Genomic DNA, 288358 nt, shown 5'->3' on the forward strand with positions numbered 1-288358 from the left:
GTCTATAGTTTTCTTTCTCTGTTTTTGACCTGCCTGGTTTTGGAATCAGTACCATGTTTGTGTCGTAAAAGGAGTTTGGTAGAACTCCCTCTTTGCTTATTATGTCAAATAGTTTGTATAGCATTGGGGTTAACTGTTCTCTGAATGTTTGATAGAATTCACAGGTGAATCCATCAGGCCCTGGGGATTTTTTCTTAGGAAGTTCTTTGATGGCTTGATGGATTTCAATTTCTGATATGGGATTATTTAAGAATTCTATTTCCTCTTCTGTTAGTCTAGGCAGTTTGTATTTTTGTATATATTCATCCATTTCTCCTAAATTGGTGTATTTATTGCCATATAATTGGGCAAAGTAATTTCTAATGATTGCCTTAATTTCCTCCTCATTGGAGGTGCTGTCCCCCTTTTCATCTTTAATGCTGTGAATTTGCTTTTCTTCCTTCCTTTTTTTAATTAGATTGACCAGTACTTTGTCTATTTTGTTTGTTTTTTCAAAGTACCAGCTTCTTGTCTTATTTATTAAATCAATAGTTCTATCACTTTCGATTTTATTAATTTCTCCCTTAATTTTTAGGATTTCTAATTTGGTTTTCTGCTGGGGGTTTTTAATTTGATCGCTTTCGAGTTTTTTCAATTGCATTTCCAATTGATTGATCTCTGCTCTCCCTTGTTTGTTAATATGAGCTTTCAGGGATATGAATTTGCCTCTGATTACCGCTTTGGCTGCATCCCAAAAGGTTTGAAAGGATGTTTCGCCATTGTCATTTTCCTTGATGAAATTATTAATTGTTTCTATGATTTCTTCTTTAGCTAAACGGTTTTGGAGTATCATATTGTTTAATTTCCAATTGGTTTTAGATTTGGTTTTCCATGTACCATTACTAATCATTATTTTTATTGCCTTGTGATCTGAGAAGGCTGCATTCATTATTTCTGCTTTTTTGCATTTGTGTGCTATGTTTCTGTGACCTAATGTATGGTCAATTTTTGTGAATGTGCCATGTGGTGCTGAGAAGAAGGTGTATTCCTTTTTATCCCTATTTATTTTTCTCCATATGTCTATTAATTCTAATTTTTCTAAGATTTCATTCACTTCTTTTACCTCTTTCTTATTTATTTTTTGATTTGATTTATCTAAATTTGATAATGGTTGGTTTAAGTCTCCCACTAGTATGGTTTTATTGTCTATTTCTTCCTTCAATTCTCCTAGTTTCTCCATTAGAAATTTGGGTGCTATATTATTTGGTGCATACATGTTGATTAATGATATTTCCTCATTGTCTAGAGTCCCTTTTAACAAAATATAATTACCTTCCCTATCCCTTTTGATCAGGTCTATTTTTGCATTGGCTTTATCAGATATCATGATTACCACTCCTGCCTTCTTTCTATCAGTTGAGGCCCAGAAGGTCTTACTCCATCCTTTAATTCTGACCTTGTGGGTGTCAACCCGCCTCATGTGTGTTTCTTGAAGACAACATATGGTAGGGTTTTGGATTCTAATCCATTCTGCTATTCGTCTACGTTTTATGGGTGAGTTCATCCCATTCACGTTCAAAGTTATGATTGTCATTTGTGGACTCCCTGGCATTTTGATTGCCTTCCCTAATTCTAACCTTTTCTTCTTCGGCTCTACCTTTTAGTCCAGTGATTTACTTTGAATCAGTCCCCCTTGTCCCCTCCCTTGATGTTTCCCTTTTTAGTCCCTCCCTTTTTGTTCCCGCCCCCTCCCCCCTCTCTTTCCCTCCCTTTTTGTTCTCCCTCTCCCCCTCCCCCCCTTGGTTTTCCCTTCTCCTTACCCTTGTTGGGTAAGATAGAATTCAAGATCCCAATGGATCTGGATGTTTTTCCCTCTCAGAGTTGATTTCCCTGAGATTGAGGTTTAAGTAAACCCCCCCCCCCTCTTCCTCTCCTTCTTATAGGAGTTTTCTTCCCCTCCCCTTCCCCTGTGAATCTTTGTGTGAGGACCATTATTCTATTTGGTCTTTCTTTACCCCCTATTTATACATTACATTTTCCCCACATATTAGTATACATAGGTTGATATAAATGTAGTCCTTATAGAAGAGAGTTTGAGTAAAAGAAGAAGATAACATTTTTCCCCTTTCCTTAATATTTACCTTTTCAGGTATTCCTTGCTCTTTGATTTTCGGTATCAAACTTTCCACAGAGCTCTGGTCTTTTCTTTGCAAAAAGTTGGAAGTCTTCTATTTTGTTGAATGCCCATACTTTCCCTTGGAAGTATATAGTCAGTTTTGCTGGGTAGCTGATTCTTGGTTGGAGACCCAGCTCTCTTGCCTTTCTGAAGATCATGTTCCATGCCTTACGATCATTCAGAGTAGAACTTGCAAGGTCTTGGGTGACCCTGATTGGCATTCCTTTATATCTAAATTGTCTTTTTCTGGCTTCCTGTAGGATTTTTTCTTTTGTTTGATAGCTTTGGAATTTGGCAATTACATTCCTGGGAGTTGTCTTTTGGGGGTTTAGTGTAGAAGGTGTTCTGTGAGCTCTGTCAGTGGATGTATTGCCCCCTTGTTCTAGAATCTCTGGGCAATTTTCTTTGATTATATCTTGTATCACCATGTCCAGTTTGGTGTTTATTTCTGGCTTTTCTGGGAGTCCAATTATTCTTAAATTTTCTCTTCTCCCCCTGTTTTCCAGATCTATCACCTTGTCGGTGAGATATTTTATGTTCTCTTCTAATTTCTTGGTGTTTTGGCTTTGCTTTATTAGTTCTTGCTTTAAAGCCTGGTTTTCTTTTACAGTTTGGTCAAACTGGTTTTGTAGATGCGTGAATTTCTTTTGCATCATTTCCCACTTTTCCTCCCAGAGGGCTTCCATCTTTTTGGTCCTTTCTGATTCAAATTCTTCATGTGTTTGTGGAGAGTTTCTATTTCCTTTGGAAGATTTTGGAGAATTTTCTTGTATATCTTCTTCTATCTGCTCTGTATTTTGTATTTTGGCTCCATAGAATGTGTCCAGAGTCGCCCCTTTCTTCTTATTTTTCTTGGTATTTTGGGGCTTCTGTGCTTCTGTGGAGTTTGTCATCTCTGAACGTGGAGGATTGGCTTTTCTTGTCTTTGTCTGATGATCAGAGGCTTTAGTCCTGGGCAGATGGTTCTATGACTTTCCCTGGGTTAAACTGAATATGCCTCACTGGAACTGGAATGGAAGGGTCGGACCACGAGGCCACACTCTCCCCCTGGCTCGATTTCCGGAAGTTGCCTTCAGAATCCCTGGCCGTGAGGCTGTTTCGTCGGCCTGCGGGGGGATGGGCTGCCGCTTCCCCAAGCTCCGAGAGCACAGACTTTCACTGAGACTTGGATAGCAGGATCCAGCCCGTGAGGCTGTCTTGCCCGCCCTGAGGGTTGCTGTTGTTTAGACCAGCTCTCTGCAGCGGAGGCCCCAGGCAGTAACTTTCACCCGGACCGACCAGCTCTTTGCAGGGAGGCCCCAGGCAGTAACTTTCACCCGGACCGACAGGCTCTCTGCAGTGGAAGCCCCAGGCAGTAACTTTCACCCGGACTGGGACTTGGGTAGAAGACCCTGAGGGTTGTTGTTCCTCAGACCCTGCTCTCTGAGCCCGGCGCGGCTGCCGCTTCCGGGAGCCTTGGACTCTGCGCTCCTACCCCTGAGGTCCGAGTGATCTCGGGTTCTGGCTTTTAAGGGGAGCTGTACCTTTTGATCCGGGTCCAGGTCCAGGAGGAGGGTTCCCAGGGTCTGTGCTGTTGATCGTTTTGAATTTCGGTGCCTTAGGAGCTTCTAGTTTGAGATCGGTCGGGAAGGGTTTTCCGGAGATCTGAACTTCAGCTTTCTCTAAGCCGCCATCTTAACTGGAAGTCCTATTTTTAGATTTTAATCCCCAAAGTGTAAAGCATAATCTTTAAAAAGTTGAGTATGGAGATATACCCATTTTGGATTTTAACCACAAAAGCTGTGAACACCCATTTCATACACTGAGTGGGAGGTCTTTGACCCACATGTGAAAGAGTGGGCATGCTGGTGTGGAGCATCAGCTGTGATTGGTAGACCTAAAATTTTAGGGGAAGTGACACAAGAGAAAAAGGTCTTTAAAAGTGGAAACAGAGACACACTCAGACTTGGAGTAAAGTCAGACTTCAATAGAGTCACTTGGAGTGAAGTCACTTGGAGTTGAGGCTGATAAAAGAATTTGCTGAGTGAACTGACAATATGGTGAGTGTAAAGGCTGACTTCTTTCCTTGCCCTTTCTGGAGGTGTGAGCCTCCGGGAAAGGCCCATTGTCTTGAAACTCCTTTCCCCTGGCTGGGGCCTCAGAATTTCTGCATGGCTCAAAGGAAGCCAGAGCTTGTTCTCTTTCTCTCTCTCTCTCTCTCTCTCTCTCTCTCTCTCTCTCTCTCTCTCTCTCTCTCTCTCTCTCTTTCCCATTTTCTTTCCTTAATATTTTCCCTCTATTGTAGAAAATAAACTACCATAAATTCCATTTTACTTTAGTAATTCATTTTTGGGATTTAGAAATTAAATCCCTGGTGAACAATTAAATATTCAGTCCAACCATAAAAATAACAGCTTGCTTAGGGTCACATAGATACAAAAATATCTGAGGCCAGATTACAACCAGGACTTATCCACAGAGTCACCTACTTATCCCTTCAAAAGAGGTTTTTTCATTACGAATTTCTATAGTTAAATTAATTTTGTAACTGATCTACAAATGTTATGATATATATTTGCATCTTCTTTTTACATTGTCACATCTCCCCAATTATCATTGAAGTAGGAAAAAGATGACTAGGATAGGTTTTTCAGAGCAGAGTCAATTTAGATAAAAACATATTCACTTGCTTTGTTTTTAGACGAATGATGGATTTTTTAATAAATTGGGAACAAAAATATTGCTCTTAGAAGCTCTATGTTGGCACTATTTAATAAAAGGATATATAAAAACAGAATAAACATGTTGGCAAAATGTGTACCTAAAAGAAAAAAATGAAATCAAAGTTAAGATCAAAATTTTTCTTATATTTGAAGGATATATGTGTGACAAGTTAAAATTCTGAGAGACTTGATTCTAGGTAGGAAAAATCAAATTGATCAGGTTAGCAATAAGCAATACATTAGCAGTGATCTCTCTTAATTTTTTGTAAAACCAATCTAGAAGAGACAATTTGAGAATCATAGACCTACCTAAAAACCTGAAAACAAACAGAAACTTTGCCATCATACTAAAAGAAATTATCCAAGAAAACTGCCCTAATTTTCTTCAACAAGAGGGCAAAATAAACATTGAAAGAGTCCATGGATTAATATATACATTAAATCCTCAAAAGATTATGTTCCCAGGAACATAATTGCCAAATTCAAGAGCTTACAAGCTAAGGAGAAAATATTACAAGAAGCCAGAAAGATACAATTCAGACATCAAGGAACACTCATCAGAAATCCACAGGATCTGGCAGCCTCCATACTAAGGGACTGCAAGACTTGGAATATGATATTCAGAAAGGCAAAAAACTGGGTCCACAAACAAGGATCACCTACCCATCAAAATTGACTATATACTTCCAGGGGAAAGTATGGGCTTTCAATAAAATAGATGATTTCCAAATATTAATAAAGAAAAGAGCAGAACTAAGTGGAAAATTTTGTATCTAAATAAAAATATTGAGAGAAACATGAAAAGGTAAATAAGAAAGAGAGGGGGAAATTTTTTTCTTGTTTTTTTTTTCCCTTTAAGGGCTTCAATAAGGTTAAACTGTTTATATTCCTTTATGGAAAAATGTTAATTGTAATTCACCAAAATTGTATTCACTATTATATTAGTTAGAAAAATTATTCATAGGTAGAGATTGGGTTACTAAGTGGTTTAAAATGATAGGCAAAAATTAAAAAGGTGGGGAATAGAAGATGCCATCAAGAGTAACTTGAAGGAATAAGAAAATTAGGATAAACTATAATATAAAAAGAGGCTCACAGGAAGGAGAGGGGAAGAATACTATTATAAAAAGGAGAGGAATAGAGTGGTAATAAGTAATAGTCAAACCTTACTCTCAATGGAATCAATTCTGATAGGGAAAAGCATCTAAATCCATTGAGGTATCGATTTTCTATCTAACCCTATAGGGAAGTTGAGAGAGAAAAACAAAATGTGGGAGGGGTATGAGCAGTCCAAAAAGGGAGGGAAAGAGAGGGGGTAGGATATTTAACAGACCCTAAATAAAAAATGAGGGGAGTAAAAAGGGAGGGAGCAGAAAGGGAAATAAAATAAGGATGGGGATTAGGGGAATGATTAATAGCAAACCACTAGTGTAGAAGGAAATAGTGAAAGAAGAAAGGACAGGACTAGGAAAGGAAATCAAAATGTTGGGGAATACACAAGTGTTAATCATAACTCTGAATGTGAATGGGATGAAGTCACCCATAAAAGAGAAGCAAATAACATAGGGGAATAGAAAGCAAAATCCTACCATATATTGTCTACAAGAAACACACTTGAGGTGGGTAGAATTAGAATTAAAGGTTGAATCAAACCCTATTGGGCTTCAATTGAGAGAAAGAAGGCAGGAGTTGCAATCATGATATCTGACAAACCCAAGTAAAAATAAATCTGATTAAAAGAGAAAGGGACAGTAATTATATCCTGATAAAAGTCAGTGCCAACAAGGAGGAAATATCAATACTTAATATGTATGCAACAAATGGTATAGCATCCAAATTTTTAAAGGAGAAATGATTGGAGCTTAAGGAGGAAATAGATAGTATAACTATATTAGTAAGAGACTTGAACCTTCCTCTATCAAATTTAGATAAATCAAACACCAAAAAAATTAACAAGAAAAAGTTAAGAGATGTGAATGAAATCTTACTAAAATTAGAGCTAATAGATATGTGAAAAAAATAAATAGAGGCAAAAAAGAATACATTTTCAGCAGCAAATGGTATATTTACAAAGACTGACCATGTACTAGGACATAAAAACATTGCAAACAAGTGCAAAAGAACAGAAATAATGAATGTAAACTTTTCAGATGATAATACCATAAAAATAATAATTAGTGAGGGTACATAAAGAAGCAAATCAAAAATTAATTGGAAAATAAATAATGCAAATGTCCAAAAATTGGTTAAAGAACAAATTAATAACTTCATTGTAGAGAATGACAATGATGAGACATCCCATCTAAATCTATGGGATGTAGCCAAAGCAGTACCCAGAGGGAAATTTATATCCTTAAGTTATTATTATTAATTATTTTAATTAATTACTCAATTGTTAATATTAACAAATTAGGGAGGGCAAAGATCAATTAATTGGGCATGAAAATTAAAAAAAAACTAGAAAGTAAACAAATTAAAAATCCCCAGATAAAAACTAAATTAGAAATCCTAAAAAAGTTAAGGAGAAATTAATAAAATCAAAAGTGAAAAAAATCTATTCAATTAATAAATAAGACTAGAAGCTGGTACTTTGAAAAAACAAATAAAAAAGACTAAGTACTGGTCAATCTGATAAAAAGGAAAGAAAAAACCAAATTAACAGCATCAAAGTTGAAAAGGGAGGCATGACCTCTAATAAAGAGGAAATTAAGGCAATCACCTAATATTATTTTGCCTAATTATATGGTAGTAAATATGGCAATTGAGATTATAGGGATGAATATTTACAAAAATATAAATTGACTAGATTAACAGAAGAAGAAATAGATTATTTAAATAATCCTGCATCAGAAAATGAAATTGAACAAGCCATCAAAAACCTCTCTAAGAAAAAATTCCCCATGGCCAGATGGATTCACAAGTGAATTCTATCATACATTTAAAGAGCAACTAATTCTAATACTACATAAGCTATTTGACAAAATAAGCAAAGAAGGAGTTCTACAAAATTTCTTTTATGATACAAATGTGGTACTGATTCCAAAGCCAGGCAGATCAAAAACATAGAAAGAAAACTATAGACCAATCTCCTTAACAAATATAGATGCAGAAATCTTAAATAGAATACTAGAAAAAAGACTCCAGGAAGTGATCATGATGCTTATTCATTATGATCAGGTGGGATTTATACCAGGAATGCAAAGGTGGTTCAATATTAAGATAACCATCCATATAATTGACCATATTCACAAGCAACCCAACAAAAATCACATGATTATCTCAATAGTTGCAGAAAAAGCCTTTCCTACTGAAAACACTAGAAAGTACAGGAATAGAAGTACCTTTCCTAAAAATAATAAACAATATATATTTAAAACCATGAGCAATAATCTTCTTCAATAGAGATAAATTAGAATCCTTTTCAATAAGAACTGGAGTGAAACAAGAATGCTCATTTTCTCATCTATTATTTAATATTGTACTAGAAATACTAGCATTAGCAATAAGAGAAGAAAAAGAAATTGAAGGTATTAAACTAGGCAATGAGGAGTCCAAGCTATCACTCTTTACAGATGATATGATCCTCTACTTAAATAATTCTAGAGAATCAAATAAGAAGCTAGTGGAAATAATCAACAACTTTAGCAAGGTTGCAGGATACAAAATAAATCTACATAAATCATCAGCATTTCTATCTATTTCCAACATATTCTGGCAGCAAGAGTTAGAGAAATTCCATTTAAAATCACCCTAGACAATATAAAACATTTAGGAATCTATCTGCCAAAACAGACACAGGAATTATATGAGCACAACTACAAAACACTGTGACCACAGTTAAAACTAGATCTATATAATTGGAAAAACATTAATTGCTCATGGGCAGGAAGAGCTAGAATTAAAAAAATGACAATCCTATCCAAACATTTATTTATTCAGTGCCATAATTATCAAACTACCAAGAAAATTTTTTTACTGAATTAGAAAAAAAAACTGTAACAAAGTTCATTTGGATGAACAAAAGATCAAGAATATCAAAGGAAATAATTTAAAAAATGTGAAAGAAGGGGGCCCAGCAGTACCAGAGCTTAAAATATACTATAAAGCAGTGGTCATCAAAACAATATAGTACTGGTCAAGAGAAAGAAGGGAGGATCAGTGGAATAGAATTGAGGTAAATGACCTCAGCAAGGTAGTTTATGATAAACACATAGATGCCAGCTTTTGGATAAAAAAATCCACTATTTGACAAAGCTGCTGGGGGAAATGGAAAAAAAGTATGGGAGAGATTTGGTTTAGATTTCTCTTACCCTTCATCAAGATAAATTCTGAATGGGTCAATGACTTTAATATAGACAAGGAAATTATAAGTAAATTAGGTGAACACAAAATAGTATTCTTGTCAGATCTTTGGAAATGGAAAGATTTTAAGACTAAACAAGATTTAGAAAAAGTTACAAAATGTAAAATAAATATTTCTGATTACAGTAAATTAAAAAAGTACAAAGAAAACCAATGCAACCAAAGTTAGAAGGGAAGCAACAAATTGGGAAAAAATCTTTATAACAAAAAAAAACACTGACAAAGGTCTAATTACTCAAATATATAAGGATCAAAATCAATTGTATAAAAATCAAGCCATTATTCAATTGATGAACAGGGAAGGGACATGGATAGGAATTATTCAGATAAAGAAATCAATACTATCAATAAGCACAGGAAAAAGTGTTCCAAAATTCTTATATTTAAAGAATTGCAAATCAAAATAAATCTGAAGTTCTAAAGCATACCTAACAGATTATCTAACATGACAGCAAAGGAAAGTAATCAATGTTGGAGGGAATATGGCAAAATTGGGACATTAATGCATTGTTGGTGGAGTTGTGAATTGATTCAACCATTCTGGATGGCAATTTGGAATATGCTTAAAAGGCTTTAAAGACTCTCTGTCCTTTGATCCAGCCATAGCACTGCTGTGTTTATATCCTAACGAGATCATAAGGAAAAAGACATGTACAAGAATATACATAACTGCTCTTTTTGTGGTGGCAAAAAATTGGAAAACAAGAGGATGCCCTTCAATTGGGGAATGGCTGAACAAATTGTGGTATATGTTGATAATGGAATACTATTGTGCTCAAAGAAATAATGAACTGTAGGAATTCCATGTGAACTGGAACAACCTCCTGGAATTGATGCAGAGTGAAAGGAGAAGAACCAGGAGAACATTATTCACAGAGAATGATACACTGTGATACAATCAAATGTAATGAACTCCTCTACTAGCAGCAATGCAATAATCCAGCACAAATCTGAGGGACTTATGAAAAAAGAATGCTATCCACATTCAGAGGAAGAACTGTGGAAGTAGAAACACAGGTGAAAAATAGTTTCTTGATCACATGGGTTGATGGGGATATGATTGGGTATGTAGACTCTGAATAATCACCCTTGTATAATTAATAATATGGAAATATGTCTTGATCAATGATACATATAAATCCCAGTGAAATTGTGTGTTGGCTAAAGGGGATGGGTGGGAAGAGGAGAGGGAAAGTACATGCCTAAATTGTGTAACCATGGAAAATATTCTAGATTAATTAATTAAATAAAAAAATTAATTAAAATAAAGAAAGGGGCAAGCAAATATCACCTAAGCATATGTTTGATTTTGTTTTAGAAAATACTAACAGGCAAAATCCTTTTTCTAATTTATATAGGAACTTAGTATTCCAACTTTTAAATGGAAGGGACTTTGCTTTGTTTCTCTTTGTATTAACAATTTTTATTACATAGTTAATATTTAATAAATATTTCTCTCCTGATGGAATGATTTGTTTTACTCTTTTTTACTCTTCTTATTACTTTGAGATATTAATTGATTTTCCCATGACACAGTGTATATATATATATACATATATATATATATATATCAGAGGTAGAGTTTGAATCCAATTCTTCCTTCCTATATAGTTATCAAACCTTGAAATCAAGTTTTCTTTCTATGATTATTATAGTTGTCATTATTCAAGTATTATTAATTGGCCTTATTGCTTCATTCTTTTTTTTTCCTAAGTCATCATCTATAAATTTGCCAAGGCCACTTTAAAAAAAAAGTAGGACCAATCTCCATGGGCCCCATTTTAGCTGTAAGGATTAAAATAATACTCTTATTACCCTAATTAGTATCACTCACATACAATTTGTCTATTTATTTAACTGGTCTACTTTCCTTTATATATAATATTTCATCTATTGTCACTGTTACTTTATATAAACTATTTTTCCTGTCTAGAATCCATTATTCCCTGAATTTGTATTTGAAAGTCCCTAGATTTCTTCAAGGAACAGCTCAGCAGGCAGGTGCAATAGAAACTTTTTAATTTGTTTTTCTTTATAACACTCATTAGTGTTTTCTTTCACTTCAGATTACATTCCATTTTCTTCCCATTCAATTGTCCTCCACTACAATGAAAAGTCCTTGTATGAAGGTGTAATTTCTCATTTTGATCATTATATTCTCTATTAGCAGAGCACCTCACACATAGTAGGCATGAAATAAATGTACGTGGAATTGAAAGGCTGAGTTAATTTCTGGCAGGTTTCTCAGAGTTTGAGAAAAAAATATTTATAGTTTAATATAAAATATTAGATAAGATCAAAATACTGTTACCTGAGCCCTTTTATTAGATCTGAAATTATATGATTTACATTTTTATTGAAAAAAAGACTATAATCTCTTCACATTTCTGCTAGTACCAAAATCATTATCTCATAGTTTCCCTTTCTATTTTTTGGGGAAGATGAATGCAAACATACACAGAGAAATATAATATAATCATACTTATTGTGCAATAGCCATACATTTAAAACAAGTATGGAAATTTAAACATTCCTTTCATTATTTAAGATTTTCTGCTGTTACAAAAAAAGAGTTATTATTTACAACAGGGATATAAGATATATTTATTCTCTTTACACATATGTAAGACTTTTCTGGATATATGAAAGTTGTTTTACATTAATACTTTCAGAGAATAGATATTTTTTAGTAATAGATAAAATAGTGAAAAGAGCCCAGCAATTACAAATATGGGCAAATTTAAGAATTTTTTAATCTACAATTATGTTCTTTTAGTTATTATTAACTATCTAATTATCTATAAGTTACTCCACTTGAGATCATGTACTATTAGAGAAGAAAAATATCTCAGGGTCCATAGCAACCAAATTATAGATGTACAGAAATCTCAATTATAATATCATCAGCAAATAATGATGAAGGTTTGGCTTGTAAATCTCAGTTAAGTAATTCACAGTTATCCAAAGCAACTCATTCCACTTTGGGATAGCTCTAACTAAAAAATAATAATTAAAAAAGTTTCACTCACATAATCCTGAAATATATCCCTATGCTCATTCCACCCTCTTGAGAAAGTATATCCCTTGATCATTTAATAATCCACAATAAGCCTTAGGACAAACATAATTAAACTTTGTTGTATATCATAGAATTCTTTATCTATGACTAAATATTTCTCTGATTATGACTTCTCCTATCTATAATTGAAAGAAATGGCATTTCAGTGAAAATAAAGGTTCATTTCCACACACACAAATTGAAGCATACCATGAAACCTATGTTGTGGACTCTAGGTATTATGAGAGATAAATCCTAATCCCTCCTCTCATAACAATTTTGTTAGTATTTTTTTCCTTAAAATGTATTTAGTTCTTGACCTGAGTACAAAGTAGCTGCAAAGGTCAGAAGAGGTTTTCCTATCCGTGGCTCATATATCAAGTATCTGTAAGTCTTAATCAAAATGAATCATGCTAAATTGTCTCCTTTCATTTTTTAAATGTTACTGTATTTTCTTTTTTAAATTTAAGTTAATTTATTTAGTCAATTTAGAACATTATTTATTGGTTACAAGAATTATATTATTTCACTCCCTCCCCTACTCCCACACTTCACTCAGTCGACATGAAATTTCATTGGGTATTACATGTGTCCTTGATCAAAACCTATTTCCATGTTGTTGGTGTTTGCATTAGGATGTTCATTTAGAGTCTACATCTCCAACCATATCCCCTTGATGTATGTATTGAAGCAGTTGTTTTTTCTTCTGTGTTTCTACTCCAACAGTTTTTCCTCTGAATGTGGATAATATTTTTTCTCATAGATCGCTCCAAGTTTTTTGGATCACTGCATTGCCACTAATGGAGAAGTTCATTACATTTGATTGTACCACAGTGTATCAATCTCTGTGTACAACGTACTCCTGGTTCTGCTCCCTTTGCCTTGCATCAATTCCTGGATGTTAATCTATTTCTTCTTCTGATAGTATAGGTAATTTTTATTTTTGTAAATATTCATCCATATCATCTAGTTTGCCATATCTGTTGCCATATAATTGGGCATAATAGTTTTTAATGATTGCCTTAATTTCCTCTTTATTAGAGGTGAAGTCTCCCTTTTCAACTTTGATACTGTCAATTTGGTTTTCATATTTCCTTTTTTAAATTAGATTGACCTGTACTTTGTCTATTTTACTTGTTTTTTCAAAGTACCAGCTTCTAGTATTATTTACTAAATCAATAGTTCTTTAACTTTCAATTTTATTAATTTCTCCTTTGATTTTTAGGATCTCTAATTTAGTCTTCATCTGAGGATTTTTAATTTGTTCACATTCTAGTTTTTTTTTCATTTTCATGCCCAATTTATTGACCTCTGACTCCTCTAGTTTGTTAATATGTAAATCAAGGATATAAATTTCCCCCTGAGTACTGCTTTGGCTGAACCCAGTAGGTTTTGAAAGGATGTCTCATTGTTGTCATTTTTTTCAGTGAAATTATTAACTGTTTCTATAATTTGTTCTTTAACTAATTGATTTTGGAGAATAGTTTTGTTTAATTTCCAATTAATTTTTGATTTATCTCTCCATGTACCCTTACTAATTATTATTTTCATTGAATTGTGGTCTAAGGTTGCATTTATTATTTTTGCTCTTTTGTACTTGTTTGCAATATTTTTATGCCCTAACACATGGTCAATTTTTCTGAATGTACCATGTGCTGCTGAAAAGAAGGTGTATTCCTTTTTGTCCTGATTTATTTTTCTCCACATATCTACTAACTCTAATTTTTCTAAGATTTCATTCATTTCTCTTAACTCTTTCTCATTTATTTTTTGATTTGATTTTTCTAGTTATGATAGAGTAAGGTTCAGGTCTCCCACTAGTATAGTTTTTCTATCTATTGCCTTCTTGAGCTCCACTAGCTTCTCCTTTAAAATTTTGGATGCTATGCCATTTGGTGCATACATGTTGAGTACTGTTATTTCCTCATTGTGTATACTGCCTTTTATCAGGATGTAATTACCTTCCTTATCTCTTTTAACTAGATCTATTTTTATTTTGGCTTTGTCAGATATCATGATTGTGACTCCTATCTTATTTTATCAGTTAATGCCCAATAGATTTGGCTCCATCCTCTTATTTTCACCCTATGTGTATCTCCCTTCCTCATGTGTGTTTCTTGTAGACAGCATATGGTAGGGTTTTGGATTCTAATCCACTCTTCTCTTCACTTGCATTTTATGGGTGAGTTCATTACATTCACATTCAGAGTTTTGATTATCATCTGTGTATTTCCCAGCATCTTGATTTCTACTCCTAGTACTGCCTTTTCTTCTTTCACTATTTCCTTCTACACCAATGTTTTGTTTTTTAATTAGTTCCCCTAATTCCTACTCTTATTTTATTTCCCTTTCTACCTCCCTTCTTATTTCCCTCTTATTTTCTTTACAGTCCTTTTAAATTACCCCCAGCCTCTGCCTCCCTTTTAGTGCTTCCCTCCCCACCAGTCTGTTTGTTACCCTTCCACTTCCCTATAGGGCACAAATCTTATTCTCTGACCTAATGGATGTGATTGTACTTCCCTCTCTGGTTCAATGTCAATCCCTGTAAGAGTTGAGTATTTCCTATCTCCAACTTCTTTACCTTTCCAGTGTATGTTCTACCCCCTCCCACCATGTGATACCTTACGACATATACATTTACCTCCTTAAATTTCTTTTCCCATTTATTTTAGTAATGTAAAGGTAGATTGAGGGTTGTGACTGAATATAAATTTAATTGGTCACCAGGGAAAATCGCAAATATAATACTCAAGTGAGTTGGAAATTTTATGGTTGTTTAATTATTAAAGAGGGAAGGAATTAAGAAGAAGAGAGAGGGAAAAGGGTATAGGATTTCTCCAGCCTACCTTGTGCCAGGGGGAGTTCAAAGACCTCCACCATGAGGTCTCCTCAGAATATTAGAGTCTTCCTAAGAGGATAGTGTTTTGGAAAGAAAAAAAAGAATCAGTCTAAACTCTGAGAAACACTCACTGCTAAACCAGGACAATAGCTGCAACTATGCTAAGATGCCAAGATGCTCAACACACTGCCTCCATACCCACCTTTCTGTGAAAAGAAGCAAGAGAGAGGAAGTGACATGAAATATATAGACTGTTTTTACATCACTTTCGATGTCTCACATGTACCAATTGTAGCTTGACTTAGGACAGCCCAGGGGTCTGTCAGTTGTTTCTGATTTGTCATTTACTAGCACATGTCTGTCATAGGCCATCCTTCTCAATAATTAATCCTTAAGTAGAGGTGTAGACATTCTTGTTTTGTTAGAATAAGCAGAGTGGAGTAAATTTATAATTCACAATCCCCTCTGATGATGATTGGGAGACTAGTTTCCCCAATTGATCACTAAACATAATCATCCTACAGTTCCAAATATTCTAACCGAAGGTGCATACAAAATTTCAACTTCTAAGAGGAAATTATAATAATTAGATAGAAGAGAGAAATAGAAGAAAGACAGCAAAACCAATGTTTGCTGGGTGCATTGACAAAAACAAATTAGGGGCAGTATTGTAAAAAATAGACTCGAATACAGGACTACAATCCCCATGAGCCTTTGCTCCACTTCCCCAGAATGCCTTGTAATCTCACCTGGGCCGAGATCGAGAAGGTATTTAAGTTGATTCAAAGGCTTTTGAGGGCTCTCGGCTGTTTTGGACTTCCGTTTTGGAGCAGAGGCGTCTCTTCCATGATGTGAGGTTATTTTGTCTAGGCCTCTAGCCTAGGCACATGTTTCTTACTTGTATATTTTTTTAATCTTTAACCTTTAATAAACCTCTAAAAAATATAATACTCCTTGCAGAGAGAAACTAATTTCTACCTGCCTCAGTCTCCCCATCTCCCCTAAATTTTAACTGTTACAGTTTATGGCGACCACTAGATTGGATGAGAACTTCTCAAATTTTTTTTTAGCCTAGAGAATTTTTTTTAAAGCCAAAGTTCTCCAAGATGCTCTTTAGAAAACCATCTTGATCAGCTCCTGCCTGCGGCCCTCTCCGGCTCCTGCTTCTGCTCCTGGCCTCTCACCTGGTGCCTGAGCTGTGCTCCAGCTCCCGGCCCAACCCACCCCGGCGGTCTGTCTCTCACCCATCTGGCCTCCGACCCAGCTGACTCATCACCCAGATCCTTGGAGCAGATAGCTCAGGACTCATTGCGACCAGCTGGTAACAGTATTGGCCACGTGGGTGGAGGGGAGAGAAGAGAGGGAAAGGAGACCGGGCAATTTTCCCTTAGGCTAAGCCTCCACGTGGCTGGGGGTATTGGCCACAGGATGATCAGAGAGGGGAAAGAGAGAAAAGACTAGAGAGAAGAAACAGACTTTTCAAACAGAAACCTAAAAAAGCAATGGGCTGTTTAAAAGCATTTTTGACTCTTCTGGCAATTTCATTGATTTTGCCTGCCTGTCAGGGAGCAGACTCAGCCCAAAGATTCAACTTTAACTTTGGGGAGGAAAATGGGTGGCCCAGCGAACTGGAAGCCAGGCCCAGAGATGGGAGGTCTCTAGTTAAAATCTGGCCTCCGATGCTTCCCAGCTATGGGGCCCTGGACGGATCCCTTGAACCCCATAGCCTAGCCTTTACTACTCTACCTTCGGACAATAGACATTTAAATGGATAATTAAAAACAAACAAACAAACAAAAAAAACCCCAAGGAACTTTGAAGAGACTAAAGGCTATATTCTAAGGCATTTCAGACTCCAATGGTTTATAAAAAAAAAATCTCTGTATTCTATTGCATTGTTTTGTTTAAGGTTTAACTTTGTGATTTTAAGTTCATATATTACTGGATTCAATATTATTCTATGAACTGAAGGTTGATTGAATTTATTTTGAATGTACTGAGTTTTGAAATTCTGTTTTTTTTCCCCTATAACTGTTGAACAAATATTGTTGTGAATAAGCCCATATATGAAAAAACAGCTTTTTTTTTATTTTGCTGAGGATAGATGGACTTCAGAACTGGTTATAATTGTATTAATAACCTTTGGAAAATTTAATGTGCTAAATACCTCAAATGATTTGATTTTAAGGGTTTTTTAAATATGATTTTGGGAATTTTTTTTAACAATCTGGTTATTTTTGCCTGCTCCTACCACGAGGTAAGGCCCATTACAGTAGCTGAAGTGAAATGTATTTTATAACCCCCAACCTTCCCACATGTGAATGGAAGTTGGGCAGTTAATCTCAGGGCATTTGTATCCCTATAAGCCTCCAAGAAAAAGGAGCACCCCTTTATTTATGCTCTTCAGCTCACTATTTTACTTCTACCAGAATGATATATAGATTTCTTGATTATGTTCTAAACCCAAGATGAGTTTTACTTTGTTTTAAAAAATATGTTTAAATACCAAGGTTGAAGGATTGCTATGTTTGTAAAAATTGTGACAAATGTCCATCAATTCATAGGTTTTAAAAATGTCATACAGCAACTTATGTGAAATATGAAAGTGTGTTTGTTTGCTATTGTAATTAATTGGGCTATTGAGAATTTGGGGGATTTTGATATCTACATATTTGTACTACTGTATTTTTAAAAATGAAAAATTGTTAACCTTGTTCAATTCATTTGCCTTCTACTCACAGTGATCATGGCCAGATACAAAGAGGAAATGGATCTCATTTTTTGGTGAGAAAGCCTTGTATTTTATATTTTCTTACCTGACACAGAGTGTCAATGATTATAAGCTATATTTTTGAATTTTTAAAGCTCTTTTATTGTTATATTTTTCTTGCATGTGCAATATACTTTTTCAGTTTTTTTATTATTTTTTCTCTCCTTTTTATATTTGAAGCACATGTCACCAGCATTAAGATTTTCTTTAACCTTTTGATTTTTCAGTACTACAAGTGTAAGATACATTTATCTGAGCATGCCCAAAACGCTTGTGACTATAAAAACGATGCCACTAATTATTTAAATAAATTATGGGACTTTGCTTAATGATTCTGTCTGATTCCAGGACAAGAGTTACACACAAGAGCCATTTCATAGGGCCAAAGAAAGGCCAATCTAGGATGGATTGATGCACTTCTAGGCCAATACAAAGGTCTTGAACCTAGTGTGAAGACTCGAGGTTACTATGTTTAACATGTGTTAAGACATAGGCTTTCCTTGTATCTACACTCACTCTGAAGATACTCACAGATGAGTATCCCCAAAACCTTGGCTCCTACTTGGCTTCTATAATCTGGTCCCTTTCTTTTCTGCCTCTCATAGTGTGGTACCTTTTTGTAGTCCTGGCACTGACTGGGTAAATGCATCATTACTTAGATCATTTTGATTGGGCCCTGATTGAAGGACCTGTTATAGATTTAGTTTTCTTCTACTTGGAATTTTTACACATAAGACTTTGATAGTCTATATTTTCATCCAGAAATTTTTCTTTTCTTTTGGATTTTCTGATGTCTTTTTAATATCTCTTGCCAATTGATTCATATACCTCATACCTCAGCCATGCATCCCTAAGTGATCCCTTTTTTTTAATATCACCCTCTTAACGGGGGGAATGTAAAAAAATATCATTATTTAAATTGCAAAGTTTAAATTCCTTTTGAGAAGAATTTTAGGTAAAGAAGATGCTACTTCCCTGAATTCAGAAACTGAACTGTTGGAGAAGCCATCATGAAGAAGCCTCCAGACCACAAACTGCACAAAATGAACTTTGGGTGTGGTTAATGAACGTTTATTTGCATGCATACTTTCATGCCAAAGGGGACTGCCCCCTAACTGGCTTTCTGTCAATGCGTCCAGTAATTATTGGTTTTATTCTTTTCTTTCTCTTATCCTCAATTATTGTAATCTTTAAATTGATTATGTTTTCATGATCCTTTGGAAAAAAAATTAATTTTTTGCAAACGATCAAAGGGGGAAATGTAAAACATAGACTCGAATACAGGACTACAATCCCCATGAGCCTTTGCTCCACTTCCCCAGAATGCCTTGTAATCTCACCTGGGCCGAGATCGAGAAGGTATTTAAGTTGATTCAAAGGCTTTTGAGGGTTCTCGGCTGTTTTGGACTTCCGTTTTGGAGCAGAGGCGTCTCTTCCATGATGTGAGGTTATTTTGTCTAGGCCTCTAGCCTAGGCACATGTTTCTTACTTGTATATTTTTTTAATCTTTAACCTTTAATAAACCTCTAAAAAATATAATACTCCTTGCAGAGAGAAACTAATTTCTACCTGCCTCAGTCTCCCCATCTCCCCTAAATTTTAACTGTTACAGTATCCAATTTCCATGAGAGTGTACATTCAAATAAATATTCAATCAAACTTCAGTTTAATCAACCACACCCAAAGTTCATTCTGGATCTTCTTAATGTTGTATAGATTTTCTGGCATCTTTCTGCAACAGTTTATTGCCCGGACTTAGGAGTTAACAAGCTTCTTTCCTTGAAGATCTTTCTTGAACAAAATTTCAAAATCTTGGATTTTTATTAAAATGCAATCCCCCCCTGAAGTGAGTGTTAAGAAACATCCAGTTCAGCTCAGGATGCATGGTTGAGTTCTGGGGGTGTATGAGTTAATTATCAAAATAAGAGAAAACCAAACCAAAAACATAAAAAAATGGAAGAAAACCTTTTATTAGAAATCAAAAATTCAAAATCAGAATCAATATATCAAAATCTATGTATATAAAATTTTGAGTAAGTAAGAATAAATTCATAATACACCCTTGTATTAGTGTTTAATATATTTCTAACAGGTCCTTGTATTAGGGTCCAATTAAAGTAATTTTTATATAGAGCAAGTCAGAGTGCAGTATATTTCACTTACCTGTGTGCAACCAAGACTACAGGAAGTTGTCATATCATGAGAAAGAAAAAGAACTAGAATTTTATTATGATAGGGATGTCATTCTCTGGTCTGATTTCTTCTCATTCTCATGGATATGGGGAGCCAGGATAATAGCAAACTTCAATAATTGTCTGAGTATTTCACAAAAAGTATAGATACAAGGAAGTCCTATGACCACATATGCCAAGCATCGCAACCTCAAATCTCACACTAGGTTCAAGCCCTTTTGTATTGGCTTAGAAGCATATCAATCCTACCTGGATTTGTTTCTTTCTTTTTTGACCTGTGTGCTCCTTTTGGCACTATTCATCTGAAGTCTGTGCTCCTTGTTTTTATCCCATTTCCAAGAATCAGTCACAAACATTAATCACAGTCCCATAACATTTCATCAATAAATGGCAGGTTTCCACAGTTTAAAGCTTTTGGGGTATGCATTAATATTATAGCAAGAAAAAAAAATATATATATATGTACATATATATATATATAACATATTACTGCAGAAAAATAATATTAATTGTATTATTTTATTAGTACAAGAAATGAGAAAAACAGAAAAAATCAAATGTTCTAATCAAAATAAAAGAAATTTAATAATAAAATAAGGGGGGAAAATTCAGAAATTCAATGTGTTCTCAAAAAACAGGAAACACTTGTCAGTGGATTATTATCTTCAATGCATGTGATAGGATAGTCAATCAGTCTCAACAGAAGATGCTCTCTTTATATGTGAGCAATGAATCCAAGAGTCCTTCTCTCCAATCTTTAAAGATGTTGGAGTAGTTAACAATATTTGGAATGGCCCTTCCCAGGGAGGATGAGTTGCTCCAATATGCTGCAAATTCTTAATATACACCTTGCCTCCTGGGTTCAGGTCATGAAGTGAAAAGTCTAGTGGTCCGACTTGTACTGCAGCTCTGGATTCATGGAGTTCATGCAGTTTGTGCCGTAATTCCTGTATGCAGGAAGTAATAGTAGTATCTCCCCCTAATAGTGATGTATATGCATGGAAGAAAGGATTAGCCTGCATAGAAGGATGTCCAAAAGCATCTCAAATGGTGAGGTGTGTAGGTCTCCTCTAGGTCTCCTTGTAAGATAAAATAGGGCCAGAGGGAGAATTTCAGGCCATTTTACATGTCTCAGTGCATAATTTTCCAATCATAGTTTTAAGTTCTCTGTTGATTCTTTCAACTTGGCCTGAGCTCTGGGGATGATATGGTACATGAAATTTGGGAGTTATCCCCAAGCAAGAATATATCTGATTTAGGTCAGAATCATTAAAATGACTTCCTCTATCTGAATAAATATGTGCTGGCAGGCCAAAGCGAGGAATAATGTCTTTTAAAAGAACCTTATCACCAAAGCTGCTTTGGCTTGGGCTCCAGGAACTGTTTCCTGCCATCTGGTCAGTTGATCTACTACGACTAGAAAGAATTTATAATGTCTGGCCTTTGGCATTGTTATGAAATCTATCTGCTCAAAAGGTGTGTAAGCCAGAAGACCCCCAACAAAGGCTTTACCACAAAACACATGTTGGTTATATACTTGACAGGTAGAACTGGTTGAACACAATTTAGAGGATATAGTAGTTGTACCGGATGCTATCCATACTCTCTTAACACGATGCCCTGGTTACCAAAGTTACGATTTTTATGAATAGATTGGCCAATTTGGTGATAGAAACTTCTAGAATAGGGATCAGAGGTTTTCCTTCAGATGACACCCATACTCCATTAATCTGTTTTGCTTTAAATTTTTGCTTCCATTTTCCACTTCCTTTTAATTATAGAAAAGTGATAAATTTAAGTCATCAATGGTTGTTAATGTTAAAATTAATTAAGGCCTTTCTATGCTACTAGTTTTGCAGTGACATCTGCTTGATCATTTCCCCTAGAGACAAGGTCAGTGCCACCTGTATGGGCAGAGCAATCAACTGAATGAGGGCTTCAGGCAGCTGGAGAGCAGAAAGAACTTCATTAATAATTTCTGCATTAGCTGTAGATTTTCCAGCTGAGGTTAAAAATCATCTCTAGAGCCATAGAATCCTGACTGAGTGACAAATGCCAAAAGCATATCTAGAATCCATATAAATTGTTGCCTTTTCATCCTTGGCAATTATACAGGTATGTTTCAGAGCTATGAGTTCTGCACTTTGAGTGCTGATATTAGAGGGCAGTGGAGCTGACCACTCAGTGGCAAATTCTGTGACTACAGCAGTTCCAGTGTAGCGTACACCATCCCTCAAAAAAGAAGAACCATCAGTAAATAAGAGCAGATCTGGATTTTCTAAGGGAGTGTCCAAGAGATTATTTCAAGGCTTTTCTGCCTTGTTTCACAACTGTTTTATGGTTTTCCTGAAGTTGGTAAATACAGAAGCAAAGTGGCAGGGTTAAGAGTTGTACAGCATTTCAAGGTGATGTTTTCACTGGTTAACAAGGTTATTTCATACCTTGTAATTTGCTGATCAGAGAATGCCTGTGTTCTCTACCTTAGCAACAATGCTTCTACCTCATATCCCAATACTAGATAAACAGTTTTTGTCACTAGTAAGGCTGTAGCAGCTACTCCTCTAAGACATGGTGGGGGTCCTGATGTTACTGGGTTCTGTTGTGCAGAATAATTAGCAACTGGGTGCTGATAAGTCCCAAAGTCTGAGTTAAAATGCCTGAAGCTACACCTCTTCACTAATGTACATACAAAGTAAATGGCTTGTTTTAATCTGGGATGCCTAGAGCAGGGGCAGACAGGATATTCTCTTTTATATCTGATAAAGCTGACAGGTGCTCTGGTTCTAATTTGAGGGGTTCAGGGACCGAATCCCTTGTTAGTGCTATAAGGGGTTTAGTAATTTCCCCATAGCAAGGAATCCATTGTCTACAAAACCCTGATGCTCCTAAAATTGCTCTCAACTCTTTCTAAGTGGTAGGAGCAGTTACATTTTGAATATTTTCAATTTGTTTGTGAATAATAGAGAGGGCACCCACACTCAGGATGAACCCCAAATATTCTACTTTAGGGAGACATCACTGAACTTTATTCTTCGAGATTTTATGCCCTCTTTTGTGTAGTTCCCAGAGAAGGTGTTTACTATCTTCCCGACATGTTTCTGCCTCTGTTGAAGCCAAGAGTAGATTGTCTATGTATTTGATTAATTTACTGCTTTTAAATGTTATATTATCTGTGTCTTGGCTCAAAATTTGTGTAAATAAACTCAGGCTTTACATGAACCCTTGTGGCATATGACTCCATGTTTACTGAGAGCTCTTCCAGGTAAAAGCAAAAATATGACTGGTATTCTCATGGATGGGTATGGAAAATAAGGCTGAACACAAGTCCACTTCTGTAAAGTATGTAACTGTGCTAGGAATAGAAAAAAAATCATATGTATGTTGGAAGCTATGGAGTATCTCTTTATAATGTGATTGTTCACAGCCCTCAAATGCTGTACATATTTATAGAGGTGCTTGCCATCGGGCCCTATTTTTGGTATTTTAACGGGGAGGATGGGCAAATTGTATTCAGATTTATAAGGAATTATTATTCCCTGGTCAATTAATGAGTTTATTACTTGGGTAATACCCTCACTTGCCTCTTTTGAGAGGGGATACTGAGGAATGGAAGGAGGTGAGCTAGATTTAGTTTTTATCTGCACAGGAACTTCGTAAACCTACATTGGAAGAAGATGTGTCCCAGGGAGACTCCTGTATGTCTTCAGGTATTACAAAGGTGGGATGATCTTTCCCCTCCTGACTCTCTGAGAGAATTATAGGGGGTAAATTTAGAATGATAAGGAACCAAATGGGGAGCAAGTTATTGTGGCTCTGAGTTTGCATAAAAGGTCCCTCCCCAGCAAATTTAAAGGGGAGTCTGGCATCAAATGGAAGGAGACACCTTTCTAGGGGAAAGCTTTTTAACTCTTTGGGGTATCTCTGAGCTAATGGAATAGCAATGTAAATCAGGTGTACTCTTTAATATAGACCTGGAAGCTCTAGTGTCCAAAAGACAATCAAAATGGGTGTTACCCACCTTTAAGGTAACATGGGGCTCATCAGTATGGGGGGGGTAGTGGATAGGGACAATGGGTAAAAGGACATGAGATTCTGGAAAATTAAAGGCTGTATCCTCTCATTCCTGTGCCTCAGCCCCCCCCCAGACACCTTCATAGTATTGGGGAATTTCCTTGGGCACCCCCATGAAGGGCACCCCCCTGAGGGGCATTAGCACACTGGGTAATTTTTTGGATGAGCTCCACTTAAATTATATTGTTGTGGAGGTATTTGGTTTGAGTTATCATTTTCCCAATATCTATTCCTATAGTTATCATTCCTAAAGTTGTGGTTTCCATTATCATTATTATAGTTACTTCTATAATTATTATTTCTGTTGTTGTTATTAAGCTGCATTTTCTTTCTGATTGCCTTGAATAAAGTTCTACACTGTATCATTCTGTGGCCCTTCTTCTCATAGAATTGGCAGGTAATGGAGCGATAATTAGATTCTTGGAGAGGGGCAAGTGCCATTGCTTGAGTATCATACACTTTTTCCAGTTTAACAATCCTATCTTTTAAATATGTCAATTGTTTCACAATTTTCTCCATGAAATCATTAATCTTTTCCTCCTTTTCTTTGTTTCCCTTTGAAACATATAGAGCGGTTTTCCATGATTCTTCAAGATTCATCTGTGGCCAGCTTGGGCAATGTGTTCTAAAATAATCCCTAATCACTTTGCAACAGTTATTGACAATGTGCCTTCTAATTTCTCTTATGCAATTTTCTTTAGAAAGGTCAAAATCCTGGTATCAACCCCCAAACTCAATATTTCTGTCCATGAATCTGGAGGGTATCTCTTTCTCCTTTTGCTTAATTACTTTAAATTCTGTCCACTTATCTGTACTGTCTGCACACTCTCTCATGGTTGTTAAGATAGCCTCCCTATACAACTATACAATGGTATAGTTGTAAATAATCCTCAGAGCAGAGTTTTTATAGTCCCATTCGGGATCCTGAGATGGCGAGTGTTCTGCATTGCGCCCCCGGATTTTATTGAGATGAGAAACTAATTTATTTCTCTTATGTTCAGTTAAAAAAGCCTGTAGCAGGTTTTCAATGTTGTTGTGAGATGGATTATACTGAAAAAATGCCTGTCATCTTTTTCATTACCTTAAAATGATCTTGTTCATATGTGAGAACATTTTGTGTGAATTCATTTATTTCTTGGGGAGTATATTATGCCTTAGAGTCACCACATCCCCATTGCATTCTATTTCAGGTACTTCTCTTAAAGGAAAAAGGCCTCTAGTTGAATTTGTTTTGACTAGAATGGGTTTCTTTAGAAGGATGAGTTTTTTGGGGGCTGGAATTGGTTTTGGGTAGGAGAAGGAACAGGAGAAACTGGGATTTCAGAATTTGGGGTTTCAGGTGAAGGGTCTTGCAAATTGTAGTCGAGGCAGAGCCTCCTCTCTCCTTTGTTTGTCTTTGCTTCAGACAAAGTTATGGATTTGTTTGTCTTTGCTTCAGACGAAGATGTGGATTAACCTTTACCCATCCTGGGACCAAGGATGGAACAGTAAACATGAAGGAAGCAGGATAACATTTTTGAAAAGCAAATTGTGATAAGGTGGGCGCCTATCCCCTTGTTTGCCCCTCTCCCCCTTGTTTGGATTTGTATTAAATGAAGAATGTGGGTTAACCTTTGAATACCTGCCTATCCCTGGACCAAGATTAGGGTTCCTAGAATGTGAAGTTATAAACTCCTGTGGGCATTTCCTAGTGGTTTCTTTTTGCCTATGTAAGTTCTGTGGGAGACAAATAAAATTGTCACTATTTCTCTCTTTCATATAGTGTCTGTTCTTTCTTTTTTCGTTACCTGTTATTCTTCATTTTTCGTTACCCCAAGTAGGATCTCACAGGACTGGCCGACCCTGTGGAGGAGTCTTACAATTGGACGCCCGACCTGGGACGTGCATTCATAACCCCGATTCCTTTGCTGGTCTTAGGATGATGAAGAATAATGACTCCCTCTACGAGACTATAACTCAGGTAAGCAGGGAGATTGAACAGAGTTAAAGAGAGTGCCGCCTTTGTGGGCCTCCTCTGTTCCCCCACTTTCTTTATCTTTCTGTCTTTCACTTTCTAGTTCATATTTCAGTAAATTATGGGCAATTCAATCCCAGTCCTCTTAAAAGATACAGACTGGCAGGCACAGTATATCATACACTCCTCCTTAATGGCCTATGGAGTCAAAGTAAAGACAAAGCTGTTAAAAAAATTTGTATTTTATATAAGAAAATTAGCACCATGGTTTCCTGAAGGGGAGATCATATCTAGTTTAGAATGGGATTGTGTCGGATCAAAATTTGGTTCCAATGGAGAGATACCACCTCCCGATTTTGCAGTTATCTATAATGTGATAAAATTTTGTATTGAGGATCCAGAAGCTAATGAGAAAATGCAGGCTGTTTTAAAAATGGAGGTTGATGAAGAAGATGAGGAAGGAGAAGAGAATGTGGAGAAAGGACACCAGAGACAAAATATCCCTTGTCCACCCTATGTCCCGGGGGCACGGTTGTACCCTTCCCTAAGCCAAGAATTTGTTCCCCGGGGCTCTGAGACTGGGGCGGTGTGTAAAGACAAGCCACCAGTGACATCTAGCGGTGAGATGAGACAAGGACATGTAGGGAGGATAGGTTGTGTCTCTGGAGAAGAGATTTAAATCTGGTGTTCTGCTTACAGTAAAACGTTCATTATCCCTCTTTGATAATGTTCCAGTCTTTCTTTCTTGTGACTTCTAGGACAGCTCTAAGCTGTCCCCTGACAGTTTTAAACTGTCCCCTAACCCCCTTTCCCCCGGTTCTTTTCTTTTATTGGAACCCTCCCTTCTGTTTTCTTTGGAGAACCCCCGACGCTGTGTGCTGGTCATGCAAATTTTCTATGCTACAGAAATCCACTCGGTGGTGAGTATACAAGATACTCTAAGGGTGAGAGGGAAATTATATTTTTTCTTTAGAATGGATCCTAAAACACTGATTTTTTTTCTTCAAAGCATGCTTGTCACAATGTTGTATGTTTCTGTTTTTTGTTGTCTTTGTCAAAGTCTCCTCTCTATGTATTCTTAAATTGGACACTCACAAAAAGAAAGAATATAAAATGGGATAGTTGCAAGATTGAACTTGTCTGTCAAAAATCCTCAGCAGAGGACAAAAGCAAATATCTATTCAATGATTTTTTCCTCTTTCTTCCTTTGGATGGGCCCCCAAAGGGGCGAAAAAGAGAAAAATTCAGAGCAGAAAAAGGGAGATTTTTACTCCACAATTAGAGGCTATTTTTTTTTACTTAAGATTAATTTTATGGTTTGATGTATGCAATTTGGGAGGATTGTTAATGATTTCAATATGATCTAAATATAATTTCGTGTAACTATTTGTCAGTTAAATATAAAATGTTAACCAGATTTTATTGAGTACAACAAAACTCATGGTTAGAAGTTTGTTTTGTTAAATCTTGCTATGCATAATGGTTTCAGTGAATTTGAGAATTGTCTAAATGTGGCTGATAGCCAGACTGACACAGAGAGGGAATATTTTATTCTATAAGGACAAAAAATTGCACTGGCTACTTTAAAAGTCGACCAGAAAAAGTTGTTATATTATTGAGAAGAACTTATTCTAGAAATTAAATTTGGGATTTTTTCCAATCAGATTTATTTTAATGCATGTGCTGTCAGGAATAGTAACAAGAAATCACATGACACAGAAGAAGTTTAAGTGATTAATCTGTTCACAGAATTTTATAATACTAGTATTAAGAATTTGGTATTTTGCAAGAGAGAATTTCTAAATGATGTTGTTTTTGATCAAGGTTATATGAATTGTTTTTGAATGTGCAAAATGCATAGGAAGGAATTTGTAATCTAGAGATGAACATGTATGTATTCAGATACCAAATGCTGGAAATTAGTGATGCTGAGTGAATACAGAATGTCTGCATTTGTATTATAAAGAGAATTAAGTTTTCCACCTAAATAGGTTAAGAGTATATGATATACAAACTGTATGTCCTTAACAAGACAAATTTAACCAGCCCTGAAATCAAGAGGGCTTGTCATGAAGATTGAATACAATTCCATATAGTGCCTTTCCTCTACTTACAATAATGGTAAAGAGGGGAAGCCAGGAGAAATAATGAAGTAATTCTAATAAGAGAAAATAATCAAATTAAAGTAGATAAAGCAGATCTATCCCTTCCTATGTTTTCTTTAGGAAACAGACCCAGCCCCCTCAAAGTCAGGAGGTCAAACAGTTTTTGCAGGCTGCAAAAAAGACTCTAATTAGCTGAAGGATAAGAATTAGGAAGGTCAGGAAACAAAAGGAACTTCAGGAATATCAAAGAGGTCCGGCTGGAATGCCAGGTAACATATAGCTAACTAGGGATGTGATTAAGTAACTGTGAAAGTAACCAACCCCTGAGGACAAACTTAAGGATCGCTGACCTCACATAACTATGTTTGTGATAAGGTTTGTTTGATTGTCAAATAAGAATCTGTATGTGAAAGGAAATAACTTTATATCTTATAACCTATCTATATAAGTTTATAATTGAATTTGGGGGTGTCCGGATTCGTTTTATGAAGTGCTCCACTGCAATAAGAGTAATGAATAGAGATACTAACTGATATTCTTAAATTCTAGTATGAATTAGATATAATTGTAATAATGTTGATGGAATTTAATCAGGAATATAGCAATATTTTGGGCTAAACGAAAACTAAACTGTAGGTTTTATTCTACTTTAGACAGGTTTTGAGGAGTGCATCTAAATGCTTTGTACTTCAGTTTGGTTACACACTGAAAGATTTCTAAAGGACTTAATCAAAGTTATTTGGGAGTTGTGGAGTTTAAACTAAAATCCACTGAGAGTAAATTATTATGAAAGAGGTTTGATAAATTCAATATTTTAAATTATAGTAAACTCACTTGTTAAAGAAGGATGGGACAGGGCTGTTAAGTAATAAATCTAAATTGAACTAAGCAGCCTTCAGATAAATTGTTCAGAAGCTATTAACCCCTTCCTTGCACACAGGAAGGAGAAAGAAGTTCCACACTAATACTTATGAACTGAAATAGGGATCTACCAAGGGGTAAAATATATAGATTACGGCCAACTGCAACAAGAAAGACTTATTTGTCCAAATGTGGTGGGATATGAACAAAGAGACACTGTTAATATGCCCTTGCTGTCATGTAGATCTAAAAGGGCATCATGTATTCATTGGAAAAATATGATTTGGGTGTATTGGCATAACGACACAAGGTGTATTGGAAAGAAATTGGATTCTTATAAATTTCATGATTGTTTTATAGGAGGATAGCTTGCCTTTGTGGGTGATGCCCCCAGAGCTAATTGGTTATATTCTGCTAATTTTTCACGGATTTTGACTGATTATGGAAAGATACCCCTTGCATTGGATAAAGTAAATATGTCTCAGTTTGTTAATGTTACTTATAATGGAAAAGTCCAACAACCAGTAACTAGAAGTGTTACATTAGACATTCAAGGTAAACACTCAGGGGGATGGTATCACTCACCAGCAGATAGAGCAATGGAAAATTGTCTCAACTAATCAGCTCTAGGAAAAGAAGATGTATTTCTTGCTTAGTTTTAGGTATTGTAGCTCTTATAGCTGCCATAACAGCTACAACTGTCAGTAGTGTTTCTCTAGCACAAAGTGTAGCTAATGTATGGACCTTGGAACATGATGCAGAATACTTACATGGGCTAGCTCAGAATGTAACCCAGGTTTTGCACTTACAGCAAGATATTAATACAAGGGTTTTTTATGCTTTGCAACAAATATCTAAAGATGTATTGTTATTAACCAATCAAGTAGAAATTTTAGCTATCAAGGGTAAATTAAGGTGTGATTATTGCTATTCAGCCTTTTGCCTCCTTCCTGTTAAAGCTAACATGTCTGATGCATTTGAAGAAATTAGAAATGATTTACAAGGTCTTTGGTTAAAAAGTAACATCTCAGAGGATATCCAACAACTGAACCATATCATTGATGAGATGGATAGCTCTTTAGCTGAGGACCTTCGTCCCGAACATATTGCTGATTCCTTATACAATTGGATTAAATCAGGCCAAAGTTGGTTATCTCCTTTAGCTCAAATGAGTATAACCATATTGACATTAATACTGTTCATAGTTATCTTAGTGATCCTTCTTCCCTGTCTGTTCCAACTCCTTTTGTCCAGTTTGGGCAAAATTGGCCGGACTTTGGCCCTCCACAGATTACTGTGGCAAAACAAAAAGGGGGAATTGTAGTCGAGGCAGAGCCTCCCCTCTCCTTTGTTTGTCTTTGCTTCAGACAAAGATGTGGATTAACCTTTACCCATCCTGGGACCAAGGATGGAACAGTAAACATGAAGGAAGCAGGATAACATTTATGAAAAGCAAATTGTGATAAGGTGGGCGCCTATCCCTTTGTTTGCCCCTCTCCCCCTTGTTTGGATTTGTATTAAACAAAGAATGTGGGTTAACCTTTGAACACCTGCCTATCCCTGGACCAAGATTAGGGTTCCTGGAATGTGAAGTCATAAACTCCTGTGGGCATTTCCTAGTGGTTTCTTTTTGCCTATGTAAGTTCTGTGGGAGACAAATAAAATTGTCACTATTTCTCTCTTTCATATAGTGTCTGTTCTTTCTTTTTTCGTTACCTGTTATACTTCATTTAAATTTATTGAATGTCTTTGATTCTCTTTCCCATTGATCTTTTCATGATTCTTTTGCATTTGAGTCAAACTTTCCATTCAATTCTGCTCTTTTCATCAGGAATGTTTGGAAGTTCTCTATTTTATTGAATAACCATTTTTTTCCTATGAAGGGTTACATTCAGTTTTTCTGAGTAAGTGATTCTTGGTTGAAGTCCAAGCTCCTTTGCTTTCTGGAATATCATATGCCAGGTCCTTTGATCCTTTAACTTAGGATTTGTTAAATATTGTGTTAATCTGCTGTTAACTCCATGATATTTGTATTATTTTATTTTGGTTGCCTACAATATTTTCTCCTTAACCTGGGAGTATTGAAATTTGGCTATAATTTTCTAACAGTTATCATTTTGACATCTCTTTCAGGAGGTGATTAGTGTATTCTTTTGATTTCTATTTTGTCCTTTAGTTCTAGTATAAAAAGAGCAGTTTTCCTGGATAATTTCTTGAAAGATGGTGTCTAAGCCTTTTTTTTAAATCATGGCTTTCAGGTAGTTGATTAATTCCTAAATTATCTCTCCTAGATTTATTTTACAGGTAAATTGTTTTTCCCATGATATATTTTACATTTTATTCTAGTTTTTCATTCTTTTGACTTTTTCTGATTGTTTTGACATGTGTCATGGAATCAATACTTTCCACTTATATGACAGTAATTTTTAATTCGTGGTTTTTGGCTAATTTTGCTTCTTAAGAAGTTTATCTTTATGGACTTTTGTGTCTCTTTTATCATCTGGTCTAATCTATTTTTAATATATTAATTTCTTCAATACGTTTGTGCCTACTTCACCAAACTATTGACTATATTTCATGATTTTTCTATATCATTTTCATTTATTTTCTCAATTTTTCTTCTACCTCTCTTACTTGAATTTTAAAATCTTTTTTGAGCTCTTACATTAGTTCTTTTTTGGATTGAGGACAAGTCATATTTTTCTTGGAGATATCAGATAAAGCAGTATTGCCTTTGGTTCCCTTTCTGAATTTGAGTCTACCCTGACAACAATAAAAAAAAAAACCTTTCTATGCTTAGTTTCTTTTTTGTTGTTGTTTGCTCATTTTCATGTCTTTTAATTAAAAAATGCATTAAATTTGGGCTCTGGTTTTTTTTTTTTGAGGAGGGAGAACTGTTCCAAACTTCAGGTTCTTTGTGCCATTGCCTTCCAAGTGGCACTATGTGTCTATCTACTTTCAATTCTCCCTAGTGCTATGATATAATTAGTGGTGTATTTAATATTTCCTGGCCTTTGCTTTGGTCTATGAGTAACACCGAGCACTCTCTTACCCACTGGAACTGTGACTAGGGTCTCTTGCTCCACTGTGGCTGCAAGGACTGGTGTATGCTAATTCTTTGCCTCACCCTGAGATTTAGTGCTAGAACTATGACTGGTTCTGTTTATGGGCAGTGTGACAAGAGACTTGCACCAAGAGCCAATAATATGTCATCTCTTTTTGAGCAATTGTTCAATAACCCTAATCATCTGTGGCTGAGAGTTTTCAAAGTCTTGGCTGATGCTTCAAATTTGTCCAATGCCTATTGTTTCTGTGAGGTCTGCCCTGAAATGCTATGCTCCACCTTCTCCTACACCATGGTATACTAGAACCTTATTGGCCTTCTAATATGTTTTGTGTTGAAAAATTACTTTAATTTATCTTTTTGTGAGTTATGTTTCACCAAAATTTGTTTTCAGGTATTATATCATTATTTTTTGGAGTGTTATTTGATAGAAAACAAATGGATCCCTGTACCTTCTGTGCCATATTGGTTCTGCCTGGTTCTAAATTTTTATTGATTATGTGACCAAGGGCAAAGAATTACCCTGTGAAATTCAATTCCTTAACTTTTATAAAGGATTCAATAGTACTTACTTAGTATTCTTGTTTTTTTTTTCTTTCCTATGCTACTTTTAGTTACGTACTAGAATGATTCACTCTCAGTGGAAGAAATATATGGATCAAATGAGATAATACAAAATAAAGGACTTTATAAAAGCACCCATTATAAATTACTATGTTGGAGAGGAAGCCTTATATAATTTATAATAGTGATGATGATGTGATAGTTATATATCTTTCCAAGTATTCAAAATTATGAATGCTTCTATTTGATCCTTTAATGGCCTTATGAAGTAGGTATAATGGGAATTATTATCCACATTTTAAAGATGTTGATTTCCAATCTCAAATGGGTAAAGAAAATTAATGTGTACTCGGGAATTGTGGATTCAAATCTTGGCTTTGATACTCAGCTGTATGACCATTTCTCAAAAGTAAAATGGGCATCAAAATCCTTGAACAAATAAGCTAAGTTGTTGAGAAGTACATACTTTCTCCACTCAAAGGGAAAAAAAAATGTGAGTCATTAACATATGGAAAACTTTATTACCAACATGGCTTATTTAAATACCTTTAACACTTATTCAAATAAAAGCAAGTGAAGACAAAGAAGTATCTTAGGTATTAAAATTTGATTTTCTTTCACTCACGATTACTAATATTTGACTTTGAGAAAATCATAAGATGGAGATCCATGGCACCAAAGAAGGTGACAGATGGAAAATGATAGTCTTTGATGGAATGTTGGGGAAGGCTGCTGAAAACAACAGTAGAAAATTGTAGAGATATATCATTTCAGATACTGAATGACAGTGAAGAGTGGGTACTAGGTTACTGAAGGCACTGCAGATGTAACAAATCATTTCTTCCAAAACCAAGAACTGTCAGAGAAGGAATATCAAGTCCTAGGGAGAATGCCTTGAAGTAAATAGGAGTATGCATTACATAAAGCTGTATTTTGATGAGTGAATACCTTACACACTAAAGACTTTTTAATGTACTTCATAATATATATATATATTACATATTATATATCACATTATGTTATTTATTCAATTAGATATTTTGTCATATTATGTAACATAACTTTCTAAATATTGTAAACCATCTAATATACTTTGTACACATTTAATAAATATTAAGTACTATAAAATTTTAAAATGTCATCTATATGTAATGCATGCTAATTATCTTAAGACAAGGGTTAATATATGTCAATAATATTAATCTATATAATTTATTATTAGCCTTAATTAATAGGAAATATATCTACATTAGAAGTTGACTGGGCATCAAATGAATTCTTGAAAGAACTTAACATAATTTTTCCCCTAGTGATATAAAGAATTCGGAACAAATTTGTAGCAAAAATTTTTTTGGTTACTTATTCTGCAAATTATTATAGAGACATATTACTTCCTAAATGAATCCTAGAAATATTATATTTTCTTAATCTGAACTGAGACAAATATTGTTAAATTAAATCAAAATTTCAAACCTCAAATTCAGAGTGCTATCATTTAATACTATATATATATATTTATATTTTTCTACATTTCATAATGTTGTGTAAATTTAATCATATTGTAATACATTAAAATTTATTTTGAATATTAGTTAACATGCAAACCACATCACAGGAAGTTTGGTGTAATGAAAGCAAAGCCATATTTGAAATAAGGGAAATCTAGGTTAAATTCCTACTTTTCATAATACTGACTGCATGATCCCAAGCAAGTAACATATTTTAAACCTCTAGGCATATCTCTGACATTAAAAATTATAGAGAAAGCCATGACCTGCAGTGCAGTGGTAGAGGGCCAGTGAAATCAGAGATCCAGTGCATATTCTTATACTTAGCAATAAGAACCACAACTGATATAGGATCAGGAATGGAGCAAGGGAGACCTGAGTTCAAATCTAGCATCAGACACTTATTAACTGTGTAAACCTGGGCAAATCATTTCATTTTTCTTTGCCTTAGAATCCTCATCTATAAAGTTGGGTTCCTATTAGTTCTTACCTCACAGGGTTTTTGTGAGTATCTAAAGAGATAAAAAAAATGTAAAATGTTTATCATAGTGCCTGGCACACAGTAAGTGTTCTACAGATTTAAGCTATTAGTAGTTAAAGTTTTAGTATATTTATTTCATTATAAGGAATAATTTTCAAATCCAAAAAAGCAAACCACAGAGTTGCCTGAAATTGTTATTAGGAAGTCATTGTAAAACTGGAGATAAAAAATCCAGGTTGGGGACAGCTGGGTGGCTCAGTGGATTGAAAGCTAGGCAGGTCCTAGGTTCAAATCTGGCCTCAGACACTTCCCAGCTGTGTGACCCTGGGCATGTCACTTGACCCCCATTGCCTAGCCCTTACCACTCTTCTGCCTTGGAGCCAATACTCCAAGACAGAAGGTAAGGTTTTTTAAAAAAAATCCAGGTTTAAGAATTATTTCAGAATGGCTATAAATAAAAAAACTTTAAATAATGTGCTAGCTAACTAAAACCAGCAAAACATTATTAGTTACTAGTTATGCAACATGCCCATATTCCAATGGCATCCTCTAAAAATAAAGAAATATGACCATAGAAAAATAATGTCCCATGGTATATTATAAAGCATATTTAAATTGGACATAAAAGCACTAATTTTATAATAAAGTATCAGTATTATTCAATCTGAGTGTAAAATAATACAAATTACCTTGATGTTTAGCACAACTCAAACCAAAATTTAAAAAAGTGAACTCTATTGAAGAAAATACACTGGAATGGAAAGGTTGTTAGCTTCTGTCATCATATAATATGCCAAAGCTTTGGGCTAATGGCACTCTATTTCTTGACACTTTGTGAAAGCAAATGGCTTTCAAATATGAAAGATAAACTGGAGGAGACTCAGAAAATCAGGAATGAAATACAGAAACATAGATTCCAAATGCTGTAGTGAGTAAGTTTAGGTGGGATTAGAGTTTCCCCAGAGAAATATATTTCTGCCAAGCTAGAGAGGGGACAAATACAATATAAGAAAAACATCAGTGGGAAAGACTACTAATTCACCAGAAATAATATCCTAAGAGAGAAACAGCAATAAAACCAATGTTCTCAGATGTTTCAGAAAATATTATATAGTATTTCCATATACACATACATAACATTTTAATATAAAGAGAATCATTCTACCTGATAGTCATCTTTAAGATTTAATAGTGATTTATGACTTCAATATGACTGTGAAACAATAATCTTGTTGTTGAGTCATTTTTCAGTTATGCGTGTCTGACTCTTTGTGATCATGTTTAGAGTTTTCTTAGCAGAGATACTAGAATGGCTCACAATTTCCTTCTCTAATTCATTTTACAGATAACAAATGTGAGGGAAACAAGGTTAGAGTGACTTTGCCAGGGTCACACAGCTAGCAAGTTTCTGGCTATATCTGAACTCATGAAGTCAGATGAAGACACATGAAGATGAAACTTCTGACTTCAAGCTCAGTGTTCCATCCGGTGCTCTACCTAGTCATACCCAGAATGATATATTTTGCTTAAACAACAAAAATTAACAAAATAAAGGTGATACAAAACAATGCATATGTATATATTTATATATACATATGTATATAAATATATACTATATAGAGATATCACTTGAGGAAATATTTTAATTGAAGAGAAGAGATATAATAAAAATAATGGAGTAACAATCAATTGAGGGGAAAGAAATGAGTATTTTGGTGGGATTATAGATTATTGAAGCAAAAATATAAAAGATGATAAGTTCAGAATATGGATCAAAAGCTTGTTTGTCATGTCTAATGGAACAATAGTATTCTAGTACAGTCATATAGAACAACTTGTTTATCATTTGGGTAGGATACATGAATTTCTTTTTGACAAAAGCAGAGAATCTAAAAATTATTAGCAATGATAATTTTCTCTTTTAAGGTCATATTTTTAAAGATTTATTCTAAACTTCTATAGGAAAATGCTGGCCAAAGGTAGTAGAAGCTTTCAAAAAGTAAAACATAACCTCATAAACATATGCTATCCAACTGAAAAGGAAAATGAGATCCTTTCTAAAGAGAAATATGTAAAGGCACAGAGACCATACCGATCAACTTAGATTAAAACATGTGGAAAATATGGCATCTGAAATAAGTCATACAGATAATAAATAAATCGAATTAATAATTACTGCTAAGTAATAAAACAACTCTTAGATATCTCACAACTATCAGAATGGTTATATTGATAAAGGACAAAATGACAAATATTGGAGTTATGTGGGAAATGATACTATGAACTAATTCAACCATTTTGAAGAACAATTTGGAATTATACTCAAAGATTTATAAAACTGGATATACCTTTTTACCCAGCAAAACCATTATTAGCCTTATTTACTAAAGTGATTTAAAAACAAGGAAATGAAATAATGTATTTTAAAACATTTATAGCAGCTTTATTTGTGTTTTGGCAAAAACTGAGAAAGAGAAGGGATGCTCAACAATTGAGAAATGGATGAACAAGTTGTGATATATGACTATATTGCAATACTATTTTTCCATAAGAAATGACAAAAAAGATCACAAAAACTTTGCAAAGACATGAAGTGAAGCAAAGTGAAGTGAGCAGAACCAGAAGAATGTTACACAGTAGCAACAATATATGATGAGCAATGGTGAATAACTTATTATTAATGAGGATTTAGGAAAATTCCAAGGGACTCATGAAGAAAAATATCCACTGCTATAGAGGAAGCAGATGGAGTCTAAATGCAGATTGAAGCATGCCATTCTTCACTTTATTTCCTCCTTGAATTTTTCTCTAATTTAAGTAATATGTCTTGTTTCACAACATGATAAATATGGAAAAATATATGATATGAGAATATATGTGCAACCAATATACTATCTGCCTTCTTGGGGAGCAAGAGGTGTGGAAGAAAGGAAAAAAAAAACATGAAATCTGGAAAAAAAGTATAATGAATTCATATTAAATAATGTAAGAATAATGACAAGATGATAAAAGATAAGGAGATTTAGATACCCCCAATTAATATCAAGAACAACAAAAAGACATTCTTAGGAATATTGAGAATAAAAATATGTCAAATAAGTGTACATGTAAAATGTCAAAAGTTAATAAATGGAAGAAGTTATGTCAAGTGCTATGTAAATTTAAAAGTACTATGTAAATCCTAACTGTAGCTGTTGTTTCTTGAAGTGACCATGCAGATGAATAGAAGAAGGTAATAAAGAAATAGGAATTATTTTATTTTTCCTTCTATTTTCTCTATGAAAGACTGATGTTCAGAAAACAAAATGGCTAACAGGAAGTTGAAGCCCAAAATAAATGAGATTATAAGAAAACACAAGGTGTTCCTCAATGAATTAAAGTTAGTGTATCTTGAGAATCTTGACTATAATAAACTTGGAAAACAGGCAAATATAACTGTATAGAAGCTTTCCACAATCTTTTCAAAATGTGGGAAAGAGACTGCTGCTATAGAGTTAGAGAAAGAAATATATTTGGAAAAAAAATTTTTGGGATGCCACTCTGGAGTGATCTTGCCACATACAAGGAAGCTACATTGGGGATAGGGGAGAGACGAAGAAAGATGTGGCAACAAAATTTCATGTTTTGTCTTCATGCACAAAATGATTGGTATACTTCTTCCTCTCATGCCCTCTTTTTTTCCTTCCTGGAAGCAAGTGAAACTAGAAATAAAATACCTTGTATTTTGGGAGAGAGCAGCTGGGTGTGGAATACCTTGTCTCCCATCTGGCTACCATGTACTTTGGAATGTTTGCTGTCTCTGTTATGTGTTTCCTAGGCTTAAGCAACAACAGGAATGTGATAACTGAGACAGAAGTGCACAGTAAAATAGGAATGATTAGAGAAGTCCAATTTCCAAAAAGAGACAGTAGCAGAAATAGTTGAATTTGGTGAAGTTCCAAAGGAGAAGTCAAGCAACTTACTAGACCCAGTCTAGCAACAGATTAACCAGTTATCTGAGTCATAGTGTTCTGTAAGAAGCTTAACCAGATAATTATCTGTTTCCAAGCCATGAACATTAAACTGCCCTTTGAGAGAATTCTTAAGAAGAGAAAATACAAAAGTCAAGAGCAAGACAGTATCCCTTTGTCCTTTTTGTGTGGGCACCTAAAAGAAAAGTGTAGATCTAATAAAATTTACTATTATTGTCTTTGCTACACTTTTTCTATGAGCAATTTGCTGTAAAAGAGAATTTATGTCACATCTTAGCAGCAAGGGGACTCAGTGGACAGAGCACTGAAGAAGACATGAATTTGAATTAGGCTCTAATATATACTAGCTGTTTGACTCTGGAAAAGAAATGTAATTGCCTACCTGTTTTTTTCAATTATAAAATGGAGAACGAAATAGCATCTACATCATAGGATCAAATTAGATAATATCTGTAAAGCATTTAACATGGTGCTGGCACTTAAAAAAGACAATAAATGTATGTTCTTTTCACCCTTCCCCTTGAATGAGATTAGGAATCAAAACAGATTGTGAGGAGATGATGGCATTAGAAACCCCAACCTATCATGGTTAGCACTACCATACTGAGGAAAGCAATATCCATTGCCATCTTGGAAATGTAATTGTTCAGTGTGAGTTGAGATAGAAAATACAGAGAGGGTACATACTACCCATAACATACTTGTATTCTTACAAGTCATTTGCTATTCTGTTATATTTGTGTTGAGGAGGGAGAAAAGTAAAATCTAGATGATAGCATGAGTAAAATTTTTTTTTTCAGAACTGGTTTTATTAACCATTTAGTAGATCTATCTTTTTGCAGAATAGAATTCAAAGACCTCAGAGGCTATACTCAAATCCATGTCTGAAAAGGAATCTTCAGAATAATAGACCTAACGAAATCTCACTTTGACTCTGCTTTATCAACTTTTTTTGGATTGTTTTTAAAACATTATTTTATTTGGTCATTTTCAAACATTATTAATTGGAAACATCATTTTCTTTTCCTTCCTCCCCCCAAACCCTCCCCTAGCCAACGCGCAATTCATCTGGGTATCACATGTGTCCTTGCTCTGAACCCATTTTCTGGTTGTTGGTATTTGCATTAGGGTGATCATTTAGCATCTCTCCTCAATCATATCCCCTCAACCTCTGTAGTCAAGCAGTTGCTTTTCCTTGGTGTTTTTACTCCCTCAGTTTGTCCTCTGCTTGAGGATAGTCTTTTTTTTTAATCATAGGTCCTTGCAGATTGTTCAGGGACATTGTAAAGCCATTAATGGAGAAGTCCATTATGTACTCTTGTACCACAATGTGTCAGTCTCTGTGTACAATGTTCTCCTGCTTCTGCACCTCTCACTCTGCATCACTTCCTGGAGGTTGTTCCAGTCTCCATGGAATTCCTCCACTTTATTATTCCTTTTAGCACAATAGTATTCCATCACCAACATATACCACAATTTGTTCAGCCATTCCCCAATTGAAGGGCATCCCCTCATTTTCCAATTTTTGGCTACCACAAAGAGCGCCACTATGAATATTCTTGTACAAGTCTTTTTCCTTATTATCTCTTTGGGGTAAAACCCAGCAGTGCTATGGCTGGATCAAAGTGCAGACAGACTTTTAGTGCCCTTTGGGCATAGTTGCAAATTGCCCTCCAGAATGGTTGGATCAATTCACAACTCCACCAGCAATGCATTAATGTCCCTACTTTGCCACATCCCCTCCAGCATTCAGTACTTTCCTTTGCTGTCATGTTAGCCAATCTTCTAGGTGTGACGTGATACCTCAGAGTTGTTTTGATTTGCATCTCTCTGATTATAAGAGATTTAGAACACTTTTTCGTGTGCTTATTAATAGTTTTGATTTCTTTAATTGAAAATTGCCTATTCATGTCAATTGCCCATTTTTCAATTGGAGAATGGCTTGATTTTTTGTACAACTGGTTTAGCTCTTTATAAATTTGAGTAATTAGTCCTTTGTCAGAGGCTTTTGTTATGAAGATTGTTTCCCAATTTGTTGCTTTCCTTCTAATTTTAGTTATATTGGTTTTGTTTGTACAAAACCTTTTTGATTTGATGTATTCTAAATTATTTATTTTGCATTTTGTGACTCTTTCTAAGTCTTGCTTGGTTTTAAAATCTATCCCTTCCCAAAGGACTGATATGTATACTATTCTGTGTTCACCTAATTTACTTATAGTTTCCTTCTTTATATTCAAGTCATACACCCATTTTGAGTTTATCTTGGTGTAGGGTGTGAGGTGTTGATTCAAACCTAATCTCTCCCATGATGTCTTCCAATTTTCCGAGCAGTTTTTTTTTTATGAAATACAGGATTATTATCCCAAAAGCTAGGGTCTTTGGGTTTGTCATAGACTGTCTTGCTGAGGTAATTTACCCCAAGTCTATTCCACTGATCCTCCTTTTCTGTCTCTTAGCCAGTACCAAATTGTTTTGATGACCACTGCTTTGTAATATAGTTTGAGATCTGGGACTGCAAGGCCACCTTCCTTTGTATTTTTTTTTCAATATTTCCCTAGATAACCTTGATCCTTTATTTTTCCAAATGAACTTTATTATGGTTTTCTCTAATTCAGTAAAATTTTTTTGGTAGTTCAATGGGTATGGCACTAAATATATAGACAAGTTTGGGTAGGATGGTCATTTTTATTATGTTAGCTCGTCCCACCCATGAGCAGTCAATGTTTTTCCAATTGTTTAGATCTAGTTTTAGTTGTGTGGAGAGTGTTTTGTAGTTGTGTTCATATAGTTCATGTGTTTGTCTTGGCAGATAGATTCCTAAGTATTTTATATTGTCTCGGGTGACTTTAAATGGAATGTCTCTTTCTAATTCTTGCTGCTGAAGTAGGTTGGAGATATATAGAAATGCTGATTACTTATGTGGGTTTATTTTGTATCCTGCAACTTTGCTAAAGTTGTTGATTATTTCGATTAGCTTTTCAGTTGATTCCCTAGGATACTTTAAGTAAATCATCATATCATCTGCAAAGAGTGACAGTTTGTTCTCCTCTTTGCCAATTTTAATACCTTCAATTTCTTTTTCTTCTCTAATTGCTACTGGTAGTGTTTCTAGTACAATATTAAATAATAAAGGTGATAATGGGCATCTTTGTTTGACTCCTGATCTTATTGGGAAGGCTTCGAGTATTTCCCCATTGCAGACGATGTTTGCTGATGGTTTTAGGTATATACTGTTCATTATTTTTAGGAAAGAAGCTTCTATTCCTATACTTTCTATACTTTCTAGTGTTTTCAATAGGAATGGGTGTTGTATTTTGTCAAAAGCTTTTTCTGCATCTATTGAGATAATCATGTGATTTTTGTCAGTTTGCTTGTTTATATGGTCAATTATGTGGATGGTTTTCCTAATATTGAACCATCCTTGCATTCCTGGTATGAATCCTACCTGATTGTAGGGGATAACCCTTGTGATGACTTGCTGGAGTCTTTTTGCTAGTATCCTATTTAAGATTTTTGCATCTATATGCATTAGGGAGATGGGCCTATAGTTTTCTTTCTCTGTTTTTAACCTGCATGGCTTTGGGATCAGTACCATGTTTGTGTCATAAAAAGAATTTGGTAGAACCCCTTCTTGGCTTATTCTGTCAAATGCTTTGTATAGTATTGGTGTTAGCTGTTCTTTGAATGTTTGATAGAATTCATTTGTGAATCCATCTGGACCTGGAGATTTTTTCTTAGGGAGTTATTTGATGACTTGTTCAATTTCATTTTCTGATATGAGGATTTAGGTAATTTATTTCTTCTTCTTTTAGTCTAGGCAATTTATATTTTTGTAAGTATTCATCCATATCACTTATATTGCCATAATTTTTGCCATATAATTGGGAATAGTAGTTTTTAATGATTGCCTTGATTTCCTCTTCATTAGAGGTGAGGTCTCCTTTTTTATCTTGGAAACTATCAATTTGGTTTTTTCCTTTCCTTTTTTTAATTAGCCTGAATACTACTTTGTCTATTTTATTTGTTTTTTCAAAGTACCAGCTTCTAGTCTTATTTATTAAATCAATAGTTCTTTGACTTTCAATTTTATTAATTTTTCCTTTGATTTTTAGGATTTCTAATTTAGCCTGAGGATTTTTAATTTGTTTACTTAGTCATTTTTTAATTTGCATGCCCAGTTCTCTGACCTCTTCCCTTCTTAATTTGTTTATATATGAATTCAAGGATAGAAATTTCCCCTGAGTACTGCTTTGGCTGCATCCATAGGTTTTGAAAGGATGTCTCACCATTGTCATTTTCTTCAATGACTTAAATGAAGTTATTAATTGTTTCTACATTCTTTAATTAGCTGGTTTTGGAGAATCATATTGTTTAATTTCCAATTAAAATTTTAATTTATCTATTCATGTAACCTTACTAATTATTATTTTTATTGCAATGTGGTCTGAGAAGGTGGCATTTATTATTTCTGCCCTTTTGCACTTGTTTGCAATGATTTTGTGTCCTAATACATGGTCAATTTTTGTGAATGTACCATGTGTTGCTGAAAAGAAGGTGTATTCCTTTTTGTCCCTATTTATTTTTCTCTATATGTCTACTAACTCCAATTTTTTAAAGATTTCATTTGCTTCTCTCACCTCTTTCTTATTTATTTATTTATTTTTTTATTTAAACATTATTTTATTTGGTAGTTTTCATACATTATCCACTGGAAACAAAGATCATTTTCTTTTCCTCCCCTTCCCCCTCCCCTCCGCCTTTCCCTCTCCCATAGCTGATGCATGATTCCACTGGTTATCACATGTGTTCTTGACTCGAACCCATTTCCCTGTTGTTGGAATTTGCATTATAGTGTTCATTTAGAGTCTCTCCTCAGTCTTATCTCCTCCAACCCTGTAGTCAAGCAGTGGCTTTTCATTGGTGTTTTTACTCCCACAGTTTATCCTCTGCTTGTGGGTAGTATTTTTTTTAGATCCCTGCAGATTGTTCAGGGAAATTGCATTGATACTAATGGAGAAGTCCATCACCTTTGATTGTACCACAATGTATCAGTCTCTGTGTATAATGTTTTACTGGTTCTGCTCCTTTCGCTCTGCATCACTTCCTGGAGGTTGTTCCAGTCTCCATGGAATTCCTCCACTTTATTATTCCTTTTAGCACAATAGTATTCCATCACCAACATATACCACAATTTGTTCAGCCATTCTCCAATTGAAGGGCATCCCCTCGTTTTCCAATTTTTGGCCACCACAAAGAGCGCAGCTATGAATATTCTTGTACAAGTCTTTTTGTCCATTATCTCTTTGGGGTAAAAGCCCAGCAGTGCTATGGCTGGATCAAAGGGTAGACATTCTTTTATCGCCCTTTGGGCATAGTTCCAAATTGCCCTCTAGAATGGTTGGATCAATTCACAACTCTACCAGCAATGAATTAATGTCCCCACTTTGCCACGTCCGCTATAGCATTCATTACTTCCAATAGCTGTCATGTTAGCCAATCTGCTAGGTGTGAGGTGATACCTGAGTTGCTTTAGTTTGCAACTCTCTGACTATAAGAGATGTAGAGCACTTTTTCATGTGCTTATTAATAGTTTTGATTTCTTTGGCTGAGAACTGCCTGTTCATGTCAATTGCCCATTTTTCAATTGGAGAATGGCTTGATTTTTTGTACAATTGATTTAGTTCTTTATAAATTTGAGTAATTAAAACTTTGTCAGAGGTTTTTATGAAGATTGTTTCCCAATTTGTTGCTACCCTTCTGATTTTTGTTACATTGGTTTTGTTTGTACAAAAACTTTTTAATTTGATATAATCCAGATCATTTATTTTGCATTTTGTAACTCTTTCTAATTCTTGCTTGGTTTTGAAGTATTTCCCTTCCCAAAGGTGTGACATGTATACTATTCTGTGTTCGCCTAATTTTCTTATAGTTTCCTTCTTTATGTTCAAGTCATTCACCCATTTTGAATTTATCTTGGTGTAGGGTGTGAGGTGTTGATCTAAGCCTAATCTTTCCCACACTGTCCTCCAATTTTCCCAGCAGTTTTTATGAAATAGTGGATTTTTGTTCCAAAAGCTGGGATCTTTGGGTTTGTCATATACTGTCTTGCTGAAGTTGCTTGCCCCCAGTCTATGCCACTGATCCTCCTTTCTGTCTCTTAGCCAGTACCAAATTGTTTTGATGACTGCTGCTTTGTAGTTTAGTCTGAGATCTGGGACTGCAAGACCCTCTTACCTTTGTATTTTTTTTTTCATTATTTCCCTGGATATCCTTGATCTTTTTTTCTTCCAAATGAACTTTGTTATGGTTTTTTCTAAATCAGTAAAAAAAAATTTTGGAAGTTCCATGGTTATGGCACTAAATAGATAGATGAGTTTTGGTAGGATGGTCATTTTTATTATATTGGCTCGTCCTACCCATGAGCAGTTAATGTTCTTCCAATTGTTCAAGTCTAGTTTTAGTTGTGTGGAAAGTGTTTTGTAGTTGTGTTCATATAGATCCTGTGTTTGTCTCGGGAGATAGATTCCTAAGTATTTTATTTTGTCTAGGGTAATTTTGAATGGGATTTCTCTTTCTAGTTCTTGCTGCTGAGCTGTGTTCGTAGTATATAGAAATGCTGATGACTTATGTGGGTTTATTTTGTATCATGCAACTTTGCTAAAGTTGTTGATTATTTCAATTACCTTTTTGGTTGAATCTCTAGGATTCTTTAAGTAGACCATCATGTCATCTGCAAAGAGCGATAATTTGGTCTCCTCCTTGCCTATTTTAATGCCTTCAATTTCTTTTTCTTCTCTAATTGCTACTGTTAGTGTTTCTAATACAATGTCAAATAATCGAGGTGATAATGGGCATCCTTGTTTCACTCCTGATCTTAATGGGAATGGATTTAGTTTATCCCCATTGCAGATGATATTAGCTGATGGTTTTAGATATATACTGTTTATTATTTTTAGGAATGACCCTTCTATTCCTATGCTTTCTAGTGTTTTTAGTAGGAATGGGTGTTGTATTTTATCAAAGGCTTTTTCTGCATCTATTGAGATAATCATGCGGTTCTTGTTGGTTTGCTTGTTGATGTGGTCAATTATGTGGATAGTTTTCCTAATGTTGAACCAGCCCTGCATCCCTGGTATAAATCATACTTGATCATGGTGGATGACCCTTCTAATCACTTGCTGGAGTCTTTTTGCTAGTATCCTATTTAAGATTTTTGCCTCTATATTCATTAGGGTGATTGGTCTATAATTTTCTTTCTCTGTTTTTGGCCTGCCTGGTTTTGGAATCAGTACCATGCTTGTGTCATAAAGGGAGTTTGGTAGAACTCCCTCTTTGCTTATTATGTCAAATAGTTTGTATAGTATTGGGATTAACTGTTCTCTGAATGTTTGATAGAATTCACTGGTGAATCCTTCAGGCCCTGGGGATTTTTTCTTAGGAAGTTCTTTGATGGCCTGTTGGATTTCTTTTTCTGATATGGGATTATTTAAGAAAACTATTTCTTCTTCTGTTAGTCTAGGCAATTTATATTTTTGGAAATATTCATCCATATCACCTAGGTTGGTATATTTATTGCCATATAGTTGGGCAAAGTAGTTTTTAATGATTGCCTTAATTTCCTCTTCATTGGAGGTGAGATCCCCCTTTTCATCCTTGATGCTGTTAATTTGCCTTTCTTCTTTCCTTTTTTAATTAGATTAACCAGTACTTTGTCTATTTTGTCTGTTTTTTTCAAAGTACCATCTTCTAGTCTTGTTTATTAGCTGAATAGTTCTGTCACTTTCTATTTTATTAATTTCTCCCTTAATTTTTAGGATCTCTAGTATGGTTTTCTTCTGGGGGTTTTTAATTTGTTCATTCTCAAGTTTTTTGATTTGCATTTCCAATTCCTTGGTCTCTGTCCTCCCTAATTTGTTAATATATGCACTCAGGGACATGAATTTTCCTCTAAGTACTGCCTTGGCTGCATCCCATAAGGTTTGAAAGGATGTTTCGCCGTTGTCATTTTCTTCAATGAAATTGTTAATTGTTTCTATGATTTCTTCTCTAACTATCCAATTTTGGAGTATCATGTTATTTAATTTCCAATTAATTTTTGATTTGGGTCTCCATGTACCCTTGCCGATCAATATTTTAATTGCCTTGTGATCTGAAAAGACTTCAGTTATTATTTCTGCTTTTCTGCATATGAGTGCCATGTTTCTATGACCTAGTGTATGATCTATTTTTGTGAATGTGCCATGTGGTGCTGAAAAGAAGGTGTATTCTTTTTTGACCCTATTTATTTTTCTCCATATGTCTATTAACTCTAATTTTTCTAAGATTTCATTCACATCTTTGATCTCTTTCTTGTTTATTTTTTGGTTTGATTTATCTAAATTTGATAGTGGTTGGTTCATGTCTCCCACTAATATGGTTTTACTGTCTATTTCCTCCTTTAATTCTCCTAGTTTCTCTATTAAAAATTTGGATGCTATACCATTTGGTGCAAACATGTTGATTAGTTATATTTCCTCATTGTCTATACTCCCTTTTAGCAGAATATATTTACCTTCCCTATCCCTTTTGATCAGGTCTATTTGTGCTTTGGCTTTGTCAGATATCATGATTGCAACTCCTGCCTTCTTTCTATCAGTTGAGGCCCAAAAGGTCTTACTCCAACCTTTAATGCTAATCTTGTGAGTGTCAACCCGTCTCATATGTGTTTCTTGAAGACAACATATGGTAGGGTTTTGGGTTCTAATCCAATCTGCTATTTGTCTATGTTTTGTGAGTGAGTTCATCCCATTCATGTTCAAAGTTATGATTGTCATTTGTGGATTCGCTGGCATTTTGATATCTTCCCCTATTTCTGACCTTCCTTCTTTAGCTTTCTCCTTTTGAACCAGTGATTTACTTTAGGTCAGTCCCCCTAGTCCCCTCCCTTGAGATGCTACCCTTTTTAGCCCCTCCATTTTTATTCTCCCTTCCTCCCCCTCTTTTTTTGTACTCCGTCCCCCCACCCCCTCCTTAATTTTCCTTTCTTTCTTGCCCTAATGGATAAGATAGAATTCAGGATCCCACTGGATCTAGATGTTCTTCCCTCTCAGATTTGATTTCACTGAGAGTAAGGTTTAAGTAATTCCACTTCACGCTCTCTTCCTCTCCTTCTCATATGAGAGTTCTTCCCCTCCCCTTCCCATGTGTATCTTTATATGGGAAAGATTATTCTATTGATTCCCCCCCTATTTCTTGAAGTTATTCTTAGTATTATCGAAGGTTCCCCCCTCCCTTTTCCTTTTTTTGTCCCCACTTTCCCCAAATCTTCTTAATGCCCCAATCTTTCCCTATGCATGTTTCTTCTAACTACTCTTATGATGATACATTTATGAGAGTTACACAAAACATTTTCCCCACATATTAATATATATATAATTTGATGTAAATGTAGTCCTTATAGAAGAGAGTTTGACTTAAAGAAAAAGATAAGGTTTATCTCCTTTTCCCTTTCTTTCATATTTACCTTTTCATGTTTCTCTTGCTTTCTGTGCTTGGATATCAAACTTTCCACAGAGCTCTGGTCTTTTCTTAGCAAATGCTTGGAAATCTTCTATTTTGTTGAATGCCCTTACTTTCCCCTGGAAGTATATAGTCAGTTTTGCTGGGTAGTTGTTTCTTGGTTGGAGACCCAGCTCTCTTGCCTTTCTAAATATCGTGTTCCATGCTTTGCGGTCTCTTAGTGTGTTAGCTGCTAAGTCGTGTGTGATCCTTATGGGAGCCCCCTTATATCTGAAGCTCTTCTTCTTGGCTTCTTGTATGATTTTCTCCTTTACTTGGAAGCTCTTGAATTTGGCAATTACATTCCTAGGCGTTGTCTTTTGGGGATTTAGTATAGAAGGTGTTCTATGAATCCTTTCTATTTCTATTTTGCCCCCTTGCTCCAGAACGTGAGGGCAATTTTCTTTTATAATCTCCTGTAGAATAATATCGAGTTTATTGTTTATCTCTGGTTTTTCTGGGAGACCGATAATTCGGATATTTTCTCTTCTCCCCCTGTTTTCCAGATCTGTGACCTTCTCAGTGAGATATTTTATGTTTTCTTCTAATTCATTAATTTTTTGGGTTTGCTTTATTGATTCTTGCTGTTTTATCATCTCACTTTCTTCGAGGTGCTTGATTCTGGTCGTTAGGGACTCATTTTGTATTTCAGCCTTGTCTGCCCTTCTATTGGATGCTTAGAGTTCTTTTTCCAATTGAGCATTCTTATCTGTCAGACAGCTGATCTCTTTCTCCCATTTTTCTTTCCAGGTTTCCATCTTTTGGATAAGTTCCAGTTTGAGATCTTCCAGAGCTTGTTGATAGTTTCCATTTTGGGAGGCGTGTTCTGAATTTTTTTTGGAATTCATCCTCATTCTCCTCTTTTCCTTGGGTACTTCCACCATCAAAGTTTTCAATAGTCACTTTTTTCCCTTTCTTCCTGGAGGCTTGATTTTGGGCCATGTGAGCCATCTTTTTGGTGGTTTTATTCCCCTTTCCTTTTTGGTCTGGCATCTGGGTTATATGGGCGGTTTTTCTGTGAATTTAGGTTGCTTCAGACTAGTTCTTCCCAGCCTCCGAGGTTTCTTAGAGTGCGGGTCCCTGATCACAGTCACACTGCCCAGGTGTTCAGCTCCTCCCAGATAATCAATGTGTCGTCGTCGGCCCCTGGTGTTTAGCTCCGCGGAGATGTTCAGCGCAGCCCGCCCCAAGTACAGCTCTGCTGAAGCTCTGGATTCTCCAGTGAAACTGCCCTGATACATTTTTTCCTGGTGATCCCAAGGTCCCTGGAGTGTCCCCCCAAGACAGAGACGTTCCCCACTCACTCGTTGTCCCGGTGAGCGCTCAGGTAGCTCACTCTGGTTTAGTGGGGGAGGTGGGGTGGAGGAAGGGTGGCTCAGTTCACTTTTCTGTGCAAGCTTTTCCTCCTTATTATAGTGTGGAAATGTTCAAACCCCACGTACCTCTCGCCTCAGTGGAATACTGGGAGTACTGGGGTGTTCTTCTGTTCCTCCAAAGGTGATTTTTATGCTCCTTTGATGTAGTCTATTTCGTTTGGTGCCAGGGAGAGGAAGCGTGTGGTGTCTAGATTGCAGCCATGATTAACCAGAAGTCCCTTATTTATTTTTTTGATTTGATTTATGTAGTTCGGATAGGGGAAGGTTCAGATCTCCCACTAGTATAGTTTTTCTATCTATTTCATCCTCGAGCTCCTCTAGTTTCTCCTTTAAAAATTTGGATGCTCTGCCATTTGGTGCATACATATTGAGTATAGATATTTCCTCATTGTCTATACTGCCTTTTATCAGGATGTAATTACCTTCCCTATCTCTTTTAACTAGATTTATTTTTACTTTGGCTTTGTCTGATACCATGGTTGCTATTCCTGCCTTCTTTTTATTATTTGATGCCCAATAGATTTGGCTCCATCCTCTTGCTTTCACCCTATGCATAACTACCTTCCTCATGTGTTTTTTGCAGACAGCATATGGTAGGGTTTTGGATTCTAATCCACTCTGCTATTCACTTGAGTTTTATGGGTGAGATCACATTCATTCACATTCATAGTTATGATTACTAGCTGTATATTTCCCAGCATTTTGATTTTTACTCCTGTTCCTGCCTTTTCTTCTTTCACTATTTCCCTCTACACCAATGTTTGTTTATATTCAGTTCCCCTAGTCCCCCCCCCTTATTTTACTTCCTATTCTAGCCTCCTTCCTTCTTATTCCCTTCTTTATTTTCCCCTGTAGGCTTTTAAAAATTCCCCCCCTCGCCCTCCCTTGTACTGCTCCCCCCCCCAGTCCATTTTTTACCCTTCTACTCCCCTATAGGGTGCAAATATATTCTCTTCTCCAATGGATTCGATTGTTCTTCCCTCTTTGGGCTATGTTCAAAGTATGGAAGAGTTGAATATTTACTATCTCCAACCTCTTTACCCTTCCAGTGTATCGATTTTCTTCCCCCTCCTGCCATGAGCTTCTTTATGACATATAAATTTACCCCATTTTTTCTTTTCCTATTTCTTTTAGTCATAACCTCTTTTTTAGCTCTAGTCATATATATATATACATGTATATGTATTTATGCATACATATATCTATATACCTATTTATTTCTTGTCCTTTCATCCTATAGAGTTTGTCACTGTTCCCTCTGAGTATAACTCTTCTTCCTGCTCAGGTGATAGCAACAGTTTTAAGAGTTACCAATGACCTCTTTTCTTATAGGGATACATATCATTTTAACTTATTGAGTCTCTTAAAAAATTTGTTGTTGTTGTTTTGTTTGTTTTTTTCCCCTCTTTTTAAATTACCTTTTGATGATTCTCTTGAGTTCTGTGGTTGAACATCAAATTTTCTGTTCATGTCTGGTCTTTTATTTATGAATGCTTGGAAATCTTCTGTTGTGTTGAATGACCATACTTTCCTTTGTAAGAATATAGTCAGTTTTGATGGGTATTTTATTCTTCGTTGTAGACCTAGTTCCCTTGCTTTCTGCAATATCGCTTTTCATGCCTTTCGGTCCTTCAGTGTGGATGCAGCCAGATCCTGTGTTAACTTCACCATGTTTCTAGGGTATCCGAATGGCTTCTTCTTGGAAGCTTGTAATATCTTTTCTTTCATTTGATTGTTTTTTAATTTGACTATATCATTTCTTGGTGTTGTCAGTTGGGGATTAAATATAGGGGGTGATCTGTGGATTCTTTCAATCTCCACTTTCCCCTCTTGTTCTAGGATCTCGGGACCCTTTTCCAGGATTATTTCCTCTAGTATTATGTCCAGGCTTTTTCATTTGTCTTGGTCTTCTGGTAGTCCAATTATTCTTAAATTGTCTCTCCCTGAACGATTTTCTAAATCATCTGTTTTGTGAATGAGATGCTTCACATTTTCCTCAATTTTTTCTATTCTTTTTGTTTTGTTTTATAGTGTCCTGTTTCGTTGTGAGGTCACTTGATTCTAGTTGTTTTATTTTGGTTCTTAAAGATTGGATTTCATCTCTGGCCTTTTGGTCGTCTTTTTCCTTCTGGTCTGATTTTCTTTGAAGATCGTCTTTTATCCTCTTTACCTCATCTTTCATCTCCTTTGCCTCATTTTCCAGCTGGTTGATTTTGGCTTTCAAGACACTATTTTTTTCATTTTGTGCCTCTGTTTCCAGATGACATATCTTAATTTTTAAGTTCTTTTCCCAATTGTCTTCAGCCTTTCTTAGTTGACTACTATTTTTCCCCTTCTCTCAAGTTCTGTCAAGGAATCCAGCAATATTGTATACTCAAGATCTTTCATTCTCCCAACTGCCCTCCCCTGCATTCTTTCCAGTTTACAAATAACCAACTTGTGGTTTATCAGTTACCTTCATTATCTGTGTATCACAAAACTTAATAAAAGCATGGATACAATTAGTAGTTACTAATTTATCATTAAGTCTCTAAATGGTGAAAAAAATCATGTATTTTGGCCACAATGCAAAATTGTTGGGTCATATATTTATAATCAATAATAACTTCACATAATTTTCTGAATGTTTGCCTGGCCAAGCCTTTCCCCCATATTAAACCTGAAGCTGGTAATTTAACACATGATCTTTTATATGTGCTCTCTTATCCATCTTAATTAGATTTCCCTAACCATTCTAATCAATCAAAATAATTTTCAACACTGGCTTTATTGCATAGTTTACAGAAGAGAAAGATGTTTTTTCTTCAGTGTTCTGTTCCTAAAATAAGAGATGTTTAGAATTATAAGGAAAACTTTTGTTTCTATCATTCAATTCCCTCTTTTTATAGATAAGGGAAATTATATATATATATATATATATATATATATATATATATATATATATATGGTGAAATATTAATTGCCTTGACCAACATTTTGCTTGCTAATTGGAACTAAGACTAAGTCTCTTAAGTACTAGTTCTAGTATTTTCCTATAAATTACAATGATTGTCTCTTATATTGACTGGGAAGAAAGATTCATTCTAGGAAAAACTATTTCCAACACAAAGAAGCAACAGTTATATAATAAATTTTGGACCCCTTGCTATTTACTTTCACTTGAAAGTATTAGCACCAAAATTTACTTTAATTTCAGGAAAATGACCTGATGGTGAATAATTTTGTGATCATAATTTTTCTTAGTTTTATTGATTACAATTTAGCTTTTTTTTTCATTGGGTATTACATGTGTCCTGAATAAAAAAAAATATTTCCAAGTTATTGTTGTTTGCATTAGTATGTTCATTTAGAGTCTATATCCCCATCCATAAAACCTTGAACCCTGTATAAAAGCAGATTTTTTTCCTCTGTGTTTCTACTCCCACAGTTTTTCCTCTTAATTTGGATAGTGGTTTTTCTCATAGATCCCTCCAAGTTGTTCAGGATCAGTGCATTGCCACTAATGGAGAAGTTCATTACATTGGATTGTACCACAGTGTATCAGTCTCTGTGTACAATGTTCTCCTGGTTTGGGTCCTTTCACTCTGCATCAATTCTTGAAGGCTGTTCCAGGTCCCATGGAATTCCTCCACTTTATTATTCCTTTGAGCACAATAGTATTCCACCGCTAACATGTACCAAAATTTGTTCAGCCATTCCCCAATTGAAGGGTATCCCCTCATTTTCCAATTTTTGGCCACCACAAAGTGCACAGCTATGAATATTCTTGAACAAGTCTTTTTCCTTTTTATCTCTTTGGGGTACAAACCCAGCAGTGCTATGGCTGGATCAAAGGGCAGACAGTCTTTTAGTGCCCTGTGGGCATAGTTCCAAATTGCCCTCCAGAATGGTTGTATCAATTCACAACTCCACCAGCAATGCATTAATGTCCCAACTTTGCCACATCCCCTCCAACATTCATTACTTTCATTTGCTGACATGTCAGCCAATCTGCTAGGTGTGAGGTGATACCTCAGAGTTGTTTTGATTTTTATTTCTCTGATTATAAGAGATTTAGAACACTTTTTCATGTGCTTATTAATAGTTTTGATTTCTTTAATTGAAAATTGCCTATTCATGTCCCTTGCCAATTTTGTCAGTTGGAGAATGGCTTGATTTTTTGTACAACTGGTTTAGTTCTTTATAAATTTGAGTAATAAGATTTTGTCAGAGGTTTTTGTTATGAAGATTGTTTCCCAATTTGTTTCTTCCCTTATAATTTTGGATGCATTAGTTTTGTTTGTATAAAACTTTTTAATTTGATATAATCAAAATTATAGATTTTACATTTTGTGATTTTTTTCTAGCTCTTCCCTGGTTTTAAAGTCTCTTCCTTTCCCAAAGATCTGACAAGTATACTATTCTGTGTTCACCTAATTTGCTTATAGTTTCCTTCTTTATAGGTCATTCACCCATTCTGATTTTATCTTGGTGTAGGGTGTGAGATGTTGATCCAAACCTAATCTCTACTCTCTTCCAATTTTCCCAGCAGTTTTTATCAAAAAAGTGGGTTGTGGCCCCCAAACTAGGTTCTTTGACTTTATCATAGATTATCTTGCTGAGGTCATTTATTCCATTTCTATTCCATCGATCCACTTTTCTGTCTCTTAGCCAGTACCAAATTTGTTTTGATAACCACTTCTTAATAGTATAGTTTGAGATCTGGAATTGCAAATGCTCCTTCCTTTGAATTTTTTTTCAAGATTTCCCTGGATATCCTTGAACTTTTGTTCTTCCAAATGGACTTTATGTTTTTTTTATAATTCAGTAAACAATTTTTTTTGTAGTTCAATGGTTATGGCATGTAATAAGTTGATTAGTTTGGTAGGATTTTCATTTTTATTATGTTAGTTCATCCCACTCATGAGCAATCAATGTTTTTTCCAATTCTTTAGATCTAGTTTTAATTGTGTGGAGAGTGTTTTGTGGTTGTGTTTGTATAGTGCCTATGTTTGTCTTGGCAGATTGATGCCTAAGCATTTTATTTTGTCTAGGGTGATTTTAAATGGAATGTCTCTTTCTAATTCTTTCTACTGAAGTGGGTTGGAGATATATAGAAATGCTTATGACTTATGATGACTTATTTTATATCCTCCAACTTTGCTAAAATTGTTGATTGTTTCGACTAGCTTTTCAGTTGATTCCCTAGGATTCTTTAAGTAAACCATCATATCATCCACAAAGAGTGTTAGCTTGATCTCCTCATTGCCAATTTTAATACCTTCAATTTTTTTTCTTCTCTAATTGCTACTGCTAGTGTTTCTAGTACAATGTTAAATAATAGAGGTGATAATGGGCATCCTTGTTTGACTCCTGATCTTATTGGGAAGGATTCTAGTTTATCCCCATTGCAGATGATATTTGCTGATGCTTTTAGATATATGCTGTTTATTATTTTTAGGAAAGGCCCTTCTATTCCTATACTTTCTAGTGTTTTCAATAGGAATGGGTGTTGTATTTTATCTGCATCTATTTAGATTATCATGTGATTTTTGTCATTTTCCTTGTTAATATGGTCAATTATTTGGATGGTTTCACTAACATTGAACCATCCTTGCAATCCTGGTATGAATCCTACCTGGTCATAGTGAATAACCCTTTTGATGACTTGCTGGAGTCTTTTTGCTAGTATCCTATTTAAGATTTTTGCCTCTATATTCATTAGGGAGATTGGTCTATAGTTTTCTGTCTCTGTTTTTGACCTGCATGGCTTAGGTATCAGTACCATGTTTGTGTTATAAAATGAATTTGTTAGAACTGCTTTCTTGCTTATTCTTTCAGGTAGTTTGTATAATATTGGGATTAATTGTTCTTTGAATATTTGACAGAATTCATTTGTGAATCGATGTAGCCCTGGGGATTTTTTATTAAGGAGTTCTTTGATGGCCTGTTCAATTTCTTTTTCTGATATGGGGTTGTTTACGTAATTTATTTCTTCTTTTTGGCTAGGCAATTTATATTTTTCTAAGTATTCATCCATATCACCTAGATTGCCATATTTGTTGCCATATAATTGGGCATGGTAGTTTTTAATGATTGCCTTAATTTCCTCTTCATTTGAGGTGAGGTCTCCTTTTTTATCTTGGATACTGTCAATTTGGTTTCTTTCTTTCTTTTTTTTTAATGAGACTTGCTAGTACTTTGTCTAATTTATTTGTTTTTTTTCAAAGTACCAGCTTCTATTATTATTTATTTAATCAATAGTTCTTTGACTTTCAGTTTCATTAATTTCTCCTTTAATTTTTTGGATCTCTAATTTAGTCTTTATCTGTGGATTTTTAATTTGTTCACTTTCTAGTTTTTTAATTTGCATGCCCAATTCATTGACCTCTGCCCTTCTTAATTTGCTAATGTATGAACACAAGGATATAAATTTTCCCCCGAGTACTGCTTTGGTTGCATCCCATAGATTTTGAAAGGATGTCTCATTATTGTCAGTTTCTTCAATGAAATCATTAATTATTTCTACAAATTGTTCTTTACCCCACTGGTTTTGGAGAATCATATTTTTTAATTTCCAATTAATTTTTTATTTACCTCTCCATGTACCCTTACTAATTATTATTATCATTGCATTTTGAACTGATAAGTTTTCATTTATTATTTCTGCTTTTTTGCACTTGTTTGCAATGTTTTATGCCCTAGTACATGGTCAATTTTTGTGAATTTACGATGTGCTGCTAAAAAGAAGGTATATTCATTTTTGTCCCTATTTATTTTTCTCCAGTTGTCTACTAACTCTAATTTTTCAAAGATTTCATTCACTTCTGTTACCTCTTTCTCAATTATTTTTTGGTTTGATTTATCTATTTCAGATAGAGGAAAGTTCAGGTCTCCAACTAATATAGTTTTTCTATCTATTTCATCCCTTAGATCCACTAGTTTCTCCTTTAGAAATTTGGATGCTATGCCATTTGTTGCATACATGTTTAATACGGATATTTCCTCATTGTCTATACTGCCTTTTATCAGGATGTAATTACCTTTCCTATCTCTTTAAATTAGATTTATTTTTACTTTGGCTTTGTCAGATACCATGATTGCAACTGCTGCCTTCTTTTTATCAGTTGATGCCTAATAAATTTGACTCCATCCTCTTACTTTAACCCTATGCGTATCTACATTCCTTATGTGTGTTTCTTGTACACAGCATATGGTAGGGTGTTGGGTTCTAATCCACTCTGCTATTCACTTGAGTTTTATGGGTGAGTTCATTCCATTCACATTCAGAGTTATGATTACTAGCTGTGTATTTCCCAGCATTTTGATTTCTAGTCCTAGTACTATGTTTTCTTCTTTCACTCTTCCACACCAATGTTTCTTTTAATCAGTCCCACTAGTTTCCACCCTTATTTTCCTTCCTTTTCTATCCCCCTCCCTTCATATTCCCCCCCTTATTTTCCATGTAGTCTTTCTAAAATTACCCTGCCACCCTCTCCTTCCATTGTACTGCCTCCCATCCCACCAGTCCATTTATTACACTTCTGCTCCACTATAGGGCACATATCTATTCTCTGCCCCAATGGATTGGAGTATTCTTCCCTCTTTGGGTCAATTTCAAAGCACGTAAGGGTTGAGTATTTCCTATCTCCAACCTCTTTACCCTTACAATGTATTGATGTTTCCCCCCTTCCACCATGAGCTTCTTTGTGACATATAAATTTACCCCCATTTGTTTCTTTTCCCATTTCTTTTTAGTATTAACCTCTTTATTAGCTTTAGTTATATATATGTGTGTGTGTGTGTGTTTGTGTACACACACACACATATATATATACACATGTGTATGTATTTATGCATGCATATATCTATATTCCTATTTAAGTCTAGTACTTTCATCCCATAAAGTTTGTCACTCTAAGTGTAATTCTTCTAGATGCCCAGGTGATAACCACAGTTTTTAAGAGTTAACAATGACTTCTTTTCTGATAGGGATATATATCATTTTAAGTTGAGTTTCTTAAAGTTTTTTTTTTCTTTTTTTCCCTCTTTTTTAATAACCTTTTGTTGATTCTCTTGAGTTCTGTGCTTAGACATCATATTTTCTGTTCAGGTCTGGTCATTTCTTTGCAAATTCTTGGAATTCTTCTATTTTGTTGAATGACCATACTTTCCTCTGTAAGAGTATAGGCAGTTTTGCTGTGTAGTTGACTCTTGGTTGTAGACCTAGTTCCCTTTCATTCCAGAATATCATATTCAATGCCTTTCCATTCTTCATTGTGGATGCAGACAGATCCTGAGTTATCCTCACTGTGGTTCCATGGTAGATGAATGACTTCTTCTTGGTAGCTTGTAATATCTTTTCATTTGGCCTGATAGTTCTTGAATTTGACTAGAACTTTCCTGGGTGTTCTCAGTTCTCCAATTAAGTACAGTAGGTGATCTGTGGATTCTTTCAATCTCTACTTTCCCCTCTTATTCTAGAATATCGAGGCATTTTTCTTGAATAATTTCCTGTAGTATTTTGTCCAGGCTTTTTCTTTTGTCATGGTCTTCAGGTAGACCAATGATTCTTAAATTGTCTCTCCTTGAATGATTTTCTAAATCATCTGTTTTGTGAATGAGATGCTTCACATTTTCCTCAATTTTTTCATTCTTTTGGTTTTGTTTAAAAGTGTCCTGCTGCCTTGTGAGGTCACTTAGTTCTATTTGTTGTATTCTGGTTCTTAAAAGACTTTAAAGCCAAGTGAGAGCTAGAAAAAAACCACACAATGTAAAATCAATGATTTTGATTACATCGAATTAAAAAGGTTTTGTACAAACAAAACTAATGCATCCGAATTTTGAAGGGAAGCAACAAATTGGGAAACAATCTTCTTTACAAAAACCTCAAAGGTCTAATTACTCAAATTTATAAAGATCTAAACCATTTGTACAAAAAATCAAGCCATTCTCCAATTAAAAATGGGCAAATGACATGAATAGTCAATTTTCAGTTAAAGGAATCAAAACTATTAATAAGCACATGAAAAAGTGTTCTAAATCTCTTATAATCAGAGTAATAAAAATCAAAACAACTCTGAGGTATCACCTCACACCTAGCAGATTGGCTAACATGACAGCAAAGGAAAGTAATGCATATTGGAGGTGATGTGGCAAAATTGGTATATTAATTCATTGCTGGCGGAGTTGTGAATTGATCCAACCTTTCTGGAGGGCAATTTGGAACTATGTCCAAAGGGCACTAAAAGACTATCTGCCCTTTGATCCAGCCATAGCACTGCTGTGTTTGTATCCCAAAGCAATAATAAGGAAAAAGACTTGTACAAGAATATTCATAGCTGTGCACTTTGTGGTGGCAAAAAAATTGGAAAATGATGGAATGCCCTTCATTTGGGTAATGGCTGAAAAAATTGTGGTATATGTTGGTGATGGAATACTATTGTGCTCAAAGGAATAATGAAGTGGAGGAATTCCATGGAGACTGGAACAACCTCTAGGAATTGATGCAGAGTCAGAGGAGCACAACAAGGCAATCATTGTACACAGAGACTGATACACTGAATGTAATGGACTTCTCCATTAGTGGCAATGCAATGACCCTGAACAACTTGGAGGACCCTATGAGAAAATCCCCTATCCACATCCAGAGAAAACACTATGGGAGTAAAAACATAGAAGAAACAACTGCTTGAATACATGGTCGAAGGGATACGCTTGGTTATGTAGACTCTAAATGAATATCCTAGTGCAAACAGCAACATGGAAATAGGTTCTGATCAAGGAAACAAGTAATACCCAATTAAATTGAGCATTGGCTATGGGAAGAGTGGGTGGAGGGTAGGGAAATAATATGATTATTGTAACCAAGGAATAATGTTGTAAATTGACTAAATAACCTTATTCAAATGGGAAAAAATAAATAAAATAATTTTTAAAAAGCATTAGTTAAAAAATAAACTTAACTACAAAACACTTTTTATAAAAATAATGACAGATCAAAATTGGGGAAATAATATTTGCTCATGGATAGGCTGAGTCAATAAAAATAGAAATTATACTTAAGAGAATTTACTTATTTATTACCATTCCAATAAAATTACTATATGATTATTTTATAGAATTAGAAAAATATAATGACAAAATTGATATGGAAGAACAAAAGATCAATAATAAAAAGGGAATTAAGAAAAAATAAAGGAAGAAATGAATGTAGAGGGAAAAGACCTTTCTGTACAAAAAAGACAATTGTACCAGTTCTTTTTCTGGTGGCCAAAATTGCAAATCAAGGGATCCTCATCTATTGGAAAACACTTGAACAAGTTGTGGTATATGATTTTGATGGATTACTATTGTGCTATTTATAAACTACAAATAGGACCACTTAAGAAAAATATGGGCACATATATACATGAGCTCATGAAATAAGAAGTGAGCAGGATTTGGAGAACTTTGTACACATTAATAGCAGCAGTATTATAAGGAGGACAACTTTGGAAGACTTAGCTACTTTGATTAATATGAAGATCCAAGACAATATCAAATGATCTATAATAAAAAAAAATTAATTCACCTCCTCAGAGAGAACTGATGAACTCTGAATGTAGATTAAACTGCACATTTAAAATTTTCATTATCTTTATCTTTTTTTTCGAGGGGCATCTGTTTTCTTTTTGAATATGCTATTAAAGAACTATGATGTGCCTGGCAAAAAAAAAGAATGGAAAATAAAACCAATATAATGTTCATTTTTGATGATATTTTTATAGCCCATGAGGGACTTCTTTCTTTAGCAACTATAATTTTGAAATATCCCCAAAACTTAAAGATTTTTGAAAGCTTTAACATAAACAATTATATTTTCATTTGTATAAAATTATATCAATAGTATCTATTGTAATTTCATTGTACTTTAAATTATAGGAAATTAATGTTTGGGTTTATTTTATATAAAAGCAAATCAGTTAAGAAGGTTCAGTGAATTGAGAACCAGGTTTAGAACCAGGAAGCCTTGTATTCAAATGGGACCTCAGGTACCGGGCAAGTCACTTAATCACCATTGCCTGGCCACTCTTATGCCTTAGAACCACTACACAGTATTGATTTTAAGATGGAAAGTAAGTTTTGTTTTAAAGCAAATCAGTAATCCATGGAAGACAAAAGAATTATTCTCTTGCATTTCTGAAGATGCTTCCCTACTCATTTCAACTTTCCTCCCTGAAACTTTTTATCACTACAAAGTCAAACATTAATTGAAGGAATTTATCATGATTCTGCAGAATGTATGATTTTTAGAATTATTTAGAAGTTGATTTGCTTGCTTGATATATATTTCAAAGAAAATTATACTCCAAAGTTTTTCAGGTATAAAAAAAGTGTAGCATAAAACAAAAAGAAAATGAAGATACATAAATAGCAACAATAACTTTGGCACTTGAAAAAATGTGGTTTTATTCCTAGAAACCAATAATATTTAGGGAATTAAGAAGTGTAGAAAAAAATTGTACTTTAAATTTTTCAATGTGCTCATTAAAACTACTCAAATCTTCCAAACATTCTAATTCTCCACATATTTTCCAACAACCACTCCCCTTTTAAAACTATTATTTTAAATGCACCCCAGTATTGCTTTATATGTAAACATTTAAAGTATGTTCGTAATTCTTTTAGTATTTTAAATTAAGGAAGTAAATAAATACTGCACACAAGTTAAGCATAGTTGTCAATTTGTATTGTATATATTTTATGATAAATTATTAAATAAATATTTAGAATACTTTCATCTCTTCTCTATCATACCAGGCCTATTAAGTTCTTTTTAAAATAAAAATAATATAAAGAAATATTAATTTATCAACATTGTAGAGCTGAAATTGTCCTTCATAATCACTTCCTCATACTTTCTTATTTTATAGATGGGAGAACTGAAATAAAGAAATGTAGTCACCTGTTCATTATCAAACTACCACCAAGTAGAAATATGAAGACAAAATTAATAGTATTAACCCAGTGCCTGGCCACTCTTATGCCTTGGAACCACTATACAAAATTGATTTTAAGATGAAAAGTAAAGGTTCTTCTTCAGATCTACTATTTTTCTTCATAGTACCATACTTTCTACAGCTGTTTTTTATTTTACTACCTTGGTCAAGACTGAGAAAGTAATTTGAACTACTTCTGATCTAGGTAAGGTTATTGTAGGCATTTTAATTTTAAAGATTGGCATCTGTTTTAGTAAACTTACCTTCCAAGTTATTGAAGAATAAAGCAAATTAAAATGAAGTTAGCTATTTGGACAGACATTCTATCAAAATGCAAGGAAAATGCTTTTATTATTATTGCTAATACTATTACTATATTTACTAATTAATTATATAAAGATATCCTTTCACCTTTTAAATATATACTGAATTAACTTTTTTATTACTTGTGATATGTCTCTTAGGGAAAACATTGCTAAATAAATAAACCCTTCATTTGAAGTAATATAAGTAGCTATAATAACTTACTATAAGTAAGCCTCAGATAATAAGCCACTCCTAAATTGTTACTTTCCATTTTAATAAATCTGAGTCTCTTATTAATTCATTTTAAGCCATTCCCCAATTGATAAATGGGCAAAGGACATGAATAGGAAATTTTCAGACAAAGAAATCATTGTTAAATAGACTACTTCCTGAATGAAGAAATCTTCTAATTTTTTAAAATTTCATATGACTTGTTTCAACAATCATTTTTAAGAGCCTACAAGTATGATATCTAGAACATTAGGCCCTTCATATAAAAAGAGACAAGCTAAAATGGCAGTATAATCTAGAGCCTCTCCAGAGTCACCATAAGAATCCTCTCCAACCAATATTTAAATATCATCACAAAATGAATGAAGGAGTGAAAGAACCAACAAGGAGACAGAGTGAAACAACTTTCAAGAAAATAAAAACACAAAAGGTAGGAAGAGAACATCTGGTGCACTGTGTTGAGATAAGAGCAGAGTCAGCAAAAGGCGGTAGCAAGAAGTAAAAAGCAAGCCAAGAACAAGTCATCTACCCACATACACATCCCATATCTTTGGACCTTACTCCAAGCTAACATTCAGATCCTGAATTCCTGCTTGAACAAATAGTGGTAAAAGCTAACTCACAGCCTTTGGAATTTCAAACCTATAGAGAAGTCCAGAGTCCCAGCCCAAGGCAGTCTGAAGAGGGCTGATCCCTGTGACCTAAAAAGAAGCCAGGAATCCCAGTCTGGGCTTTGGGATGAGAGCATAGTTCACAGATTGGAGTGGCTTATGATACTAAGGGCATGAACTGATAGAAGGTGAGATGAGTAGAACCAAAAAACTTAACTCAATAACAAGAAAATTTTACTGATAATCAATTGCAAAAGACCTAGTTAATTCACACTTAGTGAATTCGCAGTAATGAATTCATAATACAACATAATACAACCTTCAGAGAAAGAACTGATGAACTCTGACTGCAGATTGAAGTATATTTTCTTTTTTTACTTTCTCTTGCTTTTTATTTATAATTTGACTAATATGGAAATGCTTTGCATGACTTACTTATATAATGACTGTCATATTTCTTGCCTCATCAATGGGTGGGAAAAGGCCTAAAGTAAAGGAATTTAGAATTCAATTTAAAAGAATCAATGTTAAAAATAAGTTCTTGTTAAAATAGCATAATGAAAGGACAGAGAAGTCTAAACTTACCAAATAAACTTCAGAAAATATGTTAAAATTCCCGCAGAAGGACCAAGGGCAAAGCAACCTCTCATATTCTAAATAAACAAAAATAAAACTCCCCCCAAAAAATAAAAGCCCAGATAGGCAATGAATAGAACCAGGTATTTAAGAAAGGAGATATCAGTAGAGATATCGCAAATGTAGAAATAATTCTGATATTGTAAACATGGAAACAGTGGAAGCACAAAGAATATCAAACTCCAACATGACCAAACACATAGAGAAAGAGAAGAAAGGGATTCCAAAGCAACTCCTACATATGGATTTAAAATTAACCAATACTCTCAACAGGTATGAATCCCAATAATGAAATATCAGACCCAATTGGTCAGCTATGGCAAATCAGAATAGAAGAAATGTAGAAAAAAATTAGACTCTAAAACAATGGTCCTTGGAGAGGGAACAAAACTATGAATGCCTCAGAACTCTGAGAGCTATGATGAGAGAAAAGGCCAATGAACCACCTAGGTATCAGTATCAGGAGAGCTCTTTAGAAGAGTAAGAATAAGGCTAACATAATTACCTTCAACGAACTATAATTTGTTAGGACCCCAGTAATGGTAGAAACTAATTCCAAAAATGAAGGTCAGGCAAACAAAAGAAGGAAAAACACACCAAAGGCCAAAATCAACAGTGAATTACCATGAAAATGAAAGAGAAACCAAGAATTTCATCTAAGTACATGAAACCTAATATCAGACACTCTATCCAGATTGTCAGTGTCAAAGGTAACAGTGTTCTTAATACAGAGACAATAAGCCTGAAGAGAGTATGTGTAACCCTTTCAAAAGTTCTAGGGGATAGTCTAGAGCACAAAATCCCAATTCAGGGATGGAGACTAAAAATATGTTCAAACAGAAGACATGAAAAAATTGTAGTATTGTGGAATAAGAGAAGCTCAAGTGGTAACAATAGAAGACAGTTACCAAGCAAAAACTTTAAACAGAATCTTAGAGGATGGGAAAAACAATACATGGGTAAGCCCCAAGGACCAAGGAGTGGATAAAAGAAAGGAAATAATTCATTAAAAGCTTAAAATAAGTTATTTAATGAGAATTTGGGAAAAGATAATTAAAAGAGAAAAATCATCATAAAACAGAAAGTGGAAAATCCTATCAAAATAGCAGACTCCCTGAAAAAATAAAAGCAAGGGGGGCAGCTGGATGGCTTAGTGGATTAAGAGCTTAGCCTTGAGATGGGAGATTCTGGGTTCAAATTTGGCCTCAGACACTTCCTAGCTGTGTGACCCTGGATCACTTAACCCACATTGCCTAGCCTTTTCTGCCTTAGAACCAAAACATAGAATTGATTCTGAGATGGAAGGTAAGATTTGAAAGAAAGAAAGAAACAAAGAAAAAAGTAAAATATATTTAATGGCTCCTTGATAAAATAAATATAAAAAGAAGAAAATAAGCAAAAAAAAATAAATACCCTATTAAAAGAAAGATGATTTGGGAAACAAGTTGAGGGAAAAAGATCTAAAAATAAACTATAGTTCCTGAAAATCACTAAGACAACATATTTTTCACAGACATTCATTATATTCAATATTTTTGACAGAGGTAGAGAAAGAGAATTGAAATTATAAGAATAAGAAGGGGGAGGAAGGGAGCTAGAGAGTCTAGATAGAACTGCTGGCCTGGAGTAGGTCATATGTTCAAATATGAACTCAGACCCTTCCTAGCTATGTGACACTAAATAAGGAATTTAATGTGCATTGCCTAGCCATTGCCACTCTGTTGTCTTAGAATTGATCACTCATCAATACTGTGATTTGATATAGTTCTATAATATTTTTGCAAGAAAAAATGATTTTGAATTCATAAGCCTAAATAGAAAAAAATAATTGCTTTTGCCCAAAACATGATGGCCTACTTTAATAACTCTAGAGAGTTAACTAAAATGAATTGATATAATTAATAGTTCTATGAAGTAGCAAGAGATAAAGTAGAAATAACTTCTATAATCCTCAATATTTCTGGATTTAGCCAATTTGAGAAGAGAAATTCCTCTCAGAGTAAGCTTGGGATATATACAATACTTGGAAGTTCATCTAATAAAACACATGCAATAATTATATAAATACCACCATTAAACAACCTATACAAAATAAATATAAAACTAAATGGAAATCTATTAATACCTCTTGCTTGGCCATGCTGATTTAAAAAATGACAACTTTACTACTTTGATTAATTTTCTTAGTCACTGCCATACAAATCAAATACTAAAGGAAGTCATTAGAAATCTAGAGAAAATCATAACAAAGGAATATGAACAAATGAAAAATCAAGAATCTCAAGGAAAACAATGAATGGAAGGGAAAATAGCATTGAATCCCAAACTATACTACAAAGTTATTACATTAATCAAAATGATTTGGTTTTCAGCAAAAAGTAGAAAAGTTGATGGAAGAGATATATAAAGACATCATTGCACATTAACCTAGTCACACAATGACTGAAAACCCCAAATATCTCAAATACAATGGGAAAAGTACTCATTATTTGATAAAAAATAAATGTTGGGAAAATTCAATGTTTTGACAGAAATGAAGTTTATGTGAACAGACCATATAAGACAACAAGCCCCAAAATAAATATCTGGCATAGATCTATAAGACAAAATGATTAAAGAAAAGATGAGTAACTATGAACAGGGGAAGTCTTTTTCACTAAGCAAGAAATAGAGAAAATTCAAGGAAATCAATGCACCTTTTTGATTACATAAGAACTTATTATATGAAGGAAACTATTATGTTAACAAGTTACTTTGATGAATACCTAATTTAAAAGATTTGTAAAGAATGGATTTACATATATAAGAAAAAATCATTTCTAAATAAATTATAAAAGGCTAAGAACAGTGAGTTTTCAGGTCATGACAGCAAGATTTCAAAAATTTTATTCCACAAATACCAGTACACAGACACACACACACACACATACACACACACACACAAAGTCAAAACTGCTAATATTAAGAAATGTTCAACAATTTTAAGCTTCCATTTCAATTCCATAATATCAAGAATAACACCCCAAAGTAAAATTGTTGGAGAGTATTTGAAAGAAAACCCACTATATTGCATCACTATAAGTTTAGAAGTTCTAAGTCCAATAATTCTATAAAGCAATTTGGAACCACATTAAATAAGGTCACTAAACTGTGGATATTCTTTGATTAAGAGACACTATTATCAAGCATCTTGATTCCAAATAGAAAAAAGAAAAAGGGAAACGTCTATTATTTCCAAATATATATATACAATACATTTTGGGAACGAAAAACTAGAATTACAGGGTGACTCAGCTACTAGAGAATTATAGAAAAGAGTTGTAGTATCTAAGTATAGTGTACTATTATTGTGCTATAACAAATTATAGAAGTAAAAAATTTCAAAAATATAAGAGGGTTTAAATGAAATTGATAGAAAGTGATATGTCAGAAGGAGGAAAATGATATATACAATTACTACAACATTGTAAAAGAAAACAGCTTCATAGGACATAGGAACTCTAATTGATGCCAGAGGTAGAGAATGAGATAAATGTTTTCAGATAGGGATAATGTATGACTTCATTTTACTTTACTATGATAACTCATTACAAATGGTATTTTGGGGAGAAGAGCCTACCTTTGTAGGCTAGAATGGAGAGATTTATAGTGAAGAGAATGGTTTTGATAGCATTGTTTAAGAAAAATAAAGGAATAAATTTCTATCTCTGAATAATTTAATAAAATATATGGAACAGATCAGAAAGTTCAAAAGGCAACACAGGTCAGTGAGATTGTTCTGGATTTAATTGCTGAGTGGTGTATATGTGCCAAAAACCAAAGAAGGTTTAAATAGTGAAATTTGTCTCTCCGTGTACACTCAAGGCTCTTTATGTTCTTTGCATATCTTCATAATATTTAGTGCTTGTTTAATCCAAAATAACAACAAAAACATTTAAAGGCCTTGTTTACCTCTATTTTTTTTAAACCCTTACCTTCTATCTTAAAATCAATTGCTGTGTATTGGTTACAAGGCAGAAGAGTGGTAAGGACTAGGCAATGGGAGTTAAGTGACTTGCCCAGGGTCATACAGGTAGGAAGTGTCTGAGGCCAGTTTAAAACCAGGACCTCCTGTCTCTGGGCTTGGGTCTCAACCCACTGAACCACCCAGCTACCTCACTTATAACCTCTTTAATGAACTCTAGAAGTAGAGTCCAAAAGTGTCTATTCATATACATGTATGCTTATATATTTGTGTACATATTTGCATTTATAATATAGGAAAGCATATATATATATATATATATATATATGTATAGATACACATGCTTAGACATACATATATACCTATCAGCTGTATGTCCCAGTGGATAGAAGTCTGGGCCTAGAATCAGGAAAACTTCAGTTCAAATCTGGCTTCAGGTACATATTAGATTTTTAGCACTGGGCAAGTCATTTAACCTCTTTTTGCCTCAGTTTCCTCATATGTTAAATGGGAATAATATAGCACCTAATTCTCAGAATTGTTGTTAAGATTAAATAAAATAACAATTTCAAAGCTCTGAGCACAGTATGTGTAAGTATGTGTGTGTGTGTGTGTAGGACACCTTTTAACCTGTCCTGACAAGGCTTCTTTAGAAAAAGAAATGGATTTTCCTTTACTGCAAGTGAAACCTTTGCTGACATTAAAATCTATTTTGAAAACTATTTTGTAGCATATAATCCATTTCATTAACCTTACCTGGACTTTAATGAGCACTAAAAAAGTTACCTTATGGCAGACCTATGGAGGAATGTCATTAAATAGCTTAAGGGTATTTTCTATCAGCATGTTTATACATATATTTATAAGATCTCTGATGTGAAAAGAATGTTTTAAAACACTGAGTAATGCCAGAACTTTGAAGGTTCTTCTCAGGTAAGATATACTTACAGTTTTATTACATGACAAGCAATGCCTATAGCTCTGCTAGATGGATGCAGAATTGATCATTATAGTTAAGGTGTTCCTGGTATGCCTAATAAATCTGTTTTCAGATTCTCACAACTTTCTTAATACTGGTACTTCAAATTACTCTCAGCAAGGAGTATATGATTTACAAGGTATAGAGAGGAAAAATGCATAGAAATTAGCAAAGTTATATCCAAAAACCCTGAAGAAACTCAGTTGTAATTTCAGTAGCATATAGGGTGTGTCATTTCAGAAAAGATCAATTTAAACAGTCTCACATGTTTAAGAAATAGTAAAATGACCCCAAAAGAGCAGTGTGGTATTTAAAAAAAATCAATCTCCCTGTTATTTAGAAGTTTCTATTTTATTTTCTTTTTTTCATAGAAGCTTTTCTTTTTCATTTGTCCCCCAGGATGATTAATTTACTAAACAAATATTTACTAAGCACTTACTAAATGTAAAGAATTCATATTAGATGATAATAAAGGTAATAATAATCACTGAAAATATAAATGTGACTAATGCATACTTTTCATATATATTACTTAACGTTTTCATCACAAATACCTTGAGAATTATATTATACACATATTGTTATTTTGATTTGTAGAAGAGGAAGAGGAAATCTAGGCTCACAGATATGATGTGATTTTTTCAAGTAACTCAAGCTAGTAAATAATGTCAGGATTTCATATCCAGATTACTGAACTGAGAAGACATTTTTTAAAAAATCACATCATGTCTCTATTGAAGAAAAAAAATTAGTCCCTGACTTCAAGGAATCTAAAGATTTGGAGGGAAAGTGGGACATGAAAATGATTAATAGTAGAAGGTAAGAGAAAGTAAATATAAAGGTGTTATATTAGATCAGAAATAGGCTTCATTCTTTTTCACTAGTAGGGATTAGGAAATCCAATTCTTAAATTCAAAACCCCTCATTCCTATAGCACCATACTGCTTCCAGAGTGACAGTTATTTAATGTGAGTAAATAGGGGAGTTAGTCCCAACATGCCTTTCTTACAACTTTAGAACACTATTCCTAGTTTCATAAATATCCTTTCCTTTAAAGATGGTCTCAATTCATGAATCCATCGAAAATACATTTTTTTTGAATCTTGGAATACCTAGCTTTGAAAATTCCCTCCACTGGCAAAGATAAAGGAAAATAGAAACATTTCTATACAATATAATACAAATTTAAAATAAAAATGCAAATTTCTACTGAATGTTATTAAACCAGAAAAATAATTCTCTCACTTCATTTTTCTTCCAATTTGCAAAATTCTGAAATTGGAAAAATTAGTCTTTAATTTATCTCTCCTATTTCTTCCATTAATCTTAGGAATAATATAATTTTGCTACTTAAATTTAAATATATATTTTTAGAATATGCATATCCATAAATAAGTAAAAGAAATGCAAGAAGTTAATAGATTATGTTTTCCATTATGTTTTTTGTGACAGTAGTAATGAAAATCATTTAGGTGAGCCTTATAAATAAATAATATATATTAAAGTCAATAAGTTAATTAGCATACATTGTGTGAAGAATTTTGATAATGTGGGTGTGGCAGAAATGTATATAAAACTCCATAGCCCTGGCTTACTTTTTGCATATTTCTCTAGGTCTGGTGTTTAATGTCTTTAGTATGATCTATGCTGCTTAGGGACCAACATAAGAGGGTGGACAGAACTCAATTATCAGTTATTTCCTATTATTCAAATATCTCATATATATAAATAAAAAAGAGAGCAGAAAAATATAAAGAAATGAATAAATAAATATATATGTATAAATATGTATATATATTTTTCTACTTTGTGTCATTGCTTAAAGGACCTACTCTTCTTTAAGTGATATTGAGAAGTAAATTATTTTTAGATAGATAAATTGTTAGGTAGATGATTCAGAAGATGTAGACCTAAAAATTAGAATCAAGAAAAAATGTGCTTAAATCCTTTCTCAGAAAGTTACAAATTTACATGAATCACTTTATATCTCACAGCTTTAATTTTCTCATATGTAAAATAAGAACGTTGGAATCCAAGTTCTCCAAGGACTCTTTTAGCTTGAAATTTTTAATCCTATCATATCATTTTATATAGTAGTCTCTCTGAATCTATCTGTTCTATAACATTCTGTTTTATATAAAACTTGACCCATATAGGCCAAGTGCTCCTCTTGCTCTGATAGCTACTTGTTTCATCATTTAGCTTATTGGGGATTTGTATGATAAGAGGAGATTAAGAGAAGTATACAAGTGGCAGCTATGATAATTAAGTGTGGTTCAAGGACCAAGACTTAAAGACAAAAAGAAGGCATATATGTCTTCACTACTAGAAATTTGAACAGAAAAGTTTAACATGAAAGATGAAGCATACAATATGTTTAATGAAATTTAGAGAATATTATTTTAAAAAATAGCCAGACCTTGTTTACACCCTGGTTTCATGAGCAACAAGATTGCTAAAATAATCCCTGACAGCAATGTGATTAGAAAATCACCAGGTTTTTTTACAGTTCATAATCAATCTTGAATCCATGCTCTGTAACTTAAAGGACAGTGGAGACTTAGGTTAAAGGTTTTGGGATCTCTACCTAATTATCAGACCTATTGAATAACATGAGAGAAACATCTACTTGAAATTGTGTTGTATTTTTTTTATTTCTCTGCCTCATTAGAAGAGAAATGTAATATTGAGGCTAATTATATAAAAGTATGTCTTCCCCTGACACCCAGCTCTCACTTGTGGCTCCTAGTAGCTGCTAGCATGCGGTAGCGGCCACACCTTGGGCAACGGCTTCGACAGGCCGGCTAAAGCTTGTGAGGGTAGCCATTGGGTCGTCGACCCCTGGTGAACTAGGGCTTTGCTCACCCAGCATGTGAAGACTGTTTCGGCAGAACAGGCAGAAGAAGACAACAAGAAGGTTAAACAGCTGAGATGGTGATACAGCAAGGCACTGTGGAGTGCTTGGAGCACAAAAGACAATGCGACCATCAAATGCAGCTGAGAAAGTCTCCAGGTATAATGACTTTTTGTGCCAATGGACCCAGGCTTCCAATGCCAAGAGAGTGGGACTGTCTCTGTGCATCGACTTTTCCACTTAAATCTTCACACACAAGTGTCTTTGTGCACAAAAATGCACAAAGACAATCGTCATCCTCGGTTACCGAGAGACTACTACTATATGTCTTCCTCAGACTCCTTTGTTCACAGCAGATCATGTACAAAAGAAGCTTCAATTTAGGACATTAGATACCATTTTTGTTTTTCCTATTCTAATTTAGATAGTATACTCAATAATTTAATGTAACCCTACACATTGAACATTCTGTCTGTATAAGAAAAAACCTACTATATCTTTTGCGGGGTTGTGAAACAGTGAAAGTTAAGAGAATAGGTTTATTTTTCCAATTGGCTTTAGAATTATCAGATTCTTATTAGTTAAATATACAAATGTTACACTTCCAATAATGGTGGTTAATATTAATTATATAGAAAGATAGTCCTCATAAATAAAATGTTTTCCAGGAGCAACTACTCAATGGATTGAAATCCAGGTTCATAGACAGGTGGTCCTGATTTCAAATCTGACCACAGACACTGTCTAGCTCTATGACTCTGGACAAGTCACTTAAATTTCATTGCCTAGCCCTTACCACTCTTCTGCCTTGAAATCAATGATTTTAAGATGAAAGGATAAAAAATAAAATAAAATAAAGATGTGTTCCATTCTCTGAGAGCCATAGAAAGTCTATCATTCCTTCAGCATTTTTTCTTTGTGTATCTTAACTATTGAGAATTGAGTTACTCACTAGCTATAATGTGGTTAAATAGAATGGGGGGGTTGTTAGTCATGGGCCAACTTAAACGGAGGAAACACAGTTGGTAAAAAGCTCAAAGGGATGGTAAAGAAAGGAAATACCTTCAATTACCTAATTGTGCCTTAGAAACCTGAGAGAACATATGGAAAACTTGGTCCTGAAATGTGAAGTATGTATAAAACAAAGACAATATTCATATCTGTTAAAGTTACCAAATGGTTAGGCACGTGATATATGCTTTATATTCTAATATAAAACTATTTAGGACAGACATTGTGACTTTTTTTCATCTTTAAGTTCTTATAATAATTCCAGAGAGCACTTCTGGGTTAACATGGCTGCAATCTAGACTCGAATCACTTCTTCTCCCCAGCACTGAACGAAATAGACTAGCTCAAAAGAGCATAAAAATCACCTTTGGAAGAACAGAGGGACTCTCCAGTACCCCACAGAAATGAAGGTATGTGGGGCTTGAACATTTCCATACTATAAGGAGGAGGAAAAGCTTGCACAAAAATGTGAAATTGAGCCGCCCCTCCACCCCACACCCCCCCACCAAACCAGAGTAAGGTATCAGAGTGCTCACTGGGACAGTGAGTGAGTGAGGAGTGTCTCTGTCTGGGGGGGAACACCAGGGTCCTTGGGATCTAAAGACTGCAAGGAAACGACCTCTCAGGGCGGTTTCATGGGAAAATCCTGCACTGAGCAAAGGGGCGGCCGCAATGAGAGGCTGCACTGAGCAAAGGGGCAGCCGCGCTGATCAAAGGGGCCTGCGCTCTAAGAAACCTTGGAGGCTGGGAAGAACTAGTCTGAGGCAACCTTAATTCACAGAAAACCCGCCCATATCACCCAGACCCTAGACCAAAAAGGAAAGGTGAATAAAACCACCAAAGGGATGGCTCACATGGCCCAAAATCAAGCCTCCAGGAAGAAAGGGAAAAAGGTGACTATTGAAAACTTTTATGGTGGGAGTACCCAAGGAAAAGAAGAGAAAGAGGATGAAACCCAAGCAAAATGAAAACATGCCTCACAAAAAGGAAATTATCCACAAGTTCTGGAAAAAACTCAAATTGGAGCTTACCCAAAAGATGGAAACCTTCTGGAAAGAAAAATGGGAGAAAGAGATCATCAGTCTGATAGACAAGACTTCACAATTGGAGAAAGAGCTGGAAGCATCTACTAGAAGGGCAGACAAAGCTGAAAATCAAAACCAGTCAGGTGAAAGTCTTTAGTGCTCTTAGCTAACTCCCAAGACCTGTAGGTCCCCTAGCCCGCCTGCCAGGGTTTCGGGTGTTAGTACTCTCAGGAGAAGGACCTTGGCTATCTTATTCAAGTCCCCATATTTGGGGCTGCCCATTGTTCAGTTCTGGGGTGCCCCTCCCTCACTTCTTGATTCTGGCCAGTGCTGACTTTAACTCTGGTTCTGTCTGTTTGGTGGGGTAGGGGAGGGTGGTTCAGCTTTTCATTCCCTTATATTGTGGAGGTGCCAGAATCCCACATACCTTCAGAGCTTCTCCTTGCTGTGGGGTCTATATGTTCTTACGAGGATGATTGTTTTTTATTTTGGGAGGGTCTTTTGTGGTCGTCTGTGTTGTTGGGTCTGAGGAGAAGAAGCAAGCCGTGTCTACTCTGTAGCCATGCTTACCAGGAAGTCTCTACCATAACTTTCAAATGTAGCAGATTGATGCACTATGTGAATGATTTGTTTCTAGCATCTCCTTACCCTAAGACATGTTTAGAGGATTCAAAAAAAAATATTGATAGAGCATTATGAGAGAGGACATGAAGTTTCTAAAAAGAAGATTCAATGGGTCGTTCCAACAGTTGAATATTTAGGATTTGTCCTTGAATGGGGAACCAGGAAAATCTCTAATAAAAGGATAGCAGACATACAGAAGCTAGGTATCCCTGGAACTAAGAAAGAACTTAGAACTTAGAACTTTTCTGGGGGTTGCTGGTTTCTCAAGGCAGTACATAGTGGGATATTCTCATATTTCCAAGTGCTTGACTGATTTGACAAAGAAAGACATCAAAGAACCATTGTAATTGAATAAGAAACATTTACATGCTTTGTCACAGTTGAAGGGAGCTCTTCTCTCAGCTCCGGCTTTGGGAATACCTGATTATAAGAAGGAATTTCACTTGTATGTACATGAAGCAAAAGGCATCACTTCTGGAATGTTAGTTAGCACAGTGTTTTGGGTTGAATCTAAGTGCTATTGCATTTTACCATTCTATTCTCAACCTAGTTGCACAGGGCATGGTGCATTGCCTCAGGAGTGTAGTAGCTACAGCTCTAATGGTCAAAAAGTCTTATGATATAGTACTGGGATGTAAATTGCATGTGCATTGTGCACACCAAATTGAAAAACTGTTATGGTCGCAGAGTATGCATTCATTCACCAATGCAAGAATATCCCAGTATAAAGTCATTTTGTTAGGCAATGATAACATCACAATTCATAGATGTGCACCATTGAACCCAACAACTTTGATCCCTGATTTGCCAATGGGTGGAGAAGTATTGCATGATTGTGATCAGATAGTAGAACTCATGCACAGGCCAAATGAACACCTGAAAGATATACCTCTTGTTGATCCAGAAATTGAGTTATACACAGATGGGTCCTCCTATGTTCCTGATGGGAGAAAATTCACAGGAACAATGGTTGTTGACAATGACAGAACTCTTTGGCATGCATCATTGCCAAGTCATGTCACTGCCCAGGTAGCTGAACTCAAGGTTCTGCTCATGACCCTGGAATTAGGGGCCTAGGGAACTGGGGGGAAAAGAGCTAATATATTTCTGGATTCATACTATACTTTCTCCACTGTACATTGGTCATACATATGAAAAAACAGAGGTTACAAAACTTCAGCTGGGAAACCAATTGCATAGGGCAATCTGATAGATCGTATCATAAGTGCCGTAGACTTTCCTAAGGAGGTGGCCATAATCCATTGTAAGGCACGCACTCATGGAAAGGACAGGGAATCCTTAGGGAATAACAGAGCAGACATAACAATGAAATATGCTGCTAGGTTCAGTCCCCACTGTGTGCTGAATTTCTCTCTGATCAAAAGACATAATCTCACTGAAGCCTATGACAGAGAAGAGATACAGTCATAGAAAGAGCAGCTAGGCACTAAGCTGATCAAAGGCGTCTGGATTCTCCCTAAGAAGTTATATTAACATCTATGCACCATAATTCATGCAAAGGGACATTGCACTCTGTTGCAAGGGATTCTGGATACCATAAAGAGATATTGGACAGTACCTGGAATAACTACAAATGCCATTAGAACTTGTCAGGCATGGTAAACATGCAGAAGATATAATCAGGGTCATTTTAAGACTGTTGCATTGGGAGGCAGACCACTCAGCTATATGCCTTTCCAGTGTTTCCAGATTGATTATATGAACATGCCTAAGGACAAGGGATACAAATATGCATTTGCTTATAGTGGATAGACTGACAAGATGAGTTGAAGCATATCTGTCCAAGAAAAGTGACACTGCTACGGTAGTGAAATTTCTATTGAAGGAGATTATACCTAGACATGGCATTACCAATACCATTGACTCAGACAAGGGGTTCCACTTCACTTCCCAGGTTCTACAAGAAATCTATAAGAACTTGGGGATTAAGTGAAATTACCATTCAGTTTATCGGCCCCAAAGTTCCAGGCAGGTCGAATGGATGAATAAAGAGTTAAAAACACAAATAGGTAAACTCTGTTCAGAAACACAATTAAAATGGACAGATGTTTTGCCTCTTGCTTTGTTAAACATTAGAACCAGGCCTGGGACTGTCCTGCACATATCACCTTTTGAAATGCTGTATGGTCAGCCTCTTTGACATTGTAGGATAGTAAAGCCACCTTATTTGTCCATGTTAAGAGGGGAATGTGTTCTTCATGAATACATAAAATAGATACAATGTAGGATTGAAGAACTAAGGTTCTTCAAGAAACTGGCTTTGCTTGTGCAAAGAATACCACTAGATTTTTCATTACACAAGATAAAACTAGGTGATAAAGTCTATGTCAAGAACTTTGATAGAGAATATCCTATAGTACCAAAATGGATCCGACCAACAACGGTTGTGATGACAACCCCAACATCTATAAAGGTTGATCAAAGAGATCTATGGTTTCATGCTTCACATGTGAAATTGCATCACACCCATAATATTGAGTAGCCCTGGGAAAATAATTAATAAGCAAATGCAGTCCCTACCGGAAACACAGGAAAGCACACGAGTATTTGCCACCAGAATACAGTAGAGAAAACTCTGTACAAGTTAAAATAATGAAAGGATAGCACCTCTGAAAATATGCTGTCAGTAACACAGTAATACAAAAGGAAAACTTGCATTTGAAAGAGTAGCAGTCACAAAGAATCAATGTAAACTATAAAATAGTATCTGCCTGAAACAGTAACAAAACGAAAAGTACTATCTCCAAGAACTACATACAGTAATCATCTAAGAAACAATAGCAGTAACCATATGATAAACCTCCTTGAAGAAAAAAAAATGAAATCATCATTCTTACTAAAGTCTTGAAAACCTATGCATAATGCTTACCCCCATGCATGAAGGAAAACACAAGTTGACCTAACTTGCCAGCACGAAGATGTACAAACACAAAAATCTTACCCCCCCATGCATGAAGAAAATCACATATAATCTTACTTGCACACACATAAAATTGATACATTCTGGTACTCACAAAAAATTTCATCTTACTTCCATGCAAAAGTAACTATTCACTCTTACTCGCACACACATGCATTGTTTGTGTGTTCCCGGATTCCTGATTATTGCAGCAGATCCTGATTTGGAGAATATAAGTCTTCACTCAAGTGATGGAAGACAGAAGAGTTATGTGTTGACCAGAGAGGATGGAAGAGTTTCTACAAGCAACATGAATGGACATGGAAGGACTTTGGAATTTTGAAATTTGGAACTTTTGGCCATGAGTTTATGAAAGGAAGCATCGTACATGTGAACATATATATGCATACACATCCTACATAGCAAAGTAAGGTATTCATGGATTGGGTAAGTATACAACATGCATAATTAATGACAACAAGACACACTGATGAGAAATTTCTGTGGAAAATTCAAATAAAGTTTTCTTTTCTGCAAGAGTTCCCACAGAAATTTAGGATGATGTACATATGTAAATCTGTACTGTTACTAATTGACAAAAGAGCTAACTTTTTAGAGTAAGTTCATTAATAGTCTAACTACTAACAATAGTAATAGCCTAGTGAATTTATTTAAGGCTTACTGTAGTAGAGACATAGATGTTCTGAAGTATAGAACTTAGATTGTATTATGATTGTAGGTTAGCATTTGTTAGTGTTAGGAAATTTTTCTTAGTGACTATATAGACATAAGGATAAGACATTTGCATGTTCAATATGTTAATGAAATTGTTAAGATGATTTGGAAATTGTTATTTGTTTTGTCATGGAAAACTATGTTTATGTAATTCCCCTACCTAAACCATTTTCCTATATCCCATTCTTATCTTAGTACTTAGATAGAACATCTAAGATGAGTTTAGTATTTTGTTATTTTGGGGGCCAGGGGGTAAGAGTATATTTCAGATAGCCAAGAGTTAAGATACATAGATGAAATTATTAAGGTATCATTGAAAAAATGCAAATTGCATTTTCCTAATTAAGGGGGGATTGTGGTAGAGGCATGGAGAGAGAGAGAGGACTTGTAACCCAAGATGCAAGAAACAAGCTGGGGACCTAATCTGCCTGGCAATCAAGAAGAAGGTTCCAAACAGAATGTTCCCAGGACTGGCAGTTGGGGGTTTAAGGCCGCAGAGGAGAAGAAAAAAAAAAACTTGGCTTTTGAGTTCCATGTCTCTCTGAGAGTTGAGCTGGCCAAGGGAAACTGAGAGACTTTGGACTTTGTTTTCTCTCTGGGGTTGAAGCTGAGAAAGGAGGCAAGCCTAACTGTAGCGGTAAGTTATTGCCATGTAATTGGGCATGTTAGATTTAATGATTGTCTTAATTTCCTCTTCATTAGAGCTGAGATCTCCCTTTTCATCTTGGATACTGTTAATTTGGTCTTCCTCTTTTTTTAAAAATTAGATTGACAAGTACTTTGTCTATTTTATTTGTTTTTTCAAAGTACCAGCTTCTAGTCTTACTTGTTAAATCAATAGTTCTTTTACTCTTGAATTTATTAATTTCTCCTTTAACTTTTATGATCTCTAATTTAGTTTTCATCTAAGGATTTTTAATTTGTATACTTTCTTGGTTTTTTTTTTAATTTGTATGTCCAATTCATTGACCCCTTCTCTACCTAATTTGGTAATATATGAACTCAAAAATACAAATTTCCCCCTGAGTCCTGCTTTGGTTTAATCCCATAGACTTTGAAAGGATGTCTCTTCATTTTCATTTTCTTCAAGGAAATTATTAATTGTTTCTATGATTTGTTTTATAACTGATTTTGGAGAATCATATTGTTTAATTTCCAGTTAATTTTTGATTTGCCTCTCCATGCACCCTTACTAATTATAATTTTATTCCATTGTTATATGAGAAGGTTCCATTCATTATTTCTGCTCTTTTGCACTTGTTTGACATGTTTTTATGCCCTAGTACATGGTCATTGTTTTGTGAATGAACTATGTGCTGCTGAAAAGAAAGTGTATTCCTTTTTGTCTATTTATTTTTCTCCACATATCTCCTAACTTTAATTTTTTTAGATTTTTTTCACTTCTCTTACCTCTTTCTCATTTATTTGTTGGTTTGATTTATATAGATTGGATAGAGGAAGGTTCAGGTCTCCCACTAGCATAATTTTTCTTTATCCTTGAGCTTCACTAGTTTCTCCTTTAGAAATTTGGATGCTATGCCATTTGGTGCATACATGTTCAGTACGGATATTTCCTCATTGTCTATACTGCCTTTTATCAGGATGCAATTAAATTCCCTATCTCTTTTAACTAGATTTATTTTTGTCTTTGTCAGATGTCATGATTACGACTCCTGCCTTCTTTTTCTCAGTTGATGTTCAAAAGATTTTGCCCCATCCACTTATCTTTACCCTGTGTGTGTCTACCTTCCTCAGGTGTGTTTGTAGTATACAACATATTGTGGGATTTTGGTTTCCAATCCACTCTGCTATTTGCTTGCATTTTATGGGTGAGTTCATTCCATTCACATTCAGAGTTATGATTAACAGCTGTGTATTTCCCAACATTGTAATTTCCACTCCTATTCCTGCCCTTTCTTCTTTCATTATTTCCTTCAAAATCAGTGATTTGTTTTTAATCAGTCCCTGTATTTCCCACCCTTATTTTGCTTCCCTTCCTCCCCCTTATTATTACCTTCTTATTTTTTCTTTAGGTTCTTTTTACTATACTCCTCACTCTCTCCCTTACTTGCATTATTTCCATCCCCATGAATCTGTTTGTTGCCCTTCTATAGGGTGTGAATCAATTCTCTACTCCAATGGATCTGATTGATCTTTGAATCAATTTCAATACAAGTAAGAATTTAGTATTTCCTGTCTCTAATCTCTTTACTTTCCCAGTGTATTGGTGTTATCCCCCACCCCCATTATGTGTTTCTTTATGACAAATAAATTTGCCTCATTTTGTTTCTTTTTCAATTTCTCTATTAAGAGATATTAATTAATTAACAATTAATTATATATAATAATTAATAAAAATTAATAAATAAAATTAAATAAAATAAATATTAATTAACCTCTTTTTTAACCTCTAGTTGATCTATCTATCTATCTATCTGCACACACACATATCTATATATATCTATATCTATATCTATATATGTATATCTTGGCATTTTATTCTTTACAGTTTGTCATTGTTCTTGCTAAGTATAATTCTTCTAGGTCTCCAGGTGATAATAACAATTTTTAAGAGTTACCAATATCCTCCTTTCTTACAGGGATACAAATAATTTCAATGTTTTGGGTCCCTTAAAAATAAGTTGTTTGATTTATTCTCTCTTTTCTTAATTACCTTTTGGTGATTCTTTTCAGTTCTGTGTTTGGGCATCAAATTTTCTGTTAAAATCTGATCTTTCCTTTATGAATGCTCAGAAATCTTCTATTTTATCAAATGACCATACTTCCCCCTGCAGGGTAGTTGATTCTTAGTTGTATACCTAGTTCCCTTGCTTTTTGGAATATCATATGCCATCCCTTTTGGTCCTTCAGTGTTGATGCAGCCAGATCCTGTGTTATGCTCACTGTAGTTCCATGCTACCTGCATGACTTCTTAGGAGCTTGTAATATTTTTTCCTTTGTCTGGAAGTTCTTGAATTTGTCTATAATATTTCTGGTTGTTGTCATTTGGTGATTAAGTAGATTCTTTCAATCTCCACTTTTCCCCTCTTGCTCAAGAATTTTGGGTCATTTTTCTTGTATAATATGCTGTAGAATGATGTACAGCCTTTTTCTTTTGTCATGATCTTTTGGTAATCTTAATTCTTAAATGGTCTCTCCTGTACCTATTTTTAAGATCTTCCATTTTGTGGATATGATGTTTCATATTTTCCTCAATTTTTTCATTCCTTTGATTTTCTTTTAAAGACTCCTGCTGCCTTGAGAAATCATTTGCTTCTAGTTGTTGGATTCTAGGTTTTATGGACTGAATTTCATCCCTGGCTTTTTGGTCATCCTTCTCCTTCTGATCTCATTTTCTTTGTAGGTCACATTTCATCTTCTTTGCCCATCTTTCATCTCCTTTGCTTCATTTTAAAGCTGGTTAATTTGGCTTTCAAGACACTATTTCCACGTGACTTATTTGGCCTTTTAAATTCTTTTCCCAGTTGTCTTCAGTCTCTCTTTATTGTTTTTTTTTTTGAATTGTATTTTGAGTTCATCCAAAACCTGTGTCAAGTTTGATGGAGTTTCTGTGTTTTGGCTTGGTATTAATTGGTCCTCCTCTGTTCCATTTGCCCGTTGTTCATTGCATGGAGAGAAGCTGTCTTCTTCTACAAGAGAAATTGTAATTTCTTTTTTTTTCTTTTTCTGTTGTTAACTCATATCCACCTCCCCATCATTACCTCTAGTCTTGCTCCTCTCATTATGTGCTCCATCTGTGGGTTTGGGCTTCTTCTTTGTTCTTCTGATTGATCAGGTTAGTCAGATGTTCCCCAGCTGACAGCAGATGCTGAAAAGTAGCTGGAATTCCTGCCCTGTTGTCAAGGTTGTTGCCTGTAATTTATTGTAGTCTTTGCCCTTGGAGCTTAGTCAGATAGGATCTCAGAGCAGTCTTGAGGGAGGGTTGGTGGAATTTGAGCTTCCCTTCTCTCTGAAGTCTTCTCATCCACCCTATTCATAAAATTGAGCCAGGGCAGATTTGATCTGCAGAGCTGGGTGTGCTATGAGCCCCATACTTGGAGAAGCAGGGGGAAGGGTCAAGATGGAGTATCTTGGCTGTGACTGGGCTGCCTTCTCTGAACTTCTTCTCTAGGTGCCTCCCTGCCACCTATGTTCAACACCCTGAGCCTGGCACAGTTGTGCCAGCAAGGAACTCCCTCTGGACTAGCACCCTTACTTTCCCAGAGATTCCAACCACCTGTGGAGGCTCAGTACTATAGGTGGGGGAGGGGTCCTGGGACCTACCTTCTTCCTTCCCCTTTAACAGACATGTTCTAGAATTCAGCTTTTTTTGGGGGGGGCGTACCTTTTAACTTGAGTCTGTCCTTTTGTTAGATTTGGTTTTCATTCCCCAAAAGCATTGTGTTTTGGATTTGGTGAGGAAGGGTTTGTGAAAGTCTGGACTTTTGCTGCCTCTAAGCCACCGTCTTGACTTCTGCAAGACTTTATTTAAATGAAATAAATATGCTATAAGTTCCTGGATGGTAGACTAACATTCTCTTCTTTTGGTGGTGAGATAATAACCACAAATATGGACCTCTTTTCATTTGTCTCTTTTCATTTATTTTTTTCCTCTTTTACAGTGAAGATTAAAGGTCTATTGGAGAATATTTAAACACTGTGGACTTTGAATGGTAAGAATTGTGACAGGCAGAAATCTTAGAATTAAAGTTCATAACTAGATTTAATAAAACACTGGGGAGGAAGTAGTCAAGACCCTCAAGTAAAAACATCAACAGCAGCCAAGTTATATAGTAGGCCATTCTATAAGAAGCTGCTTTAGAATTGAGCATGGAACATGACCTCAGGAACAAAGGTAGTATAAAGGACAGCATACTTGAGGTATTTAAGAGTTATATTTTCACTTCTGTTCTTGTTATATCTTCCCCCCAAAATATCAATTTATACATGCTAATTGATAATAATTGATTAAATGAACCAAGTTGCTAGTCATTGGATGATGACACTGTTCAGAACCCTTAGGAATGAATGTTTCAGTGGATGATATTAGAGAAATATACCTCTCAATACCTTTTGGGTATCACCTTGAATCTTGACATAGAAATTACTCAGGAGGGGAAAGCTCGGTGGTTCACTGGATTGAAAGCCAGATCTAGAGACAGGAGGTCCTAGGTTAAAATCTGGCATGAGACACTTCCCAGCTGTGTGACCCTGGACAAGTCACTTAACCCCCATTTCCTAGCCCTTACCTCTCTTCTGCCTGGGAACCAATACATAGTATTGATTATAAGATGGAAGCTAAGGGTTTAAAAGAAAAAATAATACTCAGGAATAGGATTTTATGAGAATTGGAGTTGGAATAAATCTCTGCAGGGTTTAGAGGGATATATAATCAAATCACTTCATGATAATATCACACTCCAAAAATATGGCTGCCACAGAAGACTAAAGTAAAGTTATATTACTTATAATTTAAAATTAGAGAAACTGAGTTTCTAAAAGAACAAAGTGACTTGCCCACAATCACACAAGAAACAAATGCCCAAGGCAACAATCAGATCCTGATCTTATAAATTTGGGGTTCTTTTACATATGGCATATGTCTCTGGAATTTCTGCTTAAAATCTAGACTGGAATAGAAGACAAGTGAAGGATCTTCTGACAATGAAGTTCTTTTCTCCCTTTACTGAATATGATTTTGTGCTCCAAGGCTAAAGTGAAGCAACATAAATGATGTGCAACAATTTAAATGATATAAAAATTAATGTACTGTGATCTTTTTGAAAGCAGGGGTGGTTTTTGCCCTAATTTGTATTTCCAGGAGTTAGTACAATATCTGGGACATAATAGGCACTTAATAAATGTTTGTTGATTGACTGACCATTGATTTACTTTGATATTTTTGTCACAGTTTTTAGCAAGTTAGAGACAACTTTGGAGTAGTATTGAGAAACTAAAACATTTTGATTTTCTATCTTACAATTTGTACTATATCATATGAGGTTTAATTATTATTAGCTCTGAAAGCTCCATGATGTGTACTAAGGAGGTAATCAGCAACCAATTACTCCAATGAATTAAATGTTATTTTAGGTTTTGTTAAAGAGTTAAGTACTTCTTGAACAATTCAGTTTCTTGCTGGCTCAATAGCAGTGTGTAAAATATGCTCTCTGACACATCCATCAAACAAAGTCTGAATTACAACTCGAACCTGCAGGAACTGACAGACTGCATCCCACTTTGATACTGATATACTATGGTTCAAGATATAATTTGTTTTCCTGAAGAAAAGACTAAAGTCTTTGATAAGGGAACTTATAGAAGAAAAATCCTTTCTATAAGAATCCATTATTAGATTCATGGATTCATAGAATTTGAGTTAGTAAGGACCTTAGAGATCATCTAGCTCAGTATTTCCCAAACTAATTTGGTCTCTGAACACTTTGGGAATTGAAATATATTGACAAGACTTATAAATAAATAGGGGATTATCAGGCCCAAGCGTATGAAATAGCCTTAGGATAAAGAAGAATTGGGGAAATTTTGGATAAAAATAGAACTTGAGTCTTTTTTATAGAGAAAAAGCTACCCATTATATTATGATATAATCCTTAACTTTGTATTTAATAATTTAGAGGAGAAAGTACTGCAACATTGAAATGCTATCATAAATACCTTTTCATATCATTTGGAACACCATGACTCCAAAACAAAGTCAGAGATATTCATACCGTTCAGTGTTTCTCTTTACTGATGAGGAAACTAAGACTTTGAGTGGGTAATGATTTATTCAAGGTCACAGTGACATGGAATTGAGATTAAAGGCAGATATCTTGGTTAGAATGCAGTTCTTTCATGTTATAAATTAAACAACTAAAACATGAAATTCTATCACTGTTTTTCCTAAAATAGGAAAAGGAACAATTAAGATAAGCTCCAGACAATTTGAAGGGAGAAATATTAATAAATGTGGGACAAAGAAAAGTTTTGCATTGAAAATCATTTAAGGTGACTATTGAATAAAATTATAAATGTATAGGTGCAGAGATTAGAAGAGAATACCTTTTAGTCATATTTTTGCCTGTGAAAAGTAATGGAGTTGGGATAAGAAAATCTGATTTTAGAAAACAAAAAGTAGAACATGTTTCTTGTAAAAAGTAGCAGGTAAGAGAAGGGATGGAAAGGGACTCATTAATGTGAAATGTCTGGAAAAGTAAAGCATCCATTTTTTTTCTTGATTGTAGATATTTCTAGTTACTGCTGGGCCAGTGATTAGGATAATGTCATATTAAGCAAATATTTTGGTCTCTTTATTTTGGTCCTTTATTATTTATTGTCAATTGCAAATATTTTTTATGGTTCACTTTGTAGAGTCTCCTCTCCCAATTAAGCAGTCAGGAAATAATAATAAATAACAACAACAAAAATAATAATAAAACATCTTTATATACCACCTTCAGGTTTGCAAAATACTACATACCCAAACATGTCTTATCTTGTGACAGGTTTGTGAGGTAAATGAGATTTATTATCATTTCTATTTTAGAAATAAAGAAAATAATTCTTAGGATATAAAAGGTTTGTCCACAGTTAAACAGTTTGTAAACAGTACCATGAGTGCATATGTCAGATTAAATTTTAGTAATTCCTATTGCCTAAACCCAGTGTTCTTTCAAATAAAAGATGTTTTTTTGTAGAAGAATGTATTTAATTACTGGCAAGAGCTCCCCACTTACACTTTCACATATATATATATATATATATATATATATATATATATTTCTTTATACTTGTTTTCTGAACAATTTATAATAAAATCATCTCAGAATTTTTGTGTGTTTCATAAACTTGATACAATTTATTGAAAAGAATGCTAGATTTTTAGTCAAAGGATCTGAGTTCAAATACAATCTCTACCACTTATCTTTTTGAACTTGAATAAGTTAATGAACAATTCTGACCATTTTCTAATCTTTAAGATAATAATATTATTCTAGATGTCTTCTTTTTTGTCTCCAATTTTTTTATTTTTTAAATTAAAATTTTATTTTGTAAAATATGTTTCCATGTATATATGATTCGTTTTCTTTCCCTCTCTCTTTTTTTTTTAGTTTTGAAAACATTATTTTGGTCACTTTTCATCCATTGTTCATTGGAAACAGATCATTTTCTTTTCCTCCCCCCCAAACCCCCGCCACCCCTTCCCTAGCCCACAAGCAATTCGTCTGGATTTCACATGTGTCCTTGCTCTGAACCCATTTCCTTGTTGTTGGTATTTGCATTATGGCGCTCATTTAGCGTCTCTCTCCTCGATTATGTCCCCTAAACCTCTGTAGTCAAGCAGTTGCTTTTCCTCAGTGTTTTTACTCCCTCAGTTTGTCCTCTGCTTGAGGATAGTTTTTTATTTTTCTCGTAGATCTCTGCAGGTTGTTCAGGGACATTGTAAAGCCATTACTGGAGAAGTCCATTACGTTCTCTTGAACCACAATGTGTCCTTCTCTGTGTACAATGTTCTCCTGATTCTGCTCCTCTCACTCTGCATCACTTCCTGGAGTTTGTTCCAGTCTCCATGGAATTCATCCATTTTATTATTCCTTTTAGCACAATAGTATTCCATCACCAACATATACCACAATTTGTTCAGCCATTCCCCAATTGAAGGGCATCCCCTCATTTTCCAATTTTTGGCCACCACAAAGAGTGCAGCTATGAATATTCTTGTAAAAGTCTTTTTCCTTATTATCTCTTTGGGGTACAAACTCAGCAGTGCTATGGCTGGATCAAAGGGCAGACAAACTTTTATCGCCCTTTGGGCATAGTTCCAAATTGCCCTCCAGAATGGTTGGATCAATTCAAAACTCCACCAGCAATGCATTAATGTCCCTACTTTGCCACATCCCCTCCAGCATTCATTACTTTCCTTTGCTGTCATGTTGAACAATCTGCTAGGTGTGAGGTGATTTTTAGTCAAAGGATCTGAGTTTTGATTTGCATCTCTCTGATTATAAGAGATCTAGAACACTTTTTCATGTGCTTATTAATAGTCTTGATTTCATTAACTGAAAATTGCCTATTCATGTCTCTTGCCCACTTTTCAATTGCAGAATGGCTTGATTTTTTTGTACAACTGGTTTAGCTCTTTATAGATTTGAGTAATTAGACCTTTGTCAGAAGTTTTTGTTATGAAGATTTTTCCCAATTTGTTGCTTTCCTTCTAATTTTAGTTACATTGGTTTTGTTTGTACAAAACCTTTTTAATTTGATGTATTACAAATTATTTATTTTGCATTTTGGGAGGTCTTGCTTGGTTTATAATCTTTCCCTTCCAAAGGTTCTGACATGTATACTATTCTGTATTCACCTAATTTATTTATAGTTTCCTTCTTTATATTCAAGTCATTCACCCATTCTGAGTTTATCTTGGTGTAGAGTGTGAGGTGTTGATCCGAACCTAATCTCTCCCACACTGTCTTCCAATTTTCCCAGCAGTTTTTATCAAATACTGGATTTTTGTCCCAAAAGCTGGGGTCTTTGGGTTTGTCAAAGACTGTCTTACTGAGGTCATTTACCCCAAGTCTATTCCATTGATCATCCTCCTTTCTGTCTCTTAGCCAGTACCAAATTGTTTTGATGACCTTTGCTTTGTAATATAGTTTGAGATCTGGGATTACAAGGCCACCTTCCTTTGTATTTTTTTTTCATTATTTCCCTGGATATCTTTGATCCTTTATTCTTCCAAATGAACTTTCTTATATGGTTTTCTCTAATTCAGTAAAATATTTTTTGGTAGTTCAATGGGTATGGCACTAAATAGATAGATAAGTTTGGGTATGATGGTCATTTTTATTATGTTAGCTCATCCCACCCATGAGCAATCAATGTTTTCCCAATTGTTTAGATCTAATTTTAGTTGTGTGGAGAATGTTTTGTAGTTGTGTTCATATAGTTCCTGTGTTTGTCTTGGCAGATAGATTCCTAAGTATTTTATATTGTCTCGGGTGACTTTAAATGGAATGTCTCTTTCTAATTCTTGCTGCTGAAGTGGGTTGGAGATATATAGAAATGCTGATGACTTATGTGGGTTTATTTTGTATCCTGCAATTTTGCTAAAGTTGTTGATTATTTCGATTAGCTTTTTGGTTGATTCCCTAGGATTATTTAAGTAAATCATCATATCATCCACAAAAGTGACAGCTTGGTCTCCTTATTGCCAATTTTAATGCCTTCAATTTCTTTTTCTTCTATAATTGCTACTGCAATTAGTGTTTCTAGTATAATATTAAATAATAAAGGTGATATTGGGCATACTTGTTTGACTCCTGATTTTATTGGGAAGGCTTTGAATTTTTCCCCATTGCAGATGATGTTTGCTGATGGTTTTAAGGATATACTGTTTATTATTTTTAGGAAAGGCCCTTCTATTCCTATACTTTCTAGTGTTTTTAATAGGAATGGGTGTTGTATTTTGTCAAAGGCTTTTTCTGAATCTATTGAGATAATCATGTGATTTTTGTCAGTTTGCTTGTTTATATGGACAATTATGTGGATGGTTTTCCTAATATTGAACCAGCCTTGCATTCCTGTTATGAATCCTCCCTGATCGTAGTGGATAACCCTTGTGATGAATTGCTGGAGTCTTTTTGCTAGTATCCTATTTAAGATTTTTGCATCTATATTCATTAGGGAGATGGGCCTATAGTTTTCTTTCTCTGTTTTTAACCTGCCTGGCTTTGGGATCAGTACTATGTTTGTGTCATGAAAAGAATTTGGTAGAACCCCTTCTTGGCTTATTCTGTCAAATCGTTTCTATAGTATTTGTGAACCTTAAAAATTCCCAGACCCTACTTCATACGATTCAATTAAGACCATTCCCCATTTGGGCAGTGAACTCTACTTAGATCAGAAATGTGAGAACTCATTCACCTACTTAAGTATGCCCTAGTGGAAGATAAAGTTGTAAACTCTTTTCTGAACAATGAAAAGTACTTAAACCCATACTTCTAATAAGGCAAAAAGTTCTTAAGATAAGTATCTATAAAGGTCAAGCAATGTGTCAATTTACAAGGAACAAAGAGCTGAGAAACTTACTCAGAGCTTTCCTGGTGTGAATTACTCAAATATTTACACCTTCTTAGGTGTGTACTATGAATGGTCTGTCCTTTGAAAAACGTCTACTATGGTTGGTAGATGGGAGAACTTATGGGAGGTGATATAGGAGAAAATTCCCTATATAAGGACAGAACCAGTCTCTTGAAAAAACTGTCTCTAAGGAGGCTGTTGTAAGAACAGTCTCTAAGGAGGCTGTTGGGAGAGAGCTCTGGAAACAGGCTCTTGGGACAGTCTCTGGCTGGAACTCCCTTTGAGGAGGACTCTGGCTGGAACTCTCTCTGAGGAGACTATTTCTCTTGGGTCTCCCTCGTGACAGTCAGCTGGGAAGGCTGCCTTGAAGGGTCTCTCTCAGGACTCTCTCGGGGACATTCAGATTCACATTCAGATTCAGATTCAGGATTGAGCTGGTGAAGTCAGTTGAGATGAAGCTGGCCTGGTGTCACTAGAATTCTTGCTTGGACAGATCTTGTGGTGAGTGATTAAGGACTGACTGATCTTTTCTCTTAGGGCTTAGGCCTGGGTTGGCCAGGACTGGCCAGGGCTGGCTTATCCCTTTCTCATTATTTCCTTCTTCTCTCTTTCTTTAATTCCTCATTGTATTATTAATTAAATTCTCTATAAAACCCAGTTGACTTTGGTATATTCACAATTGGGAATATTTCCCTGGCGACCACCTTATATATTTGATTTAAAAACAAAACACTGTAGTGAAAAAATATTTTCTGCGGTCACAATTCAATTTAATCATACACTCTTTTATCTACTACAATTTAAGTCTTCCACTATTTTAATCACTACAGTTTATGACAACCAACCATTTTAATTATTACATATTGGGGTTAGCTGTTCTTTGAATGTTTGATAGAATTCATTTGTGAACCCATCTGGACCTGGGGGATTTTTCTTAGGGAGTTCTTTGATGGCTTGTTCAATTTCTTTTTCTGATATGGGGTTGTTTAAGTAATTTATTTCTTCTTCTTTTAGTCAGGGAATTTATATTTTTGTAAGTATTCATCCATATTTCTTAGATTGCCATATTTTTTGCCATATAATTGGGCATGGTAGTTTTTAATGATTACCTTGATTTCCTCTTCATTAGAGGTGAGGTCTCCCTTTTCTTTTTTTTTCTCTTTTTTTTTTAATATATTTTATTTGATCATTTCCAAGCATTATTCGTTAAAGACATAGATCATTTTCTTTTCCTCCCCCCCACCCCCCATAGCCGACACGTAAGTCCACTGGGCATTAGATGTTTTCTTGATTTGAACCCATTGCTTTGTTGATAGTATTTGCATTAGAGTGTTCATTTAAAGTCTATCCTCTGTCATGTCCCCTCAACCTCTGTATTCAGGCAGTTGCTTTTTCTCGGTGTTTCCACTCCCATAGTTTATCCTTTGCTTATGAATGGTGTTTTTTTTCTCCTGGATCCCTGAAAGTTGTTCAGGGACATTACACCGCCCCTAATGGAGAAGTCCATTACGTTCGATTATACCACAGTGTATTAGTCTCTGTGTACAATGTTCTCCTGGTTCTGCTCCTCTCGCTCTGCATCACTTCCTGGAGGTTGTTCCAGTCTCCATGGAACTTCTCCACTTTATTATTCCTTTGAGCACAATAGTATTCCATCACCAACATATACCACAGTTTGTTCAGCCATTCCCCAATTGATGGGCATCCCCTCGTTTTCCAGTTTTGGGCCACCACAAAGAGCGCAGCTATGAATATTTTTGTACAAGTCTTTGTGTCCATTATCTCCTTGGGGTACAGACCCAGCAGTGCTATGACTGGGTCAAAGGGTAGATATTCTTTTGTCGCCCTTTGGGCATAGTTCCAAATTGCCCTCCAGAATGGTTGGATCAGTTCACAACTCCACCAGCAATGAATTAATGTCCCTACTTTGCCACATCCCCTCCAGCATTCATTACTTTCCTTTGCTGTTATGTTAGCCAATCTGCTAGGTGTGAGGTGATACCTCAGAGTTGTTTTGATTTGCATCTCTCTGATTATAAGAGATGTAGAACACTTCTTCATGTGCTTGTTAATAGTTTTGATTTCTTTATCTGAGAACTGCCTATCCATTTCCCTTGCCCATTTATCAATTGGAGAATGGCTTGATTTTTTGTACAATTGATTTAGCTCATTATAAATATGAGTAATTAAACCTTTGTCAGAGGTTTCTATGAAGATTTTTTCCCAATTTGTTGTTTCCCTTCTGATTTTAGTTATATTGGTTTTGTTTGTACAAAAGCTTTTTAGTTTGATGTAGTCAAAATTATTTATTTTACATTTTGTGATTCTTTCTATATCTTGCTTGGTTTTAAAGCCTTTCCCCTCCCAAAGGTCTGACATGTATACTATTCTGTGTTTACCCAATTTACTTATGGTTTCCTTCTTTATGTTTAAGTCACTCACCCATTTTGAATTTATCTTGGTGTAGGGTGTGAGGTGTTGATCTATTCCTAGTCTCTCCCACACTGTCTTCCAATTTTCCCAGCAGTTTTTATCGAATAGTGGATTTTTGTCCCAAAAGCTGGGATCTTTGGGTTTATCGTATACTGTCTTGCTGAGGTCATTTTCCCCCAGTCTATTCCACTGATCTTCCTTTCTGTTTCTTAGCCAGTACCAAATTGTTTTGATGACTGCTGCTTTGTAATATAGTTTGAGGTCTGGGACTGCAAGGCCCCCATCATATGTGTTTTTTTTCATTATTTCCCTGGATATCCTTGATCTTTTGTTCTTCCAAATGAACTTTGTTATGGTTTTTTCTAAATCAGTGAAGAAGTATTTTGGTAGTTCAATGGGTATGGCACTAAATAGATAAATAAGTTTGGGTAGGATGGTCATTTTTATTATATTGGCTCGTCCTATCCATGAGCAGTTAATGTTTTTCCAATTGTTCAAGTCTAGTTTTAGTTGTGTGGCGAGTGTTTTGTAGTTGTGTTCATATAGTTCCTGTGTTTGTCTTGGGAGATAGATTCCTAGGTATTTTATTTTGTCTAAGGTGATTTTGAATGGGATTTCTCTTTCTAGTTCTTGCTGCTGAGCTGTGTTGGAGATATATAGAAAAGCTGATGATTTATGTGGGTTTATTTTGTATCCTGCAACTTTGCTAAAGTTGTTGATTATTTCAATTAGCTTTTTGGTTGAATCTCTAGGATTCTTTAAGTAGACCATCATGTCATCCGCAAAGAGTGATAACTTGGTCTCCTCCTTGCCTATTCTGATGCCTTCAATTTCTTTAATTTCTCTAATTGCTACTGCTAGTGTTTCTAGTACAATGTCAAATAGTAGAGGTGATAATGGGCATCCTTGTTTCACTCCTGATCTTATTGGGAATGCATCTAGTTTATCCCCATTGCAGATGATATTAGCTGTTGGTTTTAGATATATACTGTTTATTATTTTTAGGAATGACCCTTCTATTCCTATGCTTTCTAGTGTTTTTAATAGGAATGGGTGTTGTATTTTATCAAAGGCTTTTTCTGCCTCTATTGAGATAATCATGTGGTTCTTGCTAGTTTGCTTGTTGATGTGGTCAATTATGTGGATGGTTTTCCTAATGTTGAACCAGCCCTGCATCCCTGGTATGAATCCTACTTGATCATGGTGAATGATCCTTCTGATCACTTGCTGGAGTCTTTTTGCTAGTATCCTATTTAAAATTTTTGCATCTATATTCATTAGGGAGATTGGCCTATAGTTTTCTTTCTCTGTTTTTGACCTGCCTGGTTTTGGAATCAGTACCATGTTTGTGTCGTAAAAGGAGTTTGGTAGAACTCCCTCTTTGCTTATTATGTCAAATAGTTTGTATAGTATTGGGGTTAACTGTTCTCTGAATGTTTGATAGAATTCACAGGTGAATCCATCAGGCCCTGGGGATTTTTTCTTAGGAAGTTCTTTGATGGCTTGATGGATTTCAATTTCTGATATGGGATTATTTAAGAATTCTATTTCCTCTTCTGTTAGTCTAGGCAGTTTGTATTTTTGTATATATTCATCCATTTCTCCTAAATTGGTGTATTTATTGCCATATAATTGGGCAAAGTAATTTCTAATGATTGCCTTAATTTCCTCCTCATTGGAGGTGCTGTCCCCCTTTTCATCTTTAATGCTGTGAATTTGCTTTTCTTCCTTCCTTTTTTTAATTAGATTGACCAGTACTTTGTCTATTTTGTTTGTTTTTTCAAAGTACCAGCTTCTTGTCTTATTTATTAAATCAATAGTTCTATCACTTTCGATTTTATTAATTTCTCCCTTAATTTTTAGGATTTCTAATTTGGTTTTCTGCTGGGGGTTTTTAATTTGATCGCTTTCGAGTTTTTTCAATTGCATTTCCAATTGATTGATCTCTGCTCTCCCTTGTTTGTTAATATGAGCTTTCAGGGATATGAATTTGCCTCTGATTACCGCTTTGGCTGCATCCCAAAAGGTTTTAAAGGATGTTTCGCCATTGTCATTTTCCTTGATGAAATTATTAATTGTTTCTATGATTTCTTCTTTAGCTAAACGGTTTTGGAGTATCATATTGTTTAATTTCCAATTGGTTTTAGATTTGGTTTTCCATGTACCATTACTAATCATTATTTTTATTGCCTTGTGATCTGAGAAGGCTGCATTCATTATTTCTGCTTTTTTGCATTTGTGTGCTATGTTTCTGTGACCTAATGTATGGTCAATTTTTGTGAATGTGCCATGTGGTGCTGAGAAGAAGGTGTATTCCTTTTTATCCCTATTTATTTTTCTCCATATGTCTATTAATTCTAATTTTTCTAAGATTTCATTCACTTCTTTTACCTCTTTCTTATTTATTTTTTGATTTGATTTATCTAAATTTGATAATGGTTGGTTTAAGTCTCCCACTAGTATGGTTTTATTGTCTATTTCTTCCTTCAATTCTCCTAGTTTCTCCATTAGAAATTTGGGTGCTATATTATTTGGTGCATACATGTTGATTAATGATATTTCCTCATTGTCTAGAGTCCCTTTTAACAAAATATAATTACCTTCCCTATCCCTTTTAATCAGGTCTATTTTTGCATTGGCTTTATCAGATATCATGATTACCACTCCTGCCTTCTTTCTATCAGTTGAGGCCCAGAAGGTCTTACTCCATCCTTTAATTCTGACCTTGTGGGTGTCAACCCGCCTCATGTGTGTTTCTTGAAGACAACATATGGTAGGGTTTTGGATTCTAATCCATTCAGCTATTCGTCTACGTTTTATGGGTGAGTTCATCCCATTCACGTTCAAAGTTATGATTGTCATTTGTGGACTCCCTGGCATTTTGATTGCCTTCCCTAATTCTAACCTTTTCTTCTTCGGCTCTACCTTTTAGTCCAGTGATTTACTTTGAATCAGTCCCCCTTGTCCCCTCCCTTGATGTTTCCCTTTTTAGTCCCTCCCTTTTTGTTCCCTCCCCCTCCCCCCTCTCTTTCCCTCCCTTTTTGTTCTCCCTCTCCCCCTCCCCCCCTTGGTTTTCCCTTCTCCTTACCCTTGTTGGGTAAGATAGAATTCAAGATCCCAATGGATCTGGATGTTTTTCCCTCTCAGAGTTGATTTCCCTGAGATTGAGGTTTAAGTAAACCCCCCCCCCCCCTCTCTTCCTCTCCTTCTTATAGGAGTTTTCTTCCCCTCCCCTTCCCCTGTGAATCTTTGTGTGAGAACCATTATTCTATTTGGTCTTTCTTTACCCCCTATTTATACATTACATTTTCCCCACATATTAGTATACATAGGTTGATATAAATGTAGTCCTTATAGAAGAGAGTTTCAGTAAAAGAAGATAACATTTTTCCCCTTTCCTTAATATTTACCTTTTCAGGTATTCCTTGCTCTTTGATTTTCGGTATCAAACTTTCCACAGAGCTCTGGTCTTTTCTTTGCAAAAAGTTGGAAGTCTTCTATTTTGTTGAATGCCCATACTTTCCCTTGGAAGTATATAGTCAGTTTTGCTGGGTAGCTGATTCTTGGTTGGAGACCCAGCTCTCTTGCCTTTCTGAAGATCATGTTCCATGCCTTACGATCATTCAGCGTAGAACTTGCAAGGTCTTGTGTGACCCTGATTGGCATTCCTTTATATCTAAATTGTCTTTTTCTGGCTTCCTGTAGGATTTTTTCTTTTGTTTGATAGCTTTGGAATTTGGCAATTACATTCCTGGGAGTTGTCTTTTGGGGGTTTAGTGTAGAAGGTGTTCTGTGAGCTCTGTCAGTGGATGTATTGCCCCCTTGTTCTAGAATCTCTGGGCAATTTTCTTTGATTATATCTTGTATCACCATGTCCAGTTTGGTGTTTATTTCTGGCTTTTCTGGGAGTCCAATTATTCTTAAATTTTCTCTTCTCCCCCTGTTTTCCAGATCTATCACCTTGTCGGTGAGATATTTTATGTTCTCTTCTAATTTCTTGGTGTTTTGGCTTTGCTTTATTAGTTCTTGCTTTAAAGCCTGGTTTTCTTTTACAGTTTGGTCAAACTGGTTTTGTAGATGCGTGAATTTCTTTTGCATCATTTCCCACTTTTCCTCCCAGAGGGCTTCCATCTTTTTGGTCCTTTCTGATTCAAATTCTTCATGGGTTTGTGGAGAGTTTCTATTTCCTTTGGAAGATTTTGGAGAATTTTCTTGTATATCTTCTTCTATCTGCTCTGTATTTTGTATTTTGGCTCCATAGAATGTGTCCAGAGTCGCCCCTTTCTTCTTATTTTTCTTGGTATTTTGGGGCTTCTGTGCTTCTGATGAGTTTGTCATCTCTGAACGTGGAGGTTTGGCTTTTCTTGTCTTTGTCTGGTGATCAGAGGCTTTAGTCCTGGGCAGATGTTGGTTCTATGAGCGTTCCCTGGGTTAAACTGAATATGCCTCACTGGAATTGGAATGGAAGGGTCGGACCACGAGGCCACACTCTCCCCCTGGCTCGATTTCCGGAAGTTGCCTTCAGAATCCCTGGCCATGAGGCTGTTTTGTCGGCCTGCGGGGGGATGGGCTGCCGCTTCCCCAAGCTCCGAGAGCACAGACTTTCAATGAGACTTGGATAGCAGGATCCAGCCCGTGAGGCTGTCTTGCCCGCCCTGAGGGTTGCTGTTGTTTTGACCAGCTCTCTGCAGCGGAGGCCCCAGGCAGTAACTTTCACCCGGACCGACCAGCTCTTTGCAGCGGAGGCCCCAGGCAGTAACTTTCACCCGGACCGACCAGCTCTTTGCAGCGGAAGCCCCAGGCAGTAACTTTCACCCGGACTGGGACTTGGGTAGAAGACCCTGAGGGTTGTTGTTCCTCAGACCCTGCTCTCTGAGCCCGGCGCGGCTGCAGCTTCCGGGAGCCTTGGACTCTGCGCTCCTACCCCTGAGGTCTGAGGGATCTCGGGTTCTGGCTTTTAAGGGGAGCCGTACCTTTTGAACCGGGTCCAGGTCCAGGAGGAGGGTTCCCAGGGTCTGTGCTGTTGATCGTTTTGAATTTCGGCGCCTTAGGAGCTTCTAGTTTGAGATCGGTCGGGAAGGGTTTTCCGGAGATCTGAACTTCAGCTTTCTCTAAGCCGCCATCTTAACCGGAAGTCCCGAGGTCTCCCTTTTCATCTTGGATACTGTCAATTTGTTTTTTTTCTTTCCTTTTTTTAATTAGACTGACTAATACTTTGTCAATTTTATTTTTTTTAAAGTACCAGCTTCTAGTCTTATTTATTAAATCAATAGTTCTTTGACTTTCAATTTTATTAATTTCTCCTTTGATTTTTAGGATCTCTAATTTAGTCTACATCTGAGGATTTTTAATTTGTTCACTTTCTAGATTTTTAATTTGCATGCTCAATTCATTGACCTCTGCCCTTCTTAATTTGTTTATATAAGAACTCAAAGATATAAATTTCCCCCTGAGTACTCCTTTGAGTGCATCCCATAGGTTTTGAAAGAATGTCTCACCATTGTCATTTTCTTCAATGAAGTTATTAGTTGTTTCTATAATTTGTTCTTTACCTAGCTGGTTTTGGAGAATCATATTGTTTAATTTCCAAATAATTTTTTATTTATCTAACCATGTAGCCTTACTAATTATTATTTTTATTGCATTGTGGTCTGAGAAGGTGGCATTTATTATTTCTGCCCTTTTGCACTTGTTTGCAATGATTTTGTCCCCTAGTACATGGTCAATTTTTGTGAATATACCATGTACTGCTGAAAAGAAGGTGTATTCCTTTTTGTCCCTATTTATTTTTTCCATATGTCTACTAACTCTAATTTTTCTAAGATTTCATTTGCTTCTCTCACCTCCTTCTTATTTATTTTTTGATTTGATTTATCTAGTTCAGAGAGGGGAAGGTTCAGATCTCCCACTAGTATAGTTTTTCTATCTATTTCATCCTTGAGTTCCTCTAGTTTTTCCTTTAAAAATTTGGATGCTCTACCATTTGGTGCATACATATTGAGTACAGATATTTCCTCGTTGTCTTTTATCAGGATGTAATTACCTTCCCTATCTTTTTTAACTCTATTAATTTTTACTTTTGCTTTGTCAGATATCATGATTGCTACTCCTGCCTTCTTTTTATCATTTGATGCCCAATAAGTTTGGCTCCATCCTCTTGCTTTCACCCTATGCATATCTACCTTCCGCATGTGTGTTTCTTGCAGACAGCATATGGTAGGGTTTTCGATTCTAATCCACTCTGCTATTTGATTGCGTTTCATGGGTGAGTTCATTCCATTCACATTCAGAGTTATGATTACTAGCTGTGTATTTCCCATCATTTTGATTTCTACTCCTTGTCCTGCCTTTTCTTCTTTCACTATTTCCTTCTACACCAATGTTTGTTTATATTCAGTTCCCCTAGTTCCCCCCCCATTATTTTACTTCCCTTTCTACCCCCCCTTCCTTCTTATTCCCTCCCTTATTTCCCCCTGTAGACTTTAAAAAATTTCACTCTCCACCCTCTTCCTCCCTTGTACTGCTTCCCTCCCTACCAGTCCATTTTTTACCCTTCTACTCCCCTATAGAGCGCAAATCTATTCTCTTCCCCAATGGATTGGATTGTTCTTCCCTCTTTGGGTCAGTTTCAAAGTACGTAAGTGTTGAGTATTTCCTATCTCCAACCTCTTTACCCTTCCAGTGTATCGATGTTCTCCCCCCTCCCTCCATGAGCTTCTTTGTGACATATAAATTTACCCCCATTTGTTTCTTTTCCCATTTCTTTTAGTCTTTTAGTGTTTTCTTTCATCTGATTGTTTTTGAATTTGGCTATAATATTTCTTGGTGTTGTCAGTTGGGGATTAAATACAGGTGGTGATCTGTGGATTCTTTCAATCTCCACTTTCCCCTCTTGTTCTAGGATCTCGGGACAGTTTTCCTGGATAATTTCCTCTAGTATTATGCCCATGCTTTTTCTTTAGTCGTGGTCTTCTGGTAGTCCAATTATTCTTAAATTGTCTCCTCTTGAACAATTTTCTAAATCGTCTGTTTTGTGAATGAGATGCTTCGCATTTTCCCCAATTTTTTTCATTCTTTTTGTTTTGTTTTATGGTGTCCTGCTGCCTTGTGAGGTCACTTGATTCTAGTTGTTTTATTTTGGTTCTTAAAGATTGGATTTCATATCTGGCTTTTTGGTCATCTTTTTCCTTCTGGTCTGATTTTCTTTGAAGATCGTCTTTTATCCTCTTTACCTTGTCTTTCATCTCCTTTGCCTCATTTTCCAGCTGGTTGATTTTGGCTTTCAAGACACCATTTTCTCATTTTAGTTCAAGTGTCTCTGTTTCCAGATGACTTATCTTAATTTTTAAGTTCTTTTCCCAATTGTCTTCAGCCTCTCTTAGTTGTGTTTTGAGTTCTTCCACAGCCTGTATCCAATTCACTCGGATTTCTGGTTTATTGTTTGCTGATCTCTCCCCCTCTGATTCATTTGCTGAGTAGTAGCTATCTATTGTAGTTTCTTTCTTCTTTTTCTGTTGTTTGCTCAAATTCACCCCTTCTTTACTTCCCGTATTTGTCTGTGCTCTTGTTCCTCTCATTTTTTATTTGTTTTTTGGGGACTTCTATCAGTCTCCCCTCTTGGAGCTTTAATAGAAAATCTCTTTGTGTAGTCTCTGGGGCAGGGTTGATGGGGGTTTGAGCTTCCCTGTGCTCTGGAGGCTTTTGATTGGCTTAAAGTCCAGCAGTCATTGAGTATGGGTGTGGAGCCTGGGCTTCCCTGCGTTCTGGAGACTTTTGATGGGATTGAGTTCAGCTTAGTTGGGCTGGGTTTACTCTCAGTTTTAAACTTCCTGGATGGCTGGAGCAAATATGGAAGATCTCCAAAGCTCTGGCCAGGCTGCCAGGTCTATGTTCCTTCTAGGCTGCCATCTTTACTCATCCTCTAGGTTTCTGGTTTTTCAGAAGACCCTGCTCTCTAAGGGGGGAGGGGGCGTGGCCACCCTGGGCTCTGAGGGCTCCTGATGGGATTATGTTCAGCTGGTGTGGGCGGATGTTATCCCCAAATCAAAAACAAACAAACGAACAAACAAACAAACAGAAAAAAACTCTCCTCCTCTACTGTCTGTGTTGAATGCCCAGAGACTGGCCCAGGTTACTTTCAAGGTAAGCTCTTCGGAGCAACCCCTTTTCCGGCCCTGAGGTTTCTGTCCTTTCAGTAGCTCTGAGGGCTCCTGATGGGATTTGGTTCAGCTGATGCCCTAAAGCTGGAACCTCCCTTGAGACTCAGATGGAAGGACACAGCCAGAGGGTTACAGGCTTCCCCCTTCTCTCTATGTTTCCCTACCATCTGTGTTGGGTGCCCTGGAGACTGTCTCAGGTTACTTTCAAGGTGAGTCCTTCAAAATAGCCAGCCCTGAGGCCCTTTTGCGGCCCTGAGGTTCCAGCTGCTGCCGTGGGCTCAGCACTCTGGGTTGGGGGGGATGGGTCCTGGGACCTTCCTTCTGTGTGCCCCTTAGATCCGAGTGATCTAGGGTTCTGGCTTTTGGGGGCCATACATTTTGATCCAGGTCCAGGAGGAGGGATCCCCGGGTCTGTCCTGTTGTTCAGCTTGAATTTCGGTGTCCTAGGAGCACTCAGTTTGTGATCAGTAAGGAATGGTTTCCGAGGTCTGAACTTTCGCTGCTTCTAAGCCGCCATCTTGACTGGAAGTCTCTAGATGTCTTCTATGGTTCTTTTAACATCTAAATATTGGAAACCATGAAGCAAAAAATCTATACCAAGTCAATTCTTCTTATGTGTTATTATTATAGTGGAAGATTTCAGCCAAAGTTAGAAACAAAAAAGAAAAGAGCTGCATAGACACCTGCCCCAGTTATGTATTGTCTGATAGTCCTCAGTGGAGTAACAACTTCAAAGAGGTGTCTAATAGAGATTGTCCAGTGGAGAAACCACTGCTGGTGACAATATGTTCTGAGGAGCCAATGAAAAATCATGGCTGACAAGAGGTGAAAGATGACAAAATTGAACCATGTTATTGGCCCATGAAAATTAGAAGAATGTATTTTCCTTTACTTTGTGCTTTAGTCCACATGAAAAACTATGTACATACATCTTGGCCATTCACATTATCTATGTGTGTGAATCTCTATGGTCCTTAAGTATGATTTTAATCATTCCAATAATAATGTCTCATTTGTGTGGGAAAGTATAACTCATATTTTGGAGAGGGTGATATGACTATTTTCTTAAAAATTAATTTGATAGAATGTCTTTGTTTTGAACCAATTTGGTCTTCTGGTTATTTTAAATAAACATCCTGGTGTAAACTTATGAGTTTTTTTTAGTGACTAGATGTTTGTAGTACTTTGAAATTGGACTAATAAATCTCTGGGGGACCATTCCTGTGAGTTAGTACGTGACAATAGGGCTCCAGAGAAAGAATTGTTGGAGTAAGACTACAGATGAACACATATGATTTATCACTTATTTATTTGGGTATAAATTTGGGGGTTTTGGTTTTATGATTATTCACTTATAGAAATGAATAATATAGAAACAAAAGGTTGTGTAAATGCCAAAAAATGTAGAGGTTGCTCGGTGGCTCAGTGGATTGAGAGGCAGGCTGGGAGAGGCATATGGGAGGTTCTAGGTTCAAATCTGGCCTCAGACACTTCCTAGCTGTGTGATCCTGGACAAGTCACTTAACTCCCATTGCCTAGCCCTTTCATTTCTTCTGCCTTGGAACCAATATACAGTATTGATTCTAAGACAGAAAGTAGGGATTTAAAAAAAAAGCAAGAAAAGGAAAAGAAAAAGAAAAGCTATTTAAAAAAAGGAATCTATAAATTGGAAAATTCTGTAAATGTATGTAATGTTCCAAATCTATGAACTTGCCACTTTTGCAAAGGACTTGGGAATAGGGAGAGAAATTTTCTCATTCCTATTTATTAGGGCAATATTCCTGTTCTTTGTAATTCTGAAACATTCATTTTCAGTTTTGTGAATTTTATTCTTCTCATTTATATTCTTTAGTAATATTGGGTATTATTCTCTTAGTACTGTTTAGTTCACTCTGCCTCAGTTCACATTAATCTTTTCATACTTTTCTATATTCATACTATTATTTGTTTTATACAATATAGTAAAATTCCATTATATTCATGTACTACATTTTTTCCATTCCCTAAATGATGAACATCAGTTGTATTTCCACTATTTTGCTTTCAGAAAAAATTAAATACTTTGTTTTATATTGAAGTTTTTTATGTTTATTTCCCTTTTGGAATATGATCCCAATATTGGAAAATCTATGTCATAGTATGACCATTTACATAATTATTATATAGGTTCAAAATTCTATTAAATGCATTTGTGTCTTTATCTTCACATAACCCATCCAACATATATTAGTTACATATTTTGTCGTCCTTTTGAATTTGCATTAGGAAGATGCTCAGGGGTTCTTTTAATGTACATTTTGTCTTGCTAATAATAGTATATAATATTCTTTGGTATGGTTGTTAATACTTAGCAATATTTCTTTTGAGAGTTTTAAAAAATTTCCCTTAATCACTAATTCATTATGTAATCACTTTTAGTTTTATGCATACATAAAGAAAAACAATTAGTACACCTAACACATAACTTGACACATGTTAAATGTTAAATGTTTATTGACTAACATATAAATATTTAAGATACATATATAGTATTCATATCTTTGATATAAAGTCTTCATTCAAGAAGCTTGATACAGATTTATCCATATTCAGTAGTTTCCTTTCATTTCTTATTTGCTAAAGATATTTGAAATGTTATATAATCAAAATGATTTATTGTAAATTGTCTATATTTATAAACATATTATTAATTACTTTTATTCCCATAGTGGTAAAACATTTAGATTGATTCCTCAGGGCTATATGACTTCATGAGGGGTAAAGTTTGATAAATCTTAAGAGAAGAGAGACCTTAGTCTTCTGGCTTCTAATTTTGAGAGTAGATTATAGAATTTGTTCATGACCTTGAAGTGGGAGAAAGATAATGGGAAGAAGTTAACAATTCAGAGGTCCTAGAAACTTCAAGTGTGTTCCTATCCCCTTATTGCTACATGAGAAACTTTAGAGAATTTATGGGTAGCATATAAAATTTTCTCTGTAGGTTAAGATGAGTTATCTCAATCCCAATGATAAACTTCATATATCCTGTGTTTCTGGCTTATATCCCTGTATGTATACATTTATTGCTTACTGTTTTGCTATTCACTTGAATAAATGGGTTTATTTATGTTTTCACTGTGTTTTTAATATTTAATTTCCTTTGTGTATGAAGGGTGTCACATTTTGGATATATAGATTTGGACTTCCAAACTTCTTCATTAAGGGATAGTAAAGAGGACCTCAACTTTAAACTAGAATTTATTTCTCTTAGACTAAAATATTTTAGGGAAGAGATAGATTTAATTATCACCTGTTTCCCTCTCTATAAGACAGATATGATAAAAGTACAATGCACATTCCCTGGTCCAAAGTCTTGGCCACTCTACTGAAATTATTCAAAATCTCAGTTAGAGAAGCATGAGGGAAGAAGGTACCACAGAAATTTATTTTCTTATCTTCCTGTGAGCCACATTTAGAAAGAACCATGTGAAAATATAATATCTCCATGGAAAACAAAGATCAAGGACCACACATTTATATCCATAAAACTTTCTAGATTTTCCAAAATGTTTTGCCGTATATGAACTTCTTGAACACTAGTATTGTTTTTCATTTTTATCAAATAATATACTTTTACATGAAGCCCTGCATGAATTTTATGTAACTGCCTCCAGTGATTAACTTCTCTCTTTTTTAAAAATTTCTACACATCACATGGATCACACTGAGAGTTTTGAAGAATTCTATTTGTTTGAAGAACATCTATGAATATGTGGCTGATATGTAGATTTTGGCAACAGGTTTACAAAATGTTAAGTAACACATTCATTTCTTTCTTATGGAAGGAGAAACACTTGGAGAATTACTTTTTAAAAATTTAAATACATCCTTTGATAAAATTGTAATAAATGAAAGTAAAATTATTAAATATAAAAATCGATGTGACCATCGCCTATAAAATTCACTCTCAAATTACAAGTCTATAAGTAGTTCTTAACAATTAAGTTTTAACCAAAGTGGAGATTATGTAAAAAGAAGGAAATGTAGGAAGGAGACAGAAAATATCAACTGACTAAAATATCCTAAGCTGAATCAAGAAACACAAATCCTTAGCCCACCTGCAAAAGCCCTCTAGAGCACAGCACAGCAGGCATCAAGTTCCTGCTCAAGACCATCTTCCACCTCAGTGCCAATACAGAGAGAGAGACTTCCCCACGACACACACCACACCTTTTTCTTCTGTCCCCCTCCTTCATGCAAATTATGCATGCAAAATGGGATGCCGGGGTAGGACAAACTTAGGGAGTGGTTTCTATGTACACAAAATAGTTGCATATATTATTATACAGTACCATTGGATTAAACCTGGAGGTAGGAGGACATTATCTTAATTTTAAATTTGACTGAGTTTTGTGACCCGGAGAAAGCTCCTTAACTATGTTGCCTCAGTTCCTCATCTGAAAAATAAACTTGAGAAGAAAATGTCAAACCATTCCAGTACTTTTGTCAGGAAAAATCTAAATGAGGTCATGAAGAGTTGGACACAATGAAACTTGAAATGATTTAACAATAATAAAATTGTAACTGTAGAGATTGTTCCATCTTATTATTGTATTAGAGATGACCCTTGCTTTATAGTTGATTTTTTATCACACTTGTCAATTTCATGGAGTCAATTTGCATATTTGCATACTTATTTACATATAATTCTCTAGATTCTTGTAATATAGAATGTGTCATCTAGATGTTTTAGTTTGTATATGCATATCTATGCTGATTTATGGTCACATTCATATAAATGTGGGCACACAGATTTGGAAGGGTTTAAATGTACATACAAATATACACAGATATGTTTAAATCACTTTTGAGAGTTGTGAAAAGAAATTCTTGGTTCTCTTTGCTAGTTTGAGTTTACATTTGTGAAAAGGGAATCCTTAATACTCTTTGCCTAGTTGTAGTTAAAATTTTACTTAGCACTAACTTAAGTACCTCACTAGACTGTGAAGACCTCTATTATTTGACATTGTATTAGAAACACTAGCAGTAGCAATTAGAGAAGAAAAAGAAATTGAAGGCATTAAAATAGGCAAGGAGGAGACCAAATTATTGCTCTTTGCAGATGACATGATGGTCTACTTAAAGAACCCTAGAGATTCAACCAAAAAGCTAATTGAAATAATCAACAACTTTAGCAAAATTGCAGGATACAAAATAAACCTGCATAACTCATCAGCATTTTTATATAATTCCAACACAGCTCAGCAGCAAGAAGTAGAAAGAGAAATCCCATTCAAAAAACCTTAGACAAAATAAAATACTTAGGAATCTATCTCCGAGACAAACACAGGAAGTATATGAACACAACTATAAAACACTTTCCACACAATTAAAACTAGACTTGAATAATTGGAAGAACATTAACTGCTCATGGGTAGGACGAGCCAATATAATAAAAATGACCATCCTACCCAAACTCATCTATCTATTTAGTGCCATACCCATGAAACTTCCAATTTTTTTTTTACTGATTTAGAAAAAAACATAACAAAGTTCATTTGGAAGAACAAAAGATCAAGGATATCCAGGAAAATAATGAAAAAAAAAAAACACATATGATGGGGGCCTTGCAATCCCAGATCTCAGAATATATTATAAAGCAGTGGTCACCAAAACAATCTGGTACTGGCTAAGAGACAGAAAGGAGGATCAGTGGAATAGACTGGGGGCAAGCAACCTCAGCAAGACAGTATATGACAAACCCAAAGATACCAACTTTTGGGACAAAAATCCACTATTTCATAAAAACTGCTGGGAAAATTGGAGGATAGTGGGGGAAAGATTGGGTTTAGATCAACACCTCACACCCTACACCAAGATAAATTCAAAATGGGTGATTAACTTGAACATAAAGAAGGAAACTATAAGAAAATTAGGCGAACACAGAATAGTATACATGTCAGACCTTTGGGAAGGGAAATACTTCAAAACCAAGAAAGACTTAGAAAGAGTTACAAAATGCAAAATAAATAATCTGGAATACATCAAATTAAAATGTTTTTGTACAAACAAAACCGATGTGACCAAAATCAGAAGGGTAGCAACAAATTGGGAAACAATCTTCATAAAAACCTCTGACAAAGGTTTAATTACTCAAATTTACAAAGAACTAAATCAATTGTACAAAAAATCAAGCCATTCTCCAATTGACAAATGGGCAAGGGACATGAACAGGCAGTTCTCAGCCAAAGAAATCAAAACTATTAATAAGCACACGAAAAAGTGCTCTACATCATTTATAATCAGAGAGATGCAAATCAAAACAACTCTGAGATATCACCTCACACCTAGCAGATTGACTAACATGACAGCTATGGAAAGTAATGAATGCTGGAGGGGATGTGGCAAAGTGGGGACACTAACTCATTGCTGGTGGAGTTGTGAATTGATCCAGCCATTCTGGAGGGCAATTTGGAACTATGCCCAAAGGGTGGTAAAAGACTGTCTGCCCCTTGATCCAGCCATAGCACTGCTGGGTTTGTACCCCAAAGAGATAATAAGGAAAAAGACTTGTACAAGAATATTCATAGCTGCACTCTTTGTGGTGGCCAAAAATTGGAAAATGAGAGGATGCCCTTCAATTGGGGAATGGCTGAACAAATTGAAGTATATGTTGGTGATGGAATACTATTGTGTTAAAAGGAATAATAAAGTGGAGGAAATTCATGGAGACTGGAACAACCTCCAGGAAGTGATGCAGAGCAAAAGGAGCAGAACCAGGAAAACATTGTACAAAGACTGATACATTGTGGTACAATCGGAAGTGATGGTCTTCTCCATTAGTGGCAATGCAATTTCCCTGAACAATCTGCTGGGATCTAAAAAATACTATCCACAAGCAGAGGATAAACTGTGTGAGTAAAAATACCGATGAAAAGCAACTGCTTGACTACAGGGGTGGAGGGGATATGACTGAGAAGAGACTCTAAATGAACACTCTAATGCAAATACCAACAATAGGGAAATGAGTTCGAGTCAACACATGTGATAACCAGTGGAATCATGCGTCGGCTATGGGAGAGGGAAAGGTGGTGGGAGGGGTGGTGGGGAGGAAAAGAAAACGATGTGTGTTTCCAGTGAATAATTTTTGGAAATGACCAAATAAAATAATGTTTTTTTTTTAAAAAAAGATAATTGTGAGGAAAAAAAAAGATTAAGGTTTAAGAATTCCCAATTACCTGAATGCTGGAGGGGAAGTGGTAAAGTTGGGACATCAATGCACTGTTGGCGGTGTTGTGAATTGATCCAACCATTCTGGAGGGCAATTTGGAACTATGCCCAAAGGGCGCTAAAAGACTGCCTGCCCTTTGATCCAGCCATAGCACTGTTGGGTTTGTACCCCAAAAAGATAATAAGGAAATAGACTTGTATAAAAATATTCATAGCTGCATTCTTTGTGTTGGCAAAAAAGTGGAAAATGAGGGACTGCCCTTCAATTGGGGAATGGCTGAACAAACTGTGGTATATGTTGGTGATGGAATACTATTGTGCTCAAAGGAATAATGAAGTGGAGGAATTCAATGGGGACTGGAACAACCTCCAGGAAGTGATGCAGAGCAAAAGGGGCAGAACCAGGAGAACATTGTACACAGAGACTGAAACACTGTGGTACAATCGAAGGTAATGGACTTCTCCATTAGTGGCAGTGCAGTGATCTGAACACCTTGGAGTGATATATGAGGAAAAACACTATCCACATCCAGAGGAAAAACTGTGGTAGGCTTGAATACATAGGCCGAGGGGATATGGTTGGGCATGTAGACTCTAAATGAACATCCTAATGCAAATACCAACAACATGGAAATAGGTTTTGATTAAGGACACATGTAATAACCAATGAAATTGTGTGTCAGCTGTGGGAAGGGTAGAGGGAAAGGAGGGAGGGAAATAATATAATCCTTTAACCAAAGAATAATATTCTATATTGACTAAATAAATTAACTTAAAAAATTAAAAGCAAAAAAAAAATGAATTCCCAATTACCATTCTCTTCCTCTCCTACTTATAATAGTATTCTCTCCCCCCCCCCCACACACCCATTGAACTTCTTTTTGTAGTATAGATTATCCTATTTTTCTTCTTTCTTCATGTTACTTTTGGTGCCATCTTCTATTCCCTCCTCCTATTTTTACATATAATTTTAAACAACTTAGGACCCCAGTCTCTACCTATGAATAATTCTTCCATCTATTATGATAGTGAAAATTTTTGAGAGTTACAAATATCATATTTTCCATATATGAATATAAACAATTTGTCCATACTGAACTCTTTAAACATTTCCCCTCTTTCTTTTTTTGTATTTCTCTTGAATTTTGTTTTTGGGCATCAAATTTTCCATTCTGTTCTGGTCTTTTCTCTAAGAATGCTTGGAAATCTTCCATTTTGTTAAATACCCATACTTTCCTCTGGAAGTATATAGTCAGTTTTGATGGGTTGGTTATTCTTGATTGTAGACCCAATTCTCCTGCCTTTCTGAACATCATAATCTATGCCTTGTGGTCATCTATTGTAAAGGCTGTCAGATCCTGTGTAATCTTCCTTGGACTCCTTAATATCTGAATTGTCTCTTTCTGGCTTCTTGCAATATTTTCTCTTTAACTTGGAAGCTCTTCAGTTTGACAATTGCATTCCTGGGGGTTGCCTTTTTAGGATTTAATGTAGAGGATGATCTATGGACTCTTTCAATGTCTTTTTTGCCCTCTTGTTCAAAAATATCAGGGCAATTTTCTTGGATAATTTCTTATACTATGTCAAGGCTTCTGTTTATTTCCCTAAGTTTTCAGGTAGGTCAACAATTCTCAAATTGTTTCTTTTGGACCTGTTTTCCAGTTTGATTGTTTTTTTTTTCACTCAGATATGTCATGTTTCCTTCCATTATTTCATTCTTTTTATTTTGCTTTATTAATTCTTGCCATCTTGTAAGATCATTAGCTTCTACTTGCCCATTTCTAGTCTTTAAAGACTGCTTTTCAGCTTTGATCTTTTTGTTTTTTCTTTTTGGTTTGGTCTATCCTATATTCCATGGCTTCCTGACAGTAAATTCTGGTCTCCAATTTGCTTATTACTTCATGTGATTCCTAGGCTTCTTTTTCCAAGTTGAAGACTCTATCTTTTAAACTGTTATTTTCTTTTTAAATTAATTGCATTTCTATTTCCCACTTTTCTGCTCATTTTCTTCTATCTTTATTACTTTGTTTTCAAACTTCATTTTGAGTTTCTTGAGAGCTTATGACAAATTTCCTTTTTTTGTTGAAAGTTTGGATGTCTTTGCTTGTCTTTCTGCTACAGACTCTGGACTCTGCTCCTTTTCTCCATAGCAGTTATCCAGGATCAGAGCCTTTCTCTGTTGTTTATTTCTTTTGGCACTTGTAGATTGAGATTCCTTTGTGTTGGTAGCCATTGCTGTGATTGTTTTTTTCCCCTCTGTATTACCTTGAGTTCTCATCCAGAAGTCTGAATGAGGTGGGCAGTATGAGGAGGAAAAGGGTTATTTTTTTAATAAAAAATTTGGACTGGATTAAATTTAAAATACGGTCACCAGGAATTTAATTTATTCCAAAGAGATTTATTTACAATTTATTTACAAAATATAGAAAGAATGCAGTAGGAAATCAGAGAGAGGATAGGGTAAGATATCTAGCCTAATCATTAAGTAATTTACTACTGGATCCTGGCTTAACCAGGGCAGGGAGAGAAAGACCTGGGGATGTCTCTCTCAAGAAGTAGGTCTTTCCTGAGGCTAGTCTCTTCAGAAAATCCAGGAAAGGAGTCAGTATTTTTAACTCACCACATGTCAGTGCAAAGGAAGAGATTTAAGAACAGAACAGCCTCACCAGGAACAAGATCTCAGGTCCAGTCAGCAGATTTTTCTCCAGTCTCAACTGCAAAGAATGAAGAACAGATTCTCACAGGAAGTTGTAATTCCTTTTAAAGACACTTTCTTTTTTGTCACTTCCTGTGCCTTCTTCCACTTTATAGGTGGACAAATCATAGTCCAAAGCCTTGCTTAGGACTGCCAAGAGCAGTCAGTTTAATTTTGGTTCATCACCACTATTGTACACATGGATCACAGACCTTCCCTTTAAATAATCAAGTGGAATGTTTACACTTTTTGTGATTAGATCTAAAAATGGGCAGATCTACCCACTCAACTTTAAGTAGGCTGCTTACACTTTTGTTGATTAAATCTAAAAATGGGCAAGGGAGTTAATTTAATTTTCACAATCAGGGGAGAGTTATTCATTTCACTTTCACAATCAGTGGAGAGTTAAATTTAATCTTCACAGCAGACAATTCTTGGCTTAGTGGACGTCAAAGAATCTTTTATGAGGCTATTTTTCCATTCTCTGTTGGGTCTGCAGAAGCCAGCCTGGGTCTGCTGTATCTCTGCACTCACATTCTGCATTCAGTGCTCCATGTTCCCAGCCTCGGGTCTCAAGTCTCACTGCCAAGGCTCTGTGCTACCCCAGGGGTAAGATTGATTCCCTCAGCCAGTTCCTGCGAACTTAGAGATTGCCTTGGCCCTCTCTCTGACTTTAGCAAAGTAGGTGGGGTAGGGGAGGGGCGATAAGCTTGCACTTTGGTAAGACCAGTTTTACCCCCTTATAACATGGAAATGTCCCCAAACTGCCTACATTCAAGGCTGTGCCCCTTGGAAGAGTCCCTTAAATAGTCTAAATTTGATTGTTGTCCTTTTATGAGGTTTTGTATCATCAGTTGTGAGGAGAGCCTGACCCTTTCTTCTTCTCTGCCACCATCTTAGCCCAGGTGTCAAGGCTGCCTTCTAAAGCTCATACTCCTTACTAATAATAAGGAAACGGGTCTCGGTCAATGGTACATGGTAATCCCAGCAGAATTGTGTGTCATATATGGAAGGGGGCTGGAGGGAAGGGAGGGAAGGAACATGATTCTTGTAATCATAGAAAATTATTCCAAATCATCTAATCTAATAAAATTTAAAAATATAGCTCATACTCTTGAGTATCATGTATCTTAATCTACAAAATATTTTCTATAAAACACAATTCTACCCAATTTAATTATTTGAATTTTGTTCATTATCTACTAAATAGAAAATATAGGTAAGAAGAAAAGGAGATGGGGAGAATGTGGTGGGTGATGAAGCAGAAAGAAGAAATGGTGTAATATACATAGTAGTAGTCTCTTGGTAACTGAGGATGATGATTGTCTTTGTGCGCTTTCATCTGTGATGTAGATGAGTGTGCACAAAAACATTTGTGCATGAAGGAGATTTAAGTGGAAAAGTCAATGCACAGAGACAGTCCCACTCTCTCGGCATTGGAAGCCTGGGTCCAGTGGCATGAAAAAACCGTTACAGACAACCCAGAGGGCTGAGCCCCCAGTAGCAGTGGGAGCCTCTGAGTGGGAAAAGGTGCTGGTTTGCAGGGTCTACCTTGGGAGCAGCTGGGCGTCGGGCTGGGAGCATCCAGCTTGGATAGCGGGGAGGAAGCCAGGGAGAAACGGGCAGTGGCTGGGTCCCTCCATCCGGCTCCAGTCTCACCCTTGACTCGGGCACATCCAGACCAATCCAGTTGAACATAATTCCATCAGAACTCCTCAGAGTTTAGGGAGGGGGACAAAGGCACTTGCAGACAGCGGAGAAGCAGCTGGCGAGAACTGGAGAGAGTCTGGGCGGCCCAGCCTTCCAGGAGTATTCAGAGCCTCAGAGCTTCATACCACATACAGACCAACCCAGTTGAACTCAATCCAATCAAAAGCCCCCAGAGGACAGGGAAGCTAACATTCCTCCCCTAGAGACTGTACCAAGAGATCTGACAAAGCTCCAAGAGGGGAGACTGACAGCCCCAAAACCAAAACAAAATGAGAGGAGCAAGAGCACGGCCAAATACGGGGAACAAAGAAGGGGTAAACTCGAGCAAACAACAGAAGAAGAAGAAAGAAATTACAATAGACAGCTTCTGCACAGGTAATGAGCAAAGAGTGAATGAATCAGAGGGGGAGGACCCAGCAAAGGAAAAATCAGAAATCCCAGTGAATTGGATACAGGCTTTGGAAGAACTCAAAATGCAATTCAAAACACAATTAAGAGAGGCTGAAGACAATTGGGAAAAGAACTTAAAAACTAAGATAAGTCATCTGGAAACAGAAAATAGTGTCTTGAAAGCCAAAATCAACCAGCTGGAAAATGAGGCAAAGGAGATGAAAGATGAGGCAAAGCAGATGAAAGATGAGGTGAAGAAGATGAAAGATGACCTCCAAAGAAAATCTGACCAAAAGGAAAAGGACGACTAAATTAAAAAAAAAAAACAAAGATCAAAAGTTTGGGGGAAGAATTCATACTTGACAAAAACTGATGGATAAACTAGAAACCAATTTGGCAATATCTTATAATAAGATGATGATATATGATCTAGAAATAAAGGGGGAATCCATAAACAAATTAAAGGAACATGGAAAGATTTACCTATTAAATCTATAGATAAGTGAATAATTTATTATTCTACAAGATATAGGGAACATTATAACAAAAATTATAAGGAAAACACAAAATGGAGTAAATTATAGCAAATGTCTCTGAAAAAGTCTTCATTTATTAACTATATAGAGAATGGAGTCAAATTTATAAATATCCAAGGATATGAACAGGTAGTTCTCAGATAAAGAAATTAAAACTATCTATAGCCATATGAACTACCTATTAACTAGAGAAATGCAACTCTAAGATATCACCTTGCCTAACAGATTAGCTAATATGACCAATAGGAAAATGATAAATATAGGGAGGGATGTGGAAAAATTGGGACATTAATACAGTGTTGGTGGAGCTGTGAACAGATACAGCCATTGTGCAGAACAATATAGAACCATGCACAAAGGGCAATAAAGCTATACATATCTTTTGATCCAGCAATATAACTACTAGGTCTATATTCCAAAAAGATAAAAGAAAAAGGATATGATTAAAGATATTAATAACTGGTTTTGTAGGGACAACGATTTGGAAACTGAGGAGATGTTCATCAGTTGGGGAAAGTCTGAACAAGTTGTGGTACACAAATATAATGGAATACTATTATACCCTAAGAAATGACAAAGAAGATGTTAGAATATCTGAAAAAGACTTACATGAAATTATACAGAGAGAACTGAGCAGAACCAAAAGAACATTATATACAGTAACAAAAATATTTTTGATGAATAATTGAATCATGTAGTTATTCTCATCAGTGCAAGAATTCAAGGTAACCCTAGGGGACTCATGATGAAAAATACTATCCATAGCCATAAAAGAACTTTAAAGTCTGAATTTAGATTAAAGCAAAACATTTTTCACTTTAGCTTTTGATGAGATTTTTTTCTAAGTGCTATATGTGTCTTCTTTCATGTCATGAGGAATATGAAAACATATATTATATGACAGCACTAGTTAAATGTATATCAGATAAGTTACCATCTCAGGTAATGGGATTTGGTAGGAGGTGAGGGAAGCAGGAAGAGAATCTGTATTACAAAATGACTGAAAATAGTTGATAAACTTGTTTCTAAAAGGAAATAAAAATGCAAAAGGAAATAAAGATGCTTTTAATTAATTAAATTAAATTAAATTAAAATTTAATGAAAATTTCAATATGGCACATATAAGAGTTATTCAATCTCCCACAAAACACAATAAAGTGCCCTGAAACTCCTTAAGTATCATGATTCCTTTCACCTCCATCTGTGCCCACATTGGCAAATATTCCCAACTGTATTCCATAGTTAAGTGAGTGCTGTGCTATTCTCTTCCCCACTCTGCCTGTCTTCTACTACCACAGCTCTTCTGCCCCATGACATCTACCTCTGTAGATTTCCCCTCCTTTTTATGCTGTATGTCTCTTAATTTTCTGTTTCATTTGACCTGAATTTCTCTGTATTTTATTAGTGTGATAGAAGCTTTGTTCTTGTGTTCCATTGTTGTATTTCCTGGGCAAGAAACTAAAGAATTAGATATGCTTATCCTGATTTCATAATTCTGTAAATTCATTAGCAATTTGATAACTACTTATTATACAAAGGGGGGGGCAGAACAAAATCCAATTTTTAAAAATTCTATATAACAATTTTTAATAAATCTAATGTCACATTATCATAATTAATACCACCCACAAATAAATGAAGAAATATTATTGAGGAAAGAAGTTGTTGGAAAAGGTTTCATGGAGTAGATATGTATCAAGGTAGGCCTGGACAAATATATATTATTTATATTAGAGGAAGTAATATTAGTCAGACAGAATATAATGAGGACAGATTCGCAAGCATGTTTTGGGACCCATGGTTAAATAAGACTGAATAGAAAGGAAACTTCAATAAGTATTTCTGAAAAAAAAGACTCAATTCAATTTAATTAGTGTCTGTTAGAAAGATCCCTTATAAGCTCAGAGGAATTTTATCCAAACTATCACTTTCATATATGAGTGAAGTCCCCCCAAACAAGATTCCATTATCCTAAGGGTGTAGGAGCTTCACTTTGCTAATATGTTATATTATATATTTGGCTTGAGTTCAGATTCTGCCATGCTCTTCCCAATAATAGTCAGTTCTCAATACTCATAATGTTATTAAATCAATTAAATTCATTTATATTTCACTGAAGGATTTTTTTAGAAGATATAGAATACGGGTAATCATGGCTGCAATCTAGACGCCACACGCTTCCTCTCCCCGGCACCGAATGAAATAGACTACATCAAAGGAGCATAAAAATCACCTTTGGAGGAACAGAAGGACACCCCAGTACCCCCAGTACTCCACCAAAGTGAAGGTACGTGGGATTTGAACATTTCCACACTATAATAAGGAGGAAAAGCTTGCACAGAAAAGTGAACTGAGCCGCCCTTCCCCCACCCTATCTCCCCCACTAAACCAGCATGAGCTACCTGAGCGCTCACCAGGGCAACGAGTGAGTGGGGAACGTCTCTGTCTGGGGGGGGGCACTCCAGGGTCCTTGGGATCTGGGGACTGCCAGGAAAAAACGTCTCAGGGCGGTTTCACTGGAGAATCCAGAGCTTCAGCAGAGCTGTACTTGGGGCGGGCTGCGCTGAACATCTTCGCGGAGCTAAACACCAGGGGCGGACCACATGCTGATTATCTGGGCGGAGCTGAACACCTGGGCAGTGTGGCTGTGATCAGGGACCCAGCGCTCTAAGAAACCTCGGAGGCTGGGAAGAACTAGTCTGAAGCAACCTAAATTCACAGAAAAACCACCCATATCACCCAGACCCCAGACCAAAAAGGAAAGGGGAATAAAACCACCAAAGGGATGGCTCACATGGCCCAAAATCAAGCCTCCAGGAAGAAAGGGAAAAAAGTGACTATTGAAAACTTTTATGGAGGAAGTACCCAAGGAAAAGAGGAGAATGAGGAGGAAATCCAAAAAAATTCAGAACACGCCTCCCAAAATGGAAACTATCAACAAGCTCTGGAAGATCTCAAACTGGAACTTATCCAAAAGATGGAAACCTGGAAAGAAAAATGGGAGAAAGAGATCAGCTGTCTGACAGATAAGAATGCTCAATTGGAAAAAGAGCTCGAAGCATCCAATAGAAGGAAAGACAAGGCTGAAAAGCAAAGCCAGTCCCTAACGACCAGAATTAAGCACCTCGAAGAAAGTGAGATGATAAAACAGCAAGAATCAATAAAGCAAACCCAAAAAATTAATGAATTAGAAGAAAACATAAAATATCTCACTGAGAAGGTCACAGATCTGGAAAACAGAGGGAGATGAGAAAATCTCCGAATTATCGGTCTCCCAGAAAAACCAGAGATAAACAATAAACTCGATATTATTCTACAGGAGATTATAAAAGAAAATTGCCCTCACGTTCTGGAGCAAGGGGGCAAATTAGAAATAGAAAGGATTCATAGAACACCTTCTATAGAACATAGAACAACGCCTAGGAATGTAATTGCCAAATTCAAGAGCTTCCAAGTAAAGGAGAAAATCCTACAAGAAGCCAAGAAGAAGAGCTTCAGATATAAGGGGGCTCCCATAAGGATCACACACGACTTAGCGGCTAACACACTAAGAGACTGCAAAGCATGGAAGACGATATTTAGAAAGGCAAGAGAGCTGGGTCTCCAACCAAGAAACAACTACCCAGCAAAACTGACTATATACTTCCAGGGGAAAGTATGGGCATTCAACAAAATAGAAGATTTCCAAGCATTTGCTAAGAAAAGACCAGAGCTCTGTGGAAAGTTTGATATCCAAGCACAGAAAGCAAGAGAAACATGAAAAGGTAAATATGAAAGAAAGGGAAAAGGAGATAAACCTTATCTTTTTCTTTAAGTCAAACTCTCTTCTATAAGGACTACATTTACATCAAATTATATATATTAATATGTGGGGAAAATGTTTTGTGTAACTCTCATAAATTGTATCATCATATGAGTAGTTAGAAGAAACATGCATAGGGAAAGATTGGGGCATTAAGAAGATTTGGGGAAAGTGGGGGCAAAAAAAGGAAAAGAGAGGGGGGAACCGTCGATAATACTAAGAATACCTTCAAGAAATAGGGGGGGGGGAAATCAATAGAATAATCTTTCCCATATAAAGATACACATGGGAAGGGGAGGGGAAGAACTCTCATATGAGAAGGAGAGGAAGAGAGCGTGAAGTGGAATTACTAAAACCTTACTCTCAGTGAAATCAAATCTGAGAGGGAAGAACATCTAGATCCAGTGGGATCCTGAATTCTATCTTATCCATTAGGGCAAGAAAGAAAGGAAAATTAAGGAGGGGGTGGGAGGAGGGAGTAGAAAAAGGGAGGGAAGGTGAGGGGGGTGGGGAAGGGAGCATAAAAAGGGAGGGGCTAGAAAGGGTAGCATCTCAAGGGAGGGGACTAGGGGGACTGACCTAAAGTAAATCACTGGTTCGAAAGGAGAAAGCTAAAGAAGAAAGGTCAGAACTAGGGGAAGATATCAAAATGCCAGCGAATCCACAAATGACAATCATAACTTTGAACGTGAATGGGATGAACTCACCCATAAAACTTAGACAAATAGCAGATTGGATTAGAACCCAAAACCCTACCATATGTTGTCTTCAAGAAACACATATGAGACTGGTTGACACACAAGGTTACAATTAAAGGTTGGAGTAAGACCTTTTGGGCCTCAACTGATAGAAAGAAGGCAGGAGTTGCAATCATGATATCTGAAAAAGCCAAAGCACAAATAGACCTGATCAAAAAGGATAGGGAAGGTAAATATATTCTGCAAAAAGGGAGTATAGACAATGAGGAAATTTCACTAATCAACATGTATGCACCAAATGGTATAGCATCCAAATTTTTAATAGAGAAACTAGGAGAATTGAAGGAGGAAATAGACAGTAAAACCACATTAGTGGGAGACTTGAACCAACCACTATCAAATTTAGATAAATCAAACCAAAAAATAAACAAGAAGGAGATCAAAGATGTGAATGAAATCTTAGAAAAATTAGAGTTAATAGACATATGGAGAAAAATAAATAGGGACAAAAAAGAACACACCTTCTTTTCAGCACCACATGGCACATTCACAAAAATAGATCATACACTAGGTCATAGAAACATGGAACTCAAATGCAGAAAAGCAGAAATAATAACTGCAGCCTTTTCAGATCACAAGGCAATTAAAATATTGATCGGCAAGGGTACATGGAGACCCAAATCAAAAATTAATTGGAAATTAAATAACATGATACTCCAAAATCGGATAGTTAGAGAAGAAATCATAGAAACAATTAACAATTTCGTTGAAGAAAATGACAACAGCGAAACATCCTTTCAAGCCTTATAGGATGCAGCCAAGGCAGTATTTAGAGGAAAATTCATATCCCTGAGTGCATATATTAATAAATTAGGGAGGACAGAGACCAAGGAATTGGAAATGCAAATCAAAAAACTTGAGAATGAACAAATTAAAACCCCCCAGGAGAAAACCATACTAGAGATCCTAAAAATTAAGGGAGAAATTAATAAAATATAAAGTGATAGAACTATTAAGCTAATAAACAAGACTAGAAGCTGGTACTTTGAAAAAACAGACAAAATAGACAAAGTCCTGGGTAACCTAATTTAAAAAAGGAAAGAAGAAAGGCAAATTAACAGCATCAAGGATGAAAAGGGGGATCTCACCTCCAATGAAGAGGAAATTAAGGCAATCATTAAAAACTACTTTGCCCAACTATATGGCAATAAATATACCAACCTAGGTGATGTGGATGAATATTTACAAAAACATAAATTGCCTAGACTAACAGAAGAAGAAATAGTTTTCTTAACTAATCCCATATCAGAAAAAGAAATCCAACAGGCCATCAAAGAACTTCCTAAGAAAAAATCCCCATGGCCTGATGGATTCACCAGTGAATTCTATCAAACATTCAGAGAACAGTTAATCCCAATACTATACAAACTATTTGACATAATAAGGAAAGAGGGAGTTCTACCAAACTCCTTTTATGACACAAACATGGTACTGATTCCAAAACTAGGCAGGCCAAAAACAGAGAAAGAAAATTATAGACCAATCGCCCTAATGAATATAGATGCAAAAATCTTAAATAGGATACTAGCAAAAAGACTCCAGCAAGTGATCAGAAGGATTATTCACCATGATCAAATAGGATTTATACCAGGGATGCAGGGCTGGTTCAACATTAGGAAAACTATCCACATAATTGACCACATCAACAAGCAAACCAACAAGAACCACATGATTATCTCAATAGATGCAGAAAAAGCCTTTGATAAAATACAACACCCATTCCTACTAAAAACACTAGAAAGCATAGGAATAGAAGGGTCATTCCTAAAAATAATAAACAGTATATATCTAAAACCATCAGCTAATATCATCTGCAATGGGGATAAACTAAATTCATTCCCATTAAGATCAGGAGTGAAACAAGGATGCCCATTATCACCTCTATTAGTTGACATTGTATTAGAAACACTAGCAGTAGCAATTAGAGAAGAAAAAGAAATTGAAGGCATTAAAATAGGCAAGGAGGAGACCAAATTATCACTCTTTGCAGATGACATGATGGTCTACTTAAAGAATCCTAGAGATTCAACCAAAGAGCTAATCGAAATAATCAACAACTTTAGCAAAATTGCAGGATACAAAGTAAACCCACATAAGTCATCAGAATTTCTATATAATTCCAACACAGCTCAGCAGCAAGAACTAGAAAGAGAAATCCCATTCAAAATTACCCTAGACAAAATAAAATACTTAGGAATTTATCTCCCGAGACAAACACAGGATGTATATGAACACAACTACAAAACCCTTTCCACACAAGTAAAACTAGACTTGAACAATTGGAAGAACATTAACTGTCATGGGTAGGACGAGCCAATATAATAAAAATGACCATCCTACCCAAACTCATCTATCTATTTAGTGCCATACCCATGAAACTTCCAAAATTTTTTTTTACTGATTTAGAAAAAAACATAACAAAATTCATTTGGAAGAACAAAACATCAAGGATATCCAGGGAAATAATGAAAAAAATACAAAGGAAGGGGGTCTTGCAGTCCCAGTTCTCAGACTATATTACAAAGCAGTGGTCATCAAAACAATTTGGTACTGGCTAAGAGACAGAAAGGAGGTTCAGTGGAATAGACTGGGGGCAAGTGACTTTAGTAAGACAGTATATGACAACCCCAAAGATCACAGCTTTTGGGACAAAAATCCACTATTCGATAAAACCTGCTGGGAAAATTGGAGGACAGTGTGGGAAAGATTAGGCTTAGATCAACACCTCACACCCTACACCAAGATAAATTCAAAATGGGTGAATGACTTGAACATAAAGAAGGAAACTATAAGAAATTTAGGCGAACACAGAATAGTATACATGTCAGACCTTTGGGAAGGGAAATACTTCAAAACCAAGCAAGAATTAGAAAGAGTTACAAAATGCAAAATAAATAATCTGGAATACATCAAATTAAAAAGTTTTTGTACAAACAAAACCAATGTAACCAAAATCAGAAGGGTAGCAACAAATTGGGAAACAATCTTCATAAAAACCTCTGACAAAGGTTTAATTAATCAAAGTTATAAAGAACTAAATCAATTGTACAAAAAATCAAGACATTCTCCAATTGACAAATGGGCAAGGGACATGAACAGGCAGTTCTCAGCTAAAGAAATCAAAACTATTAATAAGCACATGAAAAAGTGCTCCACATCTGTTATAATCAGAAAGATGCAAATCAAAACAACTCTGAGGTATCACCTCACACCTAGCAGATTGGCTAACATGACAGCTATTGAAAGTAATGAATGCTGGAGGGGATGTGGCAAAGTGGGGACATTAATTCATTGCTGGTGGAGTTGTGAATTGATCCAACCATTCTATAGGGAAATTTTGAACTATGCCCAAAGGGCAATAAAAGAATGTCTACCCTTTGATCCAGCCATAGCACTGCTGGGCTTGTACCCCAAAGAGATAATGGACAAAAAGACTTGTACAAAAATATTCATAGCTGTGCTCTTTGTGGTGGCCAAAAATTGGAAAACGAGGGGATACCCTTCAATTGGGGTATGGCTGAACAAATTGTGGTATATGTTGGTGATGGAATACTATTGTGCTAAAAGGAATAATAAAGTGGAGGAAATTCATGGAGACTGGAACAACCTCCAGGAAGTGATGCAGAGCGAAAGGAGCAGAACCAGGAAAACATTATACACAGAGACTGATACATTGTGGTACAATCGAATGTGATGGACTTCTCCATTAGTATCAATGCAATTTCCCTGAACAATCTGCAGGGATCTAAAAAAAATACTACCCACAAGCAGAGGATAAACTGTGGGAGTAAAAACACCAATGAAATGCAACTGCTTGACTACAGGGTTGGAGGGGATAAGACTGAGGAGAGACTCTAAATGAACACTCTAATGCAAATTCCAACAACAGGGAAATGGTTCGAGTAAAGAACACATGTGATAACCAGTGGAATCATGTGTCGGCTATGGGAGAGGGAAAGGCACGGGGGGGGGGGGGATGGGAGGAAAAGAAAATGATCTTTGTTTCCAGTGAATAATGTATGAAAACGACCAAATAAAATAATGTTTAAAAAAAAAAAGAAGATATAGAATAGACATCACAAAAATTACTCCCCAAACCTGAGGGCACATTCTCTTGTGCCCTCTTTGAGTTTTAAACTTGTCATTTTCTACAATAAATTCACTTCCCAATGTGACTTAGTTAATGAATTATTTGCTATTCTTCCTTCCTGGATGTCTTCTACCTATGCTTAGTGTAAAGGCTAGAATGTAGGGTTAAAATTAAATATTTGAATAAGATATTTAAGAGTTTGGTTGCCAGGAATTATTACTCAATTCCAAATGATTTTTATGGTAATTTATTCTCAAAAGGAGAAAGAATAAAAGTAAGAAAATCAGAAAGAGTAGATATTTACTCCAGGATGGTTCAAATCAGGCAGGGCTTAAGAGGCCCAGCAAGGAGGACCCAGAGATAAATTAAAGAAGGGTTGTAGCCAAAAAGCCTCCTCAAAGACAAGGGATCTCTCCAGAGCCTAGTACCTCTAGGAAAGCCTAGGAAAGGAGTCAGCCTTTTTTACTCACCAATATGGTAGTTCTAAGGGAATAGAGAAGCAGTCCAAGGTCCTCACCTGGAGGTCCTCCAGTGTCAAAAAGAAGGCACAAGACCTCATCACAGGAAGTGCTTTCTACTTTTAAAGACCATTCCTTTTGTCACTTCCTGTGCTTTCCTTCCACTTTTACGTGAACCAATTATAGTCTATAAATTTTCTTAGGACTTCCCAGGGGGGAGTCAGTGGGTTCATCACCCACTTTCACGCATGTGGGTCACAGACTTCCCCAACTTAAGGATAAATGGGGTGTATATGTTTCTGTTGATCAAATCTAAAAATGGACAGGGAAGAGTTAACCCCATCTTCACAGTAGTCAATGAGGACATTTCTTCTCACTTTCTTGTCCACAAAATTTGACATGGATTTAGAATCATGAAACTTTAATGACTTTTGAAGCTTCTCAGGACATAGCTGACTCTCATTTTTCTAATAAAGCAGTGTAGCCCTTATGGGCTCTGAGAATCATCCTTTAAACTATCTCTTTCATAAATGAGTTGGACTCCTTCAGTTAGTCTGGCTATCACTACATCTGAATATTCCAAAAGTAGCCCTAATGGGTCAATGATAGTTTTCTAATGCCTTTGGTTCTACACCTTATAAAGCACTTTTGGCCAATCATCATCAATTAAGAATCATTTTAGAAAAAGAGCTTTAAGTATTTTGGGGAAATCAATATTTCACCTTTTAAAATGATATTATAAGAAAAGTAGGTATAAAACATCTACCCAAATGTCATGAAATATTTTCCACAAAAGTATAACTTTAAATTTTACTTTTATTTCAGTGTAGAGAATTATGTTCTAAGTTTTTGAAGGACGAAATATAGTCTCACACTTAAGTGTTTGAAAAGTGATGATGGGGTTACTCATTGCTCCATGAAAGTGTTTTTCTCTCTTTCATGGGATACTTAAGAAGCTCTCCTTTAGGCATGATACTGACAATTTTTTGAACTCTGTATTGTGATAAGTCATGTCTGTTCTTGGCATTTGATGTAGCTATTGCCACAAGCTGGTCTTGGGTTGACATTTAGGAAAACAATGTTAAGAAAGTATATTTTTCTGATCCTTAGAAGATAAACAAATCTTCTGCAAGAGATTCACCTCTCCCCACCATGTCATTCCCCTATCCTCAGAATATTCTGTAAAGTTACATGCTCCTGTTTCTGCAAAAGTCTATATTTCAGCTAACAATCCTTTTACAAAACTCAAAGAGTACATAATGAAATCACACAAACAATTGGTACTTAGATTTTTTAGCTTGTAGATATCATTTCACATCATTAAAATGGCTTTAAAATACTTTTCAAACTTAGTCTAAGGCCATTGATTGAGATGTTCCCATTTAAAGAACCTCAATGCAATTTGGAACTATACCCAAAGGGCTATAAAACTGTGCTTACTCTTTGATTTTATAATTCCACTACTGCGTCTATATACCAAAGAGATCATTTAAAAATGGGAAAGGACCCACTTGTACAAAAAATATTTATGAGTACTCTTTTTGTGGTGGCAAAGAATTGGAAATTGAGGGATGCTCATCAATTGAGGAATGGCTGAACAAATTGAGGTATATATTGGTAATGAAATAATATTGTGCTATAAGAAATGATAAGAAAGATGATTTCAGAAGAAAAACTGGAAAGATCTGCAGGTACTGATGCAGAGTAAAATAAGCAGAAGGGGGAGAATATTATACAAAGTTACAGCAATATTGGATTATGATTATCTATGAAAATTAGGCTACTCTCAGCAATGAAATTATCTAGGACTTATGTTGGAGGATGCTATCCACCTCCAAACAAACTGTTGGAGTCCTCTTTCATAACAGTATATCATTGGGTTTTATTTTGGGGTTTTGATTATGTATGAATTTGCTCTTACAACCATTGTCCAATATGAAAGTGTGCTGTTAATGACAATAAAAATGGGGAAAAAGTACCAAAATGAAATAGAGTAGGGCCATTTCTAATCCACTTTTACAGTCAGATAAAACCAATATAAGAGGCTAAGAGCTCATATTCACAGGATACATGTTGGCTCTAGGTGGGAAAGTTCTGTCTTTTCTTCAGTTAGAATATAATCTTCTGTCTTGAAATCAACCAAGCTTCAATGAAAAAGAATTAAAAGGGCTAATTCCTTTCAAATTTGCCTGTTTCAGCTCAGCAGCAAATCAAAATCTGTGTCATTACTAGGTGGTTAATGGGCTCTAATGAGTTACAGAGAGGTTGTTTTTGCTTTAAAAATGCATATTGGGATTACATCAAACTTCATGTGCTTACAAGAATTGAACTCAGTGACTACTCTTCACACTACATAAATATATAATAGCACCTTTCTCAAAAAAGATGACTATATAGTTTATAATATAACAAAGACAGGATAGAATGTGAAGTTAATATTGTTTAACTTATATTGTTTATACATGTACATACATAAAGAGAGAATTAATGAATTTTTAGAAATGTTTATGTAGAGGGAGAAAGTTTAGTTTTATTGAACTAAAGAATTTGAATTTGAATACCTTAATAATTGAAATGAATTGAAAGATTTTTATCATGACCATGGCATGAATGAGAGGATTAAAAAAAAAGGTTTTGAAATATGTGGGGGAAGGTATATAGGTTGCTTTGTAGGCAGAAGAATCTGGAGACAAATCACTTTGGAAATTCATATAAGAATTCAAAAGTGATATAAATAGAAAATTAACTAGGTCAGTGAGTAAAAGAATGTAATTGAGGGGATACATTGAAAAGATATTAAACACAACATAAATGGATTCATGAACACAAAGAATTAAAAGAATTTGGTAATTTGATTTTCTATGGGAAACAAGGAAAAAGTAAAAATAGATAATGGCTTCATGGTTTTTATTTGATTAGCAGTGAAAATAATGAATGATACCATAGCAAATGAAGACCAATTTTCTTAAAATTGTGTATACCTAAATGATCACCCTAGTGCAATTATCAATAATATGGAAATAGGTCTTGATCAATGACACAAGGAAAACCCTGTGGAATTGTGTGTGTGGAATTGTATGGAATGGGGAGGGAGTGAGAGGATGGGAGTGTATTCAAAGGGTTGTTAAGTTGTAACTGAGGGGTTCAATCTTTCAGAATAGAGAGAGAGGAGAAGAGTGGAGACCTCCCCCCTCAAAGCAGGGTTCAGGTGAGATAACAGATATTTAGGGTAGGCTCAAGAGAGAAGAGGGGGTTTGAAGATTTTCCCTCTTCTGCCTTCCCTCCTTAGCTTAGGCTGGTCTCCAAGATTCACTCTTGTCCCTCTTGTCCCCCTCCACTACTCAAGACCAAAGAGTCTCCCATTGATCTGTTCATTCATGCTTCTTCACAGCTTGGGGAAAAGATACCTATTTTAATGTCAACTCAATCAAGATAATACAAAGGAATAACCAGCAGGGAAAGATTGGGATGGGAAAGTGGGGAAAAGGGGATCCCTGTCTCTAGCCAAACCCCTTTCCCCTCCCTTCTTGAGTTTGGGGGGAACTCAGAACTTGGCAGCCTGAGCCCCCTGAGAGAAAGTGAGGTTGACTCACCTGGGTTTGGCCCCTTGGCCACAGTTCAGATTCAGGGCAACAGGAGCTGAGGTAAAGTCAGACAGAGATTTAAAATGTCTTTCTCAGGTTTCCTCTTCAATAGTCTTTTCAATTAGGAAATGTTGGGAAAGATTTCCAGTCACCAGCAGGAAATGTGGGTAACCCTCAGGAGAAAGTCTTTTTCCACCTTCTCTATTCAACTTCTCAAGACTGAGAGACCAACTCCTCTACCAGCCAGAGTCTTCTGCTCCTCAATATTCCAATTTCTTAGGGCCCCTCCCTCATGGAGGTGATAAGTTTCACAAACTCTTCAGCCTGGCACATTTTCTTTAGTGCCAGCCTCTGTCACAGGAGGGAAAGAATATAAATCATGTAACCATGGAAAAATATTCTACATTAATTAATTAAATAAAAAATATCAATAGAAAGAATAAAATAAAGTTGTTTCTAATACCACTATTCTATTGCATCTAATACTGCCCTCTTACAATACTGAAAAAAATAGCAGGTTATTATACTTAAATAAAAGATAAAACAAAAGTAAAATAAGTAATAAATACATAAATAATATATTCAATAAATATATCTATATTTACATAAACCCTGTGTATCATAAAATCTAATAAAATCTAATAAAATGTTCTCTAAAAATATAACTTTAATTTTAATATATCAAAAGACAGAAATGCTATGCAATTCCTTAGTATATCTTAAAATATTAACTACTTTATAAAAAAAGATATTTTCTTAGTATATAATATGATAAAAATATTCTTTGGGTGCAGTAGTGTTAAGTATATGTCTTCTTCTGACTTTTTGTTTTGGTCTTCTCTGTTACCAAAATAACTTTCTATGCTAATTTTCATTTTTGTTGTTTGCTCATTTTAAACATATTTTTTACCTTGAAAAAAATTGTTGCAGATCGTCTCCACTTTGGTTCTAAACGAATCACTGTTCCAAGCTTCAAATACTTTGTTTAGCTGGCTTTAGAGCTAGTTTTGGGCATCAAAGTTTTCAGTTCTTCCAAAGTGGTAAAATTTAAGGAGAGGTATATTTAATACTCTCCCATGCTATGCTCTGATTTTACATGCTTTTCCCCCCCTACTATATAACTATGACCAGCTCCCTTGCTGTTGCAAGTACTTGAGGGTGCTAGTACTACTCCTCCTCACCTTGGAACTATGACTCAGGATTTCAACCTAAATCTGTACATAGAAAAATATGAGAGTCTTGCACCTAGAACTAGAAGAATGCCCCCTCTAATCTCCTGAGAAGTTGTCTGACCTCTTGCCATATGTGTCTAGAATTACAGAATCCTTCGATTCTTATTCATTGGGCCCCCACAGCTTATGTGGGCTTGATGAGGTAGATCCTGCCTTGAAATTCTATGTCTATGCTCTACTTCCATACCAGTAAGATAGATCTCTTGTGCATGGATCCTAAGTACTTCTGGTTTATTTAATTCTTAGAGGGAATGATTAATGACCCCTACTAATATAGGTTTTTTTTTTCCAATTTCCTCTTGTGACTCAAGTAATTCCTCCTTTAGGAATTCAAATGCATGCCACATGATGCAATTATATTCAATACTGATAAAACTCCATTGTCTTTGTTTCTTTTCTCCCTTTTTAAGTTGTTTTGGCTGCAAAATGTTTCATCTCATCCTTGTATGGTTTCTGATACTGAAGAATTGTGTTTTAGGCATTATATCAAATTGGTTTGTAGGGTAATTTGGTAGTTAACAGGCATATATGGGTACCTTTTCTTCCATGCTCTCATATTCTTTAAAAAAAAAGGCATTTCATTTTAAAAAAATCTTATTTTTTACTTGAAATTTTATCTAATCTTTTACCCAACTTATGGGTTTCTGTTGAAGCATTGTACATATATGTTTTGAAGAAATTTCCTTCATTTGTTTTTATGTCTTGGGTTTCCATTCACCATAGTAACTATTTCTGATTTCTTTTTGTTGTGGCATCTTATTTTTACTTTTTGTTTTTTCTTTTAGTCTTTCTTCTAGAAATTTCATATTTTATTCCTGTCAGACTTTGCACAGACTTCTGGAGAATAGTCATACATGTTTCTGTTTTTTGTTGCTATAGTACTTATAATTCCTGTCCATGGCTAAACAACTTGTGCCACCCTCAAAGGCTACATGGGTCTGACTTTTATATCCTATTCAGTATGGCTTCTTTGCCCAATTATTCAACTGTATATGTTAATTATTGAAATGTATATATGTATAATGACAGCCTTTTCTCAGTTCCATTCAAGTGTCAGCTCTTTAAGAACAGAAAATTTAATTTTGCATTTCTTTATATCAATATTTAGCACAGATGGGGACAAAGTCAAGTTGGTGGAGAATGTACATAGACCCACTCAATCTCTACCAAATTATCCTTCAAATAAATATGCAGCAATGTCTCAAAGCAAATTGTGGTGAAGCATAGTCCACAAAAAGATGGAATGAAATGAGTTTTCAGAACAAAATTATTTAGAAGGCCAGCATAAGAATATCTATTAAACTCTGTTAGACGTGAAGCACAAAGTATCACACCAATGCAGGCCCCACGTGGCAATAGCCTGAATTAATAATAAAGACTTCTATAGATTTCAGAAACAAATGGTGTTAAATCTATATTGTGGAATGGGGAAAGGAATGTAATACAAAGGAAAAATAGCACATAAATAATATTGAATTTATTAACAGAGAAGGAATGAAGAGAGGAAGGAAAATGGGAGAAGGGAAATCTGACTGCTTTACCCTCTAATTAAACCCACTATTTAACTACCTTAACTAATTACATGAATTCCTAAAGGCATGTCCAACAAGTAACCAGATTTCTCACAAAGAGTCTTTGGTGAGTCAGGTACAGGAGTCCAGCTGATGTCCTCAGATGTCCCAGCAAGGTAGAGCTCTTTTCCACAATCCAGTTATCCAACAGGAAGACTGGAGATATTTTCTCACCACAGCTAGTAAATCCTGAAGGCCAGTTGTTTGATGGATGGATTTCCAGGATGTCTCAGCCATACACCTTTCTCCTTCAACTTGCAGCTTCAGAGTGCTGTTGGAAAACTGTCTCATCAACAGTTTGAAACACGCTCCCAGTAGCTTGGAACCCAGGCCTGTCAATATTGCTCTTGCTATAATTCCTTTTCCTTGCGACAATGGTAAGGGCAGGGCTGGGGTCAGAGGTCAGACAGATTCTCTGAAGAAGGTCAGATTTCCCTTTGCTAGCTCCAAGTACAAGACTCTTATTGCATTGACCATATAAAGATCCAGCATAGTGTCCTGGATCAAATTCTCAGGGTGAGCACTGATAGTCAACAACACTTGTGACCACTTGGGAACAAGGGACCCAGGTCACAGTTCCAAGGTGAAAACATTATGTTTGGTTAATCGCAGATCAGAATATAATCTGTGAGAGTATTAACACACCTTGGAAGAACTGGCAGATATAGATCCCCAGATGTAAAAATGGAGATTTGAACCTAGGACTTCAATCCTGAGAAGTTCTTGGTACTTCCCAGAATTCCCTATAATCTCACCTGAGTCTCCACCTGGTTAGATCACAATTGAGTATTTAACAGGCTCTCTGCCTCCCAAGACCTCTCTTCCTGTACTCAGAGATTGCAAGATGTAGTGAGCATGCTAAGCGCAGGGATTCTGAATTGGCTAATCAGCCATGGGCATGTGGTTTTCTACTTTGTATTCTTAATTCTAATAATACTTAATAAACCTCAAAATATAATATTTCTATTACTAGAAACTAAATTTAATTGTTACACATACCTGGGTTTGAAGGAAATTTGGAACAGTGTTCTCTTTTCCATAGGTAGAGATCCTAAATTTAACAGGTATTTTTTAAAGTTAAAATACAACAAAAGGCTAGAAAATAAGCAAAAATTCCAAGAAACTTAAGAAATATATTTGGTCACAGGGAAAACCAAAGCATGAAATCACAAGAAGATAATGAAGTCAATAATACTGAATCCAAAAGCTCTAAGAAAGATAAGAATTACTCTCAAGCATAAAAAGAATTAATGGAGGGGCTCAGAACTTATTATAACAAAACAAAAAGTGAGGAAGAAGAAAAATTTTTAAAAGAGATGAGAATGATTCTGGAAAATTCTGAAGTCAACAGCTTGGTAAACAAGGTACAAAAATTCTGAATGAATCTGAATGAATCAATACGTTGAAGATAGAAGAGATCAATTGGTTTGAAAAAATAAAGAAATTTATGCTTTACAAAGTAGAGTTGGCCAAATGGAAAATGAGGTACATAAAAGCTAAGTTAAGTATAAAAAATGACTGAAAAATTAGATGGAAGGGGTCAGGTTTGAGTCCACATAGCAGTGTAGTAGCAGCAAGTATCCAAACCACTCTGACTATCCTTCTGAACCAAACTATAAAAAAACACTTCAAAATGATAAGAATCAAAATCCAAGAACAAGACAGAGATAGGGGACTCTCCCACTGAATACAACTTGAAAGGTAGGTAGAGAAATTCATTTTTCATGGGATAAGGGGCAACCAGAAATAAGACTGCACACAGAGGAGTGCAGGCTGATCACCTCACCACCCAATCACATCATATTTAAAACCTGGGCACAGGCCAACTTTAGGATCCTGGGAACCAGGCTTCATCAACAAAAGAGCACCTCAGATCAATTCCTTAAAATTCCAGGTCCAGGCACCTGCACACACTTGAGGTCTAGAAGTTCATAGTGATAGGTCCTGTCAATCCTCCACTGCTTGACCAAAGATTTAGCTTCAGGACAAAATGGCTCACAGTGCTGAATGCTGAAAGACAACAAAGGAGATAAAATTGGTGAGCAGATTGTAGAATTCCCAGTTCCTAGGCATAAACGACTGAGAAAATTAGCAAACAGCAGAAAAAAAAAGAAAAAAACTCACCCAACAAAAATTTCTACTTGGGGGACAGAGCAAAGAACAGAAATAAGAGAGAATGGTGACAACCAAGGAACTAAAAGCAAAACTTCAAAAAACAAACAAACTGGAAATTAGTCCCAATCTCTTGAAGAACTCATAAAGAAAATCCAAAATCAAATAAGACAGGTTGAAGAAAATGGGGAAAAGAAAATGAGAATAACTCAAAAATAAACTAGCTTAAAAGGCAAAACTGGTTAACTGGAAAAAAAGATATTAAAAAAATCCAATGAAAAAAGTATAATGAAAAATGGACTGAACCTAATGGAAAAGGTGGATTTAAAAGGAAGATATTCAGTCACTGAAAATTAGAATTGGGAAAATAGAAGCTACTGACTTCACAAGACATCAAGAAATAATAAAACAAAATCAAAGAATGAAAAAATGGAAGAAAATATGAAATATCTCATTAAAATTATTTGGAAAATAGATCCAAGAGAGAGACAACTTAAGAATTACTGGACTATCTGAAAGTCATGACCAAAAAAACAAACAAACAAAAAAAAAAACCTCCAACAATAACAAGAAAAATTCCTGGGCATCATATTACAAGAAATTCTCCAAGAAAGCTGCCCTGATATTTTTTAACAAGAGGGTAAAATGGAAATTAAAAGAATACACCAATCAACTCATGTTACAAACCCCCAAATGACAACTCCCAGTAATATTATAGACAAGTTCAAGAGCTCCCAGGTCAAGGAGAAAATGCTATAAACAATCAGAAAGAAACAATTCAAATATCATGGAATCCTAGTCAGGATTACACAGGATATGGTAGTTTCTATATTGAAGAACCACAAGACTTTGAATATAATATTCTGGAGGGCAAAAGAACTGGATTTTCAACCAAGAAACACCTACCTATCAAACTGATTATATTCTTTCAAGGGAAAGTATGGTCATTTAATAAAATAGAAGAATTCCAAACATTCTTTTAAAAAAGACCAGACAAACAGAAAATTTGATGTCCAAATACAAAATTCAATAGAACTATAGAAAAAAAAAAGAAATAGAAAAAAGTAAGGGCTTCAATGAGGTCATTTTGCTTATATTCCTATATGGAAAGATTATATATGTAACTCTTAAAAATTATTACCATTTACTTCTAGGTAAGCATGGTGGCAATCTAGATGTCACTTACTTATTCATTCTCCCCATCACACACTGACAAAGACTACCCCAAAAGACCTTAAAAGTCATTTTCAGAGGAGTGGAGGAGCTGTAAAGTGGGGTGTAGCATTGAAGGTGAGTGGGATTGGGACTTTTCCAGTCTATAAGAGGGTGAAAGGGCTTCCATCCAAATGTGAGCCAATCTTCCCTCTGCCCCCCTACCTACAGAGGCAGAGATGACGCATGCCAAGATGAACGAGCAAGGGGCACATCTGAAGTGAGTAGGGGGCACCTCTGGATCCTTGGGAGCTGACTAGGACAGCAGGGGACCCACCCCTGAAGGCAGCTAGGGGGAAAACCCCAGCACTTGAAAGAGAGCAGAACTTTGGTGCCCAGAGCCATCACACCCACCGGAGCCAGGGAGTGAGCAAGGAGTGCTCCTGGAGCTAAGCAGGAGGCACTTCTGGGTCCTTGGGAGCTGACTAGGACCCCATGGGCATTTACCCCTGAAAGCAACTAGACCAGAAACACAGGTGGGAAGGAGAGCGCAGACTCTGTGCGCCCCTGGGAGGGTGTCACCAAGAAGAGCTGCAAAGGACTGAGAAGAATCGAGAACATACCACAGGCAAAATCTTTGTTCCTTAACTCCATACACAGAGAACCTGAACAGCTGACTCAGATTTCTGACTAAAGAGGGAAGGGAAAACATCCAGAAAAATAGCTAATCATGCACAGGAGCCTCAAAATCCTTACAAAAAAAAAAAACTAAAAAGAAGGCTGTGACCCTCAAGAATTTTTACAGAGAAAAAACCCAGGTTACAAAGGAAATACTGGATGAAACTCAAATGAAGGCAAAACCAAAAAACAAAACATAAATTGTCCACCAAACTTGGAAGAACATCAAATAGAGCTTATAAAAAAGATCGAAGCCTTCCGGAAAGAGAAATGGGAAATGGTTTTAAAAAAAATGAAGAAATCATAGCTGAATACCTTTGTTAAAGCAAAAAAAACAAAAGATTATAACAGAAAACTAGGCCCTAAGGACCAGAATTAAGTAACTGGAACCAATGACAATTCAAAACAGATAGAATTAATAAAGCAAAGTCAAAAGACTGACAAATTAGAAGAAAGCATAAAATATCTCACTGACAAGGTGACAGATCAGGAAAAGAGAAGAAGGAGAGACAAGTTGAGAATCATTGGTCTACTTGAAAAACCAGAAATAAACAGAAACTTTGACACCATACTACAACAGATAATCCAAGAACACTTCCCTGAAATCCTTGAACAAGGGGGCAAAAAAAGACATTTAAAGAGTTCATATCACACCCTCTACACTAAACCCCTCAAAAAACAACTCCCAGAAATGTAAATTGCCAAATTCCAGAGCTTTCAAGCTAAGGAGAAAATCCTACAATAAGCCAAAAAGAAACAATTCAGATACAAAAGAGTACCAATCAGGATCACACAAGACCTGGAAGCTTCCATGCTAAAGGACCACAAGGCCTGGAACATGATATTCAGAAAGGAAAGAGAACTGGGTCTTTAACAAAGAATCATCTACCCATCGAAATTGACTATATACTTCCAGTGGAAAGTATGGGCATTGAACAAAATAGAAGATTTCCAAGTAAATGACTTCAGAAGGACAGTCTATGATAAACCCAATGATCCCAGCTTTTGGGACCAAAATCAAAATTTGATAAAAACTGCTGTGAAATTTGTGAAAATTGGTAGAAAGTATGGGAAAGATTAGGTTTGGATCAATATCTCACACCCTACACCAAGATAACTTATAATGGGCAAACGATTTGAACATAAAGAATGAAACAATAAGTAAATTATGTGAAAACAGAATAGTATACATGTCAGATCTTTTGGAAGGGAATGATTTTAAAATTAAGCATTACAAAATGTAAAATAAATGTATATTTATATATAAAATAAATAATTTTGATTACATCAAATTAAAAAGGTTTTGTACAAACAAAACCAATGTAACTGAAATCAGAAGGGTAGCAACAAATTGGGAAACAATCTTCATAAAAACCTCTGACAAAGGTTTAATTACTCAAATTTACAAAGAGCTAAATCAATTGTACAAAAAATCAAGCCATTCTCCAATTGACAAATGGGCAAGGGACATGAACAGGCAGTTCTCAGCCAAAGAAATCAAAACTATTAATAAGCACATGAAAAAGTGTTCTAAATCTCTGATAATCAGAGAGATGCAAATCAAAACAACTCTTAAGTACCACCTCACACCAAACAGATTGGCTACCATGACAGTAACTACCATGACAGTTGGAGGGAATGTGGCAAATTCGGGACATTAATTCATTGCTGGTGGAGTTGTGTATTGATCCAACCATTCTGGAGGGCAATTTGGAACTATGCCCAAAGAGCGCTAAAAGACTGTCTACCTTTTGACCCAGTCATAGCACTACTGGGCTTGTACCCCAAAGAGATAATAAGGAAAAAGACTTGAACTGCGCTCTTTGTGTTGGCAAAAAACTGGAAAATGAGGGGATGCCCTTCAATTAGAGAATGGCTGAACAAATTGTGGTATCTTTTTTATGGAATACGATTGTGCTCAAGGGAATAATAAAGTGATCTTCCATGAGGACTGGAACCACCTCCAGGAAGTGATGCAGAGTGAAAGGAGTAGAACCAGGAAAACATTGTACCCAGAGACTGAGACACTGTGGTACAATCAAACATAATCGTCTTCTCCATCAGTGTCAATGCAATGTCCCTTAACAATATGCAGGGATCTATGAGAAAAAGCACTATCCATAAGCAGAGGAAAAAATGTGGGAACAAAAACACCAAAGAAAGGCATCTGCTTGACTACAGGGGCCAAGGGGATATGATCAGGGATGGAGACTCTAAATGAACATCTTAGCACAAATACCAACTACATGGAAATGGGTTTGGATCAAGGACATATGTGATACCCAGTAGAATCGCGCCTCGGCTATGGTAGGGGGTTGGGAGGAAAAGAAAATTATTTTTGTATTCAATGGAATACAAAATTTATTTATATGAAATTTCCCAAATAAAAATAAGGTTTAAAATTAAAAAAAAATATTACCATTATCATAGTAGTCAGAAGAAGTATACATAGACTGGTGTAGTAAGCTGTTTAGGATATGTTAAAAAAGACTAGGGATGAAAAAGTGAATGGAACTTAGAGAAATGGGAAGACAGCTATAAAAATGGAGTAAATTATGACATGAATAAGGATGAGGGATACTCTTACAATGAAGGGAAGGATGAAGATGGTGTTGGATAAGACTTAAAACTTACTCTCACTGAAATTGGTTCAGAGAGAGAAGAATAGCCAGATTCATTGGGGTATAGAATCTATCTTACCTTATAGAGAAGTAGAAGAAGAATAAAAAAGGGTGGAGGTGGGAAGAAGACTAATATAAGTGGGAGGGGGAGAAGGGTGATTAAAAGTAAAACACTAGCATGGAATGATAGGAGAAAAGGAAAAATTTTTGAAAATTTTATTTAACTTTCCTTCCCTTCCCTCCCTCAAAACCCTCCCATATCTGATGTGCACTTCCGCTAGGTTTTTCGTGTGTCACTGATCAAGAAATATTTGCACCAGTGTGATCACTTAGAGTATATATCCCCAATCATATCCCCAATCCACCCTTGTGATAGAGCAGTTGTTTTTCTTCTGTTTTTCTATTCAGACAGTTCTTCCTCTGATGGTAGATAGCATTCTTTCTTATAAGTCCTTCTGCATTGTACATGATTATTGCATTGTTGCTAGTAGAGAAGTCTATTATATTTTATTTTATCACAGTGTATCAATCTCTGTGTACATTGTTCTCCTGGTTCTGCTCATTTCACTCTGTATCAACTACTGGAGGTTGTTCCAGTTCACATGGAATTCTTCCAGTTCATTATTCCTTTGAGCACAATAGTATTCCATCACCAACAGATACCACAATTTGTTCAGCCATTCAACAATTGGAGGGCATCCCCACATTTTTGAATTTTTGCCATGAAAGAGAGTGTGGCTATTAATATTTTGTACAAGTTTTTTTTCCCTAATGATCTCTTTAGGGTACAAACCCAGCAGTGCTATGTCTGGATCAAAAGATAGACTGTCTTTTAGTATCCTTAGGGCATAGTTCCAAATTGCCTTTCATAATGACTGGATCAATTCACAACTCCACTAGCAATGTATTAATGTCCCAATTTTGCTACATCCACTCCAACATTTATTACTTTCCTTTGCTGTCATGTTAGCCAATCTGCTAGGTGTGAGGTGATACCTCAGAGTTGTTTTGATTTGCATCTCTCTGATTATAAGAGATTTAGAATACACTTTCATGCCCTTATTGATAATTTTCATTTTTTTTATCTGAAAATTGCCTATTCATGTCCCTTGCCCATTTATCAATTAGGGAATGGTTTGATTTTTTTATATAATTGATTTAGCTTTTATGAATTTGAGCAATTAGACTTTTGGTTATGAAGATTTTTTCTCAATTGGGTACTTCCCTTCTAATTTTGGTTGCATTGGTTTTGTTTATATAAAACCTTTTTAATTTGATGTAATCAAAATTATTTATTTTACATTTTGTGACTTTTTCTGTCTCTTGTTTGGTTTTGAAATCTTTCCTTTCCCAAAGATCTGACATGTATAGTATTTTGTGTTCACCTAGTTTACTTACAGTTTTTTTTTTCTTTAAGTTCAAGTCATTAACCCATTCTGGGTTTATCTTGGTGTAGGGTGTGATATGTTGATACAAACCTACTTTCTCCCTTACTGTTTTCCAATTTTCCCAGCAGTTTTTATCAAATAGTGGATTTGGGTCCCAAAGACTGGGATCTTCGGGCTTATCATAAGTCTATGCTGTATTGGATGGAGCTTTCAAGGAGGTGAAGCTGTCAGACTATAAAGTGAAGTATCTGATCATCTTTTTCTATCCCCTGGACTTCACCTTTGTGTGCCCCATGGAGATCATAGCCTTCAGTGACTGTTTTTCTTATTTCCATCAGCTGGGCTATGAAGTCCTTGGTGTGTCCATGGATTCCCAGTTCGACTCATCTGGCCTAGATCAACACTCCTCGAAAAGAGGGTGGCCTGGGACCTTTGAAAATCCCCTTGCTGGTAGATGTAACCAGAAACCTTGCTCGAGATTAAAGGGTTCTGAAGAAGGATGAAGGCATTGCCAACTGGGAACTATTTATTATTGATGCAAAGGGGATTGTCCGGCAAATCACTGTCAATGACCTGCCTGTTGGGCACTCAGTGGATGAGATTTTGAGGCTATTGCAAGCATTCCAGTACACAAATGAGCATGGGGAAGTATGCCCTGCAGGCAGGAAGCCTGGAGGAGACACTATCAAGCCCAATGTGGAGGATAGCAAGGAGTATTTCTCTATGAACAACTAGGCAAGAAGTGCTGCTTCTTTCTTTGCTCTGGTGACAAACCTCAAGATGGTGAAGGAGGCTTCTTCCCCTCCTGGGTAGTGGCTGTTGCCCCAAATCCCATCTTAATCTCTTCCTCCTTATGGAGAGGCATGTATGGGAGGGGAGGAAGGGGCCTGTGTCTAATAAATTCTCTGGTAAAATAAAAAAAAAGTGACCTCTTGCTGAGGTCACTTACCCCAAGTCTATTCCACTGATCCTTCTTTCTGTCTTTTAGCCAGTACCAAATTGTTTTGATGACCACTGCTTTATAGTATATTTTGAGATCTGGGACTTCACGGCTTCCTTCTTTTGCATTATTTTTCATGATTTCCCTGGATATCCTTGATCTTTTATTCTTCCAAATGAACTTTGTTATTTTTTTTCTAATTCAGAAAAAAAAAATATTTATGGTAGTTCAATGGGTATGGCACAAATAAGCAAATTAATTTGGGTAGGATTGTCATCTTTATTATGTTAACTCATCCTACCCATGAGAAATCGATGTTTTTTCAAATGTTTAGATCAATTTTTAATTGTGCGGAGAGTGTTTTGTAATTGTGTTCATATAGTTCCTGTGTTTGTCTTGGCAGATAGATTCCCAAGTTTTTTTATATTGTCTAGGGTGAATTTAAATGGAATTTTTCTTTCTAATTCTTGCTGCTGAGATGTGTTATATAGAATTTATATAGAATGTTATATATAGAAATGTTGATGACTGATGTGGGTTTATTTTGTATCCTCCAATTTTGCTAAAGTCGTTGATTATTTCAACTACCTTTTTAGTTGAATCTATAGTATCCTTTAAGTAGATCATCATATCATCCCCAATGAGTGATAACTTGGTCTCCTCCTTGCCTATTTTAATGCTTTCAATTTCTTTTTCTTCTCTAACTGCTACTGCTAGTGTTTCTAGTACAATGTTAAATAATAGAGGTGATAATGGGCATCCTTGTTTCACTCCTGATCTTTTTGGGAATGCATCTAGTTTATCCCCATTGCAGATGATATTTGCTGATGGTTTTTAAATAATTTTTATTATTATTTTTAGGAAAGGGCCTTCTATTCCTAGACTTTCTGGTGTTTTTAATAGGAATGAATGTTATATTGTCAAAGGCTTTTTCTGCATATATTGAAAAGTCATGTGATTTTTGTTGGTTTCCTTGTTGATATGGTCAATTATGTGGATGCTTTTCCTAATATTCATCCATCTTTGGATTCCTGGTATAAATCCTACTTGGTCATAATTAATAACCCTAGTTATCATTTGCTGGAGTCTTTTTGCTAGTATCCTATTTAAGATTTTTTCACCTATGTTCATTAAGGAGATTGGTCTATAGTTTTCTTTCTCTATTTATGACCTGCCTGGCTTTGGAATCAGTACCACATTTGTGTTGAAAAATGAATTTGGTGAAACTCCTTCTTTGTTTATTCGGTCAAATAGTTTGTATAATATTGGAATGAGTTATTATTTGAAAGTTTGATAGAATTCATTTGTGAATCCATCTAGACCTGGGGATTTTTTCTTAGGGAGTTGTTTGATGACTTGTTCAATTTCTTTTTCTGATATGGGGTCATTTAGGTAGTCTATTTCTGCCTCTGTTAGTCTATGCAATTTATATTTTTGTAAATATTCATCCATATCACCTAGATTGCCATATAATTGGCTACATATATATATGTATACATACATATATATATATATATATATATATATATATACATATATGATTTTTAATGATTGCTTTAATTTTTCTTTTCATTAGAGATGAGGTCTCCCTTTTCATCTTGGATAGTGTCAATTTGGTTTTCTTCTTTCCTTTTTTAATTAGATTGACCAGTACTTTGTCTATTCTTTTTCAAAAAAAACCAGCTTCTAGTCTTACTTATTATATCAATAGTTCTTTGACTTTCAATTTTATTAATTTCTCCTTTGATTTTTAGAATCTCTAATTTAGTCTTCATCTGAGGATTTTTAATTTGTTCAGTTTCCAGTTTTTTTCATTTACATAACCAATTCTTTGACCTCTGCCCTCCCTAATTTGTTATTATGTGAACTTAAGGATATAAATTTCCTTCTGAGTACTGCTTTGTCTGCATCCCATAGATTTTGAAAGGATTTCTCATCCTTGTCATTTTCTTCATGAAGTTATTAATTGTTTTTATGATTTGTTCTTTAACTAACTGGTTTTGGAGAATCATATTGTTAATTCCCAATTAACACTGCCTATCTTATCCCCAGGTACTACCTAGTGGATTTCAAGTTTTTTTCTCTGGTCCTGCTCCCTTGTCTTTCATCTTGTTGATTGTGTATTGTTTGTTCTTGGTGTCTATGCTATCCGGGGGGACTGAGGCCAAGAATGTCAGAGGCAGATCTTCGTCTCTAGTTCTGTTTGGAAACTCTGCTTCACTCTGGACTTCTGTCTGTCTGTTTTTGATACTTTTGACATTGTTTTTGTCTAGTTAGTTTTGATGGTTTGTGGTGGGGTTTAAGAGGGAGAGGAAACTTCACATACTTCTCTACATCTTTACATAATCCCCCTGTTTTTTCAGAATCCTGATTGTGTCTTTCCACAGTATTTTAGTTGTTTTTATTTACCTGCTTTCACTATTTTCACCTTACCTTGGGAGTTCTTCAACTGGGCTTTAGTTGTTCTGAGATTTTTAAATTTGGGGATTTCTTTTATTGTTTTAAATAATTTTATTTATTTAATTAATTAATTCATAATATTTTCCATGGTTACATGATTCATGTTCTTTCTCTCCCCCTACTTCTTTCCAGAGCCAACAATCAATTCCATTGGGTTTTACCTGTATTATGGTTCAAAATTTATTTACTATTATTATTATTATTTTCAGTGTAGTGAACATTTAAAGCCAACATCCCCAGTCATATCCCCATTGAACCAGGTTATCAATTATATGTTTTTCTTCCATATTTCTAATTTCATAGGTCTTTCTCTAGATGTGGATAGTGTTCCTTCTCACAAATTTTTCTGTATTGTCCTGGATCATTGCGTTGCTGCTAGTAGAAAAGTCCATTGTGTTTGATTGTGCCACAGTGCATTAGTCTCTTTGTATAATGTTCTCTTGGTTCAGCTTCTTTCACTGCATCAATTCCTGGAGGTCGTTCCAGTTCACATTAAATTGTGCCATGTGTGCAACCCAAGGAAAGCTCATAGAACCGACAATCTGCCCAGGACTAAAGCCTCTGAACACCAGACAGAGATAAGAAAAGCTAATCCTCCACATTCAGAGATGGCAAACTCCACAGAAGCACAGAAGCCCCAAAATACCAAGAAAAATAAGAAGAAAGGGGTGACATTGGACACATTCTATGGAGCCAAAATACAAAATACAGAGGAGATAGAAGACGATGCACAAGAAAATGCTCTGAAACCTTCCAAAGGAAATGGAAACTCTCCACAAACCCATGAAGAATTTGAATCAGAAATGACCAAAAAGATGGAAACCTTCTGGGAGGAAAAGTGGGAAATAATGCAAAAGAAATTCACGCATCTACAAAACCAGTTTGACCAAAGTGAAAAGGAAAACCAGGCTTTAAAGGCCAGAATCAGGCAGCTGGAAGACAACGATCATGTAAAAGAGCAAGAATTAATAAAGCAAAGCCAAAATACCAAGAAATTAGAAGAGAACATAAAATATCTCACCGACAAGGTGACAGATCTGGAAAAGAGATAAATTAAGAATAATTGGACTTTCAGAAAAGCCAGAAATAAACACCAAACCCGACATCATGATACAAGAGATAATCAAAGAAAATTGCCAGAGATTCTAGAACAAAGGGGTAATATAGCCACTGACAGAGCTCACAGAACACCCTCTACACTAAACCCCCAAAAGACAACTCCCAGGAATGTAATTGCCAAATTCCAAAGCTCTAAAACAAAAGAAAAAATCTTACAGGAAGCCAGAAAAAGACAATTTAGATATAAAGGAATGCCAATCAGGGTCACACAAGACCTTGCAAGTTCTACTCTGAATGATCGTAAGGCATGGAACATGATATTCAGAAAGGCAAGAGAGCTGGGTCTCCAACCAAGAATCAGCTACCCAGAAAAACTGACTATATACTTCCAAGGGAAAGTATGGTCATTCAACAAAATAGAAGACTTCCAACTTATTGCAAAAAAGACCAGAGCTCTGTGGAAAGTTTGATACCTAAAAACAAAGAGCAAGGAATACCTGAAAAGATAAATATTAAGGAAAGGAGAAAAATGTTATCTTCTTCTTTTACTCAAACTCTCTTCTATAAGGACTACATCTCTATCAATCTATGTATACTAACATGTGGGGAAAATGTAATGTATAAATAGGGGGTAAAGAAAGACCAAATAGAATAATCTTTCTCACACAAAGATTCACATGGGAAAGGGAGGGGAAGAAAACTCCTATAAGAAGGAGAGGAAGAGAAGGTTTTTTGCTTAAACCTTAATCTCAGGGAAATCAACTCTGAGAGGGAAAAACATCCAGATCCATTGGGATCTTGAAGTCTATCTTACCCAACAAGGGTAGGGAGAAGGGAAAACCAAGGGTGGGAGGGGGAGAGGGAAAACAAAAAGGGAGGGAAAGAGAGGGGGAGGGGGAGGGAACAAAAAAGGAGGAACTAAAAAGGGAAACATCAAGGGAGGGGACAAGGGGGACTCATTCAATGTAAATCACTGGACTAAAAGGTAGAGCCGAAGAAGAAAAGTTTAGAATTAGGGAAGGCTATCAAAATGCCAGGGAGTCCACAAATGACAATCATAACTTTGAACGTGAATGGGATGAACTCACCCATAAAACGTAGATGAATAGCAGAATGTATTAGAATCCAAAACCCTACCATATGCTGTCTTCAAGAAACACACATGAGGCGGGTTGACACCCACAAGGTCAGAATCAAAGGATGGAGTAAGACCTTCTGGGCCTCAACTGACAGAAAGAAGGCAGGAGTGGTAATCATGATATCTGATAAAGCCAAAGCAAAAATAGACCTGATCAAAAGGGATAGGGAAGGTAATTATATTTTGTTAAAAGGGACTTTAGATAATGAGGAAATATCACTAATCAACATGTATGCACCAAATAATATAGCACCCACATTTCTAATGGAGAAACTAGGAGAATTGAAGGAAGAAATAGACAGTAAAACCATATTAGTGGGAGACTTAAACCAACCATTATCAAATTTAGATAAATCAAATCAAAAAATAAAAAAGAAAGAGGTAAAAGAAGTGAATGAAATCTTAGAAAAATTAGAATTAATAGACATATGGAGAAAAATAAATAGGGATAAAAAGGAAAACACCTTCTTCTCAGCACTACATGGCACATTCACAAAAATTGACCATACATTAGGTCACAGAAACATAGCACACAAATGCAGAAAAGCAGAAATAATGAATGCAGACTTCTCAGATCACAAGGCAATAAAAATAATGATTAGTAATGGTACATGGAAAACCAAATCTAAAACCAATTGGAAATTAAACAATATGATACTCCAAAACCTTTTAGTTAAAGAAGAAATCATAGAAACAATTAATAATTTCATCGAGGAAAATGACAATGGCTAGACATCCTTTCAAACCTTTTGGGATGCAGCCAAAGCAGTAATCAGAGGTAAATTCATATCCCTGAATGCTTATATTAACAAACTAGGGAGAGCAGAGATCAATCAATTGGAAATGCAAATGAAAAAACTCGAAAGCGATCAAATTAAAACCCCCCAGCAGAAAACCAAACTAGAAATCCTAAAAATTAAGGGAGAAATTAATAAAATCGAAAGTGATAGAACTATTGATTTAATAAATAAGACAAAAAGCTGGTACTTTGAAAAAACAAACAAAATAGACAAAGTACTGGTCAATCTAATTAAAAAAATGAAGGAAGAAAAGCAAATTAACAGCATTAAAGATGAAAAGGGGGACAGCACCTCCAATGAAGAGGAAATTAAGGCAATCATTAGAAATTACTTTGCCCAATTATATGGCAATAAATACACCAATTTAGGAGATATGGATGAATATATACAAAAATACAAACTGCCTAGACTAATACAAGAATAAATAGAATTCTTAAATAATCCCATATCAGAAAATGAAATCCAACAAGCCATCAAAGGACTTCCTAAGAAATAATCCCCAGGGCCTGATGGATACACCAGTGAATTCTATCAAACATTCAGAGAACAGTTAATCCCAATACTATACAAACTATTTGACATAATAAGGAAAGAGGGAGTTCTACCAAACTCCTTTTATGACACAAACATGGTACTGATTCCAAAACCCGGTGGTTCAAAAACAGAGAAAGAAAACTATAGACCAATCACCCTAATGAATATAGATGCAAAAATCTTAAATAGGATACTAGCAAAAAGACTCCAGCAAGTGATCAGAAGGATTATTCACCATGATCAAATAGGATTTATACGAGGGATGCAGGGCTGGTTCAACATTAGGAAAACCATCCACATAATTGACCACATCAATAAGCAAACCAGCAAGAACCACATGATTATCTCAATAGATGCAGAAAAATCATTTGATAAAATACAACACCCATTTCTATTAAAAACACTAGAAAACATAGGAATAGAAGGGTCATTCCTAAAAATAATAAACAGTATATATCTAAAAGCATCAGCTAATATCATCTGCAATGGGGATAAACTAGATGCATTCCCAATAAGATCAGGAGTGAATCAAGGATGCCCATTATCACCTCTACTATTTGACATTGTACTAGAAACACTAGCAGTAGCAATTAGAGAAGAAAAAGAAATTGAAGGCATCAAAATAGGCAAGGAGGAGACCAAATTATTGCTCTTTGCAGATGACATGATGGTCTACTTAAAGAATCCTAGAGATTCAACCAAAAAGCTAATTGAAATAATCAACAACTTTAGCAAAGTTGCAGGATACAAAATAAACCCACATAAATCATCAGCTTTTCTATATATCTCTAACACAGCTCAGCAGCAAGAACTAGAAAGAGAACTCCCATTCAAAATCACCTTTGACAAAATAAAATACCTAGGAATCTACCTCCTGAGACAAACACAGGAACTATATGAATACAACTACAAAACACTCTCCAAACAACTAAAAGTAGACTTGAACAATTGGAAAAACATTAACTACTCATGGATAGGACGAGCCAATATAATAAAAATGACCATCCTACACAAACTTATTTATCTATTTAGTGCCATACCCATTGAACTACCAAAATACTTCTTCACTGATTTAGAAAAATCCATAACAAATTTCATTTGGAAGAACAAAAGATCAAGGATATCCAGGGAAATAATGAAAAAAAACCACATATGATGGGGGCCTTTCAGTCCCTGACCTTAAACTATATTTCAAAGCAGCAGTCATCAAAACAATTTGGTACTGGCTAAGAAACAGAAAGGAAGATCAGTGGAATAGACTGGGGGAAAGCGACTTCAGCAAGACAGTTTACGATAAGCCCAAAGATCCCAGCTTTTGGGACAAAAATCCACTATTCAAAAAAAACTGCTGGGAAATTGGAAGACAGTGTGGGAGAAACTAGGAATAGATCAACACCTCACACCCTACACCAAGATAAATTCAAAATGGTTGAGTGACTTAAACATAAAGAAGGAAACCATAAGTAAATTGGGTAAACACAGAATAGTATACATGTCAGACCTTTGGGAGGGGAAAGGCTTTAAAACCAAGCAAGACATAGAAAGAATCATAAAAGTTAAAATAAATAATTTTGACTACATCAAACTAAAAGGCTTTTGTACAAACAAAACCAATGTAACTAAAATCAGAAGGGAAACAACAAATTGGGAAAAAATCTTCATAGAAACCTCTGACAAAGGTTTAATTACTCATATTTATAAAGAGCTAAATCAATTGTACAAAAAATCAAGCCATTCTCCAATTGATAAATGGGCAAGGGACATGGATAGGCAGTTCTCAGATAAAGAAATCAAAACTATTAATAAGCACACGAAGAAGTGTTCTAAATCTCTTATAATCAGAGAGATGCAAATAAAAACAACTCTGAGGTATCACCTCACACCTAGCAGATTGGCTAACATAAAAGCAAAGGAAAGTAATGAATGCTGGAGGGGATGTGGCAAAGTAGGGACATTAATTCATTGCTGGTGGAGTTGTGAATTGATCCAACCATTCTGGAGGGCAATTTGAAACTATGCGCAAAGGGCGACAAAAAGAATATCTACGATCCTGCTATAGCACTGCTGGGTCTGTACCCCAAAGAGATAATAAGGAAAAAGACTTGTAGAAAAATATTCATAGCTGCGCTCTTTGTGGTGGCCAAAAACTGGAAAATGAGGGGATGCCCATCAATTGGGGAATGGCTGAACAAATTGTGGTAAATGTTGATGATGAAATACTATTGTGCTAAAAGGAATAATAAAGTGAAGGAATTCCATGGAGACTGGAACAACCTCCATGAAGTGATGCAGAGCGAGAGGAGCAGAACCAGGAGAACATGGTACACAGAGATTAATACACTGTGGTATAATTGAACGTAATGGACTTCTCCATTAGTGGCGGTGTAATGTCCCTGAACAATTTGCAGGGATCTAGGAGAAAAAAACACTATTCATCAGCAAAGGATAAATTATGGGAGTGGAAACACTGAGGAAAAGCAACTGCCTGAATACAGCGGTTGAGGGGACATGACAGAGGAGAGACTCTAAATGAAAACTCTAATGCAAATATTATCAACATAGCAATGGGTTCAAATCAAGAAATCATGTAATGCCCAGTGGATTTACTCGTCGGCTATGGGGGTTGGGAGGGTTGGGGAGGAAAAGAAAATGGTCTATGTCTTTAATGAATAATGGTTTGAAATGATCAAATAAAATATAATTAAAAAAAAAAGAAAGTGATTGGTGGATTCTTTCAATTTTTATTTCTCCTTGTTCTAGAATATCAGGGCAATTATTCCTGATAATTTCTTTCACATATCATCAAGATCCTTTAAACATATTAACATGGCTTTCAAGAAATCTGGAAATTATTAGATAATCTCTACAGGATATTCTTTCTGGGTCAGTTGTTTTTCCAGTGAGAGATTTAAAATTTTCTTCTAATTTTTCTTTCTTCAGAATTTATTTTATTGTTTATTGCTTTCTCATGAAGTTGTTATCATTAATTAGTTTCTTTGTGACTTTTTAATTCTTAGGGAGATATTTTCCTATTTGAGGGATTGCATTTCACTTTTTTAGGAAAGTTATCTTTGTAAGATTTCATTCAAGTCAGTGATGGAGAACATTTTAGAAACTTTTAGAGACCACATGTCATGCCAGAACATCCAGACTGTATGGTATGCTCTGACATCGCTTCCAGATCAAGTGCCTCCCCCTGTTTTATCCAGAGAAGGGAGGGAGAAATCAAGGGAGTGGTCTAAGTGCTCCTTTCAGGATAGGGAGTAAGAGCAGAGGGGTGGAAAAGCATGGTGGAGAGGGGGAAGGGAAAACTCCATTGGAGTCCCTCTGCATTTCTAGTAACTAATTATGGTGAGGATGGGGCATATGTACACAGAGAGGTTTTGAAATGCCATTTTTGTCACACATGCTATTGACTTTCCATCCCATTCTAAGCTGTTGATTTGTCTTATAATTTTCTTTTCTAATTTTTATTATTTATGTTTTTAATTTTGTGAGCCCTAACAGGGGTTCGTTTTGGGCTTGAAATAAATTTCCTTTCAAATTATCCTTTGAGGCTTCAAATGTTTTCAGTTTTGGATTACCTCCTCTTATGAATTTGTATTCTGGTCATCTCTCCTTTTAAAATAATTTTGTAATATCAGGCTTTTTCTCTGTCTTTTCCTCATTTGTAGTTTATTTTACCTTGATTTTGTCTATATCCTAAAGGTTAGTTCTGTTTCTGAGGTGGAGGAACCAAACCTTGTAGTGCCTCTATAGAAGAAGCCTGCTTCATTCTTCTTCTGTTGGTTTTGCTGCTCCAGCATTCATTTTGAGGCCTTTTTGTTCTGTGGTCATTTTGAAGATGTTTGGCAGACTTTAAGTATTTCTTACTTTTCCATCTTGGCCTAAATCTGTTGTCACTGCTGCTGACACCCAACAGGTACTTTTAAAATACTTTTTATTCATAAGACAGACATGACTATGAAAATATGTAAGAAAAATGGCTTCTAGTAATATATAAAAGGAAACTAAATGAATCACAGTACCTCACAGAGTTAATAGTATTTAGGTTATATAGCTCCAATACTTTTAGATTACAAAACTAATAAAAGCTTAAAATGTTTTTGAGGTCTCTTTCTTATTATGATTTATTTAAATTGCCTTTAAAATTTATGAAATCACTCAGAAGATCTAAGATATTTCCCTTATATCCTGTACCTACCAAACCTGAAAATGAAAATAAAAGAGGGTACATTTTTAAAAATCAAAGCACTGGCTAAGGATTCAGAGTACAGCAAATCAAATAAATCTAGTCAATTTTACCTAACATAAGGCAACATAAGCAAAAATACTTCTTTTTGATAACACTGCTGTATCCCTCTTCTAAAGCTAGTTTTGAACTCATTCATTAAAATTCATCTTAGCTTTTAAGTATGCCAGATAATTTTTGTTGCCCTACTGGCTTCTTTTAATACTTCTAAATGTTGCATTTGAGTACTCATTTATGGAAAAATAAAGGCTGGTTACTCACCATACATTACTTCTGGTAAAGGCAATCTAGTCATAATTTCTACCATTTGAATGACTTGTCTAGAGGTAATCAATACTTAAAGGAATTAATTTAAGAAATTAAAATGAAAATTCATGGAAATTTCAGACCAATGTAGTAAAGCTTATTGTTTACTCATATTTCCTGGGTTTTTTTGGAAACATCAAATGAGTTATTATTATAGAAACTTTTTATTAAAATTTCATTTAATCATCTTTCATAAGAAGATATAAAAATATGAAAATGGAGGAAGACATCATTTTGAAATGCCACAACGTTGAGAATTAAGTGAGAATCTTTCCTGCCACCAGTTTTACATGCACATACAAACACACACAAACTTTCTCTCTCTCTCTCTCTTTCTCTCTCTCTCTCTCTCTCTCTCTCTCTCTCTCTCTCTCTCTCTCTCTCTCTCTCTTAATCTCTCCATACACACCTCCAAATTAACACATAAAATTCCAGTTTGGAATCAAATTCATATCAAAATGGAGAACAACATGTTGATAATGGAAACATGGAGAATTTACAAAAGCAAAGAAATATTCCTTTTAATATTACAGATAGTTCATTTTGAAATTTATTTGTATTGTACAGCATAATAAATAATTTTGTAAGACATTTCTTTCATTTTAATTCTAACTCTATAGTTATAAAATACATGTTTCTTAAAGTTTTTGATGCCTTATATTTTTAATAATCAATCTTTGCATTCTCAAGGAGGCATCAATTAATACATTTTCCACATAAATACCTTCAGTAGAGCATTGCCTGGTGTAATGGTACCTAGACATATATTAACATTCCGCAACAGGAATAAAAAGTCTTTTGTGCAACAGCTAATGCAGTATTTACATGCAAATTATTGGGACAAGAAAGGGCAAGGAACATACTCCTAGTATAAATACACAAGCAAATATTTTCATGATTAATATCAAGAGCTATTGACACCATGCAACAGCTGTGAAAGATGAATTGTTTGAATTTTGATGTGATGGAATCCAGCAGTAGCTGATGGATTTAGATACACTGTACAGAGACTTGACTGAAAATTTATGTGGCAAGCATAATTCTGTAGTTAAAACAACAAACAGAATAATTTAAACAATGTCCTAGCTGCAAAAATATAGTCTGTTTACAAGACATAACATTGTCATTGTTCTCCATATTATTTAAATGAATTCTGAGAGCTACAGAACTAAAATTCAACTCCCCCCCAAAAAAATAATAGCAATCCATAGCTTTTAGACTCATTCAAATACTACTAATTAGCAGAGGTTATATTTTCAGCCAATTTGAGACTGTGTCAGCTTGGGGAAGCCACATTTAATAGAAATTGTTAACTCAAATCCAAATTCAGAACTTTTGAGTTCTCACAGATGACCTAGATCTAACTTTTTATTCTAAAGAAAAAGGGGAGAAAGAGATGAGTGGAATTTGAGGTAGAGAAAAACTAATGGTAATTAAAATGAATGAGATGAAAAACTTACATTAAACAAAACCCTTTGAATGAACTCTAGGATACTCATATGTAATACAAAACCAATGAGAAAATGATGATGAGGAGGAGAAGGATGAAAACCCTCTTCTGCTCAATAAACTGTCCATTATAGGGTTGGGATAGTGATAAAATAATGTCATATTAGCCAGGGTGACATTTGCACAGTGGCATTTTTCTGAACTTTGAAATACTATGCTAAGTATGAAAAACCAGGAGAAATCCTGAAGCTGACTAATTGGGATTTGGTTATACAACCAAGTGACTACCTCACAGGTTAATATGATTACACTATTTAGAGATAGCAAAGTGGTTTTATGAATCTTGGAATTACAGTGAAGAAAAGGACTTCACATCTGTTATACATTATGTGTTTTTCTTAATGGAACTAGAAAAAAATCATAAAACTACATATAATGAATTTACTACACATTTACATTGCATAATTTCAACTACTCCAACGCTGCAAGGCAATTGCTTTGAACTTCTATTAACAGTTTTCATTCACTCAACACAGAATCAATTCCAAGCATTGCAATTTATTCTCAATTCTCCCACAATATTCCTACACCTATTTTTAAGCTTAATACTTTGTTTCACATTTAAGTGAAAAAAGTGATGATATTTGCAAAGTGTTCCTCTTTCACCTATTCTCATTTCAACAAGTCATTACATTTTATCCACTTCCTCTTCCATTCACCCTCTCACTTGAGGCATGGAAGTGTCCCTTCTCATTGTCAAGGCTATTCCTTCAACACGCCATCTTGATTCTATACCCATTAATTTTCTGTAAAATTTCCCAATCTTTCAATCATCTCTATCTTCTCAATAATTTTCAACCTCTCCCTATCTATTGCCTTATTATTTAGAGCCAATAAACATACTCATGAATCCCATTTACTGAAAAGAAAACAAAAAATCCCAGCCCTCAAAAAAATTGTCAAAACATCTCATGTTTTCTGACATTCATACTCTATGCTATTATATATATCTTCTCTCTACTTGGTTAGTGACATTGACAAAGGGAAGACAGATTAGTTGTCAGTATTTCTTACCTTTTGTTATCTTCTAAATCATGTAAAATTGGATTTCCTTTTTCATCATTGAACTGAAGCTAATCTTTCTCAAATTAACAGTGTTCTCTTAGTTATCCAAACACTCTTTTCAGTCGTCTTCATTAGATCGCAATTCAAGTAATTCCTAATAAAAAAAAATTTCCACTTCTTAAGATTATCCTGGACTCTCTTTTCCTTCTTCTCTAAGATCCCTTGGTGATCTTGTCATTTTTCATGTGTTCAATTCTCATTTCTTAAAATTATTCCCATATCTATATAAAACCATTTTCTCTGTTGTGAGCTCAAGACTATTTTCACCAATGATCTTTTTATCTTAAACTGGATAAATTATAAGTATTTCAAATTCAACATATGTAAAACAAAACTTTTTATTGTACCCCCACCCCAATCCTTTCTCTTTTCCCAACTTTCCTATTATTTTCAAGGGTAATATTGTTTTTCCAGGCACCCAAGCTCATGACTCTGTTCTTATCAGCCCCTATTACCTCATAACATGATTGTTCCAGTAAGTTTATGATGTCCTACACAACTTTCCCCGCTAAAATTCATCCCCAACTTAGTCACTAAAGTAATTAAAAAAGCAAAACAAAATTAGAAGACAGATAATTTTATGCTATGCTAAATAGAATCTAACCAATCCCAATTAACTCCCTGATTAAATATAAAATGTTCTGTCTTTCATTTAAATCTCTTCATGACCTAGTCCTTCTTATCTTTTCATTATTGATAAACTTTATTTTTCTTTATATTTTCTAATGTTGAACTACACTGACCTATTTGGGGTTCTCTGAATTTAACTCTCCATGTTCCGATTATACTTTTCTATTTAATTCTTGAATTTTCCTCATTACACATATTTATTACACACATTATACACATAACACTCAATACACACATTACACATATTCATGCCTTCCTTGACATTCAAGATTCAATTTCACATTTGATTTCAAAAGGTGTTTCCTTTCTGTCTTAAAATTGATATTTCCTTAATTAAGTTAGAATATTTTACCATGGTTATAAGATTCATGTTCTTTCCCTACACTCCCCCACACTACCATCTCATATCCAACATGTAACAGCACTGTGTTTTACATGTGCAATTGATCAAGACCTATTTCCATATTATTGATATTTGCATTAGGGTGATCATTTAGAGTCTACATCCCCAATGATATCCACATCAAACCATGTGATCAAGCAGTTGTTTTTCTTCTGTATTTCTACTCCCACAGTTCTTTCTCTGGATATGGGTAGCATTCTTTCTCATGAGCCCCTCAGAATTGTCCTGGATCATTGCATTGATGCTAGTAGAGAAGTCCATTACATTTGATTGTGCCACAGTGCATCTGTCTCTGTGTTTAATGTTCTCCTGGTTCTGCTTCTTTCACTCTGCATCAACTCCTGGAAATCATTCCAGTTCACATGGAATTCTTCCAATTCATTATTTCTTTTCTTTTTAAAAAAAATTTATTTAGTCAATTTAGAACATTATTCCTTGGTTACAATAATCATATTCTATCCCTACCTCCCCTATCCCCACCCTTCCCATGGCCGACATGCAATTTCACTGAGTATTAAATGTGTCCTTGATCAGAATCTATTTCCATGTTGTTGATGTTTGCACTAGGATGTTCATTTATAGTCTATGTCCCCAATCATATCTCCCTCAACCCATGTAATAAAGCAGTTGTTTTCATAGGTAGACTCCAACAGTTTTCCCTTTAAATATGGACAGTGTTCTTTATCATAGACCCCTTCAAGTTGTTCAGGATCACTGCATTGCTACTAATGGAGAAGTCCATTACATTTGATTGTACCACAGTGTATCAGTCTCTGCATACAATGTTCCTCTGATTTTGCTCCTTTCAGTCTCTATCAATTCATGGAGGTCATTCCAATTCACATGGAATTCCTCCACTTTATTTTTCCTTTGAGCACAATATTATTCCATCACCAACATATACCACAATTTGTTTAGTCATTCCCCAAATAAAGGGCATCCCTTCACTTTCCAATTTTTTGCCACCACAAAAAGTGCAGCTATGAATATTCTGGTACTAGTGTTTTTCTTATTATCTATTTGGGGTACAAACCCAACAGTGCTATGGCTAGATCAGTGGGCAGACAATCTTTTAACACCCTTTGGGAATAGTTCCAAATTGCTCTCCAGAATGGTTGGATCATTTCACAACTCCACCAGCAATGCATTAATGTCCCAATTTTGGCACACCCCCTCCAGCATTCATTACTTTCTGTTGCTGTCATGTTAGCGAATCTGCTAGATGTGAGATGATATCTCAGAGTTGTTTTGATTTTCCTCTCTCTGATTATAAGAGATTTAGAACACTTTTTCATGTGCTTATTAATAGCTTTCATTTATCATTGACTGAAAATTTTCTGTTCATGTCCCTTGCCCATTTATCAATTGGAGACTGTCTTGATTTTTTGTACAATTGATTTAGCTCTTTATAAATCTGAGTAGTCAGACATTTGTGAGAGGTTTTGGTTATGAAGATTGTTTCCCAATTGGGTACTTCCCTTCTAATTTTGCTTGTATTGTTTTTGTTTGTACAAAACCTTTTTAATTTGATGTAGTCAAAATAATTTATTTTACATTTTGTGACTCTTTCTAAGTCTTGCTTGGTTTTAAAATCTTTCCTTTCCAAAGATCTGACAAATATACTATTCTGTGTACACCTAACTCATGTAGTTTCCTTCTTTATGTTCAAGTCATTGACCCATTCTGAGTTTATCTTGATGTAGGGTATGAGATGTTGATCCAAACCTAATCTCTCCCATACTGTCTTCCAACTTTCCCAGCAGTTTTTATCAAATAGAGGATTTTGGTCCCAAAAGTTGGGATTTTTGGGCTTATCATAGACTGTCTTGCTGAGGTCACTTACCCCAAGTCTATTCCACTGATCCTCCTTTCTGTCTCTTAGCCAGTACTATATTGTTTTGATGACCACTGCTTTATAGTATAGTTTGAGATCTAGGACTGCAAGGCCATCTTCCTTTGCATTTTTTTTTCATTATTTCCCTGAATATCCTTGATCTTTTCTTGCAAATAAACTTTGTTATGTTTTTTTTTCTAATTCAGTAAAAAAAGGCTTTTGGTAGTTAGATGGGTATGGCACTAATTAAGTAAATAAGTTTGAGTAGGATGGTCATTTTTATTATGTTAACTCATCCTACCCATGAGAATGATTTTCCTATTGTTTAGATCACGTTTCAATTTTGTGGAAAGTATATTGTAGTTGTATTCATATAGTTCCTGTGTTTGTCTCAGCAGATAGACTCCTAAGTATTTAATATTGTCTGGGGTGATTTTAAATGAACTTTATCATTCTAATTTTTGCTGGTGAGATGTATTGGAGATATATAGAAATGCTGATAACTTATGTGGGTTTATTTTGTATCCTGAAACTTTGCTAAAGTTGATTATTTCCACTAGCTTTTTAGTCGATTCTCTAGGATTTATTAAGTACACAATCATATCATCCTCAAAGAGTGATATCTTGGTTTCCTCATTGCCAATTTTAATAACTTCAGTTTTGTTTTCTTCTCTAACTGTTAATGCTAGTGTTTCTAGTACAACGTCAAATAAGAGGTGAGAATAGGCATCCTTGTTTCACTCCTGATCTTATTGACATCTAGTTTATTGGCATTGCAGATGATGTTGGTTGATGGTTTTAGAGAGATATTGTTCATTATTTTTAGTAAATACCCTTCAATTCCTATACTTTCTAGTGTTTTCAATAGGAATGAGTGTTGTATTTTGTCAAGGCTTTTTCTGCATCTATTGAGATAATCATGTGATTTTTATTGCCTTGCTTGTTAATATGATCAATTATGTGGATGGTTTTCCCAATAATGAACCATCCTTACATTCCTGGTATAAATCCCACCTGATCATAATGAATAATCCTTGTGATGACTTGCTGGAGTCTTTTTTACTAGTATCCTATTTAAGGCTTTAGCATTTATTTTCATTAAGGAATTTGATCTGTAGTTTTCTTTCTCTGTTTTTGTCCTGCCTGGCTTTGGAATCACTACCATATTTGTGTCATAAAAGTAATTTGATAGAACTCCCTCTTTGCTTATTATGACAAATATTTTCTATAACATTGGGACTACTTATTCTCTGAATGTTTGATAGAATTCACTTATGTATCTATCAGGCCATGGGAATCTTTTCTTAGGGAGATCTACTATGGCTTGTTCATTTTCTTTCTTTCTTTTTTTTTTGATATGGGATTATTTAAGACTTCTATTTCTTCTGTTAATCTAGGCAATTTATATTTATGTAAATATTCATCTATATCACCTAGATTGCCATATTTATTGCCATATTTATCACTGTATTTGGGTAAAATAGTTTTTAATGATTGGCTTAATTTCCTCTTCATTGGAGATGAGCTCTCCCTTTTCATCTATGATACTGTTAATTTAGTTTTCTTCTTTCCTTTTTTATTAGATTCACCAGTACTTTGTCTATTTTATTTGTTTTTCTTTTCAAAATACCAGCTTCTAGTCTTATTTATTAGTTCAATAGTTCTATCACTTTCAATTTTATTAATTTCTCCCTTAATTTTTAGGATCTCTCATTTAGTTTTGTTTTGGGTTTTTTTTATTTATTCTCTTTCAAGTTTTTTGATTTTCATGTCCAAATCTTTGATGTCTGCCCTCCCTAATTTGTTAATATATGAACTCAAGGATAAAAATTTACCTCTGAGTACTGCTTTGGCTGCATTCCAGAGATTTTGAAATCATCATCTCATCATCATCATTATCTTCAATGACATCATTAATTGTTTCTATGATTTCTTCTCTAACTAATCAATTTTGGAGAATCATATTATATCATTTCCAATTAATTTTTGATTTGTCTCTATATATACCCTTGCTGATCATTATTTTCATTACATTTTTATCTGAGAAGGTTGCATTTATTATTTCTGCTTTTCTGCATTTGTGTGCCATGTTTTTAAAACCTAGTACATGGTCAATTTTTGTGAATGTATCAGTGCTGTGAAAAGAAAAATTATTCCTTTTTGCCCCTATTTATTTTTTACCATATATCTATTAATGCTATTTTTGCATTATTTCAGAGACATTATTTTATGAAAAAGGGTAAATCCTGTGCTAGTATATACAAGTTAGCATATATCTATTATATACACTTATGTTTCAATAAAAGGTCACAAATAAATAAAAATAGTTGCTGTGACTAAAATGTTTTATCACCAGATGATCAACCTTCTTTCTGGTGATGAACCTCTCCAAATGTAGTTTGGTCTAGAGATATTAGGCTTACTTTACAATTTGCTCCTGAGCCATGTTAAGAGCCTCTCCAATTTGATAGAACCTACTATAGGTTACTAGTTATTCTGCTAGCTTCACTTGCAGAGTCTTTTTGTTTGTTTGTTTTTAACATTATTTTATTTGGTCATTTCCACATATTGTTCATTGGAGACAAATATCATTTTATTTTCATCCCCATCCCTCCCATCATCTCTCCCATAGCCGATGCTTGATTTCACTGGGTATCAAATGTGTTCTTGATTCAAACCCATTTCCATGTTGTTGGTATTTGTATTAGGGTGTTCATTTAGAGTCTCTCCTCAGGCATATCCCCTCAACCCATGTAGTCAAGCAGTTGCTTTTCCTCAGTGTTTTTACTCCCACAGTTTGTCCTCAGCTTTTGGATAGTGTTTTTCTCCTATATCCCTGTAGATTATTCAGGGACATTGTATTCACATTAATGGAGAAGTCCATTATGTTCGATTGTACCACAGTGTATCAGTCGCTGTGTACAATGTTTTCCTGGTTCTGTTACTTTCGATCGGCATCACTTCCTGGAGGTTGTTCCAGTCTCCATTGAATTTCTCCACTTCATTATTCCTTTCAACACAATAGTATTCCAACACCAACATATACCACAATTTGTTCAGCCATTCTCCAATTGAAGGGCATCCCCTCATTTCCCAATTTTGGGCCACCACAAAGAGTGCAGCTATGAATATTCTTGTACAAGTCTTTTTCCTTATTATCTCTTTGGGGTACAAGCCCAGCAGTGCTATGGCTGAATCAAAGGGCAGACAGTCATTTAAAACCCTTTGGGCATAGTTCCAAATTGCCCTCCAGAATGGTTGGATCAATTCACAACTCCGCCAGCAATGAATTAATGACCCTACTTTGCCACATCCCCTCCAGCATTCACTGCTTTCCTCTGTTATTATGTTAGCCAATCTGGTAGATGTCAGGTGACACCTCAGAGTTCTTTTGATTTGCATCTCTCTGATTATAAGAGATTTAGAACACTTTTGCATGTGCTTATTAATAGTTTTGATTTCTTTGGCTGAGAACTGCCTATCCATGTACCTTGCCCATTTATCAATTGGAGAATGGCTTGATTTTTTGTACAATTGATTTAGCTCTTTGTAAATTTGAGTAATTAAACCTTTGTCAGAAGTTTTTATGAAGATTTTTTCCAAATTTGTTGCTTCCCTTCTGATTTTAGTTACTTTGGTTCTGTTTGTACAAAAATTTTTTAATTTGATGTAGTCAAAATTATTTATTTTACATTTTGTGACTCTCTAAGTCTTGCTTGGTTTTAAAATCTTTCACTTCCCAAAGGTCTGACATGTAAACTATTCTGTGTTCACCTAATTTAATTATAGTTTCTTTCTTTATGTTCAAGTCTTTCACCCATTCTGAATTTATCTTGGTGTAGGGTGTAAGGTACTGATCCAAACCTAATCTCTCCCACACTGTCTTGCAATTTTCCCAGCAGTTTTTATCAAATAGTGGATTTTTGTCCCAAAAGCTGGGATCTTTAGGTTTATCATATAATGTCTTACTGAGGTCACTTACCCCAGATCTATTCTACTGATCCTCCTTTCTGTCTCTTAGCTAGTACCATATTGTTTTGATGACTGCTGCTTTATAATATAGTTTGAGATCTGGGACTGCAAGGTCCCCTTCCTTTGTATATTTTTCATTATTTCCCTGGATATCCTTGATCCTTTGTTCTTCCAAATGAACTTTGTGTTCTTTTTTTCTAAATTAGTAAAGAAATTTTTTGTAAATTCAATGGATATGGCACTAAATAGATAAATAAGTTTGGGTAGGATGGTCATTTTTATAATATTGGCTCATCCTACCCATGAGCAGTTAATGTTTTTCCAATTGCTCAAGTCTAGTTTTAGTTGTGTGGAGAATGTTTTATAGTTGTGTTCATAAAGTTCCTCTGTTTGTCTTGGGAGATTGATTCCTAAGTATTTTATTTTGTCTAGGGTGATTTTGAATGGGATTTATCTAATTCTTGCTGCTGAGATGTATTGGAAATGTATAGGAATGTTGATGACTTATGGGGGTATATTTTGTATCTTGCAACTTTGCTTAAAGTTGTTGATTATTTCAACTAGATTTTTTTATTGAATCTCTAGGACTCTTTAAATAGACCATCATATCATCCACAAAGAGCCAAAACTTAGTCTCCTCCTTGCCTATTTTAATGCCTTCATTTCCTTTTTCTTCTCTAATTGCTACTGCTAGTGTTTCTAGTACAATGTCAAATAATAGAGGTGATAATGGGCATCCTTGTTTCTCTCCTGATCTTATTGGGAATGCATCTAGTTTATCACTGTTGCAGATGATGTTAGCTTATAGTTTTAGATATATACTGTTTATTATTTATAGGAAAGGCCCTTTTATTCCTATACTTTCTAGTGTTTACAATAGGAATGGTTGTTGTATTTTATGAAAGGCTTTTTCTGCATCTATTGGGATAATCATGTGATTTTTATTGGTTCGCTTGCTGATATGGTCAATTATGTGGATGGTCTTCCTAATATTGAAACAGACCTGCATCCCTGGTACAAATCCTACTTGATCTTGATGAATGACCCTTATGATCTCTTGCTGCAGTCTTTTTGCTAGTATACTATTTAAGATTTTTGCATCTAATATCATTAGGGAGATTGGTCTATAATTTTCTTTCTCTGTTTTTGACCTGTCTGGCTTTGGAATAAGTACCATCTTTGTGTCATGAAAGGAATTTGGTAGAACTCCCTCTTTGCTTATTATGTCAAAAAGTTTTTATAGTATTGGAATTAGCTGTTCTTTGAATGAATTCACTTGTGAATCCATCAGGCCCTGAGGATTTTTTCTTAGGGAGTTCTTTTAAGGCCTGTTGGATTTCTTTTTCTGATATGGGATTATTTAAGAAATCTATTTCTTCTGTTAGTCTAGGCAATTTATATATTTGTAAATATTCATCCACATCACTTAGATTGGTATATTTATTGCTATATAATTGTGCAAAGTAGTTTTTAATGATTGCCTTAATTTCCATTTCAATGCAGGTGATGTCCCCCTTTTATCATGTTAATTTCCTTCTCTTCTTTCTTATTTTAGATTAGACTGACCAGTATTTTGTCTATTTTGTTTGTTTTTTTCAAAGTACCAGGTTCTAGTCTTATTTATTCAATAGTTCTATCACTTTCACTTTTATTAATTTCTCGGATCTCTAGTTTGGTTTTCTTCAGGGGGGTTTTAATTTGTTTGCTTTCAAGTTTTTATATTTACATTTCCAATTCACTGATCTCTGCCCTCTTTAGTTTGTTAATATATGCACTCAGGGATATGAATTTTCCTCTGAGTACTGCTTTGGCTGCATCCCTTGAGGTTTGAAAGGATGTCTCACCATTGTAATTTTCTTCGATGAAATTATTAATTGTTTCTATCTCTAACTAACTGATTTTGGAGTATCATATTATTTAATTTCCAATTAATTTTTTATTTGGCTCTCCATGTACCCTTACTGATCATTATTTTTATTGCCTCATTATCTAAAAAGGCTGCATTTATTTCTTCTGCTTTTCTGCATCTGTATACCATGTTTCTGACCTAGTGTATGGTCAAATTTTTTGTATGAGCCATGTGGTGCTGAGAAGAAGGTGTATTCCTTTTTGTCCCTATTTATTTTTCTCCATATGTCTATGTCCCTATTTATTTTTCTCCATATGTCTATTAACTCTAATTTTTTTCTAAGATTTCATTCACATCTCTTATTTAATTTTTGAATTGATTTATAATTTGTTAATGGTAAGTTTAGGTCACCCACTAAAATAGTGTTACTACCTATTTCTTTCTTCAACTCCACTAGTTTTACCTTTAGAAATTTGGATGTTATACCATTTGGTGTATGTATGTTGATTATCATTACTTCATCATTGTCTATACTGCCTTTTATCAGGATGTAGTACCCTTTCCTATCAAATACATTTTTACTTTGCTTTTGTCAGATATCATTATTGCAATTCCTGCCTTCTTTCTCTATCAGTTGAGACCCAATGGGTTTTGCTCCAACCTTTAATTCTAATTTTCTGTGTGTCTACCTACCTCAAGTGTGTTTCTTGTAGACAACATATGGTAGTATTTTTGGTTTCTAATCCACTCTGCTATTTGTTTTTGTTTTATGGGTGAGTTCATCCTATTCACGTTCAATATTATGATTGCTACTTGTGTATTCCCCAGCATTTCTTTATCGTCTCCTAGTTCTGTTCTTTCTTCTTTTGCTATATCCTTTTAATCCAGTGGTTTACTTTTAGTCACTACTCCAATCCCCTCCCTTAATATCCTTCTCTTTCTGGCCCCTCCCTTTTTGTTCCCTTCTCATTTTTTAAGGTCTGTAAAATTCCCTCCTTCCTCTCTTTCCCTCCCTTTTTGTACTCCCTAGACCCCTAATGGCCTTAGTTTTCCCTTCTCACTTTGCCTGAATGGTTAGTTAGAATTCAAGACCCCATTGGATCTAGATGCTCTTCCCTCTAGGAATTGATTTCACTGAGCGTAATGTTTAAGTATTACATATTAGCACTCTCTTCCTCTTCTTCTTTTAAGAGCGTTCTTCACCTCCCCTTGCCTTGTGTATCTTTGTGTGATTAAGATTATCCCATTTATTTTATTTCTTCAAGTATCTCTTGGTGCCATCTTTGAGTCCCCCCTCTCTTTTTCTTTTTTTTATATCATCTTATTACCCCAATCTCTTCCTGTGAATGATTCTTCTAGTTACTATAATAGTGAATATAATTTTGAGAGTTACAAATAACATTTCCCCATACATTAATATAAATAATTTGATATTATTGAAGCTCTTAAAGAAGAAGGGTTGAAATAAAAAAAAAACATTTCCCCCTTTTCCCTCTCTTTCTTATTTACTTTTTCATGTTTCTCTTGATCTTTGTGATTGGATATCAAACTTTCCACTTAGTTCTGGTCCTTTCTTTACAAATACTTGGAAATCTATTTTGTTGAATGCTCATACTGTCCCATGGAAGCACATAGTCAATTTTGATGAGTAGCTGATGATTGGTTGAAGACCCAATCTCTTGCCTTTCTGATTATCATATTTCAAGCCTTGAGATCCTTAATGTGGAAACTGCCAGATCTTGTGTAATCCTGATTGGTGCTCCTTGATAGTTGAATTGTCTCTTTCTGGCTTCTTGTAACATTTTCTCCTTAACTTGGAAGCTCTTTACTTTGGCAATTATATTCCTAGTCATTTTCTTTGAGGATTTAGTGTAGAGTGTGTTCTATGAACTCTTTCAATGTCTATTTTGCCCCCTTATTTAAGAACATCAGTGCAGTTTTCTTGGGTAATTTCTTGTAGTATGATCTCAAGCTTTCTCTTCATTTCTGTGTTTTTTGATAGACTAATGATTCTCAAATGTCTCAAGCTTTCTCTTCATTTCTGTGTTTTTTGATAGACTAATGATTCTCAAATGTCTCTCCGTGATCTGTTTTCCTGATCTTTCATCTTGTCAGTGACACATTTTATGTTTTCTTGTATTTTGTCAGTCTTTTGACTTTGCTTTATTAATCCTTTCTGTTTTGCAAGATCATTGCCTTCCAATTGCCTGATTCTGGTCTTTAAGGACTGGTTTTCTGCCATAATATTTTGATTTTCCTTTTTGCTTTCATCAATCCTGCTTTTCATGGCTTCCAGCTATTTTGTCAATTCAGAGTTCTTGTCCTTTAAACTATTATTTTCTTTTTGAACTATTTCCCACTTTTCTTGCCAGAAGGCTTCCATCTTTTTGATAAGCTCCAATTTAAATTCCTCAAGAGCTCTTAGACAATTTCCATATTTTTAAGGTTTTGGTGCATTTATTTGTATTTCCTCTTCTATTTCCTATGTAGCCTGGATTTCTCTTTCATAAAAATTTTCCATGGTCCACCACTTCTCTTGTTTTACTTGGTGTTGGGCAGTTGTTGTTCCTGGGCACTCTTTGCCATCACTGTGGCATTTTTTCCTTCCCTTTCCAATCAGAACTATGAGTGAAGTGGGCAGGCTCTCTGTATGGAGCTAATGAACAAGGATTTTGCCTGAGACCAGCCCTCAAATCTCTGCAGCTTCTGCTGTTTGCTGCCCTTCTCTGTGTTATCTCCCTGCTGAAAGAGCCTGTGGTCTGAGCTCCCCAGCCTGCTGGGGTTTCAGGTCTAGCTGCTCTCAGGGATAGGTCTTTGGTGGTCTTAGTCAGATTCCAAGGACCTAGTGGTGCCCCTCACTCACTCACTGATTCTAGGACACTCACTCAGACTCTGGCTCCATAGGTGTGTGACTGCTAAAATATGGGTTTCAAGACTGTTGCCCAAACTGTAAAGATAATTTTTAGCTTCTTGATTTGATATCAAAAATAAGTGGTCACCTTGGGAAAAATTCCCAAATATGAAATACCCAAGTCAGCTGGGTTTTATGGAGATTTTAATTAATATAAATGAAGGTTTAAGGAAAGGGAAAGAGGCAGAGTAAGAGGAAATAGTAGGAAAGGGTTAGGGCCTATGCCAATGGCCTAGGCCTTTCTCATTAAGAGAGAAACTAAGTCAGTCTTTAATCACTCACCACAAGATCTTTCCAAGGAAAACTCTAGTGTTCAGAGACCAGTAGCCTCCTCTGACTCCTGACCTCCAATTCAGCTACCAAAGCTGAACTATTTCTCAGAGGCCTCAAGCTCCTTCCTTTTAAAGAAAATTTTCTCTTTTGTCACCTCCCCTAAATTTTCACACCTACCAATCACAGTAGATGCTTTTCCTAGGACTTCCCATTCTTAGTTTTCAATTTTCACCTTCTCTGGGTAGATTATATCTTCTGAGTACTTCAATACCTCTTTGCTAAACTTGCCCCTTGCAAGTTGCCTGACTTTTTAGTGATTAATTTGACCTTCATAGGTACTTAGCACCCTTTTGCATTAGATCTAAAAATAGACCAAGCTTAAGAGCTTTTGCCTCACTATAAGTATGGATTGGGGACTTTTTCTCATTGTTCAATCAGGAGTTTACAACTTTATCTTCCCCTAAAGTATGCCTAAGTATGGATGGAGTAATGTAAAGTTCTCATATACATTCCTGACTAAGTACCTTCATTGTTTAAAATGGGGAATAGCCTTAACCAAACATTCTAAGGTAGAGTCTGAGAAATTTTAAGATTCACAGGTGGGGTGGGGGAGAGTAGATCAGCTCATGTTTTAGTGGGAGCTTTTTCACTCCCTTATAGTATGGAAATTCCCAAATCCCACATTTCTTCAATGCTGTGCCCTACTGTAGAGTCCCTTCATTCATATGAATTTGTTTTTTTTTCTTTTTGATCTTTTGAGGTAGTCTACATCAGAAGGTGCTGAGGAGAGGAAGAGTCCTGCATCTAGACTACTGCCATGTTTACCCAGAAGTCTCATCATTATTTATTTTAGAGCAATAATATTCCATCACCAACACATACCACAATTTGTTCAGCCATTCCCCAATTGAAAGGTGGCCCCTTATTTTCCAGTTTCAAAAATCATTTATAAATGCCCCCACAATTAAGGTGTTCCCTCTGAGATTATTTTCCATTTATAGACTATATATAGTTAGTTGATTGTATTTAAAAAGGAATAAGAGGCACAAGGTGATAGAAAATAATCACTAATAGAATTATTATCTAAATAAAGACAATTTAGAAGACATATCTCAATGAAATACTCATCTCCTGTGGAAGAGACATGAAGAAAGAGAGGATTTTCATGACAAGCCAGGTATGCAGACCAAGGTGAAGGACATGATCTGTATGTCAATCAAGGTGAAGATTCCAAATGGAATATTTCCAGAGAGGCAGTTGAAGCTGGCCATGGGGAGGAACTGAAAATCTCTCTCTCTCTCTCTCTCTCTCTCTCTCTCTCTCTCTCTCTCTCTCTCTCTCTCTCTCTCTCTCTCTCTCTCTCTCTCTTATGTTACTGATGAAGGGAGAAACCTCTTCTCTGGGTTCCTGACCAAAAGAGACTGTCTTTTTCTGATCTAGGCAGAGAGAGAGAGACCTTTGTGGTTTTTCGATAGAGTCTGGACTTGAATTACTCAAGCAGAGATTATCTGACTAAAGAAAGAAGAAAAGAAGAAAGATATTTGTCCTCCAAACTCTCTGATTGTCCCTGAGTCACAGCTGTGGCAAAACTGACATTTCCCCAAACCCTCATAACCCTTCCTTGTAGATTAGGGATATACCTCATCCCTCTTACCTCAATTCCCATCCTATCCTATCTTTCCAATAAACTTCGTTACCTGAGAAAGAGAACAAGATCTGTAGGCAGCTCCAGAGTACACCTTTAGCAGTATCTATCTCTCTAGCAGCATCTCTTTATCTCTCATCTATCTCCATTATAACTAGGCAGCTTCAGGTGTCCCCTAGCATTAGCTCTCTAGCAGCCAGAGTATATTCCAGTTATTACAACCAGAAATAGTTACCCACAGATTATTTATTTTATTACACTCCCCTGAATCACAAGAATGCAAACTAAGTTAACATTTTCAAGGTCTTTTTTTATACTAATTTAGAAACACATCAAGGCAAATACCTGCACATCCTGATCCTTAATTATTGCAAATATAGGTATTTCTGATTTATCAGTTCATGCTTATCTCCATTTCCCCAAGGAATATGTTTCTCAACTGTGTACTATCATGACACTGCAAAACATAGTGTTCATTGGCAAGGTATCACACATAATGTCTCAACTTCATGATATGCATTAAGACATGCATTTTTCTAATATGTTGTCTCTAATTGCTTTGGATTTTGTGGTAGTTATATAAATGAGGGAATATAGTGTTAACTTGCTGCTTCATTTTATATATTTATACGTTGAAGTCTTTGGCCATTGCCATTTGCTGAGAATGAAATAAAAACGTCTGTTAGCTTGTTGTCATCCTTGAATATACAAAACACAATATATATTTAAAACAAACAAACAAACAATGCCAATGCCTATAAAATGCCTGGAGATTCAAAAATGTAAACTCCATGGGCCAGAAATTAACTGAATAGGAAGTCTTCTTCAAAATTTTGTGATGGAATAAGCAAGAAATACATTAACAAAACAGATATTCATATGTGTATATATATTTATATATTTGCTATTAAAGATTCAAAAAAGCAAGTAAAATGTCATAATATAAATCCATATTCTGTGTAACCCATTATGTCATCTTTAGAAATCTCTCAACATTACATTAATTATCATACATATACCTTTACATGCACATACTTGTATTATCAGATCTCAGGGCAGCTTTAAAAGTTACTTATTCACTGAACAATAGTTCTAATGTTCTCTACCACAACTGTCATTCAAATGTCACAGACTGTTCTGGTGAGACAAAGAGAATAATTAGTAAACATTTACAACTTGATTCTATTTAATATTATATACTTTACATTTTTTAAATGTCTTTTGCTCCTACTTCATGAATTTCCTGACATAATCAAGGATAGTAATATTACTCAGGTTCAGATCTCTAAATTTGTATAAATTCTATCTTTAAAAGGATATTGAAAGTTGGAGAAATTAAAAGCTTTAAGAGTAATGTAGGCAACATATCAAGTATTTGATTATATACCTAGATGACACTGCTATAATGCTTTTCTCTGCTTAACTGTTTGTTTTGACAGTCAAATGAATTTCTCATTTGGAGGTGCAGAGATGAATAGGTGAAATGAGTTCGTGACTAAATAAAACATAATAGCTAATATTTATATTGCACTAATAGTTTACAGAGTTCTCCCCTTGGAACAATACAATGAATTACTTATGACAATTATTATTAGCCCCATTTTACAGGAGAGGTAAAAGAAAATTGATATTTTTCTTATAGGAAGTCAGATAGTAGGTGATAAGACAACGTCTCACTAATTCTCCTGGCAAGATATTCTTTTTTTTTTAACATTATTTTATTTGGTCATTTCCAAACAATATATATTGGAAACAAAAATCATTTTCTTTTCCTATCCCCACCCCCACCACCACGTCTCCCATAGCCGGGGCATGATTCCACTGGGTATCACATGTGTTCTTGACTCGAACCCATTTCTGTGTTGTTGGCATTTGCTCTAGAGTGTTCATTTAGAATCTCTCCTCAGTCATATCCCCTCCAACCCTGTAGTCAAACAGTTGCTTTTCTTTGGTGTTTTTACTCTCACAGTTTATCCTCTGCTTGTGGATAGTGTTTTTTAGATACCTGCAGATTGTTCAGGGGCATTGCATTGTCCCTAATGGAGAAGCCCATTACCTTCGCTTGTACCACAGTGTATCAGTCTTTGTGTATAATAATTTCCTAGTTCTGCTACTTTCGCTCTGCATCACTTTCTGGAGGTTGTTCCAGACTCCATGGAATTCCTCCACTTTATTATGCCTTTTAGCACAATAATATTCCATCACCAACATATACCACAATTTATTCAGCCACTCTCCAATTGAGGGGCATCCCCTCATTTTCCAATTTTTGGCCACCACAAAGAGTGCAGCTATAAATATTCTTGTAAAAGTTTTTTTTCCTTTATTATCACTTTGGGGTACAAAGCCAGCAGTGCTATGGCTGGATCAAAGGGCAGACAGTCTTTTAGCGCCCTTTGGGCATAGTTGCAAATTGCCCTTCCCAATGACTGGATCAATTCACAACTCCACCAGCAATGAATTAGGGTCCCTCTTTGCCGCATCCCTTCCAGCATTAATTACTTTCCATAGATTTCATGTTAGCCAATCTGCTAGGTGTGAGGTGATACCTCAGAGTTGTTTTGATTTGCATCTCTCTGATTATAAATGATGTAGAGCACTTTTTCATGTGCTTATTAATAATTTTGATTTCTTTGGCTGAGAACTGTCTGTTCATGTCCCTTGCCCATTTATCAATTGGAGAAAGACTTGCTTTTTGTACAATTGATTTAGCTCTTTGTAAATTTGAGTAATTAAACCTTTGTCAGAGGTTTTTATAAATATTTATTCCCAATTTGTTGTTTCCTTCTGATTTTACTTACATTGGCTTTGTTTGTACAAAAACATTTTAATTTAATGTATTGCAGATTATTTATTTTGCATTTTGTGACTCTTTCTAAGTCTTGCTTGGTTTTAAAATCTTTCCCTTCCCAAAGGTCTGACATATATACTATTCTGTGTTGGCCTAATTTTCTTATAGTTTCCTTCTTTATGTTCAAGGCAATCACCCATTTTGAATTTTTCTTGGTGTAGGGTGTGAGGTGTTAATCTAAACCTAATCTTTCCCACACTATCCTCCAATTGTGCCAGCAGTTTTTATGGGATAGTGTATTTTTATCACAAAAGCTGGGTTCTCTGGGTTTATTATATACTGTCCTACTGAGGTCACTTACCCGGAGTCTATTCCACTGATCCTCCTTTCTGTCTCTTAGCCAGTACCAAATTGTTTTGATGACTGCTGCTTTATAATATAGTCTGAGATCTGGGACTGCAAGGCCACCTTCCTTTGCATTTTTTTTTCATTGTATCCCTAGATATCCTTGATCATTTGTTCTTCCATATGAACTTTGTTATGGTTTTTTCTAAATCAGTAAAAAAAAATTGGAAGTTCAATTGGTATGGCACTAAATAGATGAATAAGTTTGGGTAGAATGGTCATTTTTATTATATTGGCTCATCCTACCCATGAGCAGTTAATGCTCTTCCAATTGTTCAAGTCTAATTTTAGTTGTGTGGAGAGTGTTTTGTAGTTGTGTTCATATAGTTCCTGTGTTTGTTTCGGGAGAAAGATTCCTAAGTATTTTATTTTGTCTAAGGTAATTTTGAATGGGATTTCTCTTCTAGTTTTTGCTGCTCCTCTGTGTTGGAAATATATAGAAATGACTTATGTGGGTTTATTTTGTATCCTGCAACTTTGCTAAAGTTGTTGATTAATTCAATTAGCTTTTTGGTTGAATCTCTAGGATTCATTAAGTAGACCATCATGTCATCCTCAAAGAGTGATAACTTGGCCTCCTCCTTGCCTATTTTAATGCCTTCAATTTCTTTTTCTTCTCTAATTGCTACTGCTAGTGTTTCTAGTACAATATTAAATAACAAAGGTGATAATGGGCATCCTTGTTTCACTTGTGATCTTATTGGGAATGCATCTAGTTTATCCCCATTGCAGATGATATTAGCTGATGGTTTTAGATATATACTGTTTATGATTTTTAGGAACAACCCTTCTATTCCTTTGCTTTCTAGTGTTTTTAATAGGAATGGGTGTTGTATTTTATCAAATGCTTTTTCTGCGTCTATTGAGATAATCATGTGGTTCTTGCTGGTTTGCTTGTTGATGTGGTCAATTTTCACATAATTGATTTTCCTAATATTGAACCAGCCCTGCATCCCTGGTATAAATCATACTTGATCATGGTGAATGATTCTTCTGATCACTTGCTAGAGTCTTTTTGCTAGTATCCTATTTAAGATTTTTGCATCTATATTCATTAGGGAGATTGGTCTATAATTATCTTTCTCTGTTTTTGGCCTGCCTGGCTTTGGGATCAGAACCATGTTTGTGTCATAAAAGGAATTTGGTAGAACTCCTTCTTTGCTTATTATATCAGATAGTTTCTGTAGTATTGGGGTTAGCTGTTCTTTGAATATTTGATAGAATTCACTGGTGAATACATCAGGCCCTGGGGATTTTTACTTAGGAAGTTCTTTGATGGCCTGTTGGATTTCTTTTTCTGATATGGGATTATTTAAGAAATCTATTTCTTCTTCTGTTAGTCTAGGCAATTTATATTTTTGTAAATATTCATCCATTTCACCTAGGTTGGTATATTTATTGCAATATACTTGGTCAAAGTAGTTTTTAATGATTGCCTTAATTTCCTCTTCCTTGGAGGTGAGGTCCATCTTTTCATCCTTGATGCTGTTAATATGCCTTTCTTCTTTCCTTTTTTTAATTAGATTGACAAGTAGTTTGTCTATTTTGTCACCCTTTTCCCTTTCTTCCTGGAGGCTTGATTTTGGGCCATGTGAGCCATCCCTTTGGTGGTTTTATTCCCCTTTCCTTTTTGGTCTTGGGTCTGGGTGAAATGGGTGAGTTTTCTGTTCATTTAGTTTGCCTCAGACTAGTTCTTCCCAGCTTCCAAGGTTTCTTAGAGCGCAGGCCCCTTTGCTCAGCGCAGCTGCCACTTTGCTCAGTGCAGCCTCTCAGTGAGGCCACTGCTTTGCTCAGAGCAACCTTTCAGTGTGCCCTCCCCTTTGCTCAGTGCAGGATTTTCCCGTCAAACTGCCCTGAGAGGTCGTTTCCTTGCAGTCTTTAGATTCCAAGGACTCTGGTGTGCACCCCCAGACAGAGATGTTCCTCACTCACTCCCTGTCCCAGTGAGCGCTCTGATACTCTACTCTTATTTGGTGGTGGTGGGGGTCAGGGGGAGTGGCGGCTCAGTTCACGTTTTTGTGCAAGCTTTTCCTCCTCCTTATAGTGTGGAAATGTTCAAGACCTACATACCTTCATTTCTGTGGGGGTACTGGAGAGTCCCTCTGTTCTTCCAAAGGTGATTTTTATGCTCTTTTGAGGTAGTCTATTTCATTTGGTGCTGGGGAGAGGAAGCGATTTGCATCTAGATTGCAGCCACATTAACCCGGAAGTCCCAGACCACACTTTAAAGACAGGATGTTCTTAATAAATACCATAAGGCCTTCCAAATGATTATCTCAGTTTAGGACCAAGAAAACATTTTTGGTATTGTTCATTCATAGACTTTGAAATTGAATGGAGTCAGTGACAGAAGGTTTGCACAAAAGAAAAAGTGCCAGACTGAATCTTTCTGCTCATTAGGGGAGGGGCTCCAATCTTGAGAAGCCAGAAGTTTCATTCTGAATATCAGTTGGTCTCTCAGTTTTGAGAAGCTGAAGATAGAGGGCTGGTTAAAACTTTCTCCTGAGGGTTACCCACCATTTTTCCTGCTAGTGACTAGAAATCCTTCCCCCCCCACATTTCCCAATTGAAAAGACTATTGAAGAGAAACCTGAGAAAAGACATTTTGAGTCTCTGTCAGATTTTACCTCAGCTCTTGTTTCCTTTGGTCTGAACTGTGGTCAGTAAGCCAAATCCACGGTGAGTCAACCTGACTTTCTCTCAGGGGGCTCAGGCTGCCAAATCTGAGTTCCCTCCCAAACTTGAGGAGGGAGGGAAAGAGTTTAGTTAGAGAAATGGTCCCCCTTTTCTCCATTTTCCTGTCCTATTCTTTTCACTGCCAGCCATTCCTTTGTATTACTCTAATTGAATTAATTTACATTAAAGTGGTTATCATTTCCTATACTTTACTCAAGTGTGAGTGAACAGCTTCAAGGGGAGAGATATCTTCCTAAGAAGAAACATTTTAGTCTCTAGTAGTGGTGGAGGACAAGAAGGGCAAGAGCAAATCTTGGAGAGCACTCACAGCTGAGAAGGAAAGGCTGGAGGCGGAAATCTCCAAACCCCCTCTCCTCTCTCTGAGCCAATCTTAAACATCAATTATCTCTCCTATATCCTCTTTCTTTTACCACTGACAAACCTTCTCCATTACATGTTCTAAGTATGACAATTCTTAATCTCCTCATGTCAGAGATGAAGCAAAAGAAACTTGATGCTTTAGGATCTGACAGTATCATTAGCAGGGTTCAAATTCAGATACCCAGACTCTAAGTATAGTATACTTTCTACTTATTCAAGATATATTCTCAGTATTTAAATAAATTATATTATTTATTTACATATTACATTCTGGATTGCATTCATATTAATTACAAATAAGATTTCATATAAAGTTGTTAGGTCATTTATATTTTATCTTACTAACACTATATCTCCAAAATATTAATGAACAGAATATTCAATATTGACTGTTTAAACCATCAAAACTAAGCTTTTTATAGATAATGAGGGAATCATCCAAGTATCTGTGGTAAATTCTGACTAGCTTAAAAATATCAAGTAGATATAATAATTGTATTTAAAGTTAACTGTCCCTTTTGCATTTCATGATCTTTAAAAATATTACTATTTTATTTTTACACTGGTGTGAAAATTTCTGAGACAAATTAGAAATTATCTGTCACAGTGTTTTATTTTTTAATAAGATAAAACCAGATTGGAAATCTTTCAAACAGTTATTTTCAAGTTTCCACTTTCTATTTTTAGAATTCTGATGGACAACTTGGTAATTGTATTAGACATAAGTTTTCACTCAACTTTTGCTTCAAGCTGTGCTTTAATGATTCACCAAACATGCTGATAATTAATCATTGACATTCATATAAGATAATACTCTCAAAGCCGCAGGGGATGCCTAAATATACACTGGAGCTTTACTTAGAAGGGTCAAATGACATTGTGCACTTAGTAGTATAATTAAAAATCTTCTTGAATTTTACAACAGTTTGACCTTTCAAAAAGCCTATCCTTCCAAAAACCCTTTCCCCTTCTACCTTGAAGGATAATAAGTATAAATAATGTTCATTGTCACCTGCTGGGCCACATCCTTAACATAAGGTATGAATCCATCAGCAGTTTTTAAGCTACAGATTTTATTTAAACTGCATTTAATTGTCTTTAGAGCAGTTTTAGCATTTAATTAGCACACTGAGTAGAATAAATGCATGTGTCATAGACCAGTACTGTCAGCAGGTGATTATCAATGGAGAAAACCTTCATACTCCACTCATAGAGCAACTAAAAAATACAAAAAAAAATTAGGAAACTAGGGTTATTTGGACATGAATATAAAAAAGAAACCTGATTAAGAGATAAATATCAAGATTAAGAAATGGGAAACAGCATGAGAAATACCTGACACTTTGATAGAAAGAGTTGTGGTCCAAGGAGATGATTACAACAATTTAAAACTGTGGGTGTTGCTAAGCAATGTTAAGGAACAGATATATCGATGTCAAAAGACAAAGATCAGCAGTGGAATTGAAGGAACAAGAATTAGTTCTATAGAAAAGGGAAAGGAAATGAAGTGGGCTGAGTAATTTAATCAATGTTTATTAAGCCAAGGTGCTGTGTGAAGCACTATGCTCCATATTCAAGGAGGAGGTATATAAAATCCTTACTCTCTAGGAGCTTATAAACTAATAGAAATTAAGCTATATGCACATATATATGTAGGATGACACATTTTACATCTGAGATATCATATGCTATGTGTCATGAGAAAATTATAAACAATTATTGATAAGATAGGGCTATATAGATAATACAGGATCTATTGGGGATAAGCAGCAGTATGCAGTTCCTCGAATGACTAAGAACACTGGGTGTAAGTATAGAAATATGTAATGAAAAAATTCTCTACTTTAGAAGAGTATTAATTTGTAGCAAAAAGAAGAGTGGAGGACTTTCAAACTGAGGTACTGTAGCAGGAAATCTAGATCTGAGCAAAGAGACTGGAAATTTGTAGTTGATAGGTAGAGATGGAGAAGATTTCAATAGTGAATAGGGGTGGGGGCAGCTGGATGACTCGGTAGATTGAGAGCCAGACCTAGAAATGGGAGGTCCTAGGTTCAAATCTGACACTTCCCAGCTTTGTGACCATGGACAAGTCACTTGAACCCCATTGCCTAGCCCTTACCACTCTTCTGTATCCCAAGACAGAAGGTAAGAATTAAAAAAAAAAAAAGCAAATTTTTGGAACTTCTGGGATAACATGGTAGCAGCCTAAATGCAGGACTCTTCCTCTCCTCTTCATCTACTAATATAAACTACCGCAAAAGGCCAAAAAACCCAAATTCATATGAACGAAGGGACTCTATAGTATGGCACAGCATTGAAGGTATGTGGGATTTGGGCATTTCCACATTAAAAGGGGGTGAAATACCTTCCATCAAAATGTGAGCTGATCAACCCTCTCCCACCCCACCTACAGAGCCAGAATTAGAACCAGTGTGCTAGAATCAGCGAGTGAGTGAGAGGCACTCCTAGAGTGAGCGAGGAGCACCTCTAGGTACTTGGCAGCTTACTAAGGCCACCAAAGACCTACCCCTGAGAGTAGCTAGACCTGAGACTCCAGCAGGCTGAAGAGTGCAGACCTTGGGTGCCTGCACAAAGATAGCATAGAGAAGGGCAGTAATAATAGAAGCTGAAGAGACTCAAGAGGTAGCCTGAGGCAAAAATGATACAACTTAGCTCCATACACAGAAAGCCTGCCCTCCTCCCTCATATTTATGACTGAAAAGGGAAGGAAAAACCACCATAGTGATGGCAAACAATGCCCAGGAAAAACAACTTCCCAACACCAAGAAAAATAAGAAGGAGGCATTGACCCTGGATAATTTTTATGGAGGAAAAATACAGACTACATAGGGATATAGCAGAAGAGGACATAAAAATAAATTCATCCAGTCCTTCCAAAGAAGTGGAAATTGTCCCCAAACTCTTGAAGAATTTAAATCAGAGCTTATCAAAAAGATGGAAGGATTTGGGGAAGAAAAGTGGGAAATAGTTCAAAAAGCAAATAACAGTTTAAAGGACAGGACTCCCAATTGGAGAAATAGCTGTAATACACAAAAAGCAGGATAGACCAAACCAAAAAAAAAAGGGGGGGGGTTATAAAAGAAAACCAATCTTTAAAGACCAGAATTAGGTAATTTGAAGCCAATGGCCATGTAAAACTACAAGAATTAATAAAGCAAAGTCAAAAGACTGACAACATAGAAGAAAACAAAATATCTCACTGACTAGATGATAGATCAGGGAAACAGGTCTCAAAGAGACAATTTGAGAATTATTGGTAAACCTCAAAACCCAGAAATAAACAGAAATCTTGACATCATACTACAAGAAATTATCCAAGAAAATTACCCTGATGTTCTTTTTTTTTTAAATTTAAGTTAATTTACATAGTCAATTTAGAACATCATTACATGGTTACAAGAATTATATTACTTCCCACACACACAATTCCTGCAGTGGATACACAATTTCACTGGGTATTACATATGTCCTTGATCAAAACTTATTTCCATGTTGTTGGTGTTTGCATTAGGATGTTCATTTAAAGTATACATACCCAGTCATATCCCCTCTACCCATGTATTCATTTTTTGTTTTGTTTTGTTTTTATATTTATTTTTTTATATATTAAACATTATTCATTGAAAACAAAGATCAATTCCTTTCTCCCCTCCCACGCCCCCTTAGCTGACACACAATTTCACTGGGTGTCATATGTGTCTGATCCCATTTCCATGTTGTTGGTATCTGCATTATGGTATTCATTTAGAGTCTCTCTTCAATCTTGTTCCCTCAACCTCTGTAATCAAGCAGTTGCCTTTCCTCATTGTTTTTACTCCCACAGTTTGTCCTCTGCTTGTGGATAGTGTTTTATTTCTCTTATATCCCTGCAGATTATTCAGAGACATTGCATTGACACTAGTGAAGTCCATTACCTTCGATTGAACAACAGTGTATCAGCCTCTGTGTATGATGTTCTCCTGGATCTGCTCCTTTCTCTCTGCATCACTTCCTGGAGGTTGTTCCAGTCTCCATTGAATTCCTCCACTTTATTATTCCTTTTAGCACAATAGTATTCCATCACCACCATATATCACAATTTGTTCAGCCATTCCCCAATTGAAGGGAATCCCCTTATTTTCCAATTTTTTGCCACCACAAAGAGTGAGACTATGAATATTCTTGTACATATCTTTTTCCTTATTATCTCTTTGGGGTACAAACCCAGCAGTGCTATGGCTGGATCAAAGGGCAGACAGTCTTTTAGTGCCCTGTGGGCATAGTTCCAAATTGCCTTCCAGAATGGTTGGATCAATTCACAACTCCACCAGCAATGAATTAATGTCCCAACTTTGCCACATCCCCTCCAGCATTCATTACTTTCCTTTTATGTCATGTTAGCCAATTTGCTGGGTGTGAGGTGATAACTCAGAGTTGTTTTGATTTGCATCTCTCTGATTATAACAGATTTAGAGCACTTTTTCATGTGCTTATTAATAGTTTTGTCAGAGTCATGTGTGGTACACAGAGTGGTCCTTGGTGAGATGTGACTGCCCACTATATCCCCCCTGCATGATATCTTTCATCAATGCCCCTTACCTATTTATTGACATGATTATTATTCACCCTAGTCTCAAAAGAAATAATGCAAGAACAAAACACATGTACCCTAATTCTCCAAAATATCACCAAAAGATCAGACCCTCAAACCCAATCCCAAAAGACTATCATGGGTTAACTTTTATATAGGTGCATAATTCCCAGTGAAACCACAGCTACAGGCCAAGCCCAAAATTTTCTCGTGAAGTCAGAGCTCAAATCAATCATAGAGGCCCATACAATAGGTACAGGTAGAGTACAGGTACACTAAGCTTCATTATGCCTCAGTGAGTCAATTATACAAATCAGTAACTCAAACTCCCTAGTAAGCTACCTGTGACGAAATCATTTATCTTGTGTGCAACCTTTATTTTGTCTTTAATCATAATACAAAAATATAGAATGTCAATCATGTGATTTGTTAAAAGTTAATGTATCACTTTTCCATTAAGTCTCTTTGATTTGGTATGCCTGCATGCCAATATATGGATATAAAAATAAATCCCAAGCCTGGGAATGTGGATCAGCTCAGAGATGCAAAGAAGTCCAATGGTTGTAATAATTAAGCTGTCTTCCGTTTGTTATTTATTTTATGTTATTTATTTTGACTGATCATTCGTCACCTGATGGGACCCTGGAGTCCTGAGTTGGGCTGGACCCTGACCGCAGCAGTCCGAAGTTTTTGTTATGAAGATTGTTTCCCAATTTGTTGCTTCCCTTCTGATTTTAATTACATTGGATTTGTTTGTACAAAAGCTTTTTAGTTTGATGCAGTCAAAATTATTTGTTTTACATTTTGTGACTTTCTAAGTCTTCCTTGGTTTTAAAATCTTTTCCTTCCCAAAGGTCTGACATGTATACTATTCTGTGTTCACCTAATTTACTTATAGTTTCCTTCTTTATGTTCAAGTCATTCACTCATTCTGAGTTTATCTTGGTGTAGGGTGTGAGGTGTTGATCCAATCCTAATCTCTCCCATACAGTCTTCCAGTTTTCCCAGCAGTTTTTATCAAATAGTGGATTTTTGTCCCAAAAAAGTATGGTCTTTTGGTTTGTTATAGACTGTCTTGCTGAGGTCACTTACCCCAAGTCTATTCTAGTGATCCTCCTTTCTGTCTCTTAGCCAGTATCAAATTGATTTGATGACCACTGCTTTACAATATAGTTTGAGATCTGGGACTGCAAGGCCCCCTTCATATGTGTTTTTTTCACATTATTTCCCTGGATATCCTTGATCTTTTGATCTTCCAAATGAACATTGTTATGTTTTTTTCTAGTTCAGTAAAAAAATATTTTGGAAATTCAATGGGTATGGCACTAAATAGGTAGATAAGTTTGGGTAGGATGGTCATTTTTATTATATTGGCTCATCCTACCAATAAGCAGTTAATGTTTTTCCAATTTCTCATATCTAGTTTTAGTTTGTGGAAAGTGTTTTATAGTTGTGTTCATATAATTCCTATATTTGTCTCGGCAAATAGATTCCTAAGTATTTTATATTGTCCAAGGTGATTTTGAATGGGATTTCTCTTTCTAATTCCTACTTCTGAGATGTGTTAGAGATATATAGAAATGCTGATGACTCGTGTGGGTTTATTTTGTATCCTGAAACTTTGCTAAAATTGCTGATTATTTCCCCTAGCTTTTTGGTTGATTCTCTAGGATTTGTTAAGTAGACCATCATGTCATCCTCAAAGAGTGATAGCTTAGTCTCTTCATTGCCAATTGTAATACCTTCAATTTCTTTTTCTTCTCTAATTGCTGTTGCTAGTGTTTCTAGTACATTGTTAAATAATAGAGGTGATAATGGGAATCCTTGTTTGACTCCTGATCTTATTGGGAATGCATCTAGTTTATCCCCATTGCAGATGATGTTGGCTGATGGTTTGAGATAGATACTATTTAGTATTTTTAGGAAAGATTCTTCTATTCCTATACTTTGCAGTGTTTTCAATAGGAATGGGTGTTGTATTTTGTCAAAGGCTTTTTCTGTGTCTATTGAAATAACCATGTGATTTTTGTTGGTTTGCTTGTTAATATGGTCAATTATGTGGATGGTTTTCCTAAAATTGAACCATCCTTGCATTCCTGATCAAAGTGAAAAACGCTTGTGATGACTTGCTGAGTCTTTTTGCTAGTATCCTGTTTAAGATTTTTGCATCTACGTTCATTAAGGAGAATGGTCTGTCATTTTCTTTCTCCATTTTTTACCTACCTGGTGTTGGAATCAGTACCATATTTGTGTCATAAAAGGAATTTGGTAGTACTCCCTCTTTGTTATGTCAAAAAGTTTGTGTAGTATTGGGATTAGCTGTTCTTTGAATGTTTGATAGTATTCACTGGTGAATCCATCAGGCCCTGGGGCTTTTTTCTTTGGCAGTTCTCTGATGGCCTGTTCAATTTCTTTTTCTGATATGGCATTGTTTAAGAATTCTCGTTCTTCTACTGTTAATCAAGGCAGTTTATATTTTTGTAAATATTCGTCCATATCACCTGGATTGGCATATTTATTGCCATATAATTGGGCAAAGTAGTTTTTTTTTAAATCAGCAGACATTTATTAAGCACCTCTACTGTGCAGAAAGCTATGCTAGATGTTGGCAGAACTACACAAATAAATAACACACAGTCCCCACCTTCAAAGAGCTTTTAGAAGCATAGAGTGATAAGATGCTAATGCAGTTATTTATACCCAAAGTGACATGATAGGTGCATGAATGAAAAACCAAGTTCTATAAGAAGTCTGAGCAGAAAGATCATCTACATTCAGGAGGATCAAGAAGGCATTCAGAGGAGCTAACGTCATAGACAGGCTTTGGAAAACAGGAGCTGAATAATTTTTTTTTAATTTTTAAACATTTTATTTGGTCATTTCCAAACATTATTCATTGGAAACAAAGATCATTTTCTTTTCCTCCCCACCACCCCTCCCACCACCTTTCCCTCTCCCATAGCCGACGCATGATTCCACTGGTTATCACATGTGTTCTTGAGTCTAACCCATTTCCCTGTTGTTGGTATTTGCATTAGAGTGTTCATTTAGAGATTCTAATCAGTCATAACCCCTCAACCCCTGTAGTCAAGCAGTTGCCATTCCTCTGTGTTTTTACTCCCACAGTTTGTCCTCTGCTTGTGGATAGTATTTTTTAGATCCCTGCAGATTGTTCAGGGACATTGCATTGCCACTAATGGAGAAGTCCATCACCTTCAATTGTACCAAAATGTATCAGTCTCTGTGTACAATGTTTTCCTGGTTCTGCTCCTTTTGCTCTGCATCACTTCTTGGAGGTTATTCCAGTCTCCATGGAATTCCTCTACTTTATTATTCCTTTTAGCACAATAGTATTCCATCACCAACATATACCACAATTTGTTCAGCCATTCCCCAATTAATGGGCATCCCCTCGTTTTCTAATTTTTGGCCACCACAAAGAGTACAGCCATGAATATGTACAAGTCTTTTTCCTTATTGTCTCTTTGGGGTACAAAGCCAGCAGTGCTATGGCTGGATCAAAGGGCAAACAGTCTTTTAGCGCCCTTTGGGCATAGTTGCAAATTGCCCTTCCCAATGACTGGATCAATTCACAACTCCACCAGCAATGAATTAGTGTCCCCATTTTGCAACATCCCCTCCAGCATTCATTACGTTCCATAGCTGTCATGTTAGTCAATCTGCTAGGTGTGAGGTGATACCTCAGAGTTGCTTTGATTTGCATCTCTCTGATTATAAATGATGTAGAGCACTTTTTCATATGCTTATTAATAATTTTGATTTCTTTGGCTGAGAACTGTCTGTTCATGTCCCTTGCCCATTGGTCAATTGCAGAATGTCTTGATTTTTTGTACAATTGATTTAGTTCTTTGTAAATTTGAGTAATTAAACCTTTGTCAGAGGTTTTTATGAAGATTCTTTCCCAATTTGTTGCTACCCTTCTGATTTTGGTTACATTGGTTTTGTTTGTACAAAAACTTTTTAATTTGATGTATTGCAGATTATTTATTTTGCATTTTGTAACTCTTTCTAAGTCTTGCTTGGTTTTGAAGTATTTCCCTTCCCAAAGGTCTGACATGTATGCTATTCTGTGTTCACCTAATTTTCTTATAGTTTCCTTCTTTATGTTCAAGTAAATCACCCATTTTGAATTTTTCTTGGTATAGGGTGTGAGGTGTTCATCTAAACCTAGTCTTTCCCACACTGTCCTCCAATTTTCCCAGCAGTTTTTATGAAATAGTGGATTTTTGTCTCAAAAGCTGGGATCTTTGGGTTTGTCATATACTGTCTTGCTAAAGTCACTTGCCCCCAGTCTATTCCACTGATCCTCCTTTCTGTCTCTTAGCCAGTACCAAATTGTTTTGATGACTGCTGCTTTATAATATAGTCTGAGATCTGGGACTGCAAGGCCCCCCCCCTTTGTATTTTTTTTTCATTATTTTCCTGGATATCCTTTATCATTTGTTCTTCCAAATGAACTTTGTTATGTTTTTTTCTAAATCAGTAAAAAAAAATTTGGAAGTTCCATGGGTATGGCACTGAATAAATAGATGAGTTTGGGTAGGATGGTTATTTTTATTATATTGGCTCATCCTACCCATGAGCAGTTAATGTTCTTCCAATTGTTCAAGTCTAGTTTTAGTTGTGTGGAATGTGTTTTGTAGTTGTCTTCATATAGTTCCTGTGTTTGTCTCGGGAGATAGATTCCTAAGTATTTTATTTTGTCTAAGGTAATTTTGAATGGGATTTCTCTTTCTAGTTCTTGCTGCTGAGCAGTGTTGGAAATATATAGAAATGCTAATGACTTATGTGGGTTTATTTTGTATCCTGCAACTTTGCTAAAGTTGTTGATTATTTTAATTAGCTTTTTGGTTGAATCTCTAGGATTCATTAAGTAGACCATCATGTCATCCGCAAAGAGCAATAATTTGGCCTCCTCCTTGCCTATTTTAATGCCTTCAATTTCTTTTTCTTCTCTAATTGCTACTGCTAGTGTTTCTAATACAATGTCAAATAATAGAGGTGATAATGGGCATCCTTGTTTCACTCCTGATCTTAATGGGAATGGATTTAGTTTATCCCCATTTAAGATGATATTAGTTGATGGTTTTAGATATATACTGTTTATTATTTTTAGGAACGACCCTTCTATTCCTATGCTTTCTAGTGTTTTTAATAGGAATGGGTGTTGTATTTTATCAAAGGCTTTTTCTGCATCTATTGAGATAATCATGTGGTTCTTGTTGGTTTGCTTGTTGATATGGACAATTATGTGGATAATTTTTCTAAATTGAACGATCCTTGCATTCCTGGTATGAATCCTACTTGATCATGGTGGATGACCCTTCTGATCACCTGCTGGAGTATTTTTGCTAGTATCCTCTTTAAGATTTTTGCATCTATACTTATTAGGGAGATTGGATTATAATTTTCTTTCTCTGATTTTGACCTGCCTGGCTTTGGAATCAGTACCATGTTTGTGTCCTAAAAGGAGTTTGGTAGAACTCCCTCTTTGCTTATTATGTCAAATAGTTTGTAGAGTATTGGAGTTAGCTTTCCTTTGAATGATTGATAGAATTCTCTGGTGAATCCGTCAGGACTTGGGGACTTTTTCTTAGGAAGTTCTTTGATGGCCTCTTGGTTTTCTTTTTCAGATATGGGCTTATTAAAGAAATCTATTTCTTCTTCTGTTAGTCTAGGCAATTTATATTTTTTGTAAATATTCATCCATAGCACCTAGGTTGGTGTATTTATTGCCAAACAGTTGGGCAAAGTGGTTTTTAATGATTACCTTAATTTCCTCTTCATTGGAGGTGAGATCCCCCTTTTCATCCTTGATGCTGTTAATTTGCCTTTCTTCTTTCCTTTTTTCAAATTCGATTGACCAGTACTTTGTCTATTTTGTCTGTTTTTTTCAAAGTACCAGCTTCTAATCTTGTTCAATAGTTCTGTCACTTTCGATTTTATTAATTTCTCCCTTAATTTTTAGGATATCTAGTTTTGTTTTCTTCTGGGAGTTTTTAATTTGTTTGTTCTCAAGAATTTTGATTTGCATTTCCAATTCCTTGATCTCTGTCCTCCCTAATTTGTTAATATATGCACTCAGGGATTGAATTTTCCACCAAGTACTGCCTTGGCTGCATCCCATAAGGTTTGAAAGGATGTCTCATGATTGTCATTTTTCTCAATGAAATTATTAATTTTTTTCAATGATTTCTTCTCTAACTATCCAATTTTGGAGTATCATATTACTTAATTTCCAATTACTTTTTCATTTGGCTCTCCATGTACCCTTACCAATCAATAGTTTTATTGCCTTGTGATCTGAAAAGGCTGCATTCATTATTTCTGCTTTTCTGCATTTGAGTGCCATGTTTCTGTGACCTAGTGTATGATCTATTTTTGTGAATGTGCCATGTGGTGCTGAAAAGAAGGTGTATTCTTTTTTGTCCCCATTTATTTTTCTCCATATGTCTATTAACTCTACTTTTTCTAAGATTTCATTCACCTTGTTTACCTGTTTCTTGTTTATTTTTTGGTTTGATTTATCTAAATTTGATAGTGGTTGGTTCAAGTCTCCCACTAATATGGTTTTACTATCTATTTCCTCCTTCAATTCTCCTAGTTTCTCTATTAAAAATTTGGATGCTATACCATTTGGTACATACATGTTGATTAGTGATATTTCTTCATTGTCTTTACTGCCTTTTAACAGAATATATTTACTTTCCCTATCCCTTTTGATCAGGTCTATTTTTGCTTTGGATTTGTCAGATATCATGATTGCAACTCCTGCCTTCTTTCTATCAGTTGAGGCCCAAAAGGTCTTACTCCAATCTTTAATTCTAACCTTGTGAGTGTCAACCCACCTCATATGTGTTACTTGAAGACAACAAATGGTAGGGTTTTGGGATTTAATTCAATTTGCTATTTGTCTACGTTTTATGGGTGAGCTCATTCCATTCACATTCAAAGTTATGATTGTCATTTGTGGATTAGCTGTCATTTTGATATCTTCCCCCAGTTCTGACCTTTCTTCTTTAGCTATCTCCTTTTGAACCAGTGATTTACTTGAGGTCAGTCCCTCTAGTTCTCTCCCTTGAGATGCTTCCCTTCCTAGCCCCTCCCTTTTTATGCTCCCTTCCCCTCCCTCCTCTCCTTCCCTCCCTTTTTATACTCCCTCTCCCCTCCCCCTTATTAATTTTCCTTTCTTTCTTGCCCTAATGGTTAAGATAGAATTCAGGATCCCTCCAGATCTAGATGTTCTTCCCTCTCAGATTTGATTTCACTGAGAGTAAGGTTTAAGTAATTCTGCTTCACGCTCTCTTCCTCTCCTTCTCCTATGAGAGTTCTTCCCCTCCCCTTCCCATGTGTATCTTTATATGGGAAAGATTATTCTATTAAGTCCCCCCCATTTCTTGAAGTAAATCTTAGTGATATCGATGGTTCCTCCCCTCTCTTTTCCTTTCTTTGCCCCCACTTTCCCCAAATCTTAATGCCCCAATCTTTCCCTATGCATGTTTCTTCTAACTACTCTCATGGTGCATGCAATTTTTGAGAGTTACAAAAAACATTTCCCCCTCATATTAATATATATAATTTGATGTAAATGTAGTCCTTATAGAAGAGAGTTTGACTTAAAGAAAATGATAAGATTCATCTCCTTTTCCCTTTCTTTCATATTTACCTTTTCATGTTTCTCTTGCTTTCTGTGCTTGGATATCAAATTTTCCACAAAGCTCTGGTCTTTTCTTAGCAAATGCTTGGAAATTTTCTATTTTGTTGTATTCCCATACTTCCCCCTGGAAGTATATAGTCAGTTTTGCTGGGTAGTTGATTCTTGTTGGAGACCCAGCTCTCTTGCCTTTCTAAATATCGTGTTCCATGCTTTGCAGTCTCTTAGTGTGTTAGCCACTAGGTCGTGTGTGATCCTTATGGGAGCCCCCTTATATCTGAAGCTCCTCTTCTTGGCTCCTTGTAGGATTTTCTCTTTTTCTTGGAAGCTCTTGAATTTGGCAATTACATTCCTAGGGGTTGTCTTTTGGGAATTTAGTATAGAGGGTGTTCTATGAACCCTTTCTATTTCTATTTTGTCCCCTTGCTCCCGAATGTGTGGGGAATTTTCTTTTATAATCTCCTGTAGAATAATATTGAGTTTATTGTTTATCTCTGGTTTTTCTGGGAGACCAATAATTTGGAGGTTGTCTCTTCTTCCTCCGTTTTCTAAATCTGTGACCTTTTCAGTGAGATATTTTATGTTTTCTTCTAATTCATTATTTTTTTTGGTTTGCTTTATTGATTCTTGCTGTTTTATGATCTCACTTTCTTCGAGTTGCTTAATTCCGGTTGTTAGGGACTGGTATTGCTTTTTCAGCTTTGCCCTTCTATTGGATGCTTCGAGCTCTTTTTCCAATTGAGCAGTCTTATCTGTCAAACTGCTGATCTCTTTCTCCCATTTTTCTTTCCCGGTTTCCATCTTTTGGATTAAATCCAGTTTGAGATCTTCCAGAGCTTGTTGATAGTTTCCATTTTGGGAGGCATGTTCTGATTTTTATTTTTTTTTATTTCCTCCTCATTCTCTTCTTTTCCTTGGGTATTTCCACCATAAAAGTTTCCAATAGTCACCTTTTCCCCTTTCTTCCTGGAGGCTTGATTTTGGGCCATGTGAGCCATCCCTTTGGTGGTTTTATTCCCCTTTCCTTTTTGGTCTGGGGTCTGGGTAATATGGGCGGGCTTTCTGTGAATTTAGGTTGCCTCAGACTAGTTCTTCCCAGCCCCAGAGGTTTCTTAGAGTGCTGGGCCCCTGATCACAGCCAAACTTCCCAGGTGTTCAGCTCCGCCCAGATAATCAGCATGTGGTCCACCCCTGGTGTTTTGCTCCTCCCAAATGCTCAGCACAACTGCCCCGATTATGCAGGATTCTCCTGTGAAACCGCCCTGAGATATTTTTTCCTGGTGGTCCCCAGATCCCAAGGATCATGGAGTGCCCCCCCCCGCAGACAGAGACATTCCCCCCTCACTTGCTGTCCCAGTGAGGGCTCCGGTAGGTCACTCTGGTTTGGTGGGGGAGGTAAGGGGGCTAAGGGTGGCTCAGTTCACGTTTTTATGCAATCTTTACCTCCTTCTTATTATAGTGTGGAAATGTTCAAACCCCACGTACCTTCGCCTCTGTGGTGTACTGGGGAGTACTGGGGAGTCTTTCTGTTCCTCCCAAGGTGTTTTTTATGCTCCTTTGATGTAGTCTATTTCTTTCTTTGCCGGGGAGAGGAAGCGTGTGGCGTCTAGATTGCAGCCATGATTACCTGGAAGTCGGCAAAGTAGTTTTCAATGATTGCCTTAATTTCCTCTTCATTGGAGGTGAGTTCACCCTTTCCATTCCTAATACTTTTAATTTGATTTTCTTGTTTCCTTTTTTTATTAGATTGACAAGTATTTTTTCTATTTTCTTTGTTTTTTTTTTTCAAAATACCAGCTTCTAGTCTTATTTATTAGTTCAATAGTTCTATCACTTTCGATTTTATTAATTTCTCCCTTTATTTTTAGGATCTCTAATTTGGTTTTCTTCTGGGGATTTTTAATTTGTTCACTTTCAAGTTTTTTGATTTGCATGTCCAATTCATTGATCTCTGTCCTCCCTAATTTGTTAATATATAAATTTAAGGATATAAATTTCACCCTGAGTACTGCTCTGGCTGTGTCCCAAAGAGTTTGAAAGGATGTCTCATCATTGCCGTTTTCTTCATTGAAGTTATTAATTGTTTCTATGATTTGTTCTCTGACTATTTGATTTTGGGGAATCATATTATTTAATTTCCAATTAGTTTTGGATTTAGCTCTCCTTGTACCCTTAATGATCATTATTTTTATTGCCTTATGATATGAAAAGGTTGCATTTATTATTTTTGCTTTTCTGTAGTTGTATGTCATGTTTTTATGACCTAGTATATGGTCAATTTTTGTGAATGTGCCATGTGCTGCTGAAAAGGTGTATTCCTTTTTGTCCCCATTTATTTTTTTCCATATACCTAATAATTCTAATTTTTCTAAGATTTCATTCACCTCTTTTATCTCTTTCTTACTTATTTTTTATTTGATTTATCTAGATTTGATAGTGGTAGGTTCAGGTCTCCCACTAGTGTGGTTTTACTATTTATTTCTTCCTTCAATTCTACTAGTTTCTCCATTAGAAATTTGGGTGCTATACCATTTGGTGCATACATGTTGATTAGTAATATTTCCTCATTATCTATATCTTTTTCAGGATGTATTTACCTTCCCTCTCTCTTTTTATCAGATGCATTTTTACTTTGGCTTTGTCAGGTATTATGATTGCAACTCCTGGCTTTTATCTGTCAGTTGAAGCCCAATTGGTCTTGCTCTACCCTGCAATTCTTACCTTGTGAGTATCTACTAGCCTCATGTGTGTCTCTTGTAGACAACATATGTGAGGATTCTAGATTCTAATCCACTCTCTTATTCATCTACATTTTATGGGTGAGTTAATCCCATTCACATTCAAAGTTATGATTGTCACTTTTGAATTCCCCAGCATTTTGACATCCTCTCCTAGTTCTGACCTCTCTTCTTGTGTTATGTCCTTTTAGTCCAGTGGTTTACTTGTGGTGAGTCTCCCTATTCCCTTCCCTTGATATACTTCCCTTTCTGGCCCCTCTCTTTTTGTTCCCTACTTGTTGCTTAGGGTTTGTTATGTACCCTTCTCCCTCTCCTTCCCTCCCCTTTTTTTATTTTTTGACCTCCCTACCCTCTACTCCCCTTAGTTTTCCCTTCTTCCTTACCCTGTAGTATCCTAAGATCCCAATGGGTCTAAGATGTTCTTCCCTCTCAGAATTGATTTCACTGAGAGTATTATTCAGGTATCACCTATTAGCATTCTCTTGCTCTCCTTCTTATAAGAGTATTCTCCCCCTCCCCTTTCCATGTGTGTCTTTGTGTGATAAAATTATTCTATTTATTTTATTTCTTAAAGTGTCTCTTAGTACCATCGATCCCCCTCACCTTTCCCCCCCATTTCATTTAATAGCCTTTAATGCCCCAATCTTCACTTCTATCATTCTTCTATTTACTATAATAATTAAAACATTTTTGAGAATTACACATAATATTTTCCCCATATATATATATATATATATATATATATATAATTTGGTCTAATTGTAGCCCTTAAAGAAGAGAGTTTGAATAAAAAAAATTTTTAAAAAGAGAAGCATTTTTCTCCTTTTTCCTTTCTTTTATAATTAACTTTTCATGTTTCTCTTGATTTTTCTGTTTGGCTGTCAAACTTTCACTTAGTTCTGGTCTTTTCCTTACACATATTTGGAAATCTTCTATTTTGTTGAATGCCCATACTTTCACCTGGAAGTATTTAGTCAGTTTTGATGGATAGGTGACTCTTGATTGAAGACGCAGTTCTCTTGCCTTTCTGAATATCATGTTCCAGGATTTGTGGTCCTTCAGTGTGGAAACAGCCACACCACAGTGTATCAGGCACTCCGTACAATGTTCTCCTGATTCTGCTCCTTTTGCTCTGCTTCAGTTCCTGGAGGTTGTTCCAGTTACTATGGAATTCCTCCACTTTATTATTTCTTTGAGCACAATAGTATTCCATCACCAACATATACCACAATTTGTTCAGTCATTCCCTAATTGAAGGGAATCCCCTCATTTTCCATTTTTTTGCCACCTCAAAGAGCAAAGCTAGGAATATTCTTGTACAAGCATACAATGAGAGGAGAAAGAGTGCAGGCAACTATGAGGGGAAAGAAGGGGAAAATATGAGCAAACAACAGAAAAAGAAAAAAACATTACAATCAACAGTTCTATCCAGGCAATGAACAAAGAGCAAATGGAACAGAGGTAGATGAAGGAATAGTAAGCAAAAACAAAGAAACTCTAGTGATTTGGACACATACATTGGAAGAACTAAAACTACAATTCATATCTTCCCTTTGAATAAGTTTATTTAGTCAACTTAGAACATTATTCCTTGGTTACAATAATCACATTATTTCCCTCCTGCCCCTCCACCCACTCTTCCTGCAACCAACATGCAATTTCATTGGGTATTTCATGTGTCCTTGATCATAACCCATTTCCATGTTGTTGTTTAAAATAGGATGTTCATTTAGAGTCTACATCCCCAACAAAATTTCTTAAACCAATGTATTCAAGCAGTTGTTTTTCTTTGGTATTTTTATTCCACAGTGTTTCCTCTGGCTGTGGATAGTGGATTTTCTCGTACGGTCCTCCGAATTGTTCAAGGCCATTGCATTGCTACTAATGGAGAAGTCCATTATAGTCGATTGTACCACAGTGTATCAGTTTCTGTGTACAATATTTTCCTGGTTCTGGTCCTCTCACTCTGCATCAATTCCTGGAGGTTGTTGCAGTCCCCATGGAATTCCTCCACTTTATTATGCCTTTTAACACAATAGTATTCCATCACCAACATATACCACAATTTGTTCAGCCATTCTCCAATTGAAGGGCATCCCCTCATTTTCCAAATTTTTCCACCACAAAGAGCACAGCTATGAATATTTTTGTAAATGTCTTTTTCCTTATTACTTCTTTGGGGTACAAACCCAGCAGTGCAATGGCTGGATCAAAGGGCAGACAGTCTTTTATTGCCCTTTGGGCATAGTTCCAAATTGCCCTCCAGAATGGTTGGATCAATTCACAAATCCACCAGCAATGCATTAATGTCCCAACTTTGCCACATCCCCTCCAAAATTCATTACTTTCCTTTGCTGTCATGTTAGCCAATCTTCTAGGTGTGAGATCATACCTCAGAGTTATTTTGATTTGCATTTCTCTGATTATCAGAGATTTAGAGCACTTTTTCATGTGCTTATTAATAGTTTTGATTTCTTTAACTGAAAATTACCTATTCATGTCCCTTGCCCATTTTTCATTTGGAGAATGGCTTGATTTTTTGTAAAACTGGTTTAGCTCTTTATAAATTTGAGTAATTAAACCTTTGTCAGCTGCTTTTGTAATGAATTTTGAATGAACTAGTTTTATTTGTACAAAAACTTTTCAATTTGATGTAATCAAAATTATTGATTTTATATTTTGTGATTTTTTGTAGCTCTTTCTTGGTTTTGAAGTCTTTCCTTTCCCAAAGATCTGAAAAGTATACTATTCTGTGTTCAACTAATTTTCTTATAGTTTCCTTTCTTATATCCAGGTCATTCACCCATTCTGAGTTTATCTTGGTGTAGGGTGTGAGATGTTGATCCAATCCTAATCTCTCCCATACTGTCTAACAATTTCCCAGCAGTTTTTATACAATTTTGCTTTTGGTCCCAAAACCTGGGATCTTTTGGTTTTTCATAGACTGTCCTTCTGAAGTCATTTACCCCCAGTCAAAATACAATTCAAAACACAATTAAGAGATGCTGAAGACAATTGGGTAAATAACTTAAATACCAAGATAAGTCATTTGGAAACAGAGGCACTTGAACTAAAATGAGAAAATAGTGTCTTTACAGACAAAATCAACCAGTTTGAAAATGAGGCAAAGGAGATGAAAGATGAGGCAAAAGAGATGAAAGTTGACCTCCAAAGGAAATCAGACCAGAATGAGAAGGATGACCAAAAAGAATGTGTTGAAATCCAGTCTTTAAGAACCAAAATACAAAAACTAGAATCAAGTGACTTCACAATGCAGCAGGAAACTATAAAACAAAATCAAAATAGTGAAAAAATTTGAGGAAAATATGAAGCATCTCATTCACAAAACAGAAGATTTAGAAAATCATTCCAGGTGAGACAACTTAAGAATCCTTGGTCTACCAGAAGACCAAGACAAAAGAAAATGCCTGGACATCATACTACAGGAAATTATGTAAGAAAACTGCCCTGATATTCTAGTATCCTGATGTTCTTGAAGAAGGGGGAAAAACAGACACTGAAAGAGTGTCATAGAATACCTTTTATACTAAATACTCAAAAGACAACCCCCAGGAAGGTAATTGCCAAATTCTTCCTAGATAAGTAGAAAATTTTACAAGAAGCCAGAAAGAGACAATTCAGATATCAAGGAGCACCAATCAGGATTACACAAGATGTGGCAGCTTCCACACTAAAGGACCTCAAGTCTTGGAATATTATATTCAGAATGATAAGGGGGAGTAGTTAAGATAGCAGCTTAGAGGCAGCTAAAATACAGACCTCTGAAAACCCTTCTTTACCCATTACAAACTAAATGCTCCTAGTGGACTGAAAATCAAACCTAACAATAAGACAGAGCCAAGAAGCCCTCTTGGTAGACTTATCTTAAAAGATATTCTCCCCAAAACCAGAATTTGAGAATACTCGGGTTTAAGGGGAAGGAAGAAGGAAGGTCCCGGGACCCCTTCCCCACATAGAATGCTAAGCCTCCAGTGGTAGCTGGAACCTCAGGTTGGACAAGGGTGCTGGTCTGGAGGGAGTCCCTTGAGGACAAAACCATGTCAGGCTCAGAGCATCAAACACAGGTGGTAGGAAAACAATCAGAGAAGAAGCTCAGAGTGCAGAGTGGGAAGCCCAGTTGCATCAGGAGAGACATTCCATATTGCCCCCTCCTGAGGTTTTGGCCTAAGGGCACATCCAGCACTACAAATAAGATAGGCTTAATCTCATCAAAGTTTTCAGAGAGCAGGGAAGCTCAAGCTCCAACACCCCTCCCCATAGAGTGCTGGACTTAATTCCATCAAAGCCTCCAGAGGGTAGGGAAGCTCAAGCTCCAATACCCCTACCCCACAGACTGCATGGAGAGATTTTCTGACAAAACTCCAAGGGTGAGGACTGAAAGAAAAGCCCAAACCCACCAAAAAGGAGAGGAGCAATAGCACAGGCAACTGCAGGGTGTAAAGACAAGGAAAATATGAACAAACAACAGAAAAGTAAAAAAAGAAATCACCATTGATAGCTTGTATACAGGCAATGAACAAAGAGCAAATGAAACATAGAAGGATGAGGGAACAGCAAGCAAAAAAACCAGAAATGCCAGCAAATTGGATACAGGCTTTGGAAAAACTCAAAATACAATTCAAAACACAATTAAGAGATGCTGAAGACAACTGGTAAAAGAACTTAAAAAGTAATATAAGTCATCTGGAAACAGAAAGCAGTTTCTTGAAAGTCAAAATCAATCAGTTTGAAAATGAGGCAAAGGAGACAAAAGATTAGGCAAAGAAGATGAAAAATGAGGCAAAGAAAATGAAAGATGAGGCAGAGAAGACAAAAGAAGACATCCAAAGAATATCAGACCACAAGTAGAAGGATGACAAAAAAGCCAGGGAAGAAATCCAGTCTTTAATATCTAGAATACAACAACTCAAAGCAAGCTACTTCATAAGGCCTCAGGACACTATAAAACAAAACCAAAAGAATGAAAAAATGAGGAAAATATGAAGCACCTCATTCACAAAACAGAAGATTTAGAAAATCGTTCCAGGAGGGACAAATTAAGAATCATTGGTCTACCAGAAGACCTTGACAAAAGAAAAAGCCTGGACACCATACTACAGGAAATCATTCATGAAAACAAAATTGCCCCAATATTCTAGAATGAAAGGAAAAAATTGGAGATTGAAAGAATCTACAGATCACCTCTTGTACTTAATCCCCACCTGACAACACCTAAGAATGTTATAGCCAAATTCAAGGACTATCAGAGAAAGGAAAAAATATTACAAACTGCTAAAAAGAAGTCATTGAGATACCATGGAACCACAGTGAGGATAACAAGGAATATGACTGCATCTACACTGAAACACAGAAAGACATGGAATATGATATTCTGGAAAGCAAAGGAACTAGGTCTACAACCAAGAATCAATTACCCAGGAAAACTGATCATATTTTTAGAAGGGAAAGTATGGACATTCAACAAAATAGAAAATATTCCCAACATTTGAAAAAATACCAGATCTGAACAGTAAATCTGATGTCCAAGCCTAGAACTCAATAGAATCAACAAAATGTAATTAAGAAAGAGGGCAAAAAGAAAAACAAAACCAAAAACAAACCTTTTTTAAGAGACCCAATAATGAAAATGATATGTATCCCTATAAGAAAAGAGTTCATTGGTAACTCTTAAAAATGTTATTATCACATGGGCAGCTAGAAGAATTACACTTAGAGGGAACAGTGACAAAATGTATAGGATGAAAGGACAAGATATAAATAGGTATATAGGGATCTGTATCCATAAATACATATGTGTGTGTGTGTGTGTGTGTGTGTGTGTGTGTGTGTGTGTATAAATGGAAAAGAAACAAAAGGAGGTAAGTTTATATGTCACAAGCAAACTCATGGTGAGAGTGAGGAGAGGAAATACTCAACTCTCATGTGCATTGAAATTGACTCAAAGAGGGAAGAACAATCAAACCCATTGGGGCAGAGAATTGATTTATGACCTATAGGGAAGTACATATGGACTGGCCAGGAGGGAAGTAATACAAGGGAGGAAGAGGGTGGGGGGTAGTATAAAAATACTGTAAAGAAAATAAGAGGAGAATAAGAACAGAAGGAGGTAGAAAGGGAAGTAAAATAAGGGTGGGAATTAGAGGGACTGATTAAAAACAAAACATTGGTGTAGAAGGAAATAGTGAAAGAAGAAAGGACAGGACTAGGACAGGAAATCAAAATGCTGGGAAATGCACAGCTGGTAATCATAACTCTGAATGTGAATGGAATGAACTCACCCATAAAACACAAGCAAATATCAGAGTGGATTCAAAACCAAAACCCTACCATATGCTATCTATAAGAAACACACATGAGGAAGGTAGACACACAAAGGGTAAAAGTAAGAGGATGGAGACAAATTTATTGGGCATCAACTGATAAAAAGAAGGCAGGAGTCACAAAAATGATATCTGACAAAGCCAAAGTAAAAATTGATCTAGTTAAAAGAAATAGGGAAGGTAATTACATCCTGAAAAAAGGCAGTATAGGCAATGATGAAATATCAGTACTCAACATGTATGTACCAAATGGTATAGCATCCAAATTTCTAAAGTTTCAACAAGTGAAACTCAAGAATGCAATAGATAGAAAAACTAGACTCTTGGGGGATCTGAACTTTCCTCTGTCAGAACTAGATAAATTAAAAAAAAGCACTAAATAAGAGGTAAGAGAAGTGAATTAAATCTTAGAAAAATTAGAGTTAGTAGATATGCATAGAAAAATAAATAGGGACCAAAAGGAATACAGCTTCTTTTCAGCAGCACATGGTACATTAAAAAAGACTGAATATGTACTAGTGTATAAAAACATTGCAAACAAGTGCAAAAGATCAGAAATAATAAATGCACTCTTCTCAGATCACAATGTAATGAAAATAATAATTAGTAATGGTACATGGAGAAGCAAATCAAAAATTAATTGGAAATTAAACAATTTGGACTTCTGAATAAGCATGGTGGCTGTCTAGATGTAGAACACTTCCTCTCTTCAACAGCCACCAATACAGACTACCTCAAAAGAATAAAAAAACCCAAATTCATAAGAATGAAGGGACTCTACAGTAGGGCTCAGCATTGAAGGTATGTGGGATTGGGACATTTACACAATAAAAGGGGGTGAAAATGCTCCCACCAAAAGGTGATCTGATGCACCCTCCCTCAGCCCACCTACGAAGTCAGAGGCTGAGCCAGCACATGCCAGAATCAGCAAATGAATGAGGGGACCTCTTGGTTCTTGGGAGCTGACTAAGACTGCCAAAGACCTAACCCTGAGAGTAGCTACATCTGAAACCCTGGCAGGCTGGGGAGCGTAGACTGTGGGCTCTTGAGGGAAAGTAGCACAGAGAAGGGTAGTGAACAACGGAGGCTGTGGAGCTTGCATCAGTCCTTGCTCCTTAACTCCGTACACAGAGAGCCTTCCCATATCACTCAGATTTCTGACTAAAAGGGAAGGAAAACCCTCCACAGCAATGGAAAATTATATACAGTGGCAACAAACACCCTCCAAGAAAAACAACAAAAAAATGCATTTACCCTTGAAAATTTTTACGGAAGAAAAACTCAGTCTATAGAGGAAGTAGAGTAGGAAATTCAATGAAAAACAAAAACTTTCCAAAAAAATGGAAATTGTCCACAAGCTCTGGAAGAATATAATGTGGAGCTTATAAAAAGATGGAAGCCTTCTGGCAAGAGAAATGGGAAATAGTTCAAAGAGAAAATCAAAAAAATTACAGCAGGAAATTAAAAAATTAAAGCAGTAAACCAGGTGTTAAGCACCAGAATTGGGCAAATGGAAGCCAATGATCTTGCAAAACAGCAAGAATTAATAAAGCAAAGTCAAAAGACTGACAAAATAGAAGAAAACAAAAAATGTCTCCCTGACAAGATGACAGATCAGGAAAACAGAGGAAGGAGAGACAATTTGAGAACCACTGTTCTACTTGAAAATCTAGAAATAAACAGAAAGGTTGAGATAATACTACAAGAAATCGTCCAAGAAAACTGCCCAGAAGTTATTGAACAAGGGGGAAAAATAGACATTGAAAGAGTTCATATCACACCCTCTACACTAAATCCTCAAAAGAAAACTCCTGGGAATGTAACTGCCAAATTCAAGAGCTTTCACACTAAGGAGAAAATTCTATAAGACAAAAAGAGACAATTCAGATACCAACGAGCACCAATCAGGATCAACAAGACTTGGCAGATTCCACACTAAAGGACCAAAAAGCCTGAATCATGATATTCAGAAAGACAAGAGAATTGGGTCTTCAACCAAGAATCGCCTATCCATCAAAACTGACTATATACTTCCAGGGAAAAGTATGGACATTCAACAAAATAGAAGATTTCTAAGTATTTGTAAAGAAAAGACCAGAACTAAGTTGAAAGTTTGATATCCAAACACCAAGAGAAACATGAAAAGGTAAATAAGAAAGAGAAAGGGGGGAAATATATTTTTTATTCAAACTCCCTTCTTTAACAACTACAATTAGATCAAATTATATGTATTAATATATGGATAAAATGTTATTTGTAACTCAAAAATGTTTTCATTATTATAGTCAATAGAAGAATCATTCATAGGAAAATATTGGGGCATTAAGGGCTATAAAATGTTATGCAAGAAAAGAAAGAAAGAAAAGGGTGGGGGGGAATTTATGATGGTACCAAGAGATACTTGAAAAAATAAAATAAATAGAATAACAATTGTCACACAAATATACAGCTGGGAATGGGAGGGGAAGAATACTCTTATAAGAAGGAGAGCAAGAGAGTGCTTAATAGGTGACACCCGAATAATACTCTCAGTAAAATCAATTCTGAGAGGGAAGAACATCTTAGACCCATTGGGATCTTAGGATACTACAGGGTAAGGAAGAAGGGGAAACTAAGGGGGGTAGGGGTAGGGAGCTCAAAAAATAAAAAAGGGGAGGGAAGGAGAGGGGGAAGGGAACTTAACAGACCCTTAAAAAAAAGAAGGGAACAAAAAGGGAGGAGCCAAAAAGGGAAGTATATTAAGGGAGGGGAATAGGGGGAGTGACTAAAAGTAAAAAAAAACTTGGTTAAAAGGATATAGTAAAAGAAGAAAGGACAGAACTAGGAGAGGATATCAAAATGCTGGGGAATTCAAAAGTGACAATCATAACTTTGAACGTGAATGGGATGAACTCACCCATAAAATGTAGAAGAATAGGAGAGTGGATTAGAATCCAGAATCTGACCATATGATGTCTACCAGAAACACACCTGGGTTGGGTAGACACTCAAAAAGATAGAATGAAAGATTGGAACAAGACCTATTGGGCCTCAACTGATAGAAGGCAAGAGATGCTATGATGATACCTCACAAAATCAAAATAAAAATTGATCTGATTAAAAAGGATAGGGAAGGGAAATACATCCTGATAAAAGGGAGTATAGACAATGAGAAAATATCAGTAATCAAAATGTATGCACCAAATGGCATAGCATCCAAATTCTAAAGGAGAAACTAGTGGAACTGATGGAGGAAATAGATAGTAATACTATACCAGTGGAAGACCTAAACCTACCAGTATCAATTTTAGATAAGTTAAATAAAAAAAATTAGTAAGAAATAGGTAAAATATATGAAATATTAGAAAAATTAGAGTTAATAGAGATATGGAAAATAATAAATAGGGACAAAAAGAAATACACATTTAGGTCAGGAGGAAATGGTACATTAACAAAGATTAACCATATACTAGGTCATAAAAACATGGCAAACCAATGCAGAAAAAATAAACACAAACCTTTCAGATCATAATGTAATAAAAATAATGATCAGTAAGGGTACATAGAGAGCCAAATCAAAAATTAATTGGAAATTAAATAATATGATTCTCCAAAATTGGTTGGTTGGAGAACAAATAATAGAAACAATAAATAAATTCATTGAAGGAAATGACAATAATGAGGCATCCTTTCAAATCCTAAGGAATGCTGTCAAAGCAGTACTCAGGGGAAAATTAATATCCTTGAGTTCATATATTAACAAATTATGGAGAGCAGACCTCAATGAATTGGACATGCAAATTGAAAAACTTGAAAGAGAACAAATCAAACATACACACACACACACACACACACACACACACACACACACACCAAACTAAATGAGAGATCCTAAAAAATAAGGGAGAAATTAATAAAATCAAAAGTGAAGAAACTATTGAACTAATAAACAAGACAAGAAGCTGGTATCTTTAAAAAACAAACATGCCAATCTAGGTGATATGGAGGAATATTTAGAACAATATAAATTGCCTAGATTAACAGAAGAAGAAATAGAATTCTTAAATAATCTCGTATCAGAAAAAGAAATTGAACAGGCCATCAAGGAATACCCTATGAAAAAATCCCCTGGGCCTGATGTGAATTCTATCAAAAATTCAAAGAACAGCTAATTCCAGTACTATACAAACTATTTGACATAATAATCAAAGAGGGAGTTCTACCAAATTCCTTTCATGACACAAATATGATACTGATTCCAAAGTCAGGCAGGCCAATAACAGAGGAAGAAAAGGACAGACCAATCTCCTTAGTGAACATAAATGCAAAAATCTTAAATAGGATACTAAAAAAAGACTCCAGCAAGTCATCGTGAGGGTTATTCACAATGATAAGTTGGGATTGATAACAGGAAACCAAGGATGGTTCAATATTAGGAAAACCATCTACATAATTGACCATATCAACAAGCAAACCATCAAAAATCACATGATTATCTTAAAAGATGCAAAATAAGCCTTCTACAAAATACAGCACTCATTCCTAATGAAAACACTAAGAAGTATAGGAATAGAATGGTCTTTCCTAAAAATAATAAATAGTATCTATCTAAAACCATCAGCCAACATCATCTGAAATGTGGGTGAACTAGATGCATTCCCAATAAGATCAGGAGTGAAACAAGGATGCCAACTATCACCTTTACTATCTAACATTGTACTAGAAACACAAGCAGTAGCAAATAGAGAAGAAAAAGTAATTGAAGGTATTAAAATGGGCAATGAAGAAACCAATTTATCACTCTTTGAAGATGATATGATGGTCTACTTAATGAATCCTAGAAAATCAACTAAAAAGCTAGTCAAAATCAAGAACTTTAGCAAAGTTGCTGGATACAAAATAAACCCACATAAGTCATCAGCATTTCTCTATATTTCCAACACATCTGAGCAGCAAGAATTAGAAAGAGAAAGTCCATTTAAAATCACCCTAAACAATATAAAATACTTAGAAATCTATCTGCCAAGACAAACACAGGAACTATATGAACACAACTACAGAACACTTTCCACAAAACTAAAACTAGATCTGAGCAATTGGAAAAAAACATTAACTGCTCATGGATAGGACAAGCTAACATAATAAAAAATTACAATCCTACCCAAACTTATTCATTTATATATTGCCATAACAATCAAACTTCCAAAAAAAGTTCTTTACAGAATTAGAAAAACCATAAGAAAGTTCATTTGGAAGAATAAAAGACCAAGAATATCCAGAGAAATAATGGAAAAAAAATGCAAAGGAAGATGGCCTTGCAGTACCAGATCTCAAACTATAATATAAGACAGTGGCCATCAAAACAACTTGGTACTGACTAAGAGACGGAAAGGAGGATCGGTGGAATAGATTTGGGTTAGTGAGCACAGCAAGACAGTCTATGACAAGCCCAAAGATCTCAACTTTTGGAATGAAAATGCACTATTTGATAAAAAGTGCTGGGAAAATTTAGAGACAGTGTGGGAGAGATGAGGCTTAGATCAACACCTCACACCCTACACCAAGATTATCACAGAATGGATGAATGACTTGAACATAAGGAAGGAAACTGTAAGTAAATTATGTGAACACAGATTATTTATACTTGTCAGGTCTTTTGGAAAAGAAAGATTTTAAAACCAAGCAAGAGTAAGAAAGAGTCGCAAAAAGTGAAATAAATAAATTTTATTACACCAAATTAAAAAGGTTTTCTACAAACAAAACCAATGTAACCCAAATGAGAAGGGAAGCAACAATTTGAAACAATCTTCATAACAAAAACCTCTGACAAATGTCTAATTACTCAAATTTACAAAGAGGTAAATCAATTGTACAAAAAATCAAGGCATTCTCCAATTGATAAATGGGCAAGGAACATGAATAGGCAATTTTCTTCATAAGAAAACAAAACCATTAATAAGCACATGAAAAAGTGTTCTAAATCTCCTATAATCAGAGTGATGCAAATCAAAAGAACTCTGGGGTACCATCTCAAACCTAGCAGATTGGATAACATGACAGCAATGGAAAATAATGAATTCTGGAGGGGATGTGGCAATGTCGGGATATAATTCATTGCTGGTGGCACTAAAAGTCTGTCTGCCCGTTGACCCAGGCATAGCACTGCTGGGTTTGTACCCCAAAGAGATAATAAGGAAAAAAGCCTTGTACAGGAACATTCATAGCTGCCCTTTTTGTAGTGGCAAAAAATGGAAAATGAGGTCATGCATTTCAATTGGGGAATGGCTGAAGAAATTGTGGTATATGTTGGCCATGGAACAGTATTGTGCTCAAAGAAATAATAAAGTGGAAGAATTCCATGGGAACTGTAACAACCTCTAGGAATTGATGCAGACGAAAGGAGCAGAACCAGGAGAACATTGTACCCAGAGACTGATACACTGTGGTATAATCGAATGTAATGGACTTCTACATTAGTGGCAATGTAGTGTTCCTGAACAACCTGGAGGTATCTATGAGAAAGAACACTATCCACATTCAGAGGAAAAACACTGGGATTAGAAACATTGAAGAAAAACAACTTTTTGAATACATAGGTAGAGGGAATATGATTGGGGATGTAGACTCTAAATGAACATCGTAATGCAAACACCTAAAACATGGAAATGGGTTCTTATTAAGGAAACATGCAATCCCCAGTGGAATTGCACATTGACTACGGGAGGGGTAGGGGAAGGGGAGGGAGGAATAGAATATGATTTTTGTAACCAAGGAATAATGTTTGAAATTGACCAAATTAAAATTAAAAATAATTAAACAATACAATAATCCAGAATTGGTATGCTAAAGAACAAATCAAAGAAACAATTAATAATTTCTTTGAAGAAAATGGCAATAATGAGATAACTTTTCAAAATCAATGGGATGCAGCCAAAGCAGTACTCAGGGGAAACTTTATATCCTTGATTTCATATATTAACAAAGTAGAGGGGTCAGAGTTCAATGAATTGGACATGAAAATTAAAAAACTAGAAAGTGAACAAATTAAAAATCTTCAGATGAAGACAAAATTACAGATCCTAAAAGTCAAAGGAGAAATTAATAAAATCAAAGTCAAAGAAGTATTGAACTAATAAATAAGACTAGAAGCTGGTGTTTTGAAAAAAACAAACAAACAAAATAGACAAAGTACTGGTCAATATAATAAAAAAAAGGAAAGAAGAAAATGAAATTAACAGTATCATAGATGAAAGGGAGAGCTCACCTCCAATGAAGAGGAAATTAAGTCAATCAGTAAAAAACTAAATATGCCTATCTAGGAGATATGGATGAATATTTAGAAAAATATAAATTGCCTAGATTAACAGAAGAAGAAATAAAATTCTTAAATAATCACATGTCAGAAAAAGAAATTGAACAAGCCATTAAAAGAACTTCCTAAGAAAAAATCTCCAGGGCCTGATGGATTCACAAGTGAATTCTCTCAAACATTCAAAAAACAGCTAATCTCAATACTATACAAATTATTTGATATAATAAGCAAAGAGGGAGTGCTACCAAATTCCTTTTATGACACAAATATGGTACTGATTCCAACACCAGGTAGGTAAAAAATGGAGAAAGAAAATGACAGACCAATATCCTTAATGAACATAAATGCAAAAATCTTAAATAGGATACTAGCAAAAAGACTCCAACAAGTCACAATAATCAGGTGGGATTTATACCAGGAAAGCAAGGATGGTCCAATATTAGGAAAACCATTCACATAATTGATCATATTGACAAGCAAACCAACAAAAATTATATGATTATCTCAATAGATGCAGAAAAAACCTTTGGTAAAATACAAAAGAAAGAAGGATCTTTCCTAAAAATAATAAACAGTATCTATCTCAAACCATCAGCCAACATCATCTAGAATGGGGATAAACTAGATACATTCCCAATAAGATCAGGAATGAAACAAGGATGCCCATTATCACCTCTATTATTTAATATACTACTAGTAACTCTAGCAGTAGCAAATAGAGATGAAAAAGAAATTGAAGGTATTAAAATTGACAATTAAGAGACCAAGCTATCACTCTTTGCAGATAAAATGATTGTCTACTTAAAAAAATCCTAGAGAATCATCTAAAAAGCTAGTGGAAACAATGAACAACTTTAGTGAATTTGCAGGACACAAAATAAATCTACAGAAGTCATCAGCATTTCTATATATCTCTACCACATCTCAGCAGCAAGAATTAGAAAGAGAAATTCCTTTAAAATCACCCAAAACAATATAAAATACTTAGGAATCTATCTGCTGAGACAAACACAGGAAGTATATGAACACCACTATAAAACACTTTCCACACAACTAAAACTAGTTCTGAGCAATTGGAAAACATTAATTGCACATGTGTAGGACAAGCTTATTCAATAAGAATTACCATCCTACCCAAACTTATTTATTTATATAGTGCTATATCCATTGAAATTCCAAAAAACTTTTTGTTATTTTACTGAATTAGAAAAAACCATAACAAAATTCATTTGGAAAAATAAAAGATCAAGAATATCCAGGGAAGAAGGGGTGGAGTCAAGATGGCTGCTTAGTAAGCTACAAAAGTTCAGACCTCATGGAAGATCCTTCCTTAGCGATTACAGACTGAATGCTCCTAGGGCATCGAAATACAAGCTGAGCAGCAGGACAGAGGTGGGGAACCCTCCTGGACTCAAATCAAAAGGTATGCCCCCCAAAAGCTGAAACCAGGGACTAGTCGGGTCTAAGGGGAAGGCAGAGGGAAGGTCCCAGGACCCCTCCCCCCAACCCAGAGGGCTGAGCCCCCAGCAGCAGTGGGAACTTCTGAGCGGGCATAGGTGCTGGTTTGGAGGGTCTACCTTGTGAGCAGCGGGGCGCTGGGCTTGGAATGTACAGCATGGACAGCAGGGAGGAAGCCAGGGAGAGACCGGGGCCATGGCTGGGTCCCTCCATCAGGCTCCAGTCTCCCCATTGCCTCGGAGCACATCCAGACAGTTGAACCTAACACCATCAGGACTCCTCAGAGCTCAGGGAGGCAGGCAAAGGCACTGCTTTGGCCTCAGAGCACATACAGCCCAACCTAGTTGAATTTAATCTGATCAAAAGCCTCCAGAGGACAGGGAAACTAACATTCCTCCCCTAGAGACTATACCAAGAGATCTGACAAAAATCCAAAAGGGGAGACTGACAGCCCCAAAACCAAACCCCACCCAAAAAAAATGAGAGGAGCAAGAGCACAGACAAATAAGGGAACAAAGAAGGGGTAAACCTGAGCAAACAACAGAAAAAGAAGAATGAAATTACAATAGACAGCTTTTGCACAGGTAATGAGCAAAGAGCGAATGAAACAGAGGGGGAGGGATCAGCAAAGGAAAAATCAGAAATCCCAGCAAATTGGATACAGGCTTTGGAAGAACTCAAAACACAATTCAAAACACAAGAGAAGCTGAAGACAATTGGGAAAAGAACTTGAAAAAACTAAGATAAGTCATCTGGAAACAGAGGCACTTGAACTAAAACAAGAAAATGGTGTCTTGAAAGCCAAATTCAACCAGCTGGAAAATGAGGCAAAGGAGATGAAAGATGGGTTGAAGAAGATGAAAGATGAGAAAAAGGAGATGAAAGACGAGGTAAAGAGGATGAAAGTTGACCTCCAAAGAAAATCAGACCTGAAAGAAAAGGACGACCAAAAAACTAAGGATGAAATTCAGTCTTTAAGAACCAGAATACAACAACTAGAATCAAGTGACCTCACAAGGCAGCAGGACATTATAAAACAAAACCAAAGGAATGAAAAAAATTGAGGAAAATATGAAGCATCTCATTCACAAAACAGAGGACTTAGAAAATCTTTCAAGGAGAGACAGTTTAAGAATCATTGTCCTACCAGAAGACCATGACAAAAGAAAAAGCCTGGACATTATTTTACAGGAAATTATTAAAGAAAACTGCCCGAAAATCCTAGAACAAGAGGGAAAAGTGGAGATTGATAGAATCCACAGATCACCTCCTGTACTTAATCCACAACTGACAACACCCAGGAATGTTATAACCAAATTCAAGAACTATCAGACCATAGAAAAGATATTACAAGCTGCCAAGAAGAAGTCATTCAGATACTAAGGAACCACAGTGAGGATAACTCAGGATCTGGCTGCATCCACATTGAAGGGAACTAGGTCTACAACCAAGAATCGACTACCCAGAAAAACTGACTATATTCTTTCAGGGGAAAGTATGGTCATTCAACAAAATAGAATTTCAAGAATTCGTAAAGAAAAGACCAGACCTGAACAGAAAATTTGATGTCCAAGCACAGAACTCAAGAGAATCATCAAAAGGTAATTAAAAAAGAGAGGAAAAAAGAAAAACAAAACAAAAAAAATTTTAAGAGACTCAATAAGTTAAAATGATATGTATCCCTTTAAGAAAAGTGGTCATTGGAAACTCTTAAAAACTGTGCAGCAAAAAGAAAAAAGAAGTACACTTAGAGGGAACAATGCCAAACAGTATAGGATTCAAGGACATAAATAGGTAAATAGAAATATGCATGCAAAAATACATACACATGAGTATGCACATATATATATATATATACATATATATAACTAGCTCTTAAAAATATGTTAATATTAAAAGAAATGGGAAAAGAAACAAATGGGGGTAAATTTATACGTCATAAAGAAGCTCATGGTGGGAGGGAGGAGAACATCAATATACTGGAAGGGTAAAGAGGTCAGAGACAGGAAATACTCAACTTTTAAGTTCTTTGAAATTGACTCAAAGAGGGAAAAACAATCCAATCAATTGGGGGCAAAGAATAGATTTGCACCCAATAGGGGAGTAAAAGGGTAACAAACGATCTGGTGAGAAGGGAAGCAGTACAAGAGAGTGGGGTGGGGGGTTAAATTTAGAATGACTACAGGGAAAATAAGGGGGGGATAAGAAGGGTTGGGGGGTAGAAAGGGAAGTAAAATAAGGGTGGGAACAAGAGGGACTGTTTAAAAGCAAACATTGGTGTAGAAGGCAATAGTGAAAGAAGAAAAGGCAGGGAAAGGAGCAGAAATCATATGCTGGGAAATACACAGCTAGTAATCATAACTCTGAATGTGAATGGAATGAACGCACCCATAAAACACAAGTGAATAGCAGAGTGGATTAGAATCCAAAACCCTACCATATGCTGACTATAAGAAACACACATGAGGAAGATAGATACATGTAGGATGAAAGTAAGGGGGTGGAGCCAAATCTATTGGGCATCAACTGACAAAAAAGAAGGCAGGAGTCGTAATCATGATATCTGACAAAACCAAAGTAAAAATAAATCTAGTTAAAAGAGAAAGGGAAGGTAATTACATACTGATAAAAGGCAGTATAGACAGTGAGGAAATATCTGTACTCAACATGATTGCACCAAATGGCATAGCATCCAAATTTCTAAAGGAGAAACTAGAGGAACTCAAGAACGAAATAGATAGAAAAACTATACTCGTGGGAAACCTGAGTATTCCTCTATCTGAACTAGATAAATCAAACAAAAAAAATAAGAAAGAGGTAAGAGAAGTGAATGATATTTTAGAAAAATTAGAGTTAGTAGACATGTGGAGAAAAATAAATAGGGTGAAAAAGGAATATACCTTCTTTTCTGCAGCACATGGTACATTCAGAAAAATTGACCATGTATTAGAGCATAAAAACATTGCAAACAAGTGCAAAAGAGAAGAAATAATAAATGCAACTTTCTCAGATCACAATGCAATGAAAATAATAATTAGTAAGGGAACATGGAGAGGTCAATCTAAAAATTAATTGGAAATTAAACAATACAATTCTCCAAAATGAGTTAATTAAAAAACAAATCATAGAAACAATTAATAACTTCATTGAAGAAAATGACAATGATGAGACTTTCAAGGTCCTTTCAAAACCTATGGGATGCAGCCAAAGCAGTACTCAGGGAGAAATTTATATCCTTGAGTTCATATATTAACAGATTAAGAAGGGCAGAGGTCAATGAATTAGTCATGCAAATTAAAAAATTAGAAAGTGAACAAATTAAAAATCCTCAGATGAAGACTAAATTAGAGATTCTAAAACTCAAAGGAGAAATTAATAAAATTGAAAGTCAAAGAAATATTAATTTAATAAATAAGACTAGAAGCTGGTACTTTGAAAAAAACAAATAAAATAGACAAAGTACTGGTCAATCTAATTAATAAAAGAAAAGAAATAAACCAAATTGACAGTATCCAAGATGAAAAAGGAGACCTCACCTCTAATGAAGAGGAAATTAAGCAATCATTAAAAATTACAATGCCCAATTATATGGTAAATAAAATATGGCAATCTAGTGGATATGGATGAATACTTACAAAAATATAAATTGCCTAGAGTAAAAGAGAAAGAATTAAATTTTCTTAACAACCCCATATCAGAAAAAGAAATTGAACAAGCCATTAAAGGACTCCCTAAGAAACCCCCAGATCCAGATGGATTCACAAATGAATTCTATCAAACATTCTAAGAACTAATCCCAATATTAAACAAACTATTTGTCAGAATGAGCCAAGAAGGAGTTCTACCAAATTCATTTTACAACACAAACAAGGTACTGATCCCAAAGCCAGGCAGGTCAAAAACAGAGAAAAAACACTATAGATCAATCTCCCTAATGAATATAGATGCAAAAATCTTAAATAGGATACTAGCAAAAAGACTCCAGCTAATCATCAAAAGGGTCATCCACTATGACCAGGCAGGATTCATAACAGGAATGCAAGGATGGTTCAATATTAGGAAAACCATCCACATAATTGACCATATTAATAAGCAAACTGACAAAAATCACATGATTATCTCAATAGATGCAGAAAAAGCCTTTGATAAAATACAACAACCATTCCTATTGAAAACCATAGAAAGCATAGGAAAAGTTCGGCTTTTCCTAAAAATAATAAACAGTATATATCTAAAACCATCAGCAAACATCATCTGCAATGGGGATAAACTAGGAGCCTTCCCAATAAGATCAGGTGTAAAACAAGGATGCCCATTATCACCTCTAATATTTAACATTGTACTAGAAACACTAGCAGTAGCAATTAGAGAAGAAAAAGAAATTGAAGGTATTAAAATTGGCAATGAGGAGATCAAGCTATCACTCTTTGCAGATGATATGGTTTACTTAAGGAATCCTAGACAATTAACCAAAAAGTTACTTGAAATAGTCAACAACTTTACCAAAGTTGCAGGATACAAAATAAACCCACATAAGTCATCAGCATTTCTATATATCTCTAACCCATTTCAGAAGCAAGAATTAGAAAGCAAAATACTATTTAAAATCACCCTAGACAATATAAAATATCTAGGAATCTATCTGCCAAGACAAACAAAGGAACTATATGAACACAACTATAAAACACTCTCCACACAGTTAAAACTAGATCTAAACAATTGGACAAATATTGATTGCTCATGGGTGGGACGAGCTAACATAATAAAAATGACAATCCTACCCAAATTAATTTCCTTATTTAGTGCCATAATCATTGAACTACCAAAAAACTTCTTTACTGAAATAGAAAAAAACATAACTAAGTTCATTTGGAAGAACAAAAGATCAAAGATATCCAGGGAAATCATGAAAAAAAAATGCAAAGGAAGGAGGACTTGCAGTCCCAGATATCAAACTATACAATAAAGCATTGGTTATCAAAACAATTTGGTACTGGCTAAGAGACAGAAAGGAGGATAAGTGGAATAGACTTGGTGTAAAATTTCTCAGCAAGACAGTTTATGACAAACGCAAAGACCCCAGCTTTTGGGACAAAAATCCATTATTTGATAAAAACTGCTGGTTAAATTGGAAGAGAGTGTGGGAGAGATTAGGTTTGGATCAACACCTCACACCCTACATCAAGATTAATTCAGAATGGGTGAATGACTTTAACATAAAGAAGGAAACTATAAGTTATTTAGGTGAACACAGAATAGTTTACATGTCAGACCTTTGGGAAGGGAAAGATTTTAAAACCAAGCAAAGACTTAGAATGAGTCATAAAATGTAAAATAAATAATTTTGACTATATCAAATTAAAAAGTTTTTGTACAAACAAAACCAATGTATCTAAAATCAGAAGGAAAGCAACAAATTGGGAAACGATCTTCATAAAAACCTCTGACAAAGGTTTAATTACTCAAATTTACTGAGACTTAAATCAATTGTACAAAAAAATCAAGCCATTTTCCAATTGATAAATGGGCAAGGTACATGAACAGGCAGTTCTCAGTCAAAGAAATCAAAATTATTAATAAGCACATGAAAAAGTGTTCTACATCTCTTGTGATCAGAGAGATGCAAATCAAAACAACTCTGAGGTATCACTTCACATCTAGCAGATTGGCTAGCATGACAGCTATGGAAAGTAATGAATTCTGGAGGGGATGTGGGAAAGTAGGGATATTAATTCATTGCTGGTGGGTTGTGAATTGGTCCAACCATTCTGGAGGGCAATTTGGAACTATGCCCCAAAGGCGATAAGAGACTGTCTGCCCTTTGATCCAGCCATAACTCTGCTGGGTTTGTACCCCAATGAGATAATAAGGAAAAAGACTTGCACAAGAATATTCATAGCTGCGCTCTTTGTGGTAGCCAACAATTGGAAAATGAGGGGATGCCCTTCAATTGGAGAATGGCTGAACAAATTGTGGTATATGTTGGTGATGGAATACTATTGTGCTAAAAGGAATAATAGAGTGGAGGAATTCCATGGAGACTGGGACAACCTCCAGGAATTGATGCAGAGAGACAGGAGCAGAACCAGGAAAACATTGTACAGAGACTGACACACTATCGTACAATCGAAGGTAATGGACTTCTCCATTGGTGTCAATGCAGTGTCCCTGAACAATCTGCAGGGATTTAAAAAACAATACCCACAAGCAGAGGATAAAATATGGGAATAAAAACACTGATGAAAAGCAGCTGCTTGCCTGCAAGGGTTGAGGGGATATGACTGAGGAGAGACTCTAAATGAACACTCTAATGTAGATACCAACAACATGGAAATGGGTTTGAATCAAGAACACGTGATACCTAGTGAAATTGCATGGCAGCTATGGGAGAGGTGGGGGAGGGGGTAGGGAAGAAAAGAAAATGATCTTTGTTTTCAATGGATAATGATTGGAAATAACCAAATAAAACAATGTTTAAAAAAAATATCCAGGGAAATGATGAAAAAAAAAAGCAAAGGAATGTGGTCTTGCAGTACCAGACCTCAAACTATACTATATAGCTTTGGCCATCAAAACAATTTGGTACTGGCTAAGAGATTCAAAGGAGGATCAGTTGAATAAATTTGTGGTAAGTGAGGTCAGCAAGACAATCTATGATAAACCCTAAGATTCTAGCTTTTGGGACAAACCCAGTATTTGATAAAAACTGCTTGGAAAATTGGAATACAAAATGGGAGAGATTGGATTTGGATCAAAATCTCACAGCCTACACCAAGGTAAATTCAGAATGGGTGAAAGACTTGAATATAAAGAAGGAAACTATAAGTAATTAGATGAACAGAATAGTATACATGTCAGATCCTTGGGAAAGAAAAGATTTTAAAACCTAGTAAGAGTTATAAAAAAATACAAAATAGAAAATAAATAGTTTTGATTATATCAAACTAAATTTTTTTTTGTAAAAACAAAACCAATGCAACTAAAATTTGAAGGGATGCAAGAAATTGGGAAAAATTTTCATAAAATAAACCTCTGACAAAGATCTAATTACTCAAATATATAATGAGATAAATCAATTGTACAAAAAAATCAAGCCATTCTCTAATTGATAAATGGGCACGGGACATAAATAGGCAATTTTCGGATAAAGAAACATAAACCTTAATAAGCTCAGGAAAAAGCATTCCAAATCTCTTATAATCAGAGAGATGGAAATGAAAACAACTCTGAGGTACTACCTCACACTCTGCAGATTGGCTAACATGACAGCAAAGGAAAGTAATGGAATGTTGGATAGGATGTAGCATTGTTGAGACATTAATCCATTGCTGGTGGAGTTGTGAATTAATTCAGCCATTTTGAAGTGTGATTTGAAACTATGTCCAAAGGGAACAACATGTCTCTCTGTCCTTTCATCCAGCCACAGCACTTTGAGGTTTTTACCTCAAAGAAATAATAAGGAAAATTCTTTTACAAGAATATTCATTGCTGCACTATTTGTGGTGGCAAAAAATTGGAAAATGATGGGATGCTCTTCAATTGGGTAATGGCTGAAGAAATTGTAGTATATGTTGCTGATGGAATACTATTGTGCTCAAATAAATAATGAACTGGAAGAATTCCATAGGAACTGAAATGACCTCCAGGAATTGATGCGGAGTGAAAGGAGCAGATCCAGGAGAACAAGATTCACAGAGACTGATACACTGTGGTACAATGGAATGTAATGGACTTCTCTAGGAGTAGCAATGCAATGATCCAGAACAATTTGGAGGGTTTTATGGGAAATAACACTATCCACATTCAAAGGAAGAACTGTGGGAGCAGAAACATAGAAGAAATACAAAGGCTTGATTACATGGGTCAATGAGGATATAATTGGGGATATAGACTCTAAATGATCATCTAGTTCAAACATCAACAATGGAGTCAGCTATGGGAGAGGTTGGGGCAGGGTAGGGAAAACATGATTTTTGTAACAAAGAAAAAATATTCAAAATTGACTAAATACATAAAATTAGGAAAAAAAACAATTTTTGATTTAAATGATTTAAGGAATTTAGAAAGATTTAAATATTCTAATTAATGAAATAACTGGACATCATTCCAGAGAAGACTACTGATAAAGAACACTGCCCACTTCCTTAAAGAAGTGGTGTCCTGAAATGCAGATAAAATATCATTTTCAGACATGTCTAATACGGAGATTTGTTATGTTGAAATGTGAATGTTTTTATACAGTTTGGAAAATGAGAGAAAGGAACACAGATGCTAACTAGATGAAAAGAATAACAATTATTCAGAAGTATTATGAGAATTCAAAAGTGAGGAGGATTTCTTCAGAAGGCATGGTAACAGTTTAAATCTAGCAGTTTCCAATATTTCCACCCACATACTCCTACCTTTTTCAACAAACAATTATTCAAAACATTTTCATTATTTCAAATGTATGAAAGACTCTTCCAAGATTTAAAAAAAATTGTGAACTGGACCTCTTATTTCACTGGTATCTGAAAATCCAAGATGAGCAAATACATATAAGAATGCAACTGGAGTGGGGCCATGGGGTCAGTTTGAGACCCCAACTCACTAGAAGTATCCCAGACCAGGAAGAGCACAGGAGAAAAGCCTCAAGAATGCAATATGGCTTAAGCACCTCATAACCAACAATAAAAGGATAAAGATAGCATAGTGTTCTATACTTTTGAGATCCATATATCTCAGTAGTGGACAATATCCCTTACCTCAGGCACCCCCACACCCCCATATCACTCTTTTGCCACATCCTGTGCTCTTCTGAGTTAGAACGTATAAACCCAATCTTTTATTACTTTGGTGAAGCAGATTTCATCTGCCTATGGCCAATCAACTTTTTTTCCTAATAAAACTACATTCTAAAGGTTTGTTGGTAACTGGCAATTCTGCAAATAAGGAAACCTCTCTCCCACAACCTAACTTTAAGTTGAAATATTCTTTTCATTGAGAAATACTGAGAATGCTGAAAGCTTAAGTGATTTTCCCAGTGACATAGATAGAATGTAGTAGAGATAGAACTTGATCCAAGTATTCTTCAAAGTCTGTTTTTTATTCACTGAAGCATGTGATCTCTCATTGTCTTATGTGAGAAAAATGACAAAAAATATTTTTTTTATGCCCTGAAGGAGGTTGCATTCATAGTATAAGACTATGAAACAAGAAGCTCAGGATTTAGTCTTGACTCTGCCTCTAACTGTGGCTCTGGTCACCCAACTTCTGTTCATAGCAGTTTCCTCATCTATAAAATGAGGGGGTTGGACAAGATGACCTCTGAGTCCTTTTCTATCTCTAAAGGCCTATAATCACTAAGACATAGACTTTTTAAAATCTGTTGGTAAACGAGGGGATGCCCATCAATTGGGGAATGGCTGAGCAAATTGTGGTATATGTTGGTGATGGAATACTATTGTGTTAAAAGGAATAATAAAGTGAAGGAATTCCATGGAGACTGGAACATCCTCCAGGAAGCGATGCAGAGCGAGAGGAGCAGAACCAGGAGAACATTGTACACAGAGACTAATACACTGTGGTATAATTGAACGTAATGGACTTCTCCATTAGTGGCGGTGTAATGTCCCTGAACAATCTGCAGGGATCTAGGAGAAAAAACCACTATTCATAAGCAAAGGATAAACTATGGGAGTGGAAACACCGAGGAAAAGCAACTGCCTGAATACAGCGGTTGAGGGGACATGACAGAGGAGAGACTCTAAATGAACACTCTAATGCAAATATTATCAACATGGCAATGGGTTCAAATCAAGAAAACATGTAATGCCCAGTGGATTTGCATGTCGGCTATGGGGGGGTGGGGGGGTAGGGGGGAGGAAAAGAAAATGGTCTATGTCTTTAATGAATAATGCTTGGAAATGATCAAATAAAATATAACTAAAAAAAATAAATTAAAAAAAAATCTGTTGGTAAATCTTTATAATAATCCAAAGGTCATGGCCTGGTTCTTCCTTTATCACATCACACTCTGTGGAGAGCTTACTTTTTTTACTCCTTTAAAGTTTTCAAGACCTGGATTTGTCTCCAATTTTAAAGGGTGCCTTTCAATAGTTGGGCTGGCAGAAGGTGATAAGTACTACTAATTGTCACTCCCTGAGGGTGTGTATTTTTTTTCTTATTTCCCCTACATGATTCAGTGCCCCCAAGGGAAAGAAGGAACACATAAGCAATGGCTTGTCTGGAGTTGCTTAATAGTGTAACTTTACTTTTATCTTTTGAATTTTTCTCTTATTAGATATTACTCAAATTTCTAGGCAAGTTGAGAACTTTTTATATCCCAAATACACTATGTAACATTTTAGCTTATCCCTTCCTACTGTGGGTCATCTGCAAACAATTGAAATAAATACTTAATGACTTAATCAACAGAAACTTAAAAATTGTAAATAGATTGGGATCAAGAAGAAATTTCTGAGACATTTCATTAGATGTGTCAACATGGAATTTAGGAATCCCAAACTTGTGGCCTACTGGGATCTGATGAACCCCAATTTTAGATTTAGCTTGTAGATTGGAGCCCCCAAAGCTTGTACTTCTTCCCTGTTCCCATGAGAAATCTACCCTGAAGGGAAATGATGACCCTGGGTGAGATAAGCATATGCTAATGACATTATTTGTTTTAGGTAGTGTCCCCTATTGTATTAGAACCATTCTTAGGAAGGTCAGACCTGGGCATGAACCATCCTTTAGTAACTATTGTAAGCAGCCCCCTTTTCTTACACCCTAGCCTCTAGCTGTGAGTCTTTTCCCAAGCTTGATTGTATCCTGTCAGTGTAGTTCAAACACTCACAATTTCCTTGTAGCCATAGTAATGTCAATCATCTTTCCCTGCCCCTGGATTTCCCAAAGGGTATATAGGTTCCCCAAATTCTTTTGTTCCTCGGAGTTGTCATCTAGCTTTGTGGCACTCCCTAGGGATAACATCCCCAGAGTCCAGGGTTTGTACCCTGAAAAGGTTGTGGTGCCGACTCTGAGTAAAGGGTCAAATTGGACTTATCCCTATCCTGATTAAATAAAGACTTGGGTTTTTTTGACTATTTAATAGTTCTGTGTTATTTCCAAGTTAACAGAGGGCAACTTTTTGATAACAGCTAATTCATAATTAATCTTTTAATACATTCATTCACCCAGTTCTTATCCCACAAAATCATATAATTGTCTAATCATCATCTCTTCACTGAGTCCAAAAAATAAAACCGTAACAAATGTTGTCATATGCTTTGTTAAATATTTAAGATAACTATCACTAAAATATTCTATGGTTCTATCAATGTATCAATTTTATAAGAAATGCATGTAATACTAACCTCACAGATTAAAGAGATTATCTTTCCCACTTATGTTTTTCACAAAACATCAGTTTAATTATATATTTTTAACTTTTGCCAAAAATAGAAGGCTGTCTGACAGACTTGAAATTGATATACTCTACTTTATTTGGGGAATTTTTCTTTCTTGGAGAATTTTTATTTGAGGAAAACTAGGAAGATATGTTAATGTTCTCACATTAATTTTATTTTCCAAATGTTCTTGACATTGATTTAGCAATCATAATGCATTTGATGAGCATAATACATATGTACTCACACATATCAGATTTTTATAAAATTCAACAAAAATCCCAGACTACAAGATAATTTATGGATGTTTTAAAATATATTCAAAATCCAAGAACACAGCTATGTTTCAGTGGGATAGGAAAATGAGTAATGTTAATAAGGATACTTTCTTATTTGAACATCTCTAATTTTTCCCTAATTAATAACTCTCAATATTTTTTTTTATTGCTATACTCAGAGGAGAGCTCATATCTCATTTGGTCATGGTAAAGTACAGCAAAATTAATTTCAATGTCACTTAAAATAAAGATAATAGGATAAAGAATGAAAATTGTTTATTATACTGATATCTCATTTTCTAATGATAAACTAATCAAGTTCCATTGATGTTTTATAAACCTTTTTATCAATAGCCTTACTACCAGTAACATGCAGGAATATTTTTTTTAGAATCATAGATTTTTAGTTATCTGGATTTTCAAAGTTAATCTGAATAACCTTCCCAATGAATGAGTCCACTTGCTCCACCCAGGGATAGAGAGCTCCCTATTTCACAAGGAAGACCTTTATATTGTTGCATAGCTCTAATTGTTAAAAATTTTTACTTTTTAATGATTTCATATGAGACAACTAAGATATTTCATTTCAATAGTAGTTTTGGATCCTAGTATCTCAGAGCTTCAGTGTTTTTCAGAGAGACTCTGGTTTGTTCCAAAACTGAATAAAAATATTGTAAGGGTTAAAATAGGAGTTTTGACAAAGCGAGGAGAGCAGTTTGATAAAAAAAAAAAACAAAAAAAACTGTTTAATTTAATAAAGAAGTACAGATAGAAAGATAGAAAAGATGAGAGATTACTCATCTTATACCCTATAAATATACCTAAAATGCCTAATACTACCTAAAATTCCCAATACTACTTATAACTGTTTATTGAGGACAGTTTCTTCTTCCTGGCACATCCCAGGCCTAATATAACCTATTCTATCTTTAAATTATTTCCTAAATACCTAACTCCCTAAAATATTGGGTAGCCACCAGTCACTCATACCTTCAATCAGTTTTCTATAGCATCGCAACTGTCAGTAGTCAACTGACAGCAGATCCTTGCCTATGAGACAGACCTCCTGCTCTCTAGAGATCCCAGAGACAAAAAGCCCTTTAAAGGCAAAAGCCAAAAGCCCTCTCAGTAAGCTCAGCCCACCTTTCCAGCAACTAAACCCACACTACCGACAACCAACCCTCCATGACCAAGTCAGGGCCAGCACCCACCTTCCCTGAAACTGCCAGCCCTGACTCTCCTCTACTCATCTAGCAACTGTCAGCAACTCACTCTCCTAACTGTCAGTAACTGATAGCCTGCAACTGACACTTGCTCAGCAGGGGGCTCCCTGTTTCCTACCACCTGTCACTATGGACCGGTTAATCCCTACACATCTCTATGATAAGAGGACCTCCAGGTCCCCTGTTAAATTAAAAAAGAGGAATAAAAAATTCTTTTTTACAATAGTATTTACAAAATCCCTAAGAAGTGGTAATAAAAAATGCTTAATGAATTCTAGATAGGTGAAATCTACTTAAATAGCTGTAGAGGAAACCCATTCCATTGTATACATCTAAATTTTAATTTTTCCTTGCATTGAAGTGAAATCCACCTCTCTGGAATATCCACCAATTTATTCTAACTCTGTCTGAACCAAGGGTCCATGAACAAAAACAACAAAAGAATTCCCTTTTAACCAAAATCTCTTGAAATTCTTCAAGAGAATTATTTTGTTACCTCTCTCTTGCCTCTTCCTCCATCAGTTATTTTTTTTCAACCCAGGATGAATCCTCCTAGTCCCTTTAACTGATCTTCATATGGCAGATTTTCAGTGCCTTTAACAATGCTTTCTTCTGCATACTCTCCAAGTTGTTAATATGTTATCTAATAACTAATATCCAGAAATAACTGTAATATTATAGAATAGATAAGTTTCAACAAGAGAAGACTTTTTATGAGACATACCATATACTGCTCTCTGAACATTGCACATTGTCCTAAGTTAGGAAGTTATTAGGATATTTTAGTTCACAAAATCTAATAATAAGGAAAAAAGGATTTGATTTAATTTTTTTCAGAATTGACTGCATTTTATATTTCTCATCTAACAGATAATTCCAAGGAAAATTGTTCAAAGGTCCCTTTCTCTCTGCCTGGGTCCATATTCTTTATATGTGAATCCAACTAACTGATAGACATGGCAACACTATTTTTGAAGGTTCAAAGTTATTATAATAAGAGTATAATGAAAAATGAGTATCTAGACTTTCTAGGATATTATTGGACTTATAGAGTTACTAGCTATGTGACCCTGGGAAAGTCACTTAAACTCTTTTTACCTTAATTTTCTTATCTCTACAATTAGCTGAAGAAGTAAATGGCAAATCACTCCAGTGCTTATGCCATGAATATTCCAGAAGGGGTCAAAAAGAGTTGGACAGAATTAAAATGACTATATAACAAATTTGAATGACTAGGGGGGTTGGGGTGGAAGACTCTCTCCTGTAAGTCTTGCTTAATTAAGTTTTTTACCTGAATCTTATATATAGGTTTTATATTGACAACTATAAATAAAGTAAAATTTAAAAAATAAATAAGTAAAAACTTATGGGAATCTTAATTCACACCTGTTTTTAAATCATTTGACTGAAACACAGAAGCATTTTTACCAGCTTAGAACACTGATAGTAATTCTATAACCACTGCAGTAGCCATCTCTTTCTAATTCTCCAGACACAATTACTGTGCACCATGCTGGGTGAATACAAATTAACAAATGAAAAAGATACTGGAAAAGCATTAAATTATGTTTTGCCTGAACCTTTCCTGCAGGGGATGCTCTTGCTCTCCCTAGATTCTAAAAGCAGTTTGGGAAAATATGTGAAGATGGAGAATATGATTTTTACTTTTGTTCTTGGTAATTCAGATAGCTACAATTAAAGTTTGATTAATAAATTATCTGAAATAATTTTATGCCATATATCTATAAACTACTTTTAAGAAGGCTAGGTATTAGAAGAGGAAAAAAGTTATATTGTTTTTAGGTCTTTTATTCATTAAGCATTTTCAAGAGAACATAAGGTAAATGATAGCAAATTAGTAAATGTAATGGTGCTTTAATGGGGAAATGTCCCTTATAGGTATCCTCTGGCATATGTCTTTATTTATAATAACAGATATGAGTAACAGATAACTAGTAACTGAAAATGTATATTGGGAATTGTTGTTTGGGAGCTAGAATTGATGTAAGGGTTGTTAAGGATGAGAGAAAATAGAGAAAGAAATGAATCATTTTCTTTCTTTTCTTTAAACAAAATCAGATATCAGGATATTTCTTGACAGAAAATTATGAAGAACAAATAATCATAAAAGCAAAAAATTTTATATACACAGATAAATTCTTTTCATATTAAGTTACTAATATTAGTTGAAAATTTCTGAAATCCTCTTTAAAAAATAAATAACATCATAATCTCAGACAGAGAAATGAGAATTCATGAAGAATACATGGTTTTGTCAGCAAGGATAATGCCAAATATAATAATTCCTTCCCATAACACACTAATTCAAACAATTTACACACATGTGTATATATATATTAATAAATAATCTGCATATGTACATGTAAATGTGTAGCATGTATATATTTAACTACTATGTACATTTTTAAGTACTGAGAGATAAATTCTAAAGATTTCCTTGAGGAAACAAAAGACAAATGATTTGTCCATGATCAGACAACTATAACGTCTCAGTGCAGGATTGGAAACAATAACTCAATTACTCCAAACACTATGTTCTATATATTACACAATTGTGAAGTTATGAAAACAAAATAAAACATGGGTGATAAATCTGTGATTTTTAAAAAAAGATATTTTCAGAGGACTTTTTGATGGCTAAAGATTTACCTGGCTAAAAGAACTATATACTAAGAAGCTGAAAACAAACCAACAAACAAACAAAAAAACAAAAAAAAAAGAAGTTATGATATATTAGAAATGTGTCACAAGAGGTGGAGTCAAGATGGTGGCCTAGAAGGAGCAGAAGTTCAGACCTCTGAATACCCTTTCTTACTGATCACAAACTGAATGCTCCAAGGGGAGTGAAAATCAATCCTAATAACAAGACAGAGCCAAGGAACTCTTCTGCTGGACTCAATTCAAAAGGTACATCACCCCCAACCCCCCAAAAAAAGAGCCGGAATCTGAGAACACTCAAGGGGAAGGCAGAAGGAAGGTCCTAGGATCCCTCCCCCAACTAAAGAGCTAAGCCTCCAGGGGCAGCAGAAACCTCTGGGCAGGCAAAGGTGCTTGTCTGGAGGGTGTACCTTGCAAGCAGGGCTGTGTCAAACTCAGAGCATCAAACATAGATGGCAGGGAAGGAGCTGGAGAGGGAGCATAGAGTTGGCAGCCTGGTCAGAGCTGTGGAGATCCTCCATATTGCTTAATTCTTCCAGGAGGTTTTGCCCTCAGAGCAAATCCACTCCAACCCAGTTGAACTTAATCCCATCAAAAGTCTTCAGAGCTCAGGGAATCCCAGGCTCCAACACCACTCCTTCATTGACTGCCAGACTTTAATCCAATTAAAAGCCTCCAGAGGACAGGGAAGCTCAAACCCCCAAAAACCTCCCCCAGAGACTGCAAGGAGAGATCTTCTGTCAAAGCTCCAAGAGGGGAGACTGATGGAGTACTGAAAACCAAAAAATGAGAGGAGCAAGTGCACAAATACAGGGAGCAATGAAGGGCTAAATATGAGCAAACAACAGAAAAAGAAAAAAGAAATTCCAATAAACAACTTCTATACAGCAAATGAAATAAAGTGGGAGGGATCAGCAAACAATAAATCAGAAATACCAGGGAATTAGAATCAGGGTTTGGAAGAACTCAAAATGCAATTAAAAACACAATTAAGAGAGGCTGAAGACAATTGGAAAAAGAACTTAAAAACTAAGATAAGTCTTCTGGAAAAAGAGGCACTTGAACTAAAAAGAAAAAATGGTATCTTGAAAGCAAAAATCAACCAGCTGGAAAATGAGGCAAAGGGGATGAAAGTTGAGGTAAAGAAGATGAAGGATGACTTCCAAAGAAAATCACACCAAAAGGAAAAGGATGGCCAAAAAGCCAGGGATGAAAATCAGTCTTTAAGAACATGAATACAATAACTAGAATTAAGTGACCTCACAAGGCAGCAGGAAACTATAAAACAAAACCAAATGAATGAGAAAATTGAGGAAAATATGAAGCATATCATTCACAAAACAGAGGACATAGGAAATCATTTGAGGAGAGACAATTTAAGAATCATTGGTCTACCAGAAGACCATGACAAAAGAAAAAGCCTGGACATTATACTACAGGAAATTGTCCAAGAAAACTGCCCCAATATTCTAGAACAAGAGGGAAAAGTGGAGATTGAAAGAATCCACAGATCACCTCCTGTTCTTAATCCCCAACTGACAACACCCAGGAATGTTATAGCCAAATTCAAGAACTATCAGATCAAAGAAAAGATATCACAAGCTGCCAAGAAGAAGTCATTCAGATACCAAGGAACCACAGTGAGGATAACTCAGGATCTGACTGCATCCACACTGAAGGACCAAAAGGCATGGAATAATATGATATTCTGGAAAGCAAGGGAACTAGGTCTACAACCAAGAATCAACTACCCAGCAAAACTGACTATATTCTTACAGGGGAAAGTATGGTCATTCAACAAAATAGAAGAATTCCAAGAATTTGTAAAGAAAAGACCAGACTACAACAGAAAATTCAATGCCAAACCATAGAACTCAAGAGAATCATCAAAAGGTCATTAAAAAAGAGGGAAATCAGAAAAAAACAAAATAAACCAAAAAAAAAGCTTTTTTTAAAGACACAATAAGTTAAAATATTATATATCCCTATAATAAAAGAGGTCATTGATAACTCTTAAAAAATATTGCTATCACCTGGGCAGCTAGAAGAATTACACTTAGAGGGAACAGTGACACACTGTATAGGATGACAGGACATGACAAAATAGGTATATAGAAATATGCAGGCATAAGTACATATACATGTATACATATATATACACAACTAGAGCTTAAAAAGAGGTTAAAACTAAAATAAATGGGAAAAGAAACAAATGGGAGTAAATTTATATGTCACAAAGAAGCTCATGTTGGGAGAAGGGAGAACATCAATACACTAGAAGGGTAAATAAGTTGGAGATAGGAAATACTCAACTCTTATGTTCTTTAAAGTTGACCAAAAGAGGGAAACACAATCCAATTCATTGAGACAGAGAATAGATTTGCACCCTATAGGGGAGTAGAAGGGGTAAGAAACAGACTTGTGGGGAGGGAAGCAGTACAAGGGAGGGTGAGGGTGAGGGGATAGTTTTAGAATGACTGCAGGAAAAATAAGGGGGGGATAAGAAAGGAGGAGCCTAGAAAGGGAAGTAAAATAAAGGTAAGGATTAGGGGGATTGATTAAAAACAAACATTGGTGTAGAAGGAAATACTGAAAGAAGAAAAGGCTGGAACAGGAGCAGAAATCAATATGCTGGGAAATACACAGCTAGTAATCATAATTCTGGATGTGAATAGAATGAACACCCATAAAAAGCAAGCGAAAAGCAGAGTGAATTAGAATCAAAAATACTACTATATGTTGTTTACAATAAACACACATGAGGAAGGTAGATACACATGGGTTAAAGTAAAAGGATGGAGCAAAATCTATTGGGCATCAACTGATAAAAAGAAGGCAGGAGTCACAATAATGATATCTTACAAAGTCAAAGTAAAAAATGATCTCGTTAAAAGAGATAGGGAAGATAATTACATCCTGATAAAAGGCAGTATAGAAAGTGAGGAAATATCAGTACTCAACATATATTCACCAAATGGCAAAGCATCCAAATTTCTACAGGTTAAATTAGTGGAGCTCAAGGATGAAATAGATAGAAAAACTATACTAGTGGGAGACCTGAACCTTCCTCTATCTGATCTAGATAAATCAAACCAACAAATAATTAAGAAAGTGTTAAGAGAAGTGAATGAAATCTTAAAAAAATAGTTAGTAGATATGTGGAGAAAAATAAATAGGGACAAAAAGGAATACACATTCTTTTCAGAAGAACATGGTACATTCATAAAAATTAGGGCATAAAAACATTGCAAACGAGTGCAAAAGAGCAGAAATAATAAACACTTCCTTCACAGATCACAATGCAAAGAAAATGATAATGAGTAAGGGTAAATGAAGAGGCAAATCAAAAATTATTTGGAAATTAATCAATACAATTCTCCAAAACCGGTTAGGTAAAAAAAAAAAAACAAATCATAAGAAACAATAACTTCATTGAAGAAAATTACAATGATGAGATGTCCTTTCAAAACCTATCAGATGGAGCCAAAGCAGTACCAAAGGGGAAATTTATACCTTTGTGTTCATATATTAACAAATTAAGAAGGGCAGAAAGTCAATGAATTGGGCATGCACATAGTTTTTTAACTAGACAGTGAACAAATTAAAAATCCTCAGATGAAGACTAAATTAGAGATCATAAAAATCAAAGGAGAAATTAATAAAATTGAAAGTCAAAGAACTATTGATTTAATAAATAAGATTAGAAGCTGGTACTTTGAAGAAACAGATAAAATAGACAAAGTACTAGTCACTCTAAGAAAAATGAAAGAAGAAAACCAAATTTACAGTATCCAAGATGAAAAGAGAGACCTCACCTCTAATGAAGGGGAAATTAATGCAATCATTAAAAACTACTATGCCCAATTATATGGCAACAAACATGGCAATCTAGGTAATATGAATGAATACTTACAAAAATATAAATTACCTAGACTAACAGAGGAAGAAATAAATTACCTTAACAACCCCATATTAGAAAAAGAAATTGAACAAGTCATCAAAGAACTCCCTAAGTAAAAATCCCTATGTCCAGATGGATTCACAAATGTATTCTATCAAACATTCAAAGAACAGCTAATATCAATATTATACAAACTATTTGGCAGAATAAGTAAAGAAAGAGTTCTACCAAATTAATTTTATAACACAAACATGGTACTGATCCCAAAGTCAGACAAGTCAAAAACAGAGAAAGAAAACTATAGACCAATCTATTTAATGAATATAGATGCAAAAATCTCAAATAGCATACTAGCAGAAAAACTCCAGCAATTCATCACAAGGGTTCTTCACAGCTAGAATTCATACTATGAATACTAGGATGGTTCAATATTAGGAAAACCATGCACACAATTGACCATATTAACAAGCACACTGACAAAAATCACCTGATTCTCGGACTTCAGGTCAAGATGGCGGCTTAGACAGAGCTAAAGTTCAGATCTCAGAAAACCCTCCTTACCAATCACAAACTGTATGCTCCTAGGGCAGCAAAATTCAAAATGAACAACAGGATAGACCCCGGGAACCCTCCTCCTGGACCTGGATCAAAAGGTACGGCCCCCTCAAAAGACAGACCCCTAGATCATTCAGATGTAAGGGGTAGGCAGAAGGAAGGTCCCATGTCCCATCCCCCTAAACCCAGAGCACTGAGCCTGAGGCAGCAGCGGGAACCTCATGGCGGGCAAAAGGACCTCAGGGCCGGCTATTCTGAAGGCCGCATTTTGAAAACAACCTGAGTCAGTTGTGGGGGCACGCAACACAGAAGGCAGGGAAACAGAGAGAGACGGGGAGGGGGTCAGCCTGTAGCCCCCCCTCAGATGGATCCTTCCATCTGAGTTTCACAGAAGGTCCCTACGTCAGGGCACACTCAGCTCAACCCAGCTGAAGTTAATCTTATCAGGAGTCCTCAGAGCTCCGGGAAGCCATGACCCCTGCCCCCTCAGAATGCACAGTTCAGCAAAATCAATGAAATACCTTGCAGACAGTGCCAAGCTAGGCTCAGAGCGTGGAGGTAAGGCAAGGGAGTAGCATCGGGGGGAACTAGGAGAACAGTAACATCCCAAACACCAGAAAATTCCCAGCTTCCCCAGGAAGACAGAAGAGCAGTGGAGAACAGACAATTTGCCTGGGCCTAAAGCCTCTGAACACCAGACAGAGATAAGAAGAGTTAGTCCTCCCCACTCAGATAGAGATGGCAAACAGCACAGAAGCACAAAAGCCTCAAAACACCAAGAAAAACAAGAAGAAGTCGGCAACTTTGGACACATTTTATGGAGCAAAAATACAAAATACCGAGGAGATAGAAGAGGAAACACAAGCAAATGCACCGAAACATTTTAAAGGAAATGGAAACTCTCCACAAACACTTGAAGAATTTGAATCAGAAATTATAAAAAAGATAGAAGCCTTCTGACAGGGAAAGTAGGAAAAAATGCAAAAGGAATTCATGCAACTACAAAACCAGTTTGACCAAACTGAAAAGGAAAAACAGGCTTTAAAGGTCAGAATCACCAACTGGAAGACAACAGGCATGTAAAAGAGTAAGAATGAATAAATCAAAGCCAAAAAAGACCAAGAAATTAGAAGAGAACATAAAATATCTCACTGACAAGGTAATAGACTTGGAAAATAGAGGGAGAAGAGACAATTTAAGAATAATTGGACTACCAGAAAATCCAGAAATAAACAGCAAACTCGACATCGTAATACAAGATATAATCAAAGAAAATTGCCCAGAGATTCTAGAACAAGGGGGCAATACAGGCATTGAATGAGCTCAAAGACCACCCTCTACACTAAATCCCCAAAAGACAAATCCCAGGAAAGAATTGCCAAATTCCAAAGCATTCAAGCAAAAGAAAAAAAAATCTTATTAGCAGCCAGAAAAAGACAATTTATAATGGAATGCCAATCAGGGTCACACAAGACTTTGCAAGTTCCACTCTGAATGACCATAAGGCATGGAACATGATTTTCAGAAAGGCAAGAGAGCTGGGTCTTCAACCAAGAATCAGCTATCCATCAAAACTGACTATATATTTCCAAGGGAAAGTATGCACATTCAACAAAATAGAAGATTTCCAAGTTTTTGCAAAGAAAAGACCAGAGCTCTGTGGAAAGTTTGATATCAAAAAACAAAAAGCATGGAATACCTGAAAAGGTAAATATGAAGGAAACGGAAAAGGAGAAAATTGTTATCTTTTCTTTTATTCAAACTCTCTTCTATAAGCACTACATTTATATCAATCTATATATATTAATATGTGGAAAATATAATGTGTAAATAGGGGGAAAAGAAAGACCAAATAGAATAATCTTTCTCACACAAAGATTCACACGGGAAGTGGAGGGGAAGAAAACTCCTATAAGAAGGAGAGGAAGAGAGTTTTTACTTAAACCTTGCTCTTATGGAAATCAACTCTGAGAGGGAAGAACATCCAGATCCATAGGAATCTTGAATTCTATATTACCCAAAAAGGGTAGAAAGAAGGGATAACCAAAGGGTGTAGGGAGGGAGGGAACACAAAAAGGGAGGGAAAGAGAAGGGGGAGGGGGAGGGAACAAAAATGGAGGGACTAGAAAGAGAAACATATAAAGGGAGGGGACAAGGGTGACTGATTTAAAGTAAATCACTGGATTAAAATGTTAGACCTAAAGAAAGGTTAGAATTAGGGAAGGATATCAAAATGCCAGGGAGTCCACAAGTGACAATCATAACTTTGAATGTGAATGGGATGAATGCACCCATAAAACATAGATGGATAGCTGAGTGGATTAGAATCCAAAACCCTACCATATGTTGCCTTCACGAAACACACATGAGGCAGGTAAACACCCATAAGGTCAGAATTAAACGATGGAGTAAGACATTCTGGGCCTCAATGTATAGAAAGAAGGTAGGAGTGGTAATCATGATATCTGAGAAGGCCAAAGCAAAAATAGACCTGATTAAAAGGGATAGGGAAGGTAATTACATTCTATTAAAAGGGACTTTTGATAATGAGGAAATCTCACTAATCAACATGTATGCACCAAATAATATAGCACCCAAATTTCTAATGGAGAAACAAGGATAATTGAAGGAAGAAATAGACAGTAAAACCATATTAGTGGGAGATTTGAACCAACCATTATCAAATTTAGATAAATTAAATCAAAAAATAAACTAGAAAGAGGTAAAAGAAGTGAATGAAATCTTAGAAAAATTAGAGCAAATAGGCATATGGAGAAAAATAAATAGGGACAAAAAGGAATACACCTTCTCAGCACCACATGGCACATTCACAAAGATTGACCATACACTAGGTCATAGAAACATAGCATATAAATGCAGAAAAGCAGAAATAATAAATGCAGCCTTTTCAGATCACAAGGCAATAAAAATAACGATCAGTAAATGTACATGGAAAACCAAATCAAAAACTAATTGGAAATTGAAAAATATGATACTCCAAAATCATTTAGTTAGAGAAGAAATCATAGAAACAATTAATTATTTCATTGAGGAAAATGACAACAGCAAGACATCCTATCAAAGCTTTTGGGATGCACCCAAAACAGAAATCAGAAGTAAATTCATATCCCTGAGTGCATATATTAACAAACTAGGAAGAGCAGAGATCAATTAATTGGAAATGCAAACAAAAAAATTCAAAAGTGAACTATTTAAAACCCCCCAGAAGAAAAACCAAGTAGAGATCCTAAAAATTAAGGGAGATATTAATAAAATCAAAAGTGATAGAACTATTGAGCTAATAAACCAGACTAGAAGCTGGTACTTTGAAAAAAGCAAACAAAATAGACAAAGTCCTGGTCAATCAAATTAAAAAAAGGAAAGAAGAAAAGCAAATTAACAGCATCAAGGATGAAAAGGGGGACATCACCTCCAATAAAGAGGAAATCAAGGTAATCATTAAAAATTACTTTGCCCAAATATATGGCAATAAATACACCAATTTAGGTGATATGGATAAATATATACAAAAATACAAACAGACAAGACTAACTGAAGAAGAAATAGAATTCTTAAATAAACCCATGTCAGAAAATGAAATCCAACAGGCCATCAAAGAACTTCCTGAGAAAAAATCCCCAGGGCCTGATGGATTCTCCAGTGAATTCTATCAAACATTCAGAGAACAGTTAATCCCAAATCTATACAAACTATTTGACATAATAAGCAAAGAGTGAGTTGTTCCAAAATTCTTTTATGTCACAAACATGGTTCTGATGCCAAAGCCAGGCAGGCCAAAAACAGAGAAAGAAAATTATAGACCAATCTCCCTAATGAATATAGATGCAAAAATCTTAAATAAGATACTAGCAAAAAGACTCCAGCAAGTGATCAGAAGGGTCATCCTCCATGATCAAGTAGGATTTATTCCAGGGATTTAGGGCTGGTTCAATATTAGGAAAACTATCCACACAATCGACCATATCAAAAAGGAAACCAATAGAAATCACATGATTATATCAATAGACGCAGAAAAAGCCTTTGATAAAATACAATATCCATTCCTACTAAAAACACTAGAAAGCATAGGAATAGAAGGGTCATTCCTAAAAATAATAAACAGTATATATCTAAAACCATCAGCTAATATCATCTGCAATGGGGATAAATTAGATGCATTCTCAATAAGATCAGGAGTGAAACAAGGATGCCCATTATCACCTCTCCTATTTGACATTGTACTCGAAACACTAGCAGTAACAATTAGAGAAGAAAAAGAAATTGAATGCATTAAAATTGGCAAGGAGGAGACCAAGTTATCACTCTTTCCAGATTACATGATGGTCTACTTAAAGAATCCTAGAGATTCAACCAAAAAAGCTAATTGAAATAATCAACAACTTTAGCAAAGTTGCAGGATACAAAATAAACCCACATAAGTTATCAGCATTTCTATATATTTCCAACACAGCTCAGCAGCAAAAACTAGAAAGAGAAATCCCATTCAAAATCACCTTAGACAAAATAAAATACCTAGGAATCTATCTCTCGAGACAAACACAGAAACTATATAAACACAACTACAAAACACTCTCCACACAACTAAAACTAGACTTGAGCAATTGGAAAAACATTAACTGCGCATGGGTAGGACGAGCCAATATAATAAAAATGAATATCCTACCCAAAATTATCTATCCATTTAGTGTCATAACCATTGAACTTCTAAAAAATTTCTTTACTGATTTAGAAAAAAAACATAACAAAGTTCATTTGGAATAACAAAGGATCAAGGATATCCAGGGAAATAATGAAAAAAAATACAAAGTAGGGGGGCCTTGCAGTCCCAGATCTCACACTATATTACAAAGCAGCAGTAATCAAAACAATTTGGTACTAAGAGACAGAAAGGAGGATGAGTGGAATAGACTTGGGGCAAGTGACCTCAGCAAGACAGTATATGATAAACCCAAAGATCCCAGCTTTTGGGACAAAAATCTACTATTCGATAAAAACTGCTGGGAAAATTGGAAGACAGTGTGGGAGAGAGTAGGTTTGGATCCACACCTCACACTCTACACCAAGATAAATTCAAAATGGGTGAATGACTTGAACATAACGAAGGAAACTATAAATAAATTAGACGAACACAGAATAGTATACATGTCAGACCTTTGGGAAGGGATAGACTTTAAAACCAAGCAAGACATAGAAATAGTCACAAAATGTAAAATAAATAATTTCGGCTACATCAAATTAAAAAGCTTTTGTACAAACAAAATCAATATAACTATAATCAGAAGAGAAGCCACACATTGGGAAACAATCTTCATAAAAACCTCTGACAAATGTTTAATTACTCAAATTTACAAGACTTAAATCAATTTTATAAAAAATCAAGCCATTCTCCAATTTATAAATGGGCAAGGGACATGAATAGGCAGTTCTCAGATAAAGAAATCAAAAGTATTAATAAGCAGAAGAAAAGTGTTCTACATCTTTTATAATCAGAGAGATTCAAATCAAAACAACTCTGAGGTATCACCTCACACCTAGCAGATTCACTAACATGACAGCAGAGGAAATCAGTGAATGCTGGAGGTGATGTGGCAAAGTAGGGACATTAATTCATTGCTGTTGGAGTTGTCAGTTGATCCAACCATTCTGGAGGCAATTTGGAACTATGCCCAAAGGATGATAAAAGACTGTCTGCCCTTTGATCTAGCCATAGCACTACTGGATTTGTACCGCAAAGAGATAATAAGGAAAAAGACTTGTACAAGAATATTCATAGCTGCACTTTTTGTGGTGGCCAAAAATTGGAAAATGAGTGGATGCCCTTCAATTGGGGAATGGATGAACAAATTGTGGTATATGTTGGTGATGGAATACTATTGTGCTAAAAGGAATAATAAGGTGGAGGAATTCCATGGAGACTGGGACAACCTCCAGGAAGTGATGCAGAGCGAAAGGAGCAGAACCAGGAAAACATTGTACACAGAGACTAATACACTGTGATACAATCGAAAGTAATGGACTTCTCCATTAGGGTCAATGCAATGTCCCTGAACAACTTGCAGGGATCTAAAAAACACTATCCCCAATCAGAGGATAAACTGTGGGAATAAAAACACGGATGAAAAGCAACTGCTTGACAACCGGGGCTAAGTGGATATGACTTAGGAGAGACTCTAAATGAACACTGTAATGCAAAGCAATTAAGAATTATTTTAGAACACAATGCCCAAGATGGTCAGATATGGACCTTGAAGAATTTCGAAAAACAGCTATATATGTTTTTAAGGGAAACAAGGAAAAGGAGGAAGAAAATAATGATGACATAGAGGAAATAAAGAAAAAAATGAGATATTTAATAGATAGGATGACTAAATTAGAAAGTAGGCATGATAATGAACCAACGACAATTGCCCCTCTCCAGAAATCTAATTATCAATCCATTACTTGCCACTTCTGTGAGAAGAAGGACCACAAAATGATGGAATGTAGAACCTTTCTTAAGATGTTTGGAAGGAATACACAGTTTAATAATAGTTTTAGAAATAATAACTATAGAAATTATGATAATGGTTATAGAAACCAGAATTCTAGAAATTATAATAATGACTATGGAAATAACTATAATGAATATAGAAATAAGAACTTTAGAAACCAGAATTATAGAAATAGGAATTGGGAAATTAATGACAATGCTCAAATTGAAGAAAATTATAATGATAATGAACAACAATATATGAGAAATGGCGCTCGTCCAAAAAATACTCGAGATACTAATGACCCTCAGAGAGGTGCCCTTCAGGGGGGTGCCCAAGGAATATCCCAAACACAATGATGGTGTCCGAGGGGGGCTGGGGCACAGGAATCAGAGGATACAACCTTTGATTTCCCAGACCCTGATGTCCTACTACCCGTTGTCCCTATCCACTGTCCTCCCCATACTAATGAACCCCATGTTACCTTAAAGGTGGGTAACACCTATTATGATTGTCTATTAGACACCGGAGCTTCCTGGTCTGTATTAAAGAGAACACCTGATTTACAATGTTATTCTATTGGCTCAGAGAATGTAATGGGAGTATCAGGAATAACCCAAAGAGTTAAAAGACTTCCTCCTAGAATGGTGTCTGTAGGACCCCTAGAGGTACAACACTCCGTCCTTTTGATGCCTGACTCCCCTTTAAATTTACTGGGGAGGGACCTTCTATGCAAACTCAGAGCCACAATAACCTGCTCCCCAGATGGCTCATTATCATTAGAAGTACCAGAGGAATCTTTAAATTTACTCCCTGTACTTCTCTCGGAAAACCAGGAGGCAAGAGAGCCTTCCATTTTTTAAATACCTAAAAATATACCGGAGTCTCTTTGGGCCACATCTTCTTCTGATGTAGGCTTACTTAAATCTGCTGTTCCTGTGCAGATAAAAACTAAATCTAGCCCACCTCCTTCTATCCCTCAGTATCCCCTCTCAAAGGAGGCAATTGAGGGTATTACACCAGTTATTAACTCATTAATAGAACAGGGAATAATAATCCCTTGCAAATCTGAATACAACACGCCCATCCTGCCAATTAAAAAACCAAAAAAAGGGCCCGATGGCAAGCACATCTATAGATTTTTACAGGATCTAAGGGCAGTGAATAATCACGTATTGACTCCGATAGAGGGAGTCATTTTACCGATTCTGTCTTAAATCAAATATATTCTTGCTTGGGGATAACTCCAAAATTCCATGTTCCATATCAACCCCAGAGCTCAGGCCAAGTGGAGAGGATGAATAAAGAACTTAAGACTATGATTGGCAAATTATGCACTGAGACCCATTTAAAATGGCCTGAAATTCTCCCTCTGGCCCTATTTTATCTTAGAAGCAGGCCTAGAGGAGACTTACATATTTCACCATTTGAGATGCTTTTTGGACATCCGCCTATACAGGCTAAGCCTTTCTCCCCGGCTTATACATCGCTATTAGGGGAAGATATTACTATTGCTTCCTATATACAGGAGTTACAGCACAAACTACGTGAACTTCATGAATCCAGAGCTGCAGTACAAGCTGGACCATTAGACTTTTCTCTGCATGACCTGAACCCAGGAGATAAAGTTTATATCAAGAATTTCAAGCAAACTGGAGCAACTGAACCTTCATGGGAAGGACCATTCCAAATATTATTAACTACTCCAACATCTATAAAGATTGGAGAAAGAGACTCTTGGATTCACTGCTCACATGTGAAGAAAGCATCTTCTGCTGAGACTGATTGACTCTATCCTATCATATGAATTGTGACTCTATCTTATCATATGAATTGGAGATAATAATCCATAGACAAATGGATGCTGTTTTTTTAAGAATATATTGAATTACTGATTTTTTTCTTTTTTTTCTTATTTCTTTTCTTTTATTTTTTTATCAGAATATTTGATTTTTTTCTCATTTTTTGTACTGAAGGTACACATAATTAATATTAATATTATTTTTCTCTGCAGTAATACAAGTTAATATATATACTCTTGCTATAATATCAATATATGCCTAAAAGCTTTAAACTATGGGAACCTGCCATTTATTGATAAAATATTATAGGACTGTGATTAATGTTTGTGTCTGATTCCAGGAAAAGGGATAAAAACAAGGAGCACAGACTAAACCTGAATAGTGCCAATAGAGCACACAAGAAATATTAAAGTGAGATTCGAGGTTGAGACGCTTAACTTATGTTTAAGTTGTAGGACTTCCTTGTATCTACACTCTTTTCGAAGTACTCAAACAAGTACAAAGCTTGACTATCATGCTGGCTCCCTATATCCCTGAGGAAAAAATCAGACAAGGGAATGACATTTTCCCATCAAAATAGAATTCTAATTCTTTTCTACTTATATTATGGCAACTTCCTGTAGTCTTGGCTACAAATGGCTAAGTGAAATATTACTGCATTCTGTCCTACAGTATGAATGTCCTACAGTATGGATAGAAATTACTTTAAACTGGACCTATACAAGGTCTATTTTGAATTTTTCTTATGTTTTTGATTATTTTTCTATTCTTTTGATAATTGACACATACACCCCCATAACTGAACATTGCATTCTGAGCTAAACTTGATATTTTTTTTTAATACTTACTTCAGGGGGGGTTGTATTTTAATTTAAAATCTAAGAATTTTTGAATTTTCTTTTGTTGTTTGAGATTGTATTTTATAAAAATCCAAGAATTTTGTTTAAGATTTTACTTTTTAAAAAAATTCAGATTTTGATTGTGTTTGAGAAAAGATCTTCAAGAAAGAATCTTGAAACTTTTATATCTAGAGAATGAACTGTTGCAGAAAGATGCCAAAAACCTACACTTCATCAAGAAGATCAAGAATGAATTTTGGATGGGATTGATTGGACTGAACTTTTGATTGAACATTTATTGTAACTGTACACATTTATGCCAAAAGGGACTGCCCCTAATTTAGCTTTCTGTCAATGCGCCTAGCAAACATTGGTTTTGCTTTCTTTTCTTTTCTATTTCCTCTCTCACTATTCTAATTTCTCTTAGAAAATTGAATATTGTGTATATCTTTAGTTAGAAGTGAATTTAGAACTACAAATTGATTATGTTAAATGATCAATGGGGAGACTAGTCTCCCAATGATCATCAGGGGGGATTGTAAACCTCAAAATTTCTTAGACTTATAAATGTTGGAAATTTCACCATTGAGAAATTTCATACTTGAAAAATTTCCTATTGATAGTGGGTCTTGGCTATTGGAATGTGAACCCCATTGGCATGAGAGTTTCCTCCTCCTCCCTTCTTAAGATTACTTTAGGACAGAAACCTTTTGCTGAACAATGGAAAGGACTTTGACCTATGCTTAAGCATAGAACAGGAATTTCTTTGAGTCATGATTGATTTTAGAATTGATACAATGGAGATACTTGGAATCAATCTCCACCCTACTCAGTCCTAACAGGATTTAGGAAGGGCTGCAGCATAGATCAAAATTTAATTATTCCAATCTCTACCCTACTCAGGTTAACAGGATTTAGGAAGGGCTGTAGCAAAGGATCAAAGATTTAATTATTTGAAAATATGACCTTCAACAGACATGTGCAAAGCCAGAGACCTCTGGGTGGTCCTGGGTTAAGCTAGAGCCTCCATTGGCACAGGGAAATTGATGGACAGTGATTGGTAGATGTGAGAACTGAGGGGAGGCAACTTGGATGGTTTCCTTAAAGAGAGAGGGGTCTGAAGACTCGGGGGGTGGTGGTTGAGGAGTTTGTCTGAGTGGTTGGAGTGTGCTCTGAGAAGCTTGCTCTGAAGGAAGCTGAAGGTGGGGGCCTCTGAGACTGTTTCTCCATTTTGGTCACGTGAGTGATAGGGACTGATCTCTTTTCTTTGCCACAGCTATCTAAAGGCTTGGGATTTTTGGCCCAGCCTAAACAGAAGGGGTATTTAAGCCCTATTCCCTTCTCTCCCTTTTCTCTCTCTCTATCTCTAATTCCTTTCTTCCTCCTATTGTAATTAAACTCCATAAAAGATTGACTGCTGATTTGAGTTTTCATTTAGGAATTACATAGCTGAATTCCTTGGCGACCTTAAATTAATATATATCAGTCTTTTAAAGTGATTTCCTTGTCACAGTACTGGGTAAGAGACAGAAAGGAGGGTCAGTGGAATAGACTTGGGGTAAATCACCTCAGCAAGACAGTCTATGATAAACCCAAAGATCTCAGTTTTTGGGACCAAAACACAGTATTGGATAAAAACTGATGAGAAAATTGGAAGACAGTATGAGAGAGATTATGTTTGGATCCACATCTCACACCCTGCACCAAGATAAACTCAGAATGGGTGAATGACCTGAATTTAAAGAAGGAAACTCTAAACAACTTCACCATACACAGAATAGTATATTTGTCAGATCTTTGGGAAAGGAAAGACTTCAAAACCAAGCAAGAGCTAGGAAAAAAAAACACAAAATGTAAAATCAATCATTTTTATTTCATCAAATTGAAAACTTCTTGTATAAACAAAACGAATGCATCCAAAATTAGAAGGGAAGCAACAAATTGGGAAACAATCTTCATTATAAAAAACTCTGAGAAAGTCTAATTACTCAAATTCATAAGGATTTTTTGTACCTGTTATACAAAAAATCAAGCCATTCTCCATTTGATAAATGGGCAGGGGACATGAATAGGCATTTTTCAGTTAAAGAAATCAAAACTATTAATAAGCACAAGAAAAGTGTTCCAAATATCTTATAATCAGAGAAAATCAAAACAACTGGGGTATCACCTCACACCTAACAGATTGGCTAACATGACAGCTGTAAAAAATAGACTCGAATACAGGACTACAATCCCCATGAGCCTTTGCTTCACTTCCAAGATCGAGAAGGTATTTAAGCTGATTCAAAGGCTTTTGAGGGGCTCGCTATTTTGGACTTCCATTTTGGAGCAGATGTGGCTTTTTTTTCATAATGTAGGTGAGGTTGTGTCTAGGCTTCTCTATGTCCTGAACACGTGTCTCTTATCCTGTATTTTCTTTAATCCTTAATCTTCAATAAACCTCTAAAAAAATATAATACTCCTTGCAGAGAGAAACTAATTTCTACCTGCCTCTACCTGCCTCGGTCTCCCTGTCTCCCCTAAATTTTAATCTTTACAATTTGGTGACCTAATGGGGAAAAAAACCTCAATCTTCTGATTTCTTTTCTGATCTTTAGTTCAACTTTTAATATCTAATGCCTAGAAAAAAATTTTTTGAGCCATATCTCTCTGGCCAAGGTTTTCTACCCTTGCAAAGCTGCTACAAGCTCCAGACCTGTTGAGTTTGCTGCCCACCCCACCTGGCTCGGCCCATCGCTTCCTGCCTGCAGCCTGCAGCCCTGATCGTCCTCACCTGGTACCTGGTCCTGGCCTTGCCCACCCCTGCAGCTGCTCCAGCTCCAGCTCCTGGCCTCTCACAGGCCCGCTGCCTGCCTATTTCTGCGCCTCAGACCCACGAGCGGGACACCAGCCGGCTCATCACCCAGATCCTTGGAGCAGATTCATTCATCGCTCAGGACTCATTGAGACCAGCTGGTAACAGTATTGGCCACTTGGGCTGAGGGGAGAGAAGAGAGGGAAAGGAGAATGGGCAATTTTCCCTTAGGCTAAGCCTGCAGGTGGATGGGCATATTGGCCACAGGGGTATCAGAGCAGGGGAGAGAGAAAAGGGAGAGGAGAAGAAACAGATTTTTTCAAACAGAAACTTAAAAAGCAATGGGCTGTGTAAAAAGATACTTTTTGACTGTTCTGGTAATTTCATTGATTTCACCTGTGTGCCAGAAGAAACATTCAGCCCAAAGATTCAACTTTGAATTTGCAAATTCAAAGCCAGGCCCAGAGACGGGACGTCTCTAGTTAAAATCTGGCCTCGGATGCTTCCCAGCTATGGGGCCCTGGATGGGTCCCTTGAACCCCATAGCCTAGCCTTTACTACTCTCCCTTCGGACAATAGACATTTAAATGGATAATTAAAAACAAACAAACCAAAAAAAAAAAAAACCAAGGAACTTTGAAGAGACTAAAGGCTATATTTTGAGGCATTTCAGACTCTGATGGTTTATAAAAATCTCTGTATTCTATTGCATTTTTTGTTATGGTTTAACTTTGTGATTTTAAGTTCATATATTACTGGATTCAATATTATTTTGCTTGAACTGAAGGTAGATTGAATTTATTTTGAATGTACTGAGTTTTGAAATTCTGTTGTTTTTCCCCTATAACTATTGAACAAATATTATTGTGAATAAGCCCATATATGAAAAAATAGCTTTTTCTATTTTGCTGAGGATAGATGGACTTCAGAACTGGTTATAATTGTATTAACAACCTTTGGAAATTTTAATGTGCTAAATACCTCAAATGATTTGATTTTAAGGGTTTTTTAAAATATGATTTTTGGAATTTTTTTTAACAATCTGCTTATTTTTGCCTGCCTCTACCACAAGGTAAGGACAATTGTAGCTGAAGTGAAATTCATTTTATAAACCCCAACCTTCCCACATGTGAATGGAAGTTGGGCAGTTAATCTCAGGGCATTTGTATCCCTATAAGCCTCCAAGAAAAAGGGACACCCCTTTATTTATACTATTCAGCTCACTATTTTACTTCTACCAGGATGCTATATAGATTTCTTGATTATGTTCTTAACCCTAGATGAGTTTTACTTTGTTTAAAAAAATATGTTTAAATACCAAGGTTGAAGGATTGCTATGTTTGTAAAAATTGTGACAAATGTCCATCAATTCATAGGTTTTAAAAATGTCATACAGCAACTTATGTGAAATATGAAAGTGTGTTTGTTTGCTATTGTAATTAATTGGGCTATTGAGAATTTTGGGGATTTTGATATTTACATATTTGTACTACTGTATTTTTAAAAATGAAAAAATTGTTAACCTTGTTCAATTCATTTGCCTTCTACTCACAGTGAGCATGGCCAGATATTAAGAGGAAATGGATCTCATTTTTGGTGAGAAATCCTTGCATTTTATATTTTCTTAGCTGACACAGAGTGTCAATGATTATAAGCTATATTTTTGAATTTTTAAAGCTCTTTTATTATTATATTTTTCTTGCATGTGCAATATACGTTTTCATTTTTTTTATTTTTTCTCTCCTTTTTATATTTGAAGCACATGTCACCAGCATTAAGATTTTCTTTAACTTTTTGACTTTTCAGTGCTACAAGTTTGAAATACATTTGCTAATGCATAACCCTAAAAGGCTTGTGACTATAAAAACGATGCCACTAATTATTTAAATAAATTATGGGACTTTGCTTAATGATTCTGTCTGATTCCAGGACAAGATATACACACGAGAGCCATTGCACAAAGCCAAAGAAAAGCAAATCCAGGATGGATTGATGCACTTCTAGGCCAATACAAAGGTCTTGAACCTAGTGTGAAGACTCGAGGTTACTATGTTTAACATGTGTTAAGACACAGGCTTTCCTTGTGTCCACACTCACTCTGAAGATACTCACAGACAAGTATCCCCAAAACCTTGGCTCCTATAATCTGGTCCCTTCCTTTTCTGCCTCTCATAGTGTGGTACCTTTCTGTAGTCCTGGCTATTGACTGGGTAAATGCATCATTACTTAGATCATATTGATTGGGCCCTGATTGAAGGACCTGTTATAGATTTATTTTTCTTCTACTTGGAATTTTTACGCATAAGACTTTGATAGTCTATATTTTCATCCAGAGATTTTTCTTTTCTTTTTGATTTTTCTGATGTCTTTTTAATATCTCTTGCCAATTGATTCATATACCTCATACCTCAGCCATGCATCCCTAAGTGAGCTTTTTTTTTTAAACCACCCTCTTAACGGGGGGAATGTAAAAAAATATCATTATTTAAATTGCAAAGTTTAAATTCCTTTTGAGAAGAATTTTAGGTAAAGAAGATGCTACTTCCCCGAATCCAGAACTGAACTGTTGGAGAAGCCATCATGAAGAAGCCTCCAGACCACAAGCTGCACAAAAATGGACTTTGGGTGTGGTTGATTGAACATTTATTTGTACGTATACTTTCATGCCAAAGGGGACTGCCCCCTAACTGGCTTTTTGTCAATGCTTTCGGCAATTATTGGTTTTATTCTTTTTTTTGCTCTCTCTCTCTCTCTTATCCTCAAATTATTGTAATCTTTAAATTGATTATGTTTTCATGATCCTTTGGGAAAAAAATAAATTTTTTTGCAAACGATCAAAAGGAGGAATGTAAAAAATAGACTTGAATACAGGACTACAATCCCCATGAGCCTTTGCTTCACTTCCCCAAAATGCCTTGTAATCTCACCTGGGCCAAGATCGAGAAGGTATTTAAGCTGATTCAAAGGCTTTTGAGGGGCTCGCTTTTTTGGACTTCCATTTTGGAGCAGATGTGGCTTTTTTTTCATAATGTAGGTGAGGTTGTGTCTAGGCCTCTCTATGTCCTGGACACGTGTCTCTTATCCTGTATTTTCTTTAATCCTTAATCTTCAATAAACCTCTAAAAAAATATAATACTCCTTGCGGAGAGAAACTAATTTCTACCTGCCTCAGTCTCCCCGTCTCCCCTAAAATTTAATCTTTACACAGCAAAGGAACGTAATGAATGCTGGAGGTAATGTGGAAAAATTAGGATATTAATGCATTGCTGGTGGAGTTGTGAATTGATCCAACCATTCTGGAGGGCAATTTGGAACTATGCCTAAAAGGTGATAAAAGACTGTCTGCCCTTTGATTCAACCATAGCACCGATGGGTTTGTAACCCAAAGAGGTAATAAGGAAAAATGCATGTACAAAAATATTCTGAGCTGAGCTTTCATTTTGTGGCAAAAAATTAGAAAATGAGGGGATGCCCTTCATTTGCGGAATGGCTGAACAAATTGTGGTATATGTTGGTGATGGAATACTATTGTGCTAAAAGGAATAATAAAGTGGAGGAATTCCATGGGGACTGGAACAACCTTCAGGAATTGATGCAGAGTGAGAGGAGCAGAACCTGGAAAATATTGTACACAGAGACTGATACACTGTGTTACAATCAATTGTAATGGACTTCTCCATTAGTGGAAATGCAATGACCCTGAACAACTTGGAGGAATCTCCAAGAAAAATTGTTCTACTGTGTACTACTGTACACATCCAGAGGAAACACTGTGAAAGTAAAAACATTGAAGAGAAATAACTGCTTGAATACATGGATTGAAGGGATATGGTTGGGGATGTAGACTCTAAATTTACATTCAATTGTAAACAAAAACATGGAAATAGTTTCTGATCATGGACACAAGTAATACCCAATGAAATTTTTTGTTAACTGTGAGAATGGCGTTTGGAGGGAAGGTGAGGGAAATAATGTGATTATTGTAACCAAGGAATAATGTTCTAAATTGTCTCAATAAACTAATTCAAATGGGAAAAAAAGAAATGTGTCACAAGACATGTCAGAATATAATTGTGATATTAATTTCTAAAATGGGAGAAATAGCAGATTTTTTAAAGTATTGAAAAGGAAATTGGATATTAATTCTTCCTAAAATTTTGGAATGAATTACCAAAATACATGTTGTGAATGTTTAGAAAGGAAATAGATGTCTAATATGATCTAGCATAAGTTCATTAAAGGAAAATCATAACAAATTAATCTAATAATTTTAACAGTTTTTTTCAGCTAATAGAATCAGAAAAATTGCATAAATATATTATTTTTCAATATTTGGAAATCTATGTCCAATTTCTAACAATACAAAGCATTTCCAAATTGGCAAATGGCAGAATGGTATGAACAGGCAATTCTCAGAAGAAGAAATTAAAAATATCTTTAGTTATATAATAGAGTGTTCCAAATCATTATTAATTAGAGAAATACTAATTAAAAACACTGATGTATCACTGTACATCTTTAAGACTGAATAATATGACAAAAAAGAGAAATATTGGAAAAGATGTGGTAAAACTGAGCTAGTAATAACACTGTTGGTTGGTAGAGCTGTTAACTGATACAACCATTATGGAGAACAATGTGGCACTATGCCTAAAGGGCCAAAAAATGCATATACTCCTTGACTGCTATTAGGTCTGTATCCCAAATAGATCAAAGATGGGAGTGAGTGATGATTTTTATAAAAAAAAATTTATAGCAATTTATTTTATGATGGCAAAAAACTGGAAACTGAAACGTCCATTAATTGAGGAATGGCTCAGAAAGTTGTGGAATATTATTATAAAAGAGCACTATTATGAATTGTGAAGTAACAAACAGCACAATGAAAAACCCTGAAAAAGTTATGTAAATTAAAATATAAATTATTATTATTTTGATAAAATATAAATTGCCTAGGTTAAAAAAAGAGGGAAATGAATATTTAAATAATTCAGTATTGGAAAAACGAAATTGAACTAGCCATCAAGGAATTCTCTGAGGAAAAAAAAAATCATCCCCAGAGTCAGATGGGTTCAAAAGTGAATTATATCAAACATTTAAAGAACACCTAATCCCAATACTTTACAAACTATTTGACAAAATAAGCAAACTAGGTCTCTTACCAAAACGTTTTTATGACACAAATATGGTACTTATTCCAAAGCCAGTAGACCAAAAAACTTAGAGAGAAATCTACAGACCAATCTCCTTAATGAACATAGATACAAAAATCTTAAATAAAATACTAGCCAAAAGACTACAGCAAATTATCATGAGGATTTTTCACTCTGATGAGGGGGATTTAAACTAGGAATTCAAGGATGGTTCAATATTAGGAAAACCATCTGCATAATTGGCAATATTAACAGCCAAAGTATTGGAAATCACATGATTTTTTCAATATGTGCAGAAAAAGCCTTTGAGAAACCCATTCCTATTGAAAATAGTAAAAAGCATAGGAATAAAACAGCCTTTCCTCAAAATAATAAGCAGTATTTATTTAAAAACCATCAACAAGTATCATATGCAATGGAGATAAGTCAAAGCCTTCCCAATAAGATCAGGAGTGAAGCAGGGATGCCCATTATCACCACTACTATTTATTAACTACCAGAAATGCTAAAAATAGCAATTAGAGAAGAACAAGAAATTGAAGGGATCAAAGTAGACAATGAGAAAAAAACTATCACTCTTTGCAGATGATATGATAGTATACCTAAAGAAGCTTAGAAAATCAACTAAAAAGCTAGTGGAGATAATAACTTTAGCAAAGTTGCAAGGTACAAAATACACCCATAAATCATCAGCATATATATACATATATATGTATATATATATATATATATATATATCAACAAAACTCAGAAGCAAGAGTTAGAAGAAATTCCATTTAAAATCATTCTAGACAACATATTGGGAATCAATTTGCCAAGATAAGCTTAGGAATTACATGAACAGAACTACAAAACAAATAAAATAGACATAAACAACTAAAAATATAATGAAAATGACAAATCTCTCTTCTTTAATTTACTTATTCAGTGCTGTACCAAAAATATTTTTATAGAATTAGACAAAAGTTAACAAAGTTCATCTGGAAAACAAAAGATCAGTAATATCAAATGAACTAATTTAAAAAATGTGAAGGAGGTGGCCAAGCAGTACCATATCTTAAACTGTTTATAAGGTGGTGATCATCAAAACAATATGATACTGGTTAAGAAATAGAAGGGCAGATCAATGGAATAGACTAGGGGAAAATGATCTCAACAAGTTGGTGTTTGATAAACCCAAAGACCCCAGATTTGGGGACAAGAACCCCTGTTTTACAAAATCTTTTGGGAAAATTGGAAAACAGCATGGGGAAAATTAGGTTTAGATCAACATCTTACACCTTATACTGAAATGAATTCAAAATGGTGTTAATAGAATTTTTCTTAATTTCTTCCCTTTTCTCTTTAAGGGCAAAGGGAACAAAAAGATTTCTGAGTAAGAGAACCACTGCTTTGCAAGGTGTCAGTTGCTGAGAATTGGAGGGGTGTGGCTAAGAGTTGGTTAGTATGTTTCAGGCAGTTGGAAAAGGACTTTTTTCTCTGGGTCACCTGTAGCAGCAGTTTCTGGCTCCCTCTGAGAGCAGTTTCTAGGCACTCTCTCTGAGCCAGAAAAAATTTTTTCTTAGGTCTTAACCACCTTATTGATGATTGAGTATTTTGTGTAGATAGGTACATAAATAGTGGATAAATTATTAGATACAGAGTAAATAAGTAGGCTGGGCGTTCCCTGGCAAAAGAAACTGCCCTTAAAGGCAGATAAATTTAGGGATTTTTAAGAAATTTTTTTGTTAGGATTGGGATCTTGGATATAGTTATAAATTATTAAAAGATTACTCTCACTTTGCTCCTTTCTATTTCCTATCTGTACTTTCCTAATAATAAACTAAGTGTTGTTTAAGAAACTGCTCTCTTGACTTTGTTCAAACTCCTACCCAAAAACGTTTTAACCTTCACAATGGGTAACATAAAGAGGGAAATAATAAGTAAATTAGGTGAACATTAAATAGTATACCAGTCAGATCTATGGGAAAGGAAAGAATCAAAACAAAGTAAGAGACAGAGAACATTATAAAATGTAAAGTGAATAATTTCAATTATACTAAATTAAAAAGATTTTTTACAAAAAAGAAAAAACAAAAACATCCAAAATCAGAAGGGAGGTAACAAGCTGGGGAGGAAATTACAACAAGAATCACTGACAGAGGTCTAATTTCTCAAATTTATAAGGAACTAAGTCAAATGTACAATAAATCAAGTTGTTCCTCAGTTGACAAATGGTCAAAGGACATGAATAAACAGTTTTCATATAAATAAATCAAAACTATTAATAAGCACATGAAAAAGTGTTTTAAATCTCTTATAATCAGAGAAATGCAAATCAAAACAACTTTGAGGTACCACCTTGCATGTAGCAGATTGACCAATAAAACAGTAAAGGAAAATAAGAAATTTTGGAGGGGTTGTGGCAAATTTGGGTTGCAAATACATTGCTGGTGGAGTTGTGAATTGTTCCAACCACTGTGGAAGCAATGCCCAAAGGACTTTAAAAGAATGCATGCTCTTTGATCCAGCTTTACCACTATTAGATTTGTACTCCAAAGAGATAATAAGGAGAAATGTTCGTACAAAAATATTCATGCCTTGAATGTCTACAGGAAGATCAAATGGTTAACTCTCCCAAATTGTATGAATATTTTATATACACAGATTAAAAAATAATAAAATTTAACAGTGACAAATTGTATAGGATGAAATTCCAAGACATAAATATGTATATAGATATATGTATGCATAACTATATAGGTGTATATTTGTGTATATATATTGATGCATATATATATAATAAATTGTATTTGTCACTGTTCCCCTCTAAGTATAATTCTTCTTACACAAGTGATGATAACAATTTTTATGATTTACCAATGTCCCCTTTTTTTTACATATTTTTTAATTTATTTAGTCAATTTAGAACATTATTCCTTGATTACAAGAATCATATTATTCCCCCTCCCCTTCCCATAGCCGATACCCAATTTCACCCCTAGTGATATCTTAAGCCCTTGGCCTTCTTTACTTCTCTGTAGCTCTCTGTACGATTGTCTTCTTGGATGCCTTCCTTGCCTTCTGGGACACAGCTCTGTCTTGTTTTTTTCTCTTGACAGTTTCTTCTCTGTCTCTTTCACTAAACGGTCACCCATCTTCTGTGCCTTCCTTGAGTCCTACTTTGGATCATCCAAAACTTTGTCTTGGATTGTCTCTTCTCTCTATAGTCTGTCTCTGTTGTGATCTCATGAGTACTCTTGGGTGCAAATACCCTCTCTATGGTGCCGACCTACAAATCAATGGTGTCTGTTCCTTACTTCTCTCATAAGTTCAGGCAATCTTCATCTGATTTCTACCTTTCAGAATCCTTGACTTTCTTTTTTCTTTTTTTTTCACTTTAAACATTATTTTATTTGGTCTTTTCCAAACATTATTCATTGGAAACAAAGATCATTTTCTTTTCTTCCCACTGTCACCCTTCCCACCACCTCTCCCATAGCCGATGCTGGATTCCACGGGGTATCACTTGTGTTCTTGGTTCAAACCCATTTCCAAGTTGTTGGTATTTGCATTAGAGTGTTCAATTAGAGTCTCTCCTCAGTCATATCCCTTTTCCCCCTGTAGTCAAGCAGTTGCATTTCCTTGGTGTTTTTACTCCCATAGTTTATCCTCTGCTTGTGGATAGTGTTTTTTAGATCCCTGTAGATTGTTCAGGGACATTGCATTGACCCTAATGGAGAAGTCCATTACCTTTGATTGTACCATAGTGTATCAGTCTCTATGTATAATGTTTTCCTGGTTCTGCTCCTTTTGCTCTGCATCACTTCTTGGAGGTTGTTCCAATCTCCATGGAATTCCTCTACTTTATTATTCCTTTTAGCACAAAATCCATCACCAACATATACCATAATTTGTTCAGCCATTCCCCAATTGAAGGGCATCCTCTCATTTTCCAATTTTTGGCCACCACAAAGAGCGCAGCTATGAATATTCTTGTACAAGTCTTTTTACTTATTGTCTTTTTGGGGTACAAACCCAGCAGTGCTAAAGCTGGATCAAAGGGCAGACAGTCTCTTATCACCCTTTGGGCATAGTTCCAAATTGCCCTCCAGAACGGTTGGATCAATTCACAACTCCAACAGCAATGAATTAATGTCCCTACTTTGCCACATCCCCTCCAGCATTCATTACTTTCCATAGCTGTCATCTTAGCCAATCTGCTAGGTTTGAGGTGATACCTCAGGGTGGTTTTGATTTGCATCTCTCTGATTATAAGAGATGTAGAACACTTTTTCATGTGCTTATTAATAGTTTTGATTTCTTTGGCTGAGAACTGCCTGTTCATGTCCCTTGCCTATTTATCAGTTGGAGAATGGCTTGATTTTTTGTACAATTGATGTAGCTCTTTGTAAATTTGAGTAATTAAAGATTTGTGAGAGGTTTTTATGAAGATTATTTCCCAATTTGTTACTTCCCTTCTGATTTTAGTTACATTGGTTTTGCTTGTACAAAACCTTTTTAATTTGATGTATTCTAGATTATTTATTTTGCATTTTGTGTTCTTTCTAAGTCTTGCTTGGTTTTAAAATCTTTCGCTTTCTAAGGGTCTGACATGTACACTATTCTGTGGTCTCCTAATTTTCTTATAGTTTCCTTCTTTATGTTCAAGTCATTCACCCATTTTGAATTTATCTAGGTGTAGGGTGTGAGGTGTTGATCTAAACCTAATCTCTCCCACACTGTCCTCCAATTTTCCCAGCAGTTTTTATGAAATAGTGGAATTTTGTCCCAAAAGCTGGGATCTTTGGGTTTATCATATACTATCTTGCTGAGGTCACTTACTGGGAGTCTATTCCACTGATCCTCCTTTCTGTCTCTTAGCCAGTACCAAATTGTTTTGATAACTGCTGCTTTGTAATATAGTCTGAGATCTGGGACTGCAAGGCCTCCTTCCTTTGTATTTTTTTTTCATTATTTCCCTGTATATCCTTGATCCTTTGTTCTTCCAAATAAACTTTGTTATTTTTTATTCTAGATCAGTAAAAAAAAAAATTTGTAAGTTCCATGGGTATGGCACTAAATAGATGAGTTTGGGTAGAATGGTAATTTTTATTATATGGCTCTTCCTACCCATGAGCAGTTAATGTTTTTCCAATTGTTCAAGTCTAGTTTTAGTTGTGTGGAGAGTGTTTTGTAGTTGTGTTCATAAAGTTCCTGTGTTTGTCTCAGGAGATAGATTCCTAAGTATTTTATTTTGTCTAAGGTAATTTTGAATGGGATTTGTCTTTCTAGTTCTTGCTGCTGAGCTGTGTTGGAAATATACAGAAATGCTGATAACTTATGTGGGTTTATTTTGTATCCTGCAACTTTGCTAAAGTTGATGATTATTTCAATTAGATTTTTGGTTGAATCCCTAGGATTCTTTAAGTAGGCTATCATGTCGTCCATAAAGAGGGAAAACATGGTCTCCTCCTTGCCAATTTTAATGCATTCAATTTCTTTTTCTTCTCTAATTGCTACTACTAGTGTTTCTAGTACAATGTCAAATAATAGAGGTGATAATGGGCATCCTTGTTTCACTCCTGATCTTACAGTGAAGGCTTGAGTTTATCCCCATTGCAGATGATGTTTGCTGATGCTTATAGATATATATTGTTAACTATTTTTAGGAACAACCCTTCTATTCTTTTGCTTTCTAGTGTTTTTAATAGGAATGGGTGTTGTAAAGATTAAAATTTAGGGGAGATGGGGAGACTGAGGCAGGTAGAAATTAGTTTCTCTCTGCAAGGAGTATTACAATTTTTTAGAGGTTTATTGAAGATTAAGGATTAAAGAAAATACAGGATAAGAAACACATGTCCAGGACATAGAGTGGCCTAGACACAACCTCACCTACATTATGAAAAAAAGCCAGGCCTGCCCCAAAACGAAAGTCCAAGCTCCCTGACAAGACCTTTCCACCAGCTTAAATCCATCCTCGATCTCATCTGTGACAAGGAAATCACTTTAAAAGACTGATATATATTAATTTAAGGTCGCCAAGGAATTCAGCTATGTAATTCCTAAATGAAAACTCAAGTCAGCAGTCAACCTGTTATGGAGTTTAATTACAAACAGAAGGAAGAAAGGTATTAGAGATAGAGAGAGAGAGAGGGAGAAAGGGGAGAGAAGGGAATAGGGCTTAAATACCCCTTCTGTTTAGGCTGGGCCAAAAGGCCCAAGCCCTTAGATAGCTGTGGCAAAGAAAAGAGATCAGTCCCTATCACTCACGTGACCAAAATGGAGAAACAGTCTCAGGGGCCTCCACCTCCAGCTTCCTTCAGAGCAGCTTCCTTCAGAGCAAGCACAACCTCTCAGAGCAAAAACCTCTCCAACCAACCACCCCTCGGTCCTCAGACCCCTCTATCTTTAAGGAAACCATCCAAGTTCCCTCCCCTCAGTTCTCACATGTACCAATCACTGTCCATGTCTTCCCTGTGCCAATGGTGGCTCTAGCTTAACCCAGGACCGCCCAGAGGTCTGTGGCTTTGCACATGTTGGTTGAAGGTCATATTCTCACATAATTAAATCTTGATCCTTTGCTGCAGCCCTTCCTAAATACTGTTAGGACTGAGTGGGGTGGAAATTGTATTTTCCAAGACCTGGTTCTGTCATTCCAAGTATCTCTATTGTATCAATTCTAAAATCAATCATGACTCAAAGAAGTTCCTTTTCTATGCTTAAGCATAGGTCAAAGCCCTTTCCATTGTTCAGCAAAAGGTTTCTGTCCTAAAGTAATCTTAAGAAGGGAGGAGGAGGAACATCCCATGCCAATGGGGTTCACATTCCAATAGAGTTCCCACTATCAATAGGAAAATTTTCAAGTATGAAATTTCCCAATGGTGAAATTTCCAACATTTATAAGTCTAAGAAATTTTAAGGTTTACACATCCCACCTCAGAATTCCTGTGAGATTACAAAGCATTTTGGGGAAGTGGAGCAAAGGCTTGTGGGGATTGTAGTCCTGTATTCGAGTCTATTATTTACAGTATTTGTATTTTATCAAAGGCTTTTTCTGCGTCTATTGAAATAATCATGTGATTTTTGTTGGTTTTCTTGTTGATGTGGTCAATTATGTGGATGGTTTTCCTAAAATTGAACCAGCCCTGCATCCCTGGTATAAATCCTACTTGATCATGGTGAATGACTGTTCTGATAAATTTCTGGAGTCTTTTTGCTAGTATCGTTTTTAAGATTTTTGCATCTATATTTATTAGGGAGATTGATCTATAATTTTTTCTCTGTTTTTGGCCTGTGTGGCTTTGGGATCAGCACCATGTTTGTGTCATAAAAGGAATTTAGTAGAACTCCCTCTTTGCTTATTATGTCAAATAGTTTGTATAGTATTGGGATTAACTGTTTTCTGAATGTTTGATAGAATTCACTGGTGAATCCATCAGGCCCGGAGATTTATTCTTAGGAATTTCTTTGATGGCCTGTTGGATTTCTGTTTCTGATATGGGATTATTTAAGAAATCTATTTCTTCTTCTGTTAGTCTAGGCAATTTATATTTTTGTAGACATTCATCCATATCACCTAGGTTGGTATATTTTTTGCCAAACAGTTGGGCAAAGTAGTTTTTAATGATTGCCTTAATTTCCTCTTCATTGGAGGTGTGATCCCCCTTTTCATCCTTGATGCTGTTAATTTGCCTTTCTTCTTCCCTTTTTTTAATTAGATTGACCAGTATTTTGTCTATTTTTTACTGTTTTTTCCAAGTACCAGCTTCTAGTTTTGTTTATTAGCTCAATAGTTCTGTCAGTTTCGATTTTATTAATTTCTCCCTTAATTTTTAGGATCTATAGTTTGGTTTTCTTCAGGGGGTTTTTAATTTGTTCGTTCTCAAGTTTTTTATTTGTGTTTCCAATTCATTGATCTCTGCCCTCCCTAATTTGTTAATATATGCACTCATGGATATGAATTTACTTCTGATTTCTGTTTTGGGTGCATCCCAAAAGCTTTGATAGGATGTCTTGCTGTTGTCATTTTCCTCAATGAAATAATTAATTGTTTCTATGATTTCTTTTCTAACTATCCAATTTTGGAGTATCATATTATTTAATTTCCAATTAATTTTTGATTTGGCTCTCCATGTATCCTTACCTATCAATATTTTTATTGCCTTGTGATCTGAAAAGGCTGCATTTATTCTGCTTTTCTGCATTTGAGTGCTATGTTTCTGTGACCTAGTGTATGATCTATTTTTGTGAATGTGCCATGCGGTGCTGAGAAGAAGGTGTATTCCTTTTTGTCCCTATTTATTTTTCTCCATATGTCTAGTAACTCTACTTTTTTCTAAGATTTCATTCATCTCTTTTACCTCTTTCTTATTTATTTTTTGTTTGATTTATCTAAATTTGATAGTTGGTTCAAATCTCCCACTAATATGGTTTTACTATCTATTTCCTCCTTCAGTTCTCCTAGTTTCTCCATTAGAAATTTGGGTGCTATACCATTTGGTGCATACATGATGATTAGTGATATTTCCTCATTGTCTATACTCCCTTACCTTCCCTATCCTTTTTGATCAGGTCTATTTTTGCTTTGGCTATGTCAGATATCATGATTGCAACTTCTGCCTTCTTTCTATCATTTGAGGCCCAAAAGGTCTTACTCCATACTTTAATTCTAACCTTGTGAGTATCAACCCATGTCATATGTGTTTCTTAAAGACAACAAATGGTAGGGTTTTGGGTTCTAATCCAATTTTCTATTTGTCTACATTTTATGGGTGAGTTCATCCCGTTCATGCTCAAAGTTATTATTGTCACTTGTGGATTCCCTGGCATTTTGACATCTTCCCCTAGTTCTGACCTTTCTTCTTTAGCGATCTCCTTTTGAACCAGTGATTTACTTTAGGTCAGTCCCCCTAGTCCCCTCCCTTGATATACTTCCCTTTCTATCCCCTCCCTTTTTATGCTCCTTCCCCTCTCCCCCTCCTTAATTTTCCTTTCTTTCTTGACCTATTGGATAAGATAGAATTCAGGATCCCACTGGATCTAGATGTTCTTCCTTCTCAGATTTGATTCCACTGAGAGTAAGGTTTAAGTAATTCTACTTCACGCTCTCTTCCTCTCCTTCTCATATGAGAGTTCTTCCCCTCCCCTTCCCATGTGTATCTTTGTATGGGAAAGATTATTCTATTTAGTCCCCCCCCTCATTTTTTGATGTAAGTCTTTGTATTGTCAAAGCTTCCCCCCTCCCTTTTTCTTTCTTTGCCCCCCCTTTCATCAAATCTTCTTGATGTCCCAATCTTTCCCTATGTATGATTCTTCTAACTACTCTTATGATGCATACAATTTTTGAGAGTTACACAAAACATTTTCCCCACATATTAATATATATATATATAATTTGATATAAATATTGTCCTTATAGAAGAGAGTTTGACTTAAAGAAAAAGATAAGACTTATTTCCTTTTCCCTTTCTTTCATATTTACCTTTTCATGTTTCTCTTGCTTTCTGTGATTGATGTCAAATTTTCCATTGAATTCTGCTCTTTTCTTAGCAAATGCTTGGGAATCTTCTATTTTCTTGAATGCCCATACTTTCCCCTGGAAGTATATAGTCAGTTTTGATGGGTAGTTGATTCTTGGTTGGAGAGCCAGCTCTCTTGCCTTTCTAAATATCGTGTCCCATGCTTTGTGATCTCTTAGTGTGTTAGCCGCTATTCCCTCTGTGATCCTTATGGGAGCCCCCTTATATCTGAAGCTCCTCTTCTTGGCTTCTTGTAGGATTTTCTCCTTCTCTTGTAAGCTCTTGAATTTGTCGATTACATTCCTGGGGGTTGTCTTTTGGGGATTTAGTATAGAGGGTGTTCTATGAACCCTTTCTATTTCTATTTTGCCCACTTGCTCCAGAACATGTGGACAATTTTCTTCTATAATCTCCTGTAGAATAGCATCGAGGATTTTGTTTATCTCTGGTTTTTCGGGGAGAACAATAATTCTGAGTTTGTCTCTTCTTCCTCTGTTTTCCAGGTCTGTGATCTTGTCAGTGAGATATTTCATGTTTTCTTTTAATTCATTAATTTTTTGACTTTGCTTTATTGATACTTGCTGTTTCGTAATCTTGCTGTCTTCCAGCTGCTTAATTCTCGTCATTAGGGACTGGCTTTGCTTTTCAGCTTTGTCTGCCCTTCTAGTAGATGCTTCCAACTCCTTCTCCAATTGTGAAGTCTTGTCTATCAGACTGCTGATCTCTTTCTCCCATTTTTTTCCCAAAAGGTTTCCATCTTTTGGGTAAGCTCCAGTTTGAGATCTTCCAGAGCTTGTAGATAATTTCCATTTTGGAAGGCATGTTCTGATTTTGTTTGGATTTCATCCTCATTCTCTTCTTTTCCTTGGGCACTCCCTCCATAAAAGTTTTCAATAGTCACTCCCCCCCCCACTTTTTTCTTGGCTGCTTGATTTTGGGACATGTGAGCCATCCCTTTAGTGGTTTTATAACACTTTCTTTTTTTTGGTTTGGGTTCTGGGTGATATGGGTGGGTTTTCTGTGAATTTAAGTTGCCTCAGACTAGTTCTTCCCAGCTTCCAAGGTTTCTTAGAGCATGGGTCCCAGTGTTCAGCCCAACTGCCCAGGCAATCAGCGTTGCCTGCCCAGGTGTTTAGCTCCGCCTAGATGTTCAGCGCCACCACCCCGAGTTCAATTCCCCAGCCCCCGTGATCAGCGTGGGATTCTCCCTTGAAACCTCCCTGAGAGGTATTTTCCTTGTAATCTTTAGATCCCAAGGACCCTGGTGTGCTCCCCCCACCCCCAGACGGAGATGCTCCTCACTCACTAGCCATCCCAGTGAGTGCTCTGTTAGCTTACTCTCCTCTGGTTTGGTTGTGGTGGGGGGAGGGGAGACTCAGTTCATGTTTTTGTGAGAGCTTTTCCTCCTCCTTATAGTGTGGGAATGTTCAAACCCCATGTACCTTCATTTCTGTGAGGTACTGGAGAGTCCCTCAGTTCTTTCAAAGGTGATTTTTATGCTCTTTTGAGGTAGTCTATTTTGTTCGGTGTTGGAGAGGGGAAGCGAGTCGCATCTAGATTGTAGCCATGTTTACCCGGAAGTCGCAATGTTTTCTTTTAATATATGGATACATATCATTTTAACTTATTGTGCTTCTTAAAAAAAGTTTTTTTTTGTTATATTTTTCTTTTTTTCCCTTTTTTAAATTACCTTTTGATGATTCTCTTGAGTTCTGTGGTTGGGCATTACATTTTCTGTTCAGGTCTGGTCTTTACAAATCTGTGGATTTCTTCTATTTTATTAAATGACAACTCTTTCCTCTGTAAGAATATAGTCAGTTTTGTTGGGTAGTTGATTCTTGGTTGTAGACCTAGTTCCCTTGCTTTCCAGAATATCATATTCCATTTCTTTTGTGCCTTCAGTGTGGATACAACGAAATCCTGTGTTATCCTCACTGTAGTTCCATGATATCTGAATGACTTCTAAGCAGATTGTAATATTTTTTCCTTGCTCTGGTAGTTCTTGAATTTGGGTATAACATACCTGGGTGTTGTCATTCGGGCATTAAGTACAGGAGGTGATATGTGGATTCTTTCAATCTCCACTTTTCCTCTTGTTCTAGAATATAAATGCAGTTTTCTTGGATAATTTCCTGTAAAATGATGTCCAAGCTTTTCCTTTTGTCATGGTCTTTTGGTAGTCCAATAATTCTTAAGTTGTCTCTCCTGGAACGATTTTTTAAATCTTCCATTTTGTGAATGATGTTCTTCATATTTTCCTCAATTTTTCATTCTTTTGATTTTGTTTTATAGTGTCCTGCTGCCTTTTGAAGTCACTTGCTTCTAATTGTTTAATTCTGTTTTTTAAAGACTGAATTTAATCCCTGGCTTTTTGGTCATCCTTCTCCTTCTCATCTGATTTTTTTGGAGGTCATCTTTAATCTTCTTTGCCTCATCTTTAATCTCCTCTGCATCATTTTCAAGATGATTAGTTTTGACTTTCAAGAGACTATTTTCTGTTTCCAGATGATTTATTTTGCTTTTTAAGTTCTTTTCCCAGTTGTCTTCAGCCTCCCTTAATTGTTTTTTAATTGAATTTTTAGTTCTTCCAAAGCCTGTGTCCAATTCACTGGAGTTTCTGTGTTTTTGCTTGGTGGTCCTTGATCCTCCTCTGTTCCATTTGCTATTTCTTCATTGCCTGGAAAAGCTGTCAATTGTAATTTCTTTTTTTTCCTTTTTCTGTTATTTACTCATATTTGCTCCTTATTTCCCCCCTGCAGTTGCCTGTAATCTTGCTCCTCTCATTATGTACTGCATCTGTAAGTTTGGACTGTTCTTTTCTGAAGGGGCTTCTCTCTTCTGCTGATTGATCAAGTTAGTCAACTCTTCCACAGTTGACAACAGAAGCTGAAAAGAACTTAGGTTCCTGCCTTGTTGTCAACGTTGTTGCCTGTATTTTGTTGCAGGTTTTGCCCTTGGAGTTTAGTCAGTAAGTCTCTCAGATCATTCTTTGGGGGAGGGATGTTTGAGCTTGAGCTTCCATGCCTTCTTAAGGCTCCTTATCCCAGCTTAGATAAGATTAGATTAGATTAGATTGAGAAAGGGCAGATGAGTTCATCTACAAAACTGGATGTATCCTCAGGCCAAAACCTTCAGAATGTGGGGGTGCAAGATGGAGTATATTGGCTGTGATGAGGCTGCCTTCTTTGTGCTTTTCCTCCAGCTGCCTATACACTGCCTGTGTTCTACACCCTGAACCTGGCACAGCTTTCCTGATAAGTCAGTTCCTATGGACTAACACCATTGCCCACCCAGAAGTTCCAGCCAAAGCTGGAGGCTCAGAGCTCTAGGTGGGTGAGGGTTCCTGCGCCTTCCTTCTTCCCCTTAAACCCATGTGTCTTAGAATTCAGGCTTTTTGGGGGGCATACCTTTTAAGGTGGGTCCAGAAGGATCGTAGCTCTTGTTGTTAGATTTGGTTTTCAGTCCCCTCGAAGTATTGTGTTTTTGATTTTGTGAGGAAGAGTTTACAGAGGTCTGAACTGTTGCTGTCTCTAAGCCACCCTCTTGAATCTGCCTCCATATTATCAAAAATTGCAATAGTAGCTTAACAACAATGTATTAGTTTTAAGGTTTGTGAAGCATCGTTCATATATGTTTTCATTTAAATTTCATGATAACTCATATGAAAATAAATTGAACAGAAATAAAAACAATGTAAACTATAAAAATTACATTTTGAAGAAAAATAATTTTGAAGGGCTCAGTATTTGTGATCACTTTGGCCAAAAAGTAATTACCAAAAAAGAGTAATGAAGAATTTTGTTTGTCTTCTGGCAGAAATACACATACATTAACATTGAAGGGTTTGGTTTGTTTGACTATGTGTATTTGTTAATATGTTTTTTTTTTCTTTGTATAATGGAGAGTAGGTGCCAAGAAGAGAAAATAATTTTTTAAATAATATTTTATTTGATAATTTCCAAGCATTATTCATTAGAGACAAAGATCATTTTATTCCACCCCTCCATTGCCGATGCGTGATTCCACGTGGTATCACATATGCTCTTGATTTGAACTCATTGCCATGTTGTTAGTATTTGCATTAGAGTGTTCCTTTAGAGTCTCTCCTCTGACATGACCCTTCAACCTCTGTAGTCAGGCAGTTGCTTTTCCTCACTGTTTCTACTCTCACAGTTAGTCCTCTGCTTATGGATAGTGTTTTTCTCCTTGATTCCTGTGCCACTAATGGAAAAGTCCATTAGGTCGGATTATACCACAGTGTATCAGTCTCTGTGTACAATGTTCTCCTGGTTCTGCTCCTCTCACTGTGCATCACTTACTGGAGGTTGTTCCAATCACCATGGAATTCCTCTACTTTATTATTCCTTTTAGCACAATAGTATTCCATCACCAACATATACCATAATTTGTTCAGCCATTTCCCAATTGAAGGGCATCCCCTCATTTTCCAATTTTTGGCCACCACAAAGAGTGCAGCTATGAATATTTTTGTACAAGTCTTTTTACTTATTGTCTCTTTGGGGTACAAACCCAGCAGTGCTATAGTTGGATCAAAGGGCAGACAGTCTCTTATCACCCTTTGGGCATAGTTCCAAATTGCCCTCCAGAATGGTTGGATCAGTTCACAACTCCACCAGCAATGTCCCTACTTTGCAACATTCCTTCCAGAATTCATTGCTTTCCTCTGCTGTCATGTTGGCCAATCTGCTAGGTGTGAGGTGATACGCCGGAGTTGTTTTGATTTGCATATCTCTGATTATAAGAGATTTAGAACACTTCTTCTTGTGCTTATTAATAGTTTTGATTTCTTTATCTGAAAACTGCCTATCCATGTCCCTTGCCATTTATCAATTGGACAATGGATTGATTTTTTGTACAACTGATTTAGTTCTTTGTAAATTTGAGTAATTAAACCTTTGTCAGAGGTTTCTATGAAGATTTTTTCCCAATTTGTTGTTTCCCTTCTGATTTTGGTTACATTGGTTTTGTTTGTACAAAATCTTTTTAATTTGATGTAGTCAAAATTACTTATTTTACATTTTGTGATTCTTTCTGTCTTGCTTGGTTTTAAAATCTTTCACTTCCTAAAGGTCTGACATGTATACTATTCTATGTTTACCCAATTTACTTATGGTTTCCTTCTTTATGTTTAAGTCATTCACCCATTTTGAATTTATCTTGGTGTAGGCTGTGAGATGTTGATCAATTCCTAATCTCTCCCACACTGTCTTCCAATTTTCCCAGCAGTTTTTATCGAAAAGTGGATTTTTGTCCCAAAAGCTGGCATCTTTGGGTTTATCATATACTGTCTTGCTGAGGTCACTTGCCCCGAGTCTATTCCACTCATCCTCCTTTCTGTCTCTTAGCCAGTACCAAATTGTTTTGATGACGACTACTTTGTAATAAAGTTGTAGATCTGGGACTGCAAGGCCCCCTGATTTGTGTTTTTTTTTCATTATTTCCCTGGATATCCTTGATCCTTTGTTATTACAAATGAACTTTGTTATGGTTTTTTCTAAATCAGTAAAGACATTTTTTGAGAGTTCAATGGATATGGCACTAAATAGATAAAGAATTTTGGGTACGATGTTCATTTTTATTATATTGCCTCGTTCTATCCATGAGCAGTTAATGTTTTTCCAATTGCTCAAGTCTAGTTTTAGTTGTGTGGAGAGTGTTTTGTAGTTGTGTTTGTCTCTGGAGATAGATTCCTAGGTATTTTATTTTATCTAAGGTGATTTTGAATGGGATTTCTCTTTCTAGTTTTTGTTGCTGAGCTGTGTTGGAGATATATAGATATGCTGATGACTTATGCGGGGTTATTCTGTATCCTGCAACTTTGCTAAAATTGTAGATTATTTCAATTAGCTTTTTGGTTGAATCTCTAGGATTCTTTAAGTAGACAAACATGTCATCTGGAAAGAGCGATAACTTGGTCTCCTCTTTGACTATTTTGAAACCTTCAATTTCTTTTTCTTCTCTAATTGCTACTTCTAGTGTTTCTAGTACAATATCAAATAGTAGAGGTGACAAATGGCATCCTTGTTTCACTCCTGATCTTATTGGGAATTCATCTAGTTTATCTCCATTGCAGATGATATTAGGTGATGGTTTTAGATATATACTTTTTATTATTTTTAGGAATGACCCTTCTATTCCTATGCATTCTAGTGTTTTTTTTAAACCCTTACCTTCTGTCTTAGAGTCAATACTGTGTATTGGCTCCAAGGCAGAAGAGTGGTAAGGGCTAGGCAATGGGGGTCAAATGACTTGCCCAGTGTCACACAGCCATGAAGTGGCTGAGGCCAGATTTGAACCTAGAACCTTTCATCTCCAGGCCCGGCTTTTAATCCACTGAGCTACTCAGCTGCCCTCTCTTTCTAGTGTTTTTAATAGGAATGGATGTTGTATTTTATCAAAGGCTTTTTTCTGCATGTATTGAAATAATCATGTGGTTTTTGTTAGTTTGCTTGTTGATGTGATCAATTAAGTGGATGGTTTTCCTAATATTGAACCAGCCCTTCATCCCTGGAATAAATCCTACTTGATCATGATGAATGACCCTTCTGATCACTTGCTGGAGTCTTTTTGCTAGTATCCTATTTAAGGTTTTTGCATCTATATTCATTAGGGAGATTGGTCTATAGTTTTCTTTCTCTGTTTTTGACCTGCCTGGTTTTGGGATCAGTACCATGTTTGTGTCATGAAGGAGTTTGGTAGAACTTCCTCATTCCTTATTATGTCAAATAGTTTGTATAGTATTGGGATTAACTGTTCTCTGAATGTTTGATAGAATTCACTTGTGAATCCGTAGGGCCCTGGGGATTTTTTCTTAGGGAGTTCCTTGATGGCCTGTTGGATTTCATTTCCTGATATGGGATTATTTAAGAATTCTATTTCTTCTTCTCTTAGTCAAGGCAGTTTGTATTTTTGTATATATTCATCCATATCACCTAAATTGGTGTATTTATTGCCATATAATTGGGCAAAGTAATTTTTAATGATTACCTTGATTTCCTCTTCGTTGGAGGTGCTGTCCCCCTTTTCATCTTTGATGCTGTTAATTTGCTTTTCTTCCTTACTTTTTTTAATTTGATTGACCAGTACTTTGTCTATTTTGTTTGTTTTTTCAAAGTACCAGCTTCTTGTCTTATTTATTAAATCAATACTTCTATCACTTTCAGTTTTATTAATTTCTCCTTTAATTTTTAGGATTTCTAGTTTGGTTTTCTTTTGGGGGTTTTTAATTTGCTCGCTTTCAAGTTTTTTTAAATTTGTATTTCCAATTGTTTGATCTCTGCTCTCCCTAGTTTCTTAATATATGCACTCAGGGATATGAATTTACCTCTGGTTACTGCTTTGGCTGCATCCCAAAAGGTTTGAAAGAATGTCTCGCCATTGTCATTTTCCTTGATGAAATTATTAATTGTTTCTATGATTTCTTCTCTAACTAAACGATTTTGGAGTATCATATTGTTTAATTTCCAATTAGTTTTTGATTTGGTTTTCCACATACCATTACTAATCATTATTTTTATTGCCTTGTGATCTGAGAAGGCTACATTCATTATTTCTGCTTTTCTGAATTTGTGTGGTATGTTTCTATGACCTAATCTATGGTCAATTTTTGTGAATGTGCCATGTGGTGCTGAGAAGAAGGTGTATTCCTTTTTATCCCTATTTATTTTTCTCCATATGTCTATTAATTCTAATTTTTCTAAGATTTCATTCACTTCTTTTACCTCTTTCTTATTTATTTTTTGATTTGATTTATCTAAATTTGATAATGGTTGGTTTAAGTCTCCCACTAATATGGTTTTACTGTCTATTTCTTCCTTCAATTCTCCTAGTTTCTCCATTAGAAATTTGGGTGCTATATTATTTGGTGCATACATGTTGATTAGTGATATTTCCTCATTGTCTAAAGTCCCTTTTAACAGAATATAATTATCTTCTCTATCCCTTTTGATCAGGTCTATTTTTGCTTTGGCTTTATCAGATATCATGATTACCACTCCTGCCTTCTTTCTGTCAGTTGAGGCCCAGAAGGTCTTACTCCACCCTTTAATTCTGACCTTTTGGGTGTCTACCCGCCTCATGTGTATTTCTTGAAGACAACATATGGTAGGGGTTTGCATTCTAATCCATTCTGCTATTTGTCTACTGTAGTAGAGGTGTGGCCTCTTCTTTACCTTGTTTGTCTTTGCATCCGGCAAAGATCTGAATTAACCCTTACCCATCCTGGGACCAAGGTTGGAATAATAAACATAAAGGAAGCATGATAACATCTGTGAAAAACAAACTGTAGTAACGTGGGTCCCTTCTTCCCCTTGTTTGGATTTGCATTAGATGGAGATGGGGATTAACCTTTGAACACCTGCCTATCCCGGAACCAAGGTTGGGTTTCTGGAATGTAAAGTCATAAATTCTGTGGGTTTTGACTAGTGGTTTTTGCCTATATAAATTCTGTGTGAAGGAAATAAATTTGGCACTATTTTCTCTTTCATATAGTGTCTGTTCTTTCTTTTGTTACTCTTCATTTTCGTTACCCCAGGTAGGAACGCACAGGACTGGCTGACCCTGTGGTGGAGTCTTACAAGTGGCCGCCTGAACAGGGACTTGCCTTTGTAACCCTGATTCCTTTGCTGGTCATAGGATGACGAGGAGTAACAGCCTCCAGTACGAGTCTGCAGCTCGGGTAAGCAGGGGGATCGAACAGAGTTAAGAGAGTGCCACTTTTGTGGGCTTCAACTGTTCCCCTACTTTTTCTATCTCTCTTTCTTTAGCTTTCTAGTTCATCTTTCAGCAAGTTATGGGCAATTCAATTCCAGTCTTTTTAAAGGATGGAGATTGGCAGGCTCAGCACCTCATATACTCTGCCTTAAAGGCACATGGAGTTAAAGTAAAGAAAAAGGTGCTAAAGAAATTTGTGTTTTATATAAGATGATTAGTACCTGGTTTCTTTTGCATTATTTCCCACTTTTCCTCCCAGAAGGCTTCCATCTTTTTGATCCTTTCCGATTCAAATTCTTCATGGGTTTGTGGAGAGTTTCCGTTTCCTTTGGAAGGTTTCGGAGCATTTACTTGTGTTTCCTCTTCTACCTCCTCTGTATTTTGTATTTTTGCTCCTTAAAATGTGTCCAAATTTGCCTCCTTTTTCTTGTTTTTCTTGGAGTTTTAAAGCTTTTCTGTGCTGTTTGCCATCTCTATTTGAGTGGGGAGGTCTAACTTTTCTTATCTCTGTCTGGTATTCAGAGGCTTTAGCCCCAGGCGAATTGTCCATTTGCGGGTGTTACTGCTCTCGGTTCCCTCCTGATGCTTCTTCCTTGCCTTACTTCCACGCTCTGACAGAAAGGAAGATCAGTGTAATAGACTGGGAGAAAGGGACCTCAGCAAGACAGTATACGATAAACCCAAAGATCCCAGCTTTTGGGACAAAAATCCAGTATTCGATAAAAACTGCTGGGAAAATTGGAAGACAGTGTGGGAGAGATTAGGTTTGGATCAACACCTTACACCCTACACCAAGATAAATTCAAAATGGGTGAATGACTTAAACATAAAGAAGGAAACCATAAGTAAATTGGGTAAACACAGAATTGTATACGTGTCATACCTTTGGGAGGGCAAAGACTTTAAAACCAAGCCAGACATAGAAAGAATCACAAAATGTAAAATAAATAATTTTGACTACATCAAATTAAAAAGCTTTTGTACAAACAAAACCAATGTAACTAAAATCAGAAGGAAAACAACAAATTGGGGAAAAAATCTTCATAGAAACCTCTAACAAAGGTTTAATTACTCAAATTTATAAAGAACTAAATCAATTGTACAAAAAATCAAGCCATTCTCCAATTGATAAATGGGCAAGGGACATGGATAGGCAGTTCTCAGATAAAGAAACCAAAACTATTAATAAGGACATGAAGAAGTGTTCTAAATCTCTTATAATCAGAGAAATGCACATCAAAACAACTCTGAGGTATCATCTCACAGCAAGCAGTTTGGCTAACATGATAGCAAAAGGAAGTAATGAATGCTGGAGGGGATGTGGTAAAGTAGGGATATTAATTCATTGCTGGTGGAGTTGTGAACTGATCCAACCATTCTGGAGGGCAATTTGGAACTATGCCCAAAGGGCGACAAAAGAATATCTACCCTTTGATCCAACCATAGCATTGCTGGGTCTGTACCCCAAAGAGATAATGGACAAAAAGACTTGTACAAAAATATTCATAGCTGCGCTCTTTTTGGTGGCCAAAAATTGGAAAACGAGGGGATGCCCATCAATTGGGGAATGGCTGAGCAAATTGTGGTATATGTTGGTGATGGAATACTATTGTGTTTAAAGGAATAATAAAGTGGAGGAATTCCATGGAGACTGGAACGACCTCCAGGAAGTGATGCAAAGCGAGAGGAGCAGAACAGGGGAACATTGTACACAGAGACTAATACACTGTGGTATAATCGAACGTAATGGACTTCTCCATTAGTGGTGGTGTAATGTCCCTGAACAATATGCAGGGATCCAGCAGAAAAAACACCATTCATAAGCAGAGGATAAACTGTGGCAGTAGAAACACCGAGGAAAAGCAACTGCCTCACTATAGCGGTTGAGGGGACATGACAGAGGAGAGAGACTCTAAAGGAAACCCTGTTGGTTGTCTCTTGAACCGAGGATGATGATTGTCTTTGTGTGTTTTTGTGCACAAAGACACCTGTGCATGAAGATTTATGTGGAAAAGTCGATGCACAGAGACAGTCCCACTCTCTCGGCGTTGGAAGCCTGGGTCCGTTGGCATGAAAAGCCGTTACACCTGGAGACTTCCTCAGCTGCATTGGATGGCCGTGTTGTCTTTTGTGCTCCATCACGCCCTAAGCCCTTCACAGTGCCTTGCTGCATCGCCATCTCAGCCGTTCAACCTTCTTGTTGATTTCTTCCGCCTGTTCCGCCGAAGCAGTCTTCACATGCTGGGTGAGCAAAGCCCTAGTTCACCAGGGGTCGACGTCGACCTGATGGCTACCCTCACAAGGTTTAGCCGGCCTGTCGAAGCCATTGCCCAGGGTGTGGCTGCTGCCTCATGCTAGCAGCTACTAGGAGCCACAATTGAGAGCTGGGTGTCAGGTGAGGGTCAGTGGCTGGAGAGCTGCCTTGGAAGGGCAGGACAAGCCCTCCATACCAGAGATATTACCCCTCCCTGAGCACCCCATACACCCTAATGCAAATATTAACAACATAGCAATGGGTTCGAATCAAGAACACATGTAATACCCAGTGGAATCACGCGTCGGCCAAGGGGGGTGGGGGAGAGGAAAAGAAAATGATCTTTGTCTTTAATGAATAATACTTGGAAATGATCAAATAAAATATAATAAAATTAAAAAAAAAGAAATACTATTATGCTATAAGAAATGACAAGGGAGTGCTTAGAGGAATTTAAAACAAACAAACAAACAAACAAAGATGTCAAGAACTAAATTAACTGATATAAAAGTGAAGTGAGAAATGAGAGAAAGAAAGATAGGAAGGAAGAAAATTGAAAGAAGGAAATAGCATGAGAGATCTCTTATTCTGACCAAACTACAGGATGAAAACATTTAATTCATGTACATAAATGGGGTAAGAAATACATAAAAGGAATCTGGAAGGGGATAAAGAGAATGGTATAGTGTGGCAATGGCTAGACAATATAAGGGAAAAAAAAGTTCATCTATTAGAATTTGAAGTCCCAGTGACAGAGATCAAGGGCAGCTTAAATCTGCAATAAAAACTGCTACAGATACCCATTAAGTCTAAACAGAGGACTATGTTTATCATTATTGTAAACTTAGATATGGTATGTGATTCTCTCCTATTTGATGGAGATAGTGATCCTGTCTTCCTTTAGGGCAAAGTAGATTTGGTACAACAGAAGGAAAAAAAAATATATATATATATATATATATATGATTAAGAAGAAAAGAGCCTGATTATATATATATGTATATATATATATATATGTGTATAAATATAATCATTCTTTGAGTCAATGAGTTTTCTTTAAGTTTCAACTTCTATTATACACTCTATCTTAGAGCTTTGCGGTAGAAGATTGAAATTCTACTTCTGATTGTTGAAGAAAAAAGACTGTGGGAAGAAACTTACATGAAAGACCTAGTAGCCTCTATTAGGTTTCTATGCTCACCTTGATCCATTAGAGACTTTGATGAACTCCTCCTTGGGTGAGATCTAGGACTTTCTCTCTTGGTCAGGCTGAATTACCTCCCCCAAATTGAAGAAATCTGTTATTCTGTATTGTCTACAGATTTTTCATTACAGATAAGTTCTTTGATTTTAGATTCATTTCCAATTTGGATTAAAGGATTTTCTTGACCTGTTTGTTCATTGATGAGTTGTTATTTTGAAGATAAGGAGTCAAATCATGGATATCGAATTTGGAAATCTGTTTCCAAAATAATGAATGAATAATCAGAATGTTAGCTTGAATATGAAAACCTTATCCTCTTAACTGTCATTGGCAAATTATTGGCATGTGTACCTAGCCAGGACAGGGGGAGCTACTCCATTCCCACTCTTCCCAGCACCAGAAGATATTTTTAAATGCCCTGCCCCTCTGTCAAGCTACCAAATTAGACAAGTCATCTCTCCCATCTCTGGGATAATGCAGAGGACTCACAGTTAGTTTGAAGTTGCAGTTTGGGCATGCAAACTTGAAAAACTTTGCCAGTGCTGCTCTAGACTAATAATGAATGTTTCAAGAACAAAAAAAAATTTAAATCTAGCCCATTGTTTTCTCTCCATGGAGAAAGCAGAGTAGTTGTCTTTCACCAGGAAGGTAATCAGGAATCAGTCTCCCTTGGATAAAGGATGGAGAAGAAAAGGATATAGATGTCTATCCTTTCTCCTTTTGAGTTGAAACAAGACATCCCCATGTGACATGTAGGGAATGACCCTCATAACATATGAGTCCACCATTACACTCTTAAACTTCAAATTCTTGGTTCAGGCTTATTATTCTAGCCAATGAATATAATATTAGATATGGATTCTTTTGCATTGGCAATTATTTCCAGCTTTACCCCATATCCAAATGTGAAAAGCAAAGGTTTTATTGAATAATAAATTTGAAAATCTAATACATAATGTTAGTTTGATGGGCAAATAATGTCATTTTAATTTTGGAAATGAAAGAAACATCAGTAATCTTCAACTATGCTTAGAAATATGTGAAAAATTCTCACTTTGTGTCTCACTGATAAGAATAATAGATATATAGATATACATGCATATATACATAACAGATTAAAAAAAGTAATTTAAAAATAAAATATTGGTTGATTTACTCACTGAGTTCAAAAAGTTGGTCAAGAAATTCATGATAATATTAGCATTTATTTCACTTATATTTGTGAAAAACATCTTGCACATCATTCCAATTGATCCTTGCAAGAGGTAGGTATTATTTGATCCACTTTACAGATGAGTACACCAATGTGAGGAGATGTTAAATAACTTGCCTAGAATCACAGTTAGTGACAGAATTCAAACCTACCACAGACTGAATACAAGCCCAATGCTCTATCCACTGTCATGTTATCTTGTTGGAAGGAATTCCATCCTCTGGTCCCCCAATACAACTCTAGCTTTATTGATGCTACAGTTCACATAATATTTGTCACCTCCAAAACTTCTTGGTTTTCTTGGTGTTCATTCTCTTTCCTACCTTCATTCTAGCACTTCAAATCATATGAGCTCTCTCTCAAGAGCCTAATTGGATCTTCTGTGGTAGATGTACAACTCAGAAATTGCTTCCTTCCTTTTAATGATAACTTCTCTTTATCCATATATATGAAGTGCATCACCTCTTAACTGTGCCTTGAACTCTAAAACTTACTATTATATTTGTGAAAAAATTAAAATTAGATCTCAAATACGAAAATGTAATATCTTAAGGGATTTATTAATGACCATTAAAAGTCAAGGAATTAAGAGGATACAAAATAAATACCACATGCCCATTGCTGATTAGTCATTTTAAAATCCTCACTCACCACCACCATGCTCACCAACTGGGCCAAAAAGAGGGAGGGGCCCTCCATGTCACCACCTAATATGCCCTGTCTCCAAAAAATATGTAAGTACATGAAGTCAATGGGCTCCCAGGAAATGTAGGGTTTTTTAGGGTAACAGATTTTCAATTATACACTATGTATTTCCCTGTAATCAAGTAGTACTGCTACTTGATAATATGGGTAATTAGAAAGGAAGACCAGGATGTAAGGAGAAGAAAAAGAAATCACTTCTTTTGTGCCAAAGATTACAGAGTTGACCCACTGAGAACTAGATATTTTAAAAATACCTCCTTATTTTTATTAGAAAATTTTTAAATTTTTCTTGTGTGGTATGAGTTGCAGTTATCCAGTGGCCAAGACCCTATAATATTCTGAATTTGCAATTTTTTCATATATTATTTTAAGCTTATAAGAAAACTCCTTACATATTACCTTTAAAATTCTTTAGTGGCTTCCAGGCTAAGATGGCCACAGAGTAGAAGAAAGTGTTTTCTTCTCCTCACAACTGGCCAATATAAAGCACCTCAAAAAGAATAAAAATCAAAAACAGAAGAGCAAAGGGGCTCTACCATCAGGCAAGGCCTTGAAGGTAGGCAAGGTTTGGGCATTTCTACACTATAGGGGAGTAAAATTACTCCTATCAAAGCATGAACTGTTCACCACTCCTCTGCTCCACTTATGACACCAGAGTCAGAGTAAGCATGGGGCAATCTCTAGGTTCTCAGGGGGTTGGTTGAGGGCACCACAGATTTACCCCTGAGAGTAGTGAGACTTGGGATAATAGGAATCTGAGGAATATGGAACTTGGGCTCAGAGATAGGGCAGAGAGGGGCTGCCCTCAGCAGACTAGATGGAGACTGAAAAATAGCCTCAGGGCAAAAAACACTCCGTAGCTCAATACACAGAAAGCTTGCCCTCCTCAGGCAGAATTAGGGCTGGGAAGGGAAGGAAAAACTAACAGAAATGGCCACCAACACCTAAGAACTACAATCTAAATCTACCAAAAAAAAAAAAAAGAAAGAAAAAATTCTGACCCTGAATAACTTTTATGGTGAAAAACAGAAGACTAAAGAGGAGACAGTAGAGGGCCATAAACAAACATATCCAAACTTTCCCAAAAAATGGAAATTGTTCAAAAGCTCTTGAGGAACTCAGGTTTGAAATTATGCAAGAAAGTGAGAAAGATACAAGAAACTTGGCAAGAAAAGTGGGAAATAGTTCAAACAGAAAATAACAGTTTAAAAGACAGAATGTCCCAATTGGAAAAAGAAGCTCAGAAATCAAATGAAATGATAAGCAAATTGAAGACCAGAAATAACCTGCTGGAAGCCATGAACAGCAGGATAGACCAAAACAAAAAGGAAAATCAAAAGATCATGTCTGAAAATTAGCCTTTAAAGACTAGAACTGGGAAAGTAGAAGCTAATGATATCACAAGACAGCAAGAATTAATAGAGTAAAGTCAAAAGAATGACAAAATAGAAAGAAACATAAACTGTCTCATGGGGATTGACAGGACTGACCTGGAAAACAGGTCCAGGAGAGACAATTTAAAAATCATTGGTTTGCCAGGAAACCTAGAAATAAACAGAAATCCTGACATCATACTACAAGAAATTATCCAAGAAAACTGGCCGGGTATTCTTAGACAAGAGGACAAAATAGACATTGAAAGAGCCTACAGATCACCCTCTACATTAAATCCTCAAAAGGCAACCCCTAGGAATATAATTGCCAAATTCAAGAGGTTCCAAGTTAAGGAGAAAATATTAGAAGTCAGAAAGAGAAAATACAGATATCAAGGGGAACCAAACAGGATTACATAGGATCTGGCAGCTTCCACACTAAAGGACATCAAGGCTTGGAATATGATATTTAAAAAGGCAAGAGAATTTGGTCTACAACCAAGGAAACTACCCATCAAAACTGACTATATACTGCCAGAGGAAAGTATGGGCATTTAATAAAATAGTAAACTTCTAGGTATTTATAAAGAGAAGACCAGAACTAAATGAAAAATTTCATGTCAAAATACAAAATCCAAGAAAAAACATGAAAAGTTAAAAAATAGAGAGAGGGAAAAATTTTTACAGGCTTCAGTAAGGTCAAATTACTTATATTCCTACATGGAATAATGGTATTTGTAACTCTCGAAAACTGTATTCACTATCATAGTACTTAGAATAATTATTCATAAGTAGAGGTTGGGGTATTAAGTGGTTTAAGATGATATGTTAAAAAGATAATAGGGGGAAATAGAAGATGGCACCAAGAGAAACTTGATGGAATAAGAAAAATTATACCACATAAAGAGGGGAATGGGAGGGGGTGGGGAAGAATACTATAATAAGGAGAGGACAAGAGTGCACTCAGTAAGGAAGGAGGGAGGGAAATATTGTGATTATTATTTTTTTTTAATTTTAATATTATTTTATTTGGTCGTTTTCATACATTATTCACTGGAAACAAAGATCGTTTTCTTTTCCACCCCTCCCCTCCACCCCCCCCCGCCTTTCCCTCTCCCATAGCCAACGCATGATTCCACTGGTTATCACATGTGTTCTTGACTCGAACCCATTTCCTTGTTGTTGGAGTTTGCATTATAGTGTTCATTTAGAGTCTCTCCTCAGTCTTATCTCCTCCAACCCTGTAGTCAAGCAGTTGCTTTTCAGCGGTGTTTTTACTCCCACTGTTTATCCTCTGCTTGTGGGTAGTATTTTTTTTTTAGATCCCTGCAGATTGTTCATGGATTGCATTGATACTAATGGAGAAGTCCATCACCTTCGATTGTACCACAATGTATCAGTCTCTGTGTATAATGTTTTCCTGGTTCTGCTCCTCTCGCTCTGCATTACTTCCTGGAGGTTGTTCCAGTCTCCATGGAACTTCTCCACTTTATTATTCCTTTTAGCACAATAGTATTCCATCACCAACATATACCACAATTTGCTCAGCCATTCCCCAATTGAAGGGCATCCCCTCATTTTCCAATTTTTGGCCACCACAAAGAGCGCAGCTATGAATATTTTTGTACAAGTTTTTTTGTCCATTATCTCTTTGGGGTACAAGCCCAGCAGTGCTATGGCTGGATCAAAGGGCAGACAGTCTTTTATCACCCTTTGGACATAGTTCCAAATTGCCCTCCAGAATGGTTGGATCAGTTCACAACTCCACCAGCAATGAATTAATGTCCCCACTTTGCCACATCCCCTCCAGCATTCATTACTTTCCATAGCTGTCATGTTAGCCAATCTGCTAGGTGTGAGATGATACCTAAGAGTTGTTTTGATTTGCATCTCTCTGATTATAAGAGATGTAGAGCACTTTTTCATGTGCTTATTAATAGTTTTGATTTCTTTGGCTGAGAATTGCCTGTTCATGTCCCTTGCCCATTTGTCAATTGGAGAATGGCTTGATTTTTTGTACAATTGATTTAGTTCTTTATAAATTTGAGTAATTAAACCTTTGTCAGAGGTTTTTATGAAGATTGTTTCCCAATTTGTTGCCACCCTTCTGATTTTGGTTACATTGGTTTTGTTTGTACAAAAACTTTTTAATTTGATGTAATCCAGATTATTTATTTTGCATTTTGTAATTCTTTCTAATTCTTGCTTGGTTTTGAAGTATTTCCCTTCCCAAAGGTCTGACATGTATACTATTCTGTGTTCGCCTAATTTTCTTATAGTTTCCTTCTTTATGTTCAAGTCATTCATCCATTTTGAATTTATCTTGGTGTAGGGTGTGAGGTGTTGATCTAAGCTTAATCTTTCCCACACTGTCCTCCAATTTTCCCAACAGTTTTTATGAAATAGTGGATTTTTGTCCCAAAAGCTGGGATCTTTGGGTTTGTCATATACTGTCTTGCTGAGGTTGCTTGCCCCCAGTCTATTCCACTGATCCTCCTTTCTGTCTCTTAGCCAGTACCAAATTGTTTTGATGACCGCTGCTTTATAATATAGTCTGAGATCTGGGACTGCAAGACCCCCTTCCTTTGTATTTTTTTTCATTAATTCCCTGGATATCCTTGATCTTTTGTTATTCCAAATGAACTTTGTTATATTTTTTTCTAAATCAGTAAAAAAAAAATTTGGAAGTTCAATGGGTATGGCACTAAATAGATAGATGAGTTTGGGTAGAATGGTCATTTTTATTATATTGGCTCGTCCTACCCATGAGCAGTTAATGTTCTTCCAATTGTTCAAGTCTAGTTTTAGTTGTGTGGAAAGTGTTTTGTAGTTGTGTTCATATAGATCCTGTGTTTGTCTCGGGAGATAGATTCCTAAGTATTTTATTTTGTCTTGGGTAATTTTGAATGGGATTTCTCTTTCTAGTTCTTGCTGCTGAGCTGTGTTGGAATTATATAGAAATGCTGATGACTTATGTGGGTTTATTTTGTATCCTGCAACTTTGCTAAAGTTGTTGATTATTTCAATTAGCTTTTTGGTTGAGTCTCTAGGATTCTTTAAGTAGACCATCATGTCATCTGCAAAGAGTGATAATTTGGTCTCCTCCTTGCCTATTTTGATGCCTTCAATTTCTTTTTCTTCTCTAATTGCTACTGCTAGTGTTTCTAGTACAATGTCAAATAATAGAGGTGATAATGGGCATCCTTGTTTCACTCCTGATCTTAATGGGAATGGATTTAGTTTATCCCCATTGCAGATGATATTAGCTGATGGTTTTAGATATATACTGTTTATTATTTTTAGGAATGACCCTTCTATTCCTATGCTTTCTAGTGTTTTTAGTAGGAATGGGTGTTGTATTTTATCAAAGGCTTTTTCTGCATCTATTGAGATAATCATGTGGTTCTTGTTGGTTTGCTTGTTGATGTGGTCAATTATGTGGATAGTTTTCCTAATGTTGAACCAGCCCTGCATCCCTGGTATGAATCCTACTTGATCATGGTGGATGACCCTTCTAATCACTTGCTGGAGTCTTTTTGCTAGTATCCTATTTAAGATTTTTGCATCTATATTCATTAGGGAGATTGGCCTATAGTTTTCTTTCTCTGTTTTTGGCCTGCCTGGCTTTGGAATTAGTACCATGCTTGTGTCATAAAAGGAGTTTGGTAGGACTCCATCTTTGCTTATTATGTCAAATAGTTTGTATAGTATTGGGGTTAACTGTTCTCTGAATGTTTGATAGAATTCACTGGTGAATCCATCAGGCCCTGGGGATTTTTTCTTAGGCAGTTCTTTGATGGCTTGATGGATTTCAATTTCTGATATGGGATTATTTAAGAAAACTATTTCTTCTTCTGTTAGTCTAGGCAATTTATATTTTTGTAAATATTCATCCATATCACCTAGGTTGGTATATTTATTGCCATATAGTTGGGCAAAGTAATTTTTAATGATTGCCTTAATTTCCTCTTCATTGGAGGTGAGATCCCCCTTTTCATCCTTGATGCTATTAATTTGCCTTTCTTCTTTCCTTTTTTTAATTAAATTAACCAGTACATTGTCTATTTTGTCTGTTTTTTCAAAGTACCAGCTTCTAGTCTTGTTTATTAGCTCAATAGTTCTGTCACTTTCTATTTTATTAATTTCTCCCTTAATTATTAGGATCTCTAGTATGGTTTTCTTCTGGGGGTTTTTAATTTGTTCATTCTCAAGTTTTTTTTTGCATTTCCAATTCCTTGGTCTCTGTCCTCCGTAATTTGTTAATATATGCACTCAGGGATATGAATTTTCCTCTAAGTACTGCCTTGGCTGCATCCCATAAGGTTTGAAAGGATGTTTCGCCGTTGTCATTTTCTTCAATGAAATTGTTAATTGTTTCTATGATTTCTTCTCTAACTATCCAATTTTGGAGTATCATGTTATTTAATTTCCAATTAATTTTTGATTTGGGTCTCCATGTACCCTTGCCGATCAATATTTTAATTGCCTTGTGATCTGAAAAGACTTCAGTTATTATTTCTGCTTTTCTGCATTTGAGTGCCATGTTTCTATGACCTAGTGTATGATCTATTTTTGTGAATGTGCCATGTGGTGCTGAAAAGAAGGTGTATTCTTTTTTGTCCCTATTTATTTTTCTCCATATGTCTATTAACTCTAATTTTTCTAAGATTTCATTCACCTCTTTTACCTCTTTCTTATTTATTTTTTGGTTTGATTTATCTAAATTTGATAGTGGTTGGTTCAAGTCTCCCACTAATGTGGTTTTACTGTCTATTTCCTCCTTCAATTCTCCTAGTTTCTCTATTAAAAATTTGGATGCTATACCATTTGGTGCATACATGTTGATTAGTGATATTTCCTCATTGTCTATACTTCCTTTTAGCAGAATATATTTACTTTCCCTGTCCCTTTTGATCAGGTCTATTTGTACTTTGGCTTTGTCAGATATCATGATTGTAACTCCTGCCTTCTTTCTATCAGTTGAGGCCCAAAAGGTCTTACTCCAACCTTTAATTCTAACCTTGTGAGTGTCAACCCGTCTCATATGTGTTTCTTGAAGACAACATATGGTAGGGTTTTGGGTTCTAATCCAATCTGCTATTTGTCTGCGTTTTATGGGTGAGTTCATCCCATTCACATTCAAAGTTATGATTGTTATTTTTGGATTCGCTGGCATTTTGATATCTTCCCCTAGTTCTGACCTTTCTTCTTTAGCTTTCTCCTTTTGAACCAGGGATTTACTTTAGGTCAGTCCCCCTAGTCACCTCCCTTGAGATGCTTCCCTTTCTAGCCCCTCCCTTTTTATGCTCCCTTCCCCTCCCCCCTCTCCTTCCCTCCCTTTTTGTACTCCCTCTCCCCTCCCCCTCCTTAATTTTCCTTTCTTTCTTGCCCTAATGGATAAGATAGAATTCAGGATCCCACTGGATCTAGATGTTCTTCCCTCTCAGATTTGATTTCACTGAGAGTAAGGTTTAAGTAATTCCACTTCATGCTCTCTTCCTCTCCTTCTCATATGAGAGTTCTTCCACTCCCCTTCCCATGTGTATCTTTATATGGGAAAGTTTATTCTATTGATTCCCCCCCCCCTATTTCTTGAAGTTAATCTTAGTATTATCACGGTTCCCCCCTCCCTTTTCCTTTTTTTGCCCCAACTTTCCCCAAATCTTCTTAATTCCCCAATCTTTCCCTATGCATGTTTCTTCTAACTACTCTTATGATGATACAATTTATGAGAGTTACACAAAACATTTTCCCCACATATTAATATATATAATTTGATGTAAATGTAGTCCTTATAGAAGAGAGTTTGACTTAAAGAGAAAGATAAGATGTATCTCCTTTTCCCTTTCTTTCATATTTACCTTTTCATGTTTCTCTTGCTTTCTGTGCTTGGATATCGAACTTTCCACAGAGCTCTGGTCTTTTCTTAGCAAATGCTTGGAAATCTTCTATTTTGTTGAATGCCCATACTTTCCCCTGGAAGTATATAGTCAGTTTTGCTGGGTAGTTGATTCTTGGTTGGAGACCCAGCTCTCTTGCCTTTCTAAATATCGTGTTCCATGCTTTGCGGTCTCTTAGTGTATTAGCCGCTAAGTCGTGTGTGATCCTTATAGGAGCCCCCTTATATCTGAAGCTCTTCTTCTTGGCTTCTTGTAGGATTTTCTCCTTTACTTGGAAGCTTTTGAATTTGGCAATTACATTCCTAGGCGTTGTCTTTTGGGGATTTAGTATAGAAGGTGTTCTATGAATCCTTTCTATTTCTATTTTGTCCCCTTGCTCCAGAACGTGAGGGCAATTTTCTTTTATAATCTCCTGTAGAATAATATCCAATTTGTTGTTTACCTCTGGTTTTTCTGGGAGACCGATGATACGGAGATTTTCTCGTCTTCCTCTGTTCTCCAGGTCCGTGACCTTCTCAGTGAGATATTTTATGTTTTCTTCCAATTCATTAATTATTTGGGTTTGCTTTATTGATTCTTGCTGTTTTATCATCTCACTTTCTTCGAGGTGCTTAATTCTGGTCATTAGGGACTGGTTTTGCTTTTCAGCCTTGTCTGCCCTTCTATTGGATGCTTCGAGTTCTTTTTCCAATTGAGCAGTCTTATCTGTCAGACAGCTGATCTCTTTCTCCCATTTTTCTTTCCAGAAGGTTTCCATCTTTTGGATAAGTTCCAGTTTGAGATCTTCCAGAGCTTGTTGATAGTTTCCATTTTGGGAGGCGTGTTCTGAATTTTTTTGGATTTCCTCCTCATTCTCCTCTTTTCCTTGGGTACTTCCACCATAAAAGTTTTCAATAGTCACTTTTTTCCCTTTCTTCCTGGAGGCTTGATTTTGGGCCATGTGAGCCATCCCTTTGGTGGTTTTATTCCCCTTTCCTTTTTGGTTTGGGGTCTGGGTTATAAGAGCGGTTTTTCTGTGAATTTAGGTTGCTTCAGACTAGTTCTTCCCAGCCTCCGAGCCCAGGTATTCAGCTCCGCCCAGATAATCAGCGCGTTGTTCAGCGCAGCCTGCCCCAAGTCCAGTTCCGCTGGATTCTCCAGTGAAAGCGCCCTGAGACGTTTTTTCCTGGCAGTCCCCAGATCCCAAGGACCCTGGAGTGCCCCCCCAGACAGAGACGCTCCCCACTCACTCGCTGTCCTGGTGAGCGCTCAGGTAGCTCACTCTGGTTTAGTGGGGGAGGTGGGGTGGGGGAAGGGCGGCTCAGTTCACTTTTCTGTGCAAGCTTTTCCTTCTTATTTTAGTGTGGAAATGTTCAAGCCCCACGTACCTTTGCCTCTGTGGGGTACTGGGGAGTCCTTCTGTTCCTCCAAAGGTGATTTTATGCTCCTTTGATGTAGTCTATTTCGTTCGGTGCCGGGGAGAGGAAGCGTGTGGGGTCTAGATTGCAGCCATGATTACCCAGAAGTCCGTGATTATTTTAACTAAGGAATAATGTTCTAAATTGACTAAATAAATTAATTCAAATTGAAAAAAAAGAAATGGTATTTACAAGCTAGCACACAGCAAAGACTTTCTCAATATGAAATTGTGTTAGTAAGCAATGAAAACAGCACTTTAAAACTTTGCCAACCATTTAATCCAGCCTCCTTGATTCCAGATCTGTCGTTTGAAGGGAAACCCATACATAATAGCCAGGAAACAATATCATTAGAAGAAAACCAAGAAATGATTTAAAAGATAATCCCCTGGAACAACCCGACATTGAAATGTATAATGATGGTTTCATCATGATATTAATGGAGAAAGGTACACTGGAGTGGCAGTAGTAACACAAACAGAGACATTATATTATGAGTCCTTATCACAGCATGTGAGCACTCAAGGGGCAGAGCTAGTTGCTTAATTAAATGCTTTGCAAATTGGGAAAGATAAAGTGGTCAATATTTACAGAGATTCCCAGTATGCATTATCAGTAATTCATGCCACAGATTTTTGACAAGTACAGGCAAAGAGATCACATATGCCAAAGTAATAATGAAAATTCTTGAGGCCATACAATTGCCCATGGAAGTGGCAATAATCTACTGTAGATCACACATGGGGTTAATGATCATGTGTCCTTAGGAAACCATAGAGCAGACATTATAGCAACATCTGGAGCTAGAGAATGACCTCTATATGTATTGCATTTCTCAATAGTTGAACAGGACAATCTAACTAATGCCTACAATGAACAGGAAATTCAATCATGGATAAAGAATTTAGGGGCAAAACTAATGATAGATATATGGTTTTCACAACTAGGCAATCCTGTCCTGCCCAGAATGTTATTTTATCACAAGTGCAATGCAATACATGCACAAGGTCACTACAGAACCCAAGCTGTGATGAATTCAGTGAGGCAATTTTGGACTGCATCAAGAATATTCTCATATACCATAAGAGTTTGTAAAAAATGTAAAATTTATATGCTAATCAATCAGGGAATTTTAAGACCAAAGGGTTAGGTGGTCGTCCGTTAGCATACACTCCATTTTAATGCATACAGATAGATTTTATTGATATGCCAAAAGACAAAGGGTTTAAGTATTGCCTTGTCATCATAGACAGACTGACATAATGGACAGAAGTTTTTACTGCCAAAAAGAACAACACAGTATTTGTGGTCATAATCCTATTAAAAGAAATCATACCTAGATTTGGGATTCCCACAAAATTGGACTCAGACCTTGGAAGTCACTTTACTCAATCAATATTAAATGAAGTTTATAAAAATCTAGGAATACAAGCAATATTCCACACACCATACCATCCCCAAAGTTCAGGGCAAGTGGATAGATTAAATAAAGACATCAAAACATTGATGGGAAAATCTTGTGCAGAAACATCAAAAATGGACAGACATTCTGCCATTAGTTCTGTTCCATCTTAGAACAAGACCCAATGGAGATTTGCACATCTCTCCATTTTAGACGCTATATGGACATGCAATTTGGCAAGGAAGGATTTGTAAACCAGCTTATATTGCAATGATAGGTGGAGACTGTCAATTAACAAAATATATACAAGCTTTACAGACAAGAATAGCAGAGTTGCATGAAATGGGCTTGATACAACAAACAGTACCCCTGGATTACAATTTACACAATATAAAACCAGAAGATATAGTCTTTTAAAAAAATTTCAATAGAGAATTGGCTACAGACATAAAATGAGCTGGACCACATGAAGTATTGATTACTACCCCAACAGGTATAAAAATTGCAGAGAAAGACTCATGGTTCCACTTTTCCCACATAAAACGAGAAAACTTCAACAACACTGTAAGAGACATAGAAGATAATTAGACAAAAGATAGAGCTGAGAAATGAAAAATAAAAGCTGATTAACATCAAAAAGTACACCACAAAGAAACAATAGTGACACATAATGTTTGAGACAAGATCCCATCAGTCAAGCATGCCATAGGGAGAAGACAACTTTACAGCCCTGAGGAAAATGATTCCAGAGGAAAAGATTTTAAATGAGCCCAGAAGCATCAAGAAAAGTTGCTAGAGAGAAGAAATAAAGAGACAAAGCTGAAATGGACAGCTAAGACTTTAAACTTTGTAAATTTGTTTCATAACTACTAGAGAGAAGAAGCAAAGAAAAAAAAAAGCTGAACTGGGCAGCTAAGTCTTTGAACTTTGTAAATTCATTTATATAAGAAGAGGACAGATGGAAAATGGAAAACTTATATGCAAGACTGAGTGTGTTGGGATAATAAAAGAAAAGTAATTTCACATATTAGGGAAATAGCATGCATCACTACATAACTTGGAAGAAAAAAGAGATCCATCAGGCAACATGAGAAGTGGAAATCTGAAGAACTTGATAAGTATTAATTCAATGCAATACTATTAGACACAAAACACAAAATCACAAACTGACATATTGGGAGACCTTGTTTAAATAAACAGGTGTGTGAAATTATATTTATGCAAAATGTAAATATGTATATAGTTAATTCCATAAGGTCTTAGGTAAATAGAAAGATCAATAGATATTTCTATTTGACTGACATCAAGATTAGGGAACAATGTATATTATTGTATTATATGTAAATAATGTCTATAAATTATATATATATATATATACTATAATTAGGTTAGTAACATAGTGACAGAGTCTGTAAATATTTAGCATAGCATGTATATATGTTGTACATAAGATTAGTTTATAGATTAGACTAGAGACTTAAATAATAGTTATAATAAGTAGGGAATAGATTAGGAGTAAGTTAAGTTAAACAGCATAGACAATTAGTTATACATAGGAATAGACTTAAGCTGCATTTGCAGATAGTAAACTTTTAAATGTTTATTGTAAAGCTAATGCTGAAATTGTGTTTAATGAAAATATATATATGATAGTCTGCAAATATATATATATATACATATATATATATTAGGAAAACTGTTTTAGTTAACTTAGCAAGAGTAAGCACTAAGTAAGCACTAAGTAAGCACTTAGTAAGAGTAGCACTAAGATTCAAATTTCTTGTAATGGTTTTATTCAAACATTTATTATGTTGAATTTATCGTAAAACCCTAAAACTACCCTTACCCAAACTTTCCTGCATAGAATTCCTTAGAGTAGGCAAAGTTAGCAGAGAATTGTGATAGAGTAACTGAGGGAAGTTTATTATTTTGGGGGAAATGGTTAGAAATTAGATTTAGTAAATTGGTAACTATAATAAAAATAAGTGACCTTAGGAAGGTTACAAAAAAAAAGGACAATTGTGAAAAGGAAACTTACACAAGTTCTGGACTTTCTACAACTGTGCTGGAACAAACAACAGCGGGAATATTAGAAAGAGAAGAAATTGACAAGACTGACAATTTGTGGGGGAAGGAGCAACTGGGATTGGCTCTTGGTATTGTGAGGAGGACTTCCTTCCTGGCATGGGAAGTGTGAGGACTTGTTTTTCCCAATCTCTGGAAAGAAGTGCCTCTATTTTCTTCAGCCCAAATAGATGGGCCCAACCAACTCTGAAGGTCAGAACTTTTCTTGTTGTTTGATGTCTACTTCTATGATTTGAAATTAAGAAAACTAGCATGGATATAGCATACACAGGAAAAAGAGAAACCCTCTATCAGCCTGTGAAGTCTGGTCTCATCTCCAAAGCTGAGAGAGACTCAAACCTTATCTAGGGATATCCCTTTTCCGTCTTCCCTGATATCTCTCCAATCAGAACTGGTTATTAAAATTTATCTTATTTGAATATCGCAGTCAGATAAGAGGACTATCTTTTCAAGGGGCATAGAGGGAGCTGAACATCAGGACAGTCATTCAACTATAAATGGTCCTTATCAGACTCCTGCTGGGTGACTAAATTCTGGGGAAAAGCATATCCCTCAGGAGGGTCCACGTTTACCTGCTCTGGGACATCTTCAGCATCAATCCATAGAAAAGACATCCCATAAGTGGCCCATTTCTAAATCACCCCATTTTGTTCAAAAATATTCTTTCAGCAAGGCATCTCTCTCCTTTTGCCTCACCAGCAGCCATATTACCCCTCTCCTTCAACTCCTCCATTCCCTGCTACAAACCTTCCATATCCCCTGTTCTTCATATCCAAATATCTTTCCCTATAAATACTGCAGGGTGCAAACAGCCCATTTCACACATTGAGTGGGAAAGGTCTCTGATCCATGTGTGTCATAGTGAGTGACAAATCAGAATCGACTGACTGACTTCTGGGCCATCCTAAAAGCAACAACTGTGATTGGTAAATGTAACATTAGGGGAAGACACAGGAAGTGACAAAAAAAGAAGTGTCTTGAAAAGAACTGTAACTTCCTGTGAGAGGGAGTTCTTCATTTTTTGGAAGTGGAAACTGGAGTAATTCTTCATTCTTTGATCTGGATCAACATTTCACAGCCTACACTAAGATAAACTCAGAATGGGTGAATGGCTTAAATTTAAAGAAGGAAACAATAAATAAATTAGGTGAACACAGAATAGTTTACATGTCAGATCATTAGGAAAGGAAAGATTTTAAAACCAAGCAAGAGATAGGAAAAATCCCCAAATGTAAAATAAATAATTTTGATTACATCAAATTAAAAAGTTTTGTACAAACAAAACCAATGCCACCAAAATTAGAAGGGAACCAACAAATTGGGAAATAATCTTCAAAACAAAAACCTCTGACAAAGGTCTAATTACTCAAATTTATAAAGAACTAAATCAATTTTACAAAATATCAAGCCATTCCCCAATTGATAAATGGGCAATTTTCAGTTAAATAAATTAAAACTATTAATAAACACATGAAAGAGTGTTCTAAATCTCTTATAATCAGAGAGATGCAAATCAAAACAACTCTGAGGTATCACCTCACGTATAGCAGATTGGCTAACATGATAGCAAAGGAAAGTAATGAATGCTGGAGGGGATGTGGCAAACTTGGGACTTTAATGTACTGCTGGTTGAGTTGTGAATTGATCCAACCATTCTAGATGACATTTGAAATGATGCCCAAAGGGCTTTAAATGACTGTCTGCCTTTTGATCCAGCCATAGCACTGCTGGGTTTGTATCCCAAAGAGATCATAAGGAATAATACTTGTTCCAAAATATTCATAGCTACCCTCATTGTGGTGGCAAAATAAAATGGAAAATGAAGAAATGCCCTTCAATTGGGAAATGGTTGAAAAAATTGTGGTATCTTTTGGTGATGGAATACTATTGTACCAAAAGGAATAATGAACTGGAAGAATTCCAGGTGAACTGGAAAGACCTCTAGGAATTGATGCAGATTGAAAAAAACAGAATGAGGAGAACATTATACACAGAGATGGATACACTGTGGCACAATCTAATGTAATGGACTTTACTAGCATCAATGCAATTATCCAGGACAATTCTGAGGAACTTACGGGATAGAACACTATCCATAGTCAGAGAAAGGTCTGTGGGATTAGAAACACAGTAAAAAAAAAAAAAAAAACAAAACCAAAAACAACTGCTTGATCATATGGCTTGATGGGGACATGATTGGGGTTGTAGACTTAAATGATCACCCCAGTGCAAATATTAATAATATGGAAATAGGTCTTAATCAATGATACATGTAAAACCCAGTGGAAATACTCACTGTATACAGGAGGGAGGTTGTATAAGGGGAGGGAAAGAACATGGGTCATGTAACCAATTAAAAATATTCTAAATTAATTAACTAAATAAATAAACTTTAAAAATGTGTTGAACATTGTATTACATGTAATTGGGAAATTAAAAATCCTTTGAATAAAAATTGAAAAAATATAACTAGCAAGGCTTCACTATCATGGGCACTCACAATTATGGGTTTGAGATTCCACCATCATTGTACTTTTCAATTTCTTAATTGTGAACTATATTTTCCAAAGACATTTTCATCATTCTTTCACTTGTTTGTCTTTTAAATGAAGTCATCAAGTCTTATGAAAATGAATAATATGGATATGTTTTACATGATAATAAATGTATAACCCAGATTGAATTGCTTATCAGCTCTGGGATGAGTAGGGAAGAAAAGAGGGAGACAATATGAATCATATGACTTTGGAAAACTTATGTGGAAATTTGTCATTAAAATAAAAATAATAAAGTAAAAAAAAATAAAATGCTTTAGTGGGTAGAATATTCAAAGTAGCAGAAGACAGGCAGAGTCAAGATGACAGCCTAGAAGGAGCAGAAGTTCAGACCTCTGAATACCCTTCCTTACCAATCACAAAGAGAATGCTTATAGGGGACTGAAAATCAAAACTAACAACAAGACAGAGCCAAGGAACCCTCCTGCTGGACTCAATTCAAAAGGTACACCCAACACTTCCAGTCAAGATGGCGGCTTAGAGAAAGCTAAAGTTTAGATCTCCTGAAACCCTCCCTTACCGATCTCAAACCGAATGCTCCTAGGGCACCGAAATTCAAAACTATCAACAGCATAGACCCTGGGAGTCCTCCTCCTGGACCTGGACCTGGATCAAAAGGTACGCCCCCCCCCCAAAAGCCAGAACCCGAGACCACTCGGACCTAAGGGGTAGGCAGAAGGGAGGTCCTAGGACCCATCCTCCCAAACCCAGAGCGCTGAGTCCGAGTCCGAGGCAGCAGAGGCAACCTCAGAGCCCCAGGGCCTGCTATTCTGAAGGCCGCTTCCTAACCCAGTAGAGGGGGCACCCAGACAGTAAGGAAAAAGAGAGGGACAGGGGAGCTCTTAACCCCCTGGGAGGAGCCCTCGGAGCTCCGGGAAGCCAAGGCCCCTTCCTCCTCAGAGAGCAGGGGCTTCTGAAACAACAGCAACTCTCAGGACTGGCAAAAGGCCCTCAGGGCCGGCTATTCTGAAGGCCACATCCTGAAAACAATCTGACCCAGTCGAGGGGGCACCCAGACAGCAGGGAAACAGAGAGACGGGGGATATTGTAGCCCCCTGGCTGGATCCCTCCATCCAAATCTCAAGTCCCTGCCTCAGGGCATACTAAATTCAATCTAGGGAAAGCTAATCTTCTTATCAGGAGCCCTCCCCTGAGTCCAGGGAAGCCGAGGCCCCTCCCCCTCAGAGAGCAGGGGCTTCTGAAACAACAGCAACCCTCAGGACTGGCAAAAGGACCCCAGGGCCGGCTATTCTGAAGGCCACATCCTGAAAACAACCTAACCCAGTCGAGGGGGCACCCAGACAGCAGGGAAACAGAGAGTCGGGGGGAGCTTGTAAACCCCTGGCTGGAATCCTGCATCCAAGTCTCAAGTCCCTGCCTCAGGGCACACTCAATTAAATCCAGGGAAAGCTAATCTTCGTATCAGGAGCCCTCCCCTGAGCCCAGGGAAGCCGAGGCCCCTCCCCCTCAGAGAGCAGGGGCTTCTGAAACAACAGCAACCCTCAAGCCTGGCAAAAGGACCCCAGGGCCGGCTATTCTGAAGGCCACACCCTGAAAACAACCTGACCCAGTCGAGGGGGCACCCAGACAGCAGGGAAACAGAGCGAGAGGGGGGGGGCTTGTAACCCCCTGGCTGGATCCTTCCATAGGAATCTCAGGAAAAAAGTCCCTGCCTCAAGGCATACTAAATTCAACCCAGGGAAAGCTAATCTTATTAGGAGCCCTCGGAGCTCTGGGAAGCTGCGGCCCCTCCCCACACAGAGTGCAAGCACTGGCCAGCTAAGGCACAGGAACAAGGGCCAAGCTAGGCTTAGAGCATGGAAGTAAGGCAACGGAGAAGCATCAGGATGGTGCCAAGGAGAGGAAGGCAATAACAGGGACACACCAGCAACTCCTGGCTTCCCGGGAACACAACAACAATTGCATAGAAGGGACAATCTGCCTAGGGCTAAAACCTCTGAACACCAGACAGAGATAAGAAAAGCTAATCCCCCACCCACTCAGATAGAGATGGCAAACTCCACAGAAGCACAAAAGTCCCAAAATTAAAAAAAAAAAACAAGAAGAAGGGAGTGACTTTGGACACATTTTATGGAGCAAAAATACAAGACACAGAGGAGATAGAGGAGGAAACACAAGCAAATGCTTTGAAACCTTCCAAAGGAAATGGAAACTCTCCACAAACCCATGAAGAATTAGAATCTGAAATGGTCAAAAAGATGGAAGCCTTCTGGGAAGAGAAGTGGGAAATAATGCAAAAGAAATTTAGGCATCTACAAAACCAGTTTGACCAAAGTGAAAAGGAAAACCAGCCTTTAAAGCAAAGAACTAATAAAGCAAAGCCAAAAGACCAAGAAATTAGAAGAGAATATAAAATATCTCCCTGACAAAATGACAGATTTGGAAAATAGAGGGAGAAGAGATAATTTAAGAATAATTGGACTTCCAGAAAAGCCAGAAATAAACACCAAACTCAACATCGTAATACAAGTTATAATCAAAGAAAATAGCCCAGAGATTCTGGAACAAGGGGGCAATACAGCCACTGACAGAGCTCACAGAACACCCTCTACACTAAACCACCAAAAGACAACTCCCAGGAATGTAATTGCGAAATTCCAAAACTCTCAAACAAAAGAAAAAATCCTACAACAAGCCAGAAAAAAACAATTTAGATATAAAGGAATGCCAATCAGGGTCACACAAGACCTTGCAAGTTCTATTCTGAATGATCGTAAGGCATGGAACACGATCTTCAGAAAAGCAAGAGAGCTGGGTCTTCAACCAAAAATCAACTATCCAGCAAAACTGACTATATACTTCCAAGGGAAAGTATGGGCATTCAACAAAATAGAAGATTTCCAAGTTTTTGCAAAGAAAAGACCAGAGCTCTGTGGAAAGTTTGACACCAAAAAACAAAGAGCATGGAATACCTGAAAAGGTATATATGAAGGAAAGGGAAAAGGAGAAAAACGTTATCTTCTTCTTTTACTCAAACTCTCTTCTATAAGGACTACATTTATATCAATCTATGTATACTAACATGTGGGGAAAATGTAATGTGTTAATAGGGTGAAAAGAAAGACCAAAGAGAATAATCTTTCTCACACAAAGATTCACATGGGAAGGGTAGGGGAAGAAAATGCCTATAAGAAGGAGAGGAAGAGAATTTTTACTTAAACCTTAATCTCAGGGAAATCAACTCTGAGAGGGGAAAACACACAGATCCATTGGGATCTTGAATTCTATCTTACCCAACAAGGGTAGGGAGAAGGGAAAACTAAGGGGGGGAAGGGTTGAGGGAAAACAAAAGGGGTGGGAAAGAGAGGGGGAAGAGAGAGGGAACAAAAGGGGAGGGACTAAAAAGGGAAACATATCAAGGGAGGGGATAAGGGGGACTGATTCAAAGTAAATCACTGGACTAAAAGGTAGAGCCGAAGGAAAAAAGGTTAGAATTAGGGAAGGTTATCAAAATGCCAGGGAGTCCACAAATGACAGTCATAACCTTGAACATGAATGGGATGAACTCACCCATAAAACCTAGACGAATGGCAGAATAGATTAGAATCCCAAACCCTACCATATGTTGTCTTCAAGAAACACACATGAGGCGGGTTGACACCCACAAGGTCAGAATTAAAGGATGGAGTAAGACCTTCTGGGCCTCAACTGACAGAAAGAAGGCAGGAGTGATAATCATGATATCTGATAAAGCCAAAGCAAAAATAGACCTGATCAAAAGGGATAGGGAAGGTAATTATATTTTGTTAAAAGGGACTTTAGATAATGAAGAAATATCACTAATCAACATGTATACACCAAATAATATAGCACCCAAATTTCTAATGGAAAAACTAGGAGAATTGAAGGAAGAAATAGACAGTAAAACCATATTAGTGGGAGACTTAAACCAACCATTATCAAATATAGATTAATCAAACCAAAAAATGAATAAGAAAGAGGTAAAAGAAGTGAATGAAATCTTAGAAAAATTAGAATTAATAGACATATGGAGAAAAATAAATAGGGATAAAAAGGAATACACCTTCTTCTCAGCACCACATGGCACATTCACAAAAATTGACCATACATTAGGTCACAGAAAAATAGCACACAAATGCAGAAAAGCAGAAATAATGAATGCAGCCTTCTCAGATCACAAGGCAATAAAAATAATGATCAGTAAAAGTACATGGAAAACCAAATCAAAAACTAATTGGAAATTAAACAATATGATACTTCAAAATCATTTAGTTAGAGAAGAAATGATAGAAAAAATTAATAATTTTACCGAGGAAAATGACAATGGTGAGACATCCTTTCAAACCTTTTGGGATGCAGCCAAAGTGGTAATCAGAGGTAAATTCATATCTCTGAATGCTTATATTAACAAACTAGGGAGAGCAGAGATCAATGAATTGGAAATGCAAATGAAAGAACTCGAAAGCAATCAAATTAAAAACCCCCAGCAGAAAACCAAACTAGAAATCCTAAAATTAAGGGAGAAATTAATAAAATCGAAAGTGATAGAACTATTGATTTAATAAATAAGACAAGAAGCTGGTACTTTGAAAAAACAAACAAAATAGACAAAGTACTGGTCAATCTAATTAAAAAAGGAAGGAAGAAAAGCAAATTAATAGCATCAAAGATGAAAAGGGGGACAGCACCTCCAATGAAGAGGAAATCAAGGTAATCATTAAAAATTACTTTGCCCAATTTTATGGCAATAAATACACCAATTTAGGTGATATGGATGAATATTTACAAAAATACAAACTGTCTAGACTAACAGAAGAGGAAATAGAATTCTTAAATAATCGCATATCAGAAAATGAAATCCAACAAGCCATCAAAGAACTTCCTAAGAAAAAATCCCCAGGGCCTGATGGATTCACCAGTGAATTCTATCAAACATTCAAAGAACAGTTAATCCCAATACTACACAAACTATTTGACATAATAAGGAAAGAGGGAGTTCTACCAAACTCCTTTTATGACACAAACATGGTACTGATTCCAAAACCAGGCAGGTCAAAAACAGAGAAAGAAAACTATAGACCAATCTCCCTAATGAATATAGATGCAAAAATCTTAAATAGGATACTAGCAAAAAGACTCCGGCAAGTGATCAGAAGGGTCATCCACCATGATCAAGTAGGATTTATACCAGGGATGCAGGGCTCGTTCAATATTAGGAAAACCATCCACATAATTAACCACATCAACACACAAACCTACAAGAATCACGTGATTATCTCAATAGATGCAGAAAAAGCCTTTGATAAAATACAATACCCATTCCTATTAAAAACACTAGAAAGCATAGGAATAGAAGGGTCATTCCTAAAAATAATAAACAGTATATATCTAAAACCATCAGCTAATATCATCTGCAATGGGGATAAACTAGATGCATTCCCAATAAGATTAGGAATGAAACAAGGATGCCCATTATCACCTCTACTATTTGACATTGTACTAGAAACACTAGCAGTAGCAATTAGGGAAGAAAAAGAAATTGAAGGCATCAAAATAGACAAGGAGGAGACCAAGTTATCACTCTTTGCAGATGACATGATGGTCTACTTAAAGAATCCTAGAGATTCAACCAAAAAGCTAATTGAAATAATCAACAACTTTAGCAAAGTTGCAGGATACAAAATCAACCCACATAAGTCCTCAGCATTTCTATATAATTCCAACACAGCTCAGCAGCAAGAACTAGAAAGAGAAATCCCATTCAAAATTACCCTAGACAAAATAAAATACTTAGGAATCTATCTCCCGAGACAAACACAGGATCTATATGAACACAACTACAAAACCCTTTCCACACAAGTAAAATAGACTTGAACAATTGGAAGAACATTAACTGCTCATGGATAGGATGAGCCAATATAATAAAAATGACCATCCTACCCAAACTTATTTATCTATTTAGTGCCATACCCATTGAATATTTCTTTATTCCCAAAATATTTCTTTACTGATTTAGAAAAAAAAAACAGAACAAAATTCATTTGGAATAACAAAAGGTCAAGGATTACCAGGGAAATAATGAAAAAAAGAACCACATATGAAGGGGGCCTTGCAGTCCCAGACCTTAAACTATATTGCAAAGCAGCAGTCATCAAAAGAATTTGGTACTGGCTAAGAGACAGAATGGAAGATCAGTGTAATAGACTGGGAGAAAGCAACCTCAGCAAGACAGTATACGATAAACCCAAAGATCCCAGCTTTTGGGACAAAAATCCACTATTCGATAAAAACTGCTGGGAAAATTGGAAGACAGTGTGGGAGAGACTAGGTTTGGATCAACACCTCACACCCTACACCAAGATAAATTCAAAATGGGTGAACGACTTAATCATAAAGAAGGAAACCATAAGTAAATTGGGTAAACACAGAAAAGTATACATGTCAGACCTTTGGGAGGGGAACGACTTTAAAACCAAGGAAGACATAGAAAAAAATCACAAAATATAAAATAAATAATTTTGACTACATCAAATTAAAAAGCTTTTGTACAGACAAAACCAATGTAACTAAAATCAGAAGGGCAACAACAAATTGGGAAAAAAATCTTCATAGAAACCTCTGACAAAGGTTTAATTACTCAAATTTATAAAGAGCTAAATCAATTGCAAAAAAAAAAAACAACAAGCCATTCTCCAATTGATAAATGGGCAACGGACATGGATAGGCAGTTCTCAGATAAAGAAATCAAAACTATTAATAAGCACATGAAGTAGTGTTCTAAATCTCTTATAATCAGAGAGATGCAAATAAAAACAACTCTGAGGTATCACCTCATACCTAGCAGATTGGCTAACATAACAGCAAAGGGAAGTAATGAATGCTGGCGGGGATGTGGCAAAGTAGGGCCATTAATTCATTGCTGGTGCAGTTGTGAATTGATCAAATCATTCTGGAGGGCAATTTGGAACTATGCCCAAAGGGCAACAAAAGAATGTCTACCCTTTGATCCAGCCATAGCACTGCTGAGTCTGTACCCCAAAGAGATAATGGACAAAAAGCTTGTACTAAAATATTTATAGCTGCGCTCTTTGTGGTGGCCAAAAATTGGAAAATGAGGGGATGCCCTTCAATTGGGGAATGGCTGAGCAAATTATGGTATATGTTGGTGATGGAATACTATTGTGCTAAATGGAATAATAAAGTGGAGGAATTCCATGGAGAATGGAACAACCTCCAGGAAGTGATGCAGAGCTAGAGGAACAGAACCAGGAGAACATTGTACACAGAGACTAATACACTGTGGTATAATCGAATGTAATGGACTTCTCCATTGGTGGTGGTGCAATGGCCGGGAACAATCTGCAGGGATCTAGGAGAAAAAACACTATGTATAAGCAAAGGATAAACTATGGGAGCGGAAACACCGAGGAAAAGCAACTGCCTGACTACAGCAGTTGAGGGACATGACAGAGGAGAGACTCTAAACGAAACTCTAATGAAACTATTGACAACATAGAAATGGATTTGAATCAAGAACACATGTGACACCCAGTGGAATCACGCGTCGGCTATGGGGGGTGGGGGGGAGGAAAAGAAAATTATCTATGTCTTTAATGAATAATGCTTGGAAATGATCAAATAAAATATTATTTAAAAAATAAAGTAAACAACAACAACAACAACAAAATGTATACCCACCAAAAAGCCAGAATCTGAGAACACTCAGGTTTAAGGGGAAGGCAGAAGGAAGGTCCCAGGAACCATCTCCCCACCCACCTAGAGCACTGAGACTCCAGTGGCAGCAGGAACTTCTGGGTGGGCAAAAGTGCTAGTCTGGAGAGTGTAACTTGTGGGCATGACTGTGCCAAGTTCAGAGTGTCAAACACAGATGGCAGGGAAGGAGCTAGGGATGGAGCAGAGACCTGAGAGCCTGGCCAGAGCTGTGGAGATCCTCCATATTTGCTCCAGGCTTCTGGGAGGTTTTGGACTCAGATCCTACCCAGCCCAACCAAGCTGAAATTAATCCCATCAAACGTCTTCAGAACTCAGGGAAGCCTAGGCTCCACACCCCTCCTAATTGACTGCTGGACTTTAATCCAATCAAAAGCCCCCAGAGGACAGGGAAGCTCAAGCCCCCAGCAAACATCGCCCAGAGACTGCACCAAGAGATCTTCTGTCAAAGCTCCAAGAGGGGAGATGGACAGATTCCCCCAAAATCTAAAAAATGAGCGGAGAAAGAGCACAGACAATTACAGGGTGCAAAGAAGGGGTGAATATGTGGAAACAATAGAAAAAGTAGAAAGAAATTACAATAGACAGCTTCTATACAGTGAACGGAACACAGGATGTGGGAACAGCAAACGATAAAACAGAATTCCCAGCAAATTGGATACAGAGTGAGGAAGAACTCAAAATGCAATTCAAAACACAATTAAGAGAGGCTGAAGACAATTGGGAAAAGAACTTAAAAACTAAGATAAACCATCTGGAAACAGAGGCACTTGAACTAAAACGAGAAAATAGTATCTTGAAAGCCAAAATCACCCAGCTGGAAAATGAGGAAAAGCAGATGAAAGATGAGACAAAGGAGATGAAAGAAGAGGTAAAGGGGATGAAAGATGACCTTCAAAGAAAATCAGACCAGAAGAAAAATGATGACCAAAAATCCAGAGATGAAATCCAGTCTTTAAGAACCAGTATACAACAACTGAAATTATGTGACTTCACAAGGCAGCAAGACAGTATAAAACAAAACCAAAAGATTAAAAAAAATTGAAGAAAATATGAAGCATCTCATTCACAAAACAGAGGATTTAGAAAATCATTCAAGGAAAGACAATTTAAGAATCATTGGTCTACCAGAAGACCACGACAAAAGAAAAATCCAGGACAAAATACTACAGGAAATTATACAAGAAAACTGCCCCGATATCCCAGAACAAGAGGGAAAAGTGAAGATTGAAAGAACCCACAGATCACCTCCTGTACTTTATCCCCAACTGACAACACCCAGGAATGTTATAGCCAAATGCAAGAACTAACAGACCAAAGAAAAAATATTACAAGCTGCCTAGAAGAAGTCATTCAGATACCATGGAACCATAGTGAGGATAATGCAGGATCTGGTTGCATCCACATTGAAGGACCGAAAGACATGGAATATGATATTCCAGAAAGCAAGGGATCTAGGGATACAAAGAAGAATCAACTACCTAGCAAAACCGACTATATTCTTACAGGGGAAAGTATGGGCATTCAACAAAATAGAAGAATTCCAAGAATTTATAAAGAAAAGACCAGACCTGAACAGAAAATTTGATGTCCAAGCACAGAACTCAAGAGAATCATCAAAAGGTAATTTAAAAAGAGGGAAAAAGAAATAAAAAACAAAAATAACAAAAATTTTTATGAGACTTAATAAGTTAAAATGATATATATTCTTATAAGAAAAGAGGTCATTGGTAACTCTTAAAATCTGTCACTGTTATCTGGAGTGGTAGAGGAATTACACTCAGAGGGAACAGTGAAAAACTGTATATGATGAAAGGACAAGACATAAATAAGTATATAGATAAACACATGCATAAATACATATATGTGTGTGTATATACATGCATATATATATATATATATATACATACAACTAGAGCTAAAAATAGAGGTTAATACTAAAAGAAATGGGAAAAGAAACAAATGAGGGTAAATTTATATGTCAAAAAGAAGATCATGGCAGGAGGGGGGAGAACATCAATACACAGGAAGGGTAAAAATGTTGGACATAGGAAATACTCAACTCTTATTTACTTTGAAATTTACCCAAAGAGGGAAGTACAATCCAATCCAATGGGGCAGAAAAAGATTTGAGCCCTATACGGGAGTAGAAGGGTAACAAACAGACTGGTGGGGAAGGAAGCAGTACAAGGGAGGGAGAGTGTGGGGGGCAATTTTAGAATGACTACAGGGAAAATAAGGGGTGGGATAAGAAGGGAGGAAAGTAAAAGACAGGAGGGAACAAGGGGGACTGATTAAAAACAAACATTGATGTAGAAGGAAATAGTGAAAGAAGAAAAGGCAGGACCAGGAGTAGAAATCAAAATGCTGGGAAATACACAGTTAGTAATCATAACTCTCATTGTGAATGTAATGAACTCACCAATAAAATGCAAGAGAATAACAGAATGGATTAGAATCCAAAACCCTACCATATGCTGTTTACAAGAAACACACATGAGGAAGGTAGATACACATAGGTTGAAAGTAAGAGAATGCAGCCAAATCTATTGGGCTTCAAGTGATAAAAAGAAGGCAGGAGTCTCAATCGGGATATCTGACAAAGCCAAAGTAAAAATAGATCTAGTTTTAAGAGACAGGGAAGGTAATTACATCCTGATAAAAGGCAGTATAGACAATGATGAAATATCTGTACTCAACATGATTGCATCCAAATATCTAAAGGAGACACTAGGATGTGGCTCAAGGATGAAATAGATAGAAAAACTATACTACTGGGAGACCTGAACCTTCTTCTTTCCAAACTAGATAAATCAAACCAAAAAATAAATAAGAAAGAGGTAAGAGCAGTGAATGAAATCTTAGAAAAAATAGAGTTAGTAGACATGTGGAGAAAAATAAATAGGGATAAAAAGAATATACCTTCTTTTCTGCAGCACATGGTACATTCACAAAAAGTGACCATGTATTAGGGCATAAAAACATTTTGCAGATGAGTGCAAAAGAGCAGAAATATAAAGGCAACCTTCTCAGATCACAATGCAAAGAAAATAATGATTAATAAGGGTACATGGAGAGATAAATCAAAAATTAAATGTAAATTATCCAATGTGATTCTCCAAAACGGTTAATGATAAAATAGTAGAAACAATTAATAACTTCATCGAAGCATATGACAATGATGAGACATCATTTCAAAACCTATGGGATGCAGCCAAATCAGTACTTAGAGGGAAATTTATATTCTTGAGTTCATATACTAACAAATTAAGAATGGCAGAGGTCAATGAATTGGGCATGCAAATTAAAAAACTATAAATCAAACAAATAAGAAATCCTCAAATGAAGACTAAATATCCTAAAAATAAAAGGAGAAATTAATAAAATTGAAAGTCAAGGAAGTATTGATTTAATAAATAAGATTAGAAGCTGGTACTTTGAAAAAAATAAAACAGAGAAAGTTCTAATCAATCTACTTTAAAAAAGGGAAGAAAAAAACAAATTGACAGTATCCAAGATGAAAAGGGAGACCCCAACTCTAATGAAGAGGAAATGAATGCATTCATCATAAACTACTCTACCCAATTATATGGCAACAAATATGGAAATCTAGGTGGAATGGATGAATACTTACAAAAATATAAATTGCCTAGACTAAAAGAGGAAGAAAAAGATCACCTAAACAACCCCATATCAGAAAAAGAAATTGAACAAACCATCAAAGAATTCCACAAGTAAAAATCCCCAGGTCCAAATGGATTCACAAATGAATTCTATCAAACATTCAAAGAACAACTAATCCCAATATTATAAAATCTATTTGACAGAAGGCAAGATAGAGTTCTAAAAAATTCATTTGATGACACAAATATCGTACTGATCCCAAAGCCAGACAGGTCAAAAACAGAGAAAGAAAAGTATAGACCAATCTCCTTAATGAATATAGGTGCAAAAATCTTAAATAGAATACTAGGAAAAAGACTCCAGTAAGTCATCACAAGGGTCATTCACTATGACAAGGTAGGATTCCTACCAGGAATGCAAGTAAGGTTCAATATCAGGAAAATCGTGCTCATAATTAAAAAGCAAAATGACAAAAATCACATAATTATCTCAATAGATGCATAAAAAGCCTTTGATAAAATACAACACCCATTCCTATTGAAAACACTAGAAATTATAGGAATAGGAGGGCCTTTCATTAAAAATAATAAACAAATTATATATTATATATATTATATATATATATATATATAAAGAATTAAAAAAATATCTAAAACCATCAGCAAACATCATCTGCAATGGCGATGAACTAGAATCCTTCCCAATAAGATCAGTAGTGAAACAAGGGTACCCATTATCATTCCTATTATTTAACTTCGTACTAGAAACACTAGCAGTAGCAGTTAGAGAAGAAAAATAAATTGAAGGTATTAAAATTGGCAAAGAGGAGACCAAGCTATCACTCTTTGCAATTGATATGATGGTTTACTTAAAGAATCCTAGAGAATCAACCAAAAAAGCCAGTCGAAATAATCAACAACTATAGCAAAGTTGCAGGATACAAAATAAACCTGCATAAGTCATCAATATTTCTATATATCTCTAACCCATCCTAGCAGCAAGAATTAGAAGGAGAAATTCCATTTAAAATAACCATAGACAATATAAAATACTTAGAAATCTATCTGCCAAGACAAACACAGGAACTATATGAACACAACTACAAAACACTCTCCACACAACTAAAACTAGACTTGAACAATTGGAAAAACATTAACTGCTCATGGATAGGACGAGCCAATATAATAAAAATGAACATCCTACCCAAATTAATTTACTTATTTAGTGCCATACCCATTGAACTACCAAAATATTTCTTTACTGATTTAGAAAAAAACATAACAAAATTCATTTGGAATAACAAAAGATCAAGGATATCCAGGGAAATAAAACTAGATTTAAACATTTGGAAAAACATTGATTGCTCATGGTTGGGATGAGCTAACATAATAAAAATGACAACCCTACCCAAATTAATTTACTTATTTAGTGCCATACCCATTGAACTAACGAAAAACTTCTTTACAGAATTAGAAAAAAAATAACAAAGGTTATTGGGAAGAAAAAAATAACCAGGGAAATCATGAAAAAAAAAATGCAAAGGAAGGAGAACTTGCAATCCAAGATCTCAAACTATACTATAAAGCATGGAGGATCAATGAAACAGACAGGGTAAATGACCTCAGCAATACAGACTATGATACACCCAAAGATTCCAGTTTGTAAAGATTAAATTTTAGGGAATATGGGAGGCTGAGGCAGGTAGAAATTAGTTTCTCTCTGCAAGGAGTATTATATTTTTTAGAGGTTTATTAAAGGTTAAAGATTAAAGAATATACAAGTAAGAAATATGTGCCTAGGCCAGAGGCCTAGACAAAATAACCTCACATCATGCAAGAGACCACCTGCTCCAAAACAGAAGTCCAAAAAGAGCCAAGAGAGCAAGAGACCTCAAAAGCCTTTGAATCAGCTTAAATACCTTCTCGATCTCAGCCCAGGTGAGATTACAAGGCATTCTGGGGAAGTGGAGCAAAGGCTCGTGGGGATTGTAGTCCTGTATTTGAGTCTATTTTTTACATTCCCTAGTGTGATCATTTTTGGAAAAATTAATTTTTTACCCAAAAGGATCATAAAAACATAATAAACTTAAAAGATTACAATAGTGTGAGGATAAGAGAAAAAAGAATAAAACCAATAATTGCTGAACACATTGACAAAAAGCCGTTAGGGGGCAGTCCCCTTTCGCATAAAAGTATACATACAAATAAATGTTCAATCAACCACACCCAAAGTTCAATTTTGTGCAACTAGTGGTCTGGGGGCTTCTTCATGGTGGCTTCTCCAATAGTTCAGTTCTGCATTCAGAGAGGTAGCATCTTCTTTACCTAAAATTCTTCTCAAAAGGAATTTAAACTTTGCAATTTAAATAATATTTTTTTTTACAAGTTTTTGGGACCAAAACCCACTTTTTGTTAAAAGCTTTTGGAAAAATTGGAAGTCAGTATGGGAGGGATTAGATTTGGATCAACATCCCACAATGTACATTAAAATAAACTCAGAATGGGTGAATGAGCTGAATATAAAGGATACTATAAGTAAATTAGGCAAACACAGAATAGTATACTTGTCAGATCTTTGGGAAAGGA

The 288358-nt window shown here is 35.8% G+C and overlaps 1 pseudogene; it reads left to right on the forward strand.

Annotated features, from left to right (window-relative positions):
* Positions 1-26518: 26518 nt before the first annotated feature.
* LOC130455975 (peroxiredoxin-2-like) lies at positions 26519-136023 on the forward strand (annotated as a pseudogene).
* The last annotated feature ends 152335 nt before the right edge of the window (positions 136024-288358 follow it).

This window comes from Monodelphis domestica, chromosome 8, assembly GCF_027887165.1.
Source record: "Monodelphis domestica isolate mMonDom1 chromosome 8, mMonDom1.pri, whole genome shotgun sequence".
Taxonomy (NCBI): Eukaryota; Metazoa; Chordata; class Mammalia; order Didelphimorphia; family Didelphidae; genus Monodelphis; species Monodelphis domestica.